Consider the following 288,358-nt stretch of genomic DNA (forward strand, 5'->3'; position numbering starts at 1 on the left):
TTTAGCATTCATTTTTTAATTCTGCTGTGATCATATCTGGTTCTTTGAAGCAATGAGATGAGTTATGAATACTGCTTTAACTCCACTACCACATCCAGGAGAGGAGCCTGATGTGCTGAGAGGAAAAAAAATAAAATTACCTGCTTTAGGAGTGGGAAGTCAACACTAAGAAGCAGAGAGTTATAGTCTCACATACTGGCCCAAAAGAGCTGTGGGACATCAACAGTGAGAGCAACAGCTGAGACTGGTAGAAATGGCTGTAAGATCCACATGGCTTTGCCAGAAGACTTTAGCCAAGGATTTGCCAATTTAGCAACAAGTTACACTCTGCTGAAGTCTTCAGTATAAAATGAGATCCAGAAAACTGCGTTATCTCTGGGACAGAGAGGTCAAAGAATCCATTACATCTGCAGACCCCAAATATCGGGGCAGAGTGATTGAACAGCCACACGGCTGTTCCTCTCACAGTGTCAGGAGCCTGCTGGCCACCTCCAGACAAAGACTGCAAGAAAAAGTTTATTTAAGCCAGTTCTTCCACAGAAAATACGCAATGTTCCAGACTAAGTAGTGTAGAGTGGATCAGAAAGACCAACATTGCATGTTCTTCTGAGCCAGCATCTCATCCTGTAGTTGACAGTTTTAACTACATTATCCAAAGTGGAACAGCTCCACTGCAAGCACTTAGACATTTTGTTTCCGAACGGCTCATTCAAAAGAGTGAAATCCAAATCCCCACCCCAAATTAGGCAAAAAAAATGAAATTTAAGCCCCTAAGCCACTGGGCTATAGGGCAATAAGGAAGAGCTTTGGAAAGACACTTCACTGAAGTTTTCCCACCTAACTTTGAAAGACACAAGAGACTTCTTACTGTGCTAGGGCTCATCCCATGTTATGTCTTCTTTCTAAAGGACACCCTCCTCTCACAAAACCAAGCGAGATCACTGCACAAGACCTGAGGTTTAATTAAGAAAATAAACAAAGTTCAGGAACTGAAGTATATTGAACTTTGTCAAAGTTTTCTCCATAAATGGAACATCAGAATCATTTTAGACTTTCCTTGCAATAAATACAATAACAAAGGGAAAGAAGCAAAACAAAATGAATGTACACACACAGGGAATTGTTAGTCTAATGGATTTTGTTTTACTTGAAAAGTTTGTGTTTTACCTGCGAAGTTTTCAAAGTCATCACTAAGCATCTGAAATGAAATTATTCAGAAGTTGTTTGTAACCATGTGCTTGCCCTCAATCTTCCTCATCTCAGTTTGTAATTCCTTGGGGAAAATGACACTTTTTTTAAAAAAACACAAACAACAACAAAAAACCCCAAAAAGCAGAAAACAATGGCTTGGAATCTTGCCACTTCCTTATTAGAAATGAGTATCTACGCCCAACTAGTTGTGTGCAGACAAAAAGATCTGTGAATGCATAATTTGAAGCACAACGGCATGCAAATATATTCAACAATTCATCTTGCTTAAGAAGGAAAACAAGCCTAAGGAAAAAGGCACACTAAACAAAAAGCGTGTGAAGCATCTGAATACATTCTGCTATGTTTGCAGTGATCACTTTAAAAAAAAGCATAAAGGATAAGAATTGGATTACCCATTTCATAATGACTCTGTAAAACAGTGATCCAAAGGCAATGGGACCACAGTTAGATGTTCACCATCAGTGCTGCTTACAACAGCTTGAGCAGCAGCTGCCCTACACACCTGCTTCTCCAAGACCCTGGACGCTAATCCATACAGCCCCACCACGAAAGGGAGGGATGAGCTCCTCAGGGAAGGAAGAAAGCAGCAGGAACTGGTTAGCATAGTATAGCCTAACAAACTACAGATAAAATATTAAACACCTAAATGCACATTTGGATGATTTAAGTCATCCAGATCTTCAAGTTAATTCACTTCCATGTAAGTTTAAATTAATAAGATTAACCGGTAGATTTTTATCATCGCTTAATGAATTTTAAAGAAACATAATGAAATTTTGAAGTTTTATTTTCTTTGCTAAATCAGGTATTTAATCTATTTTTCAATAGATAATATAGTGAAATATGTAGAATTATAAGCTTTCCATATTAGGCAATTACCAGTTTTACAGATCAGACTTCTTTATACCAGAAGCACACAGGTATAGCCCAATGTCTTTAGTGTAACATATACTTATCCAGACCAAAAAAACCAACCCAAACACATACACAATTCCAAATTAGTAGGCGTCAAGAACTAGTGCCTATCAAAGCTCAATTAGAAAACCCAGCTTTGGATCCAGCCCTAACAGAAGTTGTTTGTATTCTGTTCGAGCTTTTTACTTGCTCTCAGGAGTCCAGTTGGTGCACATTTATATCCCTGTTACCTTTCGTGGGTTACCAGGTCAGTCCTCAGAGACCTAAGCAGCAACGTCCAAACACATGCTGCATCCATGCTGTCAGAACTGGGAAACAAATCCCAAAGTGACCAAAGTCAGTCAACTCCTATGACTTTCTACTGTGGATTATCATATGGTAATGAAACATTCCCAAAACTTCACAGGAACCATTCTTATTTAATCAAAATGCATTACAGTTCCCAAGACTTAAGGATTCAGCGTACGTTTTCAAGAAATATCTCTCATTTAAGGCAGATGTTTGTAAGAAGGATTTTCATTTGGATAAAGGTCGCTAGCTACAGTTGGACCGGTCATTCTGTGCCACAGAGCAAATTGTTTCTTTAACTCCACACAAGATTTAATATCCTGTGAATCAAAGCGTAACATGCGTTTTGTTTGCTTACAAAGAGCTTTATCACAAGCATACACCAGCGATTACTAGTAGAACAGACCGTAACTACAGCGAGACAGACAAAACGTCTTTGCCCTAAGAGCTCCAGGCAGTGGGCAGCATCTACTAAGTAGTCATAACATATGAAAGAAAGGGGATGGCTTTGACCATAACAGTAGGATGTCCTTTCTCTCATAACATCACTACTGCTTTTGGCCCTCTACGCCTTTTCCCGCTTCCCTGTCTCAGTAACCAGAGATGAAACCAAAAGTTTCCAACTGCCAGGGGACATGTTTTAACCAACATTTCCCCTTCCTTCACTATTCAGTGGCTCTAACCAAAGAAGACCATTTACAGTTTCAGTGGGACTGGGAGAGCTGGATCTGTACATGACACAGGTGAGATAACCATGCATGACATTCTTCTTACTTGCTTCATGACTTTAATATATGTTTAGTTAGGCCTGCGAGTCATAGAAGCATAGCAAGTCCATAAAATGTAAACAGATTTCATGTGTGCCTGGATATTTTCCAGTCTGAATTTAAGGTAAAAGATGTATTTAATACTCCATCAGAAACTCTCTACTCTGGCTTTTACTGTAGGGATTGCACTGAAAGAGCAGCTGTGAACAAAGGATACCTCAACACTATCATCTGTTTCCATGAATCTATCGTAATTTTTCTTATCTTTATTGGATGACAAGACATTTCTTTCCCATATCCTTTGACCAGTTTGAAATGTATTCATCTGAACAGCACCAAACAAATAAGTAAAACCCACAGCAGTGACATTTGTGGTGTCAGAGGAAGCACACAGGACATGAGAACTTGATTGAACACCTCCTGACAGTTGTGGCTGATTAAATGCTTAACCTCTCAATTTCTATTTTTTTTTTTTTTTTTTCAGTTGATGCAAAACAAACATGAGAACCTTGCTAACAAAGGCAAAAGACAGAACTTATCCCTAGGTACCGCAGATCAGGTAAAAACATTTAAGCATTTAAGCTTCCTTGATAGTCTACTACAATTTTTATCCTGCCTCAGACTTCCATACCCACCAAGAACCTTAGCACCCCTTGTGAAAATTCCAAGGAAAACACATCAGTAGAGGAGGCTCAGTCTGTCCATACAGAAAACACACAACCCTAGATAGTCTGTGATGTGTTATCAAGCCCTTTATCAAAACGCATTAACATTTGGGTTAGATATTAGAAAGAACTGAAATTCAACTGCTAGAGAAGGCTTTCTAAAAATTGCCAGATAAATGTAGCAGGACCGGTTTGTCAGCAGCTGCAAATCCCACACTTGTAGCTGCATCTCCCACTGCACTTTATTTTAGAACCCATAACTGTGAACACCAAGTGCCTGTTGTGAAGCTGAAAGCACAGAGGTCTTCAAGAGCAAAAAGCTGAAAGACACCTCCTTTGATTACTGCTAAGTGCAATAGAGCTGAAAACCACACCAGTACACAAACAAGGAAATGGTTTATAGCAGGATGGCATACAGAGTCTTAGGAGCTAATTGGCCATAAATCATTTAATCACAGAGATTACCCATACAGCAGAATAGAGTCTTAGTTTGGAACAGTTCTGCAAAAGATAGTAATAACAATTCTATTATTTCATTAGCAGTGTTGTTTAATGAACTTGAATTCAATTTCAAGGTCTTACGTTCACCAAGTATTCTAGAAGCCTCAGCTACGCTCAACTTTCAGACACTTCATCTCGGCATTTTACAAGCAATCACTGATCTAAATTCCACTTGAGTTATTCTTTACAGCATAATGTACTTAAAAAGGTATCTAAGTATTAAATATTGTACAACAAACACCGGTATTTAGTTCTGTTATATAAAATATTTTCATCTCCATTCAAAAGATAATGCAGATAGCAATTATGATAAAAGTGCAGATTATACACTATGACACCCATAATTTACCTGCTACAATTTACCAACGCAAGCATTCTATAAGTCTCCATACTGCATGTCTATTTGCAAATTCACTGTTCGACTTGCTCTGTCTGATGTTAAATGTATTCATACATATTCAAATGAAAACTGAGAAAAGTAAGTATATGATCATGACTGCCTATTAGAATGCATGTCTCACAGCAAATATATTAAGAGTGAGCTTTTGGTTATTAGTATTACCAGAACACTATCGAGAAGAGGAACGTCATTAGCCTCACTGTTCTGGACAGGTTCCAGGGCTGGTAATTGCTTTTTGCTTACTAGAATCACCCCTGCATTTAGAGTCAAGACCTCGAGTTCCCAAATACTGTAAGCTAAAGAAGACTTTCCACCAGCTCACTGGAGGGACTATCATGTGTTAAATGACTTACTATATTACAATAGAAAGCAGTGTCACAAGCCACTGTAGTGTATACTGCAGAGATCAGAAGCCTCTAAGCATGATTTAAAGGTGGCAGTCTTCAATAGATTTCTAAAATGAAAGAAAAAAAAAAATAGAAGAAAAAAGGCACCTATAGTTGTCACAAACAGTTGTCCTTAAAATTTGTACTATTAAAACAGAAGTACACCCACAGAGAAAAGGGCTCGAAAAAACACATACTATCTTTAATAACTTGGTGGACGCTCATCACATTGGTCTTATTGATTCATGCTCTTGATTAGTTTAGTCTTAGCATGGAGGAGGAAAACAGAAAGAAAAAGATTTCACGCTTCTCTTTCAAGGTCTCTTGATAATCTCAGGGCTTCTTCCCCTCCCCACCCACCCCCCGTCAGTTTAAAAAAAAACTAAGAACAAAGAAAAGGTTCTTACTCCACATCATTGTGTAGACAACAGATTCTGTCAAAGTGATGTGCCTCTAGGATTTGTTACAGAAGTTGACGCTTCAACAGGTTTTAAAATAAATTTTAAATTAAATAAGCTAGAAAAGGAAGAAAGGGAATGGTCCTCAGATGAATGAGGGCAACAACACTGAAGAATCCAGAAAAAATAAGTTTCACTTGAGCGAAAGACACTACATATTAATTCTTTAAAGCAAGGAAAATTCACTACTCAAAGCCAAAACTTCATAAGACTATTTACACTAGTACTCTGAGCCATCTACATGTCAATGCAGGGTGGTTCAATGCAGTGCATCTTGTCCAGGCTAATCCTAGAAGCCAGGACACCTCTTCTAGAAAGGAAAAGCAACACCATAGCTTAATACAGTTAATGCAATTCTCTTGGGTTGCTGTGTATTTTTAAATAATCTTTTTCCTTCCTGGTATTTGCCAAGATATTTTTATTATTTTTACTGTCTCTTTTTAAAGGTTTTAGAATTCATAAGTTCACTCGTGTTGACCCACTGGGTTCACACATCAGACATCTCCTGTAGGTACACAGCATTAATTCAGCAGAAAATCACACTGACCTCTCTGTTTATCTTAGTCAGCCTCAGAAGCAGCAAATGAAAACACTAAGGGAACTCAGTTCCCTTGTCTGTGGAAGGAAGGGAATGACAGAGAAGTTTAACATTTTCTATCAATTTTTTCCTTCAGAAAGATCCTCTCCTGCTCCTTCCCTAAGGATTTGGTTATGTCCCAGGCAAGGAGAGTATAGCAAATATACAACCATGAATTAAAAAAAAAAAAAAAAAAAGTATCCAACAATTTCTTTGGGAATCAATGTAAGACATGACCTTCATCTTTTTATGCCTAACATTTCCAAAATGAATTTAGAGGTGTGCAGACCATGCACATTTTTCAGGAAAAACAAAGCCTGTTTTAGACCAATTATCCAAACATCTGTAGCCAGTTAAAAAAAGTAGCAGCACCTATTTTGGGGAGCTCTAGCATAGTAAAGGAAATTAAACTCTGTTTCCTACGTACATTTCCTGGAACTACACCTCTGAGTAAGAACAGAAGTTTACCTAATATTTGGTCATATGTAAGATGATTCAGTACACGTCGCGATAAAAACTATGCTGGATACACATCCCTTCCATTACACAGAGAATTATTGATTTTTCCCTGGTTTGTTTCATTTTCTTCCAACTTTATCAAACAAAGTAAGCTATTATACAACCAAGACAGCTGCTGCTCAGAGCAGCGACCGGAAAAAAAGCATCTAATTTGGTACTAAGTATTCAGGATGATAACAATCACTGTACTCTCAGCACATCTCACAAAGGAAAAAAAAAAAAAAAAGCATGCATCTTGTGGGAGGGGAGAAAACGTACATTCTCACCGACTTCCAAAATGTACCATCAGAGCAGGAATCCATAATCATCAAAGCAAAAACGGATGTAAAGCAGCAAAATGCAACTATTGTTAAGATCTTCTTGTCTTTGTGAGATTTGAAGACACAAAAGCCTTTTTTATGTATGTACATGTGTATACGCACACAAGAATTAAAGCTTGCTTACTCTTCTACACAAGTCTTTGCAGCCCTTATAATCTAACCTCTCTCTCCTTGTCCCTTCCCCAAGATTTTCTTCCTTTTATTTTCCTATTTCAAGTAGGGGACACTCTCTGTAGAACAAGGCGAGAGCATCGCAGTGAATTGCACACTTAGCAAACACCAACAAGGACTTTCCCACAGAATCAACCATATTGCAGTATGCAAAGAAAATACTCAGTTCTCAGACATGCTACACCAGAATTTAGAGTTCTCCATTCAGATCATACACTCTCAGATTTTGCTTACCATTTTTAAAATGTAAAAGTACATATTTACAGAAGAAATCGCATTTAATGGGACACTGCAACCACTAAGACAGATTTCTTGTAAAATAGCATTGTCTCCTGAATAGGAGTTTTTGAAATATCTATAATGCTAAACTGTTAAGAAGAACATATATTAGACACTGCTCCCCCCACCACCAGTGAAAACATCTTGCTTAACGGCTTCAACCATTAATTCACTTCACTTGTTATTTCTGCTTACCTATTGAGCAATTCAAAAGCAGAGTAAGAGAAATGCATACCAGGACACCAGAAGAGAGACACTTAAAAAGAAGTATCATATATGCAGTACAGAAAGTTTTCAATAGAACTTAAAAAAAAAATACTGACCCAAATATCTCTAGGTTTCCACTCTCTGCTTTACCCACTGCTTTGGTGTAGCACCCAAGACCCACCTGAATCCAATCCAAACTTTTGGGCAACTACCCAATGCCTTTTCTCTCAGTACTCTCCAATGGGTTTCCACCTGGGGAAATACTGGCCCAGAAAATTAACTCTGTGACTGCCACATTACTTTGAAATGACTGTGGCACCAGCTTTTGTGAAAACTTTCTGTTCTGTTAAAATGTGCCTCATTTCCCACAGTGCAGAAAGCTATGCAAGACTGGTGGCCTTCTCTCCAACCTGCTCAGCATTCATAGCACTGAAAGGATCTACAGCTGAGGAGCCAGTTAAGGCTTTCTCCTTTAACAGTAACTCAATTCAGAAATGAAATGGGACTAATATGCAGAAAGAAATAAGGGCAAAAATTTAATAATTACTCCCCCTAAAACTTCATATTGCAAAAGATTTCAAAATCTTACATGACAGAGAGGGCTATATTGTAAAATGACTTCACAATATATTTTGAAAATTTGCTCTGTATCTTTAAGCATTGCAAATAATGAACTTTCAGCTTAGACTGCCAGAGAAAATTACCCTCCTAAGGATGTAGGTGGGCATTCCCTTGGGACTGATGAAGCCACCCAAGCACGTTAGGTGCTTGACTCCACCGGGAGCAGATTCCCAGACTATTTACGCAAATTGCATACGGTGACTCTCTGCATCTTTTCATGTTTTATAAACACCTCTGTGAATTTAGCCTTCGGTACAGTACAGAAAAAAAAAAACCAAAGGCAATTAAAATGGGGCTTCCAAGTGGTGTTTTAGTTTTCTTTCTTTTCACATAAAATTGGAAGATATAATGCTTTACCTTCCTCAAATGAATGTATACTAGAAGGGCAAAGCATTGTATCCTACACTTTTATTGGATTGGATCACAGAACACTCTCCAACAATAATTAATGAACATCGCCTCACTGCTCCTCTTTAATCTAGATAAGCATCAGCAATATTTTACACAGCAGGGAATAGGGGAACGCAGGTGTTAAGTGGCTCGCCCAAGGTCACACAGCAAGGCTGTACCAGAGTTAGGAATTAAATCAGTTCTCATTTGCAAGACACCTATCCACAAACTTTTAAAAATACTACTTAAGTAATGCTGCTCCTCTTAAATTACAAATCCCTGTCTATGAATATCTTTAAATCATTGTGAAGAGAAGACCCTCCATTAACGTGTCATGTTCCCCTGAAGTGGGATGCAGAACGAAGGAAAGGGGAAGGGCTCAACAGTTGTCCAGCAGTGCCGTACCATCCGTTTCTTGCACCTCACTGAGCGTTTGCCCTGGCTTAGAAACTATGCATGGAAAGAAGGGTAGGCCAGAGGAAAACGAGTGTGCTAAAATACGATATGTCATACTACCCGGTAATCCTTCAAAAAATAAGAATTCTGGACTGTACCAATTTTCTGCCACTATCCTGCTAGTGAGACGCCTTTCTTAAATGGGATATTAATGGCCAAAGAGCAATGAAGAGTCCCTGGAAGTTATGAGGAAATGGCAGATTTGGGGTCTTCATTCTTGTGTCTATTTCTTGGAAACAGGAGAAAAATCTACATCAAAAGAAAAAAACACAACCAAACCTGCCTGTTATAGTTCCTCTCTCCTAGACAGCTTCATGATCTATATTGTTAATATAATGACATAGCTTGTTCCGTTCTTCAACTGCTTGTCACCTGAACATGGCAGACTTCAGAAGGCCAAAAATGGAGAGAAGGCAGCCAGTAATTACCAGAACCAAACCCACTATCTTACTAGTAGGAGAGGTAGAAAACACAAATTATCAAATATCTATCTCTCTGTCTCTCTATATGTAGTTAAAGAAAAGGGCTACATACTAATGACAATGTCCTTCTGTTACTATGTCACATCAAAAGTCACCGTAACCACCAGTTTCGATCAATATTTTTCAAACAACAATAAGGAAAATGTGTACTCCTTATGATCTTCCAGTCACATTCTTTGTTAGCTGCCCTGTCCCCTGTTACCCGCATAGTGCTAGATTGATGTTGGGTGAGCAGTGCAAATGGGATGAAAGGATTTTCTCATACAAAGGTAAAGCAGGGAGGTTTTGTTTTATCTGCTTCCCAGCTAACAGGTAGTTTCTGATATCCAGGTTTATCCTTCTTTAGCAGTTCCATGATATCTTTCTGCAGTTCCTTAACAAATAACAAGACTAATTAAGCATCACTTTCAAAATTCATAGTATTCTAGGAGGAAAAATGTTTCCAAATATCATGGAATTATTTTGTTTTCCACATTAGAAAACTGATAGTGTCTGACAGAGGGCTGAGTTTTCAGCTCATTTGAGCTGGGATAGCTGGAACCAGACTGTAGCTGTTGGCATTATTTACATTGTTTACCACAAGCTAAAACTTTATTCACAAGAATGGTTCTTCATAAATACAAGTAGAGATGCCAAAAAAATTAGATTTAAGGCCCTATTGCCTGTAACTGAGCTCTTTATGAATAAGGATTACTCATAAGAGCAGAAGGTGCCCAAGGAGACCACTAAATCAAAACATAGACTCAAACCCAAAAAGGAATATATTATAATGAGAAGAACAGGAGAAAAGTAAACACAGCAGACATTTGGAGCTAGAGAAGAGTGCTAACAGAGAGTAAACTGCACCTCCCACATTCTCAGCTCTCTACAAGGAATCAGCTTTACCTGCTGGTAAGAAAGTCAGATTATTGCTCTGTTAGGGCTACCCCATGCTCTCATGCCTTGTTCCCTGCAGAGGTCCTCCTGCCATAAGCTATCTCCTCACATGCACATCAGAAGTTCATGAAAGGGTGGGTGCAAACAGCTACCTCCAGCACCGTTCTGACGGCAGAGATTTTCTCTTACTCAGGAGAATTCTCCAGTATACTTCTTAGACTACTTTAAACAGACTTTGCACTGTGCAATTGCCACTTGCAGGACATAAATTTACCTAGTAAATTTAAGAATTTGGTGTTATATATTTGGTGTGGAAGCATACCTGGACCTTCAAGTTATGAGATATTCCCAGGTCCTTCAGTTTAGCTGTAGCTAATGATAATGCATCATAGGTCACAAGCATGAAACGAATGCATGTATAACTTAGTCTGATAAAAGATTTAATATGACCGTACCGGAAACCCTAATTATGTGTGGAGAGTTTAAAGTGAACTGTCCAGATTGTATAGTGACAATTAACCAGCTGTGACTAGGAACAAAGGGAAAATGGCCCCTACTAAGGAAGAAACAGCAATGGCATTTACATAATTTACACATATTCTGATTATTTGTAAATCAGATAGGGAAATAGCAAAGCTATTAGCTCCAGATAGCATCACTGGGCATTTGTGTTTACATTCACCACTTAATTCTGAAGCAATGTACATAGGTGTAGGTGAGAATGAAAGTCATCTAGCACTTAAGGAACTAGAAAATGTCATAAAAATAAAAGAAAGCAACTTTCTATTTACAAGATTAAAAGATTCCATTCACACTGTAACCACACAGACAGAATTATTTAGTTTGGTTATATTTGAAAGGGTTGTATATTGATACCGAACGTTTCCTAAGAAGATTTTTAAATGAACAGTGTCTCAGCCTCTTGATTACTCCTCACTGGGATAATTCAAAGAGTTATGGTTTGTAAAGGCTTACCAAACTCTGTCTGAGTTCCAACCAAGAAGATTCTGTGATTCTGTGATTCTGTAATCAGAGTGGAACCATTTACCCATTCTGTAATAAGAATGTTTCTTACCTCGCATCAACTGTCCAATGTTTGATTTAAAGCAGGAATTTTTCCTCAATTTGATTTGCAAAATACAATTGGCAAGATCAAGAAAGACATTTTATTCTTTCTTATTCCTATGGAAAATTTCAGCCTTTGTGCCACCTTCAAATACAGTATCGTATTCCTTTTATCAATTCATAATTCAAATAAGGCACCCTTTCTTCTCTATAGGCTTACACTGCAACAATACACATTAGTTAGAGATGTCAATGTATGTTTTATTACAAAAGTCAAACTAGGCTTTATCCATAATTTTCTAAATCTCATTAAAGGTCCTTTCATATTGCAGATAGGATAAAGTAGCACTTTAAACTTTATAAATCTATTTCCGCTAGTACAGGGAATCTATTGCCATCTGTAGTTACAGTATATGACAAAGGAATGCCTTGGGGGTGAGTCTGTTCAAATGCAGATAAGGTGGCCTGCAATGAATCACTGTCCTCTGGAAGTGACTAGCTTGTTAATAAAAGGTCAGAGATCACAGCATCACTATTTCTCCTATTTCTCCAGCAGAAAGAGAAGCGGTGGTTAGATTTTCTTTATCACTTCTTTTTTTTTTTTTCTCCTCACTGAAGTACTCTCAAGTATCTGTTCTTGTTCCTACTGTCTCTGTTTTGCAGATGAGCACTACCTTTTGAGACAGCACAATTGCATAATATATTTCTAACTAGGTAGGACTACTATAGAATTGGACTGCACAGATTTCAGACTTCTTTGCAGGATGTGATTCAATTTCACTTTTGTTGTTAAAAACATAATTTCTCAGTAGCACAAACCCTCCTTCTACATAATTTCTCAGTAGCACAAACCCTCCTTTTTTAAAATTAGGCTAATACCAAAAGATGTGCCTTGGAAGACACTTCTAATCAGGGATTATCCTCTAGGCCTCTCAATGATGGCAGGTTTATTTCTTTTGACTAAGCCCACTGAATTTCCTGAATGAAAATATAAAAGTGAAAGTTTCTCTGTGTAACTTAGCAATTTATATGTGGTAGTCAATGTTTCCATTTAAAACTTGATTAGCCTCAGGTTCCAATTCAGTAAAGAACTTCAGATCATGACTAAGTGCTTTGCAGAACCAGCATTTTGGTGGGTGCATCTTGGCTCAGCAGTCATTTCACAAGCTAAAATTCCATAAATACTAATCAGAGCTCGTTAACTCTTCTCATCTAAATTTGTATTTGGCTAGAAGTCTGGGGATACCCCAAATATATTCTTGTCATGATAGTTTACCAAGTTAAGTTTGCAGTTAAAGACTCTAGGGCATCCATTTACATATTTAGACTGAAAAGACAGTAAGGCTATCAGAACTCTAGATAGCCAGGAAATATTTCCCAACAACATAGTATATAATTGATATAACCCTGTTTAAATTTATCAAATACACTCTAGGGAGCCTGCTCCCAGAAAAAAACACTGCAAAACAAATAGACAATCAGGCCCCAGAGATATTCCTTATTGTTGCATTTTTCAGCAATTCTTTTTTCAAAGTGATCCAAAAGCAGCAGGGTTGCCCAAGTCAACCTGATAAATGAAAAACCTTCCCTGAGAAACCTTGTTTACTGACAGATGGGAGAGAAGGGGAGATAGAACAGAGCTGGGATTCCAAATGAAGCAGCTGGTCACTGCTTAATGGATTTTATCAAGAATGGGGGATTAGATTTCATTAACCTATACAGACACAGTAGGTACAATTCACCTGAGCAGAGCCATACATTTTATACTGAAGCAGACTTACAAGACAGTTGAAGTGTTGTGTGGGTCTTGTCCTGATATGAATTTCAGTGAAGAAAGGGAAATAATAAAGGAGAACCTTGAAAGGCAGTTTCTCTCACCTGCTTTTCAATTTCCTTGTTAGAAACTTATATTACATCCCCAGCTCCTCTGACCTCATCCTACTCCTAGAGAAATCTTATGATTTTAAATGCATCTTTCTAGGCTGGCTATGTATTTATTATGTAAGTAGAGAACATACTCCACACAGTATTTGATGCTTCTGATACCTAAGAATTCTGCCACAGAAGGCCAGCCTTTCAGTGTAGCAAGGGATTGTAGAGAAAATATCTCATTAAAGCATCCTTTGGTCTCAGTAGAAGTGTTGGACAAAACAATTGGAATAGTAGCCACAGACGCTTTGCAAGATAAGAAGGTTAACACTCTTTTGGGACCGTGTTTCTCTTTTCTTTGCTCAGTTTCCTTCAGCATCTTAGGACATTCCTCTGAATTGATCTATACCATGTAAGATATCACAGTCTGAGTCTCTTCTGAGTCACAGCTGAAAAAAGTTGGTGCAAAATTTTAACAGTATGATTTTCCAGCATTTTCACCACTTTTGCGTAGATGACCATACCTCTATGAGGGGTAAAAATGTACAGTGAAGCCCAATGAAATTCTCCTAGGCACAAAACATTGGCTCTGAAATACACATATTTTCCATAGAGGAAGATATCCCTGCCACTTTTCTACCTAAAATTTTGGAATGCTTCTGGAATTCAGAGGAACACGCAATCTGCTCCACGCTGAACTCAATTCTCATTAATACAATGCTCCATTTATACCAGTCTGTCAGCTTAAAGGACCTCTGGAGTAGGAGTAACTGCAGTTATGCTCACTTTGTGGCCTCATTATTCTGACAAAGTGGCGTAAGGAAGCTCCAATGCAGAAGAAAATCAGGTCTACTTATTTTTTAATACATTGACTTTAATATGGTTGTGTTTTATCTTCAATTCTGTCTATATATCTCAGTCCTCTCCTATGCTTTTGTGTGTTATTTCTATTGCTGGATACTATACTCAGTCTTCTTGGAGTGTTGCATCTTCAATAAAATATGAGAATGTTAGGGGTGAAGAGTAAGCTTTTAATTCAAGTCACATACTGAGTGACAGGGGAATGAAAGCCTATGAGTTTTGAACTTACGCCATTTTCATCCTTTCAGATGTGCTTGTGGTTCTGCTCTGACTACAGGTCTGTTCTCAGTATTTTATTTATCAATGGCAGCTCCATACTCACTGCATGGTGGAGATGTTCTTAGCTCCCATGACATCTCATAGTTTTGAACTGATCTGATTTTCCTTTCCGGCAGTATTCCTTGGTTTTGTTCTCCCCAGTTTTAGTAACTAGCAAACTAAAGAAAAAAGTTATTTTATCTTTTTTAGTAATCTTTCTCCCATAAACCACTTTCAGGGATCATCCTTGTACTTGATGGGAAATCTTTTGGACTTTTTTTAGCATTCATTCCACCATCTTGCATTTTGGAAAGTTCCCTAAAGCTGTAAGGAAGTAGGTAACTGCAGTAAACTGTAAGTAATCATACCAAGGGATCTAGATATCAAGGGACAGGTTCTAGGTAGCCATCTCCGTAGAGCTCTTTGTCTCCTTGGGTTTCTAGGTATACATGACAGGGATAGCAGATCCATGAGTTCTTGGACAGCCATTGTGGAATATCTGAAAACTCTTCAAAAATTCCAAGAAAGATTCTAGATCAATGAAATCCTAGAAAAGGTCTACAGCTAGGAATTATTAGAAAGCTCTGAGGAAATTCAGGGTTTGGACTGGCAAAATCCTAGAAAACATGGGGAATTCCTAGAAACATTCTACATTAAGGAATTCCTGAAAAAAACAGTGGGAATTTCAAAGAAAGCAGCAGGGAATGAATGTCTTTTGTATCTTCTGGAGCACCATACAAGGCCATATATGGATTATGCATCTTTAAGGAAAAGGGAAAAGTCATGCAGCAGTGAGATACAAAGGATAAAAGGGGACAGAAGGGTAAATGAAGAAATGAGAAGTCACCTAATTAGCCTCCTTCACCATCATAAGAGAAACTCATTAGTTGCAATCATTTTCACAGTGCCTTTCCATGATCCATATCTTTCCTCACCACAGAATCCAATTTTCTATGTTGCTGTACCTAATACTGCTTTCCAAATCCACTTGGAAAGTCCAGTGGTGGAAGCCCACTGTAATGTGTTCCTAAATCTGACAGAAGGGTGGACGGAGCTTGGAAGTGCTCTTAACTGCCAAGTCTTTCCTTTGCATCCTCTCTATGTCATGTCTAGTTCTTGAGGAATATCAGCTAAGTGCTGTATAACTACTATACTTCGTTTATAAAATATAATATTATAACAGTCTTGGCAAAATTCTGTGGCCAGAAAGAGACCTTTTTTTGAGAACTGTGCTGATGAAAGAAACCTGACTATCGTGAATTCAAGGGTGAGGAAGGGCCCTACTTGATGAATTTGAGTTGGCAGCATAAACTATTTTAAAAATAAAAACGTCAGAGAAAAGCATCTTGGAGAAAGGATCAAGAAGGAGCAAAGAGAAGAAGGTGTTTTGACGAGCCTTCAGTTGTGGCAGGCTATGTCTCCATCCAGACTTTAAGCTTTCGGGAGGCTGACTGCTAATGAGTGAGCCCCTCTGCGTGATATGCCCCAAAGATTTACGTAATTACAAGGAGTATAACTCCTGACATATAACAGAGGTCAATTTGAGGGTAAGCATCTCCAGGAGGGAATAAATTTCCCCTAGTTGGGGGTCAGCATATCTCCACTAGGCGGTAGAACGATGATTCACAAAGTGGAGTGTGTCCTATTATCACACCCCTCAGTGTACACCAGTCTACATCACACCTTCTCTTGAAGTTTCATACAAAGAAGCCCATATGAGCACAGCTTACCTCTATTTTCCCAGGAAAAGCCCATGAGCAAGAGCTAATGCTGCCAGAAGACAGAACATATACGAAGCATTTGTCAGGGAAATGCAGGTTAAAGCAATGGGACTTCCAATTTCAGCAGTGGAAGCTGTATTTCTTACAGTAGTGTCAAATGATAGCGGGGCTCAACAGTGCTAGACTTTGTACATCAGAGCTGATCACCCAGAGAGACATTGATGCAGGCAGAAATAAAACATAGGTGAAACAAGCAGACCAAAAATGCCATGGTAGCAAAAATCAGGTTGGTTCTGCAAAGCTGGGTTATTTGATGAAAAAAGATCAGAGTTCTTTTACTTCCTATTTGCCATTGCTTTCTAAAGAATAAGACCATGTGCTAGAAGCCTATTAGTAGCAACTGTGATTTAAGAATCTGTAGGACACAGGATTCGGATTCAAGAATGAAGGGCATGAATTCTACAAGGCATATTCATAGAAACGTATTTTTGTGATGCAAATATAATGCGTGTGAAAGCTTTGCTCCCTGCAGCATCTAAGGGCTCATATCTGACAATTCTGCTAAAGAACAAGGTAATTAATTATCATGCCAGAAAATACTGTAGCAGTGTTCCCCTTCTGCAGCTTCTGTATGTGGGCAGTTCCATACCAGTTGTTCCAGTTGTCCCTGTGCAATATTTGACTTTTTGAAACTGGTCTCCCAAATATAAAGAAATATTTCAGAATGAAATTAAGACCTGAACAGAAATGTATTGTTGAAAGGTCACTGTTTAGAAGAGATTTTAGGGTGAAAAAGACCCATCTATGTTACTTGTGCTGCAACATGATTAGACCATCTAGTCAAAGGACAGAAGATGGTACATTTGATTCAGATTTGTATTTCTGGAAATCTGGATTTTGATGCCAAGTGAAAAATGGGTGTGAGCTTTAGTTGCCACAATGAGCCAGCTTCATTACCCAGTAAGATTTAAATGCCTAAATGTCTGTATGGAACTGGTTTGCGGTGTGTCATGAACACTGTTCTCACATTTAAACTGTTTCTCAGCACAGAAAAATCAGTAACAATGGCCTTGACTGTAGACATTTCAACAGGAGTTTGAACTCCCAGACATTCCTTCTTAGGCTAATAGGAATTTGTAAGGAATCAGCATGTTAATTCTAGAATTTCCTACTCCACATAGAGCTGTCATCTTGAATGACACCAGTGCTATACTATTGCAGACTTTTATCAGTCAGCGGAAGAGAGGACTTAGTTAAGACGATTTGCTACATGTTTCAACTCTTTAAAACAAATGTAGTAACAAAAACATGTCACCAATTCTCTTTCATAAGGCTACCTACAAGGATGTCTTCACAGTTTGCTGAACCACACCATGCATGGAACATTTAATATGTGGGACAAAAGTAAGACAGGAGTGCTGAACAGGAACCAAAGGATTTGGATGCATGAATCATACTGAAAAATTTTTCTATTAATGTTATTAAATCCTCTATTGCTTCTTTTTTTTTTTTTTTTTTTTTTTTTTTAACAGACTAAATATAGAAATGTTTCCTTGTTTCCTTTACTGTAGCACTACTAATATGCATGGCCAGAATAGTAACAAGTTACCTCCTTGCCTTGGTCTTCCAGTTGTCCCCTTCTTTACCAATTCTTGTCACTACATCTCAGTTCAATTGTTACAGAGCTTTCCCCATAATACTGTGATTTCCAAGTAATGCCTGACTACATCCATAAATTACCGACCGCTACACATGCTCCTGGATCTCTGGGGGAAACTAACCAGAGACTTGACGTAACAATGCTTTGCACACGGGAAAATGACTGAAACAAATAGATGCATCTTAAACTTGTTGGTCAATTCCTTTTTGTTTTATGTGTCTGAACTGTTCAGCTCAGACAGGACAGCAGTTGTGGGCAGAATTTTCAAGGAGAACTCTCTGCTCGACATCTTGAAGATATCCCTCCCAACCTCGACGTTTATTTTTGCATTGACATTTATATTGATAAAGGGACTTGTCTAGTGATCAAGGTTCTAAAATGAATGATTTCTGTATAGTATGCAATAATACAGAATATGTTCTGTATGTTCTATATAGCAATACTGCCATATAAATACACGTTATGAAGCTGCTTTCTTCATGGTGGCAAGCAGCGTGTCAGGAAGAGAGTAAGAAATCCACACAATGGCAAGATCATACTACCAAGGAATTCCTAATGAGCACAGAGTAAACAGAAGAAACAGATGAGAAAAACTGGGAAATAAATGCAAAGATAAATTTATTGCAGTGCTAACAGATTGAATGAAATGTGGTGGAAAATGCAACAAATTGGGAAACAAATATTGAACTTCTCAGCTGCTCAGATAGATATGACTAATATTTATAAATTCGGAACGTATGTAATTCAAGTCAGCAAGCAGAAGGTAAAATCCTAGAAAAGACAAGGCTTTTAGTAACCTCTTTTGTAGTTAGCAGGCCAGTCTGATCCCCGAGGTCTTTTGACTTGATCTGCTGGCTCACAGACTGCTTTGACTTAGGATTTTACTTCATTTTACATTTTCCTAGTGACATTTTATATTTTCGTAGTGAAGAGGCAAAGTATGCAAAGGTGACATCATAAACATTCAACAAATTTACCATGCTTTCACTATATGAACATAGAAATTTTAATAAACTCATTTATAAATGATTGTCTGTAATGCTACTGTACAATGTATCAAGAAATCTAATTAACCATAGTGAGTCTAACAGCACTTCCACCGTCAGTCAACAGAGCTGCACTATATGATGAAATTATTATGTGTGCTATTTGCTCTATACACAAATTAATTGACATTTTGGATGGTTACTACCATGATCCTTTTACAGACTGCACTTGAAATAAAGTAAAAAACATACCAAATGGAATTAAAACTAATTGAATAATGTAATACTAGCCTCAGTCCATTTCTCCCCAATCAAAGATGTAATAGGTTTTGTAATACGAATTATTAATGACTTGCAATTTGTAGAACAGATTTTTAACAGTTGAGTTAGGCTACCCACCAGCCTGTAATTTTCAAATTATCTTTTAATTTACTGAGATTACAGATTTTAATTTGTGATGAAGTTTCTTTCCAAACACCTAATGTACTTAATAAATTTTGGCAATACATGGTTCCTGTATTCTGCACCCGCAGCTCTACTGAGAAATTATGATTTTGATTCTATTCAGTAGCAGGGCACTTAAATAGTATAAACATTTCTAAACCCAAATAAAAGTTCAATGGTTCTGCCAAAAATGTGCAAATTTATCTGAGCAAACTATACAAGAAAACTGGATTGGTAGCTCTTGGTTTTGGTAACGATAAGTGTAGAAGAGATGACTGAGATGATGAAGTAATGGCAAAATCCATAAATAGTGTGGGTAGATAACTTTTAAAAAATTACTTCCGCTCCCCTCTCTAGCCTGTGGGACTTACCTAATCATATAGAAAACCAAGCAGTGTGTTCTCCATGTCACATGGTGCGAGACTGCATGTAGCAGGGATTGGTTGTACCAGAAGATGGCAAACCTCAAGCATTTAAACCTTTGAGACCTCCAGCTCTCCAAAAGGGCCTGACTCTGCAATCATGGATGTGACTGCTAGAAGCAGCGGTGGCAGACACAAGCAAATATGAGTGACCCCAGGGCCAGGGCCTAAGAGGTCAAAATCTATCCTGATGTACCTGGTTTTTAATAGTGTCATGTGCGTTTTCTTTTTTTTCAGCAAAGTGCTCTACTGCATGCTGAGCTGAACCAAGATACTTACAATCAAATGCTTAAATTTAATCATACGCTTAAATGAAAAATTCTCCTGGGGCACAAGTTAGTCCTCACATCTCCAATACTTAGTTTAGCTTATCAGTTATTACCATTTCTATTATTTTAACACAGAGGAAAAATTTCATATTATTGCTAACAAAGTGATTTACAATATCACGCATGTTTTTTCCAAACACTTTCCAAGTTTGTTTTTTTTTTTTTCTGGATGCAGAGTATAACTGACATCCTAGCCTGTATATGCAACTTTTACTTGTATTAAAGGAGGTTTTTTGTTTTAGTGATACAAAGCACAAAGACAGAAAGCAAATTGTGGGACACAAAGTAACTCGTTCATGAAGGAGTTAAAGTAATCATCAACAGGAGCACTTTGAAAACACAGGAAATTCTGATCCATCACTTAGCTGTAGACTTATGTGACATTTACAACAAGCGTGTATATTTTGAGATAGTTGACAATGACATCTTTATGTTTTTGTTATCAAAGCTTCCATCTTACAACCCCCTTTGGTCCTGAGTATTGTTAAAAATGTGCCAGGGTTATGGCTGTTCATACCTTTCCTCTTCTAAGTGGTATAATGATCAGAGAAGAGCAAAGTTTTATGATCCCTTCAAGGTATTTGAAAATGACACTAAATGACGTTTATAAAGATTTCTAAAAGTCAGAAGAGCCTTATTTTCTTTTTGAGAGCTTGTTCTCATCCTTTTGAATTGTGTTAGATGCCAATTCCTCCACTCTCTTTCTAAAAAAATATAAAGCATAAGTTTCACAGGTCCCATAAATCTACTGATGGCACTTGCAGATCAGCCATCGTGGACTTTATTTGAGTAACAGCTTTTCTTAGGACTTACATGGTATTTAACTTCAGAGCTTACTGCAAGCATTAACTGGTATATTTTTGCATCCTTGGGAGGAGTATCCCCTTTTCTGGAGGAAAAGCGAGGGAGATGAAACCAATTTAGAACCAAGCATCAGTACACGTAATTCGTCCTGGAACTTGGAAGATCTAGAGGCAGGAATTAGAAGGGGGTTATTTTCTTCTGAACTGTTGCAAACAAACACAAAAGTTTGATTCACACTGTAGCTGAGGAACTGCAGTTCAGACGAGCTATTCCCCCCCGTTGACTATAAACTGTCATTTTTCTGTATGAGACATTGTGCCTCTGGAAGCCTCCTGCAAAATAGACTGAGTACATGCTCTGTTTTAAGCACAGGAATAATTCCATTTGCTCAATTAGTTTTGTGGTGAAACTTATCCAGCTGGCGAAAGGCTGAATTGAGGCTTAATTCCAAAGGAAATGTATTAAAAATAAAAGGGTGAAACTCCCATTTACTTTAATGGGAACAAGCTCAGGCCCATAACTGATGCTTGATGGACATCTGCAACATGTGAAAAGTTGCAGGGAACAACACCTAATGCTAAGATAAGCATATTAATCTCTGGTTTCCAAATGCTCATATGAACTGATTTTCCCTAAAAAAACCCTGGAGAAGTGAGGTATTTTCTTGCAGAATAAAGATCTGTTTAAAGAAAATCTTGATTATAAAATGTAAAAAAACTAGAGTGAGACAAGAACAATACTACTTACTAAGTGCACTTACTCTTCCTTCTTAATTGCTATTCATAATTGCAGAAAAATATAGTAATGTATTTCCCAGAAAAAGCAAAATGGTTCCTGCTTTAATACAGAAAAATAGTGAATAGAAACAGGCAACAATTTTAACAAGATTGTGCCTCATTGTGCACATGTGCACAGACCCAAACAATATCCACACACAAGGCATCTTGGGAACAGGGAACATGGCTTTTTTTCTAGACATACATCCCTTAGGTTCAAGCACAAAGCTCGGGAGAGAACACTTCTAGTGAGTTCCTGCACTTCTCACTGGGCAGTCATGCAGGAAACAACATATACTCAGAGTTTACCTCTTTCCTACCAAATGCCCCGGTAACAAATCTTAGCCCAATGGGAAAAGGGCTCTGCAAGTAGATACCTATTACATCTTAGTGGTAACAGGAGTTCCCAACTCAATCCACTCTGACAGCAGCATAGCCTGAAAATTCACGGCATAGCCACCCTGACACACATACATAATATTAATCTGATACTGCAATCACCATTACTCTATGCAGCATAAGAAATTATATTAAACAGGCACCAGGTGACAACCAGCTGCCAAAATCTGTAATGAGGAACCAGTAAGATCCATATCAGAATAATTTTCAAGATGTGTGTTCTTTTCTTTTAGATTGAGATGACAAAGAATATCCTCAATATCAAAAAATACATATTGCTTTTGATCTTTTAATTAATTCAAACTTCCAAGAGCGAAGGATGGAGGCAGAAAAAAACAGAAACCAGGAAGTTCTCTTTCGTGCTTTGTAGCTACTGCAGGTGGCTTTAGAAATAGTCAGAAAGATTGGGTGACATGCTGAGTGACAGCAACTTTGTCTCCCTTTTACCAAGCAAAGTTGCCTTGAATGTGGCAGAAATGGTCCTGCAGGGATTCTGGGGCAAGGGCTAATTGCAAGCAGTGTGCTACACCAGCCCATCTGCGGTTGTTAGGCCAACTGTGTAGACGAATGAAAGGGGACACAGAAGAGGCATCAGTACAGACCAAATATCCATTTGCCAGAATGACCCTGCTGGAACACTAGGAGTTTGGCACAACTTACATCAGTCCATAGAGTCTCTGAATTGAGTCAAACCCAAAAGCTGGATTAAAAGAATGTCCCTTCTCATCATCCACCGCTCTTGGACTACACTGCAGTCAGTTATTACAAAAACAACCCCCCCCTTTCAAATCCTGTTCTTTTATCTTTTTAATTATTTTTAATAGGCAAGTTCAGTAATATACTCCCTGGCTGTGGGAAATAAGAATATTCAAGGACTGTAATCACTGCATCACCTGAAGTCAATTTTATCTGGTGACTTTGATTCTAGCAAAAAAAAATAAAAATCAGTTTTCCCACTCTATATGCCTACTCAGAAAAACCTAATTCTGTGGGTGCAAAGCTGCCAAGACTCCCAAAGAACCTACTGAGGTTTTACTGAGGAACTGTAAGATAGTATGATGTTTTAAACACTTTTGTGACTAATTTCTCACTTCCAGAAAAACTAAATCACTGCAGTTTACATATGTCTTTTTGAATTAGAAGAATGTTATTTCACAAATACTTGATGTCTTAGCACTGTTTGCTGGAGTTCAGACATGAAAAAGGGATTTGGGCTGAAAATAAGTCTTTATGATAATGAATAGACTGACTCACAAGAAAAAAAACATTGATTGACTTAGTAGTTAACTGTCAGTCATTTTCCTTCTTCCTTTGTTGGGGGTGTTTTTAGCTTCAAATAAATGGCATCATTATCTCTACCAGTAAAATGTAAACTCCATCTCAGTTTTCATAAAAACCATCAATACAAGAAAATAATTACCTTAATGTCAATTGCACTGATGGATTCTTAGAGGCTGTATTTTTACAATGATACGTTAAATTTTTTATCAGTTTCCTTAGTGAGGTCAGCACTATCTATAAGCACTTAACATATTCTCAGAAAATACAAGAAAGCATGGCAGTAACAATATATGGAACAGCAGCACTAGAAATTAAATGGCAATATTATGGCTCAGTATTTATAGTTATATTCTCAGCAAATCATCTGTTGCTAGTGGCTTTCTAATATCAATTTGCTCAACCTCTGAACCAAGAAGGTACTTGAGCGTCTTCGTAATTTGAGTGGGGCTACGTAAAAGCTTAAAATGAGACACATAACCACGAGGACTGAGTTCAGGCGATAACAAATAAGAAACTGTTATGGACAACAGACTGCTGACAACGATGAAATCCCAACAGCACTACAGAGGAGCCTCGTGAACCCCCTCCTTCTTGGCTGACTTAGACCACCATTGCAGCATGCCCCATGCACTGATAAAGCTGAGCTAGGGAGGACTGGAAGCTGGCTGAGTCCAGTGCTGCCTCACCACTTGCTGCCCAGTGTTACAGAGCCTCAGTGGAGCTGGGGTGCTTAGGAGCTATTCTAACTCTTGAAGTGGCAAAAGTCAATACTGCCCTTCTTACTGCAAATTATTAACCTATTTTTTGCAATTTATTATGATATTTTACTGCCTCTTCTGAAGTGACTTGTAACTTACATGGAAAGACATTTCAATGTACAGTCTAAACACAAAAGTCCTTTTTGTCTTCTACAAACGATTCAGTTAATTGCAATAAGAAACTACTAGTGTAAGTGCCACCTGGAGTATAAATGTAAATCTAAACTTGAGATAAGGAGGAACAGTGTCATATTTATGTGACTTAGGACAGCAAGGTTCAAGGCTATCACTATGATAATTTATTCCAAGGAACCACTTTCATTTCAGTAGTGGTTAGGGTCCAATTCTAGTAGACAGACTGGTAAAGTTCCCTGAGCTGGACACTAATAGACTGCTGGTTTTGGATGATCTTCAAATCCCCATTTGGATTTGGAGACCCTTGAGCTTTCTTCCACCTGAGTGAACTGCAGCATTAGCCCTTTCTTTGATTTTGATTTAACATTGATTTTGGTTCATGCTTACATCCTAGGCTGTTCCCAGTGGCAATTCGGAAGCTGACTCACAAGTTCTTCCATCATCCCTGCCATGGGGCCAGCAGCCCCTAGGACAAGGGAAAACAAGTAACAGCAGGAACTGTTCCAGCTCTGCCAGCTTAATTGCTGGAAACATGCCAGCAGCTTCAGACAACTTCAATAGCAGGCCTTTGCTGATCTGACTTATTTTGACAGAAATGAGCTAGGGAGCGCACAGGCAAGCTGCTGCACCAGATCAGTGGGAACCTTCAGCAGCGCAGTAGTGATGGATGGCAGAAATCTCTTCCATCGACACAGGGTAAACCACAGTTCAACCCATTTTGCTCAGAAGTTGCCCAGTTCAAAACAATTTCTACAATTGATCTTTTCTGATCCAAGCTAATTTTGAGTCAAATGAGTCAAAATGCTGGCTCCTCTGAGAAAGTACGAACCTTAATTCTGCTTTACTGAATTGGAATGTGTTATATTGGTATAAAACCCTTTAAGCGTCTGGATTTTGTAAGTATTTTTTGAACTCTGCTCACATAGCTAAACCAAAAAGTCTTTCTCTGTAAATCTGGCCTGAAGAATCCAGGTGTCCAACTTGTAATTAATACATTAGGTGCTCTAAAACTCTGACAGAAATCCCAGCTGCAGCTTCTAGATAGTAACATCTTCACAATTAAAATATACAAACATGCTTCAGAGACCTGTCTAAAACCGCTTTGCAGTCATTTTTACCCCTAGACACATGAGTAGTCCAATGACTTCAATAAAGCTTAAAGGTTGGCAAGATTAAGTTTAAGAAGTTTAGCCAACTGTATAAATATGAATGGAACTCAAATAAATGCAGCAAATATCAAACCCCTTCATTTTAGTGAGTTACAGAAGGAGTTTTGAATGGAAACTCAAACAACAAAAAACCGATGCTGCAGCCGGCACTTTTGTCTGTTTTGAACTTAAAACTACACCAGTGTACGCAGGAGAGTTATGTTCTGCTTCTACCCAAAACTTCTACCTCTTCTACACCCTACTATACTAAACCTTCTCCCTTGGGATCAAATATACTGTGCCAAATTCTACAGTGAAAGCCTGATCCAAAACTCATCAAAGCCTACAGAAATATTCCAATTGATTTCGGTGGGCGTTGGAATAGGCCCATATTGACATCCATTCAATTTTATTGAACTAAGCTTTCCTGTGGAGCTGCAGCAGCCAATATGGCCATAATGACTTCAGAAACAAGCTTTGAGGCCACTGCCAGTCAAATAACATCACAGCAAGTAAATGACAGCAGACGGAACTCATTATTATTTATCTAGATCTAAAAAAAAAAAAACAAACCATGTTTCTGAGCTCACTACTGTATTTTCTAGGTGAAGAAAACTTGTCTTTGATCCCTCATAGATTTTTCAGTTTGTCTCACAAACTACTTCTTTATCATAGGCCACTAAAATAAGGTTTGCAGGAAGATGATAAGCATGCCACACTAAAAAGATGCACATAAATGAATATATTTGGGAGTTTTGGCTATCTGCTAGCAGCCCACACTAACTACCTAATATTGTCCTGCCATCAAACTCTAATTAAAGTCCCACTAATGTCAACAGGAATTAAACATGAGCTTGCTTAGGATTTGGCATTATTTTTTGTCACCAATTCAATTCTTTGCTGACTTAATGGATAACACATCCTTCTACGACAGGTCATTTCACTTGCTTGGGACATTTATTTTCCTACATATAATGCCATAATTTCAAGGACAGTAGTTTAGAAACAAGGATGTCTGTGTAAATATGAAAGATAAGATTTCTTTGTGGGTTCATTATGCTCTGGATTGGGATGTTATTCTAAGAAATTAGTTGGGAAAGCCCAAAAGAGAATTTACAGCCAAATCCACTGGAAACATTCATCTATTTGAGTAAAAGAGTTTACTAAACATGAATGGAAACACTTACTGACCATTTCCTAAAGCTTGCTTAAATACATCTAGACTACAGGCAGAGGATGCCACTCATGCCTTTTATAATACTACAGTAGAAGATATTAACCTGGATTTTTAAAAGGCATAAAAAAGAGAATTGGGTTCAATATTAATTGTTTCTTCTGCTGATATGAGCCTTCATTTGATAACATGATCTTAAAGGAATGACTTAGGAGGACTCCTTGCAGTCCTTATTTCATTAACTTTTCAAGAACCAGATGCAAACCATATTTCAACCTCTTTAAAAATCTGTACTAGTTTGGTGCTTCTAGACAACTCAGTCAGTGCCCAAAGCCCTATCTGTGTAATGGCAGACCTGACAAATGCCTGCTCACTCACAGGGTGCCTTAGTTCCCTAAATCCTATGCATTTTATTGTGCCCAAGAGGGATAATTCCCAATTGCCTAAACTTAAATATTCAAATGACACTCAGCATTCTGCTATCCTAGCAAGGAAAGAAATCCCTCTTGCTGTACAGTCCCACTGTTTAATAAAAATACATCAAAAAATATGGGAATTCTTTAAGTTATTTGTCTGTAAAGCCTTGAATGACTGTGCCTCGTGTCCAGCCTTGCTCTTCTCACTGGGCAGATGATAGTCATTAGTTTGTTAAAAACCTGAATCTCTTTATAACCCATAAGAAGAGATGGAGTAAATATCAGCAGAGACTGCTGCAGTGCAAAGAGCACTTATACTACTCTGACAACTAGCAAAATGAATCCAAGAATCACATTGACTACTAAATGCCTGCAGTCCAATTCTTCCTTTCAAATACTGATGATTTTGTCCCATTCAGTTGCTTTGAAGCACTCAATAAATCTGATCTACCGCAATTAAATACCGACAGGATGACTTGAAACCCATGACTCCTACGCATTTCTCAGAGCCAATGAAAATAACAACCTAGCCTGCAGTTTCTTCTCTTAAAGATCCTCTCCTTCCCCATTCAGAGATCCAGGCGTCCTCATTTTGCTAGAATCCAGACAAAGGTGCATTTTACAAGTATGCCCTGGGCCGGAGAAGTGTTTATAAACCAGCCTATGTTCAAACTATTATGCATGCATCCCCCGCTGGAGTATTTGTAATATGACCTCTGTGTACCTGCCAAGAGCTGGGATATCAGTTTGAAACCCAAAGCGTCTATCTCCCTCCCCCTTCCCTCTGCCTTACAGTGATCAATGAAGGCATCCGCAGTCGAAGCAGTTGCAGGATCACATTTTCACACCTGCCCTGAGCCGGGATTTTCGTTTGCAGCCCAATGCCCCTGCCCCCTCCCTTCTCTCACTACAGACCGAGCCACCCCCGCAGGGCGCTACGGCCCGGGGCAGCCCCCTGCCCACCTACCCGCGCCGCGCAGCTCCCCAGCCCGCAGCCCCTCGGCTCTGCCAGCGCTGCCCCTCTGCGCGCAGTTTCCCTTTCCGCAGAAACGGAAACCCAACCTCTCCCCGCGCCAGGTGCGCTTCTTTTTATGGGGGAAAAAAAAATTAAAATCGGACCCACATTTTAAACAAAGTGAGCAGCAGCTTCTGGAATGTGCCTGAGAAGACAAACAGCCGAAGCGGCCGCGGGGGGGGAGGTTTTTATTTCTGCCTTTCCCCCCTCCTCTTCCCGCGCTGTGGCCGGCCCGGTCCCAGCCGCAGACCCCCCTGCCGCGGTGCGGCCCCGCCGCCGCCCGCCCAGGCACCGCCTCCGCGGCGGAGCGCTCGCCCGCCGGCCCGCGCCCGTGCGCGCCGCCGCGCCGAGCCCCCGCCGTGCCCGGCGCTGCCGCCCGCCGGCCCGCGGCACCCCGCAGCACAGGCTCCTACTCGGGGAAATGGCGAAATAGTCGGAATTGGGGGAGGAGGGGGGAAATCCAACGAGCGATGGTACCTCCTTACAGCTAAGGTGGTGGTAGGTGGCTGCAGCGAGCGGCTCGGAGCTTGACCTCGATTTGTTTTTGGGACTGCAGGCAGGAGTGGCAAATCCGATGAGCTGAAAAAAATAAAAAGCAGGAGGATTTGGGGGTAAGTAAGAGATCGCCCCAAAACTGACACTGTATCACTGCCTTTTTTTTTTCTTTTCGGGGGGGCGGGGGGGGAATCTATGCAGAAATATTGTGGATTGGGGAATACAATTAGATCCGCGTTGCAGCGCAAGTACTTCGCTAACTCTTGGCTGTAGCCTCTTTTGCCCTTCCCTACCACGGAACCCGCCAGAAGTTTGGGTTTGTTTTTCTTTTCCTTCTTGTTTAAATAAGTTTTAAAATATCGGCATTCTTAGCGAAGCCGGCCGGCGATGCACGCACTCTCGACTTCTGCAATTCAGATTTGGGGAGGGGGGTGTGTGTCCAGCGCCAATGTCACCCCGTTCCCGGAGCGTTTTCGTGCCGCCGAGCTGCGGAGCCGGCGGGGCGCGGGTGTGGGGCCGCGGCCGCGGGGGTGGTGGCGGGTGGTGGCGACGGCGGCGGGGACATCCCGGCCGGGGAAGGGCAGCTCCGTGCGCGGGGCAAGAACGACCCCTGCAGTCGCCTGGCGGAAAGCCGCCGCCGCTCGCCGGGGATTGCAGAAACCCCGGCAGGGCTGGAGGGAGCCGGCTGCTACGTGCTCCGCGCCGTGGAGGTGCGGTAGCATGCGGGGCGGGGAGGGGGTGGCGGGGGGGATGCCTTGCGGCGGGTATTAATCTCTTTCCGCTCATTTTGTAGCAGCAGGAGAGGAAACCCCCTCCCTCCGCCGCCTGCCGCGCCCCCCCGGCATGCTGGTACTGCCCCGCTGAGACCTGCAGAGTTCGGGGTTAACTTGCACCTGGCCGCCCTGGAATAGAGACTCTCCGGACCGGACCAGTTGGGGTTTGTTGTCTATGTCTTGTTGGGAAATCTGGTGGATTTTTTTCTCACTCGTGGAGGAAGAGCCCGGTGCTGGCAGTTGGCTTCGTGGTCTTTTTTGGAGGGCGAAGGAAGGGAAGGGATCTCGCTTGAGCCGTGCAGAGAGAGAGCTCGGACATGTGTTGTCAGCACATCTGGGGAATACAGTCTGCAAGTCCAAAAGGAAATTTGCTGGGATCATTCAAACTGCGATATTGATCTTTGTTATTTTTTTTCGCCGAGGGATGCACTTGGCATGAGAATCGGAGGATGGAAATTGTTTGGGAGGTGCTTTTTCTTCTGCAAGCGAATTTCATCGTCTGCATTTCAGGTACGCAGCTAGCACAGAAAGGGCGGGGGGGAGGGAAGGGGGAAGAAATTCCATACAGGGTTCCCAGGCTCCCCCTTAGCTAGGGGCAAGAGGGTACAGTTAAATCCAAATCAAAATATTAGCTGAAAAATATGTGAACGATGTATTGTGAGTGGGTCATGACGGAAATCAACAACCATCAATCGCCCCCCCTTAATTCCAATACCTGTGTAGTAATTTTGATACATTGGTTGCAATAAATAACCAGAGTGTACTGATTAAGCAGGTGCTTATAATTCATAATGTACCTGATAGTGATAATTAATCGCAGCATTGCAGTAATCCCAGAATTTCATAGCTCCTGAAGTTCTTAAACTCAGCTGATCTGAGGACCTTAAAAGGGTTGCGGTTCATTGACGGAGTTGTCGTGTCCTGGTGCCACAGTTCAGGGTCTGCAAAGGGAGGAATGACACCTGAGAACGTGCCTCTGCTTTTAAACAGAGCTTTACTGTGGCTGTGCTCTGAAAATGAATATAAAAAAAAAATATTCCAAAGATATATCCAAAGACCTCCTTGCTGGCTGGGATTCCAGCTTTAGGCTTCTCATTTTAAGCTTGCAAAGATCTCTCTCCCCTCCACTATGTAGAAGTTGGGTAATTTCAGTTGTCACCAGAGCTTGTCCAATTAATGAATAGGCACGGTCGGGTGTCTAGCGTAAAGGATTGGAACAATTTATTCTCGGGGAAAACACTCCCTTCTATTGCAAAAACCCTGGCTGCCTTGTTAATTTGTCATGTCAGTCATGCTGGAATAATTATGTTGCAGGAGGCAGGAGTGGGGAGGTGGCCAGTTTTCTAGCTTGGGACACTTCAGGGAGCCCCATGGGGATCCGGGCTGCCTGTGTCTCCTGCTGTTCCACTTCTCTGCAGGCTGCTTCTGCCCTCAAGTCATTGCATAAGTCCGGAAATGGGAACACAAGCAACACAGGCAAGGCACTGCAGGGGGGAGGTAGAGGATTTTGGTGGACATCTTAGTGTCCAGCCTGGAGGTGTGTAGGGAGAGGGAGCTCCAAAGCTCCCTTGGGACCATGCAGAGATTGGCCTGGGCCACCCCCAGCCAGACAGCAGCCCCTGCAGCATCTCACCCTGGCAATGCCTGCCCCCACTGCGCTTTCTGCAGCAGCTCCTGACTGATCCATGCTTACATCCCTTGGACTGGCGACACACTAACATTTGGGGTGGCACCACCTATTTTAATTTGTATTGCCTGCACCTGCCCCAAAACTTTTTTATTCCTGAGCAAATAGTGTTGCTGTCAGCCCACAGCGTATGTCAGCCCTTCTTTTATCCCTACAGACTGGCACCATCTGCTACCAGGCATCCGGGTGACACTGGCAGCACCCCAGGCTGACCTTCCACTTGTGCCCATTGGTACCATCGGAATAATTCACTCTCTTGCTCTTTAGAACAGCAAAACCTGCTGCCTCTTGTCATTTAAATCTCACACTTATCTATTTAGCTCAGCGTGATATGCCACCTGTCCAGTTCTCCTCAAATTAGGCACTTCTTAAAGTACCACAGCGAGAATGGAAAAATGAAGCTCATCACTTTCTTGGCTATTCTCACAGTAATATCCTGAGACAGAAAGAAGCTGTCCCATTCTGTGCCGGTCCTTATGCCACGCATTTAGCTGCCAGTGTTTCCTAATCTGCCCCCCCCTCCTTTCCTCATCTTCCGAGATTGGAACCCAGGCTTCTGAAACTGATAGTGGGATCAGTCCTGCAGGGGCTCTCATTGCTCTCCATCTCTCTCTAGCGCTAAGAACAGACTGATACCCTTCTCTGGGGTTTTTGTTTTTTTTTTTTCTCTTTTTTATTCTTTTCTTTGGGGAATAAAGTGAAAAAATGAATGGTGGGGTGTTTTTGCTACATGGTTAAAGCTGTGGTTTCAATTAATTAATTTTAACCACATAGAGGGTGTATGCAAGCATGTAGCTTTTTTTTCTTTTTTTTTTTTTTTCTTCCTAGGGATTTTTTGACATCTTGGTAAAAAGGATTAAGATCTGTAGATATCTGACTGGCACTAATGCTTTAAATCTTTCTTCTGTCATCCTTTTTCCACTATATTTTGTAGCATATTATCTGGCTGGGATGTCTGGATAACAGTATAAGTAAGAGAAGGCATAATGAAGCCTGTTAAGGTTTGCCTCAACACTGGATTCCAGAAACTGTATTTTTAGCACTTCAGCACTGGTCATTCATTCAACATGTTACTTAAAAAAACCACTAGTTGAGCACACTGCTGCAAATTACAGGGATGTCAGTTAAAGAACGTGGTAGTATTATTTTTTCTTCTTTTCTTTTTTTTTCTTTCTTATTAAGTCAGTTGTTTCAGCAATGAAGAGACAAGACTGGTCTTCCATGCATGGATTTTTCCTGAACATTAGCAAATGCTTGATTCACTGTCTGTTTAAACCTGTGATGGCCCTCCTACTAATTCCAGTGGTTATTTGGATTAGGGCCTATTAAGGGCTTCTGTTCAAAGGGATGATGTCAGTCACTGAATTGAATAGACTATTAAATTAGTTTATCATTATTAGTAAACTTATTTATTAAACATAGGTTCAGTGTTATATCACATTGTCTTTTGCTATGGACTTACATGATGTTCGAATATGAATTATGCTGAGTGTAGCACTTATGCTGTTTCTAATTAAAATAAATAATGAGGTTATACAATTGGCTTTTTGGTGTCTCATTCATGAGTTTTTGTGAGACAGTATATGGAAAGTATATTTAATCTATTAAAAAGAGGCATATGTATTTTCAAAATATTTTATACCTAACATTTTTTTAATAGTTACCTGTGTGTATGGTAGATTGCTTGGTTTGGAAGAAACGATACTGAGATTTAGGAATTTTTTTTTTTTTAATTACTGGCCCTTGTGTTTGGGAAAGAATTTATCTGTGAACTTCGTAAACTGAATATTTTTGTTTTCTTGGCAGACTGAATTAAGGCTTTTGCTACTTGAAATTGCTTGTTTGAAAGCAGAATATAGTTTCTTTGTCCAGATGCAAATAAGAAATAAGAACAGATTGAAGGACCATGAAAACAATTTCTGTCCTTTAGAAAGAAATGAAAGCCCTCCCTTTCCTTCTAAGTCAGGATGCATATTTATTCCTTTGAGTTGTAGTCTCTGAGGAAAAACAGTCATGATTTGTATTATGACTTCTGAGGTTTTGTTCCTTTTAATGATTCTACAGCATAGAAGGAACACAGGGTAGTGGAAGTGAAGATGTCCTGTAGATAGAATGCTGAAATGAGACCTCTCTGGTTGTTGTTCCTTTGAAGATGCAGATAATTGTGGCATGGGGATTATACTGTTTATGTAGAAACTGGTTAAGTGTTGTTGGTATGATGGCTAAAATTTCCTTCCTGGGTAAGAATACCACCAAAGATGAATTAGCATCAGTGTTCTCAGGTGGGATGTTGTTGATCCCATAATGGCTGCCACCTTTGCTTGCATAGTCATTTGTATAAGCCATAAGCAATTTTTTTTTTGTCATTCTACTTATTAACAATCAATTTTTAAAAAAAAAATCAGGATGCTGTTTTCAAACCCTCACAGGATACTTCATTTAAATAAGGAAATGCTACTGTCATGGGCATTGATTAAGAAGGTTTCTATGAATATTTTCTGTTAATCCATCAACAAAATGATTTATAGAACCTGCATGTTTAACATCTTCGTGGCTTCCTGTGGATTGATATATTACCTCTTAGTGTTTTGGCTTGCGGGAACTCATATGGTTAAAATTCATGCAAGTCCTACAGCTCTCATTATTTGGAAATACTTTCATCCTTTGCTGTTGTCCTCAAGTCATGTAGGGGCAGATCCCTTCTATGCTGTAACTTCTTTGGTCTATTTTGCAGCACAGAGGGGTCATAAATCATGTATCATGAACAACTAAGATGGTATGAAAAAATCCTATGTATCAAGGAATTCCACTGTGTATTGAGCATCTGATGTAGCGTCTCCAGGCACTGAGGGCTAAGGGTATATTTGGAGCTCTGTTGCACTTCATTTTCTGTCTTGCTGCTTCTGCAGTCTCTGAGCTCTTATTACCTGGCATAACATAGAGTTATCCTACAGGAACTCTAAATTATGCCAGGGTTTGAATTATCTGTTGAATGATGGTCTGTAAGGTCTGATAACTCTTCTTCTCTTAGCATTGTACAACCTGAGGTAATTCAAGCTAAGTAGTCTTGTAGAAGAGAAGAATATCGAGGGTCTAATGTCCATTAGTAGCTAGCAGTGAATGGTTCATTGTTATGTTTGGACAAAAATGTTGAAAACAAGTTAATTATTCTCAAATAGTTCCAGAGAAATAGCTTTTTCTGGCATGTTTCTTAAGTAAGAATGTAATATCCTAGGGGAAGGAATTATTCATAGCACATATATATACATATGAAAATAATCTCTAGGCATATAGGAAGGTATAACATGCAGCCTGATGCCTCTGGTAACTTAGAGCTTTTGGCACCCAATCCATTATAGTATTCTTTTCTGCTTTGTCCCATCTCCACAGCTTCATGTGTGTGGGCAAACCTTCATGCCTGCATTGAGTTTGTTGATGTTACTGAAAATCCACATGGATTCAATCCTCCTGCTCACATTCAAACACAGGATGGAGGCCATATGTTGGATCCAAAGACTCTTAGTTCCTTAGTGCTTGAATGCTTTCTCACTTCAGAGATGTTGCCGCCTTTTCAAAAGGTGTGAAGATGTTTCTGCTTTAAAATTCTATGGAAATAGCCTTGTAGTCTCCTATAAATCTCTGCTTTACTTTTTTTTTTTGTGTGTGTGTGCCCCCTGTATTTTTCATAATTCTATTTTTATTGTTAGTTTTACAGCTAGAGCATGACCAGATAAGCGCTAAAGCGCAAAAATAACACACATATTTTTAGCTTCTGTAAAGGTAGTAGAAAGGAACGTTTATGAATAGTTTTGCACATATTATGCTGAGCTATTTTCCAAATGTCAGTGATGAAGATACCCGGTTTTCAAAGGGACCTCTTTGCCTTGTGTTGCCTCATTGTTAATGCAATTGAACTAGATACCAAGCCTCCAAGACAAAATTATTAAAAACAGGAATAAAACCCCAACTCAAATGAGCACTCTTAATTTAAGGGTATTCTTTAAGTCTTTAAGATACAACTGATGTTATAGAGAAGTTTTGCCCTTGATATTCTTGGAAAGGTTTCAGTTTTTAAGTCTATGACAAATAGATTTTAAATTCAACTAGGATTGAAATGGATTTCCATTTGCATTATGAATATTCCTTATATACCAATGAACGCAAAATTCCTGCTTACCCTAAAAGGCTGTTTTGCTTATTTGTTGCTGTTGGTCAAAGTATCGCATTCTTTCTTGGTTGAAAGGTTGTAATTTAGCTAAGGAGGGAGCTGCTGTTGTCATCGATACAGATTGTTTATGGTTAAACTTAACATGGCAAAGACTGAAGTGGATGATTGGCCCATCTGGGCTGTTAATAGAAGGCTATATAAAACTGTTTTGTCATTATCTCATTACCAGCTCAAGCAGCAGACAAAACTAGATGACAGTTAGTTATGGACAACACTGACATACTGTGATAAGTGTTATTTTGCACCTATCTTGTTTTTATCTTAACTATACATCATGTTGGAAGGAATACAAAATAGGAATCAAACTTTAGATGACTTGTTTAGAGGCAACACTGTATAGTGTGACTGCATTTCCATTGTAAAGCCATCAGAAAGTGCAAAAGTGCCTGTTCATGCAGTGGAGAATATCGATTAGTGAAAAAAAATATCTGTTGTGATAGATAAGTTGAGACATTAATGGTAAATAAATAGGAAATAAATTTTTAAAAAGGATAATAATACAGCATTTAGGAGAATTTGCAGGCCAGCCTGTTTACAGTTAAAGTCAAAGTAGTAGAATATTTTATTGCTGGTTTAACCATTGATGATTAAGAAGCTGTCAAAGGTCTTTTAATGAAATTTCTTGAAGATAAAATAGCAAGTTATCATTGTCACAAAAATAGAGGACTGAAACATTTTAGACCTATATTCCATGTAGTATAGTAGCCTTTCTGGTGATGTAGGTAAGTACTGGATGCCTCATAGGCACATAGGTGCCCATAAGTGTAAACTTCTTATTTGCCAATATGGGAAACAGTTTCATGCAGTGCTTAGCAGTTGGCAGTTGAGGTAAGAAGGCATAAGGAAACCTATATTTACATCCACCTTAAAAGACCTTGGAGCCCCGAGAATGTTATAAATGGCTTTAGTGTTGAGATTTGGGCCTTACAAATTGCAAAAACTTAAAGCTTAACAATGAGAAAAGCTTTAGATGGCAGGTCTCTGTGCTCCTGTGGAGTGCCAGGTACAGCCTATCCAGTATTACAGCCCTGAAATATTTAATTTTCTTTTACTGAACTTGATAAACGGAAGGTGATCACTTCCCAGCTACATAGCATACTGAAAGCAATGGTCAGAACTGAAGAAAATAAATGCTGTCATTGTTCAATGTATTTTTCCATACAAAAACATTTCTGGTTTAAATTAATGGATCTGTAACATTTGTATTTCTGTAGTAAAATTAGTATTAAACTTAAATGCCCCAGAGTTTTATCTTTTGTAATATTATTGCCAGAAAAATATCACAGCAGCTGTAACTCACAAATAACTAATTAGAATGTACTTTTTGATACTAAATATACTAAAATAAGATACTAATATAAGTACAGAGATAAGGTAACATTACCTGTTCATTTTGACATTCTTTCTTCCTCCCTTTATCATCAGAGCTTAACTTGATCAAGATCAGAATACTGTATGTTTGTCATCTGGCTTTTAAGTATGGAACAGATAAGAGTTGTGCACTGACTGGTCCAAAGAGGCTTCTAAGCACATGCAGGGAGGAGGAAGCTAAGCAACGTTATCTTTTTTTTCCCCCTCTAAATGTGTTGACATCTCTAGCTTTTGGAAGTAGTGTTTGAGTAGATGTATTTAGAGGGAAACATGGTTTTTGAAAAATCATGTTCTTGTCAGTTTTGTGGTTTGTTTCCAATTTAAGTTCTTTCCTACTGTTAACTACTGTAGTGCTCTGTTCTGCTTCAAGAATAGTCATCAGAATGATGTTTTACTGTTCTGCCATGGGTAGAAAGACTAGCACAGCAGGACTCCTACAGAATTTGCCTTACTAATGCTAAAATAAAAAGATGAGTAATAGAGAAAGGTCTTTCGGTATGTGTGACTATGGAAAACTGCACCGTTTGAAGTGATGTTTGAATGACCGTGCCCTCCAGCAAACCCTCCCTATTGATGGCTGTACATCCGGTAGCGATGGTGGTGGGGTAGCTGAAGGAGCAGATCAGGAAGGATTGCTACTGCCACAGCTGAATTTTGTTTGGAAGGTGACATACTCGGGCCACTAGAAAGAGCATTAATTTGTGTTTGCCATCATGGCAGAGAAAAGAAACTTTCTAGGAAAAAGGTAAAAACGAAAATCTTCTTTCTAGGAAGATTTGTGCTAGCTGGCAGAAAAGGATAACAATACTTTAGTAATGTCCCCTGAAAGTGAAATTTTATGGAAAATGAGGTATTTGTTCATACATAGGTGTACAGCCATACCATTTGCAGCTGGGTTGTCTTATTTCCCATGTGGGAAGCTGCAGTTATTGAAGGGAAGGGCTGCTGCTGGAAAGAAACTGCTTGCTTGACCCTATGCTGGACCTAGTCCTGCTCCTTGGGAGTGTGTGAAGAGCTATTGACAGGAAATTTCTCCGAAGGGGATTGTGCAGTCTGGATTTTCTGAGAATGAAAGGTATGAATGAGAAGAACTGTGTTATATTTCAGTCAAAAAGAAAAACAAAGATGAATTTCAGTGGCAGAGCTTGGAACAGTTTGCAGTGAACATACAGTGTTGGACACACTTTCACAGATGGAGAAACTGAGGTAAAATGTCATGTGGAATGTCTCCTAGCAGCAATTTAAGTAATTACAGTCCATTTTCACTCTCATTTCTGCCTTGTAGCACTAGGATCACTCTTACACCTTATTTCTGGTCAGGTTATGACCCTGAATCACTTCACTGAAATGAGGGAGCATGAGGCCTCCATGGCGCCAGGGTCAGGAGGGAAGGCAGTGACAGGCCCTGGGATGAGCCCACAGGCTCTGCGGCCTCGTCCCCAACTCCCAGAGTCTGGCTGCTTTGTTCATGTCAGGTCTGATCCTACACAGCTGAGTAGCCTTGGGTCAGGCTGTGGAGAGAACTGTGAGAAGCCATGTCTGATGCCTCAGCAGCTCTGAGCTGCCTTTAACTTCAGCCCCTTGCCAGCCCTCAGCCTTGTTCCCTGCTGTTCCTCACCTCAGGGTGACTGGACTACCCAGCTTGACCCCGGACCTACCTCCTCGCTGGGGACGTCTTTCCTCACCACAGACATGCCTGGCGATGGCAGGAGGGTGGCTGGCAGGAGGGTGGCTGACCTGCGTGGCTCTCCCTGCATCTGCTCCTCACGTCAGGGGACTGAGGGGCTGTGCCCCACAGGAAGGTGACCGCACTTGTGGCACTGCCTGCCCTTGCAAACTCCTAGAAACGTCTTCCTGGAAACGGTTTCTGTGAGCTACATGCTAACACTGCCTGTCGATTCCTGAGTGGAGGGGAGACGGCTGCAGCTGGGCACTCTCGATGAATTCAGTGGACGATGAAACCTGGCAGTCTGGCCCCAAGAAACATAAAACAACCATTTTTAAACCTCTAGGACTTGAAGCCCAGCTGAGCAGTGAGTTTGTGGTCATTTCTGCTCCCTTGACGCTTGACTTCTGGCAATTTTCTTCAGCTAGATCTGTCCTCAGTGTTTAAACTTGTGTGGCTTCCCCAGGAGTGAAGGGTCACAAAATGGCGCCTGGTGTGTCCCCTCAGAGGCTGGATCCCTCCTTCTCTCTCTGCCCTGTGTATCACAAGGTATTTTTTCTCCTCATAATAATAGCAGTGAAGTTACCATGAGGTATAATTATAGTATATTTAAGAATTCCATCAATTAAGAGTTTAAATTACATTGATTTCCAGGAGTTAGTGTGATACTAAGGTAAAATGCGGACCCATACAAGGTTCTTCCATAAATGTGGTGTTCAAATTCAGCTTAAATTAGTAACGTTCATTCACTTGGTCTCTGTGTTTTTATTGTGACACTATGTAACAAATAGTTTCCTCAAAGTGCAGCACCTCGTGTTTTGCACCCACCTGGTCCAGATGTAAGGTGACAATAGAAAGTGGAGGGCACCAGAGGTTTTGGCCCTAAATTTTCTCTTTGAAATTTGCTCCCTCAGCAGACCAACAGGTTCCTTTACATACTGCTGCAGTTGTTGGATATGCTGCATACACATATGTGAATTTATTTTGGGGGGTGAAATCCTCACCTCAGGGCATTTTGCCCATGATGTCTGTAACTCGAACTTTTTTATTTTCTGGTATATTCACCTGGCTTCACCATTTGCGTTTTTTTTTTGTTCACATTCATATTTATAACCGGTATCTTATTGTTATAGTATGTTTTTGTGCCTGCTGGAAAACGAAGTAATCTACAAGGGCTCCACAGTCTCCTTTCGTTTGCCCACATGATCCTGAGGGTACTATGTGGCAGTTAGTAATTGCAAGTGGGATTTAAAGTTATCTGCAGATGCATAATTTTTATCTTCAGTAGCCCCCCTGGCACTCTCTCCAAGTTGTTAACAATTCATCTTTGCCAGTCTGTAATTGTGCCTTTGCTCTAGAGTCACAGGTATTTAGTTCACTGTGGAACAGGATGCAAAACAGAGTAATAAATAACATGATTTATTTTTATGAGGTAGCATGAGTATGTTTTCATACTTGCAAGCTTAAAATTTAGTCATCCTCTAGATTTTATTGTGACACATTAATACAAAGATTCAGCAAAGTGCAAAACTTAAAAGACATGCTTAAATGTTTTGCTGTATCTGAATCAATATGTAATTGTATAAAACAACTTAGATTAAGGATGTGCTTAAGTGCTTTGCTGAAGCAAGGAGTAGCAGTGGTATAATGCATGAATAATACAAAGTCCTTGGAAAAGTCCAGCTAAAATGAGCAGAAATTTTCATAATCTCTGATTAAATTATACAATAGGCTTTTATCCAGGTAAAAGCATATCAGTTCCTTGTGTGGTAAAGTGAAGATATGGATTTTTCTAGTATGACTAACACAGCAAGAGAAACCGTACAATCAGAATTAAATTAATCTGGATTGTAATTTGTTAATTCTCACTTTATGGATGCCCTGAATGAAACAGATATGTTTTTCACAATAGTAAACAGATTTCCCCTGGACTACAGTAAACAAACCCAAAAAACTAAAAAGGGAAATAACAAGAGGTGAGTGGTAATACACAATGCTTTTCATATGTGAATTTCTGTTCCACTTTTTTACCAGCACAAATATTATTTTGATCAGACATCATGTTCTGCTACAAAGAGGACATCCTGTGTACAGACCGGGGCTATGGGGCATGGCTGGCGGAGGGACAGTGGCACAGCCATGTTGTGTGATGAGGGAAGACCCACACTACCAGGTGGTGCCAACAGTGGTGCTTGGGAAACCTCCTGCCAGTTTTGTGCAAGCAGCTGGCACAGTCCAGATTGCATAAGCAGAGTTTAGGCAGACCGATATAGTAAACTTCTTGTGGGAGATATGTAAAAATACTTGAGGTTCTGTCTGTCCTTCTGTCTGGGACCAAAACAAGCCTCTCTACTGCTGAGAGAAGGTGGTAGCATATTCAATATGTATCAGTAGAAAAATTCCTCACTTTTTAAATGAGGTAAGGCTTTATATATGTTATTATGAATACATTTCTACTGTGGGCAAGAAAGTTTATCTAAGTATTGCACTTATAAAAATGTCTGGACAAAGCTCTACAGTACATTTACATCACATTTATGTATTTGTACCAAAGGCACGGAGCCTGCAAACTTTCTCCTTTCTCTCCTCCAGCTGTTGTCCTGCTTTGGCTCAAACAGCAGCAAGTAATTCTTGTAACTCGTGCTTTTAACTCTCACATTTTCAGTTCCTTATTCTATGTAACTAGGACCTCCTGTGTCTACTGTGTTTTTATGTTTTTAAGTACTTATTTACTTCGCAGTAATAAAAGAGCATATCTGACAAGGTAGTCAGCATCTTCCTTTTGATGCTCCTGAAAAAGAACCTGTGACTCAGATTTCAGACCACAGCAAGTAACAGTTGAATTTAAACCCTTTTTGGAAGGTGTCCCTTTCAATGACTTGTTTGCTGATATCCTGATAACTGTTGTGGAGGACCAAATGATGAAGTGTGTCTTGATCACACAGTATCATCACATTACTGGACACCTAAGGATTGATTCTAGTCACTGAATACTCCAGAACTTAAAATCTTTGAGACAGCATTCTTATGTATAAAGCCAGAGTGTATGACGTAATACTACTGCATTATTTTTAAAACTTTAAGTGTTTTGGATATAACTTCCACTGGTATTATATAAACTGTACAGAAATAATCTCCTGGCATTTGCTTGGAATGACAGTCATCAATTCCTACACGTTTATTTAAAACGTATTTGTTTTACACAAGTTTGTTTTAGATATTTTGCCAGGGAAAAAAGCAAGCTTTGCTAATATAAGCTGAAATAAAGTGTAAAATAAAATCTTCAAATCAGGTCTTAGTTCACAGAGCTAGCATGCACTGGAATTACTCTGCCAAAAATGTTGGTGTTGAGTTTTGTTAAGTGTTAAGCAGAGGTCTCTTGGTAAATAGTCCCATTAGAAACATACTGTGACCTCTGCTGCTGGGATTCAGGTATGTGAGAGAATTGTGCTTAGGAGCTTTACTAGTCATGTGGTCAGAATGATTTTCAATCACTTTGGTCATTGCTGGATTAAAATTGAGGCTGCAGAGATTAATGGTCTGTTGTTACTAATCCACTAAACCCCTGTTCCTAGATCTTTTAAATTGACTGAACCTATAGATTGTAAAGTTACTGAGAGATATGGATTTGTAATGGTTTTAACTATCTTTCTTGATGTTTGGTGTTAGCAGTATCCTATTATTTATTGCTCTTTGAGACAGTGATCTTGGCTGTTCTTGAATGGAAGTGAACTTTATACTTTTTTATTTATACTATTCTATAGCACAGTAAAAGTGTGTATCATTTTAAATTAATGTGGATGAAGAAAGCTTTACTATGTTTAGATGTGAGTTGGCATTAGAGGAAACTCAAATAAGAACAACAGAAATTAAATCCTGTTTTTACTTGATTGTTACAAGTGGTGGCAAATGTCCCTAACTGTCAAAATAGCCACTATCTTCCTTCAGTCTGTCTGCCATTAACAGTGGTGGTTGTCACCTGAATTGGGCTTTACCGACATTTAAAGACGTGGCCAAAAGTGAAATGGCTGTTCCAAGCTTTTGGGAAATTACGTTTTCTATACTAGAGCAGTATTTGGAGTATTAGGGCTCAGGGCTATTCCCAGAGATGGAGCACAGTTAGTCATAATTTCTGTATTTAATTTCAGTATTTAATTTCTGTGCAGGTGTAAGTAGTTTTCCCCAGGTGAAGAACAATGTAAAAAAAAAACAAAAGAGAAAGAAATGAGGAAACAGTTCATCCATCTACTGAGACATGAAGAAACTTTGGGCACAACAGTGCAGTTCTGAGTTTCAGCAGGGATCTGTAAACAAGATGCACGAAGAGAATTTTAACAGTATGGGAGAGACAGGAGTTAGGGGAGAGGGAATAGTATGTGGAAGAAATCAGACTCTGATTGTGGCTGGGAGAGTTCTGGGGACATTTAATCTGAATGGATAGCTTTACATTAGGCAAGGAGAGGATGGAGCCCCTCATAAGTGTTTTAGGCCCAATTTACCACATCTGTGCTTAAGGTTGCAAATTGGAACTGTTTTGGCTTTCAGGTGTTTGAAGTTTTGTGAAATACTCCATTCTAAAAGTGTAATTAAAAAAAGAAGAGTTTGATTTTTAGTTCTAGAGGAATGAAAAGACATTATTTTAAAAATTATTTTCTTTGATGAAAGAAGTTGAATACCTGGTGCCTGCCAGACTGATGTGGACATATGCAACGTCTACATGACATACAGAAGAAGAAATTGATTTTGATTGAATAAATAATGACAACAGTCTAGCTCTAAAGAATTAGGTTTTGGTGCTTGCTAAACTGCAATATGACTACCTCTTTCATAGGGAAGCATTCTTAAATTATCATCTATTTATGTCTTCCTCTGAATGTGGTTTTGATTCCTATCATTATATACTGAAAACAGGCAGAAATTTTTTGGTTTTGAGTTCACTGCACAAGGTTCAGATATCATAGGCAAGTATGCTTTTGCATTTTAACTGCACTTGCATTAATCTGTGAGGAGACTAAGCTGTATTTGTAATTTGTATAAATTAATAACCCATTAAAATAATAGAAAAATAATGCATTTCTGATTTAAAGGGTCAGTATATCAGAAAATTTTATGACTTACTAAATTACTACAAACGTATTCTACATGTTTATACTAACATACAGCAAGGTAACGTGGATTTAACTTTATAATTGACTTACAACTTTGTCAGGGAATTCTAGTGATAAAAATAAACCCTTTTTTTCATGCAACCATCTCTGTTTCTGAACCCTGGTGACTTGGCTTATTCTTTTGCCTTCTGGTTATTTCAGTAATAGTATGTCTTGATTAAGGACTGCAAAGAGCTTTTACATCTGTTCTTGTCACAAAGCTATGTAGGATAAAGTAGGCCACAGATAACTCATCGTGCAAACTATGGACCTCCAGTTATTTCTTTTCCTCCAGATTTAATATTGTGTTCAAATAAAACTGGGACTATGGAAGTAAACCCGAAGTATTTAAATGGATTTTTGGCAATTTCTCAAAGCTCTCTTGAGGAAGAAGAAAATGTTAATGTAAGACTGAAATGTATATGACTGGATGAAAAAGATTAAGTTATTGTCCTGACAGCTAGTACAAGAACAGTCCTTGTACTTCCTTGCATAGGAAATCAGAGTTCACCATCTAAGTGAAAACAAGCCACACTTACTGAGGTAGATCAATAAGAATAGTTATTGTGAAACTGAGAGGAAAAAGTGACCTCTTTCTTATTTATGATAGTAGTACCTGATACCAGCTAAACACGAGGCTTGTCCTCAGGTCATGTTCTATAGAAGGCTAATTTGTGAGAACTAGAGACTAATTAAACTCGCAACATAAGGGAATTAATGTTTGCAGGTTCAAAGACAGGCTTTGAAGCTTCAAATGCATGTTGCAAGTGATATAGACCCACGTCTAAATTCTAGGTCCATGGTAGGATGGAAAACAGTAGCCTGATCTTTGGCTAGCACTTAGGCCAACCACTGAGCAGCTTCTCCTACCTAATGAGGTTCACATCGCAAACAAATGAACCATTTGTAGAGTGGAGAGACACCAAGTAGTCTCTCTGTATCCCTCTAATGCATTTGTGACTGCCTACTGAATGTCTTCGCAGAGTTAAGTTGAATTGCCCAAGCTAGTAGCTGAAAATGTATGGTGCTGTCAGGCTTAGCTTTCTCTGTTTAGACACTTTAGGGACCAGGGACTTGACTGTCCACTGTCTGGCATCCAAAGTAGTTATTTATAATCCCATTGAGTAAGCGAGAAATGCTATTCTATTAGAATGATAGCAGTTTTTACCCGCTTGGCTTGAGTGTAACAAGCAGCCAGATCCTGAATTTACATAAATCAGTGCAACTCAAAAGATCTGTTCCAGTTTGTTAAAGAAAGGAGGTAGCCCAGAGCACAGGTACTGCACATCCTGGGATTTTGGTAGGTTGGCTTTATAAGTAATTCAAGTAATATGCCCACTAGCTCTCTTAACTTGAATGTTTATTGCATGGTTCTAATGCAAGTTTAAGACTGACTTAAATATTTTATCACTTGCAAAGTAAACATGTAGTCTGCTCATTTTTGGGGATTTGTTTTTACAGCAATCATACACAGAGAACCCTATTATTGATGGTCCATTTTTTTAAAGCTTCTGCCGTCCCTTGCACTCTTGGTATTGCTGTTTTTTTCTCAGTTGCTCTTAAAGGCAATATTAACAGATGGTATGCATTGCTCATTAAATCTGCATCTACACCTCTCCAAGGACTGCAAAGATGCTGGGAAACAGACCATGTTACTGCAGTAAGCTCTTAGAAGCTTGGAACTTACTGTGCTATTCATGAGCAGTTTTCACTATCAGTGTGTTTTGAGTGCTATAGCAGTAGAGTTACAGAGACACTGATGACATCTTTCTAATTGAGCCAAGTCCAGGTATGTGCCACTTTCTCACAGATTGAGAAAAATGTCTGTGCTTCTTTCATACTTTCGGTATTTGCGCTTTCGTAGTGTCATAGTCAACAGCTCTTCTCTTTTATATAAATGTCTTAATGCTGTACATTAAACCTATATATCTGTAACACTTAATTTCCCACCTCCATTTACATGTCATCTGAGGTACCTTTGCTTTTCCTTGAGATCACTTTCTGTATAATGCTTAGCTCTTTTTGTCCTGTCTGCAGTGATGACACTCTTTAAATAGATAAGGTATATAGATGTTACTTTTAGGCTTTCTCAACTTGAATGTATCTTTGTCTGAAGAGGCAGTGCTTTGATGTGTGACTCAAAAGGGCATTGTGCCAGTGTGGAATTCACTTTCCGTATGTTTCAGATTGGTGATGAGAGATGCAGAAATCTAGCAGATAAAAGTTCTCATTTCAGCTTCTTTATTACTCAGATTGGAACTGATGGGATCTGACTAGCAACCCCAGACACATCAGTATAGCCAGAAATAGGGTGCTCCCATCTTGTTTCTCTTAAGCTTTTATTTTCTTTAGTGAAGTGTTGGATCAGACAGGTTACGTTGTTGATTCCATGGTTCATGGAAGGTTAGGCTTTAGTTCATGTTTCTTTCATAGCTGACCTGTGTTAGGGATGAAGAAGCTAAGAAGCGGATAGTACGTTAAGTGAAAATGAGATCTACCCCTACCATTTTTTACAGAAAAAAGCACTTCAACCCTTCCGCGTTTGAGCTGGTCTAAATTGGGCACAGTGAGCAGAGGAAATTCAGTAATCTCTCCTAGTATTTTATATTTGTATTCATGATTTTCTGCTGGCTAGGGATATTTCATGTTCTAAAAGCAAAGTCTAAATAAAAAGGGATTTTAAATAAATTAGTTTCAATAAAGGGCTACAAAAAGCTGTATAGGCACTCATAAGATGAAATTAGCCTGGTTTGTGTTAATTTGGATTATTTCTTTGGAACAGGATGAAGTGAACTTAGTAAAACAAGTTGAAATTTATCGAATACAATTTCTGAGCATAGACAGGAAGATTGCTTACTTACATGCACATTTTTTCCTTATGATTACAAGAGACAAATGTTATAGTCACAGAGATTTGCAAAATGAAAGGGCCATCTAAAGTAGCATTCAAGAAAACAAGACTTTTTTTAAGTTCCCAACTTCAGAAAATGAAAAGTAATACAATCAAGAGTGGGCAGAGTGCTCTTTTATGTACAACTAACAGAAGTGGTGTCCCTAAGTATAAAAATATGTCATTAATTATCAACATGCCATTGATGCTATATTTATCAGTAGCACGGTGGGACTGATCCTGAGCCATACAGGTGCAAGGCAGTAAATTTATCAGTGCTCCATAATTTAAAGTGATACAAATGAGAACTGAAGCTGCTTCACTGGGTAACTGGAAGGCCTAAGCTGTGCTTAATTCTCCTAGGAGTCTTGCTTCTGAACCTATTAAAACTGCTGAAGGTTTCACCACTAACTTTCACTGTACCAAAACTGGACTGCAGGGAAAGCAAGTGACTTTCACCTTAGGTATTTCAAAGCTTAGGCAGTTTAAGGTCATTCACTTTTCTTTCCTGAGGGTAATTTTCTCCTCCTTTTCACTTCTGTCATGGCTTGCACCCATTCCCTAGTTCTGAGTTAGGAGAGAAAAAGGACAGGAGTAGACGAGTAAGAGGGATAAAGAGTATTTGGTTGTAAGGGAGTTGTGAGCGTTGGAAGAAGACTAAGGAATGGCTAAAAGAATGAGGATATAGACTAACACGGAGGATACTGGCAGTGGAAGATAGCTCTGAGATTGGGTGTTTCATAGTGCACTTCACCAGAAACAAATGAGAAAGAGCATTGATGACAGTCCACTTTCCTAATTGCTTTTGGTTCTGGTCCTATTTAAATAGACAGGAATCCAGTTGGTGGCTTCCATAGGAACAAGACAATCTTTTTGTCTGCAGAATCACAGAGATAGGTATAGAGAGCTTGACTGTTCAGTCATCAAATTTATTTATTTATTTATTTATTTATTTTCAAAACCTTAACAGCACAGAAACTGTCAGAATCCTTGAAGGTAAAGTTGTTAATAACTTAAATGCTCTGAAGTTCTTCACCATGTAGCTGTTGACCTTTGAGGAGTCTGACTGCTTACTGAGATTATTTCATTAATATCTGCACATTGACTTCCTGCCAAAAAGTCTATCTGCTTTTCCTTTGCATGGTTTTGTTATTTTGAAGGTCTTTAGCTGTGGAATAAAATCCACTATGTAACAAAGAGCTGGCAGAGTTGGAAGCTCTCCAGTAAAAGCCTTCCCAGGTTAAACTCTGGTGATGCTGAAATATTACAAGTGGCCTCCTTTCCCTTGTGCCTTACCTAACATAGCTGTTCCTGAAGAAGGGCAACAGTTAGGTTTAGTTTCCATTGCCCCCAAGAGGATTTTCTACTTGTTATTTACAGGATGGAAATTATACATCGTTTGAACTTTGGACTTAGACTTTGCTTTCATTGTTTTATCAGCCTCAAAACATTTTTTTTGAAGTTGTTTATGATGAGCTTAGTGATCCCTCTCATAGAGTTGATTAGTTATGATGTAAATTACAGTATGGATCTTGTTTCATATTTCGGTGCTCAACATTTCAGCATTGTTGAAGACACTTATACAAGCTGTCTAAAATAACATGTGAATAGCACAATGAAAAAGCACAAGGAAAGGCTGTATCAGGATGGGCTGACTTGAGAGCAGATTAACTTCCAGTGGCCACTAGGAAAATGTCAATTTCTTTCTGATGCAGGATAAAAAAGGAGGAAGATGGATATATCACTATCTCTTATTTTTTCTCTTCTCCTAGTTTCCTCCCCAAAAGGAGAGGAAGGTCAAAATGTCACCTGAAAAAGCTGGATGGAGCTAGCAACTTTCTATGGGCGGTTAAAGATGTCTGAGCTATGAATGTTCTATTTATTGAGCCTACAGGGCTAAGATGAATTTTTTTATGATAGACAGAAATTGATGAGCCCATCAAATACACAGAGGCTGGAGGATGAAGGTATGTTTTATACCTTATCATTAGACTTTGAGTTCCTTCCCTTGGTATATTGGCAAGGCCTGCATTTTGCAAGGGATAAAGTAATTCTCATGTTCCAATCTAGTGGAGTGAACAAACAAACATTCTGCAAATGTTGCAGATTCAGGATCAGTTTCAAAGAGAGCCCAATTAGAAGTGTATGAAGGCAGCCTGGCCTGTCTCCCTGGGATAGGGCATGCATGACTGTAAGTATTCATCTAGTGCCTGCCGGGATGGAGCTCTCCTCCTAATTGGAGCTTTTGAATGCTACTCCAACCTAAATTATATTGTACACAGTAAGTCAGCACAGCTCCACTGATCTTGCTAAATATACATCTGACTTGCACTAGCTGTAGGCTGTCTTGTCCTAGAGGTGAGTGCTGTGGGCCTTATTTTGCTCTGCAGGTAGTAAGGGAACTTGAAGCAAGTGTGAGAAGGCATTATTATTCTTCTCAGTTTTTCCCAGTTTAATACAGTGGAACCTCTGGCTCAGAAGATTCCTAAACCACTAGCTGTAACTAGCTGGGAGGTTTTAGATGAAGATTCTCTCTTTGCTGCCCATTTTTGTATTCTTTTTCCCAGCACTTTTGCTTCTGACTATTGCTGCAAATCAACAGTTCCCAAACTTGTTTGTCCCTGCATCCAGGGCATGGCATACTGGGGGATGGAGCAGCTCTGAGAATCCTTTGCCAGAGAAGGGAGAAGAGTGTGAAAGATCTGGAACAAGAAGTGTCTATGGGTGTCAGGAGCTTAGAGTTTAACCAGTGCTTCACAGTCTTCCCCCATTGGGATTACTTTCTTTCAGGACCTTTACTACAAAGCTGGGGCTCAGCTCTATAGCTCTGACTCCTGATTGTCCTTCCTGAGTGCAGTGCCCGCCCCTTTCCTCAAGTTTCTTTTTACTGCTGTAACTGCTGGTCCAGGTACTCACTTCCCCAGGCGTATTCCCCTCTCCTACTCCCAGAAGCTCTTCAGTAACCCACTCTTAAAGGAAGCACTCATATATCATCTAGTGGGTTCTTCCAATGATCTGGTCTGCTGTTGTTCTTTCATATAAATTACATTCACATTTATTACGGTTGCAAATATTATGCACATTTGTACACAGATGTATGCCCCATCACACTCATACATATATTTCCTTGTATAAGTATGATAAAAATGGAGTCAGCAGCTGAGAGAAACAGATTTCCTTGATAAGCTTGAAATAAGTTACAAAGCCTACATCTTTATCAAATGAAGTGCTTTGGGCTGGATTTTGGTGTCTGCTATAAGTGGGACTGGCTGGCTGGGTGAGGACAGCTGTGCTACGTGCTGGGGTGGGAAGACAAGCAGACAGTTGGTGCGGAGGAGATTGCACCCGAATGAGGTGCTGTGGAATGGGGGAGGCAAAGAGAGAAAGAGAGGAGAAATTAGGTCAGAGAACCAGTTAGTTATGGGAAAGAGAGGAAAGACCTAACCTTGTAATCACTTTGGTAGGTACAAAAATCATGCCATTTTGTAGATTTTTTTTTTTTTTAGTTTTATTAAAAAACAAGAATAGGGGAGAGGCAAGTGAGGAATTCATAGACACTGACAATCTAAAGTTATCTTAACACTTTAGAAATACCAGAAGTATGATTGTCTGTGCAAGAGTTATGTGGGAAAAGACACCAATTTAGCAAATTCTCATTTTATTGCAGAGGTTGTGGGACACAGTGAATAAAGGAGGGGTTTGCAGGAAGAGGAAAATATAGTCACAAAGGAATTTAAGGCTTCTCTAGAGAATAGAATTTTATCACTGTCTTTGCCAGAATTTGTGTTGCTTGGCAACGCACTTTAATCAAAATTTTCAAGGGTGGTCACTAATTGTACATTGCTTGTTTCCCCCATGGCCCGATTTGCAGAAGCGCTGAGCAGTTACAGCTAAAACAAGTCAGTGGGAGAAATGTTTTTTACATACCAAATGCTCTGCAAGTCTAAGTTCCATAAAAATTGTACACTGGGGCTACAAATTGGCTAATAAAAGGTAGAGAACATCTTTCTCTGACTCCGGCATTTATTTGCACATTTGTAGAAAAGGGACACCACCTCTTCAGGAATGCTCAGGAATCAAACATTTTGGGAGGTTGAATCATGTGCTAAAAATCCACGATACTCTTACCTTGAAGTGCTAGGAAGACTGACTGGAGTGGCCTTCTATGGCACTGCCTGGTTGGCTTCAGTTAATGAACCTTTGGAGGGTTTTCTTCTGCACTGAGAGTCTAAGCAGCGACCCTTTCTCTCTATCTTGGTCCCGAGTGTTAGGTTGAGGAAAAAAAATACTCAAATAGTCATCTTAAGGAAAGCATAAAGCAAAACCAGTCCTCTCCTTTTACTCAGCTCTCTACTTCCAAGTGTTGGCCCCACCTGAATTTCTACTGACTTATCTAACCTAAGAACCATTAGGTTCTTAGGTAATTGTTAGGTGCAGGTCTGGGTTCAGCTCATGTTCTGTTGAAGTCATTGTGCAGTTTGACCAGACTGCAGTGGAGAAGAAAGAAGATCAGACCCTTAAAAAGACAGCTTTTGCTCTGTGTATAGAAGGAAGCAAAGCCCAGCGATGCCGTAGCTATGTAATGACAGCAGTCCTCTTGTCTACTGTGGCTTAGACTGAAGTTTGGAAACCTTTTCCTTCCTAAAGTCCAGACAGGTCTTTTTGATATCTTTTCGAGGGGAAAGAGCAAACATTAAAATTAATCTTATTTTTGTCATGTTAGTATAGGATAATGCTAATGTGACTGTGGGCCATATGTAATGAGGTAGCTGGCTTCATCCAGCCCCTAAAGTGCTTCTTAATCTGTGTATTGATGATAATAGACTATCTAGCTCTTCTAATGCATGGGAGACTATTAAAGAATTTCTATATTAGCCTTTTATAAAAGGATACAAGCATGTGTAGGAGGTAAGTAAAACATGTCATGTTTTAATCCATTAGGAGTGACTGTAGTTCTTAATTCAAAGCCTAGAGAACTGTAATTTATTTGAACAGTACATTCTATTTCTATAGTACCGTTTACTCAAATATCTCAAAATGTTTTCCACTAATTGTTATACAGAAATGAGATATTGCTGCTCAGTGTGTAGAACCCTCTTTGGGTAGGTCAAAGACAGTTGACTCACCGCTCACTGCCAAATCAGAATGGTGGAGCTTTGTACTGCATTTCACAGAGATAATTCCCCAGACAGACTATAAAGCAATTGAAAAGATGCCTTGAGGATCTTGAGGCTTCCAGGTCCAAATCTTGTATTGTTCTTAGTGCAGATTTGTGTGAGGCAGGGTGGCTTACAGCTAGTTGATACTCAAAGCTGAAATAGTATAATTGATGCCAGTTTTTTATTACGTTAGTTAAACCCAGTGCAAACGTCTGTGTAAGCATTGTTAGTGGATTCTGACCTCATTTATGTTGATTTATGGTTGAAATTGTATTGATAGTTGTGACAATAACCTGGCTACTGCTGTACTAGTTTCTGTTGACTGACTTCACATGAATTGATGGAGCTTCTGGGTTTGCAGACAAGACTTTGACTTCTTTGAAAGCAGTGTCAGGGAGAAGGGTAGGGGGTGTTAAGATGATGAAGCAGAAGCTTTAATACAAAATGCCTGTTCAGGGTGATAGTTGTCCTAAGGAAATAGGCCAGTGTATGTCCCTCATGTCCACCCAGTACTGTCAACCCCATTTCACCACAGCACTTGTGCATATGATGCCACACTAAATTCAAGCGCATGGCTGAATGCAGATGGAAGAAAAGTGGTGTCATTGTTTAATGGCAAAAAGCAGGCATTTGGAGTTTAAGGTTTAATATTTTCCTTGGTTAGGCTGTCTTTAGCATTCCTTTGTCATTTTTTTTTAAACCTGGGATGAATGAAAAGTTCAAGGGAAAAGAAAAAGATTGGCACTTGAGATCAGAGGTGACATGATTTCAGAAGTGTTGTACTTTTTGAGACAGTTGAAATTTGCTAAGCTTCTCAAACACCTTGACACTTACTGAAATTACAGCAGTGTTATCTGTGGATTACCGCTGTGTTTAATAGCAACAGAATGGTTAATGCCTAACATTTTAATGTGTACTTAGCCTCTGATCTGTGACAAGTCTATAATTGTGTATTGAAAATTCTTTAAAGATGTATGGTGAAAAGTGATTAGTGATTGTTTTTGGATTATTGACTTAATTTCCAAAAGGGAATGCCTAGCCTTTTGGGGTTTTGTTTGTTTTAATACTCAGTAATGTAGCTTGATGGTCCACAAAATCGTATGGTTTTTTTACTTTTCGATGTAGAATAGCTACCAAAAGAATTATAGGAAAGAAAATGTCGATGTCTTTATGTGGTAAAGATGTAAAGATATAGTTTGTTAAATGCTAGTCATGCCAAAGTGTTCACTCATGCCAAATTCACCAAAAAGTTTTGCAATTGTATCACTTAAATACCACCCAAAGGAGAAAATTTGTTCTTTTACTCTGAGTTATTTCTGGGGTAGAGAAGATGGAATGGTGTAGATCTTTCAACTCAAATCCAATCCACTGCTATCCCTACAAAGACTGTTAGAATAAATTCTGCCCTATGACTGCTAGGATAAATACTGAGAATTACTGAATTGTCTTTGAAGAGAAGCATATTTTAAGAAAGCATGAACCCCCAAATTGATTATTTTTGTTTGAGTAGTCTTCTAGTTTTTTTGGGAATAAACAGACAGTAATTACTTCCTTAATATCAGAGGTTGTTGTTTCGGTTGCTGCCCTCACATCTCCCACAGACTCAGGTTGCTTTCTAATGGCAGAAAATAATGGAAAGAAATGGTGAGTGTTTGTAAAGTAAATATTATCAGCATTGGGTGAACCTGCTGATGGCATAGCCCCATATCTAACCAGCTGAGCTGTGCAGCAATAGTACAAGTCCAGTCCCACATTCTTCATATCTACCTTGGGTTGCAGTTGTGGAAATCACAATTAAAGACATCCGTACTCAAAAAGAAACTCTGTGGTACAGATGGGTCACAAAAACATGTGTGTTAGTTCTGGAACCATGTTCAGTGCATATTTGAAGTCATCAGAATAATTCCTATCAGTTTACATGTTTTAGAACGTGCCTAGTGTAAGCTGTTATGAGAGCATCATATATCAAAATGTTGTGTTCTGCAGAGTGCTGCGTCAGTCTTGTTAAATCTTATTAATCTTCACTCGTACAGGAAAACTTTGAGTTACATGGACTGCTTTCATTAGTAAGAGTTACAGGCTCAAGCTCCTTATGTATGATGATGTACCAGCAAGAATACCATAAACATGCATGAATTTGAGAACCAGGAGGTGAAGGCAGGACATGGTAAAACATTGCAAAAAGGAGACACATGCAGAAAGGATTTGGCCTAAGGTCTGAAGTAGAATAGGTTGAAATAGGTGCAGCCATGGTTAAACTGTTTGTTCTCCGGGTAAATAACGGGGTTTCTCAAATTCTTAAATACAGATGATGATCTGCGTTTTGTACTGTTTCTAGCATATGACCTCTACAACTTTTTGGTGCTGCAAAAAGTACAAAAAATAAATAAGAGCAGTCTTATCAACATATTGCTGCACAAAGTCGTGTTGGGGAAAAAACAGATGCCACATACACAGTACCATAAGGATTTAAGAAAACACATGATTCCTTTTAGGTATGTGGCTGGAGCAACTCCAACCATGTGTGGAAGGGTGGGGATCAGTCTGACTAATGTAAAATAAGTTGGCATCTTCTGGTACTGAGCTTAGTTTCCTGTATGACTGAGTGAAAACCTGGCATTGTAGCACGCCAGTCGCTGTGAACCTGGCCTGGTATGAAGTTGAAAGCTGGATAAAGGACCCTGGTGTAAGATCCTTTCCATGCATCCAGTTTTGTCATCCAATTTTGACCCTAAGCATCTGTCTAACGGCTCAAAATCAAGTTTACAGAGTCAATAGTATTGTTCATTGCATAATTGTATGGTCACCCAGCCAGATATAGTGGACTTTGATTTGTGTGCATTATTCTTCAGCCCTCACTTGGTTTCCCTGGTGGTTAGCGTAGAGTTTCATGAACAGCAAGGCAGGCATTTATGCGAAGGAAAGAACTCAAATGTGCAGAATTCAGTCCATTTCTCCTGGCTACTAGTGTGACAATTTTAATGTCTATGAGGCTGATGTCAAATTGTCTTAATATTGTGGACACAAACAAGATTTTGTTTGCTTGAGATTAATTTCAGTATTCCAAGTATTTTTTGAAAACTGCTAATCTCCTGACTAGCTTGCCTAACATTTGGTAGATTATTTCAAGCAGACTTAAGAGTTTATAGAGCAGCTGAGATGTTATGCGTAAAATTCAATGTGTTCCAGTGGGAAGATCAAAGGCCTGGAAGTAACTTACTTCCTACAGAGTCTGACCTCTCCCATCAGCGTCGTCACTGACTTCTGCATGCCTTTCCACCTATTCCTTATCTACTGGTGCTCCTCACCACCCAGGCACAAGCCAGATCTAATCCTGCAGCCGTAGAGCCAGATTAGCCTGGTACACAGTACTGTAGCTGGTACGACCTGCTGAGAGACAGAACAGTATATCTATTTGGATATATACACCATGTGTGATTTCAGGCAAATCACAGTAAAGGAAACGACAAAGTCAGTTCTCAGCAGAATGTGGTTGGTACTTTCCTTTCAGGACTGCAGATGCTTTGAAGGGGGCAGTCGGGTTGGCCATGCCTTTTTCATTTGTACCTGCAACCCCTTCTGCATACATAAATCAAAGGCTTAAGTGGCAAAGGTTGAAATACAGGAAAGAGGCAGGTATAGGACATGAGGACATGATTTTTGTTAGATGCTGCGTTTATGGAATAGATCTATAGGTCTGCAGATCCCACTGTTCTCTGTTCCCATCTACAGTGCTCAGCATATGCGGATGACACAACAGACATTAATTTGTGGATAATCAGGTTATGGGTTGTCTGTGTCTCCAGGGTACGTAGTGTGTTCTTCAGGCAGCTGTACTGCAATGAATTTGCCACAGTTATCCTGAATTGTTATTTGAAGCATTCACTGATCAAAATTGAATACAATAAGAATCTTAAGTGAACGAAACAAAGCTTCTCCAAATTGGCCTGAATTCAAGGACGTTTTCCCCTATTTCTGATAGTCTGAAAGCTGGTGCTCTGGGGCTCTTGGTCTTACTGCTGTTGGAGTATATTACTTTGTATTACTGGACCATGGTTGTGTTTTTAAAGTTGAATATCTATTCATATCAATAGATGGACAACTGTTTAGCATTTTGATAAATTAAATGATGTAGGCAATGAGTGTTATTGATGGGCACGTTTTTCTGTACTGCTGTCATATTCAGTAGTTAGCACAATAGTTGGTAGGCAGCTAGTCTTTATGGCTAAGGTACTGGAACGAGCCTGTCTGCAGCTTGTCTCCAGATATAACAGCCTGGTAAGGAGGGAAACATATATATCTAAAATCTACAACTTCTATTTCCAATCCTGAGTTGGTTTTACCCTCACTAAAAAAAAAAAAAAAAAAAAATCTTTCCTCTTGCTACAGGCAACAATAAAAGTCTGTCTGAAACTTCTGTGGGTTTTGACTTCGAAGAAACAGGACTACACAGATGAAAAGAAGGAAAGAGAGGAAATCCCTGATGAAATCTTCGCAGTGACATATTTCTCCATACAGTTCCCTTGAACTAAATATGTTTTTTAAGTTCTTTCCTTTGGTGGATTTTTTATTTTTCTTTTATCTGTTGTCCAAAGTCTTATATGTCAAAGACAAGGAGAGGAAGCTATGAACAACAGATACCTAAATGAAAGTGTTTTTTTTCTATCTGGGATTTCTGCATCAATAATTTAGAAAGTGATTAAAATTCTAGATCAGCAATATGAAGCAGGTACAGGCATCACAGCTAGTGTGAAATATCTTCCATCTTCAAAACTGAACGAGAGAGAGGAAAGAAGCGTATCACTGCTTTTGACTAATGGCTAAAGAAGTGGCTGAGAAGGATGAATAGAGGACACCTTTGTAAGGACCAAGAAGCCAAGAAATTTAGTAGGGTTCAGAAGGATAAGCTGCTCTCTAAAGTCACTCAGAGTAGACAGAGCTGTGTTATTTCTAGCCAAGAAAATTGTTGGTTGATTGATACGAATAACAGAATAGCAGCAGAGTACCAGAATAATGCTGCTGTCTCAGGAATCAGTCCAGAGAGGGGGAAGGGTATGACTTCTTCCAGGATCAGTGGATAAACATAACTATGGACAGATGGATGATCGAAGTAATCTCTGAGGGATATTCCACAGAACTGCAGGGATGCAAAAATGGTGGTGGAAGGCATGGAGAGTGATTTGTCTCTTGTCAAGACGGAGCATTACAAAGTAAAAAAAAAAAAAAAAAAAAAGTTCTTCCTGATCTTCACCTGACAAGTGGGATAAACAAACAATGCTTCCAAACTAGTACAATTTTTTAGGGGTGTCTCTTGAAAATAGTCCAAAATAAACGAGTAAAAGCTCTACATTCAGGTATTTTTATGGCTGTCATCACTGTAATATCTAAACAGTAATTAATGAATTGGAATGTCAATACAATATGACATGGTTGGCAGCTGAGATGAATAAGACGTTCTTTTCTTATCTGTCTTGTCTTCCTCTGGCAGCTGATCTGACTAGAATGTTTTTTTCCCTGTTGCTGCTCCACAGTTCCTCCTCTGCAGTTCAACTTTTCCACAATTATTTCCAATCTCTGATTTTAGAACTCTGAAAAAAAGCTGGTTTTCTTCACTTTTTCCAGATTTGGATAACCTTTCACTTTAACATTGATGGTAACTTAGGGTAAAATGTTAGTAGTGAAATATATGTATTCTGTTTTATTAATAGGGGTTGACTCTTCATCATTTGGGTTACAGGGACATAAGTGGATTGAGGTGTCGATAAGTCTACTTTATTTTCTTCTCTACTTTCCTAAGCTGCCTCTTGTACTGTAAATTAATTTTATGCAAAGTAAGTTAATGCTGGTAATACACAACATTTGTGTTTGTCTCGTGGCCAGTTTAATACTAATGGGATTCTGAGCTGTGCACTTTGTTTTTTTTAAATTATTTGGGGTTCATTAATGATGTAGTGGGTAAGTATAAAGGTACTTTGCAACCTTGGATAGCTTTTTATGATGCAGGGCCAGAGTCTCTGCTTACTCTTTGGGGACTCTAAAGAATCATGCTGTTGGGAGTTGCTCTAACTTGCCCTAACTATCTCAGAAGTAAATATCCTTCTTTAGTCTTTTCTTACTTCCAGTAATATACAGTTATTTTCCACAGTTTTGCCAAGAATGTGAGTGTGGGAAATGTATATAAAAATCCTGTATTGTTAACATGGATCTTGGAATTTTTGATAGCCTATGGCATCTCATTGTTTGGTAGCACACAGAAACAAACCGATGATCCTAACCCTTTTTGGCAATTTAAAGGGAATGTAATGAGTTGGTTGCAATTTAAGATTCTTCTAGACTCGTGCCATGTATAATAATGGGAATATGCATAAACTGAGATCTTTTGAAAACCTGCATGATGTAAGAACATTATTTTGAGCCAGTCAAGATCTGCTTTAGTCTGAAACAGTACTTTATGTTGAAAAATACATCACAATCTTGTTAACACCACTGAAAGTACTGCTCTGTACTGGAAGAAAGGCTGTCAGTTATTAATTCAGAAAAATTAGCTACAAAGTGGTTTTTTTTCCCCTATTCTGTTAAGAAACATCTAGTAACCAAGAACCAGCTATTCCTAAGAAACGGATAAACTGCAGTGGTGATGGTGAAGAGCAGTTGCAATAAAGCCACATTATGATGGCTTCAATTTTCTGTCATGATGCCACTGACTGAAATGGATCCATATCTTGGCTTAGCCTCTGACATTAGATTTCTTGATGCTAGCAAAGCTGTTATTATATGGCCAGAAAAACATTTTTTGACTTTGTGATCTCAGAAAGCGCCAGGACATAAGGTTTAAGTGCTGAGGATTTAGGTAGTTCAGTGAGCTGTGAGATGATCTGGATTAGTGCCCTGACTGTCAACCCCAGGATGACTAGAAATCTAGGTCTCTGAATCCAATTCAGTAAAATCAAAATAATTTTGCCTCCCCTTTGCCATTAGCTTTTGAATGATTGTGGTGTTTGTTGCAATTGCTTTTGTTTATATGTAGCTATGTTAGCCAGGAGAAAATTACTCTTCCTGTCTCAGGAACATGCATAATTTTATGTTGACTGAAGTTAGAGTAATGTATGTGTAAGACCTACAGATGGCCATTGATAGTTCTGCTGTGTTTTCAAGGGAGAAAACTCCTTCTTTCTTCTTTCAGGTATTTCCCTTTAAGATTGTGGAAAATCCTCGTAATAGTATTACTTAAGCGTTACGAATTCTCTGCATATGATGTAGCTCTTTAGAATGTACCATATCACGTTCTGGACTGCAAGTTTTTGTGTGCTGTAGAATTCTGTGGGATTTGAGGCTGCTGTGTATTTTATAGGATCAAGCACCTAATATTGATGCCGTGCCATTAGTTTTGAGGTTAATTGGAAGACCTTTATTTTTTCCCCTTGAGTTTGCCTGAGCAGTGATGAATACTTAAATTCTGGGCACAGTTATCTCATGGGAAGACTGCTGAGAAATAATTTCTCTTTCCTGGAGCCAAAGATTTGGGAAAAGAAAAAAGATCTGCCCGTGGCAGCTAACAGGACAGTCCCTGGCGGTACTATTACTGATTGGTAACTTTCTGTTTAGAGAGTACAGAGAGCAACAAGGTTCAGAAACCCGATGACACATCAATATCGTGTGTGCTTCTGAGGAAGGAACTTAGTGGTTTCCTTTTAAAGGAAGCCCTATTAATTTAGCATTAAAAATGTATTGAACTTTAAAGGCTCAAGGATATTGAGGCCATTTCTTTGAAGTTGCTGTGGGTCCCCAAACCGCATTGAAATTAATGGGAGTAAAAGGCATGCAGTGCAAAGTTAATATCACAAGATATCTTTCTTCTTCTTACTGCATTATTTTATAGAGCTCTTCACACTTTATATCTAGACATGATTAAACAACCATTGGAGAGGAACTACCCCATCTGACACAACACAGAGTTGGCTATAGTGTATGCTGACGCTTCTGTCAGAGACTCTGGAAAACACTGAGGCAGCCGAATTGTATTAATGTGGTTTAGGACCCATGGAATCCTAAGCATGCCATCAAAGCCTGAGATAAAGGGTGCTGAGTCTCCAGTGTTACCCTTTGAATTTCCCACACTGCTTGCAATCAGTATTATGTTCTAATTGCTGCAATGTAGCTGTGTATTTTCCTCCTGCATTAATTTAATTACTTTGATTTCTTGCAGTAGTTCAGCTTTGATGCAATTTCAACTCTTGTGTCACAGAAGGAAAAGAACTGTACCTCATTCAAAAGTAATACCAATCCCATAGATATGTTCGGGGTCTGAGGAAACAAAGCATCCCTAGGAAAATTCGCATCCCTAGTTGATAGTAATTAGTAAGTAGAACCTTCAGCATTCTTTCACACCAAACAAAGCTGCTCAGCTTTCCCGGACTGCATATATAGAAGTTCCCTGTCTCTCAGTCATTTCAGAAATTAAATTGTGCCGAACAAGAAATTATGAAAAAAGTATTAGTTTAAAAATTGAAGCACATAACATTAGGTGTAACACTGCTTTAGTATTCCAGCCATGTTAGCCAAAAACTACTTGGAGATGGTCAACATACTATCTTTTACGTTATGTGGTCTGAGCCTTATACATGTGTGTTAGTCACATTAGAAGGACAGCAGCTTTACAGGGACATTAGATGTTCTACAAATTGAGTTAGGAACAATACGCAGAGTTTTGTCTTAAATTGGGTGCAGTGACATAAAGTAATTCACCCTGCAGTGCAGTCCATCATTTACACTGATGTACTTAGGTGCTCAGGGAAGAATAAGTCAAAGTGGTTTTAACTTTTTCTGACAAATCTTTAGATACAGCCCATGGTATTGTTCATTTATTTTAGAACTTAAATAACAGTTGCATGATTTGGTATATATACCTTATGGAAAAGTGCTTATTAGAAGTTGGGACCCACCACCCAAAATGGTGTTTATACAGCTTCCTTTTAACAGCGTGAAGTTACCTAGTGTGTCCATCTCCTGTTCTCTATAAACGTTATTTGGAATGATTCCTGCTTATACGTAGGTTTAAAAAAAACCTATTTCAACTGTTTTGATAGTATTCAGAGGTCAGAAAGCAAGGAAGTTGTTAACTAATTGCATTTCTACAGCTGAGTGAAGCACAACTTATAAGCGCCTAATGAGCACAGTTTCATGGGATCCCTTCTACTAAATCTTACTGTTTCCTTTCTTGAACAATGGGATGATAACTGGTATTACAAGCCAGTTTTTACAGGTCGATAAATGAAAGTGCAGTCACCTGCAAGATTAATAGCAGAGGAAGAAATCATATTCTGGAGTCCTGCCTGCTAGTTTTGTGCAGTGGTCTTTAGATTGGCTATCACTTGCCTTGCCCCTTTCCTTGCCTTTTAAGATTTGAAATTCTTTACTGAAAACATTCACAAATATATTTGACTGGGGATGAGAATAATATCTGCCCAAGATGCTCCCCTCTGCTGAACAGAGCTCAGCCTTATACATACTTCTTAATTCCTGCAAACCGAGCTATTGCTAGATGCTACCAAAGTCTTGCAGAGTTCTGGTGAGAGTGCTGTAAGCAGAACTAATGTGGGCTTAAGTACTTGTAAACGTCTTAGTTTATGGTTCTTCAAGTAGCATTTAGTGACTCTGGACACTCAATAGCTCTCATCAAAGGCCAACTACATAGGGACAGCAGATGCAGCTAGCTGTTAGCTATCTTGTAATGTTATGTCACATTGTCACTACTACCAGCCTATGTATGAGTCTGCTTGTATGAAATCTCACCCTTTGGCCCAGGTTTTTAATTGGAATCTTATCAGGGAACAAAATTAGAATAAACAGAAAATACACAGAATAGTCAAGTCTCTGTGACATAGCAGAGTTCCAGTGATAATGCCTTACTTTTGCCCTCGGATGTGATAAAAACAGGTCACGTCCATTTTGCTTGTGTTGAATACTGTTTGGAATTCACAGCAGCAGTGAGAGCTTTTACACATGGGGATGGTGGAAGAAGGATTTATGGAATTGGAAAGTATTAACTTAATGAAAGAGCATTTGCATGTTTTCTGAGCAAAACATTATCAAAAAAAAAAAAAAAGAAAGAAATCTGGCATAGCTGATGAAAGCATTTTATTTATTGATCCCTTTATAATCCTTTGTTTTCCTTTTCCTCCCTTGTCATATGGTGATGCATACAATGTAGGCTGTAATATTCATAAGCAGACTAACCTTTCTTGTCCTGTAACTTCACTTATAAATTATGCTTTATATAGTGCCTGAAGTGTGTGTTGTTAGCTTCTTTTTATATAAAAAGGCTGCATAAAAACATCTTAAATAATAGCTACAATTATGTACAGACTTGTTTTAAGCAAACTGAACATTAATTATAGAGAGCTGGATCTTCAGCTAATTGCATCTGCTTAGTTCCCCTGCTGTCAGGTTCACTTTGTACACGTGTATTCCATCTACTTTAAGAGGCATTTGTTGGTGTGAGCCAAAAGCTGGTACTTGGGTGACTGAAGATGTTGAAACTGATTTTTTACATTGAGTAAGTCTGTGTTCCCTCTGAAGTTTAGGCAACACATCTTTGGGTTTAACAGTGTGCAAAATATCCATATAAAATGTAAAAATTAAAATGATTAAAAATAATTACAAAGTATGTACATTACCTAAGATTCTGGAAATGGAATTTAGCAAAAAAGATTAAACTTTTTCTTAATTTTTTTTTAAAATCATTCTGCAACGTTCTCTCCAGGGCTAATTTTCAAATAGAACACATGATCCTCTGAAACACTACAGGAAAATTCCTCTAATCTTACTTTTTGCAATAAGGCACAGCCGTCTTGGATTACTTGTCAATGACAAAAGAAGATACCTTGAGAGTGATGAAGCTACTCAGAGTCTGCTATGGAACTCTGAATGGAAAGTCCAATAGTATCACATAGCTAAGCAATAGCTTCTGCTAGCTGGGAGAGAAACAGGGTAAGGCCTATAAAGCCAATAGTCTGTGGGACATAAAGGGTGGATATAAGTGAAGATCATACCAACATCTAATACCTTATAAATATATCTTTCATTTTCAGTGTTCACTATTGTAATAGCAGATTTGAGGATTTATTTTTCTTGTAGTAAGCACTATGCCATTTTTCTGTGAGTTTCATATCAAAGTATTAGCAATGAATTAATGCTTTGCACAAAGTTCATTATGAAACTATATGGCTCATAGTTGCAGAAGGTTTTCTTTTTAATCTCATAACTATGCAGAAGAGGTAACAGTGATAAAAATGTGATCATGTATTTAATGCCAGGGCAATACAAGCCAGGTTATCACAAGCAAGACACTTAAGATGTAAGTTGAGTAGGGATAAGCATGCAGAGTGATTAATATAGCAATCAGAAGAGCTCAGATCAATAAAATTCGGATGAAAAAAGATTTTCTTTCCTAACTGGTGTGAGCCTGATTCTCCCCAGTCTGGCATTTTTCATCTGCGTGAAATGGCAGTAAAGTGAACGGAGAATTCTCATCAGGCAGGATTCTAACAGATGTGCGTGGCAAACGATGGCATCAGATACAAGCCTTTTTATCTTTTATTTAAGTATAGAAAGTAAATAAGTAATTGTAGAGTGACTTGTTTCTATCTTGCAAATAAGCATATTTACTGAGGGGTATTTTGTATTAATTACAGCATTTTATATTGTGTCAGCATTAGCATTCCAACAAGATGAAGACCTCTTTGAGCTGCAAGTTATATGCAGATATTTGAGCATCTGCAACATCGTACCTGGTATCTGATACAATGTTATCTGATGATTTTAAATTAGTTTTACTGACTGAGCAACGACTTCTCTTTGAAACATAAGTCTACTCATTTTAACCTCTAAGATAGGTACAGTTAACTGATGACTTATGGCGCATTGGTATCTTTTGCTATTTGCATTTACTGTACATTTTTATGATCCTGTACAATGCTGTTTCCTTATGTATGGAAGTCACAAAAATGCACAACGTCTTGCTGAACTTAGCCTGTAATTTTATGCTCCGCAATGAGACATACCTATAATAATCTGACAAAATGAAAGCAACACATGTCATATCAGCTCCAAATAAATATCCTGTCTCCTCTACAGCAGCTGCTTTGAAAGAGATCTGACATAATGGTGTTATATCAGCAGAGCTACTAATCTCAGATACTAGTGATTTCAGTGCCGAGGGAGAGAACACTGTAGCAAATGGAGGTCATTCAATATCCTCTAGCACTTCGGACAAAGGTGGCAGTTTGGACTGTCCTTACTAATGGCAGAATACAGTGCTGATGCTAATACTGCTGTTGCAGAGCTACTTGTGCAGGTAATGTGGTCCTAACAGCAAAGTGTCTGTTCAGATGGGCCTGTTTATTTTGATGCCTTGCAGAAGCAAGAGTATTTCTTGGAAGTTAAAGGCTTACTCTAGGTATTAGTGGTAAAAGCAGAAGTCTCTGATGTATCAGAAATTAATTAATTTTATTTTAGATATTTAACCCTCTTTAGGAATACAGAATTGCTTTCTAGACCTTTTGCCTCCTCAGTATCCTATGTGACATATCATGCCAAAAAAAGGAGCTGCCATGGAGGAGCTGCAATGTTCTGGTAGAAACATCGGAGTATTGGAATCCCCAAAGCAAGTGCACGTCTCTCTTTATGGTCCTCAACTGGGAGAATTGCAATGAAGGGTATGATAGTTTTACTTTAACTGAAATAAGAAGGATGCTGAGAGAATTTTGCTATTTTCAGTGTCATGAGTTGGCACATACGAAGAATCCTTTTCCTTGGCAACAATTCCTGAGCCATAAGGTTGAACCTGTTTACCCAGGAGCAGTGCCATTCTGTCAGATGGGCACTGATACACCAATTGTAGAGACCCTGTGTTGTATGTGCATCAGGTGTAAGTGTCCCAGATAGAATTCTCAGCAAGGATTGTCCATATGTCAGTTCATTCTAATTTTATATTCCCTTGTTCCATTATTAATCCAGGTATGGGTCTGATTATGTTTCAAAAATAGAGAACAGCTTTTTTCTCCTTTAATAAGACCTCTTGCCCACTTATGTAACACAGAATGGAGTAGTGGTTTAGGAGAAGTTTTTGGAGAACAAACTTTTCTCCCTGGCCTTACCAGACCCCCTCCTTTTCCATTCAGAGAAATGAGAGCTTTATAAATCCTTTTCCTTTCTAAGCAAAGTCCCTGTAGGATCCATCAGAGTAAATCTTTGGCACCAAGCTAGATTTCATATGCACAGCAGAGTGGAAATCTGTGTTCAGTCACTCTTTGCACTATTTTGCAGGATGTTTTGTCTGAACTAGTATAAAACATTGAGGTTTCAGGGTTCAAGAAAGAGCGTGGCACTGGGGATTGCCTCCCTAGTCTAGGGGATTGTCTCACAACAACCACCAGCCTTTCTTCTTGATTTCCTCAGTGGCCTCAGTTTTCTGTAAATCAGCAGGACTCCCAGGATTGCTCTTGCCCTGTCTTAGATATTTTATATGGCTATGGTACAACATCTTATTTTGCTTATTTTTATACTCCTATTTATGTGTTTTGTTTTCATGTGTATGGAAGAGATAACAATCTGATATCTGTGGAATGTGCAGAGTGATGCCAGGTCATGCTCTTCTGTGATAGCTGAAGCAATTGTACTGGCATCCAATTATTTAGTACAAAGCTTTGATAATCTAATTTTCTTGCTCGTGTCACGCAGTCTGTTCTATACTACTGCAGCAGATTTGAAAAACTGTGGCAAGAATCTTATTTGTCCTAATATTCCTTCTGGAATTAGCCCAAGTGTTTGGGCAATACACTGAAGCAGAGTTGGCCTCTTTTGATTTTAGTTTAACTTAAACTCTGAAAAATGGATGATATTTTTCTTCTGGACTCGGCATGTATCATTTAGATTGGCCACAGAATGGGTAAAAGCAATATGTTTTTCAAATGTATATGTTCTATGAATGCTGCCAGTAAGCAGTTGCATTTGAAAATACCCAACCTCCCTGAAGTCTTCTTAACTTGCCTCTATCTACTTACATACTTTTTTCATCCACTTTTAAAATGCAGCTGGCTCTGGTTGGCTGAACCAGCTTTAGCTGTGTATATTACTACAAGATGCGCTTTAATGCAATGTAATTTTCTGGGAAATTTTAAGTAGAAGAATGATTGCTGGGCTTGGTTGGGACTCACTCATTAGTATCCTCTCCTATTGCTGAAGCGTTCTGAAATCTTTAAGGACTTCTGTTGCAGAGCATACAGGCAAAAAAGCAACCTGCATAAACCAGTGTTGAGATCCAAAAAATTGCACTTCAGCTGGATATGAATATTTTGCTGCTGAGATATTTTGATTGTGGGCTGGGATTTGCCATTTTCCAAATGTTTGTATAGGGCAGTCCAGCAAACAAAGCCACACACAGTTTGAGTTCTCTAGGCAATGTTATAAAAGCTAAAATAATGAAGATAATGTCCTCTGCAAACTGTAAAGAGTGCACAGTGGAGTAGTCCTTTCAGTTTAACGTGTCACCGTTCAATTAATGGAATGAGCATCATTACTGCAAAGAGAAATCTGCATCTACACATACCCTATTCCACTAGTGTGTCTGGATTTCTGGTAAAGCAGTGTTGATCATTCTGTCAGTATGTTTAATTAACTTCAGCTTTACTTTTGTTTCTGCAATTTACAGTCAGTTAAATCATAAACATTGTTTTGTTACTGATAGAACAGTATGTAATGGTCATCATCTTGTATCCTTTTTAATCTGAATGTCGCATCCTCTTTGTAATTTTTAATGACAACAACAATTTTTATTATATTGCTGGAACTTTTCCCAGGGTAATTGTGCCTTTTGTATGTAATATGTGATCTAGAAATGAAACTGCAGCAGAAAGCTGCTAAATCCAGCATCTTCTGTAGCTGTGTATTTATGTTAAAAAATTCTTGGACCTAGTGAAAGAGATTTAAAGTATCTTATAAAACCAAACCAAACCAACATTTAAGTTAATGATACACAGGATGGCGGAGCTTTCTGTAGCTCAGTGAAAAAGAGTTGCTCTAAATAAGAAAATATCTAGCAAAATACAAGTGAAGGCAGAACAGATTTGCATATCAGGTCTGATCTGCTATCTTATGGAAATCAACTGCACGTTTGTCTTGCTGTGTGTCTGTATGCCCTTCATAAGTATTTCCAGTTAACAGTTTTTACATTTTGACCACAAAATTTGCTCCTGTTCTGATTTCCTTCAAGACAAAGAGAAGTAATGACCTTATGACTAGCAAACTGACTGATCAAGATCTTTCTGCTCTTGGCTTTTCAGGAATTTAGAGAAGTCATTTAAGCAACAGTCTCATTGTGGCAAACCTTATCCAAAGCTTAAACGTCAATTGCTACAGCCTTCAGAACATTGGTCAAAGAAAGCTTTTATTGTGTAACTGCCCTGTGCTATCAAATGCAGCTGGAATAGAGTTGTGTGTCACATATGCCTAACAGAAGCAAGTGTCTTGCCTGGCTACCAGGATGACTGTGGTGGGGGATAAGTACTGGGGGCTACATTGCAGACAGAGAAGACAGCAGAAAAAACTTAACAGCATAAGCCAATATTTGTGAAGCTATGGGCTATGCATTTCTGTTCAGGTTTCAGAACTCAGAGCACATGGGATGAGAGGAGAAGCAGCTATAGACACGGCTATTGCCTGTGGTTAACTCCGTCACTTCTTCCTATTCAAAGTGAGAGGTTATTGGAGAACTAGGGAAAGGAAGGGGGAATACTGCTTTTCAGTCCACCAGTTTGGACTTAGATATTGACTACTGTATAACTGTATATAAGCACACTCTTTTTCTCCGCATTTTTATCTCATGCTGAATTTTTGGGTGGCACAGAAAGGGCTATAGACCCTCGTTTATACCTGAATTTTTGAGTTCAGTGATCTGTTCTTCAGAAGCTGAGTATGTTTTACTGTAAGAGAAACAGGGACAAAGTCCTCTAAGATACAGATGCTTAGCATAATTCAATAAATTGAATAAACATCGCTTGGAAACTTGAGGAATGGCTTTTCTATAGAAGATAATACCCTGTTAAGAGTTTCCAAAGTTTAGGTAATTAAATATTTCCTATGCCTTGCCTTAATTTTATGGTTTCTTTGATTATTTTTTTTCTAGCTCAACAAAATTCACCAAAAATCCATGAAGGCTGGTGGGCTTATAAGGAGGTGGTACAGGGAAGCTTTGTGCCAGGTAAGTGTAATTTAAAATTCTTAGTATTTATTAAGTATTTTTTCACTGGAATTAATACAGTTGGGTTTGGGGAAGAAACCTGGAGAACATAATCACCTGCTTTCAAGAAATTTCAGCCTTCCCGATTTGCATGACCCAGATAGATGCCCAGTAGAAGGTGAATGAAAAAGACACTTGCTTAACAGACTTTTTCTAACTATTTAAGCTTAAAGTTATCAAGAAAAATAATTTAATTGTCAGCATGTAAAGAAACATATGTGATCAAGTAACGCTTGTGGTATTCTAGTCTTAATACCATGAGAAATTTGGGTTTGGGAACATCCTTAGATGATTAAGGAGAAGACAGTCATGACGCAAACTTTCAATAAGGAATCTCTTTTAGACTAGTGTGGAGAGACACCTCCTTTCTGAGCACCCTGAATTACCCATATATGTTGAATATTGGACTAACCTAGCACACGTCCTCAAGAATTGGTCTAGAAGGACATTTATGACCAGCTCACTGAAGCAGCAATAAAGAAAGTAAAGGTAATTTGGGGGCACCTTTCTTGTAGACTGTCATGTTTCTTTGAAATCTAACTCTGCAACCTGTAAGCTTGAGAAGAAGAGAAAAATCCCATGAATTTTTACAAAACAAACAACTAAACTTTTTCAGCAGCACCTAGATTTTGGAGTCTTTGAAAACTATATTTAAAGCATTTCAAGGATGCATTTTATGTTTATGATCTCAGACTAACACATCACAAAGGATATTTTAGTGCATATTAAGTTTATCCATGTTAGCAGTCACATATCAGATCTTGCATGAGATGCTAATTAGCACCTGAGAGGTGATAGCTGCAAGGCAGTCTGAGGAGCCATAGCTGAAGTTGCTGACTGATGTGCACTGAAGCAAACAGCTATAGCCATCTGCTAAGATGTTGCCTTTCCACAGCTGTTTGTCCAGTCCCAGGGCTGGAAGTTACCACCCCCAGAGATCCTAGAAAGGAGTATTTGTGCAAGACTGTTGCTGCAGTTCAAAACTGGCATCTAATCTAATATGATTGACATGAATACAGCTCTTTAGCTGCTTGGGGGAGCAACCACAAGCATAGAGATGACTAACTGGGGGTAGCAGCATTGTAAAACACTCCAGGATGAGTTGCTAGAGTTTGTCTGTCACAGCTTTGGCTGTGTGAGTACTTTTCGCCTACTTCAAAGCAAAGTCACTGTCTTTCTTTGAACTATCACTTCTTGTTATGTAAAAATGCATTTAGGAGTGTACCAGAATATGCCTAAGTTAGAATATGCCATAAGTTTTTCTGCTTAATACTCTCTATTGGATGCATTTAAGTCAAGTCCTAACACATGCTCTGGATCCTGTGCAAATTTATCTTTGAGCAGTTCATAAAAATCAAACCATACTTCCCTACATTCCCCAAACCCCAGACTCCCTATGCTCTGGGATAGATTTTAGAATAATTATTTTAAATCCCTTTCTAATGTAATATGTTCATCTGGACACAGTTTTTCCCCCAGATTCTGGGATTCACATCTTAAATGACATGTTATAAACCAGTGGCTTACAATCACTGATGTGTACCTCACAGGTAGGAGAGAATATAGGCAGAGATGAGGTGCAAGACCCATCAGTCACACTGTCTTTCCCAACTTCCCTTCTTCCACTGCTCAACAGAGAAGAGAGCAATGGCGACTGACAGGTTCTGTCACTACAGTAACTGTGGTTCAGTTCTTTGGTAGTGCCAAGCCTTGCAAGTGAGGGTGCAGAGTTGTCAAGTGTAGGAAGGAAGGTGCATCAGTGGCTGGATCTGTTTATACTAGTGATGAATAAAACACTCTCCCATCTTGCACCTTTTCTAAAAGCAAAGAATTGTTCTTATGATTTGAGTCATGTAGGCAAACAAAATAGAAAGTAGGTAGTGCTTTAAAATGTTAATTGAATGCAAATTAGATTCCAAATTAAACTTCAGGGAATGTTCAAGGATGAAGAATGAATACTTTTCTTTACACATGGTGATTTGCATAATAATCTATATTACTACATACTTTTACTATGTAGACTTTTTCTGGTATGGAATATCAAAGTAGTTCGTGATGGGTTAAAATACATTTAAATAACCTTTTCAAAATAACCTTTAGTTTGGCTGAGTTTTGCTGTGACTATGAGTGTTTTATGTCACTGAAGTAGTGCACACGTTTTCAGGGTGGCAAAGGCGATAATATTTCAAACCATTCTGTACCATGTTTTTTACTTCAAATAGATGGACATAACCTTTGATACTCCTGTGTGTCTGATTGTATTGATTCTCTCCATACTGCTCCTGGTTATTTCATAGCATCATAAAAGTGGGCTTTTGGTAAGCATAAAATATAAAGGTGGTTAAGTCTAATTTATGACCATGGAATTCACTTGCCAAAACTCCGTCCTGTTACTAAAACTTTGGATTACGTATTAAGACAAGGGCATAAATTTTGTGGCCCTGGGAACACACTGTCTTCGCAACCCTTACTGAATTAGACCAAGTCTAAAGTTACTTTACAAGGCAATAGTGCTAATCTTAGCTAAGAGCAGGAAGTCCATCTCTACCAAATGATGAGTGAACTTTGCTGAAGGAGCAGAAAATGTTCTTCTCTTTCCTTATAATAAAGGTTGTAAAACAACTTTTATTCTGGATAAAAATCTATATCCACTATGATTCATTGTTGTCTACAGATCACCAAAGGCTGCGCATTTCCCTGAGATTCTGAGATGAGAAATCCCCTGTTCGTAGTTCCTTTTACAGCTTATTTTACTAGAAAAGGGAAAAGACTGCTAGAAACTGACAATGCTGCTTCTTCAGGAAAAAGAAGCCTGAAACATTTGACAATCTTTGTCATGAGCGCCAAAACCTGATTTGAAACTTCCTGCTATCACCACTAAGGTTTTGTTATGGCTGGCAGTGCAACCCTAGTTTCTCCTGTGTGGGCTTTGAGATTTCTTTTAAACTGTAAATTTATTTAGGTACATGTCCAAAAATAACCTTTGATAGGCAGGTCACTGTAAGAGCTATGAACTCTTTGTCCACACCTGATATGAAACTTCAAACCCAAACACATCTTAAACTTTCTGAAAAGCTTACATATTATGCCATCCTCCAGTCACATAGGGGTCTACTTCATACATTGAGACTGGTGATCACTTAGTTTGGCTGCCTAAATAATACAAAACACAAACCTGCTGATTGCTACTCCTGCATTGCTCCCTTTTGTACTAACTGTAAAATTTCTTCTAGTCTTATTTTGGGGCTTCAGGAGGCCGCAGCATCACTCACCGTCTGTTGCATTTTGCTTGTCAGTGAAAACAGTGGTGCTGAGCTACAGTAGTGTTTTAAACAGTCTGCACACACTCTTCAAAATCATTCAGTCTGGTGCCAACTCTGAAGAATTAACCAGCCATATATAATTATTTATTGGAACAATAATAGCAGTTTTTCTTTTAGAAAGCAATATATTGGAACACTTCATTTCTTCAGGGTGATAGAGCATAGATTTTGGAAATCATTCACTTATTGATTGCAACTTAGGTTAGTACGTATAATATTTCAGCTTTGGATAGCTTGAAGGAAATATACTTTGTACAAAATATTTTCTTGGTTTCTTTCTTTGGTGATTCTGCAAAAACTGACTGTTTACAAATTGTGTAACTAGAAAGAAACTAGATTTTTCTGTATTTTTGCATGGAAGCTAAATGTAATAAAAACGTAAAACCATCGTCTCACTTTTCAATGAATTGTTGATACAATTCATTATTTTACAGTAGCAAGGAACAGATGATTTGACTGCTTTTAATTTGGAAGATGAAAGGTACACAGTTGAGGGCAGACATTTGATGGCCTCAGTTCTAACACAAATCTGACAACATTTACTCATCTTCATATGAATTGTAACCAAATTAGAGCATTGAGCTTGAGACACAGTTACATTAGTAGTAGTGCTGTACTTAATGAGACTATCAGAGGGAGTCTGTAATTTTGAATCTTCCATAAAAATGTAAAGAGGCTGGTTAGAGAACAACTCACACCGCAAAAGTTTGATTTATCCCTGAAATTAAATATAAAAAAGGTGGAATTTAGCATATTAGGGTCTGCTTAAGGAGTCTACATAATACCGTACCCTCACAAGGAAGTACAATTCCGTGTGATACAGCTTGGTCTCCAGGTTTAGTCAACATTTAGTCTTATTAAAAGAGTTTCAGGGGTACTATGTCTGAATTAAAGCAGAGTTTTCTGGATTAATGATTTCATGAGTTGTATTTTCCTGACAAAGCCTGCAACGCTTCTGTTATGTGGCTACTCATATTTTACTGGGAGATGAAATGTCCCTTGGCAAGTCACTGATATAACTGAGAGAACCGTGCCATACTTCTTTATAGCAAGAAGTGTATTTAACACTTCCAACACTATGTCTCAGAACTTCTGATCATGCAAAGCTTTAAGCAAATATAAATACTGTGATTTGATTTATGAATTTACCTGATTTTAATGCAAATGTAAATCTGCTTGCTTTCACAAATAGATAGAGAAATAGTGCAAGATACTGTGTTTGAGTGGTGATCTGTGATGTTATTCTTCAATAGCAATCATAGTGGTAGAAGAATCAAAGTTAATATTGATTGTGAAGATCACAGAATCACAGAATCTTCATGGTTGGAAGAGACCTTTGAGATCATCGAGTCTAACCACAAAAAACCAAACCAAAACAAAAAAACACCACACAGATGTGGTGTATGTGTGAGATGCATGTCATAGATGTATGTGTGAGAAATGGGATTTATTTATTCATTTAAGAAAATGCTACAAGTGGCTGCTGAACAAAAGTGTTAATTTAAAGATATTCTAGGATGTGCACTAGGGGCGCCTTGCTTGTGTAACGGGCACATTCTTAGCAAGTTCAGGTGAGAATACACAAGGTGTTCATTCATCTGGCTGTGGTCCAGCAGTCTTTTGTCTGTCCAGTACCTCTTAGTAATTAAGCAAGATTAAGGGCTTTGTCTTAGACACTTTGGTAGCGATCCTTCTCTGGGGTTCCCAACCAAGCTGAATCCCAAACTCTCATCTACCCTGTAAGAAGCGCAAAATGAACTTCAAAAGCATAAACCACTTTGGCTGATAGAACAGCCCTGTTTGCTGGGCTGGGTAATTTCAGCTGGGCCATTTCTGTTGCAAGTGACTAGCCCTTAGAAGAAGTTTCCATCAAGGATGGCTGCATTAACTAGCAATATGCTAAATTTTTTTTAGCTATATCGAACTTCTGCAACAGCTTCCCAATATGCACAGGAAATTTTCTTCTAATTGGTTCCTAGTTTCTCGCTAGCTTTGAATCACCTAGAAATTTTCCTACAAGCTTTCTGTGAGACTCCTTCTGGAATTAATAACTAAGCCAGGAAGAAAAACTGCCGCTAACAGCTTTCTGAATGGTGTCTTATCTAGAGATGCAAAGGTGATGGGCAGTGAGAGGTTTTCAGAAACTCCTTTTCTAAAGGGAATAGAAGGGGGGAACAAAAAGGAGGAAAGGGAGGAAAAACAGGAGATTGATGGGCTAAGTAGGTTAGTCACATTGTTTTGTCCAAACTGCATTATAAAAGCTGTGATAGACTATGTTAGGCCTAATCATACCGGTTTTCTTTTCCTATTTATGTCCTGTGTACTTTTAATGTTCCAGTGGTGAGTAGTCTAAGCTCACAGGTAATAGACAGAGTCAAAGAGAACCTACTGTTTGTAGATGCTCCATGCTTGATAGTAATCACTGTATGGCTTATAAGAAGAAAGAACAATTAGCTAACACTAATTCATTGAGACAGCTGTAGTTGGTAGGACTACCACAACCTGCATGGATGATGACTTCTACCTGGGAGGAAGTTTAAGAGCTGGGCATCTACATCCTAAAACAGACAAACAGGGAGCAATATCCAAAACATCTGCTGTCCTACACACTGTGAAGCCTACAATCATTACAGATTCATGAAGACCTACAGTTACTGTTGGTTAAGTAACTACTCTTTCTGCAAATTTAATGCAATTCTTTTTTTTTTTTAAATATTATCCCAGCCCACTTTGAATTTGTTAAAAGTGAAAAGCCAGCAAACCCACCTCTATGATCTTTCAAGGGTTCATCATTCCATGATGAGCACATGCTCTTAAGCTTTTGCTTTAAAAGAGAAGGATCGTTCCCTACCTTAGATGTATCATCAAAAGTTTGACGGTTGGAGTAAACAGGTAAGGCTAATATTAGGAATCTCTCTTTTCCAAGGTTCTTCACTATTATCTAAAAGCAAAGGACGGAATTCCAATGTAGATACGGGTATATACAGGAAAGGGTTTATTGTATTCTTGACAAGCTGAGTATAAAACGAATTGAAACGGTGGTCTGTGACTAAGTCATTAGTAACTGAAAGCTTGTAAATCCTTACTTTGAAGGATTATTCAGGATAGTTCTAAGTGTCAGACACCGAGGCTCCTGTGTGTTGGTGCTGCTGAGTGTATATGTATTGGTATATTCAATAAGTTTATCTTATCTAATGCCTTGACAGGCTATTTTTCACATAATATCTTAGTAGTAGTTCTTGTCACCCTTTGGCAGTAGACATTTTGATGGTATCCATGTCTTAGAGAAGTAGAATTGAAGCACACAAAAATCTGATAGAAGAATTACTGGCTGCTCAGAGACCCAAGGAACTTCTCTAAGCTAATAATCCAAACTGAAAGTGAGTAATGACATCTGCAGTGGTTGATTATGTAAGGAGGGGACTTGGAGCTTTGGCTATTAATTACCTTGTAGTAATAGTCTTTTGTGTGTGTGTGCATGTGTTTTTGTTCAAGACAGGTAGTAGCAGTCATCACTCCCTACTTTAAAGAAACCCCTTATTGTATAGGGTAAAACAATTTAGTGTCTCGTGGAGAAACAATTCACTGAGAATAACAAGGGATAGTATTTTTCTGTGCTAATAATGTTCTTTTGTAGTGACATGTAACTGAACTTAATCAGAGAAGGGTCATAGTGTTTCAACTTATGTTTGCTTAGGGACTTCTGCCATAAATCTGTATGGGATGAGGTAGAACTGGAAGGGATCACAGAATAGCATGGAAATAGAGATAATGAGTGACACTAAGAGGTTGCCTCACTGCTCCTCCTGTCATTATCCCACTTAAAAAAAATACTCCTGTAAAATGCTTTGATGAAGAGAATTATATTTTAAGAGTACTACAATTAGAGTTTGCAATTATCAGTTGGGAATCTACCTCTTATTTCACTGACACTTCATTGTTATTTCATTGACTGCAGGCAGATTATTCCTAACTCTTACACTGGTGATGAACCCAGCACCACTGATGACTTTATGTTAATACAGCATGCAGTTTTCAATTCATACATCTCATTAGTACAATTTAGTGTCATTAGGGTAGAATTTGCCACTTCATACAGAAGAAAACATGATCACTGCAGCTACACCCTTATCTGTTGTTTAAATCAACTGTGAAATAAGATCACACCACTACTCTTGGTGTGGTTACACAGAGTAACTCTGCTTGTTATTCGCTGTCGATGAAAGCTTTACTGTTACTCACAGAGAACTTCCCTGTGGAATCTTGTCCCCTGCCTAATGAAGGAAGAGATCAAAGAGAGGAAATGAGGCTGTTACATAAAGGTAGATACATCATATAGTATGAAAGTACTTTCCTCATAGACTGCTATGATTTAAATTGTAAATATGGAACCAGAGCATTGTTAGATCATAGTATTTATTGACTAGCCTGCAAGAACTTTATTTCTGAAAGTACCATGTGTGTGCATGGGTAGGAATACTTAGGCTCTTCAATTAGGGGATTGCTATTGACTTGATAATCTGAAACCACTCATTTGTACTCAGTGAAAATTTCCTCCTCTTGTAACACCTCTCTAAAAAGGTCAGTTGTGAATTCACTGAACCATGAATCCATTGAACAGACTCAGGAACTTAAATCCATGCTCATCATTTACCATGTCTACCTGCCTATGAGTATGTGGAATTATTATTTGGAGAAGTTTTACTGCTGTTACTTACATACATTAAAATACAGCCATCGTATAACATCACCCCACCATGGTATTTCTGGGCACATGCTATTTGTGGTCATCGAGAGATTTACTATCTCTTACAAAGAAACTCACCATAAAATACAGTCACCTACTTAATGCATTTCTGGCTACCTGCTGACCCTGCTCAGAGCTGTAAATCGCATTATAGTTAATGACTCTGGCCAAAGAAGGAGGCTTCCTGAATGTTATTGATTGTTTTTTTTCCTACTACTGAAAATATTATTTAAAATTGTCACTTTTTCCTTTCTGAATAGAATGTGGTTTTGTATTAAGGCACTTTTTCATTTTGTATTTATAAAATGTACAAAAATGCATTAGTATTTCCAGACCAAGCAGTCACCAACTTTATAGCCAGGATATAAACCCTGAAAATAACAGCATAACATCATAATGGGAAACCTGACAGGTCGTTAACTACAGCTGTGCAAATGGCACTGCTATAATTCACAAGTGCTTGTAGACAACATCACAGCCTACAGCCTTTCAGTATCTGGTCGAAAGAGAAAAATAGCGAAGTCTGTAGCACAAAATAACCAGGTCACACTGGAAGTTGTTGACTTGACACCAGGAAACATAGCTGATAGGTGTTCCACCCCAACACAGAGGTGGTTCTTTAGGACCTTTTCATGACCTCCCAATAATTTATTTTTTCTGTCTTTAGCATCTAGGAGCTTCAGTTATGAGGGCTTAGGTGAAGAATAAAGGTCTTTACAGAGAGGTCATTTTACAAATGTTAAATGAGATGTAGGTAAAGAAAGATGGATATGGTGAGTTCAAGGCAACAGTGTGGAAGCTGGGAGAGAATTAAACAACCAGTTTAGATACCTGTGTCATCAGGCTAGTCTGCCTTGTGTCCCTATGCTGTTGATTAAAAAAGAAAAAAAGATGTTCTTGCAGATCCTTTGGAGAAACCCATGTCTTTTGGCTGACTAAAATGAAGTGGTACAGCTGCCCCAACAGAGAACCAGCAGTAGGCAACAGGATGGGAACTGTGGACTTGGCATACCTCCTTCATGTGCATTACCAGATTTTCCATTTTAGAGGCTTATTCTAATAGAGTTGAAGAATGTTATATGATTATTTGCAGTGGAATTTTGGCATTATCTCATATTATATTATTATCTCATACTATATTATAACTTCAGAAGTGAGGAAGGAAGAAGGGTAGGCGTATGCAGGTCAAGTAATAGCCAATGGCACAGCCACCATGTTTCAGTTTAAAAACAGACTGAAAGGTTGAAAAGCACTAGCACTTAAACAATGACGTTTCAATCAGATGGCAAGGAGGTGGAATTTTTCTTCCTTGCTTACAAGAAATACTTTGGTTGTGTTGGGTTTAGTCGTGTCTCTGAAATCCAGGCATTACTTTCTTTCTGTGCTAGAATAATTAGAAAGTAAGTCTGGCTTAAGTAGTCCCTACAAAAACCAGCCACTGCCAGTTTTAAAAATCCTAGGTTAGTACTTTTCTCTGAAAATAGATCCCACTGAAAACAGTGGGATTTCCTTGCTGAGACAAGTGCTGCATCCGTAGAATAAGGATGTCAGGAGTTGATTCGTTAAAAAAAAATAAATCAATATTTACAAGTTTATATTCCTTTTATGATGGTTTTATTTAAAACCATCTCATTCCAAATTCTTTAACTGGAGTGAAATTATTTATTTACACAGCTGTGCAGTGTAGCCTCCATCTCTTTTCTTCTAGAGTGTTTACACTGCAATTGCATTAATAATGTGCTTTTTGAGGATATCACGTTTTAATATTATATCCTTTGTTTCTCCTGGGGAGGGGCTGAATGGAAGGAAGAAACTTTTGTACCTGGGATCATGCTAGTGTTACCGCAGCGCTAAGAGGTATAGGATGACTAGGATGCTCAATTCTGAGAGGAGCTGCTCCTTCAAATCTCAATCAGATGCAGTTAAAGTCATATCATGGGCCAGCTGCCCTTCTACAACATGCAGGTAGGAATGATGGCTAATTCCCAGCTTTAGTCCCAATTTAGAATTGCAGGATTTAGCTGTTCTGTATGACTCGGAGAATACACCATATGACATTGGAGAAGGCATTTCAGATAATATAGTCAACCTTTCCCTATTTTCAAACTAGGCTACGTAGGCCATGGTTACAGAATACCCATTCACTATTGCATGTCAGGCCATTTCCCAGGAGTAAGCTTTGATTCCATTTTGCTTTTCCTATCCAGCAGCTGGGCATCTTCAAATAGCTTTGCTTCCTAGTCTTAAATTAGGCTTTCTTAAAATAAAGAAGAAATAAATGACTGAAGTCTAATAGGATATGGCTGAAACACATTGCATGGCCTTGGCAGGCTCTATTATCCACATACTGACATCTTTAGAATTACCCGGTACTTTAATGTGCATTTAAAATTGGTTAACAGGAGTATAAATTAAAGCAATAGAGAAACTAGTCTCTCAAGATTTTATTGCTCATTGTAATTTCATGTTTATGAGCTTATTGCCTTGTGGCAGGACTTGTGGCTTTTTAGTTCTAGAGAGTATAGTAGCAAGAAGACGGTGCCTCACTCAGAGCCTGGTGAAATCAATGGAAGCCCTTCCACTTGACTTGAATAGGCTCCGTCTCCGGGACATGGTCACATTATTCTCACTGTTGACTGGTTGAATTTAGTTTCCCAGTTAAGAGCGCTGTCCAGTGCAAATTAATTCATAGAAAGAATTTTAAAATTTAAACTTCTTGTTTTGGAAGGCCCAGTTTGAAATACAGAGTAGTTTTTCTAACCATTTTCACTTTCAGAACTGGTTTAGCAGTCTAAGTCCCAGGGGCTTTTTAAGATTGATGGCCAGATCTAAAAACTCTATTTAAGTGCTTTAAAATGCAAACGACTGGCCAAGGAAAAGGAGCTAAGTACCTGAGATAAACAGTTTCTCCCAAAAGGCAGTGGCAGTTGGGCATCCAACTTGCTTAGGCAAGAAGATCCCAGGAGGCACCTACTGTATCATTTAGTGCCTGAAGACCATCATAATTCTGACTGTAAAGTTCCAAAGTATCTAAATCATCTTTAAATCAGAATTTTAGTTCCTGGAAAAATGTTTTCTGTTCTCTTAGAGGTTGAACCCCCTGCCCCCCAAGCCCTGCCACGTATTAGATGGAAGTCCAGAGAAAGCTTAATGACATTAAAGCAGTATAGGCAGAAGAAATGGGTTCAAGTGAAAGATATTCTTGTTTCTTGCCTCCTTCTGGGAAGATTTCTGGTAAACTGTTTCTAATGTGCCCTTCAGGAAGCTGTTACTGAGATACTGGCATTTTCAATTTCCTGCTTGACCTTGTTCTGCAACATGAGTTTGCATTGGGTTTCATGCATAATGTACATAAAGACACCTTCAGCTATTTTGTACATAATGCTGTTGCTGGGCCGTATATTTACAGCAAGAATTTTGTGGACCGTGCTGTTCATAATTGGAGAAGAGGGGATCCTTAGTTGCAGGCTCTTAAATACAAAGCTGTTGGAATAACGTCAGCTGGCTTTAATACGAAAATATTTTCACAAGTGTTTTAAAGGTGTATTTTACTACAGAATATCATCCTCTGCATTACATCTGCCTCTGTAGAGAAATAGTGCTCTAAATCTTATAACATGACCTGTCTGCAAACATTAGGTTTGTGTCATTGGGGTATAGAAGGAGGGTACTGGCTTTTTCTTTGCATTCTATGTGATTCCAGTGCTTTTATAGACAGAACAGTTGTCAAAAGCCCTGCGATTTTCTATCCCTAGATAGAGAGAGCGAATGAACATTTTTGTCATGCTTTTCTGCACAAACAGCAAAAGGAAAGGCAGAGAAACTTCTGTCTTGTTTTGTATCAGGAAAGGAAAGCTCCACTTTCCCTCCAAATGGCCTGTTCTGTGACTTGATATATTTGCTTTTATAGCCAAAATCTGCTGTCAGAACCAGCGCATTGAGCACTCAAGCCCAGTGCGTATTCTTCTGTGATTATGAGATAAAGTTTTTATTGATGTGACTTTTAAAACTGTCTCGAACTGCACAAGGGTCCTCCATACTGTGGTGTTAAACATGCAGGCAAATTCATATTTTAGCGAAGCACTTAGCTTTTACAGTGGAAGTTTAACAAATAGAACTGAATTCAAGTGCCCTTATTCAGAGAATCTCTAAATTTGGTATATGTTTTCACTCCCTAACTTGCCTCTTCACTTCGTGATAGATATTTTCAGTGACACTAAGATGATACTGTGCCTCACCCTTTGAAGGGCTATGGGTAATGTTCTCACAGTACAACTTTATTTTATATTCTCCCCCTGCCATACTTTGCATGAAAGTAACTGTTAAATACATCAATAATTTCATATTATGAATGGAAATAATTCCAAACATATTTACATCTTTTCGTTGGCTGTCTGAGCTAATGCCCAAATTTATTCCTTGTTGGAAACTGAATTCACTATAAGCTGAACAGAAACGATCAAACTTTAGTCTAGCCATTTCATGAGCTCGGTTGGATTTTTCATCCTGAGAGCCCCATTGCTTCAGCAGAGACATTCAGCCATCTGGTGGAGCTCACAAACCTACCTGGTCCAAAGAATAAGCAGAAATAGCTCTATCTTTAGGCATTGCACTAATGCCTAACTGATCAAATTCTGCTTCTTGCATTTCCATCCTCTAAAACAACCACAACCTCCAAACAGACCCAGCTACTGTGTGGTGCAAACCAAAATACCAAAGAAAAAGATCATAATATTAAATTTCAGTAGCCTCTAACATCTTAAGTTAATTATTCTATTCATGCCAATATTAGGTTTCTGGGTTTTTTCAAACAGGTCTTTTGGAACCACCTTCTTTACTACATGGCTCTCCAGTTGGGGTGCATACAGACATATGCATGTGTGTACATACACCTATATCTATACAGAGTTTTTACCATTTTTAAACATTTTATGTATCAAACATTTGAATATTATCTATAGCATTACTTATGTATGACCAACAGCTGTGTAACAATAGCAGAAAATAATACATCTATGGTAGAAATAGTAGTTGAAGAACAGCAGATGTAAATTATACTGCAAGACAAAGCTTAATTCAGTGGATTTTTATGATGTGTGCAGATGAATAAATTGTTCCTTGAACGCTGACACCTTTGCATGAAGATGCATAAATAATTCCAAGGGGTTTTTTAGTTTTGTTTTGGGTTTTTTTTTTAATTTCTTTTAAGAATTGAAACAACCATTGGAATGCACAACCTTTCTTTCCAGCACTGTCTTGTAAAGAGGCAGCCACCTTATTTATGCATTCTTTTTAACGTTGTTTTAATGTTAAATGGTTTTTAACGTTGTACATTTTTATGTGAATATTATTCTGAAAGGATTTTGACTTTTAGAAATTGTTTTTCTGGAAACAAGCCACAGCAAATCAGGGTGATAGTATATAATTCTACATTAATATCAGCCAACCAATATTGGGAAAAGCCTATTTTCTTATTTTTAGTTGCAGAAAGATCTTGGAAACTTCTAATGTCTCTCTCCCACTTTTACTCTGTGTCTCATTATTTCTAAAGAATTATTGCTCTGTTCTTTCTTGTAGTGTCATCGTATTTGGGTACCAGGCTGCATGTGATGCACAGCTCTTGTTATGTTCATGTACCTTCAGAATACTCTTACTATTATTTTAAAATAGCTTATATGTTGCCATTTGCAAATGATCTAGAGTATTGTATTCAAAACAATGTTTTCAGTGGTAGTTGAATTAAGGATTTGAGCTGATTTTAAATTTCAAACACAACATGAATCTCAAACAACAAACCAGCCCAATTCTATTGTCATCTACAAAAATACATCCCAACTTTAGAGTTGTGCACTAGGAGAAAATTTGTACATATTTCTAGTATTGAATCTACTGCACGGAATTCATTTGATACAAGATTGTAGGAGTCTGGGTATTTGATTGTCTAGTTTATAATCTTAAGAGGCATTGCAGTGTTCCTGTGCAGACACAATAGAGAGCTACTAGGGCTAATCAGCAAAGGAAGAATTGGATGTTTTGGGCAGAGGAACAGCATATCCACATTGTGCAAAGGACAGCAACAGAAAGGAAGACAGTTTACATTTTCACTCTGATTTAGCAATGCAAGTTAGCATACACTTCAATCCAACATCCTTTCCAGCTGCTGTATCTAAAGTTAGGAATGTACTTGTAGGAGGACCAGCAACCCACAGTGAAGCATAAGAATGTCAGCAGCAGACTTAGCTCTGATTGCTAGGTCCATGAGCAACATTTTTACGCAAAACTGGTTTTTGCTTTGATAAATGGAAAATTTTATTTAGTAAAAACATTAAGCACAGAATTTTTTAACTTTCACAAAACTGGCAGCTAAATCCAAGAACATATGTCCAATTTACTGTGTGGGCAAGGCATTTCTACAGAACTCTAAAAATAAGTTGTTGTGTATGTTTTCAGAAGGTGGGAGTGACCTTCTGGAGATACTTGAGCTTTTAGGAATCATCTTCAACAGGAAATGAATCACCTACTGAGTTCACCATGTTCTGTAGGTATTTCTCGTTCTAAATTTAGAGTCTGTGGGACTAGGTCTCTTCTCACAATTTTTACTTTAGATATGCCCTAATATAAAGGATGTGGGGAATAATCTGGATGTGGGGAATTGCTTTTGGATTCTACCACAATGAAAATAATAGTAATATGAGGTATAAAAATAAAAAGTGATCAGTAAAAATTACTACCCTTTTGTTTGGACGTGCACATGATGTATAATTATGTAAGACTCATTTGTAGCTCCTGTTCTAATCTCCATTTTCAAGCTGATTATAAATATCTAAATAAAATGAAATAAGAATTCCTTGTTGTAAAAGCATCCCGAAAGCATCTCTGTCTAAAAGCACTAACCAGCTTCCTGGGTGTTTGAGGTTTTCAGATACCTCTTGGTTTCTCAGCTCTGCATGGTATTGCTATTCAGTGCACATAATAACAAGGCACAGTAGTGGAAGTACTTAAGAAGTGTTGGGGTATTTGAGGCACCAGTGATGGAAGCCTGGATGTGTTTCATGTCACTGTAATCATATTCTCAGTAGTGTTTTTGCACTGTCATGGCCTTAACACAAGATACTACAGTTCTTAATGTCTAGTTTCTTGCCACTTGGTTTTATTGCAACTAATCTGTAGATATAGCACCTAATTAACTGATTAAAGCCTAGCTGCCTACACCAGGGTCATCTACTGGTTTACACTAATGAGACTTTTCCAGTAACTTTCTCCAAAGTAGAGAAAGAAGAAAAAATACACTCAGCTCAGTAATGAGCAAGTTCATACCTGGTTAGTTCAGTGAGAATTCTGCAGAGTTAAATGTGACTATAAGAGTAAACAATAGATAGTGAGCCTCAAGGTTCAGTTCTCTCTTGAAGAAGGAAGAGGGTTCCATTTCTCTCTACTGGAGAAACGGCCCTATTTGATTGAGAGCACAGAAAGGTTACAGTCAACATGAGAAACCATCACCTGTCCTCACAGTACTGAATAGATTCCAGGATCTGGAAAACAACATAAATCAGTAGATATTCTTCAGCCATAGTCTTTGGAATGGGTCATGTAGAAGCGTTCATGCAGGCAAGCCAAAAAGATTGGAGAAAAGGCACTAAGTCCTAAGTAAACACTTCTAGTATTACTGTCAACAGTTCTCCTGAGATTCACCCTGCCATGCTTCCAACACAACCAGTCAAGAGAAGCTGTAGAAGTCTGAGCTTCTTTGGAAAGAAAATCTCCTTCTCATCAGCTTTCAGAGTGAAGAAATATCAAGTGCTACTTGGTTTGGGATATATGCTATGATTTCATGGGCAAGCTTCCCAGAGATTGTGTGATGGAACAGAGAAGCCTCATGGCAGCAGGCCAGCTGGCATCCTCAACATCACTTCATGATCTTTGGAACCCATGAGAAACAAGCAAAACTTCCTCCACAGATGGCTATCAGCCTCCTCCTCATCCGTTCCTCAGTCTGTGACTCTGAAATCAATATTTTCATAGGCAGTTCAAAATTCCAGCTGGACCTTCTATGGACATGCACTCTCCCAACCTCTGCTGGTAACATGCTGGTTTTACATGGGCTTAGCTAATGGGACTTAGTGTTGAAAGTCTTCACCCCCAAGCAACAGGGATTGCACTTTCCAAGGTGAAATTATTGCATCATCTAGGCTCTTGTGCTCTCCTCAAAATATCTACCAAAGCAAAAGAAATAAACTTTGCAAGGGCAAAGTGGCTCAGATTCTAACTTGAAGAACAAACAATTTTCTAGCTATATTTTGTATGTTTGCCTTTGGTCCTTTTTCTGTGTTCCTTGAATCCATCCTTCAAAGCACAGAAAGAATCAATGGTTTGAGGGACCTCCTATTGTCTGTTAAATAAGATACTTGCCTTTCACAGTGCTGTGGAAGCTGAATTTTCATTTTAGTTTGCTATGGCAGCATCACATTTGAGCAGAAGAAAAATCAAGATTAATCCTGTCTTGTAACTAGCTAATGTTATGGACACCCCTCTGGTTTTTGAAAGACTTTCATAACAGGCCATTGAGATTGTTATCTGGGTTCCACTGTGAGTTAAGAGAAATTTACCCCTAGCTCAGATCAGATTCAACTGTTCTTACCTCTCTCCCCTCAGTCTTTCTGACAGTCCTGACACAAGGCTAAGTCTTATCCCCACAGGAGAAAGGACTTGCTTCAAACTAGCATATCAATTCCGTGCATCTATGATACAAATTATACAAGACTTCATAGGTAAATAGGGAAGAATTCAAATTTTCTGGTTCTGGGAATTCAGTGCTCCATCCACAGACCATTTCCATTATTCATAACTCTGTGTGTGTATCACTGTTATCATTATAGTTATTTTGAAAGAGGCATCTCAATATCAAAATATAAACTTGTATCATGAAACAGAGTTTCAATTACAGTATTTGCATTCTTGAAATTTTGTTTTAGAACACTGTAATTAAAAGAATACCAAGGGAAAATTAATGTCAAAGCAATGAATAACCTTAATTAGAGGCCTTGCTATACCCTCTGATCCTAACTGATGGTATTCTTGCAGTTTGAATTAAGAAATATCTGATTCACTTTCATTAAACAATGTTTTATAAGCATTTCCTTTACTGATGCTGGTTATAACATCAACCTAATTATAAAAAAATATTTTCCTGGGGACACACAAGTGTAAGCAATGGGAAAAAAAATATAATTGTAATACATATATACAAAGGTACTTGCTCTGGGGTTTCTATTCTCCAAAGACACTTTAAAAAGACCGTTTCTCAGTTGTCTTTCAGAAATAAATGGATTACAAAGTAATAGGGAATAGTCAAAATGTTGCATTTCTGTTTCGATATGCACTAAAACTTACCATCCTTGATCTCTGCTACTATTCAAATATATTTTCTAGATTCTGTTACTGTCACTTGTACACTGCAGTGTTCCATTTAATTTCACTGAAAACCTTTTACATGTGGCCAGGAATAGGACCATCACCAGGAAGCTTATTCTTGGAATATTTCAAGGCTGATAATGAAAGGGCTATGCATCTTCTGCATTGAAAATAAAATAGTAGTTCTTTGTCAGACCTCCAACATTGCATATTTTAAAGATGCTTATTGTTATCTGTAACTACACAAGCTTGTGACTTCATACACTTCGCATACCATATTCCACAGTCTTTAACATGTATTAATACCAACTTTCAGTCAACATAATTTCAATGTTTTGCCAACTCATGTCTTAGCAGAGGATGAAAGAAGACAAAGATGTGACCTTCTGACAACACGTCCAGGACTAACCCTTGTGTCTTGACAATGTTGGGGCTTTTGTTGTTGCTCTTTTTAAGCCATTGCCACTTTCCTAATTAGCTTTTGTCATGTTGTCTTTGAACAGCTAAATAACCGGGATCCCTTTCAGGTGGGTTGTCTTTGAGATTAATTGTAAACATCTGCCAACTGGTGAGGATAGTAATTCTTGTGGTTGTTCAGCAGAGTTCCTGAAAGCATATTAGTTTATTTTCTAAAGCCCTGCTTTACAATTTCTTTATGACCTCAGATTCTGTGTCTGGATTTTTCCTTTCTCTCTTTCATTAACAGTGTGTTCCTGGTTTTATGTGCAATACTTTAAAAACAGTAGAAAAAGGTAGAAAGTAGATATCAGCAACAAAGTAAAATGAAAACAGACAGTTAATGTTGTATTTTGTTCTTAAGATGGCATAAAAATGTTTTATGCAATTACATGTTTATGTAATCTGTAGAATCTTTTTCTGTTGCCAGTGAGAAAAATCAATTGAAAAGTTACATTGAAACCTTTCCTATAAGGGAATAAGTTTTCCAGTATCACACCAACATTTGGGGAAACGAGAAATATTTATTTCAAAGGCCAGTACATGTAGGAATAGATTAAAATACATAAGCAACCTGAACAGATGGTTAAAAAAAAAAAAAGTGGATGGCTGAGAAAAGGTCCCTCTGACATTCACTATTAGAGACAACAGTGGCTGTTAATAAAGCAGATTTAACTCTATAGCAAGGAGTGAAATATTATTTAATCAGCAATACTTCATACATAATTCAATTAACTGCCTTCACTCATCAGTATTAACGAGAGCTGGAGCTTGGATTAATGCGCTTGAGCTTCATAACAGCACTCCCAGTCTACTTAAATGCTGCCAAAACTTAATAAAGCACTGCCAATCAAATTACAGTATCTGAGCCCAGTGCATCAATGTGCTGATATTACAAATCATCCTATGCTCACATCATTGTTTGCTAATTCATATTTATGCTGATCTCTGCACTTAACAGTTTAATTAGTGTACGGTGGTAGAACAAGTTAAATTTCTTATCACTTTCTTGATGACATCTTTAGAAGCATTCAAGGTGTTGAGCAGTAACTATAAATGCTGTATCCGTGTGCTTTCAAACACATAATTTCTTAAATATTAACTTGAATCAGATGCATAGATTGCCATAGAGGGATTTCTATTAGTTAGAAAAATAAGGATGCTAAATTGATTTCTGTGTTGGTTCTGAAGAACATTTCTATTGTGGTCTGTGCTTTTCTAGGCACAAGAAGGATCTTGCCCTCAGTTACAATGAACAACCCTGATTGTGCTGTTTGCTGCTCCTAGTGCTTTCTCTCACTCCAGGAAGAGAGAAGGAACAATGAGGGTTTCCAAATATTTTCCTCTCTACTGTTGAGGGATTTGATTCTCAGAAGCTGATGAGGCTGCCTCAGCAGAAGCTGAGAAAATGCTGCTTTGGTATTATATCACATTCAATGCAACCTGTGGCCAGCCTCATCTAGGAAAATTCAGAAGAGCTAAGACTGCTGAAGGGGGAGGCAGCCTGGTGCTGCTTATTCCACCTTTAACTCTTCTGAAATCAATCTCTGCTGCTCCTCAAAATGCTTGGCCATGGTTCAGCTGGGTGAATTGAGGCCAGACCATGGCACCCAAGAGGAGACTGAACTGCTGAACAGTTCTTTGAAATGTAAGCTCTGGAAGCATTACAAGCTGTCAGAAGAATCAGAATAAGATAAATGACATTATAGAGGAGCATGCTTTTTAAAATATTTCTATTTAATCTTAACAGAAGAAAACAAATGAAGATGTCAAAGGACTACAGTTTTTGTATACAGCAAGGGCCTGATAGTTTCAGGAGCCCACAACACAAGTTTAAGGGAAATTTTGTTTAAAAGGAATTTAGAACTGTGGATCATTCAGAAGCATGTTTTGCAGGACAGAAAGGCATGTGCAAGTCACACTTGAGTGGATTCCACTTAAATAGTTTCTACCCTTTACTTTGCCTTTTAAAAATTATTCCTGTTGTCTGGAGTATGTGAAATTCAGGGAAATAAAAGGTGTCATAACTGTTCAGTTCCTTGATTCAGAAGTTGAAACCAGCTGAGTCTGAATTTGAAGTGGTGTCATTCTGTTGGGAGCTCTAGCACTGAATGTGGCATCAAGTCTCTTGAGGACAAATGAGGATTATAAACAGAAGCACAATAAACAAAAGCATGGGACAGCAACCAGAATTCCTCAGAAGAGCAGAGAAACTGGGTCTATTAAGTACTATGTAAAGAGGAACAACGTTTATGCTATATGTTCACCAAGTAGTGCCCATCTGAGGATTTAGCAATTCACCCAAAAAATATTAGATGGTGACATATTATTTAGCATAAAATGGTGACATTCAAAATAAGACTGTTCAGAAAGATCAGCAGACTATACAAGATGTGAGAAGTGCTAATGCAAGTAGTATTTCAAAATGGAAACAGAGGACTTGGTATGAATAGGACTGTTTTGTTTGAGGAAGAGGAGACTGAGGGGAGACCTCATCACTCTATAACTACTTGAAAGGACATTGTAGAGAGGTTGGTGCTGGTCTCTTCTCACAAGCAAACAGCGATAGAACAAGAGGGAATGGCTTCAAGTTGCAACAGGGTAGGTTTAGACTAGACATTAGGAAGAAGTTCTTCACGGTAAGAGTGATCAGACACTGGAGCAGGCTGCCCAGGGAGGTGGTTGAGTCACCATCCCTGAATGTGTTTAAGAGTCGTTTAGATGTGGTGTTGGGGGATATGGTGTAGGGAAAAACTTTGTAGAGTAGGGAAGATGGTTGGACTCGATGATCCCAAGGGTTTTTTCCAACCTGAATGATTCTATGAACGGACCACATCAGGATGTTTTTCAGCAGTGGCTATTTTTGACAATCATATTACAAGCTGGCAGCAAACACAGCACTACTGACTAATGATCTAGACATACTCTATTTAAAAACTAAAGTATAAGTAGCTCGTGCGATCCACTGTAGCAGAAGAGGATATGGCGCTTGCAGTGACGGGACATGTAGAAAGCTGTCTGTACTCTTAATAGTAACATTGTCAAAAAAAAAACCCCAGTGTGTCAGAAGTTACAATTATCAAAAACAAAAAAATGAGGACTAGATCCTCCTGCCAACCTTTTCTACTTGTGAGTTTTATGCCCTCCCCAGGGGGAGGGACATAGACTCCATGCTGAATGTCACTGTCAGCCAGAGCTCCAAAGTCTCCCAAGTCAGCTGTAAATTCACAGATCTCAAGGCTAGAAGATGCTGCTAGATAATAGATATGGATTTTCTGTACATCATGACTGTGTGTCATCCACCTACCACCTGTACTGAACCTAATAATTTGTCTGAATAAAGCAGTACTCCATAAACTTTACTGCTGAGCAAACAGCACGCTGTTGGCAACATCATACTTTGCTCTCCCTTTCAGCTCATCAAAAGATGACTCAATTACCATTTAAAAGTTTATACTGCCTATGAAGTCAAGGACTGTAGAATTAGTAGTCAGCTTGAATGTGTTTTGAAAAGAGTAAATGTATCTTAATGTGAAGAACTGACAGGTTTGCATGTAAGTGTTAAAGGACAAGCTGCAAGCCAGCGTTCATGTTAGTTTTAACTGGCATTATGTATAAGTGAATAATGGGCAGATTAAAATGACAGATTCTGTCAAGATTTAAGAGGGAATGATCATTCTGGTAATGAAGAAAACATTTGAACAAGCCTGCCTGGCTTACGCAGTTACCCAAATTCAGAGAGTCAAAATAGAGGAATTTGAAATAACAATTGATTTTCCTTCTGGAAGAGTCAAGACAAATGGTAAAACTGGTAATTAGAAATATGCTCGTGAAGGTTGGCATATTTTGCTTTCTTAAGAGCTGTAGCAGGTATTTGGCTCTAAGGTGCTTTTCTCTCATGGCAGAATTTTAGGGAAGCTGCCTTAATTTTATGTCTTGTTTAATGTTGAACGTAAGTTCATAACGTAGACATCATCTTGTTTAAGGAATGAAAAGAAGCTCACTTAATTTTAAATCTGTTTGTTGTGCCCAATGCCACCTGCTCCTGTACAGTCAGGGGCCAGAATAGACATTCCCAAATTCAGGATCTGTGGAATTCATTTTTTTAATGGAAAATTTAATAGGATTTCTTTACAATTTAGAAATGCTAATGTATAAGGGATAACAAGAACCAGGAAAAAGAAGATAGAATTCAAAAACTCTTTTGACAAACTCAGGAATTTCAGTTTACTTAATTAAACTTAATTAATGACAAAATATAGGGATGTGTGTGCGGATTGAGAAGCTAAATGTGTTTATGAGTCTCCACACTTCCATTTAAGAAGTTTTTTTCCTCTTGAGACTTATTAGATGTTAGCTACAGAGCATCCTGTCAGATACTGCTTAAGTTTAAAGAAAAACATTCAAAGATCTTTTGAAGGGAGTTTAGATAGCACAGCTGAGTTAGGAAAGAGATGAGTATTTGAGAGCAGACAGGAGTAAATCTATCTGCATTCCTCTGGCATCAAGGTAATACATCAAAACCAGCCTAATAGATGGTTTGTTACAATCAAGTTTTCATGAAACAGACTACAAATGTAAGTTAAATACCAAATATGCAGCTTAAAAGTAAACTAAATAAGAATATCTTGTGTATTGCAAATTAAGGGTGTGGTGTTTTTTCGTATAGAGGCTAGTGAGTTGCAGGAATCATCCTAAATCTCATAAGTTGCGTAAAAGCACGTTGTGACAGGGATCTAGTGGGAGTTCATCTCAGATCTCTGAAACAGAAATTATCTTCTCTTAGGTTTGGCTGTCCTTTTTGGGTGATTTTCACATTGGTTGCAATATTCAAATGAGTTTTCAGGGATCTTAAGGTTTAGGATTTAATGTCCAGCTTGTTTTACATGAGTGTGAATGAAATTTCCAGCATAACATTTGAGGACAAGCGCCTTTCCTCAGTTACAGAGGGACCAACCATGGTGTTAGCAGGAAGTGCATCTCTGCATTAGAAGAAGTAGAAGTGTATTGCATGTGTTAAAGAACCACCTCTAACATACACATAATGAATAGTTCCTATGAGGAATCTTGAGTCCATCAAAATGTGTTGAGTTTTTAATACTGTTAACACCTGTTTTAAATGCTTAATGCATCTTCAGCCTGTGAGAGAGTAGTGGTTGCCTTAGAAGTAAAATGTTTGTTTCGACTGCAGAAAATAAGGTTCATCTGCTTAATGAGTTATATAGTGTTTTCAGACTTTTAAGGAGTTATAAGAAGCATTACCTCAGGGAAAAGAGATCTTCAAGAAACCTTACTAGGCTGCAAAAAACTGTGCTTTCTAGTTTTTCAAAGAAATTTCTAGAACTGGAGACTTCATAATCAGTGGTATCTTTGGAGATACCCAGGCAGGTCCATGATGACTGCTGTGGACTTGGACATTAGGCAGTCCATCTGAACTGCTTTATCCAGACATTTCATAAGCACTTTTGATTTAAAATGCATCACAAAATTCTTCCACAAATGACGGCAGCAAGAAGCTTCAGATGGTATCGGAGAAGAAATTTCCCAGAGGTTACAGTTTATGGAGTTTTTCGTTCTGCAAATTGGAGTGTATTTTTTGAAGGAGGAGAAACTGAAAATGGGCAAACTCAATTGTGTGAACAAAAATAGAGATTCTTCCTCATCCACCTGCAAATATCCCCTGTTCAAAAGGTTGCGTCCACTTTGATTTTATATTCTACACAGCAAAAATAGAACATGCATGAAACATGCCAAAAAGTAGAAGTTAAAGGAGGAGTTTCAGGGATTGTAAAAGACAGTAAGCATAAATTTGGAATTAGATCTGGATAATTTATTTAGTATCTTTTGGCAAGTGATGTATATTCAGAATGTATCTGTAATTTAGGGAAGCACTTAACTGCAAGCACTAATTGTATTTTAATAAAAGTATTTTGGCCAGAAAAGAAAGGGGTAACTTAGTAGCTATGACTTTTCTGAGGAAACAAAATGTTGAAGAATGTTTTGCTGAAGAAACAATCAAAATGTTTTGAAATACACAAAAGAAACAAGAAGAAACTCCAGAAAATCTAAAACTGCATCAAAAACCCCTGCAAGATATCCATTTTGGATCACCAAGTGTAACACTCTTCTGCAAAGCTAAATAATTTACTATTGTTAGCTACTTCCTTCTTGTTAGGAAATATTCAGTGCTCAAATTGTTTCCTTTTGAAGCTGTTAAGATTTTCAAACTTAGGATGTGTTGCCACTGAATTCCTAACATTGAGGTTTTGAAAGAGTAGTTATTACTGAAAATCACAATCGTAGCAAATCAGTGGAGTATCAAGACCACCAGGCTTCCCACACACAAATATAGCAAAAAGTATTACTTCACATCCTAAGACTGAGGAGCAAATCACTGGGCCACCTCCCAAGAAATGATGTATAGGGACCATTTTCTTACTAAATTGGCCACAGTTAATGCTACAGAAAATAAATTAATACTCTTCTTGTACATTAGGTAGTAGGCTGCTTATAAGTGGTCCAGGAATTGTCATTATATTGCTCCGCTGGTTTCCTTTGGCAGCATAACAGATATATCCGTTACCCTGGCTGACAACAGCTAATAATGCAGAACAAAGAAAGCATCACTATTGATGTAGGTGAAGCTTCCAATGACAATTGCCTGTGGGACTCAGCCTTTGCCCTGTTTCTCTTGTACCACAATTAAATAGCCAAGGTAGTTCTGGGTAGTTCACTTTAGGGAGACAGTGTTTCTAGCACTAACCATGAGAATTTTTTTTTGTTGTTTTGCTGAGGGCTTGTGATGCACATTCAACTTTTCACTTGGACAGAAAATATTTCTGAAATCAGCACTTTCCATTTTCCTTGTAACATATTCAGTCTTTTCTGTTAAAAAAGAAAGGCAGGCGGACTAGAGTAAATTTGTCGCTGCTAACAACTGTTGCTAAACCACTGTTGCTCTTATGCTAAGATGAATGCAAACCAAGTGGGATTTTTATTTCAGTATGTACCACTACAGTTCAGTAACATTTCTACAGCTGTTTGAAAAGTAGGGTAGGATCTGAATTATTTTGATTCTTGAAATACTTTTCTTACAGCTCAGACAGAGAATTCATTGTATATGTTGTTGTGAGAGATCAAGATAGAAAGCTTTTCTTAAAAAAAATAAATCTATTTATCCTGTGAAGTCTCAAAAAAATAATTCCATTTCCTGTCTGTCTGGGACAGTGCAGAAACTCAGTTAAGTAAACTGGAAAGAAACACAATTTTGATTGTAAGCCTGGTGTTTACTTTTATTATTTGGTCAGATGATACTGGAAAAACTTGTTGAGAGTGAACTTCATCTATAGTGAATGGGTATTTGTACATGGCAATTTTAACAGGATTTATGATTAGTGACTTAGCTTTGGTAGCTTTGTGTTAGAGGAATTTTAAACAGAAGCAAGACGACTAAAGACAGCTAATCTGTACTAACTAAGCCTTCTGGATATTCCTTCCACTAGGAGTGCCTAAGTGACACTAAAGCACATTGCCATATACCTAAAACACAAAGCTGTTACATGAAAATAAGTGTTATGTTCATGAATAAAACAGTTTGTATTCACTTTTTCACTGACAGCAGAAGTTGAAGTCATGTCAACTAACACTAAATGTATCGGCTAATCTGCATTAAAAAAAAAAAAAAAAAAAGAGTCCACTGATGGAAGATACTGGCCAATATATGGAACCAGTTTGTTACGGTTCTAAATGACCTTTTGACAGGTGCAGTTTCTCTGTTGGGTCAGAAAGAACGTTTACTTCAGTATGTTTCTTCAAGTAATTCAAATTAAAACTGAAAAATCAAACAGGAACTAAAAGTCAGATTTTGTTTTTTATTCAAAAAAGTTAGGTAGGAAGAGTTAAAAGCTGGTAGTTCCAAAGCCTAAGGAATTACAATTAACTAGTTCAGTTAGTCCTATTTCCAGGACTACTCTGATCATATTTTGATTTCTAAAAATAACAACAAGCCTGTGACACAGATGTCAACTTAAACTTGTATTTTCAGTGACTGAATGATGAGGCTACGGATTTTGCCTGTAGGGTTTTTTTGGATTACCTACTGTATTTTATAATCTTATTCATAATAAATTTTGGAGTGATTTAGGAGCTTGGATCCATAAGAAGGTACTTTTGACATTAGTCATCTTTGCAGCCTTCTCCATGTGTAGGGCCATAAATTTTCTAAGCCATCTGGATGTAACTATTTAACACTTTTCTTCCTAAACCTCTTTTTCTCAAGGAAGTTGTGATTTTATTCTTCTACAGCTAGAAGAACGCTGTTACATCAAATGCTATATCCACAGGCTCAAATTATTCAGAAAATAAGATGTATTTGGTTCTGTGTGAAGGTCACAAGTAATAAAGCCTCCAAGGCACTATCTTCCGGTGAATCTTTGCTGCCAAAAAGGCAACATACATTATCTTTTACATGTCTCCCTTGGAAGCAATTGATGCTCATTCCTTCTGAGCTCTTACAGTCTCTGGCAGAGAGAAATAGGCTGTCAGGAGCAATCCAGAGCTACGGGCCTTCTGTTCTCCCCGTGACACATGGGGAAGTGGATTATGGTCTTTGTGCCTGTAAGAGATTTTCCAATTCTGCATTTTGTGCACTGCATTTCTGACTGGTGTCTCCCCTGCCTTGCTAAAACATACTGGGTGCTACTGTGATGCTCTTCAAGGTGGAGCAGTTCCCTCGCAGATAGGATGATGCTTATGCACTGCTCTATGTCTCACATAAATAGTGTGCTTGCTACTGTCATTTTTCACAACCCGAAATAAGTCATTACAAGCCAGAGAAAGAAAATGTCACATGGTTATTGCCTTACAAACTTATGCCACCTGCCAGCACTGGTCAGAGGAGCAGCATTTCTTGTAGTGCTCTGATTGACACTAGTATGAAACGTGCATACACACCCACAGCCTAAGAAAACAGTTAGCTAAGGAAGGGCTCTCGAAGATTACTGCTGTGCTAAACAGCTTTTCAGTCATAGTTTGCAGAGTTGCCAGTTGGAAATATTAGAGGACTCTCCTGGCAGTGGCTATTGGATCTAACCTTGAGCACATACCTGATATTCCCAACTCAGTTACTCCTATTGGCTTTCCACATCAAGGTGGTTCACTTCCACTTTCATGCACTGATGACAGCATAGCAGCACATTTCCAACCCTAATTTACATCAAGGGGCAGCGTCCACTCCTTGCCTGTTACCTGCATCAATTGCTGCTGATGCATTCAGAGCAAATTTCAGCCTATGATTCAGTTGCTAGATTGAGTTGTGCGTTTGTCTGCAGCTTCCAAAGTAATTTGGGAGAGTCACTCTGTGTCTGTGCCTGTATGTGTTAGGGATGAGATCAGGCACAATCAGACTAGAAACAGCAATAGCAGCATGTCAGGGTCACACAAGAGCATGATAGTGTCACCCTACAACACTGAGGGGTGATAGTTGCTTTAGCCCTTGTCTTCAAAGCAGCCATACTGTTTTGCCACTTTGGTTTACACTAACAGTCTCCTTGAGCTGTTTTCAAGTAATCCTCTGTCCTGTGGGTCTGTTCTCTGACCTGATGCTCAGTCCTGTAGCTACTGGCCTCCAGCCAGCAGCTGGGAGCCTGCCGTGGTGCACAGCCTCCATACTTGTCCTTCTCCGGCTCCTCATTTATATAAACCCTGGCCTCTTCTCCCCCATCCCTTGAAGAGCCATTTACAAGGAGATTGAAGACTCTAAACCCAGAGGCAGGACTAATCAGGTCCTGCCCATTTCACATCCTTGGTACAACCCTTTCAGAACACATGATCTGCCCTCTGGTGGAATTAGGTAGAATAATTATGACAATACTGTGGCAGGGTTTAACTCGCCATTTCCGATTTAATAATACATCGTAGCACTTGATAATGCCTTTTCTTAAAGAAATTCAAGCATTAAAAAAAAAAAGTCATGCATGTCCTGGTCTTACATACTTTGATTTCTTAGCACCAAAGATCTTATACCTGTAATGTAACTAAATAAGATATATATTTACCTATTTTTTGCAGAGCATTGATTTAAAATTTAGACAGCAAAAGGATGTGAGCATTGAGGTTAAAATCTGTATTCTGTGCTAGGTTCAACATAAATTTTAGTCCCTCCAAGCTGAATCTTTAACTGCTCAAACTTGCAGGCTATCTTCATATTTTACAGAGTACATAGAAAGGCAGTGGATCAGCGTGCACCTGCCTCCCCTACACACTGCGCCCACACTCCCACCACCCCTCCCTGCACTGCTTTCTAGATTCCTGTCCATATCGATTCCTGTCACATCCAGCACTCTCTCCTCCCCTTTTCCGCTCCCAAGCAATGACTAGAGTATGTATTTGCCTTTTTTTCCTCCCTTCTGTTTTTTGAGGGAGGGGAGGGGGCTTGGGGGTTTGTTTGTTTGCAGACAAAACAGCTTGAGAACCTTCCCAGTTAGCCTGTCTGATGGCAGTGCTGCAGAACATTCCTCTGCATTTGACAGCAAATACAGAAACTTCAAAGTAAATGGCAAAACACTCACAGGTACCATTAAATACACATTTAGGTGAGTATTTAAGAACCTTCACAGCCTTGTGTAAACCAATATATTTGCAAAATGTTTCCTCGCTGACAGCAGAACTCAGCAGTTTCATTTGCTGTATCTGTCCAAAAGCAGCCTCAGCAAGATCAGCAAGGTTGTTTGGAAGCTCTGATTCACAGCAGAATTCAAAACTGAATGCATTAATGGTCCAAAAGGTTTGAAATATGACCTTGTCATTAAAAAATTGCAGTATATTTGAGCAACACTTATGGCAATTAATCCCATGGTAGAAGAGTTCCTAATAATGGCAAGTTCATACAGGATATTAAAACCAGAAAAATTATTTGAATAATAATTATGCAAAAACTTGAGTAAGCATGTAGTATTTGCCTTGCATTTGCTACAAAAGCCGGTGGGACCATGGACAAACCCTCTTGAATAGCTCTAACAAGCAGAAGTAGGTCCTTGAAGAAGGAAGATGTGTATAACATGAAATGTCTCTCCTGGTATTTGTTACATTTTAGCCATTTGGTGAAGATAAATAATTTCATATTTTCCTCTAGTTTGTAAGGGATTTACAGATAGTCCTGTAAGTGCAGTTTCTTTCCTCTTTAAGAAGTTACTCAGTATTTATGTTGTTTGTACAGACACCACACTGACAGAATTTTCAGATTATGTAAGTGGCCCAGTTTTTAAAGAAAAAGTGAATCCTTTCCCATATTCCCTTAATTTCATCGATTTCAGAGAATTCAGAGAATGCATTTCAGCATTTCTGAAAATTAGGCCAATAATGGCCAGCCTTACACTCATTATACTGGTTACCACCTGACATTCAGCTGGCTGATGATGCAGGGATATGCTGGGTAGGAAACCATTATATTTTCTATGCAGTGTATTTGTCCCATGGTGTGCACATAACACAGAAATTGAATAATGTGGCACCAACCAAAAGAATAGCCTTGCACTCAGCTATCCCCTTACATCTCAGGCAGTAATTCCTGTGCAAAGAGTTTGCTAAATGTTGTAGAGACCAGTAAAATACGAACACTGTTATTCAGAGGAAAGAGAGAAGAGAACAAGTGAGGCTTATCTAGAAGATCCTTAGTTATCAGGACTCCCATGCAACCAGGTTCATCTTGAATCAGAGGGACCATTACTCCTTTTCTGCTTCTGCCTATTGCAGACACAGGGTAGCAGAAATATCCCAGGAGTATTTCAAACAAATCACCCAGTACAAGAGAGCTGGATTCTCCCTAACCACGCAGGTTTTCCTAGGTAACAAGCTGACTTCCGTGCACAGCAGCAGCATCTCTGCAGAGGCTGTTTGCCACATACTGTATGTACAACATACTACCCATCTGGCAGTGACTAGTTTCTTCCCTAACAGAAATCCCAGAGTGTAACTGCAGTCAGGAAAAGCAGTCACTCAGTGAAAAATCAAACACCGACAGTAATTAGCTGAATATTTTGAGGTAACAGCTGAGGAGAGGCCAAGGTTTCTTTCCATTCCAAAATGTTTTGTAGTAATGCCTCTGTTGAGAGTTGTGGTTTGGCAGCACCATGTTGGACTTCTAAGAGCTCAGTATAACCCAGGCAACTTTTTTTCAGCCTGTGAGTAAACGCATCTAGTCAGCTGCCCTAAGGACTTCTGGCCTTTTCAAGAACAATGGAAGTTACAGAGTTTTGGTAATCTCACTGTGGAAACAGCATCCCCAGGCAGGGCCAGAGCCCCATGGAATGAGGTCACAGAAATCTGATTACTCTAGAAAATACCAGAGCACAGAACATCAGTGTTTCTGTCTTGAACTGTCATTGCAGATATGAACTGCAGCACTCAGTGGTGAACTCTGTGCTTGCTCCTCACTTGTCTTTGCAAGTCAGCAGAGCCAGGACATTTCTGCATTACTTGCTGTCGTTAGCTCTAAGAGTCTTGTGGGAAAGCAAAGTAGTGCATAGCTACAAGTGATTCTCAAGAGGCGGCTGTCTCACACACAAATGTTTTGGAGAATAGGACTGGTTAACCCTTACTGGATGCTCCTTACACATAACCCTTAACACCTCAGTGCCTGCTTTCTCCAAACTGAATCCCTTAATGCCCTGCAGTTTCAGAATGTAATGCTCATTATATTCATCCTAACAAAGGAAGTGCTACCTGATGCAGACATAGATGGAATTTGGCAAGAAACAGTTAAATTCCAGCTTACTACCTGAGAGTTATGTTTTTGTACCATTATGCTGTGAAGCATTGGGATATCCAGAAAGAGAACTTTTGATAGAATAAATAAGCTGTCCTTTGTAATTTTTTGTGTTCCTTCTTTCATTTATATTTTTCAGCAAAAGGATCGATAGTATCCCAAAGACATTAAAATAAAGCTGAATCCACAGAACAGCGCTCAAGTTATCTGCTGGATAAGCAGTCTTTGCCCTTTCCTTAAAACAATAAGTTTCAAATTACTTTTCTCTGAACAACTTTCTCCTGTGTTCCAATTTCACCTATGTGAAGCTTTCTTCACTTTTTTTCTGGATCTTCTTTAAAACCTAAGATCTCACTCCCCCTGCCTAAGAACAGTCATTCATTTTGATAGCAACAGCCAAAGTCCCCAGTTTTACAGCACAAACCACAGCACAAGTAGAAAAACAAAACACGAAGAAACATGAAGAGGAAAGGATACTTTTAGAGATCATAATAGCTCAAAAGCTGGGTTTCCTGCACTTCAGTGCAAAGCCTTATTTAAAGGGCAGAACGACCATCACAGCATTTTTGCATTTCATGTTTTTCCCTTTCAGTCTATATTTAAATCCAAGTAAAACTCTCCCTCTTTTCTAACCCCTCAAATTACCATGGGCATCAGGCAAACTTAGTTGTGATCGCCAGCTTGTTCTTTGCCTGCTTCAAGGGGAATCTGTTGAACCCTGACAGTGGTTGATGACTGAGGGACTAACCAGACTTGATTAGAAACAGCCAGCTGAGAGGTGAGTAATTGATGCAGCTTGTTACTCATATGGGCAGCTCAGGCACTGACAGACATAAGGGAGCCCAATGACTGAACAGCAGACACAGGCACTGATCCAGTCCATGTGTACGCTCAGTGTCTTGCGTTGAGAAGATGGGGAGAGGCTGTTGCCTTCTTCCCCTCCCCTTTTTCATTTTTAGCTTTTACCAAGAAGGATTTCCTTTACCCAGTACTGACATTCTAATGAGCAATCTGTACTAACTCCACTAAACACTGCAGTTTCTTTTTAACCTTTAAACCAAAGTATCCTTTCATCTGTTTTCATTTCCATTTCTTGACATAGATCTTTCAGCAGTGGGAACTTCAATAACATTACACAGAAAGACAGTTTTCCACAAGACTGTATATCATTATGATTGGAATGAAAGTACATTAAATTTTCAGAATAGTAGTAAAAATGGCCCTAGAAGATTGTTACTGAAATTGCTTAGTTTTGGACCTGGGTATACCTCTGCCTATAGAATCATAGAATTGCCTAGGTTGAAGGGACCTTTCAGATCATCTAGCCCAACCGCCATTTGGTCCAAATGTATAGATACACCCCTTCCTACTCCTGCCATATTAATAATGCAAAAAAGAGAGAAGATGAAAAGCATCTTTTTAGCAACTATATTTTTAGGGAACATTAAAGTAGTATTTGATTGTATAGTTTTAGTATATATGTGTTAACTCACCAAAGTGGCAGAAAAAATAAACTAATTATATACTGTTGTATAACTGCTCTTTACCCTAAGATTAACATAATTTATGAAAATGAATTAGTCTGGTTTAATCGGTGTAATGAAAGAAGTGGTAGTGTTTTCTACACTGGTGTCTCAAATGTGTAGGTGAAAATAAGCAAAAGCTTTACAAGGTTAGAGGTCACTAATTGTGATTGCTAAATACTTTTTTCTGGGTAATACTCTTAATTGAGGGAAATGTTTAATTAGGCAGAAATAAGCAGCTATAATTTAAAAGGTAAATTGAAGAGGGCATTGCAGGATTTCTCTATTAAAGGCATAGCAGAAAAGTAACACTTTAAAAAAAAAAAGTATCTTTTCAAAATCTTAGCTCCTCATTTTGCCCTTCCAGTTCTCTGTTCTTTCTCATTTAGCCAGTGCAGTTATTGAACTGTTCCCGTCATTGAGAATCCTTCATACAGAGGGAATATGACATTTGAACAGACCAGTATGAAAATAGCAGTATGTAATATGATGCTGTTAGCGTTCCTCACAATTCTCATTTTTTTATACGTTTCAAGATTTATTGATGAAAAAATTTAATATTTTTTACCATGTTTTGAATAATGGTAATGCTGTCTTGAGGATGTATTTCAGCTATCAACTTCTTGCTTCTTAAAAAGAAATCAGAATACTTTCAATTCTCAAATTTGAAACCATTGTGATACTGTCCAATATTACTGCAGTCTAGAGATTTCTGTGACCAATTACACGAATGCCATTCTATACTCTGTCATTTCCTTGGTGTTTCTGATTTATCTCTCAAAGCTTTTATGACTTTACGTTTGGCTTTTATGTAGAAGCAAAGCAGGTCATGTGGTTATCCAGAGGCATTAGTATGGTAATTTTCTTCAAGTTGAGTAGGTGGAAATAATTAATGGACTGCTTTATTGATGTACATAGATAGCTGATTCTCTCTGTGGTTTCAATTCCCAGCTTCAATAAAGTAGCTTGAGATTTTATCTGAGGGACCAGTAATTACACAGGGCAAGAATAATTGCTGCACAAATACAATCTGATTGTGTTTTATGCTATTGCCAGGGCTGATGCTAAAGCTTAAATATATAAACAAGGATATGCTGCATGAATAAGTTGACTTCGTTTGCACGAATAAGTTGACTTCTTTTATTTAAATTCATGAACTCTAGAGTAACTTTAATTGAGAAAATCTGTGCTCTTGAAAGTTGAGCAAACTTCAAAGAGGAAGTTATAGCCTTAGTGCAGTGCAACACAGAAATAACTGCACTGACTAGACTCCATCTCCTATTATTGACAGTGACCAGTAGAAGATACCTTGGGAAAAATAAGCACCTATGAAAATAAACACTTTAAAAATTGGATCACATTTGCTACTTTTTATTTCCCTGAGACTGATGCAGATTTTAAGTGAGGATTTTGGCAACGCAAGTCACTGCAGTATTCATCCTAGAGTTCTGACCAACCCTAATGAATTTGTTCGTTTTATCAGTTTATACTAGAAGTCATTTTTCTGATGCTTGATTTTGAGACAGTTTCTCAGATTCATTCCCTGTAAAGAAGCTCCTGTGCGGGAACGTCCCTAGGCACTTTTGTAAGCAATAAGGAAAAGAACTGATAGAGCTTTGCTGCTACATAATCTTTCATGTGCTCCTTTTACAACTTGCTCACCAGCCAGCCATACAGACTCAGATAGGATCCTTCCCTCTCATTCACTTCATAACAGTTTTTGTGCCTTCAGCAAATTGTTCTTCAGTATCTTTTTTGCTTGTCATATTTTAGTTTTGTAATTAACTTGTCAGCGTTTATCATATTCTCTTTTTTTCTTATTTGGACACCATTTTTTGAAGGATGCTCTCTTACTTCTAGCCACTCCCTTTATCTTTCTGTTGCAGTTTGACAGCTTCTTGGCCCCTTTCAAACAATGGCTCAGAATAAACACAGAACACCTTAAAACTTTGCTTATGTTCTGGCAGTCCCAGTGGCCATTTTACCATTTCAGGGTTCTTTTTAAACAAGCTTCCTCATTTTTATGTAGTTCTTCGTTGGGTTACACAAAAATCAACTACATAAGGATTTTCATTCATATAATGTATAATAGAATTCATTGAATTCTGCATCTAAGTGTTGCTTCTGTAGTTACTTCCTAAACCAGAGTCCCTGCGTTGCTCAGACCGAAATCGGAGGTTGTTTCCTCAGTGAAAAGTTTGCACAGCTAACACTGTTTTCATGTCCTACTTATTCCAAGTGCCCAGTTGCAGAAAGCATGACCATCAGATCAGTGAGACACGCAAGGTAGACAGGGAATTGGTAGCAGAACAGTTTCCATTTGTATCTAGTTCTGAGGATGGCCATTTTTTAAAGCATGCTTTTCTCCCAGATATCTTATTCTCTGGTTGATTTGCTGCTGTACTATCTCATGTATTTGTGAGGCGACACAAGGAACATAGTAGAAAGTCTACTGTGTTTTTCCCTGAACTTGGAAGCTGTACTGAGAAATACGGGGATATTTCCTGGATATTACACAACTTTGCAATGATAGAAATCATTTGCCTTCCATGCACAAAACATGCCTGCACTTTGCTTTTTTTCCCAGAGCAGTAATAAATCATGTGTGTTGCCAAGGTTAAGAACTTTTAACAAAAGTAAGCTGTGAGCTAGGGATAAGAGAACCCAGGAAGATAAGTGTATGAACAGGAGGGTGGTGCAGGGAGAGGGGGCAATACAGGATTCTTCGAAAACTTTGAAGAACTGAGAATGGCTCCTTCCAGTGATTCATCATAGCACAGACTAGAGATCAGAGCTTTACATCAGGAGAAAAGCAGAGAGAGATGGGATTTTATCTTAAATAAATTCTCATATGCTCTATCACTTAGAAACAAAGATTATGATTTTGGTGTAGAAACCTTGCAGAGCAGCTCTCTGCAATTGCAGGCACGTTTCAAAGTAAAATCAAGTACCTTTAAGGACTCCCTAGATTTTTAAGTCGATAGCTGATGGGGTAACACTTCACCAGGTATAGGCATGGCCTTCTAGTCTATCTCAGTCATTGCAGAACGGAAAACGCAACCAGGACTTGAATGTAGCAGACACAGCCCAGGGCAGCTTTGCTACCAGATGAACCCCCAGGAGTGCTGTGTCCCCAGAGCCGGCTGTGCTGGGAAGCACAGCGTCATCTCACCCCACCCCAAGTGCTGCATCTGTCCTCTTCTGAGCTAGATCAAACTATTTCCGTCAGTGCATCACGAGGACTCTTCAAGAAGTGCCGCACAGAAATTCTAGCTACAAACTCCTTACAACCTTGCTAAGAGCAAGATGCAGAAACAGAGCCTGTGGTAGAACTCTGAGAAACTTCTTTATAAACAAGCCCTTGACAGCCAGACAAATGATTAGGAGATAGTGCTTAGCTGTCCACAACCCTTTCATGACCTAGACCCTTGAGTCCAGCATCTTTTTTTTCTAAGATCAAGTAATATTTAAGATGTTCTCCACAGCATGCACCTCTGACCCCATACTGGGAAAACTACTGCCTCCTCTCACAACACGAATGCAGGCCATTACACATCCATCAACACGCACTATAGACAGTACCATTATGCAAGTCTGCTGTACCTACAGAAGGGCATCCTAATGGGACACTGTTCACTCATTGCTTTTCTCTGGAGGGAGAGCCTTATATTTATTTAGGCAAATCCTTGGTACTCATCACTAGTAGAATAGCATTCAATCCTTGCTTTATTGTTCTAGCTGCTATTATTTCAGTGTTGTTATGCATAGGTTTGGTAAAAGCCATCAGAATCCCTCATTCTATTGTGTCATGCTGATACTAGAGCATCTTCATATATCTCAGTATAAATTGTTCCCAGTAAATTGAAAAAAAGAGCAGCTGCAATAAGATACAGACTGAATAGGATGTCAGAGATTTTTGCATAGGTATAAAATATAAGTAATCCCCCTTACCTTCTCCCCATATAACACACACAAAAAAAAAGTCTGTTGTCCATAGTGTGCCAACATATAGAGGAAAAACTTTGAATTTATCCAGTTTTCTTTCTGTTATGAGAAGGTCAAAGGCATTACATCAATCAGACAAAAACTTATCACCTTAAGTCTACATAACAGGTTTGCAACAAATCAGCTCTCAAGCAGTGTAAATTTAGGGAGGTTTATAGACAAAAGCAGAGATGACATGATCAGTATACAGAAACTTTTGGTAGAATAACCAGTAGCTGGAGAACCTTGTTAAATGAGATTGTGAACCAGTATGTGGGCTATGTGCAAACTGGCTTGTAAGACTAGTTCCTGTGCAGCACAGGAGTCAGGCTGCTGCCCGAAATGCCTCAGAGGTCCACACACAAAGGTGCAGCATAATCCCACTCATACATGGCTATATTTTCATGGAAATGCAACATAATTGTGGGGAAGGAGATACTGCTTCATTAATGACAACCCCTAGGAGAACCTTGTCTGTTAGCTAAGCTGGAATAGTAAAATAATGAGTATTTTGATGTGTTTTCCTAGATTCATACACTAATTTCTTCAGACTAAGCAGTTAATTCAGCACTTGTGTTATATTTAAGCCTTAGTTTCCTACATGAAGCCTCCTTGGATTTTTCCACTATGGTTCTCAATACTTTTCTATTACTTTGAGCATCTAAGCAGCAACACTAATTACTTTAAATGTAATCAGACATTAATATTGCATAATATCCCCATCCACTAGTTAACTTGGGTGTGCAGTCTCAGGTCAGTCACCCTCAATTAACCTTCAGTTGAAGTATAAGCAAAGTCGTTCTGATCACTGAGGTGTTTGCCATTCTGCACTTTATTTTAGCCTAACCACACGTAACAGAGCCTGCAACAAGCACGTTTTGGAAATTCTTTAGTATGAGCTTCCCAGGCATTTAGAAAGAAATCAAAGACCGCAACAGACTTACGTGTCTGGGTGACAGGTCTAACCTTTGTGGTGCAGCATCACAAAATCGGAGCTCCACCTTCTTGATGTTCCAGTGGTGGGCTGGTATGACAGGCCTTGCACAGAATCCAAGGTTTCCCTGTCAAAACCAGAAATAACATTATAAAACATCCCCTCATAGCAGCTATTTTCCAGTGCAGCTTTTCTGGGACAATCCCAGTTACATCATAAATTCTTTAAGTAATATGATCTTGAAGATAATGGACTGCCCTGTTTGGATTGCCATTTTATTGCACTTACCATGTCTAGCTTATTTATTTTTAAGAGCTTGCTAAAGAATTGTTTTTACCAATACCAAGAGTATTTCTGCACAGAAGATTTTTTTTAGCAATGCTAGAAACTGTTCAAGCAACAGATGCCCATTTTCATGTTTTCCCTCTTGAACCTACAGCTCTACAGTTTCATCATTAATTTTTAATTTTTTTTCCAAATAACAAGACAGAGGGATTTATCAAGGGAAACCAGGCTATCTCAATTAACCTAAACTTTTATTTTAGGCCTTGGCATAAAGAGGGATTTTTTTCTCTGCCAAAACCTGAAGTGAGATCCTATGGCATTTCTCTTAAGAAAAGCACAAGTAATTAAGTATGCTCTATTTTATTTTTAATTACACTACATTTATTTTATTCAATTTCAGAGCATTAGCGCTATCATTTAACAAACTCTGGGAACTTCTATAGTCTTATAAGTCTCCAGTGGAAGTGGGAATTGACTGGTAGGGTAAACAGAGGAGCCAAATAAGTTTTTTTAGACTGTGATGCTATTGCTTTTTCTGATCACGCAAAGCTTCACTTATTTGGAATGCCTTCCATCTCACCTTCTAGGGGGTGATTGCACACAGGGTTTACTATTCAAATAAAAAATAACTGACATAATTTGATGTAGGTATCTGCAATTCCAGCCATATTGGGTGCTATTCCCTGGGTTTTGCTTTCCCAGAGCCACAGAGCATTACACTATCATCCCTCCTTATAGATTTCATGCAGTAATTAATTACTCATTTTGGGCTTTGCATGTGAGCTGATTTTATTGTCCATGTCAGGTGTTAAGAAAAGATATTTTGCCACTGAATTTAAGGTATAAGTAGTGCACATTCACTTCAAAACTGTGGAATACAAGGAAACTTTAAGCTTTAGTAGGTGCAATGTGTCAATTATGATTGTACCACTTGGATCCATCCCTTCAGGACTGTTTGAGCTCACCTGCATGTGTAGCATCTCTAGATGCACATACAGAGTAGCACAAAAAAGAAGCAGCTTCACCTAAAAATTAAGTTTTCAGATATTTTGTAATAAAAGTAATGTGTATAGACAATAGCTTTTGAACTACTGGAACAGGCAGATACTCAACAACTGCAAAACACTTTTCATTACTTCTGTGTAGGTACTTGTGCTGAAATTTTGCTGTGCAAGCAATAGCCTAAAAAGAGCCTAAAAAGTTTATCTACTTTTGTATAAAAGTTGCATGAGGCTATATATTAACCCAACCAAACTTTTACACCCAAGAACACTCAAACTTTGGGGGCAAAAAGAACTCAGTTGTTCTATAAAACATGATACGAAAACACTCACCAGGATCAGCCATTTTCCTGAGGCTACACTACTCAGAAGATATTTTCCACCTGTCTCCCCTCCAAGGAATATCTTCCCAGTAGGTTATGTCTACTACAAATGTGAGGTTCAAATCCAAGCAATGCTCTGTGTGACTCCCACAGGAGTAGCCAAAAACCACAGGCAGAAGCAAGCATTCACACTACAAAATCCTACACACAATTACCAAGAGCCACCCAAAAGCTTTTTATAAGCAGCTGGTGGCTTGTTTTTAGCTCCACCCTCTGGGCAAAACACCTGGGCTCCTGCCCCAAGGACTCACCCACACGCTCCTTCCCCCAGTCTGGGTCACACAGTTTGTAGATTGGAAGAATGCTTTGAGGCTCAGAGGTTATGAAAACTTTTAACAAAATGTAAAAAGAAAAAATAAAGCTAAAAATGGCATTAATATTCTCACCTGTGAATTTTTTCACCTGCTACACAAAACTACAGAATAATTCAGATAAAGTCAAATTGCCTTATATAGTTTGCAATCACAGTGTGTGAGCTTCTCTTGTAATAATGCTGGGGTTTTTTTAAAGAATTCTACTAAATGAACACTTTTAAAAAGCTGACTAGAATGGAACAGTTTCAGTCCAAGGACACATTGTAAGTATGCAAAATTAGCATAAGGGCTAGCGAGTCACATTCCTATTGCTCAATAAATATTCTATAATACTAAACAGCAAAGGAGATATTTATAATTCAGTCTGGGGTTATATCTAGGTACATTCAAAAGAAGAAAAAAACCCACCCTATTTTCCTGATACAAAAATATATGCAAGAATATGTTTTGGTGTTTGTGTATGAAGTTTGAAATTTCAAGTACTAGATGAATTTGCCTGTTTTCAGTTTCAGTGTATGTATGTAGACAGTATAACAATTTTAATTACCTGGCTATCTCTCTTGCACGTATTTCTCTAGTAGTCCCAGACTTTTCTTAAACTTGCACTTTTTTATATTTTGCAGTTCCCTCCTTTTGGGGTTTGGTCAACTCAGCCTGGAATCTTTGCTCTGTTGGGAAAAGACAGTCACCTGTCAATATTGAAACCAGCCATATGATTTTTGATCCCTTCTTAACTCCACTTCGCATAAATACAGGGGGAAGAAAGGTATGTGTTCTATCATATTCTGGTATAAAAACAAGAAGTTATATTTTCATATTAACTGTTACTTGAAACTCTGCTATCTGGAAGAATAGCATCTCACGTATAAACTCCACGTTTATAATTAGATTTGGTGTTCATCCTGAGTTGCATTTTAAAGGTTCTATTCTAAAAGTGTTGTTTAAGGTGGCCAGGAGTTTCTTCTATTCATCTAAATGAGGATAACATTGCAGTGCCATCACATGAAGCGGTAGGAAAGGATGAATGTTGTTGAAAGAATGAAAGATGCTTTATGTTATGAAATAAAAGGAACTATGAGGTATGTAGCTCAGCATGGGACAGGCAGATGTGTTCAAAAAGTAATCTAGTTTCTGTGTTATCTACAGCATATTGGCACTCATAAGAAGATTTTTTTTATTGGACATCTCATATATATTAATTAGAAAAAAAAATGGCAACATTTATTTTAATAGACCGTAAGTAAATCTCCAGGAATATTGGATCAGATGGAAATGATAGGTTAGCAAAGACTATCTCACTTGTATAAAATCAGCGTGATGATTTCTTGTTGTAAAGTGACTGCCACCACTGAATAGTTTATTAAGCTCTATTTCCGACCAAACTTTATCTTGTTTACCCAGATTTGAAAAGTGTATCTTAATAAACTGAGGTATGAAACCAGCATCATTCTGGGTTAGATACTGTGTACACCCGTGGCTCGGGCACATAGACTTCTAGGCCTGTCCATGGAGATGAAAGGTGGAGGCAGGAAACTTGACAAAATAATGCTCTGCAAATGGGTGAAGATTGTTGTCGGAGGTATATGTACATATGGAAATACTGGTGATAGGTGCTAATTAGTTATCGTATCCTCCCATTTATACTATATATGTATGTATACCATATCTAAGGTATGTTAGGCGCTAAAATTTGCACAAGGTTTTTATTGTAGTAAAAACTTTAAGTTCAGTAAACGTTTCTACAAGGCTTTACAACTCAGGTATTGAAGCATTGTGTTAATGCATGCATGCAAGTCAAAATAATTCACAAGAAATTACTTTTGACAATGAATTTGAAAAACACTCAAGCATGTGCATTTGCACTTGCTGACCCAGTGCTCAGAAGCAGAATTGAAACTGTTATTTATGAGTGTATACAGTGAAAAAATGCAGGAAGTTAACAAATCTAAACAATAAAAGCAGATTTGGATCCCAAGCATGTTTCACTTTTAATAATCTCATGCTCATATCAATAGGATAGTTATGGACATTTCACATACCTGGTTCTTGAAAGTATTTTCTGCATTGCCAGGGTTAGGTGCTAACTCATTCTTTCCATTTATGTTTACTAAAATAATAATACTTACTAGAAATTAGGAGTACAGATAAATTTTAGAGTGCAGCATCAAAAAAAATTTCCGAGATCTACTTGGTTCCTAAATTACCATTCCAAGAGAGATAGTAATTTGAAAGCATTTCAAAAAAAACTGATCCTAATGATTGTGCTTAATGATTTTTCTTTCACTAAGGAATGTATTCACAGTATGCAAGTTTAAGGACAATCCTCAAATAATGTAGTTATCAATTCTGTTTATCCAGCTGAAGGGTTGATACTTTTAAATTCTAAAATTATTTTATAAATAAAACATCTTGAACCTTAGCACTCTTGGAAATAGTCATTAGCTCATAATGTTTTTGTGTTGCTTCCCTGATGTGGGGGTGCTTACAAGGGCATTTTAAAGATTTTGTTGCTTATTCCATGCAGGCAGTTCTCTTTTATTCATTCTGTAATACAGAACAATGCAGATGGAAAGGCATTGGGACTTAGAATATCAGAGACTCTAACAAAAGGTTATTCCAAAATGATTTATCTTCTCCTGTTGTCTTGACAAATGAGATTTCTGCTGGAAACAGCATGAGATGTTAGGAATTTGCTCTGTACTTCTCATGGAGGTTCTGGTGGTACATGTGCACATACATCAGAATCGATGTCAGCTTCATCACAGAAATAAGAAAATGGTGGTATTGTTACTTACTGAAGGACAGTAATGCTTCTAACTACGGCCCAAATTTCAGGGTAATATGTACGTTTTGATTTTTAAGCAGAAACACATTGAGGTTTTTTCATTTTGATACAGGAAAGATTTTTATTGACTCTGCTATTTATGTAAAGGCTGACATATTTTAGATTATTTATAAATTACAGTATGACATAATATGAAAGTCAAGAATAAAATTACACGGAAGTTGTCAGTGAGTCAAAGCCAGGAGTTTCAGAATATTTAATGTCTTTAGCAATTCCAAAAATTGAACTAGTTTTTTGTAGCAGCTCAGAGTGAAGCAAATGTCTGATTATTAATAAAGTATCATAGGCACAGATAACCTGGGAGATGCTGTGTCAGTAATGAGGTGTTCTTACCACACTCCCAGCCTGCTGCTGCCAGACAGGGATGGCCTTTTGTCATGTTACAAGAACAGGATGTGTTCTGGTTGTGGTTAGTGTGTTTTAGAGAGGTTTCTAAAATGGTTGAATCAAAATTCTCTTTTGAGGAAAAGATAGCTATTTTAATGCCTTAAAAAAAATTCTTTGCTCATAGTTAAGGCTTCAGTGGGGATATGAATTGGCAGGTGGCATATTTGTGTTCACTTTTTTGGTAATGTTTTTCATATGTTAAAAATGGAGGTGTGTTTCATATGGGCTGAAGCACTTCAGTTTTCAGGGCAGTGAACCAATTGGTATAGCAGCCAGGGAATTTCTTAAGACAAGGCTTAACTGTGATTATGCTGTACATGAAAGGATTTTATGGAACTGATCCTAAGAAAAATGGTGAAGAAATCAAAAAAGGATTTGATATGGTTTCAAATCAAAGTTATAATAAGCTATCTTCCATGTATAGTGGGCAAGAGAGACAGTTGCACAGAGGAAAAATTATGCACCTCTTTTGAAAAGGGAGCTGAGAGGAGAGTCAAACCTTAAGAGCTAGATGGAAGGAGATGTTCAGTAGAGTTAGTCTTGGAACAGTAACTTCAAAATTTTGACAAAATTTTTACTGTTAAAGTAGAAATCAGTTTTGAGTTTGAAAACAACATTTTTACTTCGTATGCCAGATTGAGACTTTCCTACAATTTTTTAGACCACTTGGGAATAAAATAATGATTTTCTTGTTCCTGAAGAAAAGGAATGGTCTGAAAGGAGAGTATGAAGGACAACACCACTGTATTCCTATCCTGCAGCCTACAAGGGGAGAAAAGTACAGTCTGTGGCCTGTTACATGGCAGGTGACTTAATAGTTACTTCTGATCTGAGGTTGAGAAGAAAATTCTTCCCATTCCATTCAGGTGCAAAAGGGATGGCAATACAATTTGCCAAATATTTATACCTCTTTGATCCAATTTTTCACAATAAAGTTCCAGTGAGCAATAATATATTGCTTTATGTGGTGTCCAACAATTGCAGTGCAGTATTGACTCACAGGGTTTACAATTCAAACATCATCAGATGTTATTCTGAATTGTGCTGTTATTTCGTATGTTTGTGCTTATCCGTTTCCTGAGAAAGTGGCTTTTCAGGTCGTGAAAGCTGAGTATCATTGATACAGATAATTGCATTTCAAGATCCAGAATCTCAGCACAAGATATTTAATGAGTTTACATGCAGATAAATTCCCCAGAAGAAATGCTGCTTTTGAGGAAACTCCCCAAGTTTCAGCTCTCTCTCAGGCCCAGCTTTGTCTCTTGATTATCCATTTTAGTGAATTTAACATGCAGACCATTTCAGATAAACAGTCCTTTTTAATAAACAATATAAGCCCTTATTAATATGCAAATCACACTCCTCCACTCTGTCACAAAGAAAAACACCATTTTCCTTTCTCTGCTTATTTTCTTTGGATTCACATAAGCACCAAGGCAATCAGCAATTGGACAACAGAATAACTTCACTGGCAAGGCAGTGTGGTCCAGTGACATTTAGGCAGTACGCACTATGGGTTTCAGTCTCCGAAGTGGGGATTTCCGGACTGTCATGGATGATAATAGTGGATCAACAAACCACCTCATTTCCCACTGAGCTAGTCCTCTGCTGGGAATGCTTCCTCCATTCACCAGTGCTGGCAGTCTCCAAGAGCTCTGCCTTTGGTCCCCCAATATTTGTCCTCTGACTTACCTGTAGCCCATCTGCCTTTGATCTGCTCATTCTCTGTGGACTTAATTTCAAGAGCCCCATTTCCAAGATTCTTTAAGATTGAACTACAGTTCTTGCCCATACTTTTTTTTTTCCCCATGTAAATTTGTAAAGTAACAGCATTTGTTTTAGACACTAAGTGCATCCCTACCAATTAGTTAAACCTTGTCATGTAAGTGATGCCATGTGTTACTAATCATTTTAGGTCATGCTCAAGGACTTAAATTGTGGTTTAAAGCACGTAAAGTACTGTTTGAGATTGCTTTATTTTTAAGACAAGGAAGGCCATTGTACCTGATGTTGACCTCTGGGGAAATAAACAAATTGATGTCTGCTGGCCAAGGGCTGTTATATACATTCTTTAGCTCAGCGTGCATAAATGAAAGTTACTCGGTACGATCTGTAAGTCTGCTTTCTCCTATGAGACGTTAATGAATGCAATCACATATTATTTAAGTTAATATCTGTATAAATAATTGGTTCATTCTATGCATCACAAGATAATGGCGATAGTTAGCAGTTTCTGAACTAAAATAAGGTAGAGAAAAGAGATTTATGAATTGAAATCAGTTAAATGGTTTCTCTGCCAGCTAGTTCTGATTCCATGCTGTTCAATCAATTCAGAGTATTACTAGCATTTTTCTCAAGAGTGCAATATATGACAACTGCCAAGCTTTGGTTGGTGATTACTAAAAGGACAGATACTGGTGTGAACCATATTTCAGCACTGCAGGAATATAAAAAATGAATTGTTAGAAATGGTCCAGAAGGAATGGATAGCAATAAGACATCAATGTCATCTGTAAACTGATTTGTGATGAATTTTTAGAGGGCTTAATAATATGATGTTTTGATTTAGAGTGGCTTTAGAAAGTCAAAAGTCTGATGCAAACATCAAAAACTTTAATGAATAAAAAATGAGATATAGTATTGCTGCTTAAGTAATGTTTTAACATTTCTAATACTTCTACAGTATCGCATGTTCTCAGTTGTGTTAGTAAGTGAACATAAAATGAAAACAGTGGGTTAAAGTAACTTGTTTATTCATCCTGGTTGAGTTTAAACAGGAAAAAATGCTAAGTATTATTTCAGAGGTACTTGCAAATTTTGCTGTTAGTAGAACATAAACAGGGAAAAACATATATTCAGGGTCTAGATCTGTCTATTCTGGGACTTCTGTTTCCTTGTCACTTCAGTGATCCTTTCTTGAGACTGAATTAATTCGGAATATGTGGGGGCTCAGATGTGCATCTTGGTGTGTTCTAAATTTCTGGTTGTCTGTGACAGTGGAGCACCATTGAAATGGTAAAGGAGTCCTAACAAGAATGTATTTCTACAGTTTCTTCATAGTCTCAAGGTTTTTTTGCTCCAGTGTAACTACTCTGCTTGACATTTAATCTTGTCTGGTGTCATAAAACAAGGTCACTTGTCTGCCATGGGAAACTTCCTGGGAGATCCTAGATTTAGCAAGAAGTGATTCAGAAGGGTTACTCCACAAGCTGTATTGTACCCTGTTTTAGAGCTCAGGATATGCTCTCATTTTGGCAGCAGGACCTTTCAAATTACGTGTTCAACTGTATCTCAGCTGCAGTGGTGTAGTAATTAAACACAACCCATGGTGTGTGTCCTTGCAAAGGTGCGTTTGCTAACCCTGGAAATGCATTCAGTGGGATGGTATTTGAAATACCAGGGAGATCTGCTGTTACAAACATCAGGCAGTAGATCCATTAGAAGGTTAGAGAGTCTGGGATATTATTGAAGCTGGGCTAACTGATTCTAGCCAAAGGTCTTTTCCATTGCTTTCTTTTTTCCCTTCTCAATTGTTTATTTCAATAAATTGCTTTCCTGTTTTCAGTTCCTAATGATGTAGCTTCAAAAAAAGATTGGAGCAGCAGCTGGCCTCCAATTACTTAATAGTTTGATATATTCAAAGGAATGTTCAAAAGTATCAGCTTTGTTCTTAATGCCCTTTTTCTATCTTCTAATATACTTCGTGCATTGTTTTGATAGTATCTTATTTGGATTTATTTCATCCTGCACTTAGGTCTATTTATAAACCTATTTATTTATTTCAAGCCTTGCAGAAGTAAAAGTAAAATAGATCTTGTCTTTGTACTTGATTCTCTACTTGGGGCTGTAACCACTGATATGAAAAAGCTGAAGTTTTTTTTCTCTGACACTGAACCTGCAGTCATAGTAAAAGTGTGCGAGTCTCCTAACCCCGGATGCTTTAAATGGAATATAATTTTGTATTTCAGCATTGTTAAAACTCATTTTCTGGTCTTAGAAGGATGATTCATTCTTTGCTTTTTTTGTTATGAGCATAAAATAATAAATGTATGACATATTAAAACTTAGTAAAATATGGTAATATTTTCTTGAAAGCGGGTATTTTTGGCACAATATCAAAGAACTGTTTTTTACTGAGGCCCTGCTGTAACGGATGGGGATGTTCTGTGTCATTTTGTACACAGGAGTTGAATCATATTATGAAAGTCAAGATATCTGGGGAAGACGCTAGCATACATAAGGTTATTGTTCAGCTGCCACCAGTTAATTTGGGGCAAAACACTTGCCATGCCAGCCAGAACTAATGAGAATCCACAGACCTCTCCTCCTGGTAAACCCTGGCCTCCACATTTTACGATTTTGTGCTCTCAGTTCAATGACAAAAGGCTCCAATTTATGATCACTGGTTGTGTCCATTGGAGACTTCTTTTCTTTTTCTTCTCAGAAAGCAAATATTAGGTACCTGTTACGTTCAGTTATCAGTCCTTTAGGAAGGTGACATATTCAGAACTTGAAATAGCTACATAGCTGTAGTAGCTAACGTTAGCTGTGTTTAAAAACAGCATTGCAACAGTTTCTTAAACATTTAAGAATGATTTACATGGCATCCAGGACAGATTTACTTTTTTCCCTTTGTAATCAATATAAGCCCAGCTTGAAATTATTTTGAACTGATAAGTAAATAATTATTTATCAACAGTTCAAAATAATTCTTCTTCAGTTCTTTTTATTTCAGTATTAGTTTATTCTCCTATGTGAGTTCAAACCTTTGAGCTTTGCAGCTTCCTAGCTGGCAGGTGAGTATATTGCATAATAAATAGTGCTTCTAACAGTATGTTGACTGTGGTTTTGGTTCTTCGCCAATTGAAGCTGGTGGCAAGACTGACTGTTAGCTGATCAGCATTTATATCCTGCATCCATCAAGTATGTATTTATATCCCAGCTATTTTTCTGAAGATGATTTACAAATTGCTTTAGAATTCTGTAACAGAGTGTAGATTAGGAAACCAGTTTATAGGTGGAGAGAGGAGACTTTATAATGTATGTGAGATGTCTGCTGCCCATCTAGGCAGGAGATGCATTTTGGCTGAGGATCTGTTTGTAGGAGAAAGGTACTAACTCAGCTTTCCGAACAGTTATGCAGGCAGCAGGCACAGTGATTACTTGTGGCCTGCTGGTGGCAGCTGTGAAGGGGGAGTTGTAAGAGACCCAGTTCCTAACAAACTGGCATAGGACACAGCCATTGAGGAACCTGAGGATAAGGTTCTCTTCTATTTTTTACATAACTCTGACTTTCATCAGAAATGGTTAAAGCTATGGACTGGTGCCTGGTTTGTTGTTGGGTTGCAGCAATCCCAAATGAGTCAAGACAATCAGGAAATAAACTAAGATCCACGTTGACTTATCATCAGTACGTTCACGTAAAAGTTGAGGTTAAGTAAACCTGTCCTGTGGCTGGAGCATTAAGCACGAAATAATTACAAATCTGGTGCTTGTGAAAATTTTTTATTGGTTTTATGTCTCCAGCATGACACACAACGGTTCTCTTACTCACATCTCCCTGTATTGTTTTACCCTGAATACAATCAAAAAATCACCATATATTTGGGAAGGATTTCTGCCTGTCTTGCAGCTGGAGTAGGTACTTTATAATAGACACATGTCAATTCTGCTATAAGCTAGAAGAGACGGGGATAGATAACACTGCTGCCAGGGTGAAATACAAATTGCTGTGGCAGTCGAATGTGCCATTCAGAATTCTGAGTAGCAGTTTGGTGTTAAGAGAAAAGTGCAAGTTCATTGTTCTTCCTCCCGGTACTGTTAATCGCTGATTGTTGAGCATTGAAGCAGGCACAGTTTGCTTATAGATAGGAGAATTAAACTATGTATTTTAGGATTAGATGCTAGAAAGGAGCTTAAGGGAAAAAACTGAAGCAGTGGTCAATGAACTGTATCTAATAATCAAAAACAAATCTGTGGATCAGCAGCTCCTCATCAAACTGGGATCTGGATGGTAAAGCAGTTGGGGGTATTTAAGCTGCGTGTCACTCAGCAGGCTAAGGAAAACCATCAGTAGATGATTCTGGAGCAGAGGAGGAAAATGTACATAAATTGGGGGTAAGAAACTGTTCTTAATGTAAGGGACAGGGTATATTACAGGGGTTGTAGACCTTACAAGAAAATTGGAAAGTGAAAATAATCCTTTTGCATTTACCCTTTTTTAATTTGGGATATGTTGTTCCTGTGCAGAAAGTGACAGAAAATCATAGCTCCTAGTAGTATTGCTTAGATGTGTGGTGGCCCTCTGTGTCACTTCGGTAAGCATCTGAATCTCTAACTAGTGTTTGTTTTATGTAACTTTCAATTGAAAGCAATTATAACTGAACAGTTTTATCTCCAGCTTCTTTATCAAGTTATTGCTTGTGTCCTTGAACAAGAAACAGTCCCAAACTCTCCATGTAGGTCTGACAACGGAAAATTTAGCTTTTAAATTGAAAAAAGAGAAGGAAGTTAAACTTGACTACCAAAAATCATTGGGAATACCATACCTAACAGTCCCATTTTCATGAGTCTTCTCTAGGATCCAGTTCTTCTTTCCTGTCTCAATTTAGAATATTTGTCCTATAGGAAAAATAAGTGTGTTGGTATATGTGTCTCTGTGTCTGTGTGTATGAGACTCTGAGCTTACCTCCTTTTTCTAAATCTGTATCCTATGATTCATCATTTCAGCAGTCAAATAAAGGCGAATGAACATACAAGGTTTCTTCTGCAGTCTATTTTCCAGAATTTTTCAGAATCCCAAAACTCACTGTAAAACATTTGATTAAAGCATCAGTCTGAAGAAACAGCATCATTTGTAAGGAAAGTCAATAAACTGTTGATTTTTTGAATTTATGTATTGTCTCTGTTGCATCAGCTTGAGCTTTGAATAATGCTGTGAATAGGATGACTTCAGTAAAGTTATCTTGAACTTAAATGTGTATAACTTGCATCACAGCCTAAAACCATGCAAAGGAAGCTCATATGGGTGTTGCTATGCCCTGAGGGATTGTTTCACAAAGGCAGTTGGAGCATCTGAAGTGACTATTAAAAGATAATTCTGATTTTTCAAGAAAGTTGACTCTTTATTTCAGTGTTACGAATTCACAAGGTCTGACTATCTCACAGCTGCTTTTGGGATCAAGATGAAAATGTACATCATATAAATATAAGTAGTGCTAATCTCTAACCTGTGACATACTGCTCAAAAAAAAAATGTGCTGCATGCTGCACTCTTACTTATTTTAACAACTCAGTGCCACCTGTCTCAGGGAAGTTATTCAGCAGAAGAGGGTGTTGCATAGAATACCCTAACTTATATGGGATGTTGCCATATAGATACACATTTGAAGTATGTAGCGGGGATGAGGAGGAAGGGGAAGGAGAAGAGCAGCCAAGGGTTAATAAGTACAAATTGTGTTTCTTTAGTTTATTTAGTTTAGGATGTGTAGTAAAAAGGAATGGGTATACCCTTTATTCCAATATCCTTTCTTCTGTGCCTCAGCAAGCAGCTGTAGGCAGCATATCATCAGCATAATTTGTTACTGATAGTGTTAAATCCCTGTACTCACATCCTGCAGTCCTCGTTCTCTGCCACACAAACAGTGCAAAGAAATATATCACAGATATGACTTTAAATCACAGCATCTGCCAGGGCTATGCCAAGGGCAGCACAGCTGTGCTGAGGTGGCACTTAAAAGCTCCTTTGAAGATACTTTGCCTTCACTAAGTATTTCGCCTTAACTAGGTATTTCATCTCGTCCTATTTCATTTAGGACTATTTAAGACCTCTACCCAAAATAGTGTTCAAATGTACTGTGCAAGGAAGCTTGGGGAAAAAAAAAAAGGATTAAAATGTGAATAATTTTTAATCACACAAATGCACTTTGGATATCATCACAGCCCTTCCACATAAATGGTTTTTTGTGTTTAGCTTTGTAAAACATCCTATTTATATGATGGAAATTAATAGCTACTTTTTAATGACTTAAGATTTTGATGCAAATCTACATTCCTGATCTTTTCTTTCAGTCTGTTTCTAAAAACGACAGGCTGCCATGGTTTCAATAGCCTGAAGATGGATTGGGATGTAACTCCCTATTTGACACATATGGGGCTATTTACTAGGTGTTGCTCAATTAGAAGCACAAAAGAAACATTAAACAGCTCTCTTGGTTCGATGCTGCCCAGGGACAGATTTGAACGCTGGAGATTTGCCCCCAGAACCTCGCTACCAAGATGGATTTGGCATGGACAGAAGGCAGTGATATTGGGGAGATTCTCAGATTCGTTAGCCACTCAACAGGAAACCCAGGCCTCTAAATCTCAACTTTAGGCTTAAAACTTCTGTACTTTAACTTGTCTATTTCAAAATCTTCTCAATGCAAGTAAACCACTGTCTACCTATGACACTATCTTTTGTCATTGGCTTCTTATTGCAAGCAGTGTGTGCCTGTGAAGGCAGGAGCTATCAAAGCTAAGGACTTGTGTAACAAACAAGGAATTTCATGGGTAGATATATATTAAAGAAAGAAATTGTGTATCCTGTAGATTGCTGCTGTTAACATCACCGTTTTGCACATCAGTGTTTGGCTGCTATTTTCTCCAGCAGAAATGAAAGATTTTTCAGTATCTTTCAGGGAGTACAGCACTGAGAACTCAACATCATAAGCAAAATAAAGTTAATAAACTAATAAGAATGTAGCATTGCACAGATAAAAATCCTAACAAGGTACCCAAGGAGAGTCTCAACCAAGGAGTTTTCATTCTTTTAGAATAACTTTGTTTGGAAGATCCAGCAGCATTTGAGCATAAACGTTATGCTGTTTTCTCACTATTGTGATAGAGTCAAGTTAGGGAGGGAAGCATCACAAAGCCTTCTGAGAACCATTACAAACTGCAATGCAAGGACAGGTGTAAGGACTACTGTACTTAACTGAGCAAGGTCACAGCTTTATGGCAAGTCTCACAGGCCAAAGGTGCGCTACAAATAATCTGCTCAAAAGTACCAAAGCTGGCTCAGAGAAGAACAAGTATCTGCAAGTATCATCTTAAATTATGATTATGAAAACAGAGTATCTGAGTTGGCACTGCACAGCTGGTCTGGAGCTCACACAGCCGTGGTGGGCATCTTTGCATTCGTCTCCGTGGTTTGGGGGAAACTTCTGCCTAAACAGCTCAGGATATTTGAATGGACTGATATTTTTCCAAATGTCATGTTCTTTAAACGCTGTTTGAAGTTGAAGGTTTACTCAGTTCCCCTTAGAATATCACTGCAAATATCACCAAGATGTTTATATGTGTCCAGCTGCTTTATCACCTCCTGTTCCTACACTCCCAAAACAGTGCAAGGGAAGAGGAGGAATTATTTATCAGGAAGAAGTCTTAGACCAGTTTCATGATGAATGCTCACCTCTGCAAGTGAAGGCATCATATCCTGATGAAAGGACCAATCCTTCATTCTCAATGACTATCATGTTGCATGTATTGCTGCCTGGACTGCTAACAATTACCCCTCATGCCCTACAAAATAAGCAAAAAATACAAAATCAGAAACACAGTTGTGAATGGATTATTCACCACAGACATCAAAATATGTTTGCTCATTGAAGGCTGTGCTAATTAAAACCTCTACAAAGCACTAGGTAAGAACCCAGAAATTATCACAAGTCAGGGAGTATTTCACTTGTGTCTCCATCATTCTTTGGGTAAAAGGTCTTTCATTTCCAGATCTCTGATAATGCTGTTAACAATGAGGTATTCTCAACCCAGTCTCTTCCCTGAGCTGGTTCTGGGCTCTCTGGTTATCTCACTGTGAAAGGATTAAATATTATTTTGGCCAATGGATATTGCTTATATCCATCAAGACTTAGACTTGTCTTTTCCTGAAAGCCCTTTAGCTGTAAAACCACGTATCCGTTTCAACATCTAAAATCTTTTGTCTAGTAACATTTGTCCTTTTTCAGTGCACCATTGTGCCCTGCATATGCGTAAAGGGATGCACAATGAACTATATATTAAAGAGATTCCTAAAAAGAGGAACTACTGGGAGAAGCGAAATGCGTGCCCACACTTCAACTTTTCTTCCTGCCTCTGCCAGATGCCATCTGTTATCTCTGACAGTTTAAGACTACCTTTTTCCTGTGCGCAGCATGGAGGTGATGACTGGAGAGAGAGTGGTGCTGTGAGCTGTAAGCCGGTGGTGCACAGCGTGGAAGTGTGTACCAGCCTTTACTGAACACTCCACGCATAAATTAGGAATGATATTACAGCATCTGGTGTATGTAATGGGAGAATAAACCAGCTGTACTAGATGAAATATTGAGTATGTCAAATTATTACAACAAACTTTATAAATATTACTGTTAGTCTGAGTGCAATCATTTTTAATAGCATGAGAAGACAGGAGTTCTGCACATCAAATGTTATGAAAAAGAATGATGCTACTGTAGAGAGCATGAGGACTAGCACCCAATTAGAGCAGACAGAAACTGGCTGCAAACAGGAAGGAAACTGGAACAGCAATTCCAGAATGAGAAGGATAGTTCTCATCTCAAGATCGGCCATGGTAGCAAGAGTCCACAAAGCATTAAAGAGATATATTTTGCAATTTTTTGCAAAATGGAAGTTACATTTCATTAGCTTTTTATAGCATTTTGAGCCCAATCAATAAGCTTTACTACCTGCATCCTCTATTGGCTCATTGAAGCTAGCTGGGCTATCAGCTTTCTGTCTTGATGCACTATAGATGAGCAAACACACTTTATTTAATGACTAAAATGGACACCTTTGGTGATACTGGATTCTTCAATGAGATATGTAATTATCCCCAGCTTATGCAGCTTTTATTGAATTATTATTGAAAACATAATTTCATGCTTGGTTAAGTGGTAAATTTAATTCGTTCACGAGCAAGATACAGTAACAAATATGACATTTCAGTATTACTTCTCAGAAAGGAGAAGTTCTGTATAGCTAGCCAACAAGTATAGTGAGCTCAGCACCTGTTGGTTAGCTATTCAACGTTTTATCCCAGTTAGTTTTGGTAAAATGGAAATGCCATTGGTCCTGCTTTTTGGTGGCTTCAGGACACAGATGGTTCGTTGACTGGGTGAAGGACTTGTGGCCGCTTATGGGATTTCATTAACCACAACTAAAAATTTAGCATCTTCCTTCACGTAGTTGTGTGGGCATCAATGCAATACTTACAGAAATACATACAAAAGGCACAGGAAAAAGGTAAGAACTCTCCTTTGTTAGACTGAAGTCAGTGAGAACACACACGTCTGAACACACACCGGGTGCAAGGTACACCCTCTTTTTCAACACAAAATCCATGAGAAAGACTTAGCTGGATGAAGCCATGGATTGCTTTATGCAGAACTGATGATGGTGCTGCTTGGAGCAGGAGATTGGACTAGAAACCTCCAGAAAGCTCTGTCAGCCAACACTGCTTTGAGTCTGTGTCTTTTGAACAAATTCTGGCCGCTTTAATCCTAACTTCTCTCCAGAAACATTAACTAGTATTTCTCTGCCTTAACACAGGCATGTAAGAATAGCCTGAGGAAATGCCTGCTTTTCTTGGTAAGGAAAACCTAGAGGGGGTCTGGTGGGGAGAAATATATAAAATGTAACAAAAGCCTGGTTAAAAAATAAGATAGAATTCAGAATTTTCCTGGCATGGAAAACTCACTTCACAGCCAAAGTTCTAAATAAAAGGAAAATAATTTTTGTTTAAAACCACACAGGGGATTAGTAAATTCATAATTTCTACTGAGTAAGAATTGGCAAACTTCTTGTCAATAGCTGTAAAATGCCTTCTGTGTGGAAATATTTCAGGACATTAAAGACAAGGAAAGGTATTTGTTCCAATCCTTTTGCCTCCAGTACACGATTTATGTTAGCTTTAACTTTCCATTTTTTAATACACCGGGTCTTTTCCTTCTCTGTAAAGAAGTGGGCACACACAATTCGGGAATTCTAGTGAGACTAGACTTTTTTTGAAATAGGGAGGTATGTTACTGTCATTGCCTCGTTTGATGTTATCCTGGCCACCATTTTGGATCTTTGTTCTCAAACTCAGGAGCAGCCCAGTTGCTGCACGCTTGATATAATTACATTCTTAATCAAAGTAAAAATACCTGCAAAAAAACTTTAAAGATCCCTGAATTGAATTCAACCATCTTTCTATCTCTGCCTGTCGCAGGAGGAAAAATGACTTTTATATTCAAAAGCCTCTGATTAATTGTTCCTGGTCTTGATACCCTTTTAGCAAAGGTTCTTTACAAGTGTACGTGGTCCCTTCTCATTGATAAAGGAAGTGCTCTATGTAATACCACATTTTCTCATTTAAATACTTTCTCAGTCTTCTGCTTTTTTTATTATGTTTGCAGCTGCTTTAAAGCACCTTAGCTGAAGCCTCCAGAAGTAAAGTACACGCAGATGCCCTTTAGTAGCCTTTCTGGCTTTGTCTATCCTGGTCCTTCATAATTTTCTTTGAATGCATACATCTTTCTTTGATAGTTGCATACGAGATTGCCAGCGTGGCTCTCAACAAACAAGGCATTTTAAAGGATAAGCAGAGTGCCTGTGAATCATCGCACTGCATTACTATAGCTTATCTTTCAACTCTCATGGTCTGTAGTCCTCATGGATTTATTTCGTCTGTGCTCGCACACAGCTTTCATGTGCAGGCGTACCTTTGCATCATTTGGCCTGCTTAGACTCGCCATAAAGCCTTATACTTAAAGGATAACGTTCATGATGGGGGAAGTATACAAGGCAATAAATGGCTTTTGCAGGTGATTAAACACACTGAAGCAAAGCTGAGGCATTTGAAAACCCCAAAAGCTGTTTATTGTAAGCACGACAACACGTCAAAAAGAGAAGCTGTGCTCAACAAGCCACAACATTAAATAAAAGCTTTTCTTTGCCTTGTCTTGCAAGGACTGGGAAGTTTTGTAGTGCTGCCTTCATTTCACTGAATAGATCTTTCCTTCTTATTTCCAGTAGCGTGGGTGGCTTTCATTGTGTCACATACGGTGTAACAGGAGATAGTTCCAGTGTAATTCCTTGGGATAAAAGCAGCAAAATGTCTTCAAATTGCTATGGAGCTTGTTGATGATAGTCCCCTTTCCTCCTCTCCCCACCCCACCAGAGGACCCCTTTATTCCCAACTCCTTTTTTTGCTCTTGCCACTATTCCCTTTGTCTATGTTTCATGACTTGGGTTTTTGGTTGGTTGGTTGGTTGTTGTTTTTTTTCAATGGTATCTTCACATCTACTTTGCCCAACAATTAACAAGTTTTCCTAACGAAAATGCTTGAGGCTGAAACATTTAGCCACTTTCAGGAGGAGGTTAGAAGGAGGAGTATTACGAGTCACACCATTTGTAATGCTAGGGAATCTCTGTTACACAAATAGTACTGCTTTTGTAATTATGAGTTAGCTAAAACTGAACAGCCTTTTTTAGCAATTGTAATTTACTAAAACATATGATCATCAAGAGTATTTTCTTTAAAATGTGATGAGTGTCTTTTTTTCATTCCAGCAGAGGGCCATTGGATAAACTCTTGCAGATTCCTATGGGGCTTCCTGTCAAATGCAGTGAATAAAACTGCGCTTCCAATTTTCCAGCCTCAACTTACTGGCACACGTAATAGATATCTCCGTGGCTATTGGTGCAAGTTAGACACTTAAGTGATGCGATAGTTAACTGCTGGCACAAACTGTATGACAGGAAAATAAGTCATAGGTCAATAGCCCTCACGGAAGACTGTAATTTTCTATGAATATGAATGGAAGGAAACTTACAGTCTAAGGAAAGAATACTTAATAATTTGCAGTGTTTCACAAAGACAACATTTTTGCTGTTTATTGCTAAGAATTACAGCATAGTCCTTCTCATTTATAAATTAGTCCTTGAGGCAGTATCTTCTATGAAAGGAAAATATGAAAGGAATAATAGAAGTTTGGTAACTAGATTAGAAAGAAGCCATATGCTGTAAAACAGAATTCATCAGATAAAGCGATAGTTGGGGAAAAATCTGGTTAGCAATTCCAAGTAGTTGTTGACTGAGCGTTTTTTTCTTTCATCTTGTCCTTTAATCATTTCTAGAAGAGCAATGTGTTTTAGGGAAACTAATATTTACTCATTTATGCATGCAAAACCACTGTAATAGTGCTGTAAAAAGAAACCCTGTGTACATTACATTCTTGCCTCAGATAAATATAAATCCAGTATAATTCTGGATTTGCACCAGTATTACTGAAACACAAATCTATCCTTGGATATCTTTATCCATTGTGCCCTGTTGAGTTTATCTAAGCCAAACCACTAAAATGATGGCTAAATAGGGAGAGGTGGGATTCCTCAGCCTCCCAAAGAGCCAGCAGGAGCGCTTGCAGCCCCTTAGGGAACAGGTGAGAACTGCATGCGATGAATGCGCTGCTCAGTGGTGCCTCCTTCAGAAGGCAAACTCAGAGCAGACGCTGGTATCAGAAGGAAAGACACACACAGGAAAAATGTGTTTCATCTCCAGTCGCTGGAATACATTCAAAGGTAACTGCTCATCCACAGATTGTGCTGTACCATTTCGGGAAAACATGCACATGTTGTGTCTGCACAGGGCAGAGGAGATGAAGTGCAGAATGAGATGTCAGGTCCTGAATGTGCAAAAATATAACTGAGAGTATTTGTGTGGATTCTCAGGGAAGACAGGTGTCATTTGAAGATGTGCTGAGGATTTCAACCGTAGCATTTGGAAAAGGAATTGAGGCTAATGACAGTAAACACACTGACTTTCTTTTAGAAATCTTGTTTCTCTCTGAAAGGAACAGGAGTTGTTTGTTCCCATTTCGGGTTAGGAAAGCAGCTCTCCCAGACTGGTTTGGATTGCTTCTCACAAAGGTCAGTCCTCAAACTCTGTTCTCCATTTACTGTTCTCGTCAATCTCTATAGTGAATATGAAGTAAACATACTCAGGTAGATTTTTATATTTATTCTATACTTTTGAATATATTCCAAATAACATGGAGAACTGGTTTGAAGGAAATAGGATAGTATGGTCATATTTTGTAATTTTTAAATCATTTTGATTTAATGAAGACTGGTTTTGTAAATGGATTTTCTCTTTTTTGCCAAAGATGTAACATTTTTCATGCATCAATTTGACTAGTGGATTATATATAACTAAAAGAATGCTTTCCTGATGAGTAGTCAGAAAAGCCAGATGCTTTTAGTGGGAGTTTTTTGGTTGAAATAGATTTGGTAGAGCTTTTTCCCCCCTATTGCACTTTCCATCAAAATGTTTGTTTCTCATTTTAATTAAAAACATGGATATGTTATTTTCTGCACTATAGGGATAAATATCACAGTAAAGAATGTTTCAAGAGAAATAAAGCTATTCCATTAAAGATTTTTTTCTGAAACATAAAGCCACTCCCATTACAGAATTTTCAGAGGAAACTTTGTAACAGCTCTGTATTTTTAACATAGTTACATACCTAATGAAGATTTACAAATGTTCTGAACCCCATTTTCATCAACAGAACTTAGTGCCAGAATGAGTCTGTGTCTTTCAAAAACACTTCAAGTGTCTATTTGTATCTTAAGGAGTAAATTAGTTTTGAAACTCTGACCCCTAGACTTCTGTGAAGTAAATGATCACTTAAGGCAGTGCTGTCCTCCACTAGATTGAACAGACTTCTAATATTGTATCTTCATCTGAATATATTTTCACTTCAGCCACAGTTAATATGAAATATACTGCATTTTGTATTTGCTGCATGAAAGGAAGATTGATTTATTTCAGGTAGTTTATAGACTATTTTATTATTCATATAAAGATCTCATCTATTCCCTCTGCATTCATATTTTATAGCACTTTAGCTGATTGATTTGATTTGACCTAACACTTTGATGGCACCTTTGCCATGGAGGCTGCATACATATAACACAAATCATTTACTTGATTCATTTCAAACTATTTACCTTACCTTTGGGTTATTTTGTGAACTTCTGGCCTTTTGGTTCTGACCAGATTAACCAGGCAAATGCAGGTAAAACACAAGTCCCTAGTCCCCAGGGGTAAATGCCTTATTCACTAACTGACATCATCATATTTACAGTACTGAACAATCCGATTGTGTTCACAGCAAAACAGCAAAAAACTTCAGAGTTTAGGCCTGAATTTGTCTGATTTCCAAAGCACCTCTTGATGTTTTTTTTTTCTTTGTCTGGACTGCTAGGAACAAATCAGTCTGGCATCATACTTAGTTATAGGTTGGTTTAGTTAGCGTTGATTAGGATTGCTACTCCAAACTGTTAATTTGTGATTCTCTTTCTAGATTAAGCCTCTTCCCCCCCCCCCCAAAATCTAAGTGCTGGAGTACATTCTTCAGCCAAAATCTTTACATCACAGGGATGAAAAACTGATGGTGACTCTGTATTTTCTAGGTGGCATCTTTCTTTACAAAGCTTATTTTATGTTTAATCTCTGGCTTCACTTTAGTTTACAAACATGCTAAAACTATTTTTAATCTCAGAGAAAGGTAACATAAAGTTTCCAAATAATAGGTTATAAGTTCTCAGCCTTTTTGTAGTAGATGTGCTGAGGGTGGATGACTGACTTCTCTCCGACTGAAATGCTTTCAGCATCTGGCTTTTGCAAACAACAAAGGCCGTTGTGAAATGATTGTATTTGGGCTCTGACCGAAGCTGTGCGGCTGTTATATTTACAGTACAGTAGATGTCAAATAACAGTCAAAGTAATTTGGGCATCACGGGAAATAATAGGAGTGATTCTAGTGCTTTCTGTGAAAACCTTCAAATTCCCATTTCATTAAAAATTCCACTCTGCAGCTGGTAGCAGAGATTACTAGGTTTCACCATCTGTGCAGATTAATGTTTCCTAAAGGAGAATGAATGCAACAGATGAGATGGCTGGCTTTTCAGATAAAACAAAAACCCAAAGTAGAATCTCTTCCCTGACTCTTGCATCTTACACCTGTTTCCCTTTAATCACGTGACTGAATTGTTTAGGACAATTCCAGCTTTCGTTAAAGCTGATTAATTTTAAGATTGCAGATCACCAAGATGTTTGCGGGCTTGTAACTATGTAGAATTAGTGATGGGAAGAGTTAGATTTTATTACAAATTTGTTGAACGCCTTCTTTAGATGTTATTCTGCTCATATCCAGTAAAATGTCTTCACCCAAACACGCACAGTGATTTAAAGGCATCGCAGCGTGTGCTACAGGCTGGATTAGCAGTGACAAGCCAATGTGGGGAAGCTCAGGTGCTTCAAACCCACGCCCCTGTTGTTTTCAGTCTCATCTCTTTCTTTTCTACTGGCCATAACTAATCTTTCCAGGGGAGCAAGGATGTGATTCATTTAAATTCCGTTTTTAATCAATCCTATGTCACTACATATCTTACAATGTTATAATTTTCAAATTACATTAGCTTCACCGCACACCAAACACTGAAATAAATTCTTGGCAGTGATCACTGTATTAGGATGAATCAGTAAAATTAATAGAGTTTCTGGGTTTGCCAGGAAATGGGATCATTAATTTGATTATTTCTTGAGGGCAAAAAAGGAAAGCACAATAGGCAATTACAGTGACCTTGAAACTTCCACTGTGCTTACCAAGCCAGGTATCAGTCCCTGCCTGCATTTCCTGGTATTACAGCCATGTCTTCCCTGAAATAAAAGGTGTTTTGCTTTGCTCTTAAGCGTTCTGGCCAACAGACAGACGCCAGTACCTGAGAGAAGGCAGATCGTAGCGTGGTGGGGTCGGCAGCCTCCCGTAGAGGCGCAGGCAGTGGAACGGGGAGGGGACGGCTGCCTCATAGAGGGGCCAGTATTGCCAAATCCTCCCTCGCTGGCTGCAGAGTTCCATGTTTGTTCTTAAAAAAGACACTCACCCATGCGTAAGGAACAGTGGTAGCACAGGGTATTACCATCCATATGGATTAAACATTAAAAAAACCCAACACCCCAGAAACCAATTACTAATATAAACATGAAAGTGGATAATTAAACTCACTGGCAACATTGGTCCTTGCTCTCCCTTGCATTTTCCTTTTATTGAAACCCAGCTGTTCTTTGGCTGTTGCCAGGGGTAACCAGCAGTGACAGTCAAGGTTATCGATGAAAAACAAACCTTTTTCCCTTGAATATTTTCCACTTTCTCAGAAACTTGCATCTTAGAATAAATTCCTTTAAAACAATGTATTTTGGTCAGTATAGAGCTTGGCAGGGTTATTTTTTTGTTCTATTCCCATTCACTGTTCTTCTTTGGTCAGACTGCTACTGCTCTTCTATGTTAATTGTAACAAGAGATATCCCCAATAGCTCATTGTTCAATTAATGTCTCTGAGATGTGTATTCCAGTGTCACCACAGCTGCTCTGTCCTCCTTTAAGACAGAGTGGTGACACCATAGGAGTGCACTTGTAAAGCTTCCCAGAGCCGCCACACCGTCAGCGGTGGTCTGGCACCAGCAGCCCTTGTCCCATTTGTATATATTCTACTTGAGCAGCAGCAAGTCTATTCATTTTGGTATTTTGCATATGTTACAATTTTCTTTTCCCCTTTCTGTATCGTTGGTCATTCATTTTATATAGTTTTCTGCCAAGCAAATAGTTTATAGAGTTCATTAAAGCGCTTTCAGATGAACAAAGTCAGAGTTTCATGGGAAGACAGGGAAAAAATCCATTCTTTGAAATGGGAATTTTGTGGTGATTCATCATGCAGTTCTACTTTATATGATTTTGAAGTGGTTAGGAATATGCTGTATGGTTTAAATTGGTTTTTATTCTGTTTTTTATTTAACCTGTGTTTGTCCATTGCTTATTTTGGACTTTTTATGTAAATAAACTGCCTGATTATGAACTACAGAGAAATGACGTTTTCAAATATATTTGATATTGACTGTGAGTTCCCCATGCATTTTTATTATTTTGTCAGCTTTCCAAACCAGTATTTTTCTCTAAAAATATGCTGCTTAAGAGATGAATATCTGGGAATGGAGGAACCAAATTACGGCTTTGCTTAGGTGAGCATAACTCCTTTTGATGCAAGTGGGAGTTTCACTTGTTCATGTGGTGTGTAATTTGGAAAAGTGTGTTTTACATCTAGTTTGACCCAGATTTTCCTATGCCATATTTGGAAAATAGAGGGAACAAGCCCAGCAGACCTCAGAGTCTATAGTCTGTACCCTGACCTGAGAGCATAAATTTCTAAGCGTTTTGCAGCCAGCAACTCGAAGGTGTAAAGAAACCTGTCTGCTCACCTAGGAAGGAATTCTGTCTCCCAGACTCAGCACAGCTTTTTCAGAGCTGCTTAGTTGGCATCTAAAAGCACTGGAAGTGGTTTAGTCTGGATTATAGGAAGTGTGAATAACAGTACTTACCTTTTTTACAAGCAGATTATGATGATTAAGTATTAATTGCTTCCAGTGTAGGTGGATAGGTTTTAAAACTCAGCAGAGGGCTTTACAGCTTTCCTGTGAAGCCTCCTCGATGGATAAATGTCAGACCCCATCTTAGCAGAACAATTGTTACTGTCAAAATGTTGCCAAATGCCGGTGTGACAGCTGACATGGCAGGCAGCCTGCCTGGGTCGGAGCTGGGGACTTGAACTGAAGGAGCGGTAGCAGTAGGGTTTTCCGCGCCGGAACGAAGCTGCACCCGCATCTGTCAGCAGAGGGAGGAAACCTGCACCAGAGACGGAGCAATAGGTAAGAAGGGGCTTATGCACACAACCCAGCATCCCACAGCAAGAGTTAAAGACGGAGGAGATTCTAATACTTTATAGAAAATACAGCCATTATTTTATTTTTTTGGTACATGCATATTCATAGCATTCTCTAAGTGCTAGGGACTGGAAGGTGCCTCTGAAGAGTACAGCCTGGCTTTTGAGAGGATGCGGAGAAATTTTTCTGAAGCCCAGAGCAGCTTTATGGATTGTTACAGAAATCCAGAGTGTACAGCTTAATTTGTGCTTCACTCTGGGAGTCAAGGCTGCTCTTCTCTTGTGTTTTATCTTCCCTCCTTTCTTCACTTCACAGTCTAAATACCTGGCAGTGGATTTCGAGTTAATTTGCATCCTGCAGAAGGTAAATGGCAGAAACTATTTCTTACATTCCTGCATTAGAACTGACTGTTGGAAGTTTTGCAAGGAAGTCTTGTCACTCCTGATTCTGTCAGGACAGAGACATAATACTTTCAAATGCGGTTATTATATATTACCTGTAAGGTAGCTTTTCTCTGATGGGCTTCATCTTCCACTCCCACCTGGATAAGGTGGACGTTAACATCTGTCAAAATGTGCTTGTTTCATGCTATGAAAAACAATCAGTTGTACAATGGAGAAGAGGCTTGTTGCTTCAAATTTTCAGGTGTGGTAAATCATCCCACCAGCATTTCTTCCTGCGTGTTTCTGGGATTGGGCCTTGTATTTGGAAAACAACTGATAAATACTCTTTTTTAAATGCCTGTGGTTTCAGAACAATGAAGGTTGCTGAAATGTAAGCACATCTGAAAGTGGTAATTTGTTTACGTGCCTAGGAAATAAAAGGAACTATCAGCTTTTGATGGTCAGGGCAATAATTCCTGTGTGTTTGTGAAATTTCTGGAAAAGGTATGATATCCTATTTCATTTTGCTTCTGGTTCACACACACATACTTGGCATCACTGGTAATATGTGTTAGAACTACTCCCCTGTGTAGATTTTGAAAGGGTGGGTCCAACATTAATGTAAACTCTATTAGCTTGAGCGTATTTTGTTTTGCAGAAGATTAATGGACTTATATAAGGTCCAAACCACCTTTTTCTTCCTTTTACAGATTATTGCATATATTTCAATTTATTTTTCAAATGAGTAATGAAATACCAGGATGTGACCCAGAAACATTTTATAGTTAGCTATGAATACGGTTCAACCAAATGCTTTGCTCAGTATTACAGACTTTCAGTAGAACTGAAATTTTCCTGTAGTATATCCACAGATAATTTGACACAAACTAAGCATTTTTGCTGACTTGTGAAACAAGATGTTTCCACATATCATGCCTTTTGTGCCACTTCCCTCTTTTTAACAAGATTAAGAAATCAATAGTTGTGCTGTCAAGAGAGTGTAAATATTTCAAAAGACACTGTAGGATATTTCTGGCCAGTACTTAATTCAGAAATGGAAAGTACGCTGACCGTACTTCAGGTTCATGAGGAGTTGGAACCATTTCACATCTCTAAAATTCAGGGAAGAACTGTTTAAAATACAGGCCGTACATGACTAATTAGAAAAAAAATAAAAACCCATTACACAAGTTAAGCCTATTTGAAATCCCTAAAGTATAGACATTTACTGATGCAAATCCAGGGATATACAGCTACAGTTTTACTCTGATACTGTAAGTTTACATTGTTCATTGAATTAATATGATGCCAAAAAATTCCAAGTGCAGATACGTTTAGAAGCGTTTGGGCTAAACATGCCATATTGCTGAGCTGACAGACTTCAGCTTTGTTGAACATTCACAGACCAAATCTATTTTCTCGCAGCTGTCTTGAATGCCAGAAATCTGTGTTTTTAGAGTATTCCCATAAGAACCTGTTCCACTTCTCTGTTCAGCCCACCACTGACTAGATTGTTTTATGCTCAGCTTCTTTTTGGTAGACAATTGACTGATTAGCTAATCAGAGAGAGAGTTACAGACGTGCCTTCTTGGGACTACAGACATTTCTAGAACAGTGTATTCTGTCCTTTTCATACTTTTCCCTAATATTCCAGTTTAAAATTGGTGAACCTGGTGCACATTCCCACATATCCACTTCATCCCATTTTAAAAACAGCCATGCTATTACTGTCATCTCATAACAAGACAGATTTGGAGTTTTCTGTATTAAATACAGTGAAAGCTACATCATTAATAAATATGTTGTTCAAGAAGAGACATGTTCCAGACTAGAGAAAGCGAAACCATAAAAGAAAGAAGAGAATGTCAAGGTAGTGTTTATATTTCATATGAGATAGTTGTAAAGAAATATAGAGAATGCATCTAGTGCAGGGAAATACAGACAAACAGGAAAGACAGAATGGGTTTTCAGTAAGTGGCCACACACACTGACAAAAGAACGAGTGCCTAATGCAAGGGCTCTGCCGTGCTGGTGGAGATCTGTGCTCTGAGCATCTGCAATGTCTCTCAAGGCAGAAGCTTGACTAGCAGAGTAGTCTTTTAGACTGCTTTTATGATGGATCCTGCTCCACCTGCGCTTGTGTGCAGCCTTTGCAGAAAGGTGTCAGTATGTGATCCAAAATCACTTCAGCGTGTAAAAATTTAGCCCCTTTGCCAGGTGCAGTGAAATACACATTAAACATTCACTGCAGGTGCTGTTTCTGCTGTCTTCATCTTGGATCAAAGTTAAAGACACAATACAAATCTACAAAAGGCAAACTATTCCTTAATCAGCAATTCAGTTTTTAAAATTCTGGCCTTGAAAGCAAGAAAATATAAAGGAGGTCTCGTGAAAAATGGAGGCAAAATTGTGAAAAAACAACAGTAGACAGATAGATTTGGGAAAAGGGGACTGTTATCCACCCTTTACCCATCATTCAGGCTTCATTGGGGCTGCATCTTCATCTGCTGTGTGAAGAAACATCAGGAGAAGCTCAAGGGAAAACCCATCTGCGGAATGGGTTTTCGTTTTATCGTTTTCAGTGAGGCTTACGGACCCAGCACCAACAGCTTACAAGTAAAAGGCTTACCCTTATCTCCATTCCTTTTGAGAACTGGAAAACAACTGCTGATCTGGTATCATGGTCAGCCACCTAAGGGGAATATAACTTCCTACTGCCAGAACAGACCACCACAGGTACTGGTAAGTAAGTTAGCGAGTATAGTGCACTTGTGAACCTTCCATCCAGGAAGGTTTACAAGAATGGAAACCTTCCATTCTCAGTCCCTGTGTTGACATAGGAAATTACCGGGACTCACACCTGAGAATGTAACACAATACAAAAGAGTCCATCGCTAATAGCACATTTCCCACCTGAATAGACGGACATTGAAGATACATTTCTTACTACCACTGCCTTGTCAAGTACTTTTTCAGACAACTTGCCATAGCAGCTGAGCCCATCATAATCAACTGTAAGACCTGTCCTGATGAAAGGATCCCTTTTTACCTGCATGATCAGCTCCTTGTAATCCAACCAAGCCAATACAGCTTCTCATATTTATATGGGAAAAGGGAGACACCACTGTAACAGCCCAAAACCACGGGCATGCCACCGAGACGGCAGTGGCAAATCACTGCCTTCTTGAGGAGATTTTCCTGACAGCCCTATACAAAAATCATGAGAAGTAAACCCATGACTTTACACACTATGCAGCTGCCAAATTACACGTGATAATGGCAGGGGAAATACCCCCCCCCAAAAAAAAAAAAAAAAAAAACCAAAGAGAAAGAAAGGAGGGAAATCAAAATTGCTGGGAAGTTTTCAGAGCTCAGTTGGAAAAATAAAAGACACCACTATAAAAGTTTATCACCATAAATCTTCCCAGGTAGTTTTGGAAAATCTGAGAATGATGAAACAGCAGTTGCCAAGGCAACTGGAGGGAATCCATTGGGTGTATCATCTTTGGTTTTCCAATGCTCATGGCGGTTAGGCATCAGCTGAATATTGTTATTTTTGTCCATTTTAAAAACAACTGTTTCCTTCATGAAGAGCAAAATTAATTGGAATTCTGCACATAAAAATGTCAACAGTCTGATTTATCCAGTGGCCTGCTATGCAAACATTTTTTTCCTCAGTGGAGCTGGCTGTATGTTGCCTGAGTGAACTCTCATTCCCTTGTAGCCCTTCCAGTGTCATCTAAACTTGTATCAGACTCTTTGTGATATGTTCTTCAAATATTCAAGCAGGTGTTTGCAAACAAAGCCTGTATTTCTAATAACTGGTGTGAAAAGCTGCATATACTGAGCCATGTGTTTTGCCCGGGGCATCATTTATACGTATTTTCTTTATCATTGCCTCCTCAGAAAGCTAGTCTGTTCTTATCAAGGTTATTTTTTCATTACATATTTATGTTGGGATGCTCTCCTATGGATTTGTATAGGTATAGCTTCTGTATCTATCCAAAATAAAAAAACATCAAAATTAAAAAGAGAGTATCCAAAATAAAAACCCATTAAAAAAAAGTTGAACTTAATCATTATCTCGGTTTTTGCAGTGCTGAAGATCACAATAGTCTCATTAGCAGTATTGCTGATAGCAGAGTCTGGGCTGATGAAGGGAAAGGGAGCAGAGCTGAGTACCAAAAGCACCAGAGGGGCAAATCATATCCACATCGGTGCATCAGTAGAGATGTCCAGTTTTATACTACTAGAAATAAAAGTACAATTTTCAATTCTGTGGCCTTTGTCAACTCCTCCTTGTGCTCATCTGTACACTGCTAGCATTCCTTAAAGCAGTCTCAAGTTTGAGAAATGCATTTCCAGAGTGAGCTGAGATGGCAGACAGCTACAGGAAGGATTTTAACAGTTGTTTAAAAAAAAAAGATAATGGAAGCAGTCCCTTTGGGAAATAGCTTTACATATTTCATAGCACCTGGCTCAATAGCGGTGATGCCCAATCTATGTTAGCAGTCCCTAGACACGAGAGAAACACAAATAGTGAGCAGCTGCTTTGTGGAGACCACAGACACATCATCAAAAATTTAAAAAAGGTTCAAGTATCGTATAATGGAGATTTACAGAAGTACAGCAATATTTGGGCAGTCTTCACAAATACTCGTGCAGTCAGGCTCCTTAGACATGCTGCTTCTTGTCCTAATTTCATTCCCATAACTTCTCTTAAGACAAAGCAAAAGAACACCTAGATGTTTCAGCTTGATACTGTGGGAGGGTTCTCCCTGGAAACAACCCGAAGGTATCCTGTGAAGGCTGAATAAAAGCTAAGGGTCACATTGTCTTTTCTGGAGTCATGGCTAAAAGGGGGAAATATGTGAAAAAAAGCCATCCCAAACTGTTTTCACATTTTCCCCGATTCCCTCTCACAAGTAATGAACACACGGCCTGTCCTTCAATCTCTTTTGAACCTGAAAGTTTATGAATGATTGGGTTTTTTGCTAGGAGGACCTTTTGAGATACTCACCTTGGATCCGTCTCAGAAATTCCTAAACTGGGGTAATCTACCTTCTTAGGAGGGTTAAAACAAGTCACATATTTCTCAGCTCTGCCTGCTCCTTCTGTTCCATCCTGCATCTTTGAAGCAAATTAGTTGAGATAACAAAACTGAAAAACAGCAAGCGCTATAACTTCCCAAGACAAAGCAGTGTTGTTTCCAGGTTGCACCTGCTCCACTGAGCTGTAAAATATAAGCATCAAAGCAATAATACTGTTTATTACCCTGAAGAGTGTTGATGCCTGATGCCAGTGCTTTTCTGGGGGGGAAATGGGAAAGGGAAGAAGATGCACGAGTAGGAGTGAGCGCAGGCTGGGAGGGGAGCCCTGCTTGGGGCTTCAGCTTGATGGGCTGACATCCTCAAGCCTGGCAATAAAGGTTTACAGTGGAGAATAACTGCAGTGCTGAGAAGATTCAGTAGGAAATAAACTGCTGATGAAGCATACAGGTTAGGAGTTTGGAAAGTGGAGTGACGATATTTTGTCTGGATGAATCTGTAGATTTTTCTCTTTCAGGCATAAGAGATGGGCCCCAAGCCAAATCATCCGAATCAAACAGGCCAAAGTCTAAATGCGTTAAAATCAAACTCTGGCTTTAATAAGCAGAAGGTTTAGCTCATCTTCACCGACATTTTCCTTTGCTTTTAGTTGAACAAGAACTGGATTTTTATGGGGCTTTTTTTAACTTAGTTGTCTTATTTGCTTTTTAGTATGGCTGAAACATGCACTGGAACCATATTAAACTTTAATGAATAAAGTGCTACAGTAGCACAGGTTTAGTGCTGGGCTAAAAACATTAGGTCTGAAAAGACGAGACCAGATTTCCATTTTTATTTACTAATATAAACACTAGCATTAATAATTAATCTAGGACTCTATTAAGGAATTCTTCGTTGTTCAAGGAAAGGATAAAAATGGGAGCGGTGTAAAGGGTCAGTGAGACTAATGTGACACGGCGTAGACTTGCTTAGTCACCAGAGAAACCAGCTGGTGTAAATTTATTCCTGATAATGCAGAAAAAGTTATTAGTTTTGCAAAAGAATCTTTACAGCTCTTTGTTCATTTTTAATGCCTGACATATACCTTGCCAGCAGAATGAATAATTACCACCATTCTGCTTTTCTTTGATTTCCTTATAGTCCAACATATTCTGCACCATCAAGATGAGATTCAAGCACCAGTAATAAATTAAACTGGCTGCCATAGCACCTTTATTGTTTGGGGATTCCATCTGTTGACACTAGATGGATGGTACAAGATAAAGAAAAATGCCCACGTTAAAAGCCATGAGGGGAGACTTCAAACTTTCTGAGCACCCAAGTTTGATTCAAATGCCATTTCTGGTTTAAGTCAAATTAAATGTTACTTGGCTGCTCTGAACCACCCCAATAGCTCCAAGTACTGCTGCTCAGTGGCTTTGTTTCTATGATATTCACCCACAGCTCTGAAAAGGGGAACCAGAGTCCAATTTAGCCCTAGATGTGTATTATAACAAAAAATTCATGCTACCCGTGAGCAGAGTTACAGAGGCAGGATAGCAGATCCTGTGACTATCGGTATGTCCTTACTCAGAGGAGTAATATATAACAGGTTATCGTGCCTCAGGTAACAATCCCAAGGCATTGAAATGTCTTTTCTCTTCCTATAGGCAACTTGAGCGTGTCCTTAGAGAATTTTGCAGGTTGTTAATTATAAAAAGGCAGTAAAATTGTAAAAGGAAAGACCAAGACTGTGATCCTGGATTACACTGCTGAGCCATAAGTACCATATAACTAGAGTTATGGAAAGAAATTAATAGAAAATTGGAGCAGAATATCAGGATAACTTTCCAACAGTGAGAGCTACTAGACTGTGAAGGAGTCTCTCATGTGAAACAGGAGATGCTCTTCTTACTTGAGAGTCTCAAAACTGAGCTGGACAAAGTGTTCTATGAGGAACCATCCTGAAGAAGCCTTGCAAACTGATCTTTTTTCCTCATGTTCCCAAAGCACTCGGAGAAAATATGAAAGTCACTATGGCCTTGACGGGAAGCCCCTGTTCTTTTGCTTTCTTTGTCATTGATGCTCCTTAATGTAGTTATTACATGAGGTTAAAAAAACTCAGTTAAAATACTGAGTTGCTCTCTCACTGTACAGTGAGAGAGTGCAGCACAGTGGCTGCTGCAAGAGGAGAAGTCTTCATAAACGTGCTGATACGTGTCAGTGTCTGTTATACACAACAGAATGCATTTCTTTTTCACCAGAAATTTTTCTCAATGCAACGGTATTCATTCTTCCTAGTAACATAGGTCTTGTAACATTCATCGTGAATGTTTTAACCTAAAATACTTAAGTGGGCTTTATAGCATTTTTAGAGCAATTTTTGATTTTATTAATGACATTCCAAAACCAGTTTATTACCATCTATATGCATTTCTTCCAAGTCTGTTTTTTGCAGGTCTAGCTTACATAGCACAGGATGTGACAGTTTCTATCTGGTTTTATTTTTATTGCTGAATACAAATGTAGAGTTTGTGTGTGAATATTACTGCTGCCCTGCAGCTCTGGTAGTTTTTCATGCTCTGTCTTTTTAATGATTATGTGTAGTTTTTCTTCTAAATGCCTTTTCTACTGTTTACTGGAGTTGTGAAGTATTCACCGACTTCATGAGATGTGACCAATACATAAGGAGGAAAGGGGATTTGATTATTTAAATTGCATGTAAATATATGCATACTGTCAAAACAAAGAAGGGTGTAGGATTGTATTCTCACTTACACTCATACAAATCAGGAGTAACTGCACTGAAACTAGGGGACTGAAATCACTGCAAACCCAATTTAAATATCAGTAAAATCAGGTCTAGCAGTTCAATATACAATACTGTAGTCTTAAAGATCACATTTTATTGTGAAAACTGTTTACCTTTTACTTACCCTGCTGTCAGCAAAGAAAAAGTTATTAAAACTGGTATAAAATATTTTCCAAATCCTGGTTACTTTTTTCCATTTAACTACACTTCTTACAATCAGTTTCTCTCATTTTATGTGGGGTTTTTTGCAGTAGTGATAGTGTTTTACTATTATTGATGTTATTATTCATTATTGTGAATATGAAACTGCACAAATTGGCAAGGATCTCTGGAAATGTTTTCACATCAAAACTGCCTTTAAACTTTTTTTATTAAGCTGTATATTTCAAGTTGATTGAAGCGTATTAAGGTTTGGATTGGCTTGGGTCACGCAGCATAAACTGAGCAACGCAGTTCAAAGGACTCTAGATTTATGTCGGTGCAACTGTGTTAATGATCTGACCCCTAAAGTGGGATTCATCTCCTGGAACTGTAACCATCGAGTTTCACTTAGGGTACATAAATGCAGAGAGATGGGCATTTCCAGAAGTAATTCATCCTACTCTAACGTAGCCATCAAAGATAGGTGGATGAATTGTACTCTCTAGGCACCCCTCGCTCTTCCCTAAGTATAGTGGTAGACAAGACTATTAGTTTAAAACAAGGTAATTAGGTCTTAAACAGCAAAAATAAGACAAGAATACTCTGGGCCCTAAGATCTAAATAAACTGAAATAAACGAGACAACTGTTTTCTCAGAAAAAAATGATCTTTTCACCTTCATTTGGCTGATGTTTCTGTAACATCTAGACTTCACACAAGGCAGTTGTTGCAGGGGGTTGTCTTTGCTGTGAGCAGTTACAAACTGGGCAGTTGTGCGCAGCCCAGGGTACGGTCATTGGAGCTGAAACGACTCTCCGAGCCGCACACGTGTGCTGGGAGGTGCTGGTGTTACTATAGAGCCTGGTTTTAAATCCTGACATAGAAACAGCTCTGAAATATTATGTAACTGGGAGAAAGGACTTTTGTTGATTTAGTTTGTTTTTTAAAATGATTGAGGTTTTATTCATGATTTTATATCATTGCTGATGTACAGTGCAGCTTCTGTGTCTAAAACATAGACAAACTATGTTTTCTTATAGTTATCTCAAGTAAAGATAGCATTGAGCCTCATCTGATTTTATTATACTTCTGTAGTTTAAAAGATTTTCCAATTTTATCTATTTATAAAATTACTTGAAGCTGAGGATTAAAGAGAAAGGTTTAAAGCAGAAAAGCTGATTTAAGACTGAAGATCTTTTTTAGCAGCATCCATTTAAAGTTAATCTTTGATCATCTGTGAAGCTGATTACCTAACATATAAAACCTATAAAAATTATCCTCTCTTTTATTATGCAATACAAATATTGTATTCTTTCAAATTCAATTGATCATGAATAATATTCAGAAAATCTGTTAGCAAAACAGTAGTCATAAATGTTACAGAGAGACACAAACAGCCCATGATGGAAGGAGGCACAAGGATAGCAGAAAGCTTTGTCATTGTCACTCACAACAGTGAAAGAGAATCGTAGGATCACAGAGAGGGCTTGTAAGATACAGCTCTCCCAAGACAGTGAAGGGTCTAATATTTAAACGTACTTGATAGAGAACATACAAGAGGTCCATGATACACACTTACAATCTATCTATTGATTTCACATGCTCTTCTGCCTGTATATTAAATACTCCAGATACTCCTCCATGCATCATTGCAAAAGTAAAAATAAAAAACTATGCTCAGCTTGTCAGATTTTCTTTTTGGGCCTCCTGAATATTTGCTTCTTGCACTCACCTCGCTAACAGTTTTCTCTAGTCCAACTATTAACACTAGTACCAATGATACCAACATGACCAAAGGCAAAGGCCACCCATATAATCTCCTAAACCTGCTATACTTCGGTGTCTCTGCTGACTGTTTCTGCCTCTTGGAAATTGGACTTACACAGCAAGCAAGAAAAGTTTTCCAAAGTTTTCACATCCCCAGACTTACTGTAATGGAAGAGTTCTATTTTATTCCCCCAAGCCAAGAGGGGACGTAGGGGAGAAGATGGGAATCAAGGACAGCACTACTGATTATCAGAATCCAGGCAAAAATTAAGCAACTTACGAGTCATTTCTCAGTTTATAAATCACTTTGTGTCCATCTCTCCACTTGTATTTTACACACGTTTGTTTTTAAAGGATGTAAGAGCTTTAAAGTCTTCTCTGCTCCCATCCTATTTGTATTGCAAAAGTTCAGATAACAACGCACAATGCCAAATATATGTAAGTCCAGAACAGCCTTGAACAGGTAGGAAAGCTGCTGGGGCATCCTTTTTCCTATCCCCTCAGAGTGCTTATCTGTTGTTTTCATATACAAAATGAAACAGTGTGTGAAACCTGGACTTATGATTACTTTAGCCGGGAAACAAAATCTTGCTTGCCACAGGTCAAGATTTCGCATTATCTAGATATGAAACCTTTCAATTTGATTTCTGTATTAAACTGTGATAAGATGGGGTTTTTTATGCCTTCTATCACACAAACCCATCACGTGTGGCATTTGTGGTTTGTGTCCATTATGTGCCCCCTAGCTTGAAATTAAGGGCAGGCTTAGATTTATATTTGGGAAAGCTCTGGATACCCATACTGAAAAAAACCCCTATTTTCAACATCAAGTTTGGGAAAAAAGACTAAGCGTAGGGTATTTCTGGGTAAAATGTGTCACTGGCAGGTCAGTAATGCCTTTTGCAAAGTGTTTTCTTGTTGTCTGAAATTGCAGCTGTTGAGATGATTCTAGATAAAAACACTTTGCTCATTAAATGTGGCTTCATGGACACAAAAATCTGTCCTGTGGAGTGCATTTTCTGAACTCAGATAAAATTAAAGACGTTTGCATGAGTGCAAAGATCCAGCCAAGGGAATCTAAGCGCAGTACCTGGTGGCAGTGAGCTGCTACAGTGCTTCAGCCACTGCTAACATGGAAAGGGAGTGGTTCCCAGGCAGTACTTACTGGTTTAAGAACTGTACTTTTCATATGAGTAGGTCACTTTTGCTGTTTGTTCATGCTTGATCTTTATTTCCTTATGATTATAGGAGGCTTGGAATTGATGTGCATTAAATTCATTTTTATGGAGTTTGCAAGACTTATTTTCTCAGAAAAAATGCTACTCTGCATAAAGTTACTGGCACATCAAGAATGATGATGTTCTTTTGTTGAAAATATACATCTGTTTTCTAAATGACTTGGACTGTTTAAAGAGTTCATGTTTTAAATAGCCCAAATAATACTGTTTGCTTACTTAGAGAAATAAAATCTAATTTATAGTAATTAAAGCACATTAACGTGATTAAAAATTATCTCCATCATCCTATATTTAATACCTAGCAGCTTTGCTGCTGAGACAGTATTGGTTTACGCTGAGAAGGAATTGCTCTGTCAAATCGGCATGTTCAGCAGCAAATAAAGTAGGGGGAACTGGAGAAGCTGAAAGCGAAAAAGGAGTTGGTAATTTTAGAAGTGGTTATTTAATTTCCTGTGTGTTTATCTGGCCAGCAATAACAGTTTCATGGGAGAAAAGGAAGAATATCCTTTAGAAATTACTTGAAGTACTGCAGGGTTTTTCCTCTGAGATGAGAACTCAAGGAAGATTCTTGAGCATGATACGTGATTGGAACAAGCTACTGGAGACTCAGAGAGCTCCATCCTGTCCTGGTACAGCAGTTTCATAGTCATGCACAGGAGCAACGCGTTTGGCTCCAACTTCCATTTCTGCACTGACACACAGTACAAAAAAAAAAGGCAACTGGAGTAGCCACAAAATTTTCAAAGTGGGTTAACCTCTGAACTCCAAAAGAAATTTAAATGTATTAAAATCAGTTAATGCTGGTTTAGCGCATCTTATTTTTGTAAGTAGAACAAACAAGTGGAAGATGTGAAATATGGCCCTAGAATATCACTTCTTTAGATATGAATAGTACTACGGGATCGTTCTGGAAGAAAGCATACATAAACCTGTGAGTTACTACCATGTGTTAAGTATAGGCCATATGTTATGACCTATTATCACAAAAAGCTTTATGATCATTTTAGAAAGAGAAGAGGTATTATTTTTTGTTATTTCAATAAAGGAAAAAACCTTTAAACCTTTTAGATTCACATTCTAACCTTCTGTATTCCTTTTGGAATTTAGAAGTTTGCATTTTTCTCCTGAAGACTAATTGGAGTTGTTGGAGCAGAATCAGTACCTCACTCCACCGCAGTGGTGCATTCCAGAGGACCAAATTCTACAGATTACAGCCTTGCAGTGACCTTACAAAGTCAGAGGCATTACAAATATCTGAGTTGAATTCAATCTGTCTAATTAAGTTGTTAAAACACCTTCTTGGGGAGAGACAGCAAATAGGTTGAAGATATTTTTACCTACTTATATTTTGTCTACTAACTGTAACTCAGGGTTTGTGTTTATAGGAATGTAAATTATGCATTTTGAGTGAATTGGGGATTTATTAGTTAAGAAACAATATGCCATTTCCTGGGGGTTCATTAGTTAAGAAACAATATGCCATTTCCCAGAGTCATAGGTCCTACGTAATATAGAATGTACAAGGAAATATATAACCTTACAGGTACCTATTTTTTCTAGATTTCTGTTTGCAGTGAGTAAAATAGAACGTGCGGTGTACCCCTATACCTTATAAATGTGAAGTATAGTAAATATAAATCATTTTAATGCATTATATGCTACTTTTTAAAGGAAAAATATGCATTAAAAAGATTTGTTCAATCTCAGGTCTGCCTTCTAGCATCAAAGATCAATGTGCAGTCTGATTAAGTTGTGCTCTATAGATTTCTGCAGTCAAGTTCATCAAAGAACCTATTTCTCTTCCTCTAATGATGCTTGAACCTAAAGTTCTTCTCTGAAGTACTTTAATTTTCACTTGGCCATTACAACAAGACAGTGACTTAATGAACTGCAAATAGGAGAAGAAAGTAACATAAATCATTTTTGCATCCTTTTTTGTGGTATTAGCATAACTCTTCTTTCATCATTTTAATGCCTCCAGTGATTTCTCCACATATGATGGTAAAAATTAAATTATACTGCATTTTTTGCAATCCAGTGCACCAATAAAAATATAAAATCATTAGAATAATCAAGATAAATTAATGTCAGCCAACTGTAATATTATTTTACATTGTGCCACAATAACTGTTAGAGTGAGTTTCCTGCTGAGATAAAAGTCGCTAAACGTTTATCATAAATAATCAGTAAAAAATTTGTAAACTGTTCTTCTGTGAAGACCTTCTCCAAGACACTTATTTAAAAAATACCAGCCAATGGTTTCTTGCCTTAGTGCTTCGACTGAAGGTAATATTCAGGACTCAAAACTGAGACAGTAATTTAAGATGTTTTCTTTCTGGCCTCACGTTTCTGGCTTCTCACTGTGCATAGTTTTGTATAACCTTAAAAATCACGTTGTCTATAGTTTCTAAATCAGTCATGAAAAAGAATATACCCAAAGATGTAAAAACAAAATAAAAGCATGAATCACATCAAAAGGTAGTAAAAAGCAGATTGAAAAGACAGAAATAGTTGGTCGTGTAATTTTTCTCAGTTTAGTGCTCTTCTGCTGATCTGAGTGTGTTCCACTGTATGTGCAGTTTGGAGCCACCAGAAAGTGAGGATACTGGAGGATTTGGCCGATGAGTCCGATGTGCTTATCGAAGTAAGACATAAGCAGTAAAAAACACAAACTTAGCTATTTTTGGCAAGCCCATCAGCCCTGGCTGCATGTACCTTCCAGGGATTTTTAAGAAAGAAGCTTTGTTTCAAAATCGTTAGAACACTTCTAAAAATTTACACTTCAATTTTGAAAATCTGCAGTAATGTCAATGGAGAAAAGGAAATGCCCCCATTGTATGAGAGCGCCGCCAAAGTTTTAATGCTGTTTCAAAATAGTTATAAGGACTGTGAAGCAAACGCTGTGCAAGCAAAGGGAGATCTTCACCAGTCTACCTTGTTAACTGCTACTTCTAGATAGAGGAGGAAGGCATCAAAAGGTAATATAATGCTTGGATTTGCACCAAGTTTGGGTTTGTCCAGAGTTACAAAGTTTGTTCAGCGAACCACTGAACCAGGCAGCACTTTTGGTCCTGAGCTGTGTAGTAGCAGTCATGTAGGAAACAGATGGACCTTCTTGTCTCAGACAGAAAAGCTTCAGCTAACTCATACTGCTGAAAGCAGGACAAAATCTGAGCGTACCAGTCACAGCACAGGCCTGTTGGAGCAGGTCCAGCGGAGGCCTCAAAGATGATCAAGGGCTGGAGGACCTCTCCTATGAAGACAAGCTGAGAGATTTGGGGTTGTTCAGCCTGGAGAAGGCTCTGGGGAGACCTTATAGCCCCTTCCAGTACTTCAGGCTGGCCTACAGGAAGGTTGGTGACAAACTTTTTAGTGGGGCCTGTTGTGATAGGACAAGGGGTAATGGCTTTAAACTAAAAGAGGGGAGATTTAGGCTAGATATAAGGAAGAAATTTTTTACAATGAGGATGGTGAAACACTGGAGAAGGTTGCCCAGAGAGGTGATAGGTGCCTCATCCCTGGAAACATTCCAGGTCAGGTTGGATGGGGCTTTGAGCAACCTGGTCTAGTTGAAGATGTCTCTGCTCGTTGCAGGGAGGTTGGACTGGATGACCTTTAAAAGTCCCTCCCAACCTAAACCATTCTATGATTCTGTGAAAAAATACTGTTAAAGATAAAATTATTAGTACATTCTCAGTACCAGTGGAGTGCTTGTTTTTATTCTTGAGTGTTGATTATAGGTGATGAGTTCCTTGCACTTGCCATGTTCTGGAAGGGCTCTGACATATATGTATAAATGAAATTAATTTTTATGGTCACTGGAGCCTATTAACCTTTGCTTGAATTAATTACAAATGAATGATTCAAAATTGTCATTTACACTTTTGCAAGGTAATGGTTTGAAAATGGTAAATACTTTCAGCATAAACGCTCAGTGAAAACTGAAATCACTGGTTAAAAAGGGATTGTATGTAGCTTTTGGAAAATAAGAGTTTTCTGAACTTGGCACTGCTATACTCCAGTCTATCTGAACAGCATGTCCTTCCAACACTGAAATTCCATATAAAACAAGGATGGGGTAAAAATCACTGTGGTAGCTGTGCAAATAGGTCCCCCAATGGCTTTAGGCATTCATTATTAAACACAAAGTAACACTTGAGATACTGAGCAACTTCAAAATGAGGGCATAAATCTTTAACTGCTTGGGTAATCACCTATACAGGTAATACTCCAACAATAGCAACTGTTTAGCTTCATATGCTTTAATGGTTTTTATGCATTTTTTGTTCATTTATTTCAGAAAATCATCTTATTTCAATAGTAGCTCTGATGGGAGCTATTGTACAGCATTAGGCAACCGGAGCAGCTTAATCCTAGTAACACACCTTTAAATGTGATGTGGTATTTTTGAACAAACATAAAGCTACTAGAGATTTCATTTCAGCTTTATAAAACTCTGTAGTAAATACAGGATAAAGCAGCTCTTTATTAGACTTCTCAGTTACGAAGAGCCAAATGCTGTTACTTTTGCTGCCACCTGGGATTTGCTCTAATAACCATCAGTGAAGGTGAAGAAGATCCTTTTCCTTTTAATTACACACAGTCTCAAATCACTGGCATTATCTAGCTGTATTTCAGACTGGAATTTAATCCTAAAATATAATTTCCATCATTAAAAAATTATCATTATTCTTTTGTGTATTTCATGCAAGGAAAGATTTTCCTTTAGCTTTAAAATTTCTTTTTCAGAAATACATGTCCATGTCTAACTTAGTAATCCAATTGCTATTATTTTATTCGGTGGTCATTGTTACCCTTAAAAACAAAAATTTAATCAATCATAGTCCTCTGTGTCTCTCTATACTCATTATAATGTGTTTCCACCTCTGAAATGCAATTTTTAGTGTTAAGGGTTTAGTCCAGATTTAAGTGTATCTTACTGAGTCTGTATCAGCTTTAATTACAACATAAATGATTTAGTTTTCCTGAATAGCCCTTCTGGAGAGCTGGCCGGGGACTCTCAAACCAGTGCCCCATAAACACCGCTGTGTGCACTTGATTCCTCTGCCACCTTGCACTAAGGAGGACTAATGTTTTCTGGCAATAATTCAAAATATAATGTCGGGAAAATACGCTTGCCTGTGTGTAACTGAAGACATAGCATGTCTGGCCATATCTTCTAGCATTTGTAGTCACAGGAAAGAAGAAAAATGCCGTCAGAGTCCTGGATTCCGTTCAATATTCTTGGCTCATTCTTATTAAAATATTGTTTTGCTGACAATCTGAGATGACAGCAGTGAAATGCGAGATGGTAGAATCCCAAACTGTCTAATGCCCTTACTGTGCTATGCTGTGTTGTAAAAAACTGAAATAAATTAAATAATGCCACTTTAATTGTCATACTTCAGTATCGCAGTATACAGCCTTACTTTCCAACCCTCTCAGGTCAGCCTGAATACTACTGGAAGACCTGTTGAGAAAATTCCTAGCTTGGATCTACAAGGAAGGGAACAGCTTTCTCCTCACTCTCTTATGTCTCTCTTGTACCCTCATCAGGCAAGTGAACGCTTCTGAGCAAATGCAAGCATCTCCTGTACTTTCTGTTCATCGTCCCTGAGAAAAAATCCCAACCTCTTCTTTCTGGGGAATAGAGTTTGCATTAATTGCTGCTTCAAACAGCATATACTTAAACATGGAAATTCAGTCTGAGATGAGACGGTAATGGAAATCTTGCCCCAAAAAAGGCAACAACTTTTCTCATAAGGATTCCAGCGCAAAAGAAAAGAGACAGAGAAAATATGCTACAGGGCACATAAAGAATCGATTCCAAACAAAATGTGTTTCAGAGATTTCCCACAAGGCATCAGCAGCTTCTTAATGCAGTTCACAAATTCCTTCAGGGAGCTCAGTAAATAAAGGCAGCTGATTCCAGATCCATGTTAAAGAGTACATTAAAATGTACTCGAGGATTCGGAGAGGTGCTTGGAGATTCTAGAGCAGCTGGCACACAGTTGACCACTCATTGGCTTTGGTCCTAACAATTTAGGCTGTTAGGTCAAAAGTCCCTAGTGGGGCTGGGGTTGAATTTTCTAGTTGAAATTCCATGGCAGCTGAATAGCTCCCTTGAATGTCCAAATCTTGAGTCAGTGATGGCTAAATGAACAGGAACAATTCTCATGGCACAGTACTCTATTTGTAGCTCTGCAGCCACCTATCACTCTATAGTGTCTAAATGCATCTAAAGCATCTCAACTCCATAATGGCTGCAGAAATCCTAATGGATTTCAAGGACTCTCCAGCAGCACCTCATGTTTTTGGCAGGCAAAGCCAGGCTGTAAGCTCTAACTTCAGATGTGGACAAGGTGCTTTTCTGTTTTCTTTTTTTTTATTTTATGCTTATTAATTCAGACCTAAATAGGTCTAAAGAGAAATCGTGAGCAAAAGAATGAATGAGAAGAAGAAGGATCAGAGAAGCACTGAATCTTGACTACTTTAAATGAGAAATTCTTTCCACAATAAATGGCTATTTTTGTTGCAAACAATGGACCAGAGAATATGTGATTTGGCAAGATCATCCACAATGACTTACCAAAAAAAATGGAATATAGAGAAAAAATTACTTCTGATAAACTTCCTAACATGAAAACTCAAGAGATCTTTCCAAATCCTGTTTTCTGAGAGTTTTCCAAAGATTACAAAACCTGTCGCAACTTAATTGAAAGAGAACACTTTACAATGTGAAACAGCTTCTGAACTTAAGAGGTAGCAACAAAAAATCCATACAAATTAAAAACACACAGTCATTCCCAACTCTTGCATTAGTAGCTTGATCACCCATCCACATTTCCTTAAATCTCTTTTAAGGTTTTGGGCTACAGACTATTGAAACTATTTTTATTTCTCATAGTATTCTATATAGGGAAATCACAAGGTGAACGTTCTGGGAAATAGTATCAATGTATGCACAAGTATTCTGAATGTACTTTCTGTTGCAGAACAATAGGACAATGTTTTCAATCCAGGCAAAGATGACAAGGGAAAGAAAACTAATGAATATCTGTGAGCAATTGGAAAGGTCTAGTGTTATTTGCTGCCCACAGGTCAGGGTGGGGTTTTTCTCTTGTGAAGAAGGATAACGTACCAGTAAGAAGAAAAGGTTTGTGACTAGAAACTACTGCAGGAGAAACAATGAAGTTGGAAATAGTCTTTATAGTTTGTAGAACATCCACTGAAGTTATCAGATCTTTCCTGGTACTTCATAATATGATGCTTCTAGCATATCGTAAAATTCTGGTTTGAGGATAAAAGAGATGTCTCTTTCTCTCAAGACTTCAGAGTCACAAAAATTCATATGTTTTAGCTAGATTTTTTTAAAAAATGGTGCCAGATACTTCCTAAACTTCAATGATGCCTGACTTCCTCAGCTTCCTCTGAAAAACTCAGTTTTAATATCTGTAAAACTAGTTAATAGTTCTAATACCATAAAGAGCTAAAAGCAACAGAAGAGTTACTGGCTTGATTATGTTACCACTAACCACTTCTTATGCCCAAGCTGGGAGCAGTCGTGCTTACCTTTACTGTTATTTAAATAATGGAAACTGGTGGTCCCGTAGAGAAGCTGTGCAGCACACAGATGCTATGTTCATCAGCAGCATGAGCTGCCGCTGTGCTGGGACTCCAGACACTCCGTGGCTGCAGACTGGTACTGCCATAAACCTGGAGCATCCTCTTCTGAATGGGCAGTGTCTCTGCATTGGCAAACTGCAGCCTGGTTCTGTGTGATACCGGCTCTGCTTTGCTGAAATTCATGGGCCAAAGCAGCAGGCAGACACTGGGTATTCGAGTAGCATCCGACTGCCAAAATCCATTCTGTGTTGCTTCTAGACCTGGGCAACCAGCTGTGAGACATGGATTCAAATGACCTGGAAAGAAAATTTGGCTTCACTGCAATCGATGGCAGAAGTCTCTTTATCTTCAGTGAAGCCAGGATTTCATTCCTGGCAGTTGCAAAGCTTCTGTTTGTACTGAATTGTTTTCCTACTGTCAAGTGTTGTTAGATCTGGGGAGGGGGGGAGAGCTGTTTCTGCTGGAATTATTTCTGTAGTTGAGCCAAGATCTAGAGAATTTATCTCAAGCAAATCACTTCTACTTTTAATTTTCAAAGGAAACTTGGAAACTTTTTTTGCCTAGTGCCAAGGAAATGAGGCTTCTGTTTTAGCAGAAAAAAAATAAACTTGGATACAATTTTATAAGTCAAAATAAGACATTAGTAATGAGGGCTTCAGATGTGGGAGAATTTATAAAGTTGTACTGTGAGCCGTAGGCAGGCCCTATGGAAAGGGTTTGCACCCAAACCTCAGAGAAGTCAGTGGTCAGTTACCTCATATTCTTATTAACACACATACTACTTACTGACAGAGTTATTGATTCAACATCAGAATTTGAGAGCTCATAGTGTGCAGATTTAGCTGTTGGTCATTAAACAGCTTCACTGTTGCTGGAGGCTGCCGTGCGTGTGGTGTTGTACCTCCTGGTTCTGCTCGGCTCAGCTGCTGCCATCTATTTCCATGCACCGAGATGAGCGTCTTGGTTGCACAAGTGAAATTGTGATTGTCTCTATCCCTCCTCCAGCCAGTCTGTGAGGCAAAGATAAGCAGACCTCAAAACACGAAGAGGCAGGTAGGTATATTTTGCTACATAGAAAACAGCTAAGTATTAAGAATAAAATCCTGTTTTCTGTGCTAGTGAGAAAAGAAGGCAGCAGAGCTTATTGTCCCCCCACAGTAGCAGATGGCAGCCTTGCACCTGGCTCCCCAGGCACTGGGAGCAGCTGCAGCTCCAGCCAGATTACGGCAGAGATGTTCCAAAGCCGTAAGGAGGAATCACATTCCTAAGGACCCTCTGAAATAATTTGGCATTTAATACCCTTTTTCCCTGCTGGAAAAGCCCCTTTTACATGTCAGAGTGGAATTGGCATGCAGACTTGGTGACTGAGACCATTGCACCACCAGTGGAAACTACCACAGTTGGTAATTTAGCCATAATCATCTTCCATGTCCCTGGCTCAGTGGTATTAAAGGGCTTTCCATCATGACAGAATAGCTGTATAGTTGTCATGCAAGTTTAAACCCTGAGTGATTTTCTGTAATTCCATTTTTTAGTTGTTTGATTGGGCACAGAGTAATCCCTGTGCTATTGGAAGACGTTAAAAGAGTAATAAATGTTTTGATGGCTGGATTTTAATTCTTCACAGTGAGTCCATCAAAGTAGTGCCTGAAATACAGTAACATCACTGAGAAGGGAATTTTGGTGTAAATCCGATAGCACAGGACACATGTTTGTACCAGCATGTTTTAGAAGAGTTCTGTTAGTTCTTTTAGAGTTGTTTTGGTACCATGAGTGCAGGTAGGTGTCATCTACGAAATCAAGTGCTGAAACTAGAAGTATGATTCTTTACCTGGAGGATATACACAAGCTCTACTCACTCCTACAGTTGAAAGAAAGATTAAAGGTCAACATAAATAAAGCAGAATTGTGTGGATTTCCCATCCCAGAATGGCCAAAGCAGCCTCGCTTTCCATGTCCATATTAGACATATCATTCAGTAGTAAATGACACCTTTTCACCAAAGTTTGGCGTATGTTTTATGTCTAAAATACAGGCTGGATGATGCACATTAGATCTGAAAAGAAACTCAAAACACAGGATATTTGGAGGCACCAGAAGAACTGATCTTCCCAGATCAGGTTTTGTGTATTGATTTAGTCCTTGTATCCCAGTATGTAGTGACTGAAACAACAATAAGCATTTTATCGGCTTAACTCATAACTAATTTTTAATACCCCCTGGGGACTAACCCTGCATCCCTGTGCACTGGAAATTTTTGGATACACTGAGGGGATGGAGGGTGCATGACAAGGAACCAAAGTTAATATATACTTTATGCTGCTTTAGTGAATATTAGGTTTTCTCCAGTACTAAAGAATGCAGCAGGCTGAAATGAAGTTTCCTGAACAATGAATTGCTTAAAAAAAAGATCGCTTTTAATTTTGTAGACTGCCATTTTATTGTAAATAGGCTACTTTTCCATATTTGGGGTTTAATCCAGCACATATGAAGCCTACTTAAATAAACAGGAATTTTCCTTCTTCAGGTTCCTAGTTTGTCATTCATATGCAGTTTGATGTCTCTGTGTAACAATTCACAAGAAGGACACTGAAATGAATAGTCATTATTGCAGCAAACAGGATATTTGTTTCTGTATAGAGTTACACAGACCCAGCAGACAATGTATCAGACCAAATCACTGGGGTTGACTTTACTTTTATTAGTGTATTAACCTCTGAGCTTTCCACATACCGTGTCATTCTTGCTGACAATAAAAAGGGAGAGTTTCAGCCTTTACCTTTATTTAGTTGCACCTACACTGTATTTTACAAGAATGTATTTGCTACTGAATGCAGTAACAAATCTTCAAATTTACTGATAACTCAGGGCAGCAACCTCTCTGTGAGGAAAATAACCCTCTATGGAAAGACAAAGCACAAGTTCAGAACACGTGAGCAAGCCAGTTGATTGGAGTGCTCTAATACTTTAGTTGTCATTCGAATAGTAATTATAATTCTAACCGAACTGACAGACCACTTTAGGGGTATTTTAAAATTATTTTAAAAGCCTTTAAAAATCATTAAACTGGTGGAGCATACCCTACCAGTGACTTATATGATGATATTGTTTTGACATACTATATATGAGCAGAGTATAGCAATGTTCACTTTGGTTGGCCATTATTTCCCTTACTCCTGTGGATATTTGCATAAGGGTTGGAGACTCTCTGCAGTGCTGCTCATTTGGAACTGAAATTTATTGTTCACTTAGCTCCTAAAAAATAATCTAATTTTTCAAGCCAATAGAAAACTGTGTGAATTATTCATCTCAGTTCATTATTATAAGATATTTTATGGTGACACCACAGAAGTTATTATTTATAACGTATGGGATCATCTTTTACCAAATGTTTGCTCCTTTATCTTCTTGTAAATGTCTTGAAACTATAAAGTAAATCTTGTATCATCCCATCAAAAGTGCCCAACAATGATAAATAGGCGCATTATGTGCACAAGATTGCAACTGTAATGTTTCTCCCAAAACTACATATTAGCTTTTACTTCTGAGCAACAGGACCTTTGATATGAATTCTCCCTTAAGTGCTTCACTTCATCATAATATTGAATATCTACCCTGCAGTTTAGATGCAGATGGAACAAAAATTAGGGTTAGGAGACTGTAGACTCCTGGTTTTGAAAGGGAGTGAACTAAAATTAAAATGCTAAGTTAGGTGTGAAGGAAAACCTATTACTTGCCAGAAATAAGCCAGCTAGAGTAGTGTGTGTGAGAGAGAGAGACTGCGTGTGTTTGGGGGGGTGTGTGTGTGATAAATTGTGGGAGTGAGTTTAACTGCAGCGCTCAGACTTTGGCAGATTAATTTAACAGAGAGAAGGTGACTCTTAAAATACCAAACCAGAATTTTTCTTCTGGAATTATGGCTACCACACAACCATGGATACTGCAAGACCCAGTTGGAAAGCTTTTGTTTAAAGAGAAAATGCTCACCTGATAGGCTACTGATGTGGTCAAGCCAAAAGAAAGATGGTTAAAACTTGGCAAAATCTTCTCATTTAATTGTGTTTGTAATTTCAATTCAGATAAGATCAGAAGTAACTTCCCGAGTTTCTGCAAAATAGATTTTCAATTAAATACCTTCTTAGAAGCAGCATTACATGATGTTTCAGAAACACCACATTCCTCACAAAGTCAAGCCATCTCTAACTTTTAAGTAGTTCAGCACCTGGTCCCATTCTTTCATCACCTTCACAAAAAAACCTAAACTACAACAGGTTTCTGGTTCAAGTCTTGAAAAAGATGCCCTGGCCAGAATTAAGCCCTTTTTCATGTTAACGCTTTATTATCACATCTTTCTAGCTTTAAAATCCCAGAATGAAATCAATAAGGATTTTGTATTTATTTTGAGTCTAGGATTCCATTCTTTGAACTTTCTGCCTTTACACATGTCCTTAGACATGGAGAAAGCCAGAACACCCCTGTTTAAATCAATGTTGCTGCTCTGTTAGGAGAGCAGGACTGGGTACAGCTACAGCGTTCCTGTTGTACGTGTATAAAATCTTCTGAAAACAAAACAAAAAGGGCATAAATAAGAGCAGAATTTAGTTAATATTAGACAAGCTATTATTGTTGCAGTAAATTATGAGGTGATATGTTGCTGATTTAAGTCTCTGAGGAGCACCAGAATTGTTACGTACTATATTGACAGGCTCATGTAAAATTCCGAACAGCCTGCTACCCCCTGGCAGCCGCTCTCCGCAAGAACGGACGTGTCAGCCCCCAGCAGCCGTGGTGGTGGCCGGCGCCAGACGTGCCTCAGTGCTCCTGGAATTCCCTCTCTGCCAGGCTGCGGTGTGGGTGCTGTAACATCCTTGTCAAACAGACAGGCGGCTGCTCAGGGTGGAAGGGCCTTCCCACCGGTGCTAACGCTGGCAGATGTTTTCCGTGTTCCTTGCAAAATAGTGACAGTTGAACTGAAAAGACGGCGCCTTGAGCAGTGAAACACGCTCCTGAACACCTCTGTGGGTGACCCGGGGGGCCTGCAGAGCTACCTCCCATCAGTCTCATATTGGGAAGGTGGGCAGGATGTAAAGCCAATATTCCTGACGGATCAGAAAGAAAACTCCACAGACCGGCCCATTTTTACAGCTATTAACTGTGTACTCCTACTTACTGATGAAACTCCAAAGTGTGAGTAGAGTGTGCAGCAAAACAAGACATTTAAATGTGGTTTAGATTTTCTCCCTGAGCACTGAAAAAGCTTTACTTATAAACTATTTTTTTAAGATGGACTAAAAATACCTGCCTCTTCCAGTTACCTTCCAGAAATCAATAGGCAGGAAAGCAAATTACTGTTCCTTCTCTTATGTCTCTGCTATTATGGTCTCAGTGGAATGAAATTACTTTACAGTTAATTAGATTTTTTAAAAATATAGGATGGTTTCTGTATAATTCCCTTGGGTGTTTATGTACCTCCCCAGCTTTTTAAATCCATTTCCGGGAGATGAGGCATTGATTTGGAGGAGATTTAATAACCCATTGGTAACTGTATAATCACCTGTAGCTGCCATGCTGGCATTGGCCAGACTTTCTAATAGCTATAAGCAGCAGGTCAATATTTTCAGCAAAAATATGTATCTGTTTTCACAGCCCAGTCCTATAAAAATCATCTGGAGTTTTTAAAATATGCACCTACTTCAGAGTTTCAGTTCAGCTCAGGAATGTGCTTTCGAGGCAAATCTTCTCCTCATCTCTACTTACTGAGATTTAATTCACACCTGGGGAACCCTTTAATATAGTAGGAGAAATTAAAAAATCTGACATCCAGGGGTGGGGGCAGCAGCACTGCTGGGAGTTCAGAGACATCTGAAAACACACTTCTCACAGTAACCTCCCACCTCCAGCAATCCAAAACTTCTGATATTTGGGAGAGCACATCTTCCCACCCAAGGTCGTGCAGTTCGGAAAAGGTACTCTATAGCTAGAGAGAACTTTCAGAGGCATTCTGAGGAACAGAGCAGAGTAATTTTTTAAGTATTTGGATTTCTCATTTTTAGCCATCATAAACCTATTGCTGACATTTTATCTGGGTTGCTTAGGTTGGTGCCTTGCCTTGGATTTTAACTTTATCCCGTGGATAGAATATAAACTGAAACAAAATTTAAAAATAGCCCCCACATGGAGATCCTTGCTGCTGTGGCTGAACAGGTTTCAGTGGCCGCCTTCAGTGATGTCTGAGCAGGACGCTATAGTCTGTAGTACAGATGGGCCCTCACTTTCAATCTCCTGTTATTTCAGCCACTTTCCCTTGGAGCTGGAGGTGGCTCTTCCAGCAGGCAGTGAGCAGCAGCACAGAGTGGAATGCAGCCAGCACGTCTATTGGAAACATCCCTCCAAATACTATTATTATACTTAGGTGTTGCGCAATTTGAAACAAATTGGTGGAAAACTGTGACTTTCCAGGGTGAGAGACCACCCCAGGAAGTGCCTTCAAAATACACAGGTAATTTCCTGGAAAAATATTTGTTCTTCAGAAATCCCTTTACAGGTAGCAGAGAGAAGTCTTCAGCTGCTTAGCAGAGTAGCATCTGGAGCATCCGGAACTCCATCAGCGTTGGGGGAATCATCCTAATCTTTCCTTTTGTTTGCACTGACATTTTTATAGAGACTTCCCTTTTATCACATCATTGATTGAGCTTGAAATAGCATAATCAACTCAGTGGGAATTACCAGTAATAGATTACAGCCAAATTCCACTTTCTGTTATGGCTGTCTGAGTCCACATAATTTTGCCGCAGTTACTGCGGATTTACCTCAGGGTAACAGGGATCAGAATCCATGAGTCTGCATTTCCAAGACAGCGTGATATTTATAAACTTGGATAGTAACTACTAATTGAACTTCATGGTTTAACTGTAGGTTGTTTTCCTCCTGAAGAGACCTACCCATTATCATTAATTAATACTGTTTAATCAAGATTTTACTTTCCTTCTAATTTTTTTAAAAGACATTCACATTTACACTGAATACTTTCAAAACAGAATTTTGTTTCCTTATGTTTAACTTTAAATATATGTTATAGTTTATTACTACTTTTTCCTTCAATCTTTGCATTACTTTCTTTTCTCATGTGTAGTTAATTTAGTTTTGCTGAGCTTGGTTCTTCTTCGATATATTTCTTAAGCCTATGTCATTGTGTTTCTTTAATACTTTAGAGTGGCCAAAAAATGATCAGAATCAGTGATAGCTGCTTAGATGCGTCTTATTTTTCCCTAAGTTAATGTGTAGGTGAGCCCTTTGAATTTTTGAGTGTTTATTATCGTTAGCAGCCATACCCTAACGCGTAACAGATATTTTAGATGCACTTGGTTTTTGATCAGATTTTCAATGTAGCTCAGTTTCCAGTTAACAAATATGGGAACCCTCACTCTTTTTGAACCCCCAGTAGCTTCTGGTGTTCTCAGTTTGAGTTCCTGGGTTCGAAACACTTGTGAAAATACGGCCCTCACTGGATCTCTCTCAAAGCTGATCAGAGCACAGGTGCGTCCACACACTGGAAAAGACATGAACATTGACTGGAACCTGCTGTGCTGTCGGCTGACCAGAGAGGCAGATGATAAGGCAGAGTTACGGTACCCGCTTCTGAACTTGATCACATGAAAGAGTTTAGGTGTTCTATCTCAAATCTGCTCACTTTTCCCAATTTATTAAAGAGTTACAGGCTGCCACTGGTTGCCGTAAATAACAAAGTGCATGCAAAACCTGACCGTGTCTGTCAGGTTTGTCCCTAGAAGGATGTCCAGGTCTGAGCTTATTCAGGAGCAGATGGGAGCCCAGGGAGATAAATGCAAACCTCACCTGGAACGAGCACTCGACAAAGAAAGGTCAGAAATGAGACGGTGTGAAAAGAAGTCACAAATAACATGGAGCGTGTGCCTGATGACACCAGGGAGGAGGAAACTGTCTTTCCTCCACAGATACACTGTTTCCATGTAATAATTTAGTTATCAATGTCTATTCAGTTTTTAAACTCCTTTAATACTGACTGACATTTTCTTTAAATTGTAACTCATGCAATTTAATGATAACCTTTAATTTTCTTCTACCCTTATAATGTAATGGGAAGCAACAAAACTAGTAAGAATTAAATTGCAGACATAAGAATACATTTTATCAGAAGAATGTAAAATGCATTCGTGCACACTAATGTGTGAGAATTTCAACGCGGGATGTCTTTCAACATTTTGTTTTCCTACAATAACTGCTCTTTGGCACTAGTTTGTGCATGATTAATATTTTTATTACTGTATGGAGTAAGATCTCTTCTACCCTGAACTGACAACCTAGTTTTTAGAAACATTAAAGAATTTTCATGTCCCACTGACTAGTGGGAACTAAAGTTTCTGATCTTTCTTTTAGAGGACCAATCTGTTAACGAGTGGCCTATTTACCCATTTTGTCTATCCACACACACGCAAAAGGTTCTCTCTGCAGTAATTTCCTATGGCACAGCAAAGAAGTCTGGGTCCGTTCAATCAATATGTTTGATGACCTGAGGCTTTTGGGTCCCTTTGTTTAACAGTATAGTACAGAAAATATTCTGCAGAATTGATTAAGTATCTACTTGAAATACTAGTATAAATAAGTACTTTAGAGCCCATTTATTTTAAACCGTTTGCATGTTTGAAACCCAAATCATTCTTTAATGTGGGGACCCAGTACTTGCCATATCTTTATTTTTTTCTGCTTTTTCCAATTTTTATGTGCAGTTTGAGTGTGACAGCTGTGATATCAGAGCATCTCAGGAACCTGATACTTTGGAAACCATTTCAAACACTAACTTAGAAAAACTAAATATTGCTGCTTTCCAATTTATGCTGCTAGTCCTCTTTCCCATTGTGAGTTCTGTCTCACGAAAAGCCCGCAGATAGGAAGGAGCTGGCAGTCAAGGTGCAATTATAAAATGTTACCCATGAGCTCTAGTTTTGCACTTTTTCCTTTATCAAGAACTTTAATGCCATCTGAACACCTACATGGCCTTTTACTACAGTCTGCAGGATGCTACGAATATAAGGGTCCAACGTATTTAGCAGATTCTTCCCTCTCATGACCCACCCCTCCTCCCAGTTCCTGGCCCATCATCTCCCGTGGAACTCAGACCCTTGACTCTGGCTAGAACAGTATGCGTGAGGACTGCACTTCTTAAAGATCGCCAGTCTTCTGTGTGTGTCCTCACTGGTGTGCGGAACTGAAAAATGGATAAATCAGTGGCCCAGAGTGAACTGAGGATGGAATCAGTACTTCATTCATCTTTATTAAACACTAAAACAACTTTGAGCTGGGGCTCCAGGTGCCTGCTTCCCAGTCTCTGGCCATGAACATCCACATGCACTCCCTCTTCCCTCACCCACATCTCACATGTGTAAAGTATCGTGCAAACACACTTACATATTTATAGCCTGCTGTAATGGCATTGCTTGGTTTATTTTCTTGTGCACACCAGCCTAATTAACAGCTATCATTCAATTTATTCTTGATTTAAACATAATTAACAATATGCTTAAGTAATGATTTTGCTTATGTCTACTAACTGAAGCCAAACTTGTCAAACTATTGCTTCATTAATTTAATTCTTCCTCTTGATTTACGGAAATTCAATTACTCTAATGTGGTTACTTGTATAGTAAATGTTTTCAGTTCTCTTCTGTTGCTTAGACACTTCCACGGTATTTTCTAGATTATTTTAATTTGTTGCCTAGAGAGTGCATAAGCAAAAAATGAAATCTTTATAAATTGTCAGATGTACCTGACTATTCTATGTAAGTTCTCTATCATAAAAGGCATTAGATTCCTTTCAATTTTAAATAATCTACCAGATGTCTTTTCTTTTACAATGTCATTTTACAATTGGGGGAGAAAATGATCCAAATAATTGTCATGATTCACGGTCTTATCTGTCACTGTCAGGCCAGCACACATTGGCAGGATATTCTGCAGAGACTGGGGATGGGCAGGAAGGGAAGCATTCCTCCAGGAACATCTCTTTTCCCTGCAAGGGGCTGGGTGCTGGACTTCAGCGGTTGAGGCTCCAGTGGGCATGTGCCCCAAAAGCTCCATGTTGGTGCACAGGGTGATCTTACAGGCTTCACCTCTGCACTGTGTGAAAAAGCAGTGTGTTTTCTTAAAATCCTTTAGTTCTGCCCTACGCCATTGCTGTTACATGCACTTCTACTTGGCTGTTTTAAGCATATGTTTATTTAAGCTCTTAGCCATATGAACCCTGTTAAAATCACGGAATTGCAACTGCTGAGATCGTTAGTGAATCCTTCCCCCACATTAGCTGGAGGGGAGTCTTTCAAATATGGAACATGTCACCTTAACGTACTAATATGCTTGAAGATCCAATAGCTTGTTAGATGTTGGTTACTGACATAGGAATGTTTTGGTGCAGAGGTAGGATCCTTAAGGTCTTTGAGAAAGCATCCTGTGCTACACTGGATGACTAATGCCATTCACTTGCTAGTAAAATTCTGATTCTTTGACTTTTGTTTTTAGCTGTATTCCTCTATTCAGCTGCCTGGAACAAGGCAAGACAGAGATGCTGTTACGATGTCTCTCAGGGCTTGAAAAGATAGCTCAGTAGCACTATCTCTATTGATGTAGAGATAGCTGTCTTGTGAATATTGCTGGCATTTAAGTCCCTAGCAGTTCAAAATATACCCTGAATAAGAGAATGGGTAGGAAAGGACCATGTGGGAATCCAAACACAAATGTTCTGCCTTAGAGAGCAGCGTGTTGTTAGCTGCCAGCTTTTGAAAGGTTTGTGGTCATTTGGGGGGAATCTTCAACCATCTATACTACGACGCTCCAGGAGCTCAGTAAAGGCTCATTTTATTCAGTACAGCTGAGGACAAGGGCCTGCGTTTTCCAAGTGATCAGGCTTCTTAAAATCTCCCTTGATAAATCAAATAAATGATATGTGCCTCTGCTGTCATCATTTGAGTGAAAAAGACCTGGTTTGAAACTTCCCCAGCTCCCACAGACGCTCGCAGAACTCCAAATAAGAGGGTCCTGTCTATACTGCTGTTTGTACCGCTTTATTTAACAGTAAATCCGTTTCGTTACACAGATACAGCCCCTCTTAAACGCTGATCTATCTGCCTGATCTTTAGTTTCTCTATTTAGTTTCCAGAGAAAAACTTGAAGCAATTTAATTAAATTGATCTAAAAGTAACCAAGTCTTTCATATCTATATATATACTCACACACATATTTTTGTATGTTATATATTAGGAATACAAAAATGGTGGTGGGAGCCCACAAGAAAAAACACAGAAAGAGGAAAGTGTTTTTAAGAGCTCTAAATTTGGCAGGGCGCAGAAGGCAGAGGAGTATTAGGCAAAGGGAAACCAAACTGTGAATAAGATTGCTGTGCCAAGAGTTTTGATTAAGTGATGCCTGACTGTTTCCCATGAATACCTTACCTAACCTGGTGCACCCTGCCCACTCGTTACAGATTTCTCCCAACACGAAGCTAACTTAACCCCCTAGTGCTGTTCATCCATATGGTTATGTGAAACTACACATCTTACGCTACGAACAATAGCTGCATTACATCTTAACTTGCATATAATTTATTCGTATGTGTAGTACTTTCTGAAGCTCTAAACATACAGACCTGGCATTTGAACATAATTCACATCAGGAGCTCATCAGCCAGGCGACACGTCAAGGCCTGTCATCCTCCTTGACACTCACAAAGGGGGACATTCAGGTCATTAAGTTGAGCATTTTATGATGTCCTACAAAGAGCACTTTATCCGGACCTTTGCTGACATTCATGTTACCCACAAATTGGATGGCACAGAAGCCATCACTGCTAGTTGCTGTATGTGACCGTTTGTTACCGAGATGACATGATGTCATTTCAATCTGACCGAAGAGGTCTTTCTGTCAAAACCGAATAAGATCTTAAACTTTGCTTGGAGTCAAAAATTTCACAGGGTAGGCTGGTGTCTCTCTCCCCAGTGGGAATAGGCTGATTCCAGCTGATGTTGCTGGGGTTTTGAGTTCACAACCTGGATTTTTTTACAGGTTAACGTGCATGTTAATTAGCTTGTAAATTCTTAAACATTGCTTAGATCTGCAAAACTCCATATTTGCCAATAATCCTCAGATCTGCCAGGAGACGGTTTGTCATTTCATCTAAAAGAAATCACCAAGGAATTTTGAATCTAAAAGAAAAACAGAATATTTGGATGCAATGAATTATTTTATTTCAAATTAAACTCTAGGTATGTGGACCAAATTGCCAGGTGACTTCTATAGTTTTTAGGCAAATGCATTTGTTTAAATTCCTGTCTTGTGTGCTCATGTGCTAACGTGGGGTGAGTAGCCACTTGACAAGTAAATGTACCCACCATTTTTCAGCCATGTTATTTAGGGCACGTTGAAAATTTACCTTAAACCTGATTTAATATCTTATAAGACTGATTTATATGCACTCTGCTATAAATGATCATTGACTGAGTGTTCAAAGCAGAAAACCAAGTGAACTATATGTAAGGAATGACTACTTATCTTTGCAAGGCACCCTTCCCTGTGCATATTGAATACTTTATCTTTTCTACGGTCACTTAAAATTCTCTGCTATAAACTCCAGGTCTGGTTCTCCTCTCACAACAGTGTAAATCAGAAGTAACTATACTGAAGCCAATGGATTTATATTACTGTAAATCCAACATGAGAGAAGTTTCACATTGACATCGATAAAAAGAACACCAGGCTCCATATAAATAAAGGAGCTTCCTTGAGTCCATTGCAGTTGGCAAAGGCTATTTAATAAATACATTTTAATGAGGCCCTTTAAGCTGTTTATATTTTACCTGATGTTTATATGGAAATTCTTAGCAACTGGTTTACTGCATGAAATATCAGATATTTTGATGCAGCCATCTATATGTATATGTGAGAACAGGAGGTTGGGTGTGCCACATATGGAGAAAATATACAATTTAGGGTTCCCAAATGGCATCTTTACATAATTGTTAGAAGACTTAGAGAAGCTGAGTAGGTGTGGTAAAAAAAAAAAAAAAAAAAATCATAAAGCTAATGATAAATAAATATTTGCACACACATGCCACACAATAATTACTAATTTAATGTCAGAAGACAAAGAGGAACAGCTGCTAGCTGTATTTTCCATAATAAAAAGTTCATAGGAATTTAAATGTGGTACTAGTACCAGATTTGCATGCCTTCCTGTATTTTGCAGGTGTTGTTAAATAGTCCCTGAAGTTATCCTTTTCCATATATTTTTAGTAGTAAGCAAAAGTTTTTCTTTTTAAAAGTATGTGGATTCTGTGAAATGACAGGTTTTGCTGTAAATAGGATTTTGCTCTAAAACAATAAAGAGGAAATTCACTAGTTATCAATCCAGCATATTGCACAGATTGCAAATGCCTTGTATACTGGGGCTCTTGGCAAAAATAACGTAATTTGACAGTAGTTTGAAAACAGACCTCTAGCATGTCAGAGACGGTATGAATCCACGGCTGCACAGGTTTCAGTAAAGACAGTTTTTAAACAACTTGCTGGGATTAGCTCGCGAGGGCCAATTACCTGCCAGTGGGATCATACTGTTTCTGGCTCCGGGGCTGCCTCTGTCAGCAGCAGCCCCACATTCTCTGTTTGAGAACACCAGGCAGCGTGGACATGCTCGCCGTTCATCTCATTTTGTTTCCCTGAAACGCTGCTGTTTCAATGGGAGCAGAGGAAGTCTGGTACCGACACCTCATGAAAAGCCAGCCTGGAGGCTTCCAGGTTGAGGCTGAGAGCTGGAGCTGGTGGGGCTGCAGGTACTGGTGGCGCTGAGCTGAACAGAGGGAAGAGAGACTGAAGGCCTGGTGGGATCTGGTGAAGGTGTCAGTGTGGATGCAAAGAGTCGTCCTGCTTAATCCCCCAAACACTGCGACACAGAAGTTAGAATAGAAGAAATTTTCAGCTCTGCTAAAGCAGCCCATAGCAGTATGGAAATGTGGGAGCCTGCAGCTGAAAATGGAAATGGAAGCAACTCCTGAGATGTGTGCGAGAAAGGGGAGGCTCCTCCTGTGAATTTGTCCTGGAAAAGGGAATGTACTAAATACCACAGAGCTGAGCATGACAGCTGTATGGAATTACTCCTATATTAAAATTTTGTAAGAAATGAATGCTTTGATTTTATCTCAATTCATGTTGAATCATGTTGCATCTCATAATAATAATAATCATTAGTAATTTTCAGACACTATTAGCATTTTTAGAAGCAACTATTTAATATTCAGGGCTTCTTTTTGTCTAATTTATCAATCTCATGAGTTTAGGAGGGCTTCAGGGGGATATTGTTTGTTTGTGCTAGAATACACACAATCAGTAAAAATCTTTCTGCTTGACAAGTCAGCTTTTCCCTGCTCATTTCTAGAGTTTTCATTTGAAACCAAACTGTCTAATCTTTCTCAAAAAATTGTTTACTGCTTTTTTATCACCACTCGCTTTCATAAATGCTGTCAGTGCATATGATACTCTCTCTACTTCAGAACCTGCTCATAGCTGTATATTCACAAAGGTGATAAAATACATTTGATTTTCACTGAAACAAGCTTGAGGGCCCTGTTTATAGGATATCTCATACAGTCATGCGGTGTTAATTCCATTTGTGTGCAAGATAACCTGCGAATTCCAAACAAAACAATAATCGTTCTGCCTCAGTGGGGTGAAAGCTGAATTTTAGAGTACAATCAAGCTCCAGAAAATGGAAACACCCCATGTCATAAATAAGAAACAGTCTGCAAAGTAAATACCATAATTAATTAAAAAATTATTCATATTAACTAGAATTAATTAATTTCAATCAGAATTAATTCTCTGCTGCATACTCTTAACCTGTAAGTGCAGCACGTATGGTTTAAAACTTTCAGCGAGCACATGGCAGAGCTTGAATGAAACTTCCTAAGATGTAATGTTTTTCCTGTTGGTGTCTAACCTCTTGTTGTTGTATGGTGTGTCTATACTGGAGGCTGCTAAACCATCCAATAGCTCTCATGCTCACAAAACTGAGCCCAGGATTAATTTAGCTTAACTTTGGAAAACGGAAGAGATTGATGAGAGAGGAGCTCGTACGTCCCCACTGATTCATTAGTCAGTTGATGGGTCTGGCCACTTCCCCTTCTCTCAGAGCTGGGGCTGTTTCAGAGCTCTGCTGCTCCCTCTGAAAGGTGCTTTATCGACTCCCTGTTGGAGTCCTGCAGTGGTGCCACATCCCACAGCAGCCCACCACCGAAGCACTGCTTACTCACAGTAGGGTGAAGCCCTATTCTGCAGCTCTCCCACTGATCCCTGCAACAGATCTGAAAATGGGGAACTGAAAACTAAACCCCAAGCCACCAAGCTACAGCTCTTCCTAAAGCATAATGATAATCCTTTGTAGTGTTTGTGGTTTGAACTAGCACTAACAACTGCATCAGTAGCAGAGACCCCGAAGATAGGCTGGTCACAGATCAGAAGGATATCAGGAAACGTGAAGAAGCTCCTTAATTAATTTCTAATCCTTTTTCAGCCTTAATCTTCTTTTTCATAGTAAGATCTGGCATTACACATTTTCTGCACACATGCTTGTAGATGATGTAGATTAAGTCTTAGGTCTCTGATTTGCTAGAAGCAGCACATCGGTGGGTTTGCTGTTACTGCAGCCGCGTGCTGGAACCGCACGATTATTCTGTCTGGGCTGATATATTCAGCTGAAATATTCATTAAAAGCATGTGAAGTTGGTCCAGTCATCCAGGATTTTAATCCATGCTTTGTCCTATGCTTTACAAGGGTTTGTTCAATCTCTTTGCTATAACTGGTGTGGTTTTATTTGTGCATTTATTCCAGAATTAGAATTTGCATGCAGCTAGGGTGGGGGCAGGAGGATTCCTGAATACCTTGTGGCTAGAGCAGGGGGCACATTCCAGGAATAAGAACAAAAATACTGCAGATAAATATTTTGAGTAGATACTGGTTCTCCAATTACAATCAAAAGGTGGGGGTTTTTTCCTTACTAGTTAATGGTATGGTGTCTTCTAATTTATTTAATTAATACAGAAAATAAACGGATAGGCCTTTTCTACTGCTGTAAAAAATATAGAGGCAAGCCAGTCAGCAGAGCATGCTGAAAGGTGAAGCCCTGCAGTCTTAACAAGACAAATACTAAGCTTTTCTACTGAACTTTCTAACACCCTCCTCCACAGATACCCTGTAGCAGAATCTGAAGTCTCCCAATTTGGGACATGTGAAACATGTATGATAGAGAATCCTATCCCTATAAAATTCTGCAAAATAGTTTCAGGATCCAGTATAAGGGTCATAATGGACTTTTTTCAGTGCTTTCCAGAGAAGTTTCTAGATTTCTCTACAGTTAATTAGGAATTTTCCATAAAGATAGGGAGTTTTTTTAATAAGGAGTTAGTCAAATTTACAACTGTCTGGACAACTGTCACCTGAACTTGCTTGTGCTGATTCCAGCAGGAGAACACCAGGCTGTAAGTACAGTAGAGATACAGAACGGTATGTTCATCCTTTCAAACTCAGAAATGAAGGTAGTGCTGTGCTGACAATGTGTTTTGAATTGTTCCTGTGTCATATGCTCTTACAGCACTACCAGATCCACGACTGAGTAAGAATTTATAATCCGTCCCACAGCCGTGATCAGGAGAAAATGTATTCACTGGCTTGGACGAAGCACCACCCTATGGAAATGAAAGGCTGAACATTCACGGAGCAATTTTAGTTGGGTAGGACACACACATTCCTGTGCTACTTACTTTTGTCAGGATTTAGGTATCTTGCAGACAGCAAATTGCAGACAGCATTCAGAAATTGTTCTGCAAACATCACAAAGAACAGAGACAGAACAGGCAATGGTTTTCCCCAGAAGAGCAGAAGACCCTGGGGACCTTCCCAAATGAATTTAACTTGCTGCAGAGGTACATAGGAACAAGTGCTATAGGAAAAGCAGACTTACGATTGTGACTGTGCTGACTACCCATATATATAGGAGAGTAAAAAAGAGACCAAACTAACCAAATCACTGAAAGAAGAAGGGAAAAATATCACGTTGCACAATTACAGAGGAAAACATTATGGTTAACATTTTCCTAAGAGCCTAAGGGACATGTTTAGGATTTCCCTAGGATTATTAAAAGCGGCCCTCTCCATTGAAACATCATGAGTTAGAGAGTTCCGTTTACTCAGCACTTCTGAGAATGGTGGTTACTTCTGCTAAGGTGCCTACATGTGGAAAAAGTTGACCTAGATCAGTACTTCTCAGACTTCCAGCATGTGTAGACCACTTCTGGTTCATCAGTCTTCATGTGTCTGCAGGTCCCTCCGATGGACTCCACTGCCTTGAAGGGATTCAGCTGCTGCTGGCTAGTGAAGGGAGTTGGCAGCCCCATGCCTGCGGGGAATTAAATTACTGACATTTGTCACTTCGTGCCTCCTCCTTTCAGTGCGATGGCGTCAGAGGCCAGAGTTTGAGGAACACTGTTTGGCCTGGAGTGTAGAATTATTATCTTAGAAGCTGTAGGTTTGATTTTTGTCTTGCTTTTGTGTGACAGGACGTACAGAGAATGAAAGGCAGGGATTTAAGAGTATTAATTTTATATTTTTAATATAGAAAAGAAAAAGACAACAAAAGCAACAGTATTTAAACCAGAAGTCTGAAATCCCTTAAAGGTGATTTGGCCATAACATTTTTATTCAGGTTTTTACTCAATACCTATTACTATGTTGTCAGTTGTCAGCTTGTGTATATCATGTTTTGTTCACTAATCCCTTGGTGGTTCTGTTATGCTTTATCCTCTATAAATTTATGTTGCAAGTCTTTTTTGTGCTAGGAAAGAATAAGCTGGTTGGAAAAAAGAAAAAAAAAGTAATGGTTTTGTAAAAGAGCTGGTGTTACGCCCTGAATGCATATCCCTGACAAGACATGCAAATAGACACCAATATATTGGGATAATTACGTATATGCTTTTAGTCCCAGAGTGGATTGGTATATATACAAAACCACAATTTTAATACATGAGCTACACTCACTCTTGAGGTGGAAGTTAGAATATCAAAACCCTTTTTCTATTTCAAACTGAAACATTTTAGGACGTTTGCCCCTACATGTATTTTGTTCTAGTCTGATGTGCGCAAGAATTTTGTATTGTTTCCATTTTCTTTGCTTTCTTTAGTAACAGAGAGGCTATCACCAGGTAAACCTTCTGCCCATTTAACCAAAGAGTAATCTAAATAGTCACTCAGGTGTGTAAGCCTTTTTGAGTAGGTAGACTGAGCAGACGGTGTTTGAAGACACCATGATATTCCTTAATGTGTGCAAAGCTTTCACACATTCAGACAAAAGTAAAAATAAATTCCAACAGTGATGAAAAATATTTATGCAATTACAGGCAACTTTTTAAATGTTCCATGTTGACCCAACCACTGGGTTTCCATGACCTTTCCTCTCCGAGTAATGTCATTATCCATAACGTTATCTGGAAGTATTGTGTGCACCATCTCTCTAGCAAAATGATCTAGACCAGACGTAAGAATGTCTCTGCCTGTTAAATGGTGACGGTGTTTAAGTGATTCTTCTATACATAAAGAAATCAGTTGTTGGAAACCCTTTGCAATTAAGAAAACCAGCATCCTTCTTCCCTTACTATGGTGGGCCATCTCCGACTTAGGAAAGAAAGCATCGCCTTTCTCCATCCTCTATCTCATGTCACCTCTAGGAACCCCTGCACATTTACTGCTCACACTAACCAAAGCTCCTGTTAAACAGCCTCAGCACTTTGCTCAGTGACATGCAGTGACGTAGGGATGGAAGTTGTCATTAAGGCTGCATGCATAATTCAATCTGGTGACTAAAATCACCTCTGAAGAGAGGAAATCTATCACAGAAACTTTTAGGTAGCCATGCCTGTCTGTTTTTTATATGCAGCAGATTTAGCCCAGTGTCCTTATTGCAAATGAATGTCAACAATAGAAGGATAATGGATTAGAGTTCTAGCAAAAACTTCCCTTATAAATTCAGCCATTTGCCAAGTCAGTTGATGCCCTACTTTCAAGGCTGTCATAGCAAGCAATTCTGAACAGTCTCTGCTTATTAAAAATGGAGTACTAAAATCAATATAGCAATATCTTGTTGGGGAAAATTCAATTTATCAACAGGTTTGTCATTTTAAAGATGATTAAAGGACTTGTTTATTAGGCATCATCTAGACTTTAGAAATAGTTGGTATGAAAATAATAAGACATAAGCCACAATAGACTTACAAATCTTTCAATTACATGAGGAAGTGGATATTTTTCTGTAAGTGAAGGCCTGGAAGCATTTCTTATCTTTACTTTAGACTATTATCAGTCACCAATTACATATTAAAAACTGGTACTGCTCATAGATTTCAGTAGCTCAGGGGCAGACCCATTATATAGAATCTGTGCATTTAAAATTGTCAAAAATACCAAGTGTGCTGAAATTTTCATTAACATCTTGTAAGAAATACTTATTCTGATTTGCAAGAGTAAAATTTTGAAAGCTTCAGTTCAACTTCTGCGTTAAGCTCTATCTAGTTATTAAGAACATAAGCACATTTAAAGTATTTACTAAAGGCGAGAACAACACAGGTGCAAGAACGAACTCTAAAACTCATCTTCATCTAGGATGAAGAGAGCAACGCTGCCTTTACGCTTGTAATAAGATGTTCAGTACCTTTCAACTTCTTAGCTAGAATTCATCACAATTAGGAATGTGAACACACAAGTGCATGTGCAAACCCCCAGAGTCGGGAAAGATACCTTTTCCCAGGCATTTGGGAGCATTCAGCCTCTGGTTTGCGTGCTATAGAGAAGGAAAAAGGTATAAAAACAGGAGGAAAAGCAATTGCTAATAAATGGGAATGCTGATCCATAGCTGAATATGAACTACTATTTTAAAAGATTCTTCCTGGGAAGATAATAAAGATGAACTTGTCAACATTATTGCTTCAACAGATTAAACGTTCTTGAAACTCCTTAGAATATATATGATAAAACACTTCTTAAAAATGAACTTGTCTTTTATGTCTGGAAAGGTAAGATCCTATCTAATCTAAATTGTATCCCTAATGGAAAAGCATTTAGTCATATGCTGATTCCTGCCTAGGCTTATCCCATAACTCCTTTCTCTTTTCCTTATGGACTCTTCTGCAAAGCCAGATAAATCTGTATTTTGGTAAGACCAGTGACCGAGAAAACAGAGGGGGACTGATGGTAAATTGTCATGATGCAAAAACTGTTTTTCTAATAGCCTTTTTCAGAATAGTTTCTCACCATTTCTTTATGATTTGAGCTAGCAGAGTGTCTTTCACTCTGCATGGAATAAAACATGCTTGGGAACAATGCAAGAGGAAAAAATTGCTTCTTGGTATTCAGAGTTTTGTGTCATTTTGATTACTTGTAAAAATGCTAATTTACACAGCTCCAGTATACATGGAGCTGTACAGAAGCTCAGAATACTGAACAAAGACACAGCTCTTCCCCCATGGCCATGCAATCTATAAACACAGCAGGTAACGTGGAATGGGGGAAAAACACAACCAAACAAACGAAAAAATAACCCAAGAGAATAAAATCAAAATCTCTTGATCAAGTTTTAGCAGAAGAGCGCTCATAAGTGAAGTCTTAGGAATGACTGAGAGGGGTTTGATGTACATCCACTGGAATGGCGACGGACACACGTAACAAGTCTGGAAACGCCAGAGAAGGCGAGGGCTGCCTCCAGGCTCCCGTTTCCCCTGGAGCCCCAGTTCATGCTGCAGCCCAGATTTCCCAGTCTCCCACCCATTGACTCTCAGACACAGTTGAATTAGAGGCATATTGGAACACAGAGAAAATTCTACTAGTTAAGCTAGAATTGATAATTCTTTAGGGACCTCTGTTTCAAAAAATGTGGGTCTGTTTTTTTTTAAAGTGCATTGTCAGGAAAAGAAAATTAAGAGTTTTGGAATAGAGTGAAATGTCAGGAAAAGGAAAGACAGGCTCAGGATAAGATTTGTTTGTTTGTTTTTCTTTTATTTCTACCTCTACTGCAGTTCCACTGTTTTCTCAACATAAAATGGTACACAAATGCTTTTGAGGCAGATAAAATGAGAAAAGTAAAACAGTCCTCTGTTAAACAAGAACAGTAGTATTTGTAACTGGAAGGGCTAATTTATTCACCTTCTTTAAAGAACTACAAAAAGCAGGCCAGGACAAAACAGCTCTCTTCTGCTGCTCAAAAACCCCAGTGAAATACGCTATTTGGCAGAATAGCTCATGATTTTTGCATGCCACGAAGGATTTGCCTTGACACGTAATGAATTTTATTGAGGTCAAATTTCAAGTTATCTAAATACTAGTTTACCTCCAGAGATACAGAGCTCAGGAAATTATTTTGCAATAACTATGCATTTTTTCCTTGGCAGAGATTTGGGAAGCAGCTTGATATTGTGAAATATACTGCTTTCAAAAACTTGTTAGAGCTCTGCTGAAAAAGCTGAGAAAACTTTTGTCCCTTTCACGGCTAAAAAGCTGAGTTTTATAGATTCTTCTTTTCATTTGCACTGACTTATAATTTCAGTAAAGCATTGCCATGCTTCTCTGGCTACACCACGAATGAGACGCTGCAGCTTCCCTTATCCAGGGGTCAGTAAACTGCGCATTCTTAGAACTTCATGGCTAGAGCGGTCAGGGGATTTCAAACAGCAGCAGCGGTCACTTCATTATTTTAGAGGGTTTATGAAATCTTAACAGGCATAGAAATTTAGAGCTTCCTGGCAGCAGAAAAAAATAGAGAAATAAAGAACTACAACAAATGGGGTTTTCTGGCTCCTATAAAATTGTATCATTAACCTTAATAATGGTATGTTTTGATTGTGGTGTAAAACAGATGAACTTTCAATGCACATCCTTTACCTGCTCAGAACGCTGTGTGCTCCTCAGTCAGTCAGACAGCAAACTAATGCTCTGCAGGCAAACGCCAAGAGGGTTTTGCCAACTTATTAATCTAGGCTTGTGTGTGAGGGCAGACGTTCTTTTTCCTCTTCCTATTTACAGAAGTTAGTAACAAAAAAAAAGATTTCATTTCTGAATATGTATATAGATACATACATATATAGAGATGCATGTATATACATACATAGATGCATGTAAATAAAATGATGAGTGCATTAATAATCTACACAACACTACAGTGTTATTTGACCACTTAGCTTGAAAGATACTTCCCAGATTAATTTAGCACAGCCTTTTTGTTAATGCTATATACAAGTAGTAAAGTAGAAGATACACCAACACCTTGAAACAGAATTTAAAACAGTGGAAATTTCTTTTAAAAGTTGCATTAGGAACAAAGGTACTGAAGAAAATGTATAAGCAAAATAAAGATACTAGAAAGTCTGAATACATTTGTTAACATGCAATTTATCAAATGAGATATTAAGCATATAATGTGTAAAGTCTTTCTCGCTATATGGAAAACATAAGGAAGGTGGAACACACTAATTTCAATGAACGTCCTGTAAATTTCCATCTGATCTGGATTCCACTGGAAAACCTCTGGCATTTCAACTGAAGAGCTCTCTGAAAGAAGAGCTCTGAAATCCAGGCAGCTACCAAAGGTCAGTACATCTCAATGTCACTCACTAGAGGACTCAATTAGAACCTCAGGATTTTAGCATATTCAGTTTTACATTTTAAACCCACATAAAAAATGGAAAGAGTAATTTTTCATTTATCTGGATTTCTCACAAGTTTGTAGGCTTCTGTACCATTTGCAACCTTTTGAAAATTTATGTAAGCCTTCAGATATTAAAAAGGCAGCTCTTTTGACATCCCTTTATCAGAGACAAAAATTATCCTTTACACAGTTTTTAATGCAGATTCTTCAAACTAAAATCTCGTTACAGATTGCTAGACTAAATTAGGGTAATGAGTTCTCCAAGCCCCAGTTATTCTCTCAATTACTTATTGACTTAGCCCAATTCTAAACTAAGGTTAATGAACTAAAAGGAACATGCAAATGTAATTCTTCCCTCTTTCTTTACTCTTGCTTGTAACTGTGTCACAGCACAGGATGAGACTTGTCATCGGTGGTAAAAAGGTGGCCATAGAAAGACAGGATTGGGAATTGCTGAGTCTAGTTCTGCAATCAGACAGGATTACATCTAGCTTAGAATGCCCCAAAATATCCTTTTCAAACACGAGAGCATAACACAGGCACACGACACTTCAGAACAAACTTGAGTTCTCTGTTAATAAACCAAAGTCACTCCAGAACCTACCACGGTAACGCCAGCCGTGCTACTGATGCACTAATATTATTTATTTAAAAAAACCTGGCAGTGGTCTCAGCGTGGAGACTGTGCCCTGTTCTACGCACGATCACAAAGAACTTGGAACTTGACATAATCCCTACACCATTTTACCTGGCTGAAGATCCCTGTGATTATTGTTGCCTTATCTGCTGGGTAAGTGCGTGCTGCACGGTTCCTGGTGCACGCAAGAACCTAAGGTCACACTGCAACATAACTGCTTCTCACACATTCCTCCTCCGTGGCTTCAGTTTGCCTGCAAATATTCAGGCTGTAGCTTTCAAGATGCTACACAGCAGATGATGGTGAACATTGAGATCCAATCTGCTTTCCTACAGCAAAACATTCTTCATTATTTCTTTTTTCCCTCCAAACAGCATGTAATCGATGCCTCCATGCAGGAAGCTCTCAGCAGCAAGATATATCACCCACTTAAAATCCTCACTGATCCCTCAGGCCTTCAGCCAGCACTGGTGGAAGCAGATCCCTTGTCCAGTCACAGAGGCCGGTTTTTCTGATTGCTTATTTCAATAATTTGATTTTAATTTTGAAAACGCCAATGAAAGCTCTGGGATGAAATTCACCTGCTACATATGATTTAAAGGTAGTTGGAATATTTTAGATTAAGGAGAGCACAATTTCACTGTAAAGCCAGCGTCAACAGGCACAGCAATCGTTAATGCTAGACACCATAAATTTGGCTGCATCTGCTTTAGGCTTCATAGTTACTAACAAGCAAAAATCATTGCATTAATGGAGTAGTAGAAATACAATAAAGCACTTTATTATCCCTAAAAGGCAGCATGTGGCAAATAGACTCTGTGGGGTATTACCAGTGTCTTAGGAGCAGTTTCATTTGTTCACATCCTGTGGCATATAATTATCTCAGACTAACCATGACCCTGTGGGTCCTCTATTAAAATTATATTTTTGTTACAGAATGGTGTATACATTATTGAAGCACATTATTTTGATCACTGAATATTGACATATTGTGCTCATTAGCCAGTAAGCCCGAATATTTAATTTATGAGGTTTGCTCCAAGTTTTCTACAGATCAGTCACTTAAGGGAAGTAAACAGGCAAAACTGCCGAGCAGTGAATGGGAAGGATTCTTACTGAAAATGGTGCTTTAAAAAGAAAGAAAAGGGTGTCGTGCCATATGCTCATACCATAACACATTACATTAGGCAGGTAAATGGGTTAGTTGGACTCATTAACATCATTTCCTTTTAAAAACTTTTTCAGCTAAGAAGATGAAAAGATTATTTTAATCTTTACACTTCTCTTTTACATTTTTCACCTGGGCCTTTTTTAATCAAATATTGATGATGATGCCTGTTGTTCTTCAAAGCTCAGCAATTATACTGCAGCTCCCTCCCAGTAAGTTGCACTGTATCAAAACTCTGGTATTTCCTTATCTTTAATTCCCCCCTCCCTCCACTTTTTTTCTTTTTTTTTTTTTTTTTTTTTTTTGAAAAACACAGCATAAGATCTATTGGATTCTTGCCAGAAAAGGGACTGACTTTATCTGATGGCCTTCAAGCAACCAGCTGAGCCCACAAGTCTCCAAACACTCAGTTATAGACTAGAAACCTGCTTGACTGATGCAACAGACCCCACAATTCTGTCCCCCAGCTGAAACCACCACTTCTGAAGCTAAAGCCACGGATTACAGCCGTGTCACACAAAAAAGATTAGTTTTAATTTTCTTCCTGGCTGTGGAAGTCCCCGTGGTATATAGGTGAGAGCTATATGGGATGGGTCAACAGTGCTCTCTGCCGGCAGCAAGAAGCACTGCTCTCAGCTTGCAGGGAACAGCTGGAATTTGCCTTGAAATTACCTTCAAAAATAAAGCATGAAATACTTTGAATTATGTATCTATGTCTAAAGTCCTGAGACATTTATAAGCAAATCTATAGAAGATCATGATTTAGCACGCTGTTTACTGTAAACAGGATTTTGAAAATGATGTATACTGGCAGTGTCTCCACAGTTTCTTTACATACTGCTGCATAGGATGATTAAGCATAAAGACAAAGGCAGGGGAAAAGTATTATGAAAGATATTCAAATTATTATGAAATAAATACTATGAAATTATTATGAAACATATTCAAAGTATTATGAAAAATAAATATTCATCAAATACACTTAAATACAACTGAAGGCTCTGTAGAAAACTTTTTTTTAAACAATTAAAAAGTTCTTATGTGTGTGCATGTGTCTCCATATGTATATACAGAGAGAACGCTGCAGGACAAGGAAATCTATAGAACAATTGTCTCCTATTTGATTATATCAATCTCCTCTTTAAAAGAAGACTTTAAAAACCAGGGATAACCCGTTTAAACAACTGTTAAATAACTTTGAAGAGTAACTCTGTAAAACTGTTTTATTTTTCAGCTTGGGTCCCCTCTAACAACAGCCAGAAAATCAAGACAGCAGCATAAAACTACTTCTAAAACTAACTGGATGCCATAAGCAAAATATTAAGAAAATAAATGTTCTTGTATAGCCATGGCTTTGAAATAAGGGAATGTGATTCTGCTGCAGAGAGCTAAGCAGTGTGCCTTAGTAGGTTACATTTAAAATTGGACTTTGTTGTGGTGATTCGTCACTGTCCCTAAAGTCAGATTTCAAATCACAGACTTACCCTGAAGTCTACGTCGACTCTGTTTTCAAACCCTGAAGCAGTCTCAGCGTTGCCCAAGAGAGATATAAGGTACTTGCTACAGTACAATCAATTTAATCAATGAGGACAATACTTTATATCACAGAATATGGTCTGGTCAGGATACTTGGAACAACAATCAAAAAACATTAAAAGAAAGGAACTTGCTTGGGGGACTCGGAACAACATGATTCAGTTTAGAACTGAAGTTCAGGTGACCCGAGCTACAGGGAGAAATTCTGCAAAGGACGATCCTGTCTAAGTGTCAGGAAGAAAACAAAACCACCTGGCATTAAGGTTGACTTACCCCAGTGAGAGAAAAGAAAATTGCAAATTTATTTTTACATTTTTTTAAGCACTTTGAAACCCCTAGATGGCAGGTGCTAGGAACAGTTTAATATTAGCATTAACATTTTAATGTTCCATGGGGTATTTGTGCCTCCATGAACCTGCTAGGGAGAGGGGTTGAACAGAAAACCAGTGGCACATTACATGTTCCGTAGGATCCGTGCTGCACTCACTGGGGCCACCTGCTGCTTTCACCAAATGGATACTGAATGGCAGAAACCAAAGGTAACGGCAAAGTAGGTGCCATTAGTAGCTCAGGTGCTGCTGATGGGAGGAAAGCCCACCTGAGCTTGCAGAGCTGCTTTGCTGTTCCTCTGGAATATAGGACTCCGAGAGGAAAACATGGAAGCCAGGTGGCAGATGATAGAAACTTGATTATTGCAGGAAATAAAACTGGGGCAGTACAACACCTTCAAAACACTCTTCAGTTCTTGGTGATTTGCTTCCCTACAGAGTACTAGGCCTTCTTTGGGCTGTATCTATTTTCATCCTAAAGAAAGGAACATCTAATATTGCAGATAAGATCCAAGGACACCACAGCAGGCAGCCATACACAATTGATTTTCTTGCTTCCTTACATTCAGTGCTGCTCCACTGGCAGGTACTGATACAAGTTTAAAAATGTTCTTGGAACTAATCTTCAGACCTGTCTTACCTGAATAAATCCAAAATGCACTATTTTGCTGTTTTGTAAAGGCCCCTAGGAAGCAGAGAGCCTGTGCTACCCTTGAAGAAAGGTGGCAGGGAACTGCGAACGTAGCACGGGTTTGAAAGGCAAAGAATCCATCTCAGCTCCTTCTCCTTTCCTCTTGCATCCCCTGCTTACATTTCTAGCACAGCCCTGAAACAAGCTTCCTTTTCTGTCACTTCTGCCAAGGGTTTTGAAGGCTATTTTAACACAGACTGTATCATAAAGATGTAGGCCACAAAGGAAGTTCTGAAGCATACTTAGCTCAGGACTAGTCGTGGCAGAAAAGAAGTGAACCAGGTACACAGTTAACTAGGACACAACAAAAATGCTTCCACAAATGCAGGGTTAAAGAACATCATTAGGAAAAAAATATTTTGGGGTTGGTTTTTGTTTGTTTCTTTTTTCCTAATGGTCATAATGGTCTGTAGAGTTTCAAGATAAACATGCATCAAAAAGTTTGTGCTTATTAGGTATGCACTTTTTTTTTTTTTTGGCTCTCTACCTTTCAAAGAGCAGAATTAGGACTTGATTTGTGCTCAGAGGGCTGGAAGTTATACACAGATACCACAGGAGTATTCAGATCTTACTTAGAAACGTAGTCTAGAATATTTTAGCAGCATGTGCCTGTGTGGCTGTCTTGCATCGAGATAAAGAGAGAGAATAATGCTGCTGGGGAATTATGTGCACAAAGCTCTGTGAAGCAAGAATTAAAATGAATGAGATTAAATAGAAAATAACTACATCAGGAATATGTTAATAATTTAATTAAAGTCTGCCAAAGTTGAACTATTCCACAATGAAAGTTGAAGCCCATCAACATGCTCTGTTCTATTGGGGATTTTGCCACAGGTAAAATTACCTGTTTGGAAACATTTCTTGGCGTGTGAGGAAAATGGGGTCAACTAAAAGCGTGGTACGATCATTAACTTTGACAACGTTGGACTTGGCTGTTTTCTCAGACAGGCTTTTACTGACATTTTAATATATGTTTTCTTTACTGCAGTCTCATTTCTAGTGCATAAGATTAATGTGAATATTGATCCTTTTGAAAAACTGGAGGGCAAGATTTAGAGCTCTTTTTTTCCCCCGAGCTTGTTTGCTATATTTTCATCTTTATACGATGCTCAAGTCAAACAGAAGCACAGAACAAAAGGGTAACTTAATAGCAGAGCAAGAAGCAACACAAAGGCCATCACTATGAAGGACTTAGCACTAAAGATTAGTCTGACACATTAAGGAAATAGTTATATAGATCTTAACAGATTTTATATTTTCCTTTTGAACTACCCTATAACATTTTATCCAATCCACAAAATGGTATAAGAAATACAAACTGTGCTTTCTGGAGTAGCAGATATTGTTGACTGTACCAGGCAGAGTCAACATCTTTCGCATAAGGAGCCCCTGTTTTCATGCTGTTTATCTTTTAGGAGAATGTACTAGATACAGAAAATCCCTCCTTGTTAACTTCTGTGCCTGCGGCCTTTTACAAGACCACATGCAACTTTGCTTTCTGCAAAACCAACTCAGTTTGATGTTCTAAAACGAGATTGCACCGTCACTTTAATGGCTCAGTACCATGAAATATAGAAAATCCTTCTTTTATCAGAAGGTTCAAATAGTGAATAAGATCAGATCCTTCTTTTTCTCTAGCAGCAGTTAAAGCTGCACGCAGTGAAAAGACAATTCATCATTTTCTGCCAAAAACAATGGAAGACAACTTTTTTTTCTTGCATTGCTTTTTCCATAACACTTTCCTACTGAGTATAATGCATTTGTGGACTTTGAGCTTGCAAACAGAAGGTGATTGCACTTACGTGATACTATGTCCTACAACTGTAAATGGTTATACTTGAAATGTACACTTTTAATGGTGATAAGATATTGGGTTTGTATACAAAACAGACAATATCCTGAACAGCAATAAAGGATTTCACATAGCATTACGGTGGTACTTCCCATCATCAAGCACAGCCTACTATACAACCTTGGCAAGTCAGAAAGTCTCCAGAAATTAAAAAAAAAGGTTCCTAAATATTTCAATCTTTCATTCAGATGTAATCTGAGTAGATGACAAATATAAGACATTTCTATTCTTGTAGTAAGCAAATGCCCATAAAAGAAGTACCTATCAAAAGCTGCTAGTAATGGTGGTACATGCTGACACTCTAAAGGAAAGAAATGGGCACATTGGGTGCAATTTGGTCCTGAATCAGCACTGGTTTCCACGGCTACTCCTCCCTTGGGCACACGCTCACAACAAGAAAACTAGTCTTTCACTTAAACCTAAGAGGACAGGTAAAAGGGCAAGACCTTGCATTTTTTATATTGAAGATGTTGGACTTTGTCCTTGCTGGTGACAAGTCTGTGTGCCTGTGCAGGAGATTTTTGTAGTAGGGAAATTGTTTTAAGATAGCCAATACAATCTCATGACAAGCGCTGCATTTTTATGAGGGGGGAAACGAGAAAGACAAATGTTACTCCTGTTCATGAATTTGCCTCATCATTTCCCCTCTCTGCTCTACGGAGAATTATTTGATTCATGTTTGGGGTTATTTGGGTCACTTTTACCTTGAGATAGAAAATAATGGTAACCTAATTTGAGATTTATGCCAATTTAAGTAAGAAAATGGATTCTGAATATTTTGCATAGTTGCTAAATTTAACTGAGCATTCAGTAAGCCTGAGTTTCCAAATGTAAATAAGAAGCTTTAAGCCATTTTCCCCTATTTATTTTTAAACTACATTTGTTACTTATGAGTAGCAATTTTATGTCATTCATATGCGGTGTACTGAAACTGATTTCAATATACTGACCTTCTTCCACCTATTAAACTAAGCTTGGTATTTAATTATTATGGATGCAAAGTCAAGCAGAAAAACTAAGGAGCATTTATAAATAAGATTATTGTGTCTTATTTGCAGTGAATAGGAGTATTTGTGTTTATTACTTTTCACAAGAAATTTATTACTGCTTATTTTGAATTGCAATAAACAAAAAATAGAACATCTGTATCAAAGTTTAAAAACCACAACAATCAAAAGCTGTTTAATCTCATCCATTTAGTTCTATTGCACAGTCTGTTCAGTGTAACTTTTTACAACATACTGTGCAAGAAAACAGGTCATTTAAACTCAGTAATTAGTATTACAGATAAAATGACACTGCAGCAACGTTAATTACTATAGTACTGATGTAGTATAGGATATAATACATAATACTCATGTCTTTAATTTTAAATTCAAGTGCAACAAAGCATATTATTGCTGCACTTCCTCTTCTTAAAGTAAATGAATGTTATTCAAGTGTACCATTTGTATCCATGCAGAATGCTTTTAAATAAATCACAATTCTAACTCAAACTGGCGTATTTCACTTTCTAATGGCATAAATTAAGGAACCTCTTGCTATGGGAATTTTCCCTATGACAGTGGAAATTATGACAGAATTATATTCCACATGAAAAATTTCCACATTCATTTTCTTTTTCATTACAGCAGCTGTAAATCAGTTTGCAAATGAAGCACAACATTCAGTCTTTTTAAAAATAAAGATGAATCTTGAAGAGCATTACAGCTATTTGAGGTGTACTAGGAACTAGAGGTATATGATCAAATTGTAATTAAATCTGTACCGCTACAGCTAAAATATCTGGCAATTGTAAACATAAAATATTCATAACAAAACAAAGAGACTTGCAAAGGAGGATAATGAAAGTTTTTACCTGTAGCTCCAGTAGGAGTAGGGCCCCCTATTTATGAATAATTATATTTCTGCTTTGTGCAGCACCTTTACTTTTGGATAACTTTGTTATAAATATTAAAAGAAGGAAAAAATGAGTTAAATTTCAGATTTGTTCAAGTGTACTTAAATAATTTATGTCAGCTGAAATGTTCCCATTTTCAGTGCAGAAATTTGGTAATGAAGCCATTATTCAGACCTTGCATAAAAAATGTTCTAAAAGCCTACTTATTTAGAAGTATAATAATCCTATTCACTGTGTTAACCATGTGCCCCTGGCTAAAATATGTACATATGGATTTAGCAAAATATTTGAGTATACAGTATAAGATTCAAAGCAGAAGTTGAAGTATAACCTCGGGTTGCGTATTTCATCTCACAACAGTAAGATGTAATACTACATTTAAATGAAGTTGTGGAAAAAGCAAATTCTTGAAGTACATATAACTAGTTTCTAGGATTTACAAATTATTTTGAAAAAATGCTTTTTTTTTTTCCCCCTCCATTTTGTTTAGGTCAGTGGGACGATGTATAATACAGGGAGACATGTATCTCTACGATTAGACAAAGAGCATTTGGTCAACATCTCTGGAGGCCCCATGACGTACAGTCACCGCTTAGAGGAAATCCGGTTACACTTTGGAAGTGAAGACAGCCAGGGATCAGAGCACCTACTCAATGGACAGGCTTTCTCTGGGGAGGTACGTCAATGGGTTTGGAGGTACAAATGAACCAATGTGAATTACTCACTTTCCATTTCTGCCTGAAGGTTATTTGCAAACTAATTTGTACTCATAAAAATGGTTTCCCTTTATCCATTCTGAAAATCAGGGACTAACTTTTCTTTTTTTTTCCCATGCACTGCAAATTGTGTGACTCGTATCTAAAAATGAAACTGTTGTGTTTATCGTATGCATAGACACCCTATATTCTCATATGCACTACTTAAAAAGTAATTAAATATCTTTTGGTGGGTCCTTTATATCCCCAGTAAATGCAAACATGAGATTAACCACAAAGTAATACTGAAGGTGCTTCAAGTTCTTATAAAATTGGTGCTTTTGTTGCTCACTGATGTGTAACACTTCACATTGAGTTTCATTCAGCCTTTGATTCATGTAAAAATAAGGTGATACTTAATTTTAGAGACGGCTCCACAGAAGTCTGTTGGTCTGCTCAAGAAATAAAGTTAACTCCACAAGTAAACCCTGACAGAATTGGTGTATTAAATACATGTCTGTAAGTGTCCCAGAAAAGACCACAATTCAATGATCCTGATAGCTGTTGCAGGGTAGCCCGTTACTCCTGCTGGATAAATATTTTAGTCTTGTATATGGAGTACTTTTTCAAGATGTATAGTAAAATTTTCAGACTTTCTGGTAGACAAAGCAGAATCTTTCCATTCTTCTTACGTAGGAACATTTTTACATAGAAGAAATGCATGGGTTTGTAGTACCCCATCCGGAACTATCTAGCACACAACTCTGCTCCACAAATCTTAAAACTAAAATAATGTTTCAGAATAACTGTATATTACTGTAGAGATTATTTTTAAAGATACTCAAGGTATCCTCTACCATTCTTTCAGAAGACCAAGATGAATAGTTTTTCATAATAAAGCACTAATTTTCTTGGAGATGAATAATCAAATTACCATCTGTATTCTCTATCAGAGACTCTGGTGATGAGTCAGTTAATGCATGGCATTTTCTTTGGCACTGTGCAACAGCAGTTATTTAAGAGCAGGAAATTAATTGCAGAGTTGTCAAATGATGGTATTATAATTGATGGTAATCATTTGCTTTGTTTTATAAGCTACATGGATGTATAATATAGCCAGTGGCAGCTTGTTCATGAAATTATTCTTGTCTTACACAGCTGACTTCTGGTTGCCTTCCCTAAATTCTATGATAAGTGAACATATAATGTTTTATTTCTTTAAGAGCTGAAAGTTAAGTATGCTGTAGTAAATAAGGTCTTTGCTTCGCTAATCAAATTTACAGAAGAGCAATATTCAAGTGAAAGCAGGTTGGCTGAACAGAAGAGTAAAAATCTGGTTGAAAGTAGCATTGCATTTGATATGATGTATCAGCATAATTTCACAAATTTTTAAAAGAGTTTTTAAGTTATAAATTTATCAGTAATAGACTATAACAAAAGGTAAAAATGTAGAGTGTTGTTTTGCAATACTTAATGCTAACACTTAACTAGGCTCTTCTGGTTTTGAAAGCAGGAGTTTTTAAATACTATTAACATTTGGTATTATTTGCTAACAGAGATCTCAAGTCTTTCTCACTAAAAGTAGAAAACCAAGCTAAGTGGAAACTGCTGTCAGTCAGTCAGTCACACACAGCTGGATCCACAGCATATACAGGATCCACCTAGTTATCTGAATTCCTCCTGCAGTGAATAGAAAGAGATTAGCATCTTCAGAGGATGATCGCTCCTGATAGCCAGAGAGGCATCTCCTAGGACAGGACAAATCACTCTGTGGAGATGCATCTCCCTTGACAACAGTGCAGAGACAAACAACAGGCCAAGCAGCTTAGGTTGGACACCTCCATTTCAGATGGAGGGATGAATTCTGTCCTTTGAGGATGCATTTTTCAAAGTTTCAGCCAGCCATTTTGGGCAGCTGGACAGGAGAGTTCCAATAAAGTCAAGTACTAATTACTAATTTGAACCTGCATCTCTACAGTTAAGTCTTATTTATAGAACACATATTGTTTCCAAAGCACAAGCACAGATTCAAATCAATCATGCTGAATAGTATGGCTGCAAATTTTCAGTGAAGGACGGCAGCTGACGGTGTTCTTAGAATATACATCCACCCATACAAGTGCTGTCTGTATAAATAAGTGATTTTCAATAAGCTCTCAGCACTGGAAGATGTAATATCTACAGCTCCCAGCAACTACAGTAAGAAAACTGTAGACAAGCAAGCTGACTTTATGATAGAGTACAAGTCTTTATAATGTAACATATGCTTTCAAAACTGTTGCTGCTAATTACTATCACTTCTGCATCGGATAATGCTGTCAGAGGAATAGAGAAAAAAAAATTGCTTAAGTGCATCGCTTTAATTTAGGTAGTGCAGGTAAGAACAGCAACGAATATTTGCTGGCTTAGGCTTTAGCAGGCGTAGGCAACCAGAGAAAAATCATTACAGGATTACACTGACTGCTAATTGCACTCTAACTCCCATGACACTGCCTCATTACTGCTGTTCTTATGTGTTGGACAAACCCACTATGGGTTTTACTGAAAACTCTGTTTTGCTGTGGAAACAATCCCCAAGGAAGAAGTTACCCAAGAAGCGTGATCCGTCCCAGGAAGATCACAATCAACTCATTCCCACTCCTCCTTCCCTCCACTCCCATCCATCCCTATCCCCTCATTTTCACTGATGCACGTTAAAGTCAGCGCATTGTCGAGAGAGACAGGGAGCCTGGGCAGAGGTCAGGGCAGAGAGCAGCACCTCTCCCTCCCAGCACGGGCAAAGCAGTAGATTGGCTCAAACAGACCTAAATGAAATCCAAGTGCAGACAAGGCAGAAGCTTTTAAACAGCCCCGGTAGATCTTGAATCACCTGCAATGTTCTTACACATCTGAAAATCCCACCTAATATCCGTACTAAGCAAGAAGTTTGTTCTTGGGGACTTTTTTTGCCTAGTGAAGATGTTCTGCAAGTGGGCAGACACTCAGAGCAAGCTAGAGAGCACCAGAGTGGTACCATGGCATGAAAAACAATCTAGAAATAGCAAATTGCTTCAAAATACACTGTGGTCTGAATGATACCGAGAGGCTTGTAATTTCCAGGCTTTAACATTTAACTAGGTGTTAAAGCCTGTCAAGAGAGATCTCCACAATAATCTGGTTACCTTTTAGCCACTAATTATCACTTTAGAAGGCAGAAGAACTGAACTAATGCTTAAATAGTTTGAGTGTAAGAGCTTTAAAACTGTGTATCAGATTATCATCAATATGTTTGGCACTGCTACTGTGGAAAGAAAGGCAGGCTTTGGAATGCTTAAATAATATTAAATTGAGCATTTACTTGTCCCTTTGATACATACTTGAGTGTGTTTAATTCCCTACGCTTTGCATAAGCACCCTACTGTATTATAATGATTAAAAGAAAATCTTGGCTCAAGCAAAGTCCCCAACTAAGACACCAATCATTTGTGTCTGCTGCCTAATGTCTCTATGCAAAACAGTTTTTAATGCTTCAGAGTCCATATCATTTAATGAGAAAGACCGTCTTCCTTTCAGACAGCAGCAGTACAAAATAGAGCAGAATTTACCAGAGTGCTGTTGTTCAGGCACTAACTTCTTAAAATAAAAAGGTAACAAGCTCCAAAAGGTTCATGGTGAAAATGGGACCCTTTAGCTTCACCATGTGGCAAAGTCATAAAAACACATACCGATTTTATTTCCTAAGCAGAAAAAGGAAAAATGTGCTGCAGGAGACCTCCAACCACTTTATGGCTGTACATTGTAGTAGCCTTATCAATGTAAAGGCAGAAAGTCAAGGGGCTTAATCATTTTGGGTTATGCATTTTTCACAAACACAATAGCCGGAGACTTTCAAACAAGAGACCATAGTCCACAACACATGAAAAAAATATTCTCTGCCCACCAAGTCACCCTTTTCAACCCATTGACAGATTATAAACACACAACAATTTCATCCACTACATAAGTAAAATGAAGGCCAGAATACTACCTGGATAAATGAATACAAGCTATACACACAGTTTGGAACTGAGATTCACTTCTGCTTCTGCTAAAAGCCACTAAGGAAACCAAATAAAATACAAGAAAGTGGGAATCGAAGGGGGAGGCTGGAAATTCTGAAATACCAGCCTTCTCCTGCTACTGCAATTTCTTTAACTGCAGGCATATTCTGTGTGAGTGTGGGACTTACAGTGATAGTAAAGGATTACTTATCTGAGAGATCAGTGTTGCAAATCCAACTTCTGATATTTTTAGAAGCAGGACTGTCAGAGAGACAGCCTATGAGAAGCATCTGGCCAGCTGGAATAATTTAATCCAGCCTGCTGCAGAATTAGTCTGAATTGTTAAATCAGGAACAGTGGCTCTGTCACTGAGACCTTCTGTACACCTTGGACTTGCCTGTGTGGTTCCAGATAGCCTCCCCCAAAATCCTAATGTTGGTATTGTTTATACCAAAAAAACCCCTCTAACAAAAAATCTAAAAAAAAAAAACCAACCAACAACCCTTTACTGCAATAAAGTACCGAATATGCTCTATGACTTTAGTTATGTTGGCAAAACAGAGCAAGTCATGGCCAATTAGCATGTCAGAAGAAACAGGCCAACTCTATGTTGTATTGCTTGTTAACGAGCCATTTATGTGACATTTGGCTGAGGACTCTGCCTCCTTTTCTAACCTATGGGTCAGTTACACAAAAAAGCCCCTGTTTTCTCCACACAGTTCCCTACACTCAGCCCATATTTAGATTACCCTTCCTCTTCCTCAGGAAAGGTGCATTACATCAGCTAGCGATGTCCCTGAGCAGAAAGGACAGGAATGTCCTGCTTCTTCATGACCATGTCCCTAGAGGTGGTTACAGCACGGAAAGCGGGCTGAGCCTGCCCCTGCCACATCTCGGCACGCCGGCCCTCCTGCCAATGGCTTGCAGAAGGAAGTCTGGAATTCAGATCTATCAGTTGCCACGGGCCATCTGTATTACATTTTGGGGACTTCACTGGAAATGATGCAGGTCATTTTTAAGTATTTCAGCCAGAAGATAAGTTTACTGTACTCTCGTGCTTATTAATGGTGAAAAATAAGCCTCTGAGGAAAGTACTAGATGAGGGAACACATGTCTAATGGAAGGGTGGTTTAGTAAAATCTCTATAACCTTCAGATTAATGTTCAGCTTCAGAGGAGAAAGTCAATAGGATAATGAATTAAATTGCTATAGGAACAGAATATAAATCAGGAAGAGGTGGTGGTATTGTCATCATGACAGTATAAGGAGACTATTCACATAAGTAATTCAAAATCAGTGAGAGATGAACATGTGCATTAGTTGCAAGAATGCACCTCTGTCCACCCTAAAGATTACAGGTGGCTTCACCCAAAATTTTATAAAATATTAATATCCATAAAATGCAGAGTTAAAGTCCAAAAGACACTTATTCATCAACACATGCTTATTGTGCTTTTCTAAACCAAAATCGATTTTATATTTTAAGTTAAATAGGTTTTTATTGCTGGTTAATATGAAAGAAAATAGGATTGAACAATATATTAGCACAAATTGAGGCATATTCACAACTGACTGTGGTCTGCTAATTTAAGAGCTCTGAATCATCCAATGGAAATTCCTTTCCACCCTCTACTGACTTTAAAGAAATTCAGCTCTTTACCAGAGATGTGGTTTGGTAGCAGGCTGCCTGGTCTGTCTCCTCTCTAAAACTACATGGAGATGAAACAGTTCCCTCTCCCTCTGGACAACAGAGCCCTTTGGATTTAAAAGCATGGTCCGCAGGGGGAAAAAAAACCCAAACAAACTATAGTCCAAGGAAGAACTCTGCCAAGACAGTCTAGACAGCAAAGCTTGCAGGGAGGCACACCGGAAACCTATGTTATTTTCTAAAGTGAAACATATCAAAAACATCTCTAAATGTTCCCAAAGAAAAATGAGATGATAAATCAAGATACTAAGCAAAAGTTTTGTTGACTAAAGAGCCATAAAGCGCTAAGGCTAATGCACGTACTGTACCTGCAACCAGCAATAAAATAGTAGGTGACCATAGAACAGTACAAATGGAATAGGAAGGAACTGTTATAGGAAAGTTACGGTGTATTTTTCTGTCAGATATAGATCATATTGTTCCAGAACCACTGCATGAAGTAATACACAAGAATTAAATATAGTCTGTTTGTACAAACGTGTAATTTAGATTACCCAGCCTGTTCAACTGTCAGGCTGGGACCTCCCTGCCAGGCGAGCGAGCAGAGCTAGAGAGGCACATCAAAGTGCTCTGAGACTCCTGGGCAGAGCAGAAACCTGAACATCCCTTATGCTCCCCGTAAAACTGCAACATTTAAGCAAGCCTTCTACACATCTACTTGTACATAGTACATAGCTGCTCTCTGCTCTCGCAGGCAGCGGGGCCACAATGCCTCTCGGCTCTGTGCAGCCCAGGCTGTTTGCAAGGCAGCCGCGCTCCTCAGTCCCGCACGTCAGCTCAGCACCCGCCTCCCACCTCAGCTGGATTAGTCCCAAAGGAAGAGAAGGATAGAAAAGCTTGGGGCACGCAGCAACGGAACAAGTAAACTTATTCCTCAGTGGCTACATAGGAATATATAAAGCAACAAGCTACAAGATATAAAATATCCGCAGATATCACGAGATACTGCATGTAGTTTCCCCAAATCCGTTCTGACCCGGTGTATTTACATTTCTTATCCTTAAGAAATCCTTCAAAGCATCTGAGTTACACACATTTAACTGTTACTTTGTTGATGGATGAGAAACAGGTCTGCAGCTAAAAATGCAAACTAATTGCTGTACCCAATTCCATTTACTTGATTTCACGTTCCATTAGAGGTTTTTTTTGTGGGAGATTTTCAGTGTTACATACACTGACTTATGGACAGAATGGTGGGGAGAGGAGATGACAGAGAATGATTCCTTGAAAGCAAATGCTGAAGAGGGGTGGAAAGCCAGGCAGTAACCGAACTGTCTGAACATCCATGGCTACACGGCAGTAATAAAAATTTTAAAGTACCCATCAGAATAATGTGTTGACACCCAGATATTTTGTAAGCAGCAAATATTTAAAATGCGGTTGGCATTTTTTATTGAGGAAGCTTCTCCATTTGAACCACTCTGTTGGAAACCACGAGAAAGATGACTTTCCAGGAATATGGAAGAGAAAATTTTGTGGTGTATTTTACATCAAAATGCAGTGAACTTCCTACACTGGCTACGTGCTAAAAATGCATCTTAATCCTTAGTGACCTTCAAAAGCAGTTTCATCTTCAACACCTTTGAAGTGGAATAGTTGACTTTTAACTTATGTTCCTTCCTTTATTTTTTTGGCTAGATTTTTGACTATTTTTTCATCTTCAAGTCATGGGTAATATATGCTTGTTAAATAACAAATCCCAAAGCTCAGTAGCCAGGAGAAGTTACAGAATCAAGTGAAGCTGTAGCAACTATAAATCATTGATCCTAAATATATAAATAGAAAAAACCACAGCAAGTAAAACTCCATTTTGTATTAATGGCTGCATTGCCAGACAGTGCCAGTGTCCTCTTGCAGTCAGAGTCTTACCCTTAGTGCCACTGGAGTCATACCGCCATTTTTAAAGGAAATTACATTCTCCAAATATCTTGGTTTATCCTTCCCTTAGGAAAAAAATCTTAATTACACAAATCAAGTTATATAATGTCCAAACTTTATATCAGGAATAAAGAATTTGACTTAATGTATAATCAGCTTCTCATATCATAAATACCAGTCATGCTATTTTTTCACCTTTCCAGAACTTGATTAGCAGTGAAAACACAAATGGGGTTTTTGACTTATTTTTTTGCAAGGGGAAGAATTTACAGTTCATGCTATAGGTCTAAGCATGCATTTTATGACAGCACAGATAAAACTGGAAAAGTTTAATGGTTTTATTTGAAGCAAATTGTAATAGGGTGTTTCTCATGGTGTATAAACCACGGAAGTTTAGTTATTGCACAACCAGGGAATAAGGACTGGACCTCGATACAACTACAGCTCTTGAGAGAATTATGTATTTACTTCTTTTAGCGGAAAGACTAACAATAACATATAACTGAAGTAACAGTCATTTAATTTTATAATCCAATCCCAAACAATCATTAGAAACCATCTGGAGTTTGAATGATGCTTTAGAACAAGTGTTTAACCACTTACAAAATTTGAGACTAAATTTCAGGTATCCGAGCAGGATATTGATCTTTGTTTTAGGCTTGCACTGTTTCATTTTATCAGATTACTGAGGTATTTGTGTAGTTAGTGCAGGTGAAAAATTAAATTACATTTCACTGTCACATCAAATAAATGAAGGACCTTTTCAGAAGTATTTTAGTATGTTGCCATTTTGATTATTTAGACCTCGTAAAATTGCCCAAAACAAATTGCATTAAGTCATTCTGGAATAATTGAATACAGTAACATTTCATCATCATTTCTATATCAAAAGATACAGAGATCACCTGATTTCTGTAGGTTATTAAGTGATTTCTAGAAAGCATTGTTAAATATTTTAGTATTTGAAAATATTGTACATAATGTTTAAGGGAGTTATTCTTAAAGCAATGAAGGAAAGGTTCTTGAAGCTGGGGTACCAGTAGCTATGGGGCACTAAAGTTCTCTGCATTCTTTCCGCTGACATGCAATAGGCCTTCTACTCTCAAGTCACTTATAGCAAGTTTCCGCAAACGTTTGCTTGTCTGTCACCTAAGTCTGAAAGCATCCGAATTCCCTAGATTTCTCAATGTTTTACCAAAGAACATTATTCTTCCTGGATTCTGCATAGGAAATTCTAGGCAACTTATACAAGCAGCTCCATTTCTGGGGCCCAGTATTTTTTGCTTCTGTATATTGCCTTCTGGAGATCTTGTGATACAAGCTCCGTAGATAGTGTCTGCTACGTACTAAAATTTAAGAAATGGTACAGGCAGATTTTTAGAGTTGAGGGTTTTTTCCTTCTTTTTCATTATCTACACATACGTGGGTATTCCTTGCCAGAAAACTTTCCTTCTTTGGACACTACTTTTCTGAATCTTATAGACTATCCATCCATTAGCAGAATTGTAGGGGCTGTCCAAACAAATTGCAAGCTCTTTGACAATGTCAGCTTATATTAATGTAGCATGTAACACAGAAAAATATCTGCTGCATGGAATAATAAATATTGAATTTCTTAGATACTAAGTGAAACAGATCCCTTTAGTAATAAATATATTTTTGCACATGTTTACTTTTCAGTTACCAACTGTTCTCTTTTTGGGGGGGAGGGAGAAATGGAAGAGAGTGTCAATGTACCGAGAGCACAGCCTGTCACAGACTAAAATCTAAATCCCTTTGGTGCCTTAATTTTAAAATCCAGCATCATAAAGCAATAAGGTGGAGTTTTTCTGCTTAGAGTAGCAGCTGTAGGATTTGTTCTTTTAAACCGCTGGGACATTAAAACATTCAGCACTCTAAACCTCCAGTGTCACTTATGAAGTATTCATTTTGCCTCATTCCAAATGATTATCATTTGCTTGAGGTGACTTTACTTGCTATGGGATGATTCTTCTTTTTAATTAAAGAGTAATTTACCTCTGCAGCCAAAAAGCTACACCCATTTTGAAATGGGTTTTATGTTACTTGGTAATTATTTTTTCACTATACTTCTTGAAAATTTTAACTTTCCCCCCAAATATATTTAATGTAATATTCCAGACTAACTTCTTATACAAAAGCTCTTGCAGCTATTATGGACAACACCAAAAGAAATAAAAAGCAAGCATATGGGAATTTTTATTATCATTACAATCTACCAAAATGATAAAAAAAACAGTGAGCAATTATCACAGACATTACCCTGGACAAAACTCTCATGAAGGCAATGGACTTTTGTCTGAGGTGAAACTGTATGATTCGTTATTCATATACTAACCATGGACATCAGCCTGTTTTCGTTATCATTTCATAACTTGTCTTTCTAAAATTATTACAATTAGATCAGTTCCTCAGGCATACCTGCTTTAAAATGGCATGTGAGTGATAGTAGCACAGCAGCATCAGTGTTAACGCTGTGGAGAACCAGAACTGGCAAGGTCAAACCACATTTCTTCAAAGTCCATTATTTTTCCTTTTATCTTTTAATGTCTCACCTTTATCTGTCTGCACTCTTACCTCCGCATAAACTAACTGGACATTGTTGGACATGGCTGCACACATCTGCCAAGATTTGCTGGATTAAAACTCAGTAAAAATTAATTCATTCTATTCAGCTACTTTTCAGTAGTTTGGTTGTTTTTTTAGTCTAACTGCCATGAAAACATTTTCTAACTGACAATTTGCCACAGGCAGGTTAGAAAAGCACCACATACAAGTTATTATTCTGCAAGTTCTGTCAAAGGCAAAGAGAGTTCTGGATTTTAGCTAGAAAGGGCAAGTCCATTATTATCCATCTCTTCCCATCATCTCCAATTTTATTTACTCTTTCTTATCAAAATATGAACATGCTACTGCCATCTAGTCCCTGGAAATTCTGCTAATAACAGAGTCAGTTAGTAACATAGTCTTAACCTGCTTAACCTTCGGTATAGAACTGGTCAGGAACAGCTGTCACATTCCTCAGATGCATAATTCCTATGAAGGAAGAATAGATATTTTTTATTTTTCAAGGTGTATTCATTGTGAACAGTATACCTTTGGCGTACTTTGTTATGTGAATTGTTGCTCTTTTCACCTTTAGCATTTTTTCCCATTTCCTCAGACAATCTAAATACAAAGTGATCAAGGACTGATGTATCAATCCTGTGCTGTTATCTCCAACCCAACCTGATACTTTGAAGTCTCTGTCCAAAGCACAGCATGTAGGTATGGTGCTGAGAGGCTCAGCATCTTTCATGCTTACACAGGACTTAATCTTACAGCATCCATGGCTGCAGGAGCTCAGCCACCTAATTCTCATTACCTGCTGCTCTTTTCCTTCATACCATGTAAGTTTGAAATACCCCGGTGAGGGTGTGTAGACAGAAGTTTCTTCCTCCTGCTCCAGTCCTGGACCAAACTATCCCTGCGGTACCTTTCACTGCACTAAAATTCATTACATAAAGCAGTAGAGGAACACAGCTTTCAAACTGTGGTTCTGCCAAGATTCTCCAGAAGCAAGAAACAAACTTTTATCTTTTTTCCTTTTTTTTTTTTGAGAGAACAAAAAAGGTTATGGTAATATGCATACATGATGAATTAGCATAGTTGTCTGAAATAAGGAATTCTGATTCAGAAAAAAATAAAAGACTTCTTAGTACTAAGAGCACTACTGTCAAATACAGGTTAGTGTTCATTACTTGTTCTCTTCACATAAAAAACAGGGAAGGGTCAATAAAATATCATAAAAATATGCTACCAATAAAAGCATAATTAAAAATACATACAGTATTTGCAGAACAATCCATCACGGGTAAAACCTAAAGCCCTCTTTACCACACATTCCTTTAGCAGGACATGACTATGCTTCAAAGACAGAAACTAATAAACAAAGAGATAGAGTTCTGGTCCCTATTCTGTGTATTGTAAAATTACTTTGTGGCTTTGGGGCTTGTGGATTGTTTCCAAAGAGTATTGTGGCACTGACCCGTGGAACCAGTTTTACCCAAAATACAAATTACTCCACCAAGATTGCTCCAGTTAAGCTAGATTTTGGCACATTTTGTTCCATTTTTACCTTCAGAACAGTTGTCACAGTGAGAAATTTCCAGTGAAGCGGCTAATAGACAAGCTCTCGAGAGTGCTGCTGCTGTGGATTTAAACAGTATGAGCCATCCCTGACCATTCCTGCTTTAGGCGTGGTTAGCGCCATAAAAGAAGCATTGAACAGGAGTATTTCCATGCATTTCCAAGGCTGTGAATTACAGCCTAACCCTAGGAGTTGTGGTTTAAGGCAGAGTTCTCTATAGGAGTCTTAAAGCTCCCATGCTCTATGTGCCCAGATTGTCCCTTTGACAATCTGCCTGTACCCACAAACAAAACTTTATACACATAGTCCTGCTGAGGAGAGGGACTCACAGGAAAACCAACAAATTACTGTAAGGCAAGGTAGAGCGATGAAGACATTGGGTATCCAGGCTCTTGGCTAAATCACAAACAAAGTGGCAGGAAATCAGGGAGATTTCTGATAGCTTCTGCTTGTGTTTCAGCAAAATTTCTTTGAAATCAAGTTCCCTCCACAAGGTACTTTGGTTTTGACATGTAAGCATTTTTCAGCAAAATCCTGTTTCAGCAAAAAAAATCTCAACTAGTTCTGCTTATGATAAGTATAAGGCCTTATTCTGTGTGAAGCCCAAGGGTGTGTTCAGTTAAGAGGATTTTTACTGTTTGATTTGTAGCTTAGAGCCTCCCTATCTACTGTTCCTAAGTTCACAAAAGGCACAATAGAGGAACTGCTCTTCCTCCTAACTGGTAGAGCTATTCCCTAGGGCAGTTAATTAGGAAAAAAAAAAAATCACCCTTATTCTTCCAGATTCTAATGAATGTTGGTCTGTATCATTCTCACAGGATTTTCTTTTAGAAATCCAGGAAAATGATGAAAGGAAAAATGGCAAGGTAAAAAAAAAAATAAAAAACCCCCAGTATCTGAAGTTCCAAAAGCCTTTTTCCTGTGGCCTATTTGAAAATGCATACCTACTTTTTAGATATACTCAGTATTGGAGATGAATACTTCAAAGAAAGTTGAAAATCTTTTGTAAGAATGTAGGCAACACGTTTTGGGTCTGTCCCCACAAATCTTCATATACATTAACAACCCCACTGAAATAAGTGAAACCATGGGCATGCCAACAAATGTGAAGTAAGGTAGGATGCGTGTTTCCAATGCAGTTGTTACTGTTGGGAGCACAATACAGTGGGTCACAATACAAGGAATGCAGGATGCAATCCCTAGGACTTAAAATATTTAAACCCATCAAAATTTAAAATGTTTTGGCTCCACTGTGATCTTATACATGAACTTCACATTCATTTTTTCTTCTCTGATGTACATAAGGTATTACCAAATAATAAAGTATCTAGAAATTGCTAATACTGTAGAAATTACCAAGTGATTGAGTGAAAACGGAATTTTTACACAGACACAGACTTCTTCACCAGCACAGAACACACCAATTTTGTGATGCCATCCATCATTCAACCGTCTTTCAAATGATCTTGTAAACTCATCAATATTTTGGTTGTGATCATCAAACAATCTTTGGGCAGCTTGAAGTAGATCGATTTTACCTGTTTACTGCTCGATGGTATTCTTTATTTTGTGCTCTGCAAGCGGCAGCTTATAACTCAAAGCGAATGACCATTATTAATCTAAAGACATACATCGTTTAAAATAAAAGATAAAAATATGGGGAATTTTAGAAAACCAACAGATTTACTGAGCTATATCATCTTATATCAGCTGAAAAAATCTGTCCTTTAATGTTTGTAAAGAGGAAAATAAAAGTGCAATGAAGAGCTGGAAGAGACCATCTGTCTCATTTTAGTTCGTTGTTTTGTTTAGAGTTGGGCCTGAACCAAAAACCTAATTCAGACATGTCCAGTGTTTGGAAGCGGTCACATCCTGGTCGCCTTGGATATTCAGAACTGCTGAGAGCTGCTCACAACAGACACTAATGATAGCCCTTGTAATGCTTTTTGTCAAATGCTTTACGGTCATTAACGCATTCCCCATTAACTATCAATTACCTTGCAGTGTAATTATTTTGCCGATTTTACAAATGGGTATACTGAGACAGAGAGGCTAAGTCAACTGCTGTCATGACAACAGATCATGGCCAGTGAATACCAGAACACAAGATTTCACGGTGTTTTCAAAGTCCTGGAAATTTTGGCCACCTGATTTCTCAAGATTCAGTCATAGTGGTAGATGTATGTCTTAAATAGGCAGATCTTGTCATTGTTATTTCTATAGAAATTTAATCACCACAATACACACTGCACTGTGCAAACTACAACAGCCAACTATATTAAAGGACAATAATGAATTTTCCATCAAATACGCATAATATTCTGCTACCCAGAAAGACTTTTATCATCTATACTTGACCTGTCTCTTACTGGCTACTTTTTAAAGTTCCTAACTTGTAATGTAAATATAGCGAAAGAGGCAGAAAAACCAATACCAAATAGAGAAGACTAGCATAATAAATATGCCAAGCTAAGTAAATCTCAAAATACTTTCTTCTGAATTGCAGTAGGGCTGTAAACATTGACGATATTAAAAGTCAATGAAGCAGTGAAAATAATTTACAAGATGTATCCTCAAAGTTCATGGAATGCTGATATAGTAAATATCTTTAAAAATGTCTCTGAATATATAGTAATTTTTCTTTGGATGTAGACTCTTAGATTTATTGAACCATTTAATTATTTTGACAGTCTTAAAACTTTGAGATGTTGATTGATTCTAATCAGTAGATCTGTAACTGAATAACTGTTTATCAAATTGCTGTTAATGAAGCAAATAAAACAATTTATCCTTAACGCGCACACATTTCATTTGTATATGTTACTTTCACCATTCATCTGTGTGGAAAGTGGAGCCCTACCAGTTTCTACAAAACAAACTGCACTATGGTAGCAACAGCAAAATGACAATAGGCTTCCCTTGTAATGTTAATTCGTATTGGAAATCTCATTTGCAGCAGTGGCACTATGTGCAAAAATAAAATAGCCATGTACGGCTGTGTGAACAGCTCCAGCTGCAGACAGTAGAACTATTGCCAAAAACTTGAGAAAGAACAGCATAGCCTTTGTAATTTGAAGCCTGTGACCTGCTGCGATGCATCAGCTTTCACATTTTTTGGCCAACTTTTCTAGAGTATGAGCTACAAACTATATATATACACATATATATGCGTGTGTGTGTGTGTATATATAAAGACAAAACTAGCAGCAATTGAATGCTGAGCTATTTTGAATACATGATCCACTATTACTAGTTCGCTAGGTGAAAATATTTTCCTTTGTTGCTTAAGAAGCCATCTTCGGCGTTTTGATTCAAGGAAAATTTTCCTCCTCCTATTCTGAAGCAATGAGAGCAGCTCCTGCTGTAGGTGGGCTGTACGGTGGAATTGCTGAAGTCTTTTCTGTTTTTATTGCTGCTAGTAGTTTTACCCTTCTCCTCATTTGTTATTAACAGTGGAGGAACCAGAAGGAAATGAGTGTCTGAGGAGCTGCCAGAACCCCAGCTGCTGGTTGCATCGTCTTTGATCTGTTTGGCTCATGGACAGCAGATGTTTGTTATGGCAGCAGCATCCTCATACTTACTTCTCTTTTCTCTAAAGTTTTCTCTGTACTGAGATTAGAGCTTGTTTTTGTAGTATAGATGGACCTGTACGGTCAAACATACTTTGCTGAAACAGAGTTCCTGGAAAATACAAGCAGATACTGCAGAAGTCATTGGCAATTGAGCAATTCAGTAACATTACTGACATAACATTGTCTTATCTACTCTGCAACAGTGACTTGTAATTGAACCTCAGCCAAAGGGACCATAGTGTTTTATGTGGATCTTTTTAAGTAGTAGGAATTATAATGTCAAAGTAGATCTGTCCTTATGCATTATGAAATCGTTTATTCACCAGATTTCCAATTGGCCAAGAACATCATATAATGAGTGAATAAAACTACACAGAGCAATGAGCAAGCTACTGCTGATCTTCTAAGCCTGTGCAACACCTTGTCCTTGTGCCACCTGTGAAGCTCCCCTTGATATCAGGGGTGTTTGTGATGGTTGCCGGATGCCAGCCCCCAACTCCAAGGTGTTCCTCTACTACCAAGTAGTGAACACTTCCCTTGTAAAGTACAGCAGGAACATGAAAGATGCTAAAAAATAAGTTCTGTTCTATTGTTCCTTAATAAAAACTTATCAAATCATCAATCAGAAGTACAAATCCAGTACTTACAGATCATTACTCAGAATATGAGCAGATTTAGCCTCTATCTGTTCTCCCAGCTATGTTTTATGGTAAAGGCAGTTCTTCTGTTGCCTTTTTTTATAAAAACAGCATAGGTACTTTGTAGTGCTTCAGATAACACAGAATAATAAACTTTGCTAAAAAATTACAAAATGTAAAAGTTTAGTGCTCCAAAGTTGGGAGACGGGAGCAGAAAAGCTGGTTGTGCACCCATTAGTTTGCTTGCCCATACACTCTTTTTTTTGCCTCCTCTGCTTTCTCGTCTGATCTGTCACACAGAGAGATCAAACAGGGTGAATCAAACAAGTCAAAATAATTCAGAAGGTTGGGGGTTTTTTCAGCCACAACATCAATTCTGCTGAATTGCAGCATCACTCTGTACATTTAGCTTGTACGTTGACGTTGACCTCCTTGTATGATAAAAAGCTATAGAATAACATTTTAAAACACAGTTAAACTAATGCAACATTTTGGATCTTGTGCGTTTCTGAAATTTAGTGATTCTATTTAGGCAGCATCAAAGCCAAAAAACAGAATACAAAGCCAGAGTTTGGCAGTACAAAGAAAAGGTGTGTTACTATAACCTGCCGGAGCATCTGAACTTATTTTTCTGTGCTTTCAGGAATACTTGCAAGAGCAACCTGTGACATCCTCACAACAACGTAGACAGCAGAGCAGCAGTACTGCCCTTTCCCACTGCGATAGCCCCTTGAAAAAGCAGCAGTCTGGTTTCAGACATATATTCACTAACCTCTGCACACCACTGTGAAAGGAAACTAGGGTATATTTAAGGACTATTTTGCTTCTCTAGGAAATGCACAGTGAGGAATGGCACAGCTGGATGGCAGTGCCAACATTAGAAGAATGACAGATTTTAAGTGACAGGAAGAAACAGGACAGAAAAGGGCAGGGGAGAGGTTTAGTGTTCATAAAAGCATGGGGAATGCATGGGTCTGAGTATGGGCAAGGAAAACGTCATGGACTTAGGTGGCATAGGCATCATTAGAAGAAAGTCTGAAAAAGAGCATGGCTAAAAAAGAATCCGATCCGTGCTGGGCACATTCATCTACTCACGTGGTTTTGATTTCATCTTTTCATCTGCTGGCAGTAACCAAAGTTGACTGGGGCTATTGGAGCAAAATTTAAGTCTATTAAATGAAGGTGGGCATCCTCAGTTCTGCGCAGAAATATGGACTGACTTGAAAAAACAGCTGAGTTTAGTTGAAATTACAGGGGCAAAAGCAGACAAATTGAAATTTGGACTGGAGCACAAGAGCCAACAGCAACTTTATATAATGTGTTTGAGGGATGTAATGCCCTGAAGTACTAACAAATGCAATTTTACATCGCAACCTGAGAGTCTTACAGATTTTTTTCTGGAAATGTCCTAAAAATCTCAACCTTGATGTTCAAACTCACAATTATTTTGAGCAAACCTATTTCCCTGGTGAGTTGCCCTCTTTTCTTCTGCAGCAAATTTCTTCTACTTGACTCCCAGTTCTGCACAAAGTGATTTATTAGAGAGATTGCTTTTTTTTTTTCCCCTTCTGGAAAGTGTCAGTTTCTGAACAAGATCAAATAATCTCCCGCGCTTCAGTATTGACTAATTTTAATTATTAAAACCTTTCTCCCAGGAAAAACTCTTCATGCTGTTTGCTAAGAAACTACCAATTTTTAATAGAATTCAGGAACTTCTTTTCCTGAGGAGATCAGGAAACACTGGAGACAGAATTCTGACTTCAAACTGGGGCTCACAGTTCAATGACATTTTTTTGAAAAGTAGTCAGAACTAGCTTTTTACTTTACATTTTTTCCTATCTATGTGTCTCCCTTTCAACTTGCAATAATGGGCTTCGCAAAGGCTAGAGTAATTGTTAGCACATTATTTGTTATGCGATAAAACGTAATCATATATATTTAAATGAATTATAAAGCTAAACACATACTTTGCATATATACTACACTTATTAAAATCAGAAATCAATCTTTTATTAGATATCATTTTTGTGATATGCAGTCCCCACCACCATAATTTTATATGGGAACCTTTCCTCACAACAGCCATGCAAATTACACATGTTAAAGTGTCAATGAAAAAAACAACAGGAACATTTGTATTATAATACCTCACATTTGACTTCTCAGGTTTTTGCACCATTGACAAATAATTAGATGTTTTAGCAAAGTAATAGGATAATTACGGTTTTGCTCCATAACTCAAAATCTAAAGACAGCACTACCTGCATTTAAAGTATAATGCAACTTTGCCTACAGACAGTAAAACCAGCATATCTTACCACAACAACAAATTGTTTACTGCAGTATATCAAATACGTGCTTAATGATGTAAGCTTGACAAAGTAATAAAGTAATATATAGAGCCAACATTATATTCAATTAGATGTCTACTTTGGTCGAAGAGTTCTGAACATTACAGTTCGAAGAGCTGGATTTTTATCTGCTGTAATTTTCAGCTCCATTTCATCTGTGCACTAGGAGAAAGGTTCTCTTTCGCTGTGCAAGAGCCATACCATAGGATAATGTACATAACAAAGAAATTAAATAAAGGAAGAGGTGGCAGGCACAACATTAGGACTAACTGAAGAAACTACAGCTGGTCGAATTTGAGAATAGTAATTGCATGGGAGAAAAAGACAACAAAACCCCCAGGAGATATTGCTTGTATTAAATGATCTTTTTTTGCACATCTAACAAAGAGCAATACCGTTCCAGTCACTGTGTACCAACATTCATAAATATTTGCATGATCTGATGAGATTGGCAGGAATTCAAAGCTAACCACTGTATTTGCCCCAGCCCGGCATTACAGTCACACTGTGAGCGCGCAGCTCCCTAAATACATGGGGAAGGCAGGACCCACCATTCACTCTTTAAAACAACCACGGTCCCGGGAGTTGGCAGGTGGAGGTGGCTGTGTCAGGGATGGGAGAGGCACAGGATCCACCCGCGGCTCTTTGCCTCCCCTCCTCACTTGTGAAAGGAAATAGTGCTGTGACGAGGCAAGTTGAAAGGCGGTTGTTGCAGAGCTGCAGCTGTACCTTTCACAATCCCTCACTTCATTCAGACGTTCAAGCCCCATAGAAGTGATACTACAGACCCCCATTCAGTCAGTATTTCAGGGGTCTGTAACTCTTCCAGTGGGAATCGGAAGCAAGAAATAAATAGCATGTGGTATTTGCATGGCAGTCACAAACATTTTGAAGGCCAGGCCCTTTGTCAGCGAGAATAAGGAGCTGCTTTCACAGCCTGACTGAGGCCAGGCTTTCTGCCAGCAGAAGATAGTTTATTGCACAGAGGAAATGGATTTCAAAGACCTTTAATTGGATCATCACCCAAATTCACCTTTTGTAATTGCAGAAAGTTCAACAGACTAAAGATTTCTTGAGGAGTTCAGCATTTTGGAGCATGCCCCATTTCCTGGCTTTCTTTTGTTAAGGGAAAATACCTGTTTGGCATTTTGGGTATTTCCATGCCAGTATTTTCAGGGACTTTGGCCTCATCTATGTTTTAAAGACAGACACATAGAACACCTGTGCTGCCGATCTAAACTGCTGTTGCTACACTCACCACCCTTTCCAGTGAAGAGCTGAATTACCAATTAAAAGAGTCTAGATTCATAACGAGCCAGATTATATCATGAACACTCACACGCAGCATTCCCAAAGCACTCTGTGCTCAGGAAACTCCAGTCCACACACCTCAAATCCCATTAGGCAGATCTGCTTTTAAGGTTAGAGATGATGCTCCATGTCTTCACCCTCTCTTCATTTGTCCCTTGGTCTAATTCCTAACCGAAGTGCTATTCCCTTTTGTACAATGAGGCTGCATAACTCATTTTCTTAGCCCTTTTGTCAGTTTAATGTTCACATCTCCCTGCTCAAACAGAGGTGGGGCAGGTACCATATTTCTGTTGGAGTTGCAATTGGTTTTCATTATTTTTCACTGACCTTCACTTACTAACTTTAAAAAATTGTGAATAAGTGTAATTTTGGGGCATATTCACAAAGGTACCTCTCAGCTTTACTTCCTAGTGTTTAGATGGGACTTTTCAGATGGTTTCTTGTTACTAGGCATTCGCATTACAGAGACAAGACAAACTGTGAAGCAGAGGTCACTGGTGTTTTGCTATTCTGGGTAACAATTACTAATGAGTTAGGAAAAGGTTGCTACTCTGCTGAAATATATAATTAGAAAGTTTCTGAAACAAATGAAAGAGGAGGGGTTCTTTTTTGTCTATATAAAGCTGAGACATTTATTTGTTGTGACTGTAGAGAAGGGATGTAGCTTTGAGGGATGATATAAAACAGGAAATTGCAGAAAATAACTTTAACAAAGAAAACCACTGTTAGATTCTTGAACTTCAACCGTCCATGGTATAATTAAGGCTACTGGAAAGGCTTCTGTGATCATCTTCTCTTTGTTTGTAAATGGCACTAATCTGCAGTGTGTGGCTGTACTGAACTGCTCTTACCATGTGGCAATTTTTAGTGCCCTTTACAAGGTACCCAGAAGAATGTGTTCTTATGATAAACAAATGCTGCTGCCTGTAATTTCATGCCCTTTTAATTTATGCTGTACTGCATTTGTTGAGTAATGTTTGCCAATATCCTACTTTCTTTCACCAAATCTGCAGATAGAGCTTAAAGGCTTACTTTAAAAAAGATAACTGGCTTAGTTATGACTTCTAAGTGTTAGTTATCTTTCCTACTGAGTATAATGCTGCTCACTTCACTTAGAAACAAGATAATTTTATAGTTGTCTGCCTTAAGCTGTACTATCTCATAGTCTTAGATAATTCATGTCCTCTTGTTTTGTCTGTGCTCATTATTTCTCAACTTCAAACTTACCTTTTAAATTACAAATGTGAAACTGTCTCTTATGCAATTTACATAAACAACAAAAGGCAGTTGTACTTCCCTTAGCTTTAAAAGAAGCTTCCAGGATAGTCTTAAACAAAAACAACAACAACCCCCCCACACACACACCCCGCCTTATTTTCTGTCTGCAGGGTAGATCTGTGCCTTCTTTCCTCTCAGTCTCTGACTCTGCACCTTAAACAGGAAATCCTGGTGTGAAATTTCTTCAAATGATTTCTAAAAATTTGACTCTGTAATATATCAGCTCATCTACCACAGCATTAATATCCTAAAGGACCTTCAATAATTCAATAAAACATTAATTCCAGAACCGCTTTTGGCTATTTTGAGTCAAGCTGGGCTTCCACGAACTTTTCTGTGTTTGAGCCCTCAACTTACATTTGAAGATCTAATGCTATGGTCACTAGCAATTTTACCCATTTCAAATTCTTTTCCTCTTTTATCAGGCTTTAAATGTTTCCCTGTTATCACTCTAAGGTGCTGAAAATCCAAGTGTCCCACAGTCTCCTACCAAGACTATTTGTATTCTGAGCTTCTTTTTGCACCTTTTATGGGTGATATGTCACAAATTGTCTTGGATCAATAATACAAATTGAACTTCGTAACATGACATTCATTATCTAGATGCTTTCCACACCACCAGTAATGTTCTATCTGAGCATCTCACAACATTGTTACTGGAGAAGTGCAGCTATTCCTATGTCAGAGATGGCAAGCTGGGCAGAAACAGTAGGAAGATTTGCTTAAGGACAGAGAAAAAGTTGAACAAAATTTTCTGAAGTCATAGGTGAGCAACCCAATCACTAAAGGGGAAGGAGTCTCCAGAGTAAAGAATGTGTCAATAAATCATTCAGAAAGATCCCATGAGACCCTGTGTGTGTTTTCACATTTAACTTTCAATGGATATACTACTAATATCTTGCAATTCCATTGGCTTAAAACAGAAAGCCTCATCTCACCAAGTGCCTATGTCCATCCTCCACATTTATGTGCTGCTTTCCCATCTCAAAGGACAAGCAGACTGTCTCCCTTTCTTCCCCTCCTCCTTGCAAGAGCAGCCACTTTCCACACATCCTGTGCGAAGTTCTTCTCCCATCCTACACCTGCCAGCAGAGAGTGGGGAAGGAGAAGTCACCAAGCCATGGCACTGTGGCAGAAGCCATAATGACAGACTGAATGTCAGTGCTGGGCTGAGATCACGCAACAGAAGAGAGCATTCGGGTAGAGAGGAGCCGCTGCCCAGATGGGCTGGTCAAAGGCTCCCACAAACCTCAGATGGACCACACCAATAGCTTCTTAGAATACATCCTCAATGTTATTCTGCACTTTCCTCATATATACACCTTACCGTCATTTTAAGAATATAAAATCCCATGTGCCATTTTTGCCGCAGAAAAATTATATTCTTAATTTAGCAGTAGACTTCTATACTCAAGAAATCAGGTAAAACTGATAATTGCCTTATTTCTGCTTTTGGTTTGTAACCATAACACAAATCTTTTCTTTGCTTGTTAGTTAACATTGGCTATATTAAGCTTGACCATTTTTCTCCTACTAGATTATAAAATGAGGACAAAAGGTGTAAGGCCTAGATCAACAACTAGATTTTCACTAGCCCAAATTCTATTAACTTTTTTTGCTCATTCTTTTATTCATCAGTCTGTGATATTTCTCTGTCTGCTCTTGCCCATAATGTCCACTCTTTGAACAGAAATGTAGCTACAGATGGTACTTTGGCAAGGTCGACAGAGCTGCAGTGGCATCACGTGTTGGTAGAGAAGGCTTGAACTGTTAATATGTCTCTGTTGCACCGTTCGGTGACCCTGCACGTGTCCTTTCGATTCAATGTCTCAGGGTAACACAGTGAACAACAAAAACAGCATCAATTGCTACTTCACCACATTTTTGACTTGCAGGAACCATTTTCTGCTGCTTTCTGGACTAATTGCTAAAGAAATACTGAATTCTCCCAGAAATGCAGAGCACCATTATATAACTGAGTCTCCCAAATGGAGCGTCTATACTGAATTCATCATCATGGTGTCTGAGCATCTGTTATATTTAAAATGAGAAAACAATTTAAATGTAGTGTTTAGTCAGAAAATCCTGCACGAATGCAGAAATGATGATAGGCTCATCTAATAGCCGTTTTTCCTACATTGCCCCTATTCTCTCTTAAGATGTAACTTTTGTAGATGATGGATTGGGTCAGTGCCAAATTACAGCTTGCAATGAAATTTTGCATCAGCCAAGACATAATCAGCATTAAACATTTGAGTCTAAGACTTTATTTTGATCCTCACGCAAAGTGAGCTGCAGAACAGTGTCATTTATTTATGTTTATCCAGCTCTCGCTCATCTGCTAACAATGAATGACAAGAGTGGTTGACTGGCAGGTCAGCCAAAAATACCCCCTGTTTAGAGCAATCGGCAGCGGAAGGCTTCAGCAATGACTGCTCTGTCAAAAATTCTCCCCAAATCACACAGCAACCAGCATCACAGACACAGCTATGTACCTCTGGGGCTCAATTTGGATTTTTCCTTCATTGTGTTTCCTACTATCTGGAAGAGAGTACAAATGATTGTGACACTGGCAACAGTTCTGGCAGTATTTAGATGGCAGGAATCCATCACCTTTCGCATTTATTTATTCAGCTTGTCATTTACTTAATTTTTTAGTCTTAGCACAAAGGTGAAAAGTCCCAATAACAAACTCCGAGACATGCACAGCCAATCTGACCTCTTAAGCTAGTAATTTGTACTTTTTACTGTAGCCCTGTGGATGCTTAAAAGAAACATCAAGTTTTAAATATTGCCTAAAATAGCCTTTTTTCACACTAGCAAATGAATTAAAGTAAGACTTACAAAATAAGTAAGAATATATAAAAATATTAGAGATAAATACTTTGAAGTCTTCTACACTTCATCCAGGTCATATTTTTCATGTTTTCTAGCTGCAATGGTTGCATATAAACAAGGAATCAATACGTTTTGCTCTGTTAGCAGCCTCATCAGTGTAAGAGACAAGGTCAGCAGCCAAAACGTTTGTCCTTCTTCAGCTCCGATTCTCACTGATATCTTCTCAAAGCACTGTTAAACACCCAGAGCATCTCAGAACACATGCCCCAGAAAGCTTGAGACTCTCACTCCCCTTTCATTTGTATGTTTGCACCTAGAGATAACTACTTTGAACCTATAGCGGGCAATGATACTTTTTTTTTTTTTTTTTAGTCATAACGTAGGCTGAAAATAACAGCCAATGTTAATTACTTACCAGGAAACTCTGGATAAAACTCACTCAAACACCATTTGTTGAACAGAAGTATTGCAAGTTAGTTCTTGTTACCAACTGGTCTAATTAAGTGTTAGACACCATTTGCAGTTTAAGTGCTAATTCCCAGCATATCATTATTTCTAGTAACGCAGATTTTGCAGCCAAGTATAGTTAACCCTTGACTGCATTTCCACTTTACTACATGATGCATTATTGCATTTCTCTGCACATGCTTTTATACAGCTGTCTGCTCAGAAGCAGGAGAAAATGGAGTTCCTTCCTTGCATTCTTAGTTTTACTCTTTTAAGTAAAAAGGAATTATAATTTTTTTTTTTATTTATCAAGGATACAATTGCTGGCATATTACTATAAATGTGGATGACAAGCCTCTCCATTAAGCCAGTATTTTATAGGCACTTCTTTTAAATCACAAAATAACTGTCAAAAGCAGCGAGGAAAAAAAACCAAAAACAACACAAACAATATTTATCAGCAACAGCCTAAGGAACCTCAGTTTTAATAGAGAGAAACTCTCAAATAGTTACAGATACACAATTATTTCAAATAAAAGGTTTTTTGCAGTTCTCCTTCGTTAGATTAAACTAAGTTAATCTTTTAAATTAATTTTAATCTTAAAACCACAGTAGTCTGCTAAAATGCTTAGTAAAGTGCTGGAAGTATAGATGGTCATGTCAAATTTATTTTACCGATTTACCAACATCGTAAGAGTACCTCACTGCTGTGAGCTTATACATAAAAAATAACAGACAGGTAGATCTATGGATTAATTAATAAGTACATGGGTAATACCACCTTGACAGATCCTAACATTTCATGGTAGAGTACCCTGTGCATGAGAAAAAGATGGTTTTGTTTTTCAAAGACAATTAGTGTGAATCATAATTTCTATCTTCTTAAACAGTGTTCTTCTGAGCCCTCTAACAGCCCAGTTCTTCAGCTGTTTGTCTGAATAAGCTCACTGAAAGCAAAAAAACAAAAAAGCACTGAGAATTGGACCAGAGAGTTGAAATTCTTACCCTGCTTGAATTGTAATGACTTGTGCCTTTAGCAGGCCAGGAGCATCCACCAAGATGCGACAATTAAATACATACAATCTTAGCGCATTCCTCATGCATACGAGTGAGTGTGTGTGTGGATAAACAAGGTTTGCTCATTATAAGAATTCAGGGAAATACAACATTAACATCCAGCTCCAAATCTTAACCAATTATGAAAAAACTGCAGTTAACTTTTTTCTTTCCTTGAATAGTCCATGTGATATTTAGGCCTATTATTAAGTTACACACTGTAAAAATCCTTCATCGCTTGCCAAAGACAGGAAAATTTCCACTGCATCACTGCCTGGGTATTGGTCCAACAAAACAAGACAAATCAGGACCACAGGTTCTGAGGAGCCTGGTACATCTTCTCACAGATGGTGCTATACCTTTCCATGAAACAGGAGGTACATTTAATTTCATTTAAGACAAATCTAAAAATATTTTTGTCAGCCACACAAATTGTACATCCTAGGACCAGGGGACATTTAAAAAAAAACCAAAAAACTCATTTCTTTCACAACGTGAGGACCTCAGATCTCATACCTGTTCAGATCCACAAAATTAATACCATAAATAACTCTTAGGTGATATGACATTACTGCTCTTTCCAGAGGGCTTTACAAAACCTGTAAAAGCAACTATATTTTATCACTAGAATACCAACTATTGTTATTAATAGGTTTTAACTCATTAAAATTATTTTCCTCACTGGACACCTGCCATGCAGAAATTATATTTCTTCTGCTGTTTTTATTAAACTCTGGATAAACAAAAATGTATAATTTTTTTCTTAATGAGATCTTATCCACTTTTTACAAGGACTCTGAATCAAAACAAACATTTAACTTGTCTTCTTGAACAATTTCATTTGCTTTTGTTCCCTGTTGTGCTGGAAACATGCTTTGTGCTTGCTCTCAATCAGGTGTCCTAACAGTTCATCAGGTAGCACAGCATAATACAAATATTACAGTTACAGATTAGCTGTTCCCTGCTGCCATTCACTTCCAGGTTTAGACCCTTGTCATTTACAAATCAAAATGTTTATGCACTCAACTATAACACTTCCAATTGAGAATAATGGATATTCCATTACTCCCAAGGAGGAGCTGTGGAAACATTTGCGTGCAAAGTACTGCAATACCCTAAATTCCCTCAATTTCGAATGTCTGTGTCTTGCTGCAGCACAACATCTCACAGTGATCTAACATTTATAAAAGCGTTATACATGCACACTAGATCAGAGCTGTGTCACTCACAGAGGGTCTTTGACTAAGTTAAAAAAAATTGCTAAAAGACTGCTGAAAAGAGTCCCTGGAATATTTGGCACCCACAGCCATCAACACAGCAAACTGCCTCCTTTTGCTTAGCCCAAAAAGCCCTTGGTCAAACACCACACAGAAAATATCCTGCTATTAGCTCTGCCCAAAGACACATTTCACCTGGGTGAAGGATCAAGGAAAGCAGCAAAACACATTGGAGAGGAAAACCAGTACAAAAAATACAACTACAAGGATGAACTTTATCAAAGTACAGGCAGAGAACAGGTTATTACCATTATAAACACACACGCAAATATGTTGGGAAAGGGAATTAGATGTTTTCCCTATAGTGGCCAAAACATGAACCATAATATCAGCCTATCTACATTATTTTGCCCCAAGACACAGCCTACCAGGCTGAAGAGAGTGTGCTCTCAGAGAGCAGATTACCCCTAATGTGCCTGCTGATGTTCCTGACATCCCCAAACTCAGGTGTCTAAAAAGTGCTATGTCTACTCCCGGTCAGATGCACATTCTTGGGTGATGGAACAAGGGCACATTCTGGATTTTCATCGGCTAAAAGAGAGTAATTAATCTTAATTCTCCTCTTCTCCCTGAAAAATAAAACTTCTATAGCTCGAGGAACAAAGAGCTATCAGTTGTTCTGTGGCAAATTAATCTTAAAGGGGGAATCTTCCAAAGAAAATCGATAGCTTATAACAAGATTCTGTATTGTGTTTGAGCCCTGAAACTCAAACTAGAATCAAAGGGTACTTTCAGCATTTCAAGTTTGCTCTTGTTGTGCTTTGTTTTTAACACAATGTCATCATTTGAAAAAGTGAGATTTTCACATATAAGCAATTTTAGTTGTGTGTGGCTTCACCTTCATGGAAAACTCTAGTAATATTTATACAGACTTTAAGATTACAGGTATTTCAGGAAACTTTAAAGAAATCATTCTCAAAGGAAGGAATTTAATAGGGAATTATATTTTTTTATCCTGCATATAATATTCTATATCTAAGACGTCTTTATTCATTTGTACCTTTCTAAATGAGTCTGTTCTATATGAGAAACTTTGAAAATTACATCTCCTTACATGGTCAATATTTTTTTTTTAAAAAATAAAAACCTAATGAATTTAACCATGGTGCCATGGAAACATCTTTAAAATTAAATTGGGTGCAGGGAGGAAGGATACAACTCTAACAAAGAGAAAGTGACAGGTTTCAGAAGAAAAGAAGTCTGTCTTGATTCAGCACTGGGATGTTTGAGAAACAATAACGCAGAGCAAGGCAAGGAGATCTTTTGAAACTATAGTGAGGCAAGATTTCTCAAGCACACTCTCCAAAAGGGTTCATTACCAAACTGAGGTAATAAGGAGAGGTGGAATGGGAAACTTGAAATGAAAACCACTAGAAGCACTGGTAAAGAATGCTAAAGTTTTTAGACATGTACTTTATTGTAAAGACAGTGCAATATGGGTGGAGAGTTCATTTATATATCACCAAAGGAAAGAAATACTCTAATTTCTATCAGTTCAAGTCTGTTAACTCATTCCCACGAATCCCGTTGAGTGGCTGCAGTCTGGGTGGGAGTTTTGCACAGAGTGAATTGTGTCTCTTTCTGACAGCGAGAGGGGTCTCCAGCAGAGCCGGGACGCTATTATGTGCTGAGGCCCCCATATCATTCCTTGCACTACAGTGTGTTGTCCAAGACTAGAAGCGCACTGGACAGTAGGGTCCTTGTATTGAGTCTGGGACAAATATCCTATATGTGGTCGTATATACTTCAGGAGTTTTATTACCATAAGTCCCATCAGTAGAAATTAAAGTTTGACATTGACTCAGGGCCTCCATGGGTGGAAGGAGAATTTGGTCCTTACTTTTACCCATTCCTGCACTAGACATTTTGGTTTGTTAGATTAATTTAGTTATCTAATTCATTGTTATTCTGTGATTCTGTACAGAAGGAATTCTAGTCTAAAGCAGACCTAATCACTTATTTTCTTGATAACTCAACAAGTTAGTTTCGCTGCCAGCATGAATAGTTGTACATAAAAAGAAAAATGTTACTAAGCCTAAAAGTTTCAGTGACTGTGCAGTCCCCAGAACCATGTTATCAAAGTTCAGTAGTACCAAAAAGTGATGACTAATGAGCCTATAACCTCTACGTGTTGTAGAGTAAATGCTCTCATTAATTCCTTACAAGACCTTTAGAAAACATACTGCATTCCTCCTGCTTCCTAGCTGTCAGAATTTAGTAGATGACTTCATTGTCTACCTTGACATTTTTACTTTTTCGTTCCAGTTTGGTTTGTTTGTTTGCCTTAAAAAATACCTACTGTGCGAATTGCGAAAAGGTCAACCAATAGTTCCCAATCCAGACAGGACAAAAGTAACTGAAATTAACACATCATAGCAGTAATTTTGACCCTTACCTTATTTTTTTGGTCTGTGAACCGTTAGCTGTAACAAGAAAAGCTATATGCCAAAGATCTTCTAAACTTACTAATGCAAATATTCCCTTTCACACCAACATCCAAGCACTGAAACAGCATCGCTAAAGGATTTGGGGGGTGGGGGGAAGACAATGCTTGATGGATTTTTATATTAGGAAAGCTCATAAGATCTGATTCTGAGTAATTTAATTATAAGAGGAACACATTTGTGCAGTCAAGGCAGAGTGTAGGAAATACAACTGTCAGAACACTTGCACAGTTGGGACGTCACTTATTTCTCAGCTTATCATAAACTGAGATGATAATGGTATAGGTTAGACATAAATTGGGACGCTGTTGTAATTCGGATCACTACCAGTACACATGTTGGTGGACATACATATCTGGATGGCAAAGCAACGCTTTGTCTTTGTAACCTTATTGTGCACTGCAGATCGTACAGGGAGGTCATTCTTGCAGAGGAACCCTTGCAATTGTATTTCACTGCTGAAGCACCAGACACTGCATTCATCCAAGACAGAAAGTCACCAATGGAGGCACTAAACCCCATTTCAGTGTTTTTCAGGGTGGTTGGTTTTGTGATTTTATTTTTTTTTCTTGATTATACACACGGAAAGCACACTATGATGAAATCTCCTTACTGGCAATATTAGTCTGTAGCCATTTGTGCAGTTAAAAAGACTACCAGACATAGACCAAGACTGATCTTGTTCACAGTCTGAAAGTCCAGAAGTTTCAGTGGACAGCCTTTAGATTTATGCCAAGACATGGAAGATGCATCAGATTTTTAAATACAAACATCAGGCTGCTGCAATTCTGAAAATGCCAGAACAATGACTGTACTTTTCTAATCGACACCTGAAAATTTAGATAGATATATTTAGGCTAAATAAAGTTAACTAGCCTTTGAAATTCTTAGAAGTACTTAACTGCCTCACAAGTTCATTGAAGTTGTTCATCTTTTAAAAAAAAAAGCGAGGCTAAAAATTGTGATATAAATGGTAACAGTGTCCAGTGATCCCAGACAAATCAAATACCATTGTTCTGGGTAAGACATTTACATATGCAGGGAGAGAGATGAACTGTGCCTTCAGAATTTAGAAGTTCCAGCAAATCATAAAACTAAAAAGCAGAAGGAACCTGTGAGAGCTAAAGAGATCCTGGTTAACAATAATACAGTAAGTGCCTAACTGTAGGAGCTTTTGTAACCGAGTTTGTAAAATCTGGGGCCAATGCATATTAGTATCTTAAATTCTGCGAGCGCTGGTTTAAACAGTAAACAGTTCCAAACCATATCCCATATGTTTCTTCAAATATTTCAACCCCTGACTCCTCTGTGTTTGGCTTAAGGCTGAAAAGTACAGATTACTTGATGCCCATGGCAAGTGCTGTTGCAACAGGGAAATGATGTCAACCCCTGCAGTGCAATTCATAACTTGATGTGGGTAAATTCACTTACTGGCAATTTAGAAGAAAACATGCTGGTGCTGTGCCAGTTAGAGCCAGATGGTGACTGAAATTATTAAAATCACGCATGCTGCAAACCTCTGAAAAATTGCACTGTTATAAAATATCCTAAGCATAGATGGGATCCTAATACAAACCAATTGGTGCATAGAGAGTATTTGCAAACAGTGTATGGTATGATTTGCTACTAATTAATTGTAATCTTTCCCTTCCCTATTTTCTAGGTTCAGCTAATCCACTATAACCATGAGCTGTACACAAACGTCACAGAAGCTGCAAAGAGTCCTAATGGGTTGGTGGTAGTTTCCATATTTATGAAAGTAAGTATTCAGTATTATCAATACCTAACATATAGACAATGGACTTCTTTTCCCATGAACTGTAAATCTAGGAATTAGACTATATCATTATACTGGATATATGATATATGCTTCCAATGCCTGGAAGCTCTGGTCTGGAATCCAGAGACAGCATCATCCTAAGAACTGAACACACAATCTATTCCAAAGCATTTACAATGTAACGTGAGGAAAATGAAAAGGGATAAAGGAAGGGGAACAAAAATCCTTTCATCATAAACACAATTCACAACATTTTAATGACTGTGACAGAAGTTACTAATTTTGCAGATTTGATATTTCTTCATGAAATGTTATTCATTCAATTAAAAGTAAATCTCTCCTAGTAGGTTTAGGTCCTGGGAAAGAGGGAACATTTCCTCTTCAGAGACACGCTGATGTTTCCAAGTCAGCAAAATAAGTTCTTCTCACAATGTTATTTAAAACTTCTTAAGCTATCAAAACTGAAAGAACATTAAAAGTATAACTCTTAATATATTCCATTTCACAAAGCGAGAAAGACGTGAATATTTTGTCATATTTCAGTTTTCATCCTGATCCAATTATATCTATACATTATAGTCATCTTTAGCACCGAACTCAAGACTGAATAGTTTATTCAAACTTCCCTAACTATGTTGGAGAAACCTTTTCTCTCATTTTATATGAAGAATGCATTTCCCCCCAAGATGATGTTCATATTCTGCCATTATGTATCTCTGTTTCATAAGTCTAAAAAAACCATACATTTCTGAAAAAGTGCTTCATGCCAAAATAAATAGCTTTCATTGTCAGACCTTACCCATATGGCATATCTACTAATTCCCTTTAGAACTCTCTAATCCCATTTCATAAGGTAAAGCTCCTGAAAAAGCATTAACCTCAGAGTTAAAAACATGCATTTCATAGAGCATATGAACAATTAGATATGACAATTACCCTTTTATACAGGTCTAATAATTAAGAAAGATATTTAGTTACCTTTTTTCATCCGAAAGGTATTATATTACAACCAACGATCTGACTTGAATTTGCAGAAAAGAATAAAATTGAAGCAAGCCTTCAAACTGCCCAGCATGCCAATTTTGTCTAAATAATGCATCACTCATGTACTTGCTGAGTTGCACACCTCTTATAATGAGCAACAAAATTTAGTATCTGCCTCACCATGTTTTTTTCTGGGCCTCTCTCACTGGCATGAAAAGATGTGTTCTATTTTAGATGTGTAAAGTAGTTAGGAAAACTTCTAAGGGGAAAAGTAAGCATCTGAATTTCCACATAATAGAACCTGAACTGAATTTTCCTGAAGGCTCCCTGTCAAACAGGACTGAATTACAGTTTGTCCAATAGCCCATTTATTTTCCTGAATCTTAATTAAACATTTGCGAAGTTTTCCATTTTCAAAATAAATTGTTTTCATTCTGGATAAATGCTAGATGTATAACAGCAGCATCCAGTGTCTAATAAAAAACCAACATCATAGAATAATGGAAAGATAAGTAGGATATTAGAAGGTTAGCTACACAGTTACTAAAATGTCTCCATTAAAAAATGTGACACTGATTTTATTCCTAACCAATAACAACTTTGGCATTTACAGTGAAATAAAAATCTATCGTTAAACTATCATTGATAATCAACACTACCCACCCTCCCAAAGAAAAACTACAACACAACAACAATGCCTCTATGCCCTCTATCATTTTTCCTCTAAATCCTCTTTGGGTGTGCTTATGTTAATGGTGACTAAACATCTTCTGTGTATGTATACATATTTGTGGGCGCACATGGGTGAGATTTAGGCATTTTGTACCCATGTGTAAAAAAAAAAAGGGAAGACAGATTTTATTTACAACCTAAATAGTCTGCTGCAATCAAAGTATACTTCTCAATAAATAGAAAAATAATGGAATACTATAAGAAAATCCTGCCTAATTATATTAACCACCTGCAAACCCCATCAAAGGTGTTGGAGAAGAAACTTGTACTCACACTTGTATTCAGGCATTAATTTCTATTCATCCTGTTCTCCCATCCCTGGTTATTTTGGATTTTGTTTTAGATACCAGCTTTCTAACAAGCTTTTTTTAGAAAAATATCTAAGTAGTTATTTCCTCTTCCCACAACAAAGAAAAAAAGGCAGAAACAGTTTGGAGGAGTGGCAAGAGCGAGAAAAGGAGAGAGCGTGTGTGTGCACACAGAACAACTACAGTTCCAAAAAGGAAACATTTGTGAGAAGATTTTGACATTGTACATTTTCTCTTCTATAGGTATCTGAATCATCAAATCCATTTCTAAATCGTATGCTTAACAGAGACACCATAACGAGAATAACGTATAAAAGTAAGTTTCTTTTACTTTACTATGACTAACAACTGTATGCTTTTAGTATCTAATAACATATTTAGCAATCCACTGAAAAAAGAGGCACATCATAGGCAAAAATTACTAAATTTGCATTGCCAGCATCTCTGCATGATAAACTTGGGAACCTGAGAAATCTAGTAAGGTCATCAGTTCATCAAATGAATTTTGAACTTCAAAGTCTATTTTATGTTTGAACAAACAATAAATTAATGAAATTATACTTAAATACATATGCTGCATTCACACAGAAAACTCAGGAGAAACTGCCTACTGTTAGCAATAAAAGTAACATGCAGAGCAGCCTGGATTATATCAGATCAAGTTGTGTCAAGATGCTGCATCTTTAACTGTGGATTTAGTATTCATTAATGCTTTCTTTTTGTACAGAAAAGCTATGACATTTCCATTCAACTTTTGCTATATTTAATTGATATATAAAGAGGTTATTAACATAGCATGTATATTTGTTGTATTCACATTTGGAAAGTCTTTAACTGATAATGATCAATAATTCCATGTTAGCATATTGAACTTGTGGAAAACTGGACGTTAAATGTCAAGTGAAAATTAGGCTAGTTTAGAGAAAGTCATGAAAAATACATGTATCTCAATGGAACAAATTAAACCTCTTCTCCTGAAAACCTTATTCCCTTTGTCAAATATTCACTTGAATCTCAAGCAGCCATTAAGTTAATAAAACAAGTTAAACAATACCAGAATTTAACTTCCAGAAAGTACACAGCAAACTGAAAAAATAAGAAAAGTATTGTAAAACTCAGCCTTCATTTATTATTCTATAAACAATGACTTAACATTTTTCATAAACTGCATTCATTTTGCTTTTGTTTATGAAGGCTGGGAGAGAGTTGTTCATGATAACTGGAATGAGACTGGTTTTCAGGATTCCAGGATTTGGTTCACAATTCTACTAGCATTTGCCTCAGCTTACCTTCCTGTAAATTAAAGATACTGTACTATATACTCTACAACAACATAGTGTTTGTTACTTGGAAAACTTCGCATCTGAAACTCCAGAGATCTCAAACGTCCATTTAAATTCAACAAAAGTCACTGAACTTCACGTTTATGAGGGAAAAGTTTGGAGAGATTTCTCTACACATCCCTAAAGTATACAGTCTGATTTCTTTCCATGGACTCCATCTTTTTCCCTCTCCCTGCTAAGCCAGGATTGTAGTGAGAAAAAATGTGGATTTGAGATTCAGGTAAAGCGAAAGCCCAGAATTTTACACACTAATTCATGAACAAGAGAGCACTAGAAAGATCTCAAGTCTTGCCATAAAATACAGAACTTGAGCAATGGACCCAATCCAACCCCATTCTGAAGTATAGTTCCTTGTCCTCTCCTAGAACATACACCTTCCTTCCCACTGATGTTTCTCCAGTTTTAACTTACAGTTGATCAATTTTGTTACATCTTTGGTCCAAATAAGAGGCCTCTATTACAATAAAACTCTATTCTCTATGATAGCTATAAAAAGGAAGATGACAGAGGGTTCCCCTCAGAACATTTTATCCAGATTGTTCTATGAAATGTCACGTTCTCTGCATGGGAGAAGCAGGAGATTAGCCCAGTTTCTAAACTGCCTATCTTGATTCCTTGCAAAAACACAGCAATACTATTCTGTAAGAGCTTCCTGCCTATCAGTGCTGCTGCAGCATCCTGGAGATGGGAAATTACCGTTAATGCTGTATGTGCTTTTTCAAGCTCTTTCACTCCCAAATTACATATTCCTGGCTTCTCTCTGGGGATCAGCCAGAAGATCTCTGACTGTACCACTGAGGAAGCTGCTTTTCCCCACATACACACACACAGATCTGTCAGGTCTCGCACACTGAATAAGAGAAGACTCCTGCCTCATTTTTCCCATCACAGCAGCTGGATCTCATGCATTTACATGAGTGTCACAGCCTTGTTTTGTGCTCCTTGGCCCCATGCACTACAATGGCTGGCCAGCAGAGCAAAGATTGGACGACTTGTGGTAGCTGAGAGCAGAGAAGAGGCCATGATTAAGCATATACAGCTCAACAGGGCAGGAAGGCACCAGCAGCATCTTTCCCTTGTCGCATGAGTGAGCGCACAACCATTGCCCACCCCAGCAGGCAAGCAAACCTTCCCAATACAAAATACTTCATTTATGCACTGCAGATATAAGCGGACACTCCTCCTCTCTGGAGCTGGCAGCATCCTACAACCTTTTATTGGGTGTTTTGCCTCTTTAGAAGGAAAATGCAATTCCAATCACACCTAATTTGGGTTTACTAAATGAAGTTTCACATGAAGATGAACACATAACATAAGGTGCATAACCAATGATTAACAGAACTTTTAATTCTTAGCCACTGTTATCACTTACAAGTTTATCTGTTAGAATGAAAACCTTGGTAGATACAAGGCACATACTATTCTGCAGGGCACTGGGTTATTTACTGTAGTAACAAGTATTGACTGGGAATTTTTTAGTGTAAATTGGGAACGTGAAAGTGTTATTGAAAGTAATTTTGCAGTTGTCTTGCGTGATGGATTATAGCATCATTGCTGAAAACTAATTTTACCTCTTACATTGTGAGGATTTCTATTCTGCCTTTAGCAGCTGGAGTTTTTTAGCTTGTGCTTTAGGGGTCCACTCCTGAAGTCAATACTCAACAGGCTGCTGCAAAAATGACCAGTCCCAGTGTGCTCAATAGGAGTTTGGAGAGAATGATAAGTGGAGCATAAGCTCAGAGTCAGGATAGTTAGTAAAATAACTGAAGTACTACTTTTTTTTTTTTTTTAAAAAAAAAAAAAAAGCAACAAAATTAAGAGCTATCTATGCTGATGCATGAAATTTCCATGAGCAAAACACATTGAAAGGGGAATTTCTACTCTTAGATATTAATGGCTACAGCAAAGTAAAGTGGACCCCAAGGAATTTTTAAGCAGATTTTAAATGCTTATTTTACTTTATTATCACAGCCCAAAGAATCTACTGTGAACTAGTTGAAACAAGTGTTCTCTCAAACAGGCTTTAGTCAGAAGCTATGTGAATACCTCTAAAGAAAAACTGCTTTAATATTCCTCTTTAGGTATGACATTTGAGGGGGTAAGTTAGTTTTCTTTCAGAACAGTTATGCTACATAAGCTTTTACCCAGTGTTTGCTTAACACAGGAAAGAAATAACATTTTAGATTCCCAAAATTCCATATGAAAATTTGGGCTTGTTATTCCTCACCAAGATACTGCCACATTTTCAGCTAGGCAGAAGAGCGGTAAAATTCTGTATTTCCTCAAATTCAATCTTTAACTATTTCATAGATAATGTACAACTAAATAAAGTACTCAGATTTTAAGAGATTAAGCTTCTTCAGGTTAATCTTAAAGATTTCTGGAAATAAGAGACTATTAATTTCTCAAGGTTCATGTTTCAGTTCGCTCTCTGCAGGACTGAGCTCTTGCAGCTCCTGTCACAAGCAGGAAAAGCTCAGCAGGCTCCAAGCAGGCCCCAAGAGACTGACCTCAGGTGCTCAAAATGGGTCTCTGTCAGCCTGGGTCCAAGTGACTCATGAAGGCTGGTAAATGGAGAAACTCTGTTTCAGGATTAAAAAGCTGAGGATCTCTACATTCCTTACCCTGTAAATTTAATCTAGTCAGAGCTGTACTTGCCAGTTTTGGATTATTATGATACGAACTTCAAAATCAAATGGACCTTCCATCATTCAGTAAATAATATATTCCCTATAAATACTAATTTTTTAGAGAACATACATGGAATTTGCTGTGAAAGCAGATCCCACAGGCCTATTACAAAGCTAGGGATAAAAGAAGAGGATTTCCATCATCTAAGAAAATTGTCAGAGTCAAGGTCTTCATGTAAATGAATATGGCATCTAATCAAATTTAATTTATATAGAGAAAAGTTCATGAGTTCAGAAACCACCCTAAAGCTCAAGCAGATCAAGAAAAATAGGATGTGTGCTGTAGATAGGAGTGATGCTGAGAATCCAGTAAAGGCTGAATGGGTTTATTAAAGAAATTTATTACTGGCAAGAGATCACACATGGTGATTGTGACAGTTTTGAACTACATACTTGCAATAAATGTAAGACAAGACATTAAAGTGTTACAGTCTAGTATTAGTGCAAACCCACCAGCTCTTGTTTCACTTCCAGAATGGGAAACCTGTATCGAGATGTGGGGAAAGCGAAGCAGCAGAGCTGTTCATGGGAAAAATGTTGATAACCAAGTGCTTATTCTGTAGTCTTTTCTCAGGCCATTCTCACGGAGTCATCTGACTTCCCATGGGAATACAACCCATATATAGGCACGGATAAATACTGCTTTTACTTGGCCAAACTCTTTTATTTCATTATTTCATTCACCCCTATCTTCCCCTTTTCCTCAAGTGACATTTTCCTCCAGTTTCCCATTAATCACAACTGATGGGGTTTGACACTTCATATAATTTGCTGTCTCTCCTTAAACATATTCCAAGTGAAGACAGAGGCAATGAACCAGGTTTGGAGCCATTTCACTGCTGGGTGCCAGTGGGAGAGATGGCCATGCATCTTGTAGGTCCTCAGTATGCAAACAAGGTACCCAAGCAGTTGATCCAAAGCTCAATAAGGCTAAGGAGAGCATCTCTCCTGATCTCAAGAGCACTGGCACACATCAGGCTTGCCTGAATGAATAGGAGGACCATGCCCCACACTGTTCCCACACTCTTACATGCCACATTCCACCTCCAGAGCAATATTATGTTCTGAGAATGAATAAACTCTGTAGATCCACAGAAAAAAATTAAAAGCCCAAATCAAAATAATAATGAATTACATTCTCTATTAAAGCAATATAAGACAACTCCAAAACCCCCATGATTACCTGAACTAATGCTAACAGTAAATCTGTTTCTGTATTTTCCATTTGATAAGTAATCCTATTGTTAATAATCTGTGCACTCCTCTGAGTACAAATTAGTCAACTAGAATGTGGCACACATGAAATACACACACATATATGTATATCTATCATCAATATCCCTCACCTACATTACCCTTTAGTTAGCTTTCCATCTCCTAGCAAAGGTTGCAGGGAAAAGACTACCTTATTTAAACTCTTTTAGCCCAACTGAAGTCAGTATGAATGTGCCAAAGCAGATTTGGTCCTTAGAGTTTGAAACTATCTATTCTGACTGACTCCATGCCATTTGGAGCTAACGCACCACTCTCCATGGTCATAAATAATGAACAGAATGTTCATGTGGGAAAGCGAAAAATGTGTGATGATTCATTGGAAACAGGCACTGGCTTGAAAAGATGCATTCATTCTCTTCTCATGTAAGTCTAGCAAAATTACCACTGCAAATAATGTTTTTAATGAATAGGACACAGGTGTATTCAGTCATCTCTAGCTTTTAAAGTTTAACAGTGTTTTGACTCTAATACCATAGCAATGGTTTCACACTTTTGTCTGGAAAATTTTGGGTTTAGAAAGACTGCGTATCCCAGGCCATGGGCCAGCGAAGGCCGAGCACATTAAAAAAGGTGACAGTCAGCCACCTACAAGACACTAATAGCACTTTCCCCTCTACTTGAGGACCCAGCTAATATGGCACAGCAATCACCCTGGCTTGAAGTGCAAGAAGGTGGTAGAAGGCTGTACTTCTGACAGGCTTGAAAGGACATGCCAAGATTATATTTCATAAAGCAACAAACACATTTAAAATATGAAATAACTGCAAGGTACTGGTCAATGGGGTGTAAATGTTACACTCTCACCTTGACACTGTAACTGATGCTGTAGCCACTAATATTGCTACCCCAGAAGCCTGTAGCATGTTGACTGCACTACGTCAAAATAAAAAAAAAAAAGTCACATTTGTTTTGCCTGTGTTCTTTGATTTTCTGTTGCCCAAGACAGTAGTCTGCAGTCCCTGTTTTTTCCATTAGATAGTATGAGACAAGCATTTTGATCATCTAAGTTTTGTCCTTCAGCTATAATATGTTAAATTCAAGTTAAATTACTCTTTTCTTTTTTAGTTCTTATACACTTTCTTGATCGTTTATATTTCTTTCCCTGGTTCCATTTACAATCTTTTCCCGATGGCCAAGAAATTGTTTATCAGCTTAAAAAAAAAACAAACGAAACCACACAAAACCAAAACCTGTTTAAACTTACAGTGAATGGTACATGAAAAACATGAGGGAATCCAACAAAAATGCCTAAATTATTGACACTGACCTAAAACATGCACTTTCAACATTTTTCTTTAGTCTGAGCAGTATCTTCTATTTTACTTGTGCTATCTTCTTTGCCTGCCATTAAAATCAATACCGGTTTGTCTTGTATATTGAAAGGGGAAACACGCCAAAATATGCAGCTTTCAGTGCCAGCATTTCAGCACTCACTCTGCAAATGAACCATATTGAACACACTACATGCAACTGAAAGGATGTAAAGAGATTTCACATGACGGCTCATAATCAGCCCGGATTTCTCTGAGATAGACGGTATCAGTAGTGTGTAACAAGTAAAGTATGTGTATTCCTGAGCATTTTCTATTAAGGAACTCCTACAGCTTAAGATTTGGCAGGAAAATCTGAGCTCCAGTTTTGACAGCACTGCCAAAAATATCATACGGCCAGCATTACACAAGGGAAATAGTGCACAGAGTATAGAAAAGGCTGAAGAACTTTGATGAATTTTGAAAGATATAACCATATCTCATTATATTTTGGTACATGTCCACAGACTGAATTCTGTTGCAGAGGGATACCTCATTAATTCCCAGGGAGACTTACGATAAAAGCAGGGACCCACGTAAGCTGCTTTCCGATGTACTTTTCCACCCTGATTTTAGCATTCTGAGAGAGCTTGCACTGCCTCCACCCCCACTGTGCACATGAAAGGCCAGCAGGCTTCACTGAGCAGCTTTATTATCATGCATTAACCTTAACTTCCTCCTGTGGTAGAAGGGCAATTAAGTTTTAACACTCTTGGCCTTCCCAAGGCTTTGTTGAGCAAAAATTGTTAATCACTCCAAAATATGGTAAGTCGACATTCTCCAAAGACTGCTGCATCTAAATCAATAACTGCAACTTCAAGAAGCTTCTAAGTGGATTCAGAGTTTCACTGTGAATGCTTGTGCTAAACTCACAGAAGGTGTCCATGGGCATCTAAGAGAAGAACTCAATCCAAGAAGGTTTAGTGAATTCACATAACTTGTTCTTGTCCAAGCTGCTGGAGCATTCAGAAATGTATGTTCATCACACCTCATATTTCAGTAAAAATGGAGATGATGTTCTGGAATAAAGACTGTACATAAAAAGGGTGGGATAATTTTCTGTAGGTTTTGCGAAGCTATTGTTTTATCTCAATTGTTTTCCTTCTTTATTCTCTAGATGATGCATACTTACTACAGGGGCTTAACATTGAAGAACTTTATCCAGAGACGTCTAGTTTCATTACGTATGATGGGTCAATGACAATTCCACCCTGCTATGAAACAGCAAGCTGGATAATAATGAACAAACCTGTCTACATAACAAGGATGCAGGTAAAGATAAAAAAAAAAAATACAAAATATTGTATAGGTACAAAAGAATACTTTAAACATATATATTTGTAGCTTTACATACAAAATTGTATTCCACCTTTTGCTGTAGGGATCTCTGCCTGCAATTTATACCATTTGCAAAAGCATTTAAGAGCTTTTTGCCAAAATAAAAATATTAACTATTTAGAGCTCCCCAAGTATCTATGCACACACACACATACATACTTTGAGGTGGGCCCTACTTTCAGTGAGGGTTTGAACCAAATAGTTTCCAGCAGTCTCTTCCAAACTAAATTATTCTATGATTCCGTGAATAGGTATATGGGAATTCTAAAACAAGTACAGCAGCGTTGTAAAAATAACAGATTAAGTATAACGTAGGCCATTCTTAGGTCAGAAAGAAACAGACAAATTGTGAATGACAGTTGTGGCCATTTAAATACCTATCAATAGCATAATAACGTGACAGAGATCCAAAATACTGGGCCGCCTTGAAAAAAAGATCAGCGAGTGCTTTCCGATATAGAATAAGATGACAGGATAGACATTGCAAATATCTTCAGAAAAAATCAAATTGGCAAATTGAAGCCCCTATTAGAAAGAAGTGTGATAAATTATGCAAAAGAAAACACAATTAATTTCATAATAAAATTATGCTGTTGAGGAAATACACCAGTACAAAAATCATAAAGACTACATTTCTGTATGACTCTCAATTCAAGGCCTAACATCTGAAAACAACAAATTTAACACCAATTGCAACCTTCTCCAGAGCTTCCATCAGCAAGTTGCCTACGGAGCTGTGAGTTGAACTAAAACCTATTCTCTTGCGTACTAGAATCCCGAAGGAATACTTGAACCACCATCTGCCTGTCCCAAGCATGCAGTAGAAGCAATCTGGCCTGAGAAATGAAATGAGGAATGATAAAACAACCCAAAACATTACTTTGGGATTTAAAATCATATTAACATTGTAAATAAGATGACTTTAAAAGCCTGAGAGATGTTTTATCTTTGTGATATTCCTTCTGTCCAATTTTGTCTAGATGCAGCCAAAGCACTTTGTTTCTTTTCTAAATGGGTAATTTGGGAGAATGACACAGCTGAGCACAGGCAAACACACTGTACATTCTGAACTTTCCAATCAGGGCACTCAAACATTTTCCTACAAGCAACATTTTTAGTTACAACATTAATGTACAAAACAAAGATTAGAATATTTCTTGAGTCTATGCTAGAACCTATGGGTTACAATCTCATGATACTTACTCCTTGTCATGCTTTACTGGTTAGTTACATCCTCCATTATTAGTGCTGCAAATTGATTTCATGGAATACTTACTAATTACATTATGTACTCAGACTGATAAAGTAATGCACGGCTCAAGTTTTCCCTGGAAGCTGTTAAAGATTTTTAGTATGTAAAACCCAGCTACTGAATTTCCCTATTTAAATATTAAATGTCAAAACCAGATCTCTTAAATTGTACTCTGACATAGAAAATGCCTTGATTTATTTTTTTAATATTTTTAAGCCAAAATATTTTAACTGTTTCTGATGTACAAATTGCAGGTTGTTTGTTGTTTGTTTTTTTTTTTAACTCTCTCTCACCAGTTTCCCATACAAAGTTTGAAATGTTTTGGTTGACTTGAACCAATTAAAACACTTTTAGCACAGTTGCATAGTCATTATAAGAACCACTGCTGTCTGCTTGTAGCTTGCATCCAACCACTGCTGGGCACACTGAAAATCCTGAATGATTCAGTAATTCCCTCTGCTGATCCGTAAAAAACACCTCAAAAGGCGGCAAGAATCTACCATAGGAACACTTTAGACACAGCACAGGCAGTATCAAGACAGACCTGACAATGGAGAGAGGATTTCACTTTTTAACATCATTAATTTCATGACTTCAGCAGCATGACTGTCAGCAATCCTTTCCATCCTGACTGGCCATACCTGGTTCTTGAGTACCATCATCCAAAACTGTCTTCTCAACTGGAAGCTACACTAATAGCTACAAAACTTAGGAAATTAGCTCTTGTCATTCATCAAGTTCATTTTCTCTGCACCAGCTGCTGCCATCCAGTACTCTGGATTCCATTTGTTTTCTGAGCAGCCAAGGACACCTCACACCATTTTCATTTTCTCCACACAAAACTAGTTACTTGGTTTAAAATGGGGCTCAGAAACAGAGGACCACAGAAGGAATGTTTTTACCTTGAGTTAACTCTTTCAAGCCACCTCTGACTACAAATCACTGAAATTGTTTAACTTTTGCTTATTAAACAGTCTATTTAATAGTGTTGTATGTTGTTTGCTTACAGGAAAGACCAGTACTAAAAATCCTTGTTTTGTATTTTGTATAGATGCATTCTTTACGACTGCTAAGCCAGAATCAGCCATCACAGATATTTCTGAGCATGAGCGACAATTTCAGACCAGTCCAGCCTCTCAACAATCGATGTATCCGAACTAATATCAACTTTAGTTTACAGGGAAAAGATTGTCCAAACAATAGAGCACAGAAACTACAGTATAGAGGTACGTTTTACCTCCAGAATAATCCTTTCTATGCTTACACTGAGCTCTTTTCTTTGAGAAACCCAAGGGCATAATAAAGCATACAAATAAAAAATAATGAAACTCCAGATTTGGGGGACTAACTGTATGAGTCAAACATTGCATTTTGGAAATGGATGAGGAAACTTGCTCAGACACACGCAGGAAAAGCATGACAAAAAAACCCACCAGTCTGGGACATCTCATTTTTTTAAAAAAGCAAATAGGACAGGCCTTCAGTTTTCTAGCCTCATTTTAAAGTCTTCTCACCTTACAAAGTGCATTTTGCTCTTTTTTACCCACCTTGGAAAGAAAAATGGGGATGAGCTAGTCTTGATGACAGCTGACCTTAGACAAAAAAATAAATTTCACTTTAGAGGTGCACCACCATAACAAACACCCAAACTAGAAAGGTTTGTATTACACAATGAGTATTAAACAAATGAACGAACCCAGTCTCCTGCTGGTACAGTCTTACACTGCCAGAGCTGGGGGCTTGCAACTGAGCTGTAATGCGTCTTATGCATCTTTTACCTATGCACACACAGTAATGTTACCTGCAAAAAAGGCATAAAAGTGCCTTCTTACCAATAATATTATGGTTATGAAGGAATGCTATTGAAGGGCGGAAAAGAAAGCACATCTGCAGGAGCAAGGCTGATGACTGAGTTATAATACTTCAAAGAAACAGTCATTCAGATTTAATTATTTTCCAGAAAGAGAGGAAATTCATCCTCCTAGCTTTTTCAAGACAGTTTGAGTGCCTAATACAGTGTTAAAGCCAGGAAGTTTCATATTTGGAGTTTATTGAAGCATAATTGTTTTTGTTTTGTTTCTCTTTCCTTTCAGTAAATGAATGGCTCCTCAAGTAAGTAAGACAGAGCAGGCAGAACCCATAACCTCAGTGGAATGCTACTACTGTGAATTGACATAATCTAGAATGCACCCAACCTCACTCTCTTTGGGTTCGCCGCAGCATGTGCAAACGTGCTGTAGGAAAAGAGCTGCCATGTTGGAAACTCAACTAAAAATTCATTCATATGATCGGTGGTAATAAAAAAAAAAACCAAGTAAAAAGACAATATTACAGTAAATGTGATTACAATTTTGATACAATTTTCCCAAACTAATTTAGCTTCACAGAGAAAGACTTTTCAGCCTTTGTACATATGAAATTCTTCCTCTTTTCCCCCCTCCCTCAAATTAAAAAAAAAAAAAAATTAAAAAAAAGAAAGAAAAGAGGTGGCTCGGTACAGCATCAAAGTGGAGTTGTGTTCTGTGTGCCAAGTAATCCTTGGAAAGCTCTCATTATTTCACTATCATTAATGGATACTGACAAGACAGAACAAGAAGACTGTAGAGGAAACTTATTTCTAGGTTATGATCTTTCTGTTCATTTAATTAAAAAAGGGACAGACTTTGAGAGATAAGTATTGTAAATATATCACTGCAGAACATAAAGGAAATTGAAATATTTCCCTCTTTGTCACATATCTGTAGTAGGATTTGCCAAAATCAGAATTGATCCATTTTCTGTTTCTTGTTTTACAACAGGTCATACGTTGTGTTGGTTACTATTAACAACTCAATAAATGTGTTTAACAAATTAATTTAGCAAACTTGCTTTATTTTTTTCCTTTCTGAAATAATAAGCCTCTACTACTCGTGGCTGCATTATTTGTGTTTTTCTTTTTCTTTTCTTTTTTTTTTTTTTTGTTTGTTTGTTTGTTTGGTTTTGGTTTTTTACTTCATTTATTGGTTTGCAGCCAATCTAACTGAGTTAATGGCAATTGGGAATGCACTTAAAACTAGTATAACTTTAACTCCACTTTATGGTCCATCATTAATAGGAGCTGGGCTCAGAAGCACAAAGTAGTTGAAACAATAACAAAATTGCCATTTTCTCTGCTGAAGAGAAACAAATTGGGAGAAACAAATTCAACTCCTGTAAATTGGGGGTGGAAAAAGATACCTTTTCTTTACAGGTAAAGCAGGAGCTGACCAAGTAAAAGCGAATGCCTTTTTTCTTGTTTATAATGGTCATTCACTGTGTTTGGTTACTGTCAAGAACTCAATAAATGTGTTTAACAAGTTCATGTAGCACGTTTGACTTTCTTGCACATTAAGGGATTTTTTATATTTTTTTTATTTTTTTTTAAATCTGGAGAGGGGACAGACCTCATGCTATTCCTTTCCTAACACTCACTTTATAACGTGTTGACATCCACAAGAAATAAAATGAAGTTTAGAAGTACCACGCCTGATCAATTAATTGTTTATACCAAATGGAAAAAATAGACACTAGAAGCAGCATGAGGGAACTGAACCACTATAAAGAAGAACTACCTTTAATATGACAAACCCATTATTTCATCTTTGGCTGAAGAGAACAGCGCAGGTAGCGTCAGATAGGAAACTCTTGAGTCTACGTTGCAGACAGTGGTTTGGAATGGTTGCAATTTTTGCGTGACTTCGTTTGTGACATGAAAGGCAAAGTTATCAGGAAAATGAAAATGTGCACGGCTGGCATTCAGGGGACTCCTAGAGCAGGTACATGGATGTAGATGGAAACCTATAAGGAACCCAAAGTTGTCAACAATTCAGTTCATCAGTGAAAGACGCAGAGAAATCAGTAGTGAAAGAGAAGGGGTTGGCCCAGATGGGCTGTGACACAGCGATGCCATATTTGTAGTAGGGTTCTGAGCTTATGACCCTGGCCCAGGATCCTATTAGCACATATATAGTACCTGATCCTTAAGTTATTTCATTTTGAGCATTTCAAATTACTTCCATATACCAGTTTAACACTGTGCAGTGATCTGAAAAATCCACAACACAGCTACAGAAACATCACACAGTGACTATAACACTGTAGATTAATATTGTCAACTTTTGCAGCTGAAATAAAACTAAATTTTCACCTTAGATATACCTAGCTAATAAAAAATGAAAAACACAAGTATTTTTAGGTTGCCATAGTGATCTGTAACTTTTAAACATCGCGGAATCACGGAATTGTCAGAGTTGGAAGGGACCTCCAGAGATCATCTAGTCCAACTCCCCTGGCTAAAGCAGGATTGCCCAGAGCACATCACTCAGGACTGCATCAAGGTGGGTCTTGAAAATCTCCAGAGAAGGGGACTCCACGACCTCCCTGGGCAGCCTGTTCCAGGGCTCTGTCACCCTCACCGTGAAGAAGTTTCTCCTCATATTTGAATGGAACTTCCTATGTTCCAGCTTGTGCCCCTGGTATTGGGTGTTGTGGTGGGATGTGGTGTTGGGATTGTTTGCACTACTTGTTTGGGTGGTTTGGGTTTTTTGAAGCTTCTCCCAGGATTGTTAAGGTTGTAGAATAAAGTTACTGAGAGCACAAAGTCCACAATGCTTCAATCTATACTTTTGGACAAATATCTAGCAGCTGTTGATCCAAGTTTGCCAGCGACAGAAGGTAGGGAAGATAAGACAAGCCTCCATTATAAAACTTTTAATAAGTAATAAAACCTATTTTCTATTTTACTGAAAGCTGACTGAAGGGATTTAAGAGGAGGGAGAGATATGATAGAAGGGACTAGTCCTAGGAAGGAGTCATGCTGTGCTTTGGATTAGGTGAGGCTGCAGTATAGAAGCCCTGCAAATAGAGAAATAGTGCAATCATACTGGAACACCACAAATATATTTGTCAACATTTCCAACTCCATTTTGTGAACTAATGAACTCCATTTTGCCACGATTTGGTTTTGTTTTAATAATAGATTGCAGTAGAAATAGACCAAACCAAAGCTTATAATTAAGTATCTTGTGTATTTCTCACATTTCATAAGTACTCAAATCTATAAATCTAGCTCCAGGTTTTTCAGATCAGGCACATCTCTCTATGTCAAGAGACACTAAACATCTAAAGAAAACCACACCTTATCACAAAGCCTTTAAGCAAAAAGATAAAGTTTCAGTATCAAACAGCTGGCACAGAGACAATCTTCCGATATTCAGTCCACGCAGCACGTGCACATAGTAATCCCTCCAACTTGAGTGCTTTCTGTCCACAATGCTCACCAGAAGTCTGGCTGCACACAGAGCTCAGGAATTTGTAGTAAGTACTGACTATGTGGCCTCGATACCATCCATACTGAAGCGATCCAAATTACGAGTGAGATTCTTTGCTTGTGATAAGGTGCAGTACAGGCACATTCCCATCAGGGAATATAAACCTGGCAGTGGTCCTTGATGAACAATCAACACCACAGGCAGGACCAGGTTGCCACGCCATGATGATAACAGACATTAAGAACCTACACTGGGAGGAAATGCTCAGATTTGATCTTCTGCTATCACAGTTAAGAACATGATATCAAACCAGGTACCAAACTTATCATGCTATTTTGATGATAAAAAGCATGAGAAAATTCAAAAAAAGCCTCTGCTTCAAGTCATATTCAAAAAAATGTAATACTTAGCCAAATTTTACAAGCTCAGTTTTTCCTTTAATCAAAAGGAAAAGCTACTTCCATACAGAACAAAATAAGAACTAAATAGAATCTGTGTGTTGAAGACAAAAGGCAAAGACCTTCAGCATAATTGTACCTACAGATAACACACAATTCTGTCCTTCCACTATTCCAGCCCTGAAAACTGAACCAGCAAGCAAACTTCTCAAGGATCTGCCTGGATGCTTGGATATTTTATAATATAACAAACTTCTATTAATAAAATAAAACAAAACAAAAAAAAAACAACAAAAAAAAACCACAACCTTTTTCACCATTTAAAATCTCTCATTACTCTATAAAGTCTATACTCTGAAAGAAGAGGGGGTGAGGGAAATGGTGCAGAAAAACCTGAGACCTGAGATAAAGGCACTGGCAGCCTCCAGCAAGGCTGGGAACGGTTATACTTGAAGGTGTGCAAGGCTGTACCCCCCTCCACTGGTCCAAAAACTCAAACTCAGGCAAGCAACTCAATCAAAAAGGCAAGTTGGCCAAAGATCAGAAGAACTTAAAAATCATCCCAATTCATTTTTTTATTAATAGCACCGCTTGCTTTGAGCATCCATACACTGTTCCACATCTTGGCCTTAAGAAACATCAACAATAACTGCTGCTCATATGACATTAGTTTGTCAGGCACCTGAGACACTGGGGGCCTGGTGGAAATGGGCTGCCAGCAGCCAACATCCTTTTAAGTACTTTGCATCCAGTGGAGCTTCAATTTTCAAAGGAATTTTCAAAACATTTGTTATAAAACAAAGAAAAAAAATCCTTAGGATAATACTTCAGAATCCTTCCTGCTTTAGACAGACCCTGCCTCTATTCTCTCTCAATTAACATCTATTAATTGATGAAGATGAGCTGGAAAGCAGGATACGATTGCACCTAAAAACAAGACCAAAAAGGAAATAAAACCCCTCCAACATTCAAGGTATTGCTCATTATCTTTACTATTAAGGAGGAGAGTTGTTTACATTTTTTATTTTTAAAATTACGCAGGGTTAACAATACTGAAATTCTATCACAAGCTGAAAATAAAGCTGAAACTTTCCTAGGCCACTGCTTTCAGGAGCTGAACCTTCCCCAAAAGTCAAGAACTGAAGGGAAAACTGTAAGTGGTCAGTGTATTTTATTGCAAATACCAGAAATGCAGCAAAAAGGCAGACATTTTGCACATTCTGCTGTACATCTCAAAGCTTTAGTACTGGACACTACTAAAAAATCCCAGGTGTTTAGATCCTATACTCAAAACAGTATAAATTTTTCAGGGAGATCAGCCATAACTGCTCCATGTTTTGATTTCTTTTTTTGTTTTTTATTAGATTTTTATTCCCTCGATGTAATGGCTGACAAAGCATAGAGAGTTGGCTGTAAGAAATGCTGATTTACTAGCAAATGGCTTACCGCAGTTCTCTACAGCATACTGTAAATTTATTCAAGGAGCCTGTTTGCACAGTAAAGAACAAGAACAATTTATAATACAAAACATAATGCAGGCAAACATTTTCTGTTTCCTAAAGTGTCAGGCTTCCAGTCTAATAACTAAATATGTGTCAAACACATACTCAGAGCAGAAAATGAAAAACAGGATAATAAATCTTCTAAGGATGGGAAAATAACCCTTAGTATTTAACTAGAGAAAAAAAAAAAATCCTTAGAAGACATAGAAAAATAGAAAGAAAAAAAAATAAAAATCACAGTTTATGAATTCAGGCAGACGCTTCCACCCCATAAGGGAAGAAAGAGTAAAAAAGACTAAGAAAGAGTCAAAAGTAAATCCAAGTGCAACAAAGTTACAGCTGAAAAAGACTATAGTTGCCTCAGAAGGAAGGCTAAGGTGATGAACTTCAGCCTTGGGTGGCTATTCCCAGCCAAGGGGACAGTCAACATCTAGAAAAGAGATCCTATTATCTGAGACATTCAGGTATCTGTATCCAGGGCATATGTTCAAATGCAGAAATAGAATTCTGACTCCTTGACTTCATCCCGGATGTGCTTCTTCAATGCTGTATTGGGTGATTTTGTGAACCTATTTCTAGGGTTCCACAAAGAAATCAGTCCGCCAGAAATACCTCTGGCATTTGCTTTGTTTACTGTCCTGCTGCACACCTATGCTTTAGTTGAGACTACTTGGTATATGCAAAGCTAATGTCCAAAGGCCAAAGCACTCTTGTGTTGCAATGACAGTAGGATTAGCTGAGGAAAAGAGAGGGCAATCAAAACACAAATCACAAAGAAGGATTTACTTACGAGCTACTGTAAATATGATTGTTGCCCCCTGACTCACCTGCATCAGGGTTATGTCTTGCAAGGGCAGTGTCTCATCTCCAAACATCTCTAAAGTGTCAGGATTCAGAACACTCCACTCTTTTAGATGGTTCAAGGTTTATTCCTGCTATTTTTGTTCCATCCTAGTGGAGTTTCTCCCAGGGGCAATGGAAGTAAAGATCGCCTGAGAAATTCAGCTCCACATGCAAGTTTTGAGCGCAACTTGAAGATTTGTTTTAACACCTCCCTTTGTTGCTTTGGCTAAGGGTCCTTTGTTTGCAGTCACACTGTGTAAGTTGAACAAAATCCTTTACACTGAAATCTGTTGGTATGCTGAACTATGAGACAGTGGAAAGAGGAGAAAAAGGAGAGGAGAGGGAGGAGCCTGGAACTCAATGAAAAGATTAACTGACTGGAGAAAAACAACCAAGCAATCCACACAGGAAATTTGTGGTACCTGGTTGTGCAATAATTAGGTCCCTAGGAAGAGACAAAAAATAGCACTAGAAAAATTATTTTTAAAAATGTTGGTTTTTTCCCCCTCCCAAAGTGTAAATAATGGAAAGGAACAAGCATGAAGTTCTACTAACAGCACTAGTAAATTCAAGTTGATTAAAAAGACCAAAAATAAAAGAACAAGGGGGTGCCATTTATGTATACATCTACACAAGATACTTTTCAATTTTTAAAATTTTTTTTTTTTTTTTTTTTTTTTAAGCAGTTGACCATTTGATAGGGAAAGATAACTCCTCTTTAACACCAGCACTTCAGACTCATGGCCTAAAAGACTCTTGGATAACTGCCAGATTTAACTTGCAAGATGAGTAAGTGATTGTAAATTACACATGGTAAAGAGGTGGGAATATGTCAACATGATGAGGAAACACCACATTAATATTCAAATATGTGATAAAAATCTTATGAAGGTATGTTAGGACAACATAGAAAGTCACAAGCATAAGAGCAGAAAAGAAAATTCAGGCAAATCACATGGGAAAAAGACTGATCTTTTCCCTCTGTCCTGAATTTTTCCCGGAATGATACAATAATACAGCAGCAAGATGATTTCAGCTTTCTGCCTTCTTTCAGGCATAATTTAAAATTTGACAGCAATATGAATAATAGTGACATTTTCAGACATTCATGCCAAAGTTTTGCCATACTGGAGGCTTCATTCATTAAATGTTTATTTATATCTGAGTTCTATGAGCTGCAAAAAAATTTACAGAAATTGAACTCCATTGACAAACATTTCACCCAAATGCTGACCGCATTCCTTCAACACGGATGGCCAGCTGAAATGCTTGTGTTAAAAACTAAATCACTGAACCTCTGCCATACCACAGGCAGTGGCAAAAGGGATTGTTCTGCATGGCCTCTCCTTAAAGCATATGAACTAACTAAAGCAAATATCCCCTTTCAAGATCTTAAATCATCTAGTCCAAATTACAGACCAACAGCACTTTGACTCTTAAAACTCTTGATAGATCCCAGCATAATTCAAAATACAAATGATGAAGCAGGTACAAAATAATTCCAGACTTCAAGTTTTGGGAATTGACTCTTCCCACACCTCCTTACATGTCACTTGTCCTACATACAAATAGAGAGAACTTCTTCATATGGGACATACTTTCTTGTAAGCCCAAGAAATGCCCGAGGACATAGTTGTTATCCTGGGTGAGATTTCTGTAGGGACTCTAAATGATCTGAACTGAAACATTAATGCAGCTCTGCTTTTTGGTGGACTGATATGGCCAAGGGCCGGGGGGGGGGGGGGGGGGGGGAAGGCAGGTAAAATTCACCTAGTCTTCTAATAACAACATTATTTCTACTGAACACCTGCCATTGAAGTCTGGGTTTTTTTGCCACACCATGCCAGGGAGGCAATGTATGAAGTTTCAATGGCATTTGGGGTACGGCTTCACTGTGGATGTACAGCCCTGGTGCTGGCTTTCAGCTCAGAGCCCACCTGTCTCCTTCCTCCCAGTGTGTGATTCTTGCTCTGGCAGCGCAGCCAGCTCTTCACTTTATCAGTGTGTCTTTCAGATTCCTCTATTCCCATGTACTTTCCATGCACAGCAAGGTAATTATTCCCAGGGCGGGGATATATTTTCCCACCAATCATTTAGAGCGCTGTTTTCTCATCCTCTGTTTAAAGAGTAATTACTCCTATCTTTTAAAAATAAAAATTCCAAACTAGATAAAAAGAGATTGGCTCATAAAGCAGTTACAGCACTGCCTAGATTTCCACTGCACGTGCAAACAGTGGCTACCTTCAAGCTAAGGGCAAATTGCAAGCTCAATTCTCTGCAGAAGGATTCACATCGTTCCATGGCAGGCTACCAGCCAACCCTTGTGACTGGCACTCAGGATTGTTGTGCTTTCGTATGAGTTACACTTCACAGGAGGCTCATCTGCACACACCAGTGCCTGAGGCTGCAAGCCTGTAAGCAAGCAAGTCTCCAGCAGCTTGACTGCCTGGCCCACAGAAACACATCAAAAAGCTGATATATGGATGTGCTGTTGTGATTCACCACATTGCTACACCACAAATCAAGCAAAAAACCAGAGATCACACCGACTGCTATTATGAGGGCACAATGCTAGGAATACTCAGCACGCCTTTTGCATCCCTGCTTCGATACATCCATGCTAGTTTTTCATCACACAAATTTCAGTATCAGCTAGATCAGAGAGCAAAATACATAAGCTAGTGGCCTGTCCTACTGCCCACACAGAAATAGGTATTAGGGACAAGCAAAGTAGGCATTAGGAACAAGCAAATTAGCTTGTTCTAATTTGCTTAGAACACTAAGCAGTGTCACAGTCTTTATATACACATACCAGATTTGGTTTCCAACACAGATGCGTTTCTGCAAAAGTACAGACTACATATTCTATTTTAATTTTTTTTTTCATTGACAAGCAGTGCAGGCAACTGTGTAAACAAGAGACCTGGGAAATCTGGGGCCTAGTTCAAGTTTAGAGAAACTGTACTCAGTAATAAAAAAACTGTTTGTGCTCTATTTACATTTACTTGATGCTGCACTGATTTGGAAAGGACTGTGATCTTGCTACCCACATAAACTGGGTGAGAAAGGAAACCGCTATCTTAAAGGCAGGAATGAGGTTTAGGCTATAATAGCTTGCTTTTTTATGATATTGTTTGCATGGCTACTGTGAATTTTTGTGATACTTCATCACCTCTTCAATTTTAATATATCAGAATAATATTATCAAGTTCTTTTTCCTCCTATTTGTTACTTACTTGTGGTCTTATAACAAATTTTCTCAAGTTAATGAGAAAGTTGCTTGTTTGGGGCATTTAGGGGGAGAACATGTCCAATGAAAATGGTATTAAGGTTCCTTACATAAAGGATTCTTCAAAGTTAGATTGTCCAGGAAAGAAGGTGACAAACTAGATACCACCTTCATGCTTTCCAAAGCCAAAACCACTAAAAGAGACAAATACAAAACAAAGAAACTTCCCCAAACTTTACAGCCTTAAAATATATTTTCTTTTAATAGAATTTACCCTTATTTGATTTACAAAACAGAGCACAGGAATAATGTTCTCTGCAAGCAGCTCCATAAATATTGTGAAATGACTAACAAGAGGCACACGGCAATGGAATCTAGTTGCTTTTATAGTCTAGGATTTGTCACTGTGAATCAGAAGGTATTGTGAAAGGGTAGTAAAGTTTGGTGAGTGATTGTGACAGGCTGGAGCTCAGCAAGGTAAGCTACCCCTTGGCATTTCAGGAGTGGGCATCTAATCATGATGGGGGAAGAAAGAAAAAAACGTCAGAAAAGACTGACTTCAAGATTTTTCTCTTAATGAAAGTTTTCATGTCAACAGCCGTTTCAATGCTAATGTCAACATTTTTTTGGAAGAAGTAGTACCCTGTAACATTCACTAGGGATGTCATAATCATCCCACAAAATATGGTGTCTCAAACCCAATTACTTTTCTATTCAAACCATGACCTTGCATAGGCTTTTAAAAGAAGAAAGAACACAGAAACAAAGCCCCTTTTGCTTATTTTATGCCTTAGTGGCATACTACTGAAATTCAGAATTATGACAAACTGGCTTTTTGTTTGTTTCTCTTTATGTTCTTCTCCAAACTTAAAGTTATGGAAGCTTATTTTTTTTAAAAAAGTAGTGGTGGCAACATCTATTTTCTAAGCCTATTTGCACATTAAATGCACTGTGTACATAGAAAAGGGCATTTTGAAATACTTTAAACTAAATCCAGCCAATGGCTGGTTAATGTATCTCTATTCAGAAGGCTAACGCTGAAATTCTCTATATCCTACATAGCCTGAAGCTCAAATTCCTCTCTACTTTATGATGACCTCATAACCCAGATGTACAAGAAGCTCACGCTGACCAGGTTTTTCTAGTTGCAGCTGCCTGCTTTGTATCATTTCTGAACATAAGTCTTTCCAGTTCAATCAATGCAAAGAAGGACAGAAAAATTTAAAAGACACTTTTTCTAGGGCTATTATTTAGGTCCTACACCTGGCTAATTCAGAAAACAAAAGAAACCCTTTCCTCTATATTGTAGTTTTTGAAAGCACTAACTTCATGGAAGGATTAGTTGGCAATACTTTAAGACAGAGCATTTCTTCTGTGAACAGCTTCCCCTGTATAATTTTAACAGAAGGTCCAAGGGTATTTTGCTTACGTGAAGATCTAAAACTCTGACCCTTTCTATGTCAAATACATTATGTCTCCAGAAAATAAGTTCTTTACGCATATAAATGATGTCTTATAAGAACTTGATAAGAAATGATATCTTATAAGAACTGCTCTAGTGCCCGAGATTGTTGGTTTGTGTCTGTTTGTGGGAGGGTGTGGTGGGTGGTTTTGGGTGGGTGGGTGGGTTTTTTTGGTTTGGGTTGGGTTTTTTGTTGTTTTTTTTGTTTTTGTTTTTGTTTTTTTTTGTGGTTGGATTTGACCTCAAAGGTCCCTTCCAACCATAAAGATTCTGTGATTCTGTGAACTTCTCCACTTGCCAGAAGAATAGGGGTATCACCGTGCTGCTACACAAATATACATAGAAATAATACTATTTCTGGTTATAGAAAGTTTGCAATTACTTACCATCTTTTTGCAGGTTCTGCCTAAACCAGGTTATATTGTTACAATATAAACACCCGTGCCTTTAATGGTACAATTAAATCTGGAGCAATTAGTATAGATAGCTACCACAGTTCTTCACTGAACTTTACTTAAATATCCCAAATCATTCTTGCATTTTAATGCATTAAAATATGTAATTATGTTTAGCATATGTCCATTTATTATGCACAGTCACTGGAAATCAAGCTCACTTTGAATATATTTTCTAATTGATATTTAGAAACACTGGCAGACAAAATAAGTGCTGGAGCTATATTAACACACAGGTAAACATGCTAACATAAACTTCTCTAACCCTTTTCAATGGTGAGAAGAACATTAATTCAAGACATTCCCTCATGAAAATACTGGTAATTCTCCTCTTAACTTTGAAGTAACCTAAAAGCTATGGAAAGACCAAGTATGATAAATATTTTCAAAAAAGAAGTATTGATGAAAGAAAATTCCAGGAAAAAAAAAAAAAAGCAGCCAGGGTATATACCATGCAAAAAAATGAACTGAAAGGACTGCAATTGTCTCAATAGTCATCAGTATTATTCATGGGAATAGAGCTCAGCAAGAGAAGCCATCTTTTAAAATATTCCGCATTTGTAATGTTATTTATAACGTGAACTGAGCAGAATGAGAAGCTGACAAGCACTGCAATAGGAAATATGGTCATTCAAGAGAAGAAGTAATCAGCTTTCTGGGACTTCCCCGCAGCCTGGGGCTTGTGAGATGTCTGTTCCACCAGAGACTGTACTTGCAATCTGTGACAAATCACTGCCCCCTCTGTTCACACCTAAAAAAATGCGATAAAACCTTAGCACAATAGGGAAGGGTTGATATAAGAACAACCACATAAACAATTCAGATACTGCAGTAATGGAAGCCCTTATAAAGTTTTGGATATATTCACAGCACAGACACAGCCAGAACAGTGCAGTATTTCTCATCACTTTTTTTTTTTTTTTTTTAACAATACCTCGAGGGATACAGAGAAAGAAGACTAGTCCCCATCCAATGCCATGAGGAATTCTTAGAGCTGCCTGACCAGCAAGAATTGAGCTTTCAAATTACAGCCAGCAATGTTTAGATAACTATATTTAGCATTTAATGATGTTAATTTTCCAGATGCCTTAAAAATGACATACCACCCTTTCTAGATGAGGTAACCAAGGTAGACTTCAGTAGCTAGTATAGGGCTACTAAAAAAAGTAATTCCACCCAAATGACAAAGTTTTGTGCCCAGGCTGCACGTTCAAATAGCTGTTTTCCATTTCCAGTCCATTTCACTGCTTGTATATTTTTTCTCTGCATCTTCTCACTCCCCATAGTGAGCATGAAGATAAGCACACCAAAAAGCTTGCTGAGCAAGATCAGATAGCGTTAAAAAAAAAAGAGGAAAAAAAAAAAACAAAGCATACCAAAGTCTGTTTCATCAAAGCTCAGAATAGGCTTTCATAAAATCCACAAACAGCAAGATAAACAAAATATTATGAGAAAAAGAAAATGTTAGTTTAAAAGCAGAAATATAAGGTTAAGGGTAAAAATAGAGGTTAGTAAAATGAAACACATGTAAAACAAAACCAGTAGTAGCTATTCTTGTGTCATGTTTTTCAGAGTAACCGAAATAAGATGGTAACCAACATTTCAACTAACATTGAACACTGTCATTTCAGGATGCTATTTAATACTGGCAAAATACAGGGAGGACAGAAGAACTAACAATGTCTGACAGTGAATAGAAAAAGAACACAAATTCAGTGCTTAATGAGAAGACCAGTATAAGTGATACGATTCAGCTTAATTAGCAACACTTTTAAGAAATACTCATGTCTACACAATTTTTGAGGTGGGGGATGCTTTCCTGAGGGGAACCGGAATACAAAAAACGTGTACACAAGAATGTCTTATGTTTTTTGAAACAAAGAAATCTCTTCTTCAGACCGCTGTATCACCTTTAACTGTGCTGAAGAGCCGTTGCCATGAGACAAATGTTGCCAAATTTTTTTTTTCATGTATTTGAAGGCCCAAGTTCAGCAATGATCAATTTTTAATGGTGACTTTAGAGAGACCACACAATATGCAAGTGCGAGGACATACAAATTACAGAACAATACTTACTGAAGAATGAAAAGTATGAAGTACCATACTCATTAAAATGCCTCACTGTGAACAATTGCTTAATTAACACTCCACAGCATGTGCATGATGTAATTCTAAAACTGAGCTATCCTTTACGTAGACAAGACTGAGAAGGCCTTCTTTCATGAACTGTCATAACTGCTTTTGTTTTTATTTTCTGTCAGCAGCTGCACAATGACTATTGCAGTTCAAGGCTGAAATTCATGTCCTAGTATTTTGCTCCCCCTTCTTCACCTAGCAGTAGAAGTAGCACTCCTTTCTCCCAGATGCGATTCAGCACTCCAGAAATATCTGCATTTGATTCCACTGGGAAAAATCTTCTAATTGGTAAACCATTTTGTGCTGCTTCAGAATGGAAGGTGATACAGAAATGCAAGATGTAGGGGCTATGAGAGAACACTCCCAGCCCACCTGGATATGGTAATGGCACTAAGACCCCAGACACTGCACACAAACACACTGTGTACCTACAAATACGTGAGAAAAAGCAAGCTAAAATTAATGCATCTCATCACATATGCTGCTGTCACTCTTGTTAACAAAAGAAAAACAACCCAGAACCTTATCACTGGTACTGACAGCCTGTATCACTGAAACCTTACCAGCTGATACCCAGGGCATTGCACTGCCCCATCCCTTCCCTCATGTACCAAATACATTCATAGGCCTGGAAAAGGACACGGAAGCACTGTACTCATCTTCTCTACTGATACCAAATGCAAAGAAGATGACTCAGCAAGACCTCCATTCAAGTTCATTCATTTGACACTTGAAACTAGAGCCAAAGCCAGCACATGGCTTATATTCATTTATAAGTTATCACGGATGGACAGATTCACAAAGGAGCTTGCTGAGTCTAGGAGGAAAATATATGAAGTGTGCCAAGCTAGGAGTACCCAGTGTTCACAGTTACAGCCAAGAAACCCTCAAACATAATGTTGCTTTCTTCCCTCGTATTCATGGCTTATCTGTGGTCTCATCCCTGTAAGCCAGTCAGGTCCTGGGCCTGGGTTTTCCTTTAGAAGAAGCCAAAGAGCAAAGACATCATTAACCTAATCATTACCCCTCATAGAGCACTCTCCAGGGTACAGCAGCAATCCTGATTTCACCATAGAGTCTTGTGAATTCCAATTCTAAAACTGCTGAAATAAGCAACGTTACCTGCAGGGAGTTGAAACCTGGTGAATCAGCACTGTATCCTCAATCCTGTATGGCCTGGACAGGAAGCAGAATCTCTTCAGTTTTCTGAGATTTTGTCATGCGAAGCAGATGAGCAGAAGTTCAAGTCCTAAAGGCAGAAACCAAAAATGAATAGAGATCAGATAGAAACACAGTCTGAGTTGAAGTTACATCACCCACACTCGAGAAGAACCTTTTTTCTGCACCTTCATTGAGTCAGCCAAAACTTGTTTCAAGAAACTCTCCCAGATGGCAAACCCCAGGCACCTACAAACTTTGCAGAATCTGTGTGAAGACTTAAAGCCTTGGTGAAACAGAATGTTTCCATATAAACCCACATAGTTTGTCTATACTATAGTACATAAACCCAACGACAGTCTAATTTTTAAAACAGTCAGATCGGTGTTGTGTCCCTCACTTAAAATCCCTCCAGTCAGCACATTTGAAGCTCAGCCAGGCACTGTAAGCAGTTACATTTATTCATTTCTTTAATAGCAAACTTTCTTCTCCTTGTATATTTCAATTTGTTTCTTAATTCCATCAAACTAAAGTATATTGCTTTCCACAATTTTCTGCATCATTCTAAAGTACAAGATGAACACATTTGTAAAAAGCTCATTAAATTACTACCTTGTGCTTTACTGTATTATGCAAGTTAAAATTTACTGCAGCTTTCTCTTAAACCTGTGACACTTTGTTGTATCCACCTGTGTGCTCATTTGCTAAGGAACCAGTGTTAATAAAGAAATACCAATTCTTCTCTCCCCTACTGCTCATAATGTCATAACTTCTATTTATATATATTTTTATACACACACAAAAAGTGCCATGCATGTGGCATTCACTGATTATTCTATAATGGTTATGGGGATTCATATATCACAGCCTTGGCATACAGATGCTACTATCTTTGTCTCATGTTTTCAGAGCCCTGAGGATTTTAATTTTTTAGGTTGATGCCATAATTTCTCATGTTGTCAGTTCCAAACGTGTATTGGCAAGACTGTCAAGAATTTGCCTTTTGTGCATTTATTTTCTCTCCTTCGGTTAATTCAAAGCTTTTCAAATTATGAGAAAGATGATTTATCCTTTAAGGTGTAAATAAATTCAATGGAGACAATGCATTTAAATTTATTTCTGTTATAGTACAATTAGCTGTTCCTTTCCAATGAAGCTTTGTTTTTATATGGCCCACTGGCATTCAAGTAATATCCAGCTTTTTGGTCCAGGACTTCAGAAGAAAAATCAATGGATAATTTTATTAGATAACTTTCTATGCAGTTCCATGCTATAGCAAAATTATAATTATGTATTATAAGTGCTGCATCTTAGCACTCTTAGTTTACTACTCCCCATCATAGATATCACCAAAATGAAAAATACTATGGGTCAATTTCTAAAGAAATATGCATTCCTCCTTCCTTTCAACAGTTAATAAACAGAAATTTATGTGATATTTCCCTGAAACAACTCTTTAGACTAAGAATCACTGTAACATGTAACCAGAATCTAAATATCAGATTTACCAGAGTTGGAAAACATATGTCAATAGGATGCTCAGGTGGCAGAAGGAGATGCTAGAGTAAGATCATCAGTTGAGAGAGAGGCAGGCTAGTCCTCAAGAGTAACAGTAATAATTCGATAAAAACCAGCTTTTTAGTTGAGACCAAACTGGTCATGTCAACCACAAAACACTCATAATTTGTTAATAACCTAAATGTCTAATCAAATTGATTATTTAGCAATATTAAAAATGTCACATGGGATGATGGTAATCAGATCTTCCCATTTTCCTTTCATTTATTCACAAAGGAGTGGGGTAGAGTTTGCTCAGACATGAAAGCAATTTCCATGGAATAGGCTTTTCTCAACCTGAGGATAAAATTACTAAAATAAATGTTTCTTGACATTTGATTTTTATTTTTGGTGACCACGAGGAAAAATGCCAGCTGTAGAGAGCAGTTACCACTTACTGGTGACTTTAGTAGTCACCAGTTTTCTCTGTTAAAAAGAAAATCTGTAGAGTTACTGTGGATCATTTCTGACCATTTAAGGACCAACCACTGTTGGCTTGTACACATACACAAGGCAGATTCTACCGCAGATGGCTATGTTTGTAACAAACAGCTGCTGGTATTTATGAAGAAACTTCCAATCCATCATACCCCCATGGTAACAATGGTTTGCTGTTTTTTTTTTCCTTTTTAGAAGAAATGACAGTGGACACCTTCTTGCTAGCTCCTTTAGATGAAATGCATTAAATTCAATGGGAATGATTCCATTCACACATTGTCCCAGCCCAACATTGAAATGTCATCTCTGGAACACCACTAAAGGCCATATTTTACAGGCCTTAGAAAACGTGTTTCATACTAGCATTACCTGAAAAAGGACTTCAGGTTGACTGTATTACTATTAATAACCTATAAAGCCTAAGCTAAACGGGATGTAGCAAGAGCTAAAAGAGCTAGAGCTCCCCCAAATTATAGCAAGCGTTCATTTTGATCAAAAGATGTTGAACACATTGCATAAAACCAAAAATTATTTCTTCAAGCAACAAACCCCATCCTTAAGGCCTCCACCTCATGCCAGCTGTGACATACATAGGAGCATGTTGAGGACTGCATTAAGGTAAAGTAGCAGCAGTTGATCCCATTATGGAAGGGAAGAGGGTCCAGGCTGGGCAGTTGGCTAGGATCAACATCTGCCTGAATCTCTTTTTGATTAAAAATCCCCGTAGTCTAAGCTAACCCCAACATGTCTTTAAAAAGTAAGTTAAAACTTCCCTTAAAGTTACAGCTGTTGATGTGTAAATCTCTCCTTTCTTGATGACATTACGCATATCTACGAGAAGGATTTCCATGCTCTCAGTGTAGAGGAAAGAACTGATGTTTCCAATTAAGGCTTTTAAATCTTATGTCTGCAGAAAAGTTCAAATCTCTGCCACTAATATCTTTTTCTTTACATACTCTGAAAGCATGATCAGTCTGACCTTAAATCTTCTTTGCTTTCTGCACTTATCTCCTTTTTCTCCTTGTGATTCTGTATACAGCCCCTTTCAGAATAGTTCACGTCCTCAATTTCCCCCACAGATTTGATGCCCATAACCTTTTAGTGTTAACATTTGAGCTCCATGGGATGCAACCTTGATTCCCTGGGGGGGGGAGGGGAGAAGAGGATCAAGAATAGCATTCCTCAATTTGTTTCAAGGTAAACATTTACTGTTTTGTTTGTTTTTAAAGAGTGGGTCATATAATTTCTCTGAGAAGGAGAATCTATCAATTAATTTCATTTACTGAACTACAATCAGTCTTTCATTATAGGAACAAATATAACCACCACAAAAGCGTAAGAGGCACTTAGGGAGTAAATGGGTAAGGGGAGGGAAATTGCTATAGAAGATGATTTATATTACCTCTTTGAAACACACAAACGTGCTGTGGGACACATGTTTTGCACTTGTTTTTCTAATGGAGGACTAAGTTCTCAGGCATTAAGCAACAGCTAATTGTGTTGCTTAATTCAGCAGCTACGCTATTCTTGTCACACACTTATTTTGATGAATGTTAAAAATGAGTGATTTAAACCAGCTAGTTTTGATGTTTCATTAAGTAGGGAAGAAAACCAAATATTTCAGATTCTACATTCCTACTCACCAAGCAGATCATCTGAGTACAGATGGCACATTTAGCCATCTAGCCTATATCTGTAGGGTACTTTACAAGTTGTAGAAATATTTTTATTATAGGAAAGGCAACAGGAGTGTCATGTCCTACCAAATCAATTCTAATGGTGTTCACACTAGCAAAAATTAATTATGAAGTGTTAATACCTAAACAACATATGTTATAAATAAGGCATGACTGGATATTCATTTTCACATTCTGATTGCAATGTCTCCTGTGATTAAAGGATCTGAAGTATGCCATAACTTCAATGTATTTTTAATAGTACAATAAGTCTATCCAACTGTATGATACACTGAAGTTATGCTTGAGATACCAATAAGTATACAGTATAATACTCAATAACACAATTAATATTGAAGCCAAAATTTCTTGGTCGCTGGAGGAGTCAGTAAATACAGCTGCAAAGTGAATCAAAAGGTGCTGTAGCAAAAGTGACACCTTAAAAGCATATTTTGAAAGTGCTAAGTATTGCTACAAACGATTACTGGAAAAAATAAAACGGTTTACAAGGATCTAGTTCTTCTCTTCAAAGGGAAGATGATGAAAGAGAAGACTTTAGGGTGTCTGTGCACGCTTTTAGAATCACTCTAAGAAGTGAAATAATGATGTGTCCTAAGAGGTAAGCCAGCAGATGAACCATAACTATCATGACCCATGTACTGCTAGCTAAAACACCTTATTATTCCACCTGTCCTCTCTTTCACAACAGAACAATGTGGCAAATGCTTTCCAGAAAAAATGCCCATGCTAGAGAAACACAAACCTTTCTCTTGTGTCTCAAAACACCCAGGAATTTAAGCATAGGATGTCATGACCTGTTCACTTTCAGTCTCCAGTTTAAATCCTCCACTTATATGGCATTAAAACACTTCACATATAGAATCTATACATACACATCTCCCTATCTTTAGGGTAACTAATCATAATCTAAAATATAATCATTGTTCATGCAGAACTCAAGGTGCCCTGCCAGTGGGAAGCATAAATTGCCGTTCAAATATCAAGCGTATGTGCACTGCATTTTTGTTTCATTTTGGATTTAACAATACTCGAAAGATTTTTCCAGCTTTGCCTAAAGTAGTAGCTCCTACAGCAATTATGAACAGTAAAAATAATACTTCTTTCTAAACCTTCATAAGCATTGACAAGATGCCAATTATACTGAAGTCCTTATTCAGCTAAATGGAAAAAAGCGTAAAACACATATTTTGGTCACACATATTTACAGTATATAATCATAGCTCTTTATTTCAGGGCCAACGGAAAAGCAAATTCACAGAAGATTCAGCCAGTTACTTAGAATACTGGAGGCATGGTAGCTATGGCTATTTTACCAAGATCCCAACTCTGATTAATCAAAAGGCTACTCCCAAACCCTGGTGTTTATGGTCACCCACTGTCACCCCAAAAAGACTTAAAAAAAAAAAAAAGTCTGATGGATCCTGGGTATGGATGAGCTTCAGTTACACAAAGGCTTGATCTGCATTTTCATTTGCCAGAATTCCAGATGAGTACCATTCATTCCAGCATGCCTGGAAATTTTCAAGAACAGAAAAAAAGTCTGCAAAAGAGAATTGGGTGGCTGCTGAACTATAAGCGTAGATGATGGACAGTGAAAAGAAAGACAGAAAGACAGACATTCCCAAAAGCCTAAATCTTGCCTTCACTTAGACTATCAACTGTGGCTGTCTCTGCCTGAGGCACTGAACTACTAAAAAAAAAAAAAAAAAAAAAAAAAATAGTATTCACAGCAAAAACCTTGGAACAAGATCATTCAAGTATTTGTGAGCTGAAGAACTGGACTTCAGGTACATATTACTTTCAAGTCAGTCTTCAGCTTGTCATCTAATTCAGCATTCAAAAGGGTAGTATCACCTCTTATTTGCATTCAGCAAGGATGGCTTTTCAAGTTTAGTATCCAAATTCACTGCTCAGGTTAAAGCCATGGCAAATAATCCCAAAGCAAACAACAGACATTAAGTTACATCTTCACAACAGTTGACAGCGTGTTTTCAGGTTGTTGGTGTGTTCATTCATTGTTTATTCTTCTTTGAAAAAAATCATATGGGTTTGAATGAATCTACTTCAAATTTGTAGTAGAGAAAAGCTTTTATTATTCCCTTTCAATTAAAAACAGCAGGATTGTGAGGTAAGAGAAGAGCTGGGGAATTCCTATAGAGCAAGTAGTAAATTCACATATGTATCCTTGTTCATTGTTCCCTCCCTGTAGGTATATGATGTTGGTGGTGTTTGTAATTATACATCTATCGGCAGCAGCACAAAACATTTAATTATATTTCTGACACATTTATTTCCATACTCTCTGCTTTCCTCAAGTGCTAGACATAATCACTTTGCTGGACTCCAACCTGTGTTAAATCACTTGCTCAACATGGTTTATCGCTTCATTTATATTAGCCAGGAAACCCACCGTAAAGCTGGAAGTACCAAGCCATCCCCCCCAGCAGCTGCTTTATGTCCCTCTGCATACACTCGGGCATGCACCTGGATGACATTAAAGGATCAAACATCCTGCTGCAGACACAGCACTACCCAGAGCTTCCATAGTGCTCACTCTCTTCCCTGAATTAAAATAGGGGAGGTCACTTCCTCAAAGTTTCCATTGAAGATAAAATCTTCACTTCGTTGTAACTAAAATGTAAATGTTTATCAGATTCTTAAAGGAGAATGAGTGTAAGGGGAAAAATACACAGCAGTTCTTTCAAATACTTAAAACTCTAGGGAAAAACCCACTACTTTCGCATAATGTTTAGATGAGTAGTGACCTAAAAGAGACTGTGAGGGTGGCTGTTGTTTTGGGATCCATATAAACAATGTCTACTGTGTAAACAATAAATATTTTTCTTACTGCAGTCAAAACTGAGTATTACGTGGTGACAGCTTTAATAATTCTGAATTTTATAACAGCCAATAGTAACCATAATTATGTTCAGTATGTCAGGGGCTTAAAAAAAGAAAATTGTATTGAAAACATCAAGCTATGCCCTTGAATTAATGTGCCCAATACTTATATCATCATTCTGCTCCTATCATGATAGTATTTGGCCATATTTGTATAAAAGAACAGATAAGTCACTGAGCAAGCGTTCTCAGAAATTTGTCTGACATGAGGCATCACTTTACATCACACTGATTTTATAGACCTCATACTGGCCAGCAAGATCAAACCCAAGACATCTTAAGTGGGAAAATATATGTATCTAGTATTCAAAAGAAGTAATTGTAGGAGATGAAATGTGATTCATACTGTGCAATATTACTTAATTAGCTACTTCAGAAGGGAATTCTTCACGGTAAGAAACAGCTACTTAACAAGAATGGAAAACTTCTGGTTCCTGAACAAAAAGGCAAATAGCTCTTAAATTTCAGAGACACATCTAGACACTACCAAAATAAATTTTACTTTTGAACCCTGCTTCGTTTCAACATTGTAATTCTGTTTCACTTGACACTCATAGAATGTGTCGTACAGCTTTCTCAAACACCAAAATATAGGGGAATTAAGTCTCACTCTCCAACATCCTTAAAATATATTCTTTACTAAGAGGGGATTAGATATTGCTTTAGCATTTGCAAAACGTACATGAAAATATCAACATGTTTTTTTAACTAAACAGGAAGCTCTATGCAGTAGATATAACGATTGACAATATCAATTTTTCTCTAGTTTGCAGCAAGGCAATAATAGCTTAGTACATACCAATCTGACATTCAGCTGTTCCAAAAGCTAGTAAAGTACCTTTTTTTACAAACTTACTGTACCATCTTTTTTATACATAGTTATTTATACAAATGTGATTGTGCCTAGAATTACAGGAGAAGAGAAAGAAAATTTAGGTGTCCTAAGATCCACAAAGGCTTCTTTCGCCAGTACAAAACCAGCCTCCTACAGTGTGTGATACGAGAGCCCAGAGTGTGCTTTAAATGAAGGGAGAAGACCAAACAGCACAACTCAGTCTGTGTGAATTACCATACCCAGGTGGATGGTGTATTGTACCTACATCTGTCTCAATAGTGCCACATTAGACTCTCTGTACGGAAATAGATGACTTGTCTCAAACTAAATAGATTTGGATATTTTCTACAACATCTTTCTGTTTTTAAATATGCAGCGTGATCATTTTCTAGAAAATAAATCTTGCAAACCAATAAGTGTTATATTTGCTAGAATTCTTGATAGCCATCTGGCTTCAAAACAGTTGGATTGGTACTGAGAATTGATTGCCAAACTACTGTCTGTAATCATCATTTAAGGAACATTTGCTTATACATTTCCAGTCTCGTTTTCAGTTCATCCTACACAGCCAGAGGTTACATTTAGCACATATGGGAGAGGAGGGAAGACACAAGCTGCAGGAAAAACCCACAAACACTGTATGAATTTGACAGCACTGTAACAATGCATTCAAATGAACTACTGCACTGCTACAATTCAAACGGGTCCCACAAAAACACATAACTTATCAAGTATGAATGCAGGTATCTGCAGCGTTTCTGAATCAGTGTGCTCAGTGTTGTTTATGAGCCAAACCAGGTACAACAAGAAATAAACTTACATAAATCTGCATACTTTAATAAGGCAATTAATTTATAAAGTAGTTTATACAGCGAGGGAAGTAAAGATATATCGATGCAAAGGGGAATTTAAATGTTTAGGAATAATTCAAAGGCTAGTTTTCTATTGCATGCAGTAAGAATTTTCAGAGGTGTTTTACAAAGAACAAGCAGATTAGGTTTCAAGTCGATATATGTAAGCATTGAGTTGGTAGTTCAAGAAACTTAAGTTTTCTTACCACAGTGAAAGAGCTTTGAGGAAGGAGGAACTGATCATGCTCTAATGTCAGTCGCCACGGGTATCCTTTTAGAGCTCTTTATAGCTCTATGCATAGAGCACCTTTGGGATTTTTGGTTTTTTCCCTCCCTTTTTATCACTAAAATCTTTTTCACTCTGCGCCTGTATGCAAGTATCACTGTAGTTACAGGACAGAAATGGCCTATTTGAACTCCTCTGTTTCCAAGGCAATGATTTTGTAAACACCCTACACTGCATAAGCCAACACTGAAGTTAAAAGCAGCATTTAACTGTGATCACAGCCTTTTTCCGGTTACCCCCTCCCCAAACTGTTCAGTCTTGCCCCGGAAGCTTGCATCTGAAGAGGCATTTGTGAGACATGCAAGATCGGGAAACCAAATTAAAATATGTCTATCAAAAAAATGTATTTAATTGTAACCTGGCTCCCTCAGTAAATGCCTCTGCCGGCACAAAGGATGGGGCAAAATAAGCACAGAAGCAAATAGCAGAAGCGCCACCTTCAGTACCTTAAAGCATTAGTGAAACTATAGCGTTAGTAATTTGAGAGAAACAGTACATGCGCTCATTTGTTCAATTATGATGGCTGTGTTACGGGAATAAATGGAGCAGAGTACTCATTTTGGATCGCTGCTAAGAATTTAGTTCTTCCTCTGGTATTCAGACTGAAATAATAGTAGAGTCTGCATTGACATAAACAGACAAAATAAGGAAGGTTGAGCAATGTACTTAAATAAAATATAAGATGCTTAAGACCTGTAAGGAAACCCCAATGATTGAATCCTTTAGATCAAAAAATGCTAGGAAAAGGGAAAAAAAATAAATCTATTGAGTCCTAATCTATTATATTCTTCAGAGAGTCATTACATTTCCTTCAGCAAACACTAAAGATGCTTCAAGTACCATTTCAGGGGCATTTTAGTGCTTCTTGGCACCCTGGTACCAGAGCTGAAACAAACTGAAGTGGTAGCATATTTTAAATATTACATGATTCTTCCCTGACCCCTTGCCCTGCTAACCAAAAACCAATGCCAAACTAGGCTACATCTAGAACATACTGGGGGAACATGGCAGGGCATGAGATAAAAATAGATAAAAAGAAGAAAAAAAATAAAAATCAAGATACTTCTTGGAAAATGTCAAAACTTCTGAAGAATTTCCCATTTTGGAAGTTTCTCAATACTGCTGTCCTCAGAAGCCCACTGCATCAAGTACTAAGGTTTGCTACACTGGGGAACATTCATCTTTTAGATGGGGAGACTGCCATACAGCTGTATCACAGCAGGGTCATAAGATTTTATTAATATCTGTCAGGGGCTCTGAGCTTCTCAAATCAAAGACTTCACGTAAGTACTAAGTCTCTTACAGATGGAAAGTCACCTGTTTTTTCTTGACTTCACTACCAGAAGTCATGACCTTTTGTAGCATTTCAAAGCAGTGCCTAAGACAGAGCCAAATCTTTTCCAGCAAAGTTTAGTCCCTGCTGTGCAGTTAAAGGTCTTTCCCTGCAATTACAAATATCTTTTTGCAGTTTAAATAGCTTTGCATTTAAGCTCTTTCCACTTTTTCATTCACCTACAGCATATGCCTAGTAATAGAACGACAGCAGAGATGTGCTGAACATGTTTGCAGGTTGCAGACCAAGAAGTTTACTTTGCCACTATATTCAGCCTGCTTTAAGAGACAGATAGTTATGCATATACTGGATGCACAGCTGAAGAACAGAAAGGCATGAGGAGTTACAGAAGGGCAGGAAAAGCATTAGAGTTATAGGTGCAGAAAGATCTACAACATTATTAGACTCCAGTTGCCTTTCTACCCCACCACTCCTTCAGAAGAGCTTCTAAGCACTTGAAAGCATGACTTTGTCTAAAATATTAATGGCAGAATGGCTCTTTCTTCCACCATATGTTAGAATCACAGCAGTGAGCTAATTGGGGAGTTTCAGAAAATGATTGCCATTTTCAACATGAACACTGAATTTGTGTTGAGAATTGAATCATGTATTCAATTATTAGATATAAAATATATTATTTTTATGTAATTATATTTAACATGCACATAATCAGAACTTTATAAAGGTCCCTGCACACAAGATAGATCAGGTATAGGTAGTTCCCTATGACCATGTGTGTCACCTCTAGAGTTCATAGAAAAATAAATTAATTTTATCACTTTATTCCCTATCGTTTTCTCTCTTCCACAACGCCCAGCCATACACAAGTATATTTTCAGGGCAGAATTTTTGTCAGATGCTCCAGCGTTAGCAGCAGCAGTGTTGAAGGTGCCTTTATCCTGCAGTAAAGAACCAGTAGGTAAATCTTGTAAGATCTACAAGTGGCATAACTTAAGAAAGATGGGGAAGGGGGAAAGTTGGAGCTTGTAGCTGAAAACTAGACTAGTGGTCACTAGAGGCTCTTAAATACCAGTCCAAAAGCACACTGGCTTATGACTGTACTCATATGACCTTTGAGAGAGAGTAGCACTCCAAGCAAGACTTGAACACAGGGCTCTGAATTGTCCTGAAAATAGTTAATTCAAAAACAACAACATCAACAAAAAAAAAACAACCACAGAACACCCCAAACCAAAAAACTAACCTATCTCAAGCTCCCCAAAGAACCCAGCTTCAGTTCTGCAAGACCACTTCCACAACCTTCCCCCAAAGCACTTTATCTTTTCAACGTGGGCCTCACAAGGTTCATCCTGTCTTACCCCTCCACATTGCCTCTTTCTCACTTCAAACCCAGATCCCCCAACCTTGGATGATCCATGAGGCCAGGTCATGTCTCCATTTCCTCAGCCTCCCGATTCCCTATTCTTATTTTATAATTTTACTCGGAAAATCAGATCCCGGGACTGTTTCTGGGTGGTGTAGATCATACAGACAGCTAATCCACTCGCTCACAATGTTCCTGTGTACACTGCAGATCAGCTGAAATAGTGATGAAGGCTTGATAAATTACAATATATCAAAATCATTAGTGCTATGTTTATTACATTATGTTGTTGCAGAAAACAATTTGTTTACAGTTTGCTTTAAAATAATCCATATGTTTATTGCTACTGTTCAAGCATTATTTTATAAGCTTCCTAGTTAGGAAGGATTTTACATTAGATAGAATCAGATTTAAGCACCCTATAAAAGAACCTGTCCTCCACAGGGAATTACCAGATCACAGACAAGAATTCTAATGCAGAGGATAAAGAAATTACCCTCTTACCATATAAATTGGATTAGATAATCACAAATTTATCATGCATTCAGAGATGTATCTTGCAATTTTAAAAGACTGAGATTCTTCAAAGTCCACAGAAGAACAAGAAAGAATGGAAAGATACATTATTAGTTTCTTTGTGTAATCCTCACTTGACATCTCCACATTGGTTTTCCCTTCAGCACTACTGGACCATTGTCCTAGTTATTTTACCAATCCAGCCCCTGGGTTCAAGTCCAGTCTCATCTAAATCCACCTGTTGTACATATTAATTTTACCTTAATGACTACATGTAGTTTGCGATTATATTATAGATGACTCCATACTCAGTGATAAATCAGCAATGGAGACAATGATCTTTGATAAAATTCCATGTAAATGCAAAAGCATACACAACGTACAAAAAGCTGTTTATTTTTTAAATTTGATTTTTCCCTTGACTACACAACAGCACTTTTTTCTCAGAAGTTTTCTACTCTCTGCACTAATTAAAAAAAAACAACCAAACAAAAAAACCCCACCCACCAAAAAACACACAAAGACACTTAACAATTAAATTTATCTCACTGAGGAATTTTGCTGAGTATTGTCTTGGGCAGAGCTGCAGGTGAAAGAGTCCAGGTAGAACTTGAGTCCTGCTGACAATTTATCCACAACACCTTGCAATGCTGTTATGCAGCACCCCACCTCCGCCAGTGTTTCGTTTGCTTTTCAACCTGAACTCTTTCTCTTCTCATTCAAAATATCACATAGCAGAGGACCTCTATCTGCATCATTTGAGCACCATTTTGACTGTGTATGACGAAATGAATGTCTGAAACTACACCCTAGAAGTACACTGAATAAGAATGGGGTTAATATGTAATGATTTCCAGAAGAACCAAAGTAAAATGTTTATTTAGTTTTACATTAAGATCTTCGTTATGTTAATTCTGTTCATAAAGTGTTTCTTAATTACTTCAATGTATATTTGACTTCAATAATTTTTATTTTTTTTTAAATTAAAAGAAAATACATCTGAGCTCATGACAGGACTTCTAGGGCACAGGGTGCTTTACCCTTCTCTTGCTGTCCATCACACCCAACCTGTGAAGCACCCCTCAGAGACTCAATGTGTGTCATCAGAAAATGATATACACAGTAAAGAACTTAAATAAATGCATTTATCATTAAAGTTAATGACTTTCAATTTAGTGGGAGTTAGATCGGACTATAACTGAAAAGCACAAGAATCAAAGTTCATGAAATACAGACTGAACTAACCAACACACAGCCACAAAGTCAAGCGCTAGAGAACTCTAACTCTCACAAAATCTTCCTTTGCTGAAAAGTTGGTATTATTTATGCATTCAAGTCATCTAGAAGGCTGAAGAGTATAAATTATTCCACCACACATTGGCAGTAAATTTACACTTACTCTGGCTTCAGATCCAATTGTTTCAGGTGGCAGAATAGGAAAAACTTTGATGTTTGACTAAATCTTAAAACTTCCCCATCTGTTCACAAGCAATTTGCCAACAGAAAGATGCCAAAATTCGTTTAATAATTGTCAGGAGTTGCTCACTCTATTATTGATTGTGCATGACTGTAAGACAAAAGCAGCTCATGACCTGCCTGGATTACAACTGACAAATAACCAGACTCATACGTATAATTTACAGAGGAATTCAAGTGGATAAAATAAATACACAGCAGCAACAGCGCCAGCCCTCCCACATATTCAAATAAATAAGTAAAAGTTTTATTCTTGCAGTGGAATGAACTGAGAATTTACCTTTTCACAAAATAAGAAAATACTCACACTAGTAATATTACTGACTTCAGAGGAATTGCTTCTAGGAGTATGGAGCCAGGGCTATGAATAAAACCTGAACAATCTGAACCACTGAGCAAAGTCTACTTGCCAAGTGCCTCCACTGAGCTGAATATGACTACCCAGCTTGGCTTCATTTTTGTGATATACGATTTCCTTTCATTCACAAATTCAAGTGAGTCTCATTCATGCTGATTCTGCCAGGTCTGTCCAACGGAAAAAAAAAAACACTGAATAGATAATAGCACACCAAACAACTCAGTGTAGTAAATGCAAAGGTATCTTAAAAAAAAACAAACAAACCAACCAACAAAAAAAAAAAACCCCAAGGGCAATGCAGCCCACTTGTTGAAAGTTTTCTTCATATTAAATATTCAAAATGCCAAGATGGAAAATAAAAACATTTCTCAATGTAAAAATGTTTCAATTAAAATGGCTTGTGCACTTTGTTGTGAAGGAATTAGAAACCTAAGAAACCACCCAAATACAAGAGAGGGACTCGGCTGTTTCTAAGACCATCAAAACAGATATTCCATTTTTAGTTTTTGCCAGCTGGCTTATACACTACATAATCTTCTGAGCTGTTAGAGCATTTCTAATGGTTCAACATTCTTAAAATCAAATTACACTAATTATAATAGGGACTTAAATTATAATTTAGCTGTAGAACAAAATGTTACCCAAAACTGGATACAGAAAGACACTTTAGATTTCTAGACTTGGGAAGACATTCTCACTCATTTTAACTGAGGTTCTGCTCAGCAAGCAACATGAAAAACAGCCGCAGCATTTAAAATCTTAGCCTCTCTCTATTCATAAGGCTTCCAATATTCATAGTATGTTAACTCATTGAAGAAACCTGACACACACTCCCCATCCCCCCCGGAAAAAAAAATTAATTACTTCTTCAGAAATTGAAGAAGAAAGCTTGGAAAATAATGAATACTGGTGGTAATTGCCTCCAATTTCTAGCCAGTTGACTTAATTCAAAGTTGTTTGGAGCATCCTTAATCGCAACTAATACTTTCCAAAGGAAGGGGTGAATTAAAATCGACATTTTTTCATTTAGATGAGAACTCCTCCCCTCTGACATTCTAGTCAGTTTTACAACTGTGCATAAAAATATAGACAGGGCAGACAACAACACCCAAACAAAACTAACTTCTAAGATATTCGTTATTTTACTTGCAAGTGGTAGCAATACTAGGATTCTTCCACAGTGGTGGAGAGTGAGAAAACACGAGCTTTAAGCTCCTTAACAAAAAAGCTTCTTAAGAACTTAAGAAGTTTTACTCAACACTGACAGTCTTCCCAATAACAGGAGATAAAGAGAGCATTGTACACATCTTTGAAAGAAGCACTGTTAAGCTGTACCTCTCAAGCCCTTCTGGCCCTGCACTGATTAATTGAAAACAAGTCCAAGTTAAATATTTGTCAACTCACCCTTTGGCTGCTTACAGGCTCTGCTAACTATTCTGAACATGGTAATTCACTCAGACTTCTGCTTAGCCTATATGCATACGCCAACAGATAATTATCTTTACACTTGCTGTACATACAAAATCTACCTGTACTGTAGATGAATATTAAGGTAAAATAGACTTCCAGCCTAATAAAGACTACACTAGCAATAACAATCTATTTCAAAAAGCACATTTTGAACATACAGATTCCAGAAAAATCTTGATGGAGTACTTCTTTTGGCATTATTTTAAAGCCTTCCTCATAGTTTTGTCTACACGTGGTGACCTCTGCATAGTTTCAAGTGTTTTAAGTATCAAAAGCATTACAGAGTCACTCAAAGTAGTTTATTAATTTTTATATCTATATTATTTTTATTATTGGAATATTGCAATGGCTGCAGAGAAAGTGAACTCTTCCCATTCCGGCTCCAGTTGGTTTACAGATAGAACTAAGTCTTTTCATACAGCAGTAGTAGGAATTACAGAAAACAAGAAAAAAATCATCCAAAAGAACAGCTATATCACATCAACAGCTTTTGATTAGGCTGGCAATCTATTTTACCTTGAAATCCAAGTTTTGGGATGCAGAGATGAGGGCAGGTGCAGACTGAAAGAAAATCATAAATGACAACACTTTAATATAATGTTACCTCTTTACCAAGCACAACTGCTTGTTCTTATCAATTGCTTAAGGCCCCAGAACACATATTTAAGACTTGATCCTAGTTTTAAGTGCCCTTTAAATCACTGAAGACACTCTTTAGGACTAGAACCTCACAGGCAGTTCTTCCTTCATCAATCAGATCTTATTGTATTTGACAGCTATTGAATAGAGCATAAAGTAGTTCACCAAGTCTGAAGAAAATAAATAAAATGTGCTGAGGTCAACATGATGATAACAAGAAAGACTATAGCACAGAGAAACAAGCAAACCCTTCAGCACAAAGTGATCTATTATTTTGTGTTAAGTTCAAGAAGAAAATAAAAATGAAAAAAAATAAATAAAAGAGAAGTAACCCTGGGAAAGGCTGGAAAGCCCCAGATTTTACCCCTTTGACATTCTTCATTAAATGCTGTCACTGCCACATTGACAGATGACGTATTGGATGGTAAATCACATTGGAAATGGACTATAAAAACAACTTGTTTGTGCAGTTATGGAAACCATGTATTTTGGAAGCGTGTCATTTCACTTCAAGGCATATAGCCAAAAAGCAATGAGTAAATTTAAAGTTATATTGTAGCTGTTTATAAAGAAAAAGAGCTCAACATTCAGAGTATGAACAGTTTGCAGGAAGTATGCGGTGAGCACATTTCTTCTTCCCTAACTTCAGAAAAATTCTGGTTTGTTTTTTTAGTGGAGGGTCTTATTAGGTGGTGGATCATTGTGGGGGCTTTGTGGTTTGGGTTTTTTTTTTGGGGGGGTGGGGTGGGCAGGGAGGATGGTTGTTTATCTTTGACAGTTACATTCAAGATTGAGAAATCAACTGCCAGGAAGATGTGCCTTGCTCCAAATTCAGCACTGAAGGTGGAAATCACTGTACATGTGTGTATATAGACATACGAGAAGGCATTTATACATACATGTATGCAATTTTACTACAGAACCATTTAATATGCCATTTGCAAGTACCAGGAAGACAGGAAAAAAGCCACTGCTGTTCCCATATGCATCTATGGCACCGGTCCACCTTCACAAAAGTACTCATTGCCATCCTTTTTTCCCCCTTTTTAAATCTTTTTCCTTCACAGGCAGCTATTTACATACAGCTTTCAATTTGGTGGAAAAATCTTAAAACAAACATATGCACAGCCTGCAAATTGAGAACATCCTCAGTGAAATGGAACAAGAATATGGTCTAGATGTACAGCCTGTTTTTAAAGTAAATGACAAGGTCAGAATCATTTACCAAAATGGTCTGTTTAATCATCCTCTCAAAGCACTTAACATTTTGTTTAACTTACAGAAGGGAAAAAAAACCCCACAACCAACCCAGACAGGGAAAAAAAAAAAATAATGTTGTATATTGGCTTAGAAGAGACTGACTGTGAACAGGACTGCTTGATACTCTCTAAATAGGAAATCTGACTTCAATTCATAGAGCTGAAGACAGAAACCAAAGGATTAAAAATTCTATCCATAAGAGTGAATGAAAAAACATGAAAGAATATTTCAGTAGCATTTGGGAATATCTGTAGTCCCTTTTGCCTATTAAGTGCATCAGTAGGATATACAATTCTGGCGAGTCAGCCACCATGAGTTAGGTGATGCCACTTCCTGAGAATCACCTGAGCCTCATAAAACATCATTTTGCTATTTTAGGTATAAATAATCCAGAATTATATAGTAACAGCCTGATTCGAAGGGTTATTAATCAGCTGCACAGCAGCATAAAGCTTAGCAGAATGATCGATTACAGACAATGAATTCTTCCAATGCTTCCAGATTCTCAAAGTTTCACAGTTTCCAGATGGTTCATCAAGAACACAGACGTGACAGATCTACTCAGGCTTGAAGAGACACTAGAAAAACAGCAAGCAAAGCAGGACAGTGCAAGCAGAATTTGATAAAGCAAACCTAGATCTTTTAACAGTCACTGATATTATTACTCCAATGTTTTAGAATTTCAAGTCAAAAACAGAAATCTCCAATCACATCTTACAACACAAAGTTAACAAAGTCTGTTTTGCACACTGCTACCATTTGTGTCAATAGTTGTTCCCCAAGCATGATAATTTCTTAGGATGGCACTTACTATTTCCATCAACTATACATTTGCCCATGTGAGAACAGAACCTGCTGTGAGGACATGGATGACCACAGTGTAAAAATAAAACTCTCCTCTAACTGGTGGGTGACTGATTCACTCCATGCTATTTCTCCCCACAGCCAGAAAAATATAAACAGGCATGTACCTGAAGGAAAGGCATTATGCCTGAAGTTGCAGTTGATGCTAATGTTTTTCTAAAATCACAGAAACCATCCAAACACACACAGGGGCCAATCCTGTAAAGGTACTACAAACCTTCACTGGTACACAGACAGTCAAGGGCTCTAACCATTTGCACAACTGGGCTGAGAAGAGGCAGACTGAAGGCATGGGTGGGCAGGTGTCTGCCAACGGCACTTTCCTTTTTACAGAAGAGTTACAAGCCTGTGAGAAATGGGCTCTGTAATGAAAACGTCAGCACAGCCTAGACTATTGCAGCCCTCAGATGTGCTACTTTAATGCAGGAAATTACGAAGTTCAAGAAAACGATACACTGGGGAACCAGTAAAGATGATTAGTGAAGCTTGGCATGAAGAGTACGGCAGTCACCCTTTCAGAGGAACCTACTCATTGGCAGATTTATTGCGACATTGTATCAGTATTCAGGTGGCATTAATTATAGCCTTATCAGCCACAGTATATTGTAGTCATACCATGTTTCACCATGGTGACATCCTGACCATGATGTATCAATGCTGCTGTTATGTCTGTCACACACTACCTGTAATACCTGTACAATTCAGACCTTTTCAGAGAATACATAAATTGCCTAATTTTGTAATTAGCAAGTCAAAGCCTTCACCCAGTATTTTCTTGATTTGTACAAGATAAACTTTTATTATGAGTGATTTTGACTGCAAAGTCATCATTAAAAGATTTCAGTTAATTGCTACTTACTGGACAGGAAAAGCTGTCAGTCTTCATCTATCTTATTTTACAGGTGAATGACATAGCAACGAATCTGGCTGCTTGTTCATTGAGACAGACAAATAAAATGCAGACTGCACTTTAAAAAGCACAAGTTGTTGGCAAATAACAATTCACTATTGAAATGTATTGTTTATTTTAGTTACACAACATGACACAGAATATACTTAATGTTTTAGTGATCTGCGTTTTGATAAATATTTATCCTGAACACAAACTCATGGGGCCAGCACACCTTTTCTTTGTTGTCTTTGGAAACTGTGACCAGTGATACTGAACAAGAGCCTTCTCAAAACAAAACATTTATCTTTAGAAACTGTAGCAAGATAAAGAGGAAAAAAAGGATTTTTAAACAACAGATATCCCACCATATATCTCATTTTCTCTCAAGCTACCTTAAATATGGTCTCCTTTTAATTTACAGGAATAGAACAGACTCAATTATCTAATCATGCATGGGAAGCTCAGCTTGTTGTTGGGGTATATATTTCACTGCAGAGATAATTTAGCTAATTGGCGTCTGGATTTGCCTACTCCAAGATTGAGCAGCCTTATACCAACGAATGAATAAATGTACGCTCATTGCTAGTGGTATGGGGACCCTCTCAGTGTCATTGCTCTGACCCACTCAGGATGGGTGCCTGGGGAACGAAGCGGAACACATCCATCCCAACCGTAAGCTGCCAGTGAGCAATTCAGATAGAGATACGGTAATTAGCATAATTCTTCTTTCATAAATACCTAAGTATATACAGTCATTCTCTATAAATGTATGCACAGATACCCTGTATTTAAATGTTAATATATGATGGAATGATGTTACCAAGAAATCCTAAGAACACAAGGAGAACTTGAAGTTGTCTTCAGGGATGAATTACCTGATTATTTCTCATCACACTGCAGTGGGCTAAGAGAGCAGTTCCTCAGGATTAACACTCAAGGGTGAAATTCTTAGCCCACAGACAACCACGAAATCTTTGCTACTGGCTTCAGTAAAGGCACGACTTCACATTTGGAAAAGTAGGATGTTCCTATATAAAATTTCCGTAACCCATTTTCTGATTTTCTTTATCTAGTTGCTTATATCTTTTCTCAGTGATTTGCTGCCTTCACTCCCAACCATTTGGATTATTCAGCGTATAGCTGTGTCAAGGAACCCACACATTTCTATTTCACATATATTGAGATACATCATGCTTAAAAACAAAAAGATAGAGGGAAAATTCAAAACAATAAAATCAGAAATTGAAACGCTGCTATATCATAAGCAACATAAAGCATCCATCCCATCCAGAACAAGATTGCCCAAAAGATTATTCCATTCTTCTAAAGGGTAAAACCAGCAGAACAACGCATCAGTTATTCATGCATACAGAATTATGTCATTCTTTCTTTTTCTTGATGAAAAAAAAATCATCTTCCCTGTTTTACATTTTAAGTTTTACATTTAATCAAATGATTAATTACTTTAAAAGACTGTTACACGAAAATTAGTCCCTGTTACACATATTTAAATTTGGAATATTATAAAGTACAAAAATTTGAAATTAAAAGAAAACCAAACGCACAAAAACCCCCACCACTTCTTTATTTACTTCACACAGCCAGACTGAAGCAAACTTTACATGAAGACAAAGGAGGGAATTGCTCCAAGGAACTCCACACAACTAAGGCCACAAGAGACCTAAAGCAGTGGACAGGATTTGTCTGTTAAGCCTTTATTAAAGTAATTTATAACAAGACTGATTAACATTGCCTTTTTGGATAGAAATATAGATAGAGCTCTGAACAGGAGGATACAGCGCCAATTCAAGAAATCTTTGCCAGCTGGATTTTGCCAGAAATACTGAAGGACTCATTTCCTGGGAAACTGATTTATGAAAAGCATAAAGCCTTTCATATTCTAAACAAATATTAAAATGAAATAGTAACTTAATGACTTGTTAATTATTGTCCTGAAGGCTTATTTCTGTTTTGAAGCTTAGAAATCATAAACAAACAAAGAACTGAAAAGAATTAATCTGAGAGCTATTGGTGTGAACACATCATAGATTGTGTTAAATAGAGAAACCATGAACAACACTGCTTAGTGGCTTTTGTCTACACACACACACACACACGTATATAATGTACTTTTGCAAGATAGTTACTACATACTGAATTGTTTCAGCAACAATGGAATAGCCTCCTTTAGGGTTTGATCTTAATATTCATTGAAATAAATAGCTACGTCCCCATTGACTTCAATTGTGCAGCATCAGGGATTTAGAAACTAAACTATTTTAACTCATTCATTTTAGATTTCTAGATGCGGTATTCAGCACAGACATTAAAGAGAGTTTAAAGGCGAGGAAAAAAAAAACAACCAAAAAATCAAACTAGTAATCTGTTCAGTGGGAACACATTTCAATGACGAACTTTAAGGACCCTATCTGTTTTCACAGCTGTAAGCTGCTGGGGAAGCCCCAGTATGTTTTGTCCTTCTCAACTCAGCTGCAAAAGGATTTATTTTGGAACATGCTGCTGCAGAAGTGGCTAATTAAAACCGAGTTCTGGCTAGGCATTTTGCATATGGATTAGAAAAATGCAATCGGATCATGACGCAGAATAGATTTCTCTATAAAACACACTGAGGTACCTGTGATGCAGAGAGATACAGGTATGTCTGTAATCCTGTAGTATCCGCGACCCTCCAACCTTTTACCACAAAGCAGCTTTCTTGTTTTTACATTAAACTTTTTCTCCCCTTCTCCCCCTCCCCATTTTTTAAACTTTCATTATGTAACTGCTACCCTTCAAACATATTTTTTCCCTTTTACGTCTTCATTTTGGGGTTGGTTATGTAAAATTGTGTACTGTTCTGTTTGCAATATTTTATTAAAATCCATGTGTTACAACAGCAATAAAGCCAGGCAAAGTGTTACCCTACTGTGGCTCCGCATTTAGAATAGTGTGTAGGGTTTATAAAGTCAGTACTTTCACTAACATCCTATCAAATAGCAAGTGGTTGTCAAATATTTCTGCAAAACAAAGCACAGCTTCCATTCCATATTAAGCTTAAAAAGGATGCAGCAGAAAAGTAAAGAAAGTTTATGCTGGGTGACTTTTGATTCATGTGATAATTGCAGTGATTGACAAGAGTGAGAAACAAGAAGCAAGCTATGGAAGTTTATAATGCACTGACATTTACAGGCAAGGATGACTGTCACAGTTGTCAGAACTCTAATAAATATGTTAACTTTCTGACTTTTGCTATAATGAGATCTCTTCTACTTTCTGATATTTTGTTATCAAAACTCCATTATCTGTCCTTCACAGCCCAACATACAATAAAGCATTCACAGTGAGTCACCTTTTTAAATGTGATCAAAAAAATCTGACATTTAAGGCCTAAGATGGGCTGAGCACCAGAAATGCTTATTGAAGTAAAGGGAAACCTCAAAAGCCTCAAATCTTCAATTCTGCTCCACTCTTCACATGGGCATCCATCCTGTGCCAGATCAGCAGGCATTATGCACATAACAAAGCAGAATTTTGTTCTGTAAATCCAGGTTTGAATTTCCCCAAAGTTTAACCTATTTTTTGTTTTGGTCATTGCTCGCTTACAATGAAAATCCAGAAATAAAATCAGAAGCTTTCAGAATCCCTAAAGTAGTCACACTTTTTCCAAGAACAAAGCAGGCAGAACAGCACTCCAGAGGGCACTTTCCAGTTATAAACTGCTTTACGTACAGCAAAGATCAGCTTAACTCTTCTCTCTACCTTCACACAAAACTGAGCCCTCCAAAGTTTGGTAAATCTAACTGAACAGTTGTCAAATACTGCAAGGTTATAAATGCAGGAAAAATAAAAATATGCTCATGGCCACGCACAAGAGACTGTAAAGTAGATGCAGTGACAGAACACAAAGAATCACAAGGAAGTTTTCAATTTAACAGTGAGGGTATCTAATGGAGAAAGAAATGAAGTGGGTAAATGTGCCTTTTTAGAGCAACATACGACTCCATCAGGATCTCAGTTCTTCCAATTTGAAGGAAGAGGTGAACAGTCTAGAGGGCACAATCAGACATCATAGCTTTGCACCTCAGCCAATTTAGTGCAGAACTGTAAATCGGTACTGCTCAAAGCAAGCTCTCACAACATACTGGCCACAGAGAAAATAATTAATTTGCAATTAATTAGATAATCTCTAAAACAATAGGAACGTTTTAGCTTTAGAGATCATGCTACAACAGAGGATGTTTGACGTTAGCCAAGATTAAGGAGACCTCATCTTGCAAATCAAATGTGAAAAATTGCTTTCATGCAAGATATGACTGCTAATTGCACAGTGTAACTCACAGAGCACAGCTGAAGTAATAACAAGCAAGCAGAAAATAAAGTACTTCCATGCATCCCCTGTTATACAAAGGGTCAAAAAAAGATGCTCCCCACCAGCTGTTTCTTCCTGTAATTTAAAAATCTGTATTCTTCTGTGCTTAAAATCTTGATCCTTCTGCCTCTGGCTCCAAATATCTCTAAAGTGTAATAAGTCCCACTGGTCTAATTTCAGGTTACCAGCTCATTGGTTTCGGTTAACAAGACAATTTTCCCAAGAATTTTTCAAGTGTACTCATTTAATAGCATTATCATTGTCTTCCAACTGTGTTAATGGACTCCAGAAAAATAGACCTTTGTGATGAATATGCCTGCTCTCACCTCAGTTTTTAAACTCTTTGAAGAATTACTTCATTAGAGCTGAAACAACAATTCATGTGTCACGTTCTGCTCCTTATGAAATCAAGAGTCCTGTTGGCCACAATATCCATCCAATGTAATCAAAAGCAAGAACCACATTATAGCCAAAATTTGTGCTTTGTACTACAATACATTTCTCATACAATAAACATACTGCCTTCCTTCTGTTCAATGCACAATCCGCTGTGGGTTTGCATTCCACCAGCACAATATATACCCTGAGACGTTCCTGACTTACTCATTTACCAACAGTCCTCCTTAAAAGTCAAGAGGGAAATCTATGCTCTCTTTTGTCTGCTTGCTACTTCTAAATCAATCCCTCAGATAGCAATTTATTTATTTGGGAATTTCATCAAAACAAAAAAGGAAGTAAGTTACTTGCTACTCATGACTTACGATGCATCTTCAGGTAAAGCAATCATACTGAATATTTTATCCAATTATAATTCACCTACTACAGTGATTTATATCAAGTAGCAGATGAGGATAGACATTGTCTTTTGATTAAATGTTTGAATACTTGACACAACTGCACATCAAAACACATAATTAAATAGATATTGTACTGAACAGGCAGACTTACAGTTTCATGAACTCAATGCAGCAGACCAAAAGATTTAATGTGAAAGACCCAATCCTGTGTTGTTTGTACTCTGATACTGAAGACATTTCCTTGGAATTAAGGAGTTTGAGCTGTGTTCACAGTTTGTTCTACACAGAATTAGGACTGGAATGTGGATCTCCCACATACAGAAAGCAGTAGGATTGACATACTTCGAAATACCACAAATACTGTGGAGTACAAAACCCCTTTGCCTCCAAATTACAGGCAGTATGTCTTGGTATGTGATGATACATCATATTGGAAGAGGTTGCGAGTACCCAGATCTTGGGCATGGAGTTACTGTTGCATCTCACATACACCAAATGAAAGAATTTAATAGACTTTGAACATGCCTCAATCCTACCATCAAAAGCAGAGGAAAAGCTGTCAAACAGCAAAAAGAAAAAATTTGGGAATAGCTTAGATTCAATCTACTCATCTTCCAGGTGGTTCTTGTTCAAGAAAAACAGAGGTCTCAAAGTTATCACTATACCACTCAGCTAGCAAAAGGGCATTCTCCACCACGAGCTCCTATTTCTATCATTGTCTTCTCTAATGATCTGTCACAGCTGGTCCTGGCTGAACTGGGACATTTCAATCAAAGCTTCCCCCTGACCCCCTCTAAAACTTTGCCCAGAGCGAAGACTGTATTTCTGCACACATTTCTTATGAAGTAGAAAAATCCTACATTTAAGCAGCTGAAAATGAGAGCACACTGAGGAAGGGTGGTTCCTGACAAGAATGATGTTAGTAGTAATTACACACCCGGGAGTGGAGCCCACACCAGTACAGCAGAGCAGGATAAGGAGACCAGTGAAAGTAGCTGCTTGGGAGACAAAAGAAATCTCACGTGTGGAAAGGTCTAACTGTACAACTCTTAATGAGACAGTGATGATCCTTGTCATGACAATTTTATCTATTTTCTTAGATATTTTTTTTTCCACTTCAGTAAATACCCTATCCCACCTAGTCTGAAGAGGCTGACACACAGTTGGATTAGGACTCATTAGCCGACAGCACCCAGATGTTTGACAGCATTACACAGAGCATTCAATAGTGCATATTATTGAGAGAGAGGAATGAAATTTAACAGCAATTCAGACCTTAAAAATAAATAAAATCCTTCTATACAGTTAGATGTTTTTCCTCGCTGAATTATCTCCAAAGATATTTTTAGCAAGCCCAGCTGCAGAGGCTGGTGCAAAATATCAATACAATCTGTAAAGCCAAACCTCCACATGCCAATGAGCACCCAACAGAAGGGGCTGCCCTCCATTGAGGCATGTTTTTGCATAAAAGGAAGGGAGCTTGCAAAGTGGTATTTTGCTTCCTTTAGAGGAAAGAAATAATGAGCACTTTCTGCAGGATAGCGGAGGCCAGAATATGTACAGAGATCTTTAATTTATATTTTTACAAGGCTCATCCACAAGCTCTCCAGAGAGGGATCCTCCTGAGGCCCCAGTGGCTGCAGCAGGTCCGGCGTGAGGGGGCTGCCATTGCCAGGCAGTACCCCACCACACACACACAGCCCCTCCACAGGCTCCTCGGCCTCTGCCGGAGCTTCTACAGTTGCCAGGCAACAGCCACGTGGGTATCTTCCCCACATAAAAATGACCAAAAAAAAAAAAAGTAGTTATATGTATATGTAAATAGATAAACACAACACAACTTCCTGCCACAGAGGAGCAGGGATCTGGGCCAGAGGAGGTGAGAAGAACCTGCAGTCTCCGCCTCATCCCACACCCAAGGGGAGGAAGCCCTGGAAACCTCTCTCCTCAAAACCATTTTTGGTGAAAAAATGGCCACACCATCCCGACAGACCTCCCCTCCTTCTAAACGATGCTTTGGGGGAAGCTGAGGGCAGGTGTTGCTCTGCCACGAGGGGACAAGCCCTTCCCCAGGCCGCACTGGGGCTGACAGGACATGGTGTGGGCGCTGCCACAGGCGCTTTATGGCGGTAAAGAGGTTCGGCCCAATGCCCCTGTAAGAGACTTATTCAAATAGGGGTGAATAATGTGGGAAGCATCACAAAGCATTAAAAAAAAAAATAATCCAAAACCAAACTTCCTACCCTAAACCACTCAAAGTTTAAGCCGCTCCGTTTCAAAGCCGAACAGGGAGAGTCAGGCTGCTCATGTCCCCTCTCCCTACTTCCCCAGCCAAAATGAGCTGGTGTGGGACAATTTCACCCACATGCAGAGAGGTAGATTTTATAAATACATCATGAGAATTGGACTGTAGAGCAATATTTATCTGGAGTTATCGCAATTTAGCTGTTAAGTAAACACAAGTGAGTGAACACGGTTCTTTCAGTGACGGGGGAGGTTATAGGCCTGCATCAAAGTCACATAATTACATAATTTCTCTCACACAGTTTCCTCATAACAAGGAAGAAGATGGCACCGCAATGAACACCTAAAAATAAATTTGTGTAAAACCTGCAAATTTCTGCTATGGACAAGTCCAGCAGAATCTAAAGTCCCCAAACCATTTCAGTATTTTACGTTTGAAAAAGCAAGCAGAGTGCTGTGTGACCTGCAGAGGCAGAAAAAAAAAAAAAAAAAAAAAGAAAAGCCTGTAAAATCTCCCACCTTTCTTCTTGGTGTTTACCGCTACAACAGATGGCAATGTGACTGACAGGCTTCAACACGAGGAACCCATTTTAGAGACAGGGCTCGAGGCTCACACCAGAACCATGGCTGGGTTGGACGGAGCTTCCCCATGGCGCTGAGGTAACTTGGGGCAAACCCCGCAGCCCGGGGCCCAGAGGGGTTTGCTCAGAAAACACCACAGGGTTTTCTTGTCAAGCATCCCAAACATCCATGTAAATCTGCCTAAAAGTCACTACTATTGCATATCTAGCATGGGACAGGGTAGGAACTTGTGCTTTGCTGGCAGTATTTGCATAAATGCCATTTTATTTATGTCTTAAAATCATATTTTCACGAAGCCTCAAAATATTTTATACCTGCTACACCTCAGTTATTTTTAAATTATTGTTCTATTCTATCTACAAGATACTTTTGAATGTGACATTTAATTACATGTTTTTCTTGCCTCATTTGTTTTGGTGTCGGGTATTTTTCCTCATTTACTTATTAAGAAAAATAAGGGTACATAGGGAACCAGAGGGAGAAAATATCTGAAACTAAAGTTACCACACTCTCCGTACGTTGGTATTGATAAAGAACTGATAAGGGATTTTTAAAAACTTTGAATTTCAGGGGAAAAAATTCTCATACTGTTACTCAGGGACAATGAGGGAATATCGAGAGTCTAAAGAGATTTAAGATATACCTGTACCATAATTTGATAATCCCTGTGTGATGCTTTTTTATTACTGGTCATTTTGTTGAAAGCTAAGAAAATATTAATTTTTTTTTTTATTTTTTTTTTTAAATCACAGGCCTTACATTATTGTACCAATTTAATCAGTTATTTTCTTGCAATAGGAGACCATAAACAACAAAAACCAGCCTGGACACAAAACATAAATCTGTAAATTGATACTGCTGCTGTTAAAGAAATTCACATCTCTTACACCACGTTTAGACACATCTACACCACTTCAGCCTCAAGCAAACCAACCTCAAGCTGGAATATTAAAAGATTTTCATATTGTTTCCAACTCACTCAATAGAAAGAATTACTAGAAATACCAGAAAGGTGGGATGTAAATCTTTCAGCTTATTTTTTATAGCCAGTTTAGAACCAAAATTCTGACTGAAATCCTTCCCTGTCACTCCACCCCCTCCTAAGATTTAGAAAAGGACAGGTTTTTATAAACCAGCCACAGAAAATGGAAACCTTAAATAAGAAGGTTTCTAAATTTGTCTGTCTTTAAAAAAAACATTATTCCAACTTTATCTGTCATTTCCACCATTTACATAATGATGCTAATTAAAATACCATCAACTACCTTTCCAGTGCAATGATAAATAGCTTAGTCTGTATAGAAGAATGCTGCTTATTTCAGTTACTTCATTCATACCCACCCTAGAATTTTAAGCAAATAACATCATGTTAAATGGAGCTTTATGGCCTTGACAAGTCATTCCAAAAGAAAGCAAAGATGCAAAGCAATCACAAGATTATTTTTTTTAATTTTCAGTCATAAGTAAAGTTTGAATGAGAAATGCTCTAAACCATGCAACATCTGTATTTTCATAACTTTACCTTCTTTATTTTTTATATGAATGTTTTGACAAGCACAGTCCTTGACTGTTACCATTTTTAATGATAACAGAGGTGGGAGGAGAGAAGCCAACTGCAGATATGGATCTGTGAAAACAGCTAATTGCATGCAGATGCTAAATATTTTTCCCCTCTGGAAATGTATCACATTATGTGAAACCTTCCCACAAAGAAGCAGGAACAGTGAAGGTCTGAACATTTGTGGGAAGTTCCAATATACCTGCCTCTAGATTGTTTTTAATGGGAAAGACAGCAGAACAGCTCAGGCTCAGAATATTACATCCTCTGTTGCTCATAAATTCTGTATATTTATTGGAGCTAGGAAGTACAAAGATAATAGGGTTAGAAACATGGGCATTTTACCATTATGTGCTGAGGAAAGGACAGCCACTGATGCATGCAATTTGTTTCTAATGGGCCTTGTTGTGGAAAATTAAAACTACAGCTCTGCAAGTCTTACCAGTCAGAGGTTTCTCCATTCTATTTTTGGCATAATTTACTAACGAAATGAGGCTTAAGCAATTACCGTACCTGTGTGTCTATCAGTCCTTGTAATAAAGACTTAACCTATTGGCTAGCCTTAATAAAGTCAGCAAAAGACTCAAAGATATTATGTTCCCATAGGTTTAATGAAATAATGGATAACTCCATTTCAGCTACAAGCCTGTTCTTCTCTTGCAAATCATTCAAGGTATTTCAACAGAAGACAGGACATAGTTTTTACTTAGTTATTAGCATTTATTTTCCTGTCTGAATATAGTTACTGTTAGTGAAGCTGTCTGCAGAAGTGCTTGTCACCACTTCATAGTTACAGATGACTTTTAAGGCATCTAAATTCTAGTCTTTTAACATTGGCCTTCCCAGGTGAGTATCTACAGAGTGTTAGCCTTAGTAACTGTTGGGGGGGTGGGTACATGAGTTTAATTTTAATTTTTCATGTTTTCTAAAGTAGTCTAACTTTCAGCAATTGTTTGAACTGATACTTAAATTTTTAACAAATGTGGGGTGCTTTTTTTAAAAAGAAAAAAAAGGTTATGCTCTTGGATAGCATTATGGCAAAACACAAAAGGTGAAAACTGCTTTTGACTTTGCATCTACGTAATAGTTTTGAAATAGTAGATGTTCGAGGAATGCAAGCCCCTGTGCCACATCCTTTTTGAACTAAAGGCTGGTCCTCCATGCAGAATAAGCGGATCTTTAGAAAATATAACATTTCTACAAAAAGCTAGGACCAGAGTGAAGGAGGGGAAGATCAAGGATACACACACACCCCCCCCCCTTCACTTCAATCCTCTAACGTTTGTTATTATTCCAAATATTTATCATAGTTAGCCACTTCAAATCCAGCTTTATGTAACTCACGCAACTCAACAACAGTATGTGATCTATTCATTAAAAGCATGTACGAGGCTAGTATAGATATATATTCTACATGCTAGAATTCTTTAAAAGAAAAAGGTCAAGGACTGTGACGTATACTAAATACGCATTACTATTCAAAAGAGTAACTGGGAGTAAGGGAAAAAAAAAGGATAAATGCTGCTAAGCAAGGAAGCAAGAAATTTCTCAGCCTGATATATCATGACTAGAAAAAAAAAAAAGCATGCATTTCACATAATTGTCTTTTTACATGTTTGGGCTCTGGAGTCATCTGTAAACGACATCTAAAATTGCAGTGACCATACAAGGCTGCTGGACCTAGACCAGAGACAACCAAGTCCTAGCATTTTCTCTTAAATCTGCCTTTCTCCCAGACTTACTGTGCACAGCTAAGCTGACAGTTAATCAGAATTTGGGCAAGGAGCATTTGGCAGATTGCTTCTGCAGTGGGAGGCAAAACAAATGAACTCCATTTTCACAAGATCAAAGGTTTATATGTTGAAGGGAGATGTAGGCACCTTGCTAGCATGAAGAAGCAATAAAACATGAATTATTATTGCAACACATTTTGCTTTAGAACATTATATGATAGTTTGGGACTTCACAAGTTGCAACTCATGAATAGTAAACTGTGATTGATTTGTTTTTCCCACATAGCTTCAAATCATCATCATGATACGAGCTCAGCAAAAACTGCTTCTAATGGGGTGAAGAACTACACAGTGATTTCTCAAACTAACATGGAATAAGAAATCTGGTACACTGCAGATATGCTACTAATTGTGCAATTAACAAAAACATCCTTTTAAAATTATTGTGCTTTTAATAAGAAACATCTCTACTAGTTTTGACGTTAAACCTCAATTTTACCCCAATCCTCAAAAAGTGCATTGTCCCCACTTTCTTTTTTGTACAACTTCCCTGTCTGCAGTTACAGATTTTATTTGCTATCATGAAAAGCAAAGCAGTAGAGGACTGTGTCGACTGTATCTCATCCTAAAGCAGTTAACACTCCCCCGCCCTGCACAAAAGAGCCAGGACACCCCAGTCAGGGCGGCAGACCCCAGGCAGAAGGAGAAGGACGCCTAGACATTGGATATTCCTGTGGAACATCCATTTCACTTCCTCTGTGACCTGATCCTGCTGATTTGCTTAAGGATACCCAAGAGATTTGTGGCCCAACAAAAGTCAAATCCGGGTATTTCAAATCTGAGGTTAGTGTGTCTCAGACAGGGGGCTCTTTCCTTTTCTTTAATACCATAACAGTTATGAAGAGAAAGCAATATACATGTATATGTAGTTATAGTTATGAAAGAAAGGAATAAAATGACAACAAAAATCCCTCACTGGAAATGGCAATTTCTTTATAAATCTTTTCATAAAGAAAACTTCGTTCTTGAACAGATCTGAATTGTGAAAGGACAACTATTCTATGTGAGGTGACAGCTATCATCCAGTCTGCAGATGAAATAGTAATTATACATTATTTTTTTCATTGACATGTAGTGCATATTTCGGTAATTCTGAGTTACATGTCCCCTGCAGAAGCCCTATATAGGAGTTCTGAACTGTTAAGGAAGCAGAATCATCTTTAAACAGCATCTTCCCTTTCTTTTGTGCACACCCCCTCTTTCTTCTTCCAATCCCAAACAGCTTTGGATTTCTAGTAGTTCACTCAAAGTTTAATAGTAACCATTAGTCAAGTCTTCAGCTATTCATCCTCTTGCTCTTCAACAGGAGCTGGGCAAGGTTGGAACAAACCTGTGAGTATTTAGAGTGGAACTGGGAGTGCTCCTCTATCCTTTTGTCCTTGAGGACATGACCTGCCATCATCATACGATCATGGACTAGAAAATGACAACGTGCTCAATTTCTACACAAAGTCCAAAAAGTTTTTTTTTCCATGAGAGCATGTGCAGAAAAGCCTGCTGAACACTTTGACAAAATCAAGTTCTACATACAAAGGGATTTAATCCAGAGAACATGCTTGTGCTTGGTGGCTCCATTCCAGCTCTCCCAGGGGAAGCTTCATTAACCCTTTGTCTCTGGAAAAGTTTGACTTCACCAAAATTGTACCAAAATTTATAAAAATACAGCTTAAGGAACACCAACCAAAGTATTCAGTCTTTCCAGCCATAAGGTTTTTCATTCAAATGCAAAGCAAACACATACAGGCAGCTCAGCATAGTCCCTAGTGGAAAAATATAATGGTTTCAGGGCTAGCAGCGTGAGCACAGGAATGCTCAAATCCTCAGTTCTCATCCTCTTCTACAAAAATCTTTCTGTGGCCTTAGTAAACAAGGATAAGTCACACAAAGATTTGCTCAGCATCTGCTGATAGCTCTAAGTACTCAGCACTTAAAAGAAAAAAAAAAAAAAAAATCAGATTCTGCCTACAAAGAAAGATCCGTTTAAGTGTCGTTAATCTGGTGGTTGTTCTAACCTACTCTGCCAGGACTTGATAATAATAAACAAAGAAATGTGGTAAGAAAGGGAAATACATGTTTATCTAAACTCCCTCCCCCATTTGCAATGTGAAATGATATTGGAAAATACTCAGTTATCACCCACTGCCCCCAGGATATAATGGGGAGGTTTTAATGGATTCGTGCAAGAAATTCAGGGAATTTCTATCCGCAGTAAACAGCTCTTCTTCCTATTCTATCAAAAGCTATTTCAACATCAAGAAGCACAGCCACCTCCCCTGGTGAATCCAATTTTGTATCTGCAATCACTGCTCCCAGATGGTGGATATTATCAGTCAGGAATCTGTTTTTAATAACAACTTGTTTGATCTGTACAGCCTGAGATTGCAAAGAGCAGATCCCTCTGGCACAAAGTACTTTTCACTATTAGTTTGCAATTATCATAAAAGGGGGCTGTATAACCCCATCTCAAAAATATTCTTCACGAGTTTAATTTAAGAAAGAGCAGAAAACAAAACAAGATGCCAGATTAGGACCAGAAGAACTGGATGGCTTCCAAAACTTTTTAGAAATGGTCAAGTTTAAGGGGCGTAAATAATGTATTGATAAATACACGCACACAACCCAGGCCACCTAAATTTTTGCCTTTCCTTATTTTTCGACTATAGATACCTTCTAATCTACAGTTAGAAAACTGTAGTCCATTTCAACAGTTTCCTGTTCAGAGTCAGGGCTTTAGAGTCAGCTAAATTTTTAATACTGAGTTAAAAAAAAAAAAAAAAAAAAAGAATTATAGCATGAAAAGCCATTAGCCTGAGTATAAAGAAGTTCTTTATTTGCTGTGGCTGAGTTTTACACAGCTCTGCCACAGGAGAGGTGGTATGAACTTCTCCCATGCACTGAAAATGTTAAATACCCCAGATTCTCCAGTTCAGGCCAACGGAGTCAGGAAGATACATGTAACAAATAAAAGTGAACAGAACTTTGCTAGTTAAGCCCTCATGAATTTATGAAAGTGGACTTGTTCATCTTCCTTATTTTTTATTAGCAGCACCTCTTTAAATGCATAATTCAATTAAATCTTTCTTCCTGTGATATCACTGTCCTTGAAAACAGTAAGTTTCAAATGGAAAACAAAGAGAGTGAAACTAAAATGCATTAAAACCCAAATATAAATGAATGAAATTAACTGTCAGCTCTCTTCAACCACATTTTCACTGAGATATGAACCACAATTTTTAGAATCTGTTTAGTACGTAATCAGGATTTATTAAACAAGCATGATAACTTTTGCAGCAGCAAGAAACAGAATTAATATTACCAATGTTATTTCATATTTTCCAATTTGGTCAATACATGGGTCTTCTAAACACCTTTTTTTCAATATAGCATTTAATAGTAGAAACAGATTCAGATTAAATCTATTCCTGTGACATGTCTGAACACATCTGGAAGAATTTAGTATAGAAAAGTAATAGAAGACTATGTTCAAGGTTTGAAACTGGCCTGGCTCTGGGATTTACAGATGGGTGGTAACATTACTTTATCAGCACCACTGACAAATGTCGAATTCTGGAAGTCTGGATTTCTAGTTAACATATCTCCCGAGCCTGTTTTTACCTGAAATGGGATACCTTTTAACGCTCCATCAATTCACAGCACATTTGCAACTATCAGGAGGAAGAAGGCTCCACTAAGTCATAATCAATTACAAAATAAACTGCATGTTTTTCATAAACTCTAAAACTATAAAGACCATCAAAATTAAAATATTGGTTGGTCCCTGTTTGTTCTCCAGATTTATGATTCTGTGTCAATGCAAGTCTGTTATTCTACTGGGTGCAGTGTAAATGAATGCATCTTCATAGATCAATCTGCATTTTGATGCCTAGGTTTTGTGTTTGTATGTGTACATACACATATATATGAATATGTTTTTTTAGATAAATGAAATCAAAGTCAGTTCCCAATTCCATGTTTGAAATCAAGCAGTCTGAGATCAGCTTGCTTTGAATTTTAATAAATCCCTTCAGGGCCATTGCAGGTTATGAATACAGAAGACAAATTCTTTGCACACATTTCCAGAGCTATATTCTCATTGAAGCATCCTTTATTTCCTGCCCTTTGATTAGAGTATAAAAACCCTTTCTGGTTTCATTTTAGATGAAACTCTTGATCAAAACCCAATGACCAGCCAAACAAAACAAAAACATTTACCCTCCTATGAATCAATCCTATAGTAAAGCATATCACATGTCAATACACAGTAACGTCTATTGCAAAGCAGACAGTATGAGGAGAATTGACAGAATTTAAGTCTTAAAAAAAAAAAAAAAACAACCTAAGAAGCAGTGTTCACGAGAAATCAGATATGTCTAGGCTGTTGATACTAACCACAAAGGGAGGGGTGCAGAGGGCGATAAGAAAGGTAAACTCGAAGTATCTTCCTAATACCAAGAACTGTTAGCTAAAAGCTTGTGAGTAGAATTTAAAAAATTATAATAATAATGGTCAAAGGGGTTGCAATTTCAAATCAGAGATGAAGAAAAACATTGCCCCTGGGGTACACCCAACTCCACAAAGCACTATGGAGTAGGTGGAACTGGCTGATCATACAGAAGAAAAAAAGTCTATTCAAAGCATTGTATAGCTTCTCCATGGGGGAGGCAGACATCAACCGCTTTTATTTGTGACCCTGGGTGTATGCTTCAGAACTCTGCCATGAAGGGTTAAAGCAGCACCACGTGTGTGTCACAACATTCATATTTCTGCCTTGTTAATGGAGGGATTGCCTAGAACTCAGCTACGCCTGTGCCGTTTCCTCATGTTCTCATATACCCACGTTATAGAAAAAATTAAGTACTTGCAAGTGTCAAATGGATGGATTTTGCATCAGTGCCTATACATTTGGAACAGAAAAAAACTCTGGGTTTTGGGATACACATAGCTTCATTACCAATTACCTCCCCTTGCAAAGACATGCAGTTTGTGGAACAAAGAGGGAACTTGCACAGCTCCATGTCCCACAGCCCTGCTGAGCAGTTCCCTCAGCCGCCCCCACCCCTGGGAAAACTCACTTCGGAAAGCAATGGAAAGCAAGAAAGCCACTTAATTAGGAGTGGGTTCCCAACGGCCATAGCATTAGGGAATCTTAATGCTCAAGTGGTAACATTACCAAGATGTTTCTAAGAGCTTACCAATATATATATGAATCCTTAAAATAGTTTCACATTTCTATTCCAGGGTTCTAATGAAAGACTGTTTGGTGAACTCCAGCCAACTCACTTCCCAGTATTATAAAAGCTTATGAAATGCTCAGCTTTTGTTATGTGATGATACCTTTTATAAAAGCTTAGCAAAACAACAGTAGGCACTAAAATAACCCTTTAAGAGAAGCTCAAGTCTATGTCTAGTAAAAAGGTTTATAATTATTGCTGTATTCATCAAAACCAATCGATGAAGTAAATTAATTACAAACACAGAAGGCTCAGCTCTTACGGAGTTTTTCTTTATGGTTAGGCCAGCACTGACAGAATTGGACACATTAAGATGCTTCCAAACTGTGAAGGATAAATTCCTCTCATGGGTGAAGCCATGCAGACGATTCTCAGCTGGACAGTTTTCATTTTTCATATTGATACTTCTTGTGCTCGGGGGACATTAGCAGCACAGCACGCAAAGATGGGGAAAAGGCTGAGACCACCACTATTAATAGTCCCTAACTGCTTTAAAATTGGTTACAGCTCACGTATATGTATATAGAAATAATATATATAATACATATATAAAATATATATATGAAAATAAAATTAATGTGGCTCTGGGTTATCTGTTTGGTTAAAAAAAAAGGGGTGAGGGGGGAAGAAATGCAGGGACAATCAGGGGTGCTGCAGCATACAAAAAGGAATATGGGGAACTAGGCTTCTAACATTGGATCCTTTGCTGGAGAAGAACTTACACAGAAATTATCTGACCAGCCTCACCCACAATTCATTAAGGAGAACAAACAGACCCACAGTGGGAAAGATTCTGAGATGTGGTGAGAGAAGAGAGTTTCACTGCTCCTCCCAGCATATGTATTAATTTAAGGAAAGTTACCCCCTGTCCCCAATTAAAAGTTTACCAGATCCAGATTTCATGCACTATTCTCCCTTTAAATGTTTTTAACAGATGGTCACAATAAGAAGCCACACTAATTCCATTGATAAAATGCACCTTTATTGCAGATAAGAAAAATATTTTTCTAACCACTTTTATCTACAGAACTGAGCAGCAACACAAACAAGCATGAAAGGAGCTGCAGATCTCTGTGCTTACAGGTTTCTGGAGTTATTTTTGCAACCCAAACTCAAATGTTGTCTTTGGATTAGAGGACAGAAGGGGGATCAAGAACCGGAGAGTCTTTTTCATGGCTCAGCGGATTTGCTGTGCACCACCAGTCAAACCTCTTAACCACTTTGGGCCTCACTTACTTGTATAATGGGGTTGATAACACTCCATAACCCTTACTATGATGGGGGTAAACTATAATTAAGGCACTTTAAGATCCCCATAGTAAGGCATTCAGAGGAAATGCAAAGTATATGATTACTTGTCTAATGGCATCACAGTCCTCAGCATTTACCGTCATTACCTATGTCCGTTAGGAACCTGACCCCACAGATTTAGGTTTTTAGAGCTCTAAAGCTACCTAGACACTGTGACAGGCTTCATAGTGGTGACTTGCCTGTTCTCAGCAATGAAGCAATATGTTTTTGGTGCAGAGCAACAGAAATTAGTCACAGGTCCCCATCACAGGATTTGTGTCTAATTCTGAAAACATACATCAGATGTCTTGTATTGGCAGAGTTCTGGTGCTTCACTGGGCACAACACAATTTCAGGCAACCTTGACAAGGCCTTGCACAATGCACACTTTTTCAATCAAGCAAATTCTATTTCTTTGTTTTAAATCAAACCGTCTGAATCAACATGCTTCAAAGCTTTATAAGCTTCTGAAGAAGAGTCACAGATTATGAATGGAAATGCACAAACTTCTGAATGTGTGACTCCACTGTGATAGGTACCTAAAAAAATAAAAGCATAAAAGACCTCCCGTACCAGTCTAACTTTGAAAATACTGTTAAATTGGCAAAAGAAGGCCTAATACAAAAACAGTACTTCCTCCCAATATATAATGGCACAGTTCTGATCTTGATCGAGAAGCAGCTAGACTAGAAATACTGTGAGCCGTTTGGAGTGATATCACCTGTTTACACTGCAAGCTCTACTGTGGTTTTGTGTACTCGCTCTCGTACAGGAAACATTCAGGACGTTTGATGTGCCTTCTATAAAAACAGTCTCAAAAAAAAAAAAAAAAGTAGTGTCAGCAAGAGAATGCCAGACCAATAAACTCAGCCACCATTAAATCTAAACAGATAGCTGACCGTTATATCACTTTCTATTTGGTGAGAGAGAACAAATAATTCCTGTATAAAGACACAAACACCTAAGATGTTTTCTTTGGGGCAGAGGGAGCTGTGCAGTCTAATGCTGTTCCATGTTTGGTTTTGGTTTTTTTTTTTTCAAAACACACAATATTAGTTATTTCTGAGTTTTCTCTAAAACTCAGGAGTTCTCAGACAAAGTTTGACTTCCATCTTGATGAAACAAAGAGGATTATGAGCTCATCTAGTTCAGCAGCATTTTCCAGCCCATTAGCAACCCGTTGTGCTGATCTACCAGCCTGTCCGGGGTTTGTACCAATCAAGGGTCTGACAGAGAACAGACCTAGAGTACTCCTGGGGTAGGCTCATTCTCCACAATCACAGGGGTCTGAGCTCCTGAGCTATTTTCCTTCCTTCTTTTCCATGTTGCTGAGGGTTAGGAGTAGGAGACGTAGAGCTGACTCTGTGCAAAAGTCCTTAGGAAATCTGTGCCAATAAGTAAAGATTAACTACTCTTTAACTTATAGGATAAGCAAAGGCAAACAACCTCTGCTGCCAGCACACATCTACCACTGGGGAAAAATACAGTTTGACTGAACAAGCTGATGGTACTTAAAAATCCTTTCTCTACCACCACCACACCCCTGAGAGAAGCCAGCCAATACCATCAAGACAGGAAGAGGCTGTTTTCCATGAAAACAGTAAAACTATCCAAAAAACAGTTCTGCTCAGCTGGCAGCACAGAAAAAAAAAAAAAAAGGCTGCCTACATTTTTCTGACAGTTTTTAAGAAGGAATTCACAGTTTAGGGTCCCAAAATAACTTTAATCCCATGCACACTTAAAAAAACATCCCAGTGCTATGACAACACAGAAGAGTTAGCAAGAGATAAGCAAATTTTGTTTAATACATTTTCACGAGAGCCGAACACATTGCTACACCAAATTCAATATAGTCAACTCCACACATTTATAAACCATGAGCAAAGCCATGAGGATTAGATTACTTTTCTTCCTCTTTTATTTAAAACTGAGATTCCCATGGTTCCAGGAGCTTGGATTTTAGTAAAAACAGCAACTGCTGCTAGACTCCCACCACTGCAATCCGCTTAACTGCCGAGGCACACAAAGCAATGCAGTCCCCGAGTCCTTCCCCTCTGTTCAGTTAAGTTCATTTCTGTGACTGCCTGCTGCCTTTTTTTAAAGTTGAGTTATTGCACCAAGTCCTGAGCTGGCTACCTGCTATCATCGTAAAAATAGCAATAGTGTTTCCTAGGTACTGACAGATATAACGTAACACTCATTTCTTCAAGAAAAGAAAGTGTTATCCCCATCTTGCAGAAGACCAGGTAATGCACCACTTGTTTAAATGACATGTTCAAGGTCACAGAAACAAAATTAGCAAGTTGGTGTTTCATTCTGCCCAGTCCGGTGCTTCTGCTAGATGATCATCTCCGATCTGCTGACACTGATGTCTTAATGAGAACTTGTATCACTTCAGTTGTTTACTCAGTTGTATGCTTTCTCTATTATTTTTGAAATAAAGTTATAAAATGATCCAAACCAAGAAAAGATGCCGCATTAAAATTTATTGGTTTTGACCAGAAGCATCAGTATCCATTTTACTACAGCGGGGATCCCACTAGATCCCACATAATATTCATTGTCACTGCTTGTCATTTTAAATCCCCTTCCCTTGCAGAGCCCATCAGTTTAGCAGTTGATGTATAGCTGTTGGAGATTATTTGACATTTTCTGCTTCAACCTTGACTCTTTAAATAAAACAGTAATTCTTTTAATACCACTGAGATGGTTCCTCCAGGTAGTACAGGAATAGGTAAAGCTATCTAAATGTATTCTTCAGTCTTCGCATGATCTGATTTAACCACATTTGTTAAAAGGAAGAAAAAAAAAATTAAAAAAAGAAAGAAAAATTACAACAAGGCCGATTCCTTAGCCAGGAAAAAAACACATGGATTTATTTTATGACTGCAGGCTAAAGTCATATTAATTTTGTTCAAATTGTGGTATATGTTGGTACTAGAAGGAATTACTGCAAAAGGTTCAAATCCTAAATCAAGCACTGCTTCAAATAAGGTCATTGGTGACAGGAGGAAATATTATGAAGATGTGTAACCCTGACTGATATGCACACATAATAGAAAAGGGTTGGCCCGGCACCAGCATGGCAGAGGTGACCGGTACTAAATTGCCTACAACAATGTAATTGTCAACTAACATTACTCGGATTTTAAAACAGAATCTGCTGAAACGTCACAATTTTTCACATTTCATGAGAGCTGCACTGAAGGCTTCATTCGCTGTAAATGAATTCTGTTCCCGATATCAAGTCTGACCTTCCATTCCTCTTCCATATCTTTCTCTACACATTAAGCCATTAATCTCTAAAGCATCACCTACACTCCATGTGTGTTATTTGACAGTGCTACAATAATGCAGAGCGCTTAGTTTCATCATCCCAACATAACGAAATTTTGAATTGCTGGAAGAAGAAATTGTGACTTAGTAATATATATTAATATTTAGTAATATTAAATTTTTCAGCCACAGTTGTTGAGATATTACCTTGAAGAGTTAGTTTTTCCTCCCAGAAACCAACAGGAATGCTCTGAATTTATGATACTACAGCAAAGCCTACACACAAGAAAACCCCAGCCTCCATGTACCTCTATCGGTGGGCACAGGGCAAGTTTGACAGACAGTTTCATGTATCCAGGTGTTCAGACTGTAAGAAAATCACAGCATCTCCATTTACCATATGCTAGATAACACTCAAGGAAGCCGTGCTTCTCAAACTGAACCCAGTCTTTACTTGAAGGACTCACAGATATGTCACAATCACAACAGCTCACTTCCAAGCTGTTCCTACACAGATTGACATCCCAGGGACAATATAACCTGATGCTTTGACTCAGTTTAGACTGCTGAGCCTACTGGAAAAGATTTTACTCTGAAAACAAAAACACAGTAAAAATCTGATTAGACTGTCCAATCAGCCTCTAAACTTACTTTTATTTTCAAGTATGAGACATTTGGGTTTTTACGTGAAGTGAAAACAATTAGAAAAATCCTCCTCTGAACTCAAGTTCTGGCTGCAGTTTATGCCAAGGCAGTGAAACATCTCTGGTCTCAAGAGGTAGCCCAATACCTACAGAGCGCTAGACCACAAGCTGGAGACTTTTATATGCTGTTACAGACACATAAAGATACTTTCTGGAGTCTGAGATTTAGTTGAGCCGTCCGGACAGACATAACTAGTATTTCACAGAACACAATTGTCTTCAATTTTAGAATTATAAAGACTGATTTAAAAATAAAAATTGTATGTTTATCAGTAGGCAATGTAACATTTCAGCTCTGTGTACCTAAGGATCATTATCCTCTAGCACAGAAAGGAAACAAAATAGATAACGTAGTATAACACCAGGAAATTCTTAAAGACTTTTCTTGCAGTAAGGAGAGTCTTCAAGTCTTAGAAAATTGGAAACATAAGCAACGTATTACCAAAAAGCAAAGTCCCTATTCTCATCAGTATTATACAAACTAATAACAACCTATTGTTCTTTCTTAATTAATTCATAAAATTACTACAGTGCAGTCTAATACTATTTAAACTGAGACTGTTTGTGATATCCTGCTTCCTAATTTTAAGATTTCAGAGTCGAAAATGCTCTTAAGACATCTTCTGTTGGGTTGGATGAAGTAGAAATGTGGTCCAGCAGTTAATAAGGACACTAGACCCTGTTTTCCTGGACACTTTTTATGACCATCTTCCTTACTAGCTAACAGGGGCAGGAAAATGTAAATCTTATGTAATTCCATTTATGCAGACAAAAGCATCCTGAGCTACAAACAAAATACTTGACCTAAGCATAACTGTTCCGGCACGCTAGAGATTTCACAGCTTACTGCAGTAACGTTCCCAGCCCATGTTTGCACACACAAATGATGTCGCAGGTCAGTCGGCAGAGCCAGCCCTGCCTCTGACCTCTCTCATTTGCAAGTCATTGAAAAAGTCAATCCAGTACCAATCATGCTGAGTTTCTGGGCTCTCTCTCTTCTTCGCCTGATGCGAGCAGGGGTTTAATGAGATGCTGTTTGTTGCTTTGAGGATGAACTATGTCCCATCCTACATCATCTCGACCTGAGCTGAAACTGCCTTCCAGCCGCCATTCCCTACAGCTAACTTGCTTTGACTCCACCTAAACATAGACAAGAAACATACCCTCGAGAGGCACATCTTTTTCCTTTTTTCCCCTTTACATTATGCTGGGAAAGTTCCACGCAGCAGGCAACACGACAAACTCTTCCTCAACTTTACGTGTCCAAACATGGGATAGCATTTGTACAAAAAAAGAGAAGTAGTGAGCAAGATGGCAGCTGCTGTACGTAGACAGCACTCCTAGGGTGCAGGGCTGGAGCTCTGCCAACAAGCAAGCGTCTCTAGCCCAGAACGGGCTGCCAGCACAGCTTAACCCATCCCCAGTTTGCATTTGTCCCCCAGCAAAGCTGGCATTTCACCTCCTAAACAGGCTCCATACATTTATAACATGAGCTTCGGTATTTATAGCCAAGCGAGTATGCATCCTCCTGGATGCTTGGGGAAGGAGTCCAAGCACTGGAAGCCAATACAATAGCTTTCTCTTTTGGACTTTTAGCACCTATTGCTTAAGGGATGTATGCTTTCTATGCACATTCTGAGAAAGACTATTTCGGAAAAATTCAGAAATTGCTTCTGTAGCTGCTGAAGGTGGAGCTTTTTGACCAGTGAAGCAATTACAAGTCCGTGAGGGAAGAGGCAGGCACAGGCAACATTGCCAGGTTGCCAGACTTCAGCAGATTGGTTGAAAAGCTCAATTTTGCAGTCTTCTGAGGGATCAGTTTCACACACGGAAGCGCTAACATCTTCCGCAGAGCACTCCATTTTTCTTCAACTTCACTCTACATACAAATAAAAACCACTTGGCAAGAGTGCAGTCCAGACCACAGGACACAACGGGGAGTCCATCCGCTGCTAGGGGTCATCTTTTGGATAGTAGGAGTTTGGAAGCAGACCAGCTTTTCTCCAAGGTTATCCACTACAGAGATTTAATCCGATTGCCTTTCAGTGGAGACTTGTATCTTATTTAGCTTCAGACAAAACTGCTATTCTTGACACTACATAATACTTCAAAGCTTACTTGCATTTCTAAAACTGATGCACAGCTGTATACTGTTGGCTCTGGCAAGTACAATGCACGCGAAATTCGGGAAGCTGTGCTCAGCTTTGCCTCACGTGAAACTAGATTGTGTGATGGACAATGAGAGAAGATACTTAAGCTAACACAGAAAACCAGGTGCAGTTTCTGAAGCAACCTCAAATGATTTGGGCCAGTTTTCCTATTTAAAAAAAAAAAAGCTTTTTAAGGATCCTCAAGAGAACTCTAATTGCTCTTGAAAATAGGAGTCCTTATGGTGAAGCAACAAGCTCCAACGGACCTCTCAGACAGAATTTAAGATTTTAAATGGACAAGTTGCAGAAGAGGTAAAGTCCTTGACCGCACCTAAACAGCAGAAGACTGAGGAAACGCTTAAAATGTTTTCAGGGCAGGAAAAAAAAAACAAACCACAATGTGACTGCTGATTTAAAATCCCTTTTATAGCTATGTTTATTGCCATTCTTATTGTAATGTCTAAGCTTGCTCTACTGCCTGAGCCTCAGGCCTCTCTTCCCATCAACTTCAAACAGGGAATTTATTACAGAAATAAGTACGGCTTTGGCCAAAAAAGTACACACAGAATACTGCTAGCTGTGCGCAGCCCTAAATACAAAATGCTCACAGTACAGCCCTTTAAAAAGCCAACCCAATAGAGCTAACAAGCAATCATCTTAGTTTATATACTTATAAACTAATACTTATATATACTATATACTTAGTTTAGAAATATACTTAACAGTATATTTCTTCCTTACAAAGCTGCAGATCATTTTCATGTCACTGATGTCATAATGTGGGCGTAAAAAAAAAAAAAATGTCCGATAGCCCAACAGAGGTCAGAGGTGTTGCTAGTGTCAACAGGTCCTTGCTCTTTCTGTGCATCTGACAGAACCTTTATTAATGGGAGATCGAATGGATTTTGAGTCCACAGGATCGAAAAACAGGAATAAATGGTGTAGCATGTCTAGGGACCAGGCTTCCTTTCAAGCTGGTGACAGATGAAGCAGGCTGGCTTTAGTATCTTAAAGGGTCAGGGATAAAATGAGCCCTCAGCAGCTGGAGAGGAGTCCCGGTGCAGATGATGTTTTTAACCTCTGCTGTAAGCTTCCGATAGAATAAAGCAGAGGATGATAAAAATGAGTATGTAACGAGCGATTGTGCCTTGATGGCTCAAGATAGACTTGACACTGCCAGGACAGCCATATCAGCCTGAAATTGTGCCAGCTCTATTAGGGAGCATAAGCCATATTACATTCAATGTCAAAAAGAAAACAAAATAGAGATGTGCTCTGGATAGCAGCTATGGTGAAAGATACAGATAAAGAGCATTCTGCATTCAGCTTTAATCTGAGCTTTTCACTTTACCTAGCTTGGTTACAATTTGGATCCCACAAAATTTAGAGGATTTAATGCAATACCTTATTCCTGTAATTCCTTTTAATCAAAGCAATGAAACAGAAGTCTAGTTCTTTAAAAACTAATATTTTCATACCTGCCATATTCCAGCCAAAAGAAAGTTATTTCTTTCAAGACCTTCACGTCTGCTATGTTTTGACTCCTGTTCTTCAAGACTAATTAAGCTTGCAGCATCTATAAACTTGGACGGAGATAGTGACGCTATTACTGTTCATATTTTGGCTTTGCAGAGATCAGAGTTTATTTACTGGGGAAAAAAATATCAATATTTAGAACTGATACTTATTTAGGCTACTGATGTTTATTGTACATTACTAATTTATTGTTAGATTCAACTTTTCCCTAGGGTCCATAGGTGCTTCTTTGCCATCCCACCCCATCATCTGACCTCTTGAGTTCTGGTTTCTCCCTCTAACTCTCTTCATTACACTCCTGCCTTGCCACAAGGCACCTCTGCCTCCCTGCTCCACTGCACTGACCGCCTGGCCACTCTCCATATGCCTGTGGACCAGAACATCTGGCTCATGGGTCTAGGAAAGGAAAGCAGAAGTCAGCACTGCAAGATTCTGGGTGCAGAGAGGAGAAGCTGAAATCAGATGAAAGGAAAAGACCCACGTGGGGAATAAAAGCCAAAAGCACATCAATAAATTGTTTTTTCCAGTTATTGATTAAAATATGCATATATTTAGCCTACCAATATCACACAGGCTCCACACATAACCAGAAAATGTCATTCTTTCTGACTTCAGTCTGGCATGAGTTAAAAATTGCACAAATTAATCACCCCAGAAATAAGAATGCCATGACAGCAGTTAAAGGAGAGGGGTTAGAAAGCCTGTGGTGCTGCACCACAGCACAAGCTCAAAGCCAATGGAAATACCAGAGAAACAAGTTGAACTTCCTCCCGCTGCTGTTTATTGCTATAATTAATTGTTTTCCCAGACTCACAAGATGATGACGATATTTACAAACATGGTTCTTGAGAGCAGACAAAAAGACGCCTTACTCCCTGCTTTGATTCCAGAGTAAAGCAGAGCTGCCTGGAGTCTACCTGGCCCAGCATCAGCTGATTTGTACACTCTTGGTCGTGTCCTCACCTATCATGTCAGCTTACATCTAACAAAAACAGACTAGACATCTGGTGTTTTGTATTTTAATAGTGTCATAAGTAACTCAGGCTATTCTGCAAGTTTAAAAAGTCACCCAATAAACCCCCCTGTCAACATATTAGAAGGTAGCAACAAGCTACACTGCTAAACACTCAGATACATACCAGGACTCCCAGGGATCCCTGTACTTGGTAATCTGGTACCCAATCTATTGAAGTGACTTTCTCACACCATTACTTTCCCTCAAGACATGATAGGGAAGAGTACAGCCCATTGTCCCTGTGCTTTCCCAAACTTTTTTCGCACTCATCTCTTCTAGCAGGTTACAACACAAGGTGACTGCTGAGTATCAGATACTCAGTTCGTCCCTATTTCAGGAACACAAGTGTCTTATACTGCAAGTGGAATGGAGTTACATGAGAAAGTGCTTATAAAAGACCAAATCCCATCTCTAGAGGGGCAACAAGCCTGTGGGCTGGCACAGCACCATCCAAACAGATGGGCACAAGCACAGGCAGCAGAGACTCCGTACACGCATGAAGTCTGATGGCTCCAAGCAGGATTTCCAACCAAACTCACCAGAAGGGCTGCCCACTTAGGAGCAGCATGCCTCTGCTTCAGAGGATATTGTCCTCTGTAACGTATCCTTAACTCCAATTCATTTCTGCAGCCACATGAAGTGATGCCTGACCTTTGCAGATTAAGAAAAGTAGACTCAGACAGAGAGAGGTGTTTTAATGCAGTGATCACACTGTGTAGGCTACAGAAGAGGCTAACACTAACTGTTGTTTCTGTAATAGTTTCATCAAAATCAGCACACAGCACCACAGCCAACTTTGATAACACTTCCATATCCATTCACACAGCAAGAAAAACGGGGAGAAAGGAGAGGAGCTATTTTGCAGGATGTGAAAATGGAGCCTATAGCAGTGACGTACTGCAGAACTTGTTATTTTCTCTGTAGAAATATTTCACGTCATGCTTCTGACCCGTGAAAATAGTTTAACAGGAAACATTCCAAACCGATTTTTACAGTGATTTTTTCCCCTCAGGGCTGAAGCATGGAAGTAACCATACAATTTGTGCAGCTTCTGGTAAAAGAGATGAAATAAAAAGGCAGCTATTAACCAGCTTTATAGTAACTACAGTATGCTGGAATCATCATAGGTATATTAGCGTAACACTGCTGTCTTCCACTTGCCTCGGTCCTAAAGTCATAAACTGGAAAATGTTACCCTAGAAATTGCCCAAATTGGTGAACAGTATGTTTACATACTGCACCATGCATTTGTGGGTTTAAGTAGAAATATCATTTAAAGAAGCACATGTACATTTCATATATACATTGCCCATATATACGTTCTCTACCTGCTATACTGCTTTTATTTCATGGGTATCTTTGCAGTTAAAGGAGCACAGTGTTCATTTATATGATGCATCCTGCAGAGAAGAGCATTGGTTAGAAGTCTGCTCTGTGATTGCCATCTTGTGGCCACAGAAACCCGTCCTCCTCGGTGTTTGCTGCTCCAAAACAAATCCATCTTGGGAAAGGTACCCCTTCTGCTATTCCTTGAGCTGTAAGGGACAATTTTAGGGCTTTGGCCGTCAAAAAGACAGGTTGTGGTATCCTAGTTAACAGCTCAACCAAACCCCCCAGCCCCGTGCACCTCAATGCTGGTGAGAAAGGATTAAGGTGAGCTGCTCCCAAGCATCTGCCCCATGGGGTCAGCAGATGTGCAGCAGGGACAGGAGCTGACTCTGCTTTCCCAAGGATATGTAAACTCTCTCTGGTCCTTATCATTAATGACACCATGAAATTCATCACTTGATGACTCCTGAAGTACAGCTGAGGTCACATACCAAGTCACTACAAAAAAATTAATTTTGTAGTTTTGGTGATGAGACCCTTTAACCTTATTTCTTCCTACCTGGGAAAACGTATATATATAGGTTTGAATGTAACTTAGCCTCTATTGATTGAAAAAAATACTAAATACTCACTATTTTTGATGAATATACAGATTGTGTTTAAAAAAACATCTCCAAACACATACATTTCAGAATATGTTGGCTAGGATTCACACACTGCTACACAGCACAACCACACACACAAAAATCATTTTATTAAAATTACCACCCATAGAATGTCTTGCCAGGAGTTTAGGGTATTTCATGTAGCGAGACACCGCAAATCTGAAACCAAATGAGACTTTTCTGCTGTGGGTATAAAATTTATCATGCAAAACATCATTTTATCCATGCCACCAACTGAGTATTTTGATCCTTGCTCTCAGACTCATTGTGTAGTTTAGCACATCTCCAGCATGAAATATGAATACACTGTAATTCCGACAACCACAAAACCCAGAGGCAGAAGCTTGGAAGGGTTCCCAGTAAGAACTGTGAGGGAGAGAAATCGCCAAAACTCTGTAACGCTCATTAAAGGGACAAAAGTAATTCAGTCTTAAATTTCACTAACAGGTTTCAACAGAAAGGAAGCCTTAAGGCTTCCTATATAAGAGTTGAAAGGCTAAACAAACACAAAACCCCACACAAACCCAACAACAACTTCTCCCTTGGAAGTTACCCTCTCCATTGGGCACCATTCTAGATACCAGAGTTTGCTGATCCCTTTGACGGTGTTCTGGTCCTTTCTGAAAGCACCCACCTTACCCAACTGCAAAAGATTTTTATTTTTAGAATTCCTATTTTAATATGTGCTGGCAGGTGCTATACAAAAAGAATAGTTAAAAGCCAACAACAAAACAACACACCTATATCCTAATGACTCATCATATGAAAAGCAACACATGTAGATAACAGATACCTGTCATCTTTCTTCCTTAGCTGTAAGAGCTGTTCTACTGCAATTCTTGTGTCCTCTAGAGCTTCTCTAGTTTTGTCCAGCTATGCCAGTTCTTGTAATACTTTACAGCACCTACATGTCTTACCCCATCTATGTCCATATACCACCGTGGCTATCGCAAAATACCACAAGACACTTTTCCCTATTTCATCCTCATCCTGGGATCTTCCAGTTCGCCTCTTTTAACCTCTCCTTTTCCAAAGGAGGGACAGGAGAAACAGAAAGGTCTTTTACTGGTACAGAACCCTTTCAGCCAGGGAATGGCATTTGCAATCTCACAGCACAGATCGATATGGAAGAGCTTTCAGAAAGAAAAAACCCTAATTATCCTGTCCAAGACTCACACACAAAGAATAGACTCATTAGTTTAATTATTTTGGGGGAGACCAGTTACTTCATTTTTAAAAACAAACAAACAAAAACCACAGACACACCACACTTTAGACAGAGCTTCTTCTCTTGACATCCGGGCTAATCCACCAAGCACAAACCAGGAGGGCATTAATTCTTCAGGCTCACCCTCCCTCACCTGCTTCATAACCAGGAGGGAGAAAAATCTACAGTTAAGCCTACTGCAAATAGAGTAAGGACTACACACACACACACTAAAAATCACACAGACTTTCCTCCTCACTTCAGGAACTGCCTTCTCTGGCTCTCAGCTTTCCCTTCCCAAACAATCCTCCTTTCACTCCCGAGCTGAGCAGAGGACATGGAGACCTCAGGTTCCCTCCTCCTTTTCTCAGCACACATCTGGAGATCAACAGTTGATATGAAGTTCACAAAGGAGACACGCAAAGCTTCAGTCTGTCAGTTTTCACCATCTTTTTCTAAAGCTTCTGTGTAAGTGATGAGAACATCTAGTGTGCTTTGCAGCGCAAGCTGCTCTGGATTCATCTTCCTCATGACGTTTGTAGCTTCAACGCCCAGCCAAACCCACTCAATTAGTACGTCTCTTTCCTACAGCACAAATACTCCATAACTTTCAGATCAGACTGAATTGGTTTGCAGACAAAGGCAGCAGAACGTTAGGTGTGAATTTGGCTCATTTTGAAAAAAAAGGATCTTCGATTGTAACAAGGGGAAAAAAAAAAAAAGCTTTCCAGTGCATTACAGAAAAGCAAAGAAAAGCTGTATTAAGAAAGGCAACTAGTAACAGATGTAATTAAAAAAGCCACTCATAATTCTGCACTAGATCTGTTTACAGCTGTGCCTCAGAAATCCAGAGGCACAGCAGCGGGGCAGGGGGAGCCCGGGGCTGCCCCCAAGCTCCAGCCCCCCTGCACCCTCTCATCCCCCCGCACAAGCAGCCAGAGCCACTACCTCTGCTGCAGTAATTCCTTGAAAAACAATGTGGGGTGCTGTTTTACTCTGTAAAGCCTTCTTTTAAGTGACCTAAAACAA

At 38.3% G+C, this 288,358-nt stretch overlaps 1 protein-coding gene across 1 annotated transcript; it reads left to right on the forward strand.

Annotated features, from left to right (window-relative positions):
• Window positions 1-28,345: 28,345 nt before the first annotated feature.
• Window positions 28,346-224,864, forward strand: CA10 (carbonic anhydrase 10). Its single transcript, XM_074160272.1, has 10 exons — window positions 28,346-28,622; window positions 29,300-29,789; window positions 67,611-67,685; window positions 107,472-107,614; window positions 180,235-180,420; window positions 211,067-211,162; window positions 213,451-213,523; window positions 220,943-221,097; window positions 223,467-223,641; window positions 224,509-224,864. Exons 2-10 carry the CDS (start codon window positions 29,729-29,731, stop codon window positions 224,529-224,531), a joined length of 987 nt encoding a protein of 328 aa, XP_074016373.1. The 5' UTR covers window positions 28,346-28,622; window positions 29,300-29,728; the 3' UTR covers window positions 224,532-224,864.
• The last annotated feature ends 63,494 nt before the right edge of the window (window positions 224,865-288,358 follow it).

This window comes from Numenius arquata, chromosome 17, assembly GCF_964106895.1.
Source record: "Numenius arquata chromosome 17, bNumArq3.hap1.1, whole genome shotgun sequence".
NCBI lineage: Eukaryota > Metazoa > Chordata > Aves > Charadriiformes > Scolopacidae > Numenius > Numenius arquata.

Bases quoted from the DNA above. Each gene is read 5' to 3' on its own strand.
- CA10 (XM_074160272.1), top strand. From the start codon at position 29,729: ATGGAAATTGTTTGGGAGGTGCTTTTTCTTCTGCAAGCGAATTTCATC. The intron at 211,163-213,450 runs GTAAGTATTCAG...TCTCTTCTATAG, and splicing joins TAGTTTCCATATTTATGAAA to GTATCTGAATCATCAAATCC. The intron at 223,642-224,508 runs GTACGTTTTACC...CTTTCCTTTCAG, and splicing joins ACAGAAACTACAGTATAGAG to TAAATGAATGGCTCCTCAAG.